General features: G+C 34.4%; 29 protein-coding genes and 2 long non-coding RNA genes across 49 annotated transcripts; 18 read left to right on the top strand and 13 right to left on the bottom strand.

The window, feature by feature from the left end:
* Positions 1-2,205: 2,205 nt before the first annotated feature.
* Positions 2,206-3,848, bottom strand: LOC130657318 (retinol dehydrogenase 14-like). The gene is made up of 2 exons (XM_057460297.1): positions 3,108-3,848; positions 2,206-2,686 (listed from the first exon to the last, which is right to left on the bottom strand). Exons 1-2 carry the CDS (start codon positions 3,820-3,822, stop codon positions 2,391-2,393), a joined length of 1,011 nt encoding a protein of 336 aa, XP_057316280.1. The 5' UTR covers positions 3,823-3,848; the 3' UTR covers positions 2,206-2,390.
* Positions 3,849-8,717: 4,869 nt separating this feature from the next.
* LOC130657317 (kelch-like protein 28) lies at positions 8,718-10,852 on the top strand. The gene has a single exon (XM_057460296.1). It carries the CDS (start codon positions 8,782-8,784, stop codon positions 10,465-10,467), a length of 1,686 nt encoding a protein of 561 aa, XP_057316279.1. The 5' UTR covers positions 8,718-8,781; the 3' UTR covers positions 10,468-10,852.
* A 687-nt stretch (positions 10,853-11,539) lies between these two features.
* On the bottom strand, positions 11,540-21,438 carry LOC130657316 (metastasis-associated protein MTA3-like). Its single transcript, XM_057460295.1, has 17 exons — positions 21,178-21,438; positions 18,741-18,808; positions 18,572-18,665; positions 18,306-18,435; positions 17,963-18,144; positions 16,215-16,317; positions 15,693-15,792; positions 15,213-15,330; positions 15,002-15,072; positions 14,369-14,609; positions 14,144-14,266; positions 13,880-14,016; positions 13,431-13,644; positions 12,996-13,295; positions 12,511-12,612; positions 12,054-12,396; positions 11,540-11,822 (listed from the first exon to the last, which is right to left on the bottom strand). Exons 1-17 carry the CDS (start codon positions 21,260-21,262, stop codon positions 11,663-11,665), a joined length of 2,571 nt encoding a protein of 856 aa, XP_057316278.1. The 5' UTR covers positions 21,263-21,438; the 3' UTR covers positions 11,540-11,662.
* Positions 21,439-23,315: 1,877 nt separating this feature from the next.
* LOC130656669 (syntaxin-5-like) lies at positions 23,316-31,849 on the bottom strand. The gene is made up of 9 exons (XM_057459570.1): positions 31,339-31,849; positions 28,953-29,032; positions 26,971-27,026; positions 26,652-26,722; positions 25,911-25,952; positions 25,524-25,598; positions 25,256-25,312; positions 24,585-24,901; positions 23,316-24,348 (listed from the first exon to the last, which is right to left on the bottom strand). Exons 1-9 carry the CDS (start codon positions 31,534-31,536, stop codon positions 24,189-24,191), a joined length of 1,056 nt encoding a protein of 351 aa, XP_057315553.1. The 5' UTR covers positions 31,537-31,849; the 3' UTR covers positions 23,316-24,188.
* Positions 27,667-28,978, top strand: LOC130656670 (uncharacterized). Its single transcript, XR_008984977.1, has 2 exons — positions 27,667-27,873; positions 28,724-28,978. It is a non-coding gene; the product is annotated as an uncharacterized LOC130656670 (long non-coding RNA).
* A 2,359-nt stretch (positions 31,850-34,208) lies between the features above and the next one.
* LOC130657413 (mucin-2-like) lies at positions 34,209-42,430 on the bottom strand. 2 transcript variants are annotated; one of them, XM_057460396.1, is made up of 2 exons: positions 35,701-42,430; positions 35,435-35,573 (listed from the first exon to the last, which is right to left on the bottom strand). In XM_057460396.1, the coding sequence occupies exons 1-2, from the start codon at positions 42,359-42,361 to the stop codon at positions 35,566-35,568; spliced, it is 6,669 nt and encodes a 2,222-aa protein (XP_057316379.1). In that variant the 5' UTR covers positions 42,362-42,430; the 3' UTR covers positions 35,435-35,565. The 2 variants fall into 2 exon arrangements, with proteins under 2 accessions (XP_057316378.1, XP_057316379.1); XM_057460395.1 differs by having other exon boundaries at positions 34,209-42,411.
* Positions 42,431-44,520: 2,090 nt separating this feature from the next.
* LOC130657414 (splicing regulator SDE2-like) lies at positions 44,521-50,421 on the bottom strand. Its single transcript, XM_057460397.1, has 6 exons — positions 50,110-50,421; positions 48,769-48,998; positions 47,910-48,076; positions 47,355-47,439; positions 45,780-46,122; positions 44,521-44,825 (listed from the first exon to the last, which is right to left on the bottom strand). The coding sequence occupies exons 1-6, from the start codon at positions 50,206-50,208 to the stop codon at positions 44,613-44,615; spliced, it is 1,137 nt and encodes a 378-aa protein (XP_057316380.1). The 5' UTR covers positions 50,209-50,421; the 3' UTR covers positions 44,521-44,612.
* A 2,346-nt stretch (positions 50,422-52,767) lies between these two features.
* On the top strand, positions 52,768-60,290 carry LOC130657416 (dynein axonemal assembly factor 10-like). The gene is made up of 10 exons (XM_057460398.1): positions 52,768-52,801; positions 54,524-54,723; positions 55,608-55,708; positions 56,629-56,759; positions 57,006-57,107; positions 57,577-57,692; positions 57,795-57,929; positions 58,223-58,320; positions 58,938-59,070; positions 59,330-60,290. The coding sequence occupies exons 2-10, from the start codon at positions 54,538-54,540 to the stop codon at positions 59,402-59,404; spliced, it is 1,077 nt and encodes a 358-aa protein (XP_057316381.1). The 5' UTR covers positions 52,768-52,801; positions 54,524-54,537; the 3' UTR covers positions 59,405-60,290.
* Positions 60,291-64,978: 4,688 nt separating this feature from the next.
* Positions 64,979-71,424, top strand: LOC130657418 (zinc finger protein 778-like). Its single transcript, XM_057460401.1, has 2 exons — positions 64,979-66,288; positions 68,987-71,424. The coding sequence occupies exons 1-2, from the start codon at positions 66,286-66,288 to the stop codon at positions 69,806-69,808; spliced, it is 825 nt and encodes a 274-aa protein (XP_057316384.1). The 5' UTR covers positions 64,979-66,285; the 3' UTR covers positions 69,809-71,424.
* A 301-nt stretch (positions 71,425-71,725) lies between these two features.
* On the top strand, positions 71,726-75,032 carry LOC130657417 (protein AAR2 homolog). 2 transcript variants are annotated; one of them, XM_057460399.1, is made up of 6 exons: positions 71,737-72,332; positions 73,129-73,473; positions 73,799-73,858; positions 74,147-74,245; positions 74,420-74,508; positions 74,703-75,032. In XM_057460399.1, exons 1-6 carry the CDS (start codon positions 72,023-72,025, stop codon positions 74,850-74,852), a joined length of 1,053 nt encoding a protein of 350 aa, XP_057316382.1. In that variant the 5' UTR covers positions 71,737-72,022; the 3' UTR covers positions 74,853-75,032. The 2 variants fall into 2 exon arrangements, with proteins under 2 accessions (XP_057316383.1, XP_057316382.1); XM_057460400.1 differs by lacking the exon at positions 74,420-74,508 and having other exon boundaries at positions 71,726-72,332.
* A 661-nt stretch (positions 75,033-75,693) lies between these two features.
* On the top strand, positions 75,694-80,677 carry LOC130657419 (neo-calmodulin-like). The gene is made up of 5 exons (XM_057460402.1): positions 75,694-76,287; positions 78,551-78,611; positions 78,994-79,137; positions 79,638-79,880; positions 80,052-80,677. The coding sequence occupies exons 1-5, from the start codon at positions 76,207-76,209 to the stop codon at positions 80,174-80,176; spliced, it is 654 nt and encodes a 217-aa protein (XP_057316385.1). The 5' UTR covers positions 75,694-76,206; the 3' UTR covers positions 80,177-80,677.
* Positions 80,678-83,317: 2,640 nt separating this feature from the next.
* LOC130656890 (uncharacterized) lies at positions 83,318-84,436 on the top strand. The gene is made up of 2 exons (XR_008985020.1): positions 83,318-83,515; positions 84,213-84,436. It is a non-coding gene; the product is annotated as an uncharacterized LOC130656890 (long non-coding RNA).
* A 24-nt stretch (positions 84,437-84,460) lies between these two features.
* On the bottom strand, positions 84,461-88,382 carry LOC130656889 (neo-calmodulin-like). Its single transcript, XM_057459831.1, has 5 exons — positions 88,038-88,382; positions 87,603-87,675; positions 86,872-87,015; positions 85,822-86,064; positions 84,461-84,802 (listed from the first exon to the last, which is right to left on the bottom strand). The coding sequence occupies exons 1-5, from the start codon at positions 88,092-88,094 to the stop codon at positions 84,738-84,740; spliced, it is 582 nt and encodes a 193-aa protein (XP_057315814.1). The 5' UTR covers positions 88,095-88,382; the 3' UTR covers positions 84,461-84,737.
* A 4,424-nt stretch (positions 88,383-92,806) lies between these two features.
* LOC130657408 (uncharacterized) lies at positions 92,807-98,443 on the bottom strand. Of its 2 annotated transcripts, none has more exons than XM_057460391.1 (5): positions 98,108-98,443; positions 95,081-95,141; positions 94,200-94,343; positions 93,736-93,978; positions 92,807-93,176 (listed from the first exon to the last, which is right to left on the bottom strand). In XM_057460391.1, exons 1-5 carry the CDS (start codon positions 98,369-98,371, stop codon positions 93,064-93,066), a joined length of 825 nt encoding a protein of 274 aa, XP_057316374.1. In that variant the 5' UTR covers positions 98,372-98,443; the 3' UTR covers positions 92,807-93,063. The 2 variants fall into 2 exon arrangements, with proteins under 2 accessions (XP_057316374.1, XP_057316373.1); XM_057460390.1 differs by lacking the exon at positions 98,108-98,443 and adding an exon at positions 96,526-97,010.
* A 3,054-nt stretch (positions 98,444-101,497) lies between these two features.
* On the top strand, positions 101,498-111,350 carry LOC130657250 (uncharacterized). Of its 3 annotated transcripts, XM_057460227.1 has the most exons (14): positions 101,498-101,621; positions 102,060-102,234; positions 103,128-103,229; positions 103,309-103,413; positions 104,169-104,255; positions 104,786-104,875; positions 105,417-105,559; positions 105,914-105,982; positions 107,409-107,675; positions 108,296-108,497; positions 109,157-109,216; positions 109,568-109,615; positions 109,717-109,826; positions 110,484-111,350. In XM_057460227.1, exons 1-14 carry the CDS (start codon positions 101,534-101,536, stop codon positions 110,558-110,560), a joined length of 1,623 nt encoding a protein of 540 aa, XP_057316210.1. In that variant the 5' UTR covers positions 101,498-101,533; the 3' UTR covers positions 110,561-111,350. The 3 variants fall into 3 exon arrangements, with proteins under 3 accessions (XP_057316210.1, XP_057316211.1, XP_057316212.1); XM_057460228.1 differs by lacking the exon at positions 105,914-105,982; XM_057460229.1 differs by lacking the exons at positions 104,169-104,255; positions 104,786-104,875.
* Positions 111,351-112,277: 927 nt separating this feature from the next.
* Positions 112,278-115,011, top strand: LOC130657332 (uncharacterized). Of its 2 annotated transcripts, none has more exons than XM_057460311.1 (3): positions 112,278-112,364; positions 113,082-113,115; positions 113,200-115,011. In XM_057460311.1, exons 2-3 carry the CDS (start codon positions 113,113-113,115, stop codon positions 114,898-114,900), a joined length of 1,704 nt encoding a protein of 567 aa, XP_057316294.1. In that variant the 5' UTR covers positions 112,278-112,364; positions 113,082-113,112; the 3' UTR covers positions 114,901-115,011. The 2 variants fall into 2 exon arrangements, with proteins under 2 accessions (XP_057316294.1, XP_057316293.1); XM_057460310.1 differs by lacking the exon at positions 112,278-112,364 and adding an exon at positions 112,869-112,980.
* A 5,379-nt stretch (positions 115,012-120,390) lies between these two features.
* Positions 120,391-129,982, bottom strand: LOC130656969 (L-asparaginase-like). Of its 3 annotated transcripts, none has more exons than XM_057459919.1 (7): positions 129,913-129,982; positions 123,286-123,411; positions 123,019-123,166; positions 122,657-122,894; positions 121,693-122,436; positions 121,332-121,588; positions 120,391-121,219 (listed from the first exon to the last, which is right to left on the bottom strand). In XM_057459919.1, exons 1-7 carry the CDS (start codon positions 129,965-129,967, stop codon positions 120,757-120,759), a joined length of 2,031 nt encoding a protein of 676 aa, XP_057315902.1. In that variant the 5' UTR covers positions 129,968-129,982; the 3' UTR covers positions 120,391-120,756. The 3 variants fall into 3 exon arrangements, with proteins under 3 accessions (XP_057315902.1, XP_057315901.1, XP_057315903.1); XM_057459918.1 differs by lacking the exon at positions 129,913-129,982 and adding an exon at positions 124,162-124,320; XM_057459920.1 differs by lacking the exon at positions 129,913-129,982 and adding an exon at positions 123,800-123,955.
* A 5,805-nt stretch (positions 129,983-135,787) lies between these two features.
* Positions 135,788-155,417, top strand: LOC130656968 (leucine-rich repeat serine/threonine-protein kinase 2-like). 5 transcript variants are annotated; one of them, XM_057459914.1, is made up of 10 exons: positions 135,796-135,886; positions 142,577-142,633; positions 142,787-143,205; positions 145,112-145,502; positions 146,215-146,839; positions 147,436-147,628; positions 148,161-148,577; positions 149,762-150,034; positions 150,328-153,048; positions 153,305-155,417. In XM_057459914.1, exons 3-10 carry the CDS (start codon positions 142,806-142,808, stop codon positions 154,378-154,380), a joined length of 6,096 nt encoding a protein of 2,031 aa, XP_057315897.1. In that variant the 5' UTR covers positions 135,796-135,886; positions 142,577-142,633; positions 142,787-142,805; the 3' UTR covers positions 154,381-155,417. The 5 variants fall into 5 exon arrangements, with proteins under 5 accessions (XP_057315898.1, XP_057315897.1, XP_057315896.1 ...); XM_057459913.1 differs by lacking the exon at positions 142,577-142,633 and adding an exon at positions 138,663-138,894 and having other exon boundaries at positions 135,814-135,886; XM_057459916.1 differs by lacking the exon at positions 135,796-135,886 and adding an exon at positions 136,805-138,894.
* A 2,250-nt stretch (positions 155,418-157,667) lies between these two features.
* LOC130656962 (unconventional myosin-XVIIIa-like) lies at positions 157,668-160,285 on the bottom strand. The gene has a single exon (XM_057459905.1). The coding sequence runs from the start codon at positions 160,144-160,146 to the stop codon at positions 157,693-157,695; it is 2,454 nt and encodes an 817-aa protein (XP_057315888.1). The 5' UTR covers positions 160,147-160,285; the 3' UTR covers positions 157,668-157,692.
* Positions 160,286-161,173: 888 nt separating this feature from the next.
* Positions 161,174-168,735, top strand: LOC130656963 (apocarotenoid-15,15'-oxygenase-like). Of its 2 annotated transcripts, none has more exons than XM_057459907.1 (6): positions 161,174-161,394; positions 164,083-164,342; positions 164,978-165,115; positions 165,940-166,281; positions 166,441-166,749; positions 167,041-168,735. In XM_057459907.1, the coding sequence occupies exons 2-6, from the start codon at positions 164,100-164,102 to the stop codon at positions 167,350-167,352; spliced, it is 1,344 nt and encodes a 447-aa protein (XP_057315890.1). In that variant the 5' UTR covers positions 161,174-161,394; positions 164,083-164,099; the 3' UTR covers positions 167,353-168,735. The 2 variants fall into 2 exon arrangements, with proteins under 2 accessions (XP_057315890.1, XP_057315889.1); XM_057459906.1 differs by lacking the exon at positions 161,174-161,394 and adding an exon at positions 161,933-162,249.
* A 2,986-nt stretch (positions 168,736-171,721) lies between these two features.
* LOC130656960 (probable E3 ubiquitin-protein ligase HECTD2) lies at positions 171,722-185,816 on the top strand. Its single transcript, XM_057459904.1, has 9 exons — positions 171,722-171,804; positions 178,401-180,083; positions 180,648-180,865; positions 180,980-181,040; positions 181,572-181,793; positions 182,110-182,230; positions 183,298-183,584; positions 183,766-183,936; positions 184,502-185,816. Exons 2-9 carry the CDS (start codon positions 178,425-178,427, stop codon positions 184,907-184,909), a joined length of 3,147 nt encoding a protein of 1,048 aa, XP_057315887.1. The 5' UTR covers positions 171,722-171,804; positions 178,401-178,424; the 3' UTR covers positions 184,910-185,816.
* LOC130656965 (inositol-pentakisphosphate 2-kinase-like) lies at positions 171,840-178,394 on the top strand. Its single transcript, XM_057459909.1, has one exon. It carries the CDS (start codon positions 176,007-176,009, stop codon positions 177,348-177,350), a length of 1,344 nt encoding a protein of 447 aa, XP_057315892.1. The 5' UTR covers positions 171,840-176,006; the 3' UTR covers positions 177,351-178,394.
* Positions 185,817-186,200: 384 nt separating the features above from the next.
* On the top strand, positions 186,201-199,226 carry LOC130656966 (gamma-glutamyl hydrolase B-like). 3 transcript variants are annotated; one of them, XM_057459912.1, is made up of 3 exons: positions 186,201-186,342; positions 197,168-197,848; positions 198,449-199,226. In XM_057459912.1, the coding sequence occupies exons 2-3, from the start codon at positions 197,173-197,175 to the stop codon at positions 198,721-198,723; spliced, it is 951 nt and encodes a 316-aa protein (XP_057315895.1). In that variant the 5' UTR covers positions 186,201-186,342; positions 197,168-197,172; the 3' UTR covers positions 198,724-199,226. The 3 variants fall into 3 exon arrangements, with proteins under 3 accessions (XP_057315895.1, XP_057315893.1, XP_057315894.1); XM_057459910.1 differs by lacking the exon at positions 186,201-186,342 and adding an exon at positions 196,534-196,687; XM_057459911.1 differs by lacking the exon at positions 186,201-186,342 and adding an exon at positions 196,578-196,697.
* LOC130656964 (homeobox protein 2-like) lies at positions 186,334-189,239 on the bottom strand. The gene is made up of 2 exons (XM_057459908.1): positions 189,068-189,239; positions 186,334-187,849 (listed from the first exon to the last, which is right to left on the bottom strand). Exon 2 carries the CDS (start codon positions 187,845-187,847, stop codon positions 186,348-186,350), a length of 1,500 nt encoding a protein of 499 aa, XP_057315891.1. The 5' UTR covers positions 187,848-187,849; positions 189,068-189,239; the 3' UTR covers positions 186,334-186,347.
* Positions 199,227-199,815: 589 nt separating the features above from the next.
* On the top strand, positions 199,816-211,289 carry LOC130657274 (uncharacterized). 2 transcript variants are annotated; one of them, XM_057460252.1, is made up of 4 exons: positions 199,816-199,893; positions 205,466-208,023; positions 208,443-208,512; positions 208,887-211,289. In XM_057460252.1, the coding sequence occupies exons 2-4, from the start codon at positions 205,504-205,506 to the stop codon at positions 209,957-209,959; spliced, it is 3,663 nt and encodes a 1,220-aa protein (XP_057316235.1). In that variant the 5' UTR covers positions 199,816-199,893; positions 205,466-205,503; the 3' UTR covers positions 209,960-211,289. The 2 variants fall into 2 exon arrangements, with proteins under 2 accessions (XP_057316235.1, XP_057316236.1); XM_057460253.1 differs by lacking the exon at positions 199,816-199,893 and adding an exon at positions 200,768-204,505.
* A 194-nt stretch (positions 211,290-211,483) lies between these two features.
* LOC130657276 (protein angel homolog 2-like) lies at positions 211,484-216,555 on the top strand. Its single transcript, XM_057460257.1, has 3 exons — positions 211,484-212,030; positions 213,731-213,800; positions 213,871-216,555. The coding sequence occupies exons 1-3, from the start codon at positions 211,662-211,664 to the stop codon at positions 214,794-214,796; spliced, it is 1,365 nt and encodes a 454-aa protein (XP_057316240.1). The 5' UTR covers positions 211,484-211,661; the 3' UTR covers positions 214,797-216,555.
* A 2,354-nt stretch (positions 216,556-218,909) lies between these two features.
* On the top strand, positions 218,910-233,955 carry LOC130657275 (synaptotagmin-16-like). Of its 3 annotated transcripts, none has more exons than XM_057460254.1 (4): positions 218,910-219,205; positions 229,658-230,433; positions 231,229-231,439; positions 233,298-233,955. In XM_057460254.1, the coding sequence occupies exons 1-4, from the start codon at positions 219,157-219,159 to the stop codon at positions 233,636-233,638; spliced, it is 1,377 nt and encodes a 458-aa protein (XP_057316237.1). In that variant the 5' UTR covers positions 218,910-219,156; the 3' UTR covers positions 233,639-233,955. The 3 variants fall into 3 exon arrangements, with proteins under 3 accessions (XP_057316237.1, XP_057316238.1, XP_057316239.1); XM_057460255.1 differs by lacking the exon at positions 233,298-233,955 and adding an exon at positions 232,377-233,279 and having other exon boundaries at positions 218,912-219,205; XM_057460256.1 differs by lacking the exon at positions 218,910-219,205 and adding an exon at positions 228,617-228,979.
* A 4,013-nt stretch (positions 233,956-237,968) lies between these two features.
* Positions 237,969-238,796, bottom strand: LOC130657272 (uncharacterized). Its single transcript, XM_057460251.1, has one exon. The coding sequence runs from the start codon at positions 238,342-238,344 to the stop codon at positions 237,976-237,978; it is 369 nt and encodes a 122-aa protein (XP_057316234.1). The 5' UTR covers positions 238,345-238,796; the 3' UTR covers positions 237,969-237,975.
* Positions 238,797-240,536: 1,740 nt separating this feature from the next.
* On the bottom strand, positions 240,537-242,622 carry LOC130657775 (uncharacterized). The gene is made up of 4 exons (XM_057460777.1): positions 242,439-242,622; positions 241,935-242,378; positions 241,139-241,834; positions 240,537-240,970 (listed from the first exon to the last, which is right to left on the bottom strand). Exons 1-4 carry the CDS (start codon positions 242,620-242,622, stop codon positions 240,537-240,539), a joined length of 1,758 nt encoding a protein of 585 aa, XP_057316760.1.
* A 1,173-nt stretch (positions 242,623-243,795) lies between these two features.
* LOC130657774 (uncharacterized) lies at positions 243,796-245,067 on the top strand. The gene has a single exon (XM_057460776.1). It carries the CDS (start codon positions 243,796-243,798, stop codon positions 245,065-245,067), a length of 1,272 nt encoding a protein of 423 aa, XP_057316759.1.
* Positions 245,068-246,805: 1,738 nt separating this feature from the next.
* LOC130657773 (uncharacterized) lies at positions 246,806-248,196 on the bottom strand. Its single transcript, XM_057460775.1, has 2 exons — positions 247,980-248,196; positions 246,806-247,848 (listed from the first exon to the last, which is right to left on the bottom strand). Exons 1-2 carry the CDS (start codon positions 248,194-248,196, stop codon positions 246,806-246,808), a joined length of 1,260 nt encoding a protein of 419 aa, XP_057316758.1.
* Between the last annotated feature and the right edge of the window lie 11,007 nt (positions 248,197-259,203).

The raw sequence follows: 259,203 nt of genomic DNA, 5'->3' as shown, positions 1-259,203 counted from the left end.
TTTCAAAAAACTGCAGAAAATTATTGTCTCACGACTAAAATATACAAGAAAAATTATCTTGGTAACTGCAATAAGTTTCAGTTAAAAAAAAGATGTGCTGTTTTATTAGCAGGTTATCATTTAGCTAAGTATGTTTTGGCATCAAATGTTTCATGCGTCAACAAGTTACACTATGCATTATAGGTGTCATTTAGGATTCTTTTTTAAGATATTTTGTCTCGGGAATGACTTTACTGTTTTTCAAACTTCTGTATTATGACATAAACACAGAAATTAAAGTATACATTGAACAAATCTAATTGAGATAGATCAATAAATAACGCGAAATATTATTTCTCAATTTTTGCAAACAATAAACAGAGCATACTTCGCGTCTTCTGGTTGCCACCGTATAATTTCACTTGTGTAAAAATTACTTTGGCACAGTCTTTTAAAAGACTCAAACTTAAACATACAACAGAAGTTATCTACTTATCAATTTAATTTTACCCATTTGACACGTATGAAATAAACGCCCAGGTTAGGGTACTCAAAATAAATGAACGCCCAGGTATTTAGTGGCATGAAGCAAATTAGCATAGTTAACTAAGCTTTCTTCGAGGATATCAAAATACAGTTTCTCTCATACTGAAGCTTAGATGAAAACGAATATGTCAAAGTAAATCCCTAATTCAAATCCACCAATAAACATAAAACCACTGAACAACAAGTAAGCGTCTCCACATCTTGCCGTTTTAAAAAATAGCGGGATTAAACATGTTTTATAAGGATGTGTGAGAATGAAATATATTTGTACAAAGCAGTTCTTTAAAGAAGTGAAGGTCGATTTTTCCTAATTCATAACATTGAAGTACAATGTTGTAAAATTTGAATGTTATACGCTTAGCAATTTCTTAGCAACTTCCAGACTGAAATTAAACTGCCTTTAGCAACTGGGAAAATGAAAAGTGTTCTGTATATGCGAAACTTTACAGTTTTTACAATTACATTGTATGGGTGTCAAAAAAGTCATTTGTTTGAATAGCATTTCACAAAAAAAGTACATATCGTAGAGACGGTATATATCGTATCGTATCGTATAAATTGGAGATTTGATTTGCAAAATATTTTCTTTTGAAAATATTTTCTCGGATAAAATAAAGAGTGCGGGAAATTGCGACTCCTGAACAAATTTGCGCGGCTATCCAATTAATTAAGAATCCATCATAACTTTGTCTTCATCTATTTACTCCACAAATGTTTTTTTCGTACAAAATAATCAACAATGAGTAATCCTTTTAAATGATGAATTTCATGTTGAATGATTCTCGCCATCCATCCAGAAACATTTTGGCGGACAAATTCGCCTTGCTCATTCATCGCCGTCAATTCGATTTCTTTGTATCTTTTAACAATTCCTTTTGTATTATCGAGACTAAGGCACCCCTCTTCAAATTCAGTTGTATCAAAATTAACAACTTGCATTTTAGGATTAATAAAAATTCTCAAGGGATAAACTTTCATTTGTCGTTTCTTAACTCCCAAATTTCCGTAACACTTCTCCGCCATTTTTAAATCTTGTTCGGTGAATTGCACAGCAATAACTTGCAGGTTGACGCCAACTTGCGGTGCTGCAATTCCCTGACCACGATTATTTTGCATAATGGTTACCATGGTATTAGTAAATGCTCGAAATTCATTGGTTGCAATAAGTTCTGGTGGGACTTCACTAGCCACCTCACGTAGAATGGGGTCTTCTAATTTACGTAGCTTTATTTTATTACTCGAAGTAATATGAAGCAAATCTGACTTTATCTTGAAAAGCAAAGACGACATGTTTTTATCTAAATCAGATTGTATTCATGGCTTACAAAAAACGCGGTTGCACGTTTTGAATCCTTACTATACTCTTTCAAACAAAAGGAAACAGGCAAAAATAAGCAGAAATTTTTCATTTATTCAAATTAACCGCAAAAGAATACTCGAAACCCACCAAATGCGTATTAGGTTTAACTTCGGAACAACGGACCTTTATGTTCTTGATATTTTTGACTTCATTCCGGCATGATTTATCAAGAGCGTTAAAAAATTGTACACGTTTCAAATAAGTATAAAATACAGCATACTTTTCCCGGTTTTATCTTCCTTGATACGTTTTACAGAAGAAAATTAAAGGATACTCGCAATTCTCGTCTAAAACTATATAGCAATACCAAAACACTACTCTCGTTTTAAATGAAAAATATTAAAAAATAAATGAAATGTGAAGTACATTTTATATTCATATTTCGCTCGTATAAACAAAAGAAGCCACATAAGACATTAAACCTGTTCTAAATCATGATATGGAAGTTCGCTCAAGCTGAAAAAATAGTATGAACTTCAAATGCTATATTTTTATCACGTGGAAATTATATTTCCAAACCAGTTAGCTTTTCGGAAACTTCCCACAATTTTTTACTCATTTTATCATCTTTTGCCGTATCTTTCAATTCCTCCAACCTACAATTTCCGAAATATTTTCCTGACATGTCCTTTAGACTCGGCTCGGTTGCCATATATAAGATTGTCTGAGCAGCTTCCTGAGGTTTCCTTAAAAGGAAATACGCGGCAATGTCATATAAAACTTTTAATGCAATGTTCGTAAGCTTGTGTCTGGCAAGTTCTGTCCACACTATACCCGGATGCATCGAATTGACAGTAATTCCTGAAAAAAATAATAAGCAAGCGATTCGCGATAAACCTATTTTTCACCCTTTTATTTTTGCGTACAAAATTTTGGTCCCAAATAAAGTCTGCTATCTGTACTACATCTAGTTTTCGTGCTGCTTTGGGACATTTGGGAAAAAACCTCTAACTCTGGAAAAAGATTTTGAGCGGTGAAGCAGAGGTATACTAGTCAGATAAATGCTGCCTAAATATTTTACTTTCCCTAGATTATTCCCAATAAGGGGGATCCATAGATATAACCACCCCATGTTGCAAACATATAACGCCTATAAGGAATAAAAGTTTCGCAAGATGTAACTTTCGCGAGAATTAATAAAAACAAGCTACCTGAAAATTTTCCAAAAGGTATAAAATCAAATAAATTTTGCCATAATTAAAACATCAACTAAAAGCACTACCTGCGGGCAACCTTTTACTTAATTCATGAGCAAACAAGATATTCGCCAACTTGCTTCTTGCGTAAGCTTCGAATGGCATATAGCCTTGCTGGTTGTTGTAATTGGTCAGATCGAGATTAACCTTTTTATATAACGACGACGACACAACTATAATTCGAGCATCGTCCTTGTTCTTCATTGTATCTAATAATAGATTTGTCAACAAGAAGTGTCCCAAATGATTGACAGCAAATTGCATTTCAAAACCATCCACGCTCTTCGAATATGGACAACTCATAAGACCAGCATTATTAACTAAAATGTGTATGTTCTCTTCGTTTTGCTTGATACAAGCAACAAAGTTTCTAATGGATGCAAAAGATGATAAATCCATCTGACAGACACCAACATCTGCATCAAATTTTAACTCTTTTCTAATATCCAGTGCAGCACTGTTTGCTTTCTGTATATCGCGACATGCCAATATCACTCTGCCTTTGCGGCGTGCAAATTCTAAAGCAACCGCCTTGCCAATGCCAGTGTTACCGCCTGTTACTATGCAAGTCTTACCCTCAAGGGACACATTGTTTTTGCACCATGCTCTTTGTGAAGATAAATAATATTTCAACAAAAACAAAGTAGCAGTGCCAACTCCAGCAGTTATTAAATAGGTTTTATACCAACCATCTTCTGGTAAAAGTTTCTGGTCTAAGTTAGTCACAAATGAACTGAACATTTTCTAGAAAAAACAAAACATTTTAAAAAACAAAAGCAAAATCTATGTAAAAAATTATTGCATATTTTGTCAGTGAGCACTATTGTTGATCTCCATTCACTGAATGAGAATACGTTAACTGGACAGGCTAATTTCAGGGAGATTTCACCATGTATGCAGCAAAAAAACACGGCAAGTGGATTTAGGCATGCTTTTAGGTGTGCTATACGTTAATATTCTTTCTAAAAAAATTACAATTTTGTAGTGCTATAATAAGTAGGGACCATTCATAAGGGATCTGCACCTACATAGGGGAGAGGAGTTAGCAAATGTCGAGACGAAAGCAGACAGGGGGAGAGACGTTGTTCAGCCATAAGCTGACATCTCTTACAGATAATTTTTTTGTATTTGATGCTGATACAGTGTCTTTTTAGAGTTTTAATATCCATTTACGTGGGAGGCATTGTGAATAGAAAAATTCTTGGTGGTTCTTTTTGTCTAGAGAATTTTCCTGCTTTTACTGAAAAGTTATACATAGCTTCAAGAAAATATTGTCACAACTTGTGTTCACATGGACATAGAAAGGGGTTTGTTAAAAAAATCAGACAGGAATGGACAGGGAAAGGGCTGGAGGGTTAAAATTAGCAAAGTTGTGCAGAATTCCTTCATATATGGCCCTGTACACCCTAATAATGCATATTAATGTCTAAAAGAAACAAAGTCCAGAGTATTTTTAAGTCCCTGAAAACAGACACAAAAGTAATGTTGCTAAAATTATATTTTTAAAAGTCAACTAACTTTTAAAAATGCTGACATTACATTTCTTTAATTGAAGATCATTCTTCATAGATATGCAAAAGCTAAAAGATGTTGCGCAGATTTCTTGAATACAAACTAGACGTTCTTCGTTTAAAGTCAAAAGTTTTCATGTACAGATTTTTGGTGTCTTTGGCACCACATACAGAAGGCTTTTCTAAAATTTTCAAGTCAATTTAAATCAAAATTGCATATCAAGAACAATAGAACATTTCATGCTAGAATAGTTTTTAAAAAAAATAAAGTAATTGCTTTATTAAGAGGAGGTTTACCTCAATTAATGAGCAACTCTCCTTCAAGGTTAACTGAACATAACTACTGTCACTGCGTAACACAGTAAAATTACAAGACAGTAGGGCATAATCACAGTCATGTCTATGATCCCGAACAGCAGACAGCTGTTAAAGAACTGTTAACAGGTTTATCGGTATGATGCAATATCTCAAGTGCTTGCACATTTTGACCTTAAAGTGGCAAATAGTTTTGCCATAATAAGTGGTGTTGAAGCCACCACACTCAAACTGGTAAACAAGACCAGAGTATAATTACTTAGAAATAAGATTTTTGAACAGAAAAAACTACCAAGTCTGCAAGTATAGAACTAAATACAAAACGTAGGCAGATTATTAAGGCAGATTATTACAAAAAATTTGTGACAACCGTGTCCTAACCTGCAGAGAATAACTACTAAGAAAAAAAAGTTGTAATTCCCTGCCATATGTTTTAGGGGCAATGTCAATAACATGAAATAAACAAAGAACTTAAATTGTCAATAGGTTTATCTGTTCTGCCCGGATTATGAACGCTGCCCCAATTATGTATGGCAGCTTGCCCAGTTTATAAACAGGCCAAAAAATACATAATCAGGGCAACATAATCAGGACTGTCCGGCTTATGTACGAAAGTTAAAAAATATTATTTGGCACTTATAAAACGAACATAATCGGGGCAGGCCGGCTTATGTACGCACCGATGTATCCAGAGAGATTTTGCTACCGGATTACCGGTATGGGATCCCAAATTTTTATCCCGAAAAAATAAAAAATGCAAAGAAAAAAAAAACTAGTAAATTAAGTAAATAAAAGCTCTAAGTAGTATGTGTTTTTTCAGCAACAAATTTACGATCTTCAAAACGTTTAAACAGCTGGGATTTGACGTACATGTGATCATTCATATGTAACATTTGAATGTTTTGAATTCATAAGCCTACCACCATCTTTACTCACTTTGCCATTTCAAAATAAATCGAGTGGATGTTAGCTTCAACCTATGTTATAGGCCCAACACTACTTCTGTGAACGTAGGCTAGTGTACGGTTTCCTGTCAAATTCAATACAGCCCTGGGAAAAAGGTTGGTAATCACAATTTTATTGGTCAATATTTGTATGTTTTCAGTGTTCAAACATGTGTATAACATAACAGTTGTTTCGCAGTTGATAAAAGCTTTTTCAATGAACATCTGTTTTTAAAAAACAATGTGAATTACAACATTCCTGCTTGAATGTATTTCAAACGATAATTGTTCTATGATTGTTCTATTATGAAATTGACAACATTCAAATGTTTTTTATTAATTGCATTCTTTTTCATAGGAACACTCCATAATCTTTATCTACACTATAACGAAGTTAAAAGAGTAGAATACGAGCTGAGTTGACTATAGATGCATCAGTTAAACTTCTTTCCTTTTAATTTTTTATATTTTAGAGTTACATAGCTACAATTATACGGAACAGATGGCTATCGATCTAATTAGAACTAGCGCATAACTTCTTATCGTTTATAGTAAACCATCATGTGTCCTAGCCCTTAGTTTTTAAAAGTCAAAAGAAGACATTGCAAAGCAAATTTCATTTTGCTTCTTTAAAATATCAAGTACGCTTAATCATAAACGTAGTTTTAGTAAATAATTTTATAGCGAATTTTAAAAATAAAGAAGAATTGTACAATAGTTAAATAGAAGTAAAAATTGTAATAAAGAGAGATTAGACTCATTAAGTTATAAGTATTTATTGTTTCTTGAGCAAACGTCTCTGAGAAAAAAATTGCTTACGAATTATTACCAACGAAAAAACCTGTTTAAATTTGGTAAAATATTGTCAGAATCACAGCCTAGAGACATTTGCTACAATGACAATATTTTGTTGACTTTGAACAGGTTTCACCAATGCATCCAAGAACATGATGGCACATTTTTTAAGGAATATGTGTTTTGCATGTTTGATTGGAAAGAATGGAACTGGCTAGAAGAACTAGTTTTAAAACTAGAGTTAAATATCTTTTTATGGATGAACTGTTTTTAGAACTTAACAGTGCAATGCAAATTACCGACAAAGAATTTTTAGCCTTCGACATGTTCAATCCAAACTGCACAAAAAATGATGAAGGTAAAAAAGGCTTGATTCAGAGTTGGTTAATTTTTATGGCAATGAAAAATCTTCAACATTTCAAGGTGAAGTTAACTCAGCACTACCATTATTTAATGTCTCCGACCAAGTTGAGGGAACCTCTGATTATTTTTTAGAAGATTATGGTAAATTATTAAAAGACTTGGAGAAAAAGCTCAACAACAAAGTGCTCTCTATGGTTAAAGAGGGGAAGCTGCCAATATTGATATGTACATATCCGAACACCCGATTTCACCCGACTTAATTTACAAAGATATGTTTGGTAATTATGAGCAGTATTCGCAAATTATGCAAATCTTTAAGTTATCCCTACTAATTCCACCCAGTACCGCTAATGCTGAACGAGGATTCTCCGTACTTTACTTAGTTCACACAAAGCAAAAAAACAGACTTGCTGTTAAATCGCTCGATTGAATTCGCTGCATTGCTCTAGTTGGTCCTGATAAGTTAAATGATTGCACTAGAGAGAACATATAGATAATCCTTATCAAAGCAATTTAAGCCTTCTATTTTCTATTTGCGATTTTTATTTTCTATTTAGTGCACAATGCTCAAAACTAGTCAAATATAATTTTTGCAGCTTCATTCTTAGGGCTTTTTTCTTCACATTTACGTCACCTTTCTTTCCCAGTTAAACATTAGGAGAAAAAAGTCCTGAAAACAAGTTTGGCAAATTAAGCAGATTTGATAACACTTTATATTGACCACCATTTTGCGGCCTCGTACACATGATGAATGGTTAAAAGCCTTTTCAAAACACGTCAAAATTTTCTCGTCCCTTCACAAGTTTGCTGAACCCCTTACAGGTTATGAAACATGTGCAAGTTTTCTTTTTTCCCTTTGCAAGTTTAATAAACTATCACTTATGTAAAACAGAGAAAAAAAATATAGATTATGACTTTGAACAGGTTCTCAAATAAATCTACAAAGAACAGACTGTCCCCCCCTGATATAAAAAACAGGAAACTAACAGGTAACTATATTTGCCTGCCGAAAAAATCAAGTCATCTACAGAACGAAGATAATTGGGGCCGACCGGCTTTTATATCATTTATATCATAGTGATTAAGAATTACGTCGATACTTTTTTCGCTATGCCTAGTTTCAATGGTGTTTTATCCTGCAGAGAAAACTTACGTAAGACATTCACAAAATTTCGAAGGGAATGTTAATCACAGCCTGCCTGGCCAGCCATTATATCAGCGTTCGTAATCCTGTCAGCACAACATAATCAGGTCAAAAAAACATATCTGGCCATGCATGCATAATCCAGCTGTCCTGTTTATAAACAGATCAAGTTCGCAATCTGGGCAAAACATATCTCTTGTAAGGCTTAGCTGCATAAAAACACTGTGAAATTACCTTCAGAAGTGCATTTAGTGTAAAGGGTCTGGCCTTAAATAAGGTCAAAATTATGCACCTTGTTTAAAAACTTTGAAAACCTCACATTAACAGAGCAGTTTTCACTTGCCCATAATGCAGTTGTAAGTCTTAGACGTACGAAGCAACATGCACTTTTTAAAAACAGCATAGATAATTGGGCAGAACACTATTTTGTATTTCGAGTATTATTTGGAATTTAATATATGTACAGCAAATCCTAAATCTTTTCGACAGTCAGGGAGTCAACAGATCGCGTAAACCATGGCAGCTGCTCTTGATATATTTTTTTAGCATTGCGGGGTACCATTTTGCATAATTAACTTCTACGAATATAATTTATGTCAAAAATCAAAACAAACAAAATTTTGCAAAGATGGCGACCGACGTAGTAGTCATTTGTGATAAGATGTATAAAGAAAATCTTCTGAATTCGTTATACACTTTCACTAAAACAATGTTTTACACAGATGTCACTTTAGAATTAAACAGCAAGATATTACATGTGCACAAAGTTGTGCTCTCAGCAGCTTCAGATGTATTTGCAACCATGCTTCAAACAAACATGAGGGAGAAGTTTGAAGGAAAGATAAATTTCAAAAATTTTGGACTTAAAGATAGCACTGTCGATGATTTGATTGAGTATATCTACACTGGAAGATTGGAATTGTCTGTTGATAACGTCGAAGAATTACTGATTTGCTCAAATATTTTTATGATAGGTCGATTACGAGAAGACTGCTGTGAATTCATGGCGAAAGTACTCGCTCCTGTAAACTGTTTAGGTATTCTAAGCATTGCTGCAAAGTTTGGATGCGAAAATCTAGCACAAAGAGCCATAAAACTTATCCAAGAAGAATTTTTGCAGGTTATGAATGAAAATGAGTTTTTGCATTTAAGCAAGGAAGAAATTTTCGATGTGTTATCGAATGACTCAATCGAAGTTCCATGCGAAGATATTGTATTGAAAGCATTTCTCAAGTGGCTGGAATTCGATTATGACAAAAGATCACAATATTTTGAAGAACTGTTTCAATGCATTCGTGTGCCGTTTATAACGGATGCAGTAGCTATAACCCAAGGCGTCAATCAATATCACAGCATCATACCAGAAGTGTTTTTTTCAAAGATGGCATCTAATTCTATGGGGTATGATGAAAATAAAAATAAGATTATGCCGCGAAGGTGCCTGAATACCTCTGACGTAATTATGACCACAGGTGGATATGATGGGAATTCCTGTTTGCTTTCATCGTTTGCTTTTCCACTTGGAAATAATAAATGGGGTCATTTAGCTCCTATGCTTGTATCCAGACATGATCATGGCACAGTCTCTCTTAATAACAAGCTGTTCGTGGTAGGTGGTTTTAACAGTCACATGGGACCATTAAACCGTGTTGAATATTTCAACTCAATTCGAAATAGATGGGAAGAAGTAACTCCAATGTTATCAAAACGCAAGTCCTTAGGAGTTTGTGTTTTTAATAACAAATTGTTCGTCAGTGGAGGTTTAGATGGAAATTACAATGCACTTGACAGTGTAGAATATTACGATGACGGCTTGCAGATGTGGACCAACTTTATACCTATGAATCAAGCGCGATACAGTCATGGACTAGTCGCCAATGACAAGGGGTTGTTTGCAATTGGTGGGTGGAAGCTAACAACAGCTGAGCATTTTCATGATGGACAGTGGCACATGATAGCACCGTTAAATATTACTCGAGCTGGTGCCACATCTATAGTTCGGAACAACAAAATATATGTATTCGGAGGGTACAGTGATGCGCAGTGTGTTTCATCTGTTGAAATTTACGATATAGACTTGGATTACTGGTCGAGTGGAGCATCTTCGCGTATCTGCCGATGGCGTGCTGGCTCCGCTTTAGTTGAAAATACTATATACATCATTGGTGGCAGAAATTCTACATGGCAATATTTAGATGAAGTCGAAAGTTATAATTTGGACGAAGATGAATGGAAAGAAGAACAAGCTTTACCATGTAAAATAATGGGTTTGCGTTGTTCGGTCGTCAAAGTACCTAAACACGCTATACGATAATTTTTGACGTGGTAATTCCCCTAATAAGCGCTCCCGCCATTTAAACTTAACATTTATGATTATCACCCATTTTAATTAGGGCTTGATATCCTTTGTCTGATGAAATAAAAGCCCAGGGAGAAATGCTGTGATTTGATGTAGATACACCCCTTGACATCTCGTACTCCGATATCAAAGAAAACCCAGTTCTGAATGTGGAAATCTAATGTTTTTTGGCAGGAAAACTTTACTACAGACGCTAACAAAAAATTACTTTAAAACTTCTAAGTACCACGAGGGCCCGGGCGCTTTTTAGAGCAAATACAGTAAGATATGTAATGAATTTTATGTGTGCACGAATAATGATATGGATTCACCCACTTGTCTCAAGTTTAACAACAACAAATACAGCCTTTTTTGTGAGATTAACCTTCATAAACAATAGATTCACATTGTGCTAAACGTTTTGTGCTTATTAAGCATATTATGAAGCTGAAATAGGAGTTTTTGTAGACAATACTGAGGCTACTGAGGCTGAAAAAATATACGCTATGCTTATCAAAAAGGGTGCATATTTTTTTAACACTCCTTGTTTGTTCAAAGAAAGATACAGGAAAAACCGTTAGCGCATATATCTTTAAAAGTTAGGTTGCAACTAGGCGAGGCGCTATAGAAGGCGTAAAAAGTATGATTTTTGAGCATACAAGCAAAAAAACATTCCGCGAAATTTGGCCCGAAATTTTTACTGCACGGAATTACTAACATTCGGCACATTCTGCAGGGAGGCTTATTTTCAAAACCAGGAGTAATTTTTTCCTTTGATAAACTCAATTCAAACAGAAACAGCAAATTAAATATCTTAATTGTGCAAATTTTAAAAGTTAGATATTGTTTGGAAGGTTTGTATGTAAGAAAAGCCAAATAAAATCACACAAGTGAACTTCTTTGTGACGTTTTACCGTGAGCGTTTCATTTTGTTTTGTGTGAATAAAATTGCATTCTTGCTAATAGTATTTTTAAATAATTCTTCGCGGGTACGTAATCGCAAATTTGGCGAAAATAAGTACCATTAAGGTAAAAAAAAATACGAGTGTTTAGTCAATGATAAATAATATTTAATATCAAAATAAAAAATATGAAATCGTAGAATTCCAAATTATCCTGTTATTGCTGTTATCTAAACTGTCGGAAGTCAATTTTTGTCCTTTGTCCCTAGTCAATCATCATCTATCACTATTGGATCAGCACTTTTCACTTTCTGGTCTGTCTTTTTACACATAATAGCATCTCGTAATTCTTGGGAGCATTTGATTTGTACAAACGGCTTTCGAGCTATTTTTCGTTGAACACGCGTAGGCAGTGATCTCCTTGATTTCCTGCGTAGTAAAAAAAAAACATTGTGTAGAATTATATATGACGTCGGCTTACGAATTAAGTTAAGTTATTGCCCTTGATCAAACGTCAAGACACAACGAAGAAAAACACATTTCCTTCATTCTTTCAGGATATCGCTATTTAACCTAAAATATGTACTAACTACATAAGTTGTCCCTATATTTTATCCATGGTGCCAACAAATTGGAAAATACACTAGCAATTTTACTCACTTCGAATCCTTTGTGGCATTAAATAAAAATTCTTGAGGCGGATCAACATATTGCATATCAGCATCTCTTCTATTTTGCTGCACGATGCCTTTGTAGGACTGTTTTCTAGAGGTAGAGCCAGCAGGTGGCCTCGAGCTCTTGTGAGACATATGAGACATTCCGCCATTGGACATACTATCTTTATGGTGATAAGGTGCGTGGTGTGGTGGGTAAGGATGATGTGAGCTATGTGGTGGGATGTCGTGGTAATGCTGGTATTGGCGTTTGTGGGAATCCTGCTGTGGGATGTGTATTTGTGGTCCGTTAACACCATGATGGATTTGAACATGATGTTGTAAACTCACTAAAACGCAAGACAAATTTCAAAATAACCGACCCTGCTGCAAGCACTGATCTTACTTTCTTTCGTAACGAGGAGATACTGCCATATCGCAGCAACGGAACACAAAAGCCTTACTTTGATTATGAAGCAGTTTTCCACAATAACTGCATTCGTAACCTTTTCTGCCGAGTGGTGACGATGCCGGCATTGGAGCTTGTCTTTTGGAGGGTGGTAGCTCTAAAAAAAATATGACGTGTTACAACAAAGATGAAATACCAGAATACAAAAATAATCGAAGCAACGAAAGTTTAATAATACAGCAGGTTAAACAAAGCGCAAACAGGAAGCAACGGAACAGCACATGATGAACTGTATACTAAAAGTAAACCGCTCTCTATCGTCACAGTAAATTAATTTTCACGCTATTTAAATTCGCAAAAATGACAGGAGATATTAATGATTAACATTTTGTTTTCTAGCGTCTATTATACTAAAATTAGTCCCTAAAAAAATCCTGCCAAGGTATGTCTGATTATAGACCCACTAAAACAGCTGTGCGACCGAAAAGCAGTGCGACAACCCACATCTCTATGGATTTTACGGCACTTAAATATATTTACCATGCTGGTCGTGTTCTGCTGGCCGTTTATGACCACCAGGCATTATTGGGGTCGGACTTTTCAATGTCTTTGCTTTAATAATCGAAGTCGGTGCTTGTTGAAAGGGTGAACCAGTTCTTCTTCCACCTGGAGAATACCGTTGATCAGATGAGGGATCAGTTGAACCAGGACGAACGTTCAATTTGAGAGACTTTGGCATCTTTTTTACGGTGTCTACAATTTCTTCTAGTGGTTTCTTTTTGAATTTTCGAGTCTTCTCGAAAACCACCTTTGCTTGCTCTACACTGACACATTTTAATGCTGAAAAAGATTCAAAGGAGTTATGACTGTTGTTCAGGTGATTTCAAGCCGAATCGCTAGAAGTTCAAAGAGAATAAAATATACGTCATCACAATAACCACGCCTTAGAAAAACTTTCAGCTATCACCAACTTACATTCAGCCTTAATTTCAACACTATCGATGCAGTCTGTTGGAGTTCTTGCAAAATGCATGATGCGTAGTTTTTGTTGGCATAAATAACGAGTGACTTTCATCAATGGCGTGGATGTCATCATAAATGGCGTCTTCACCTTCATTTTGCTATCAAGAGGGAAAATGCCATGTGCTTTGGCTAGATGGCGTGTCAAATGAGCTTTTAGATTAAATGTCTAAGAAAAGAAGAGAGAAAAAAGAAGGTCAGTTGCACAAGTTTTATTTCGTTATATTTAGGCTAGTCACATTTAGACCATCCTTGGCGTGGCATGCACAGCATCTAAGATTTACCATTGAGACTCATTGCATTTTTTTTTTGACAAAATGTTAGATTTTTGATAAAATGTCATTAAGCCAGACCAAGAGCCGTACAATATTTTATAAAAACGCACGTATGATGTCAGTTTTTACCTTTCCGCAACCTGGTTCACTGCAGTCGTATCCTCTGTGAGTAGTCATATGGCTTGACAATCGTTCCGCACGGTTAAATTTCTTGTTGCATATTCGACATTTGTAACAGGCCTCTTTAGAATCATTTGTTGTCTCCGCTGAAAACAATTAGAAAATATATATTTGGGGCAAGCTTTTGCAACTAAATGGCACATAAATGGTCAATTTGACAATAAAAAATTGAGGATGAAGCACACTAGCTACGTAAGCTAATATAGTACTCACATGTTTTAGTTGACTTTTTTAGCCCTCCACATTTCTTCCAGTATACCCAGCAGTCTTTGCAAAGATAAAGTTTACATTGCGATGTAGCAGGACCCCAAGGATACCAAAGCACTGACTCTTTGCCTGTTGATAAATAAAGTTATTTTGAGAGTTGTCATGGGGTTTTAAAAGCTAGTAGCAATATCTCAAACAAAAAGAAAATTGTTTTTTAAAAATACAACATACTAAAGCAGCTTTCACACATGTAATTTGGTGTGACGAGAGTGCCTGTTGGTGTGACTTGATACTGCGAAGTTGCTTGAATAGCCAGTGTTAAGTTAATTGCAGTGTTACTGCTTGGAATGAAAATCTGAGTGACTTTGCTGTCGCCTTCTTGTGCTTTCAGGCGTTTCTGCTGTACGTATTTATCTGTAGTTTTCCACATGTAATAATATTCTATGATACTTGAAATCGTTTTCCAAGGAAGCTAAATTAAAAATTGTTGTGTGTATAATATTCTTTACAGTAACCATGCAAGACATAAAACAATGGAGTTGTTTTTTTTACAAAAACAACTCCATTGTTCATTACAACCTTAGTTGCTAAGGGCAAAATTTTAATTTCAGCCTTGAAGTTGCTAAGCATAAATTTTACAAGACTTAAGCTTTCCACTTGCTATTTTTGCATTTAAGCATTACTAATGTTTAGAAAAAAAATTTAATTTCTTTTTGAGAACTGCTGTGCAGGTGGGTTGGTTCTTAAATTATCCAGATTTGAGCCTTAATAAACTTTCCAAGCTTTTGGTCTGGCTAGTTCTTAATCTCAGTCTTTCCGGGTTATCTTTAAAAAATGTGTACCATCAATAAACCATGCACTTACATATTCTTGCTGTATCTCCAGAAATTCTTTCCCATGCTTTCTGACTCCTTCTTCGAACAGTGTAGTTTCACCTGAAAATTAAAAGCTGTTTTTAAATTTATATATCAAAAGATAAGACAGCTTAGATAATTTATTGGACGGCTTAGACTCTGTATTTACACTTAACACTTTATTGTCTTCACAGTATTACTTGTGAGAACTTGCAACAAACCTGATGACCAATCCTCCATTTCATCACGACATAAAATAGGTCCGCCATCAGGAATCAACATAGAGACTGCTTTCCCAAGATCATATTCACATTTATGAAGAATAGAAAGAGAATGGAACTAAACAAATATAATAAAGGCACATAACATATATAATCTTTTGTGATTTTAATGTTATCATTAAAACAGAAGCATCATTTTTCCCACTCCATTTTAATCATAATCATAACAAAAAAAACTTTAAAAAAAAGTTTTTAAGTGATTTTCAAAAAATATCTTTGTCCCTGGCACTAATCAACCATATGGAATTTACAGCAAAAAAAAAAACCTTCTAAGAAAACAAACTAAACGGGTATTAACAACATAGATGACAGTTTAATTTTAGGGAGTAAAGACTAACATAACAGAAGAAAAAACGTTCTAGAAATCACTTCAAAAATTATTAATGGGCAATACTTTTTTACAGCAAAATAACCAATTACCAAAGTTATATCTCTGGAAGCAGCTGCTGCACTTAGATGCAGGCTTGGTTCTTTAGAAGAACTCCCTGAATCAAGAGCTCGTGCAAACGTACCAACTGATCTAAAAAATAAGAAATAAACAGTGTTTAGGACATTGTAAACTTGAAAAACAATTGCTTCAATGATCACCAAGGCCATTATTGTATTTGAAAGTTCATATAAGATTAAACGTTGTGTTTAGGATTTCACCAGAGATAATGCTGCATTTTGCTAAGATAAAAAACTCTCTTGAAAAATTGAATTTTTCTTTCTTACAGGTAGAGGCTAAGTTTGGTTGTCAACGAGCGAGGCCAACAAACAAAAACCACCTATCAAGGCCAATACAACTTCTATGAACAGAAGACAAGGTTAAAACAAGGTAAGGAACACATTTTATATTCATGTTTTTGCCACATTAAGCATATCCATTTGACACTATAAAATGACAATGAATGAACTTTCAAACATATATATATCCTAAAAATCCATTAAAGATGTCTTTACCTAGCAATAACTAAAAATTGTTCCACTTGTTTTTCCTCTAACGGATTGGCAGGATCATACTGAAGTGTCTCCAATTCTGATGAGTTGCTTTTGTCTTCTGATGCTAAAAACAAAAAGAAGCAAAATTATTAAATAGGGATTAAAAAATTAACATATCCATTTTTTATATTTATTTCAAAGTTCAGACGGAGTTATGACTTTCCTGAAAATTTGAGGATATAAAACCTACTAGAAATGGAAATAATGGTACTTCAATATCTTGAATTTATTGGGGTTTTTTCCAGCCGCCATATTTAACGGTCGTGTTGATCTCTTATTCTCGTCTAATAAGCAGGTCGTCGCAAAATGTTCGTGTGAAACCGTAGGTAAACAAACGGCCTTATCTTTAAATGAGCACTGAGATGGAGTTCGATAAAATCGTCATTATGGTTGGCTCCATTCACGCTGTTCTTTTTGGCTTGTTTTTCTTTGTAAAACATGGCATCAAAAAGTGGAAAGAAATTTTGGTTCTGTTTAAAAAAGAGGCCGAGCGTAAAAACATCTGTATCACTTTCTCCACTTAGATTTAATTTTCTTCTATTCTATTCGCCATTGTTTTTGGAGACCAGACAAAACAAAACAGAAAGAAGAAATCACACCATTGCCCCGTGGCTATTAATTATGATAATTAATGCTTATCACGCTCTTTCTTTTTTTATTAGCTGACCGGGATTATTGCATATTATAGGCAAAAAACCCCAACGGGGGAGAATGCTCATTGTGATAGTTCAAGATAGTTGAAGCACTATGGAGATAATTAAATTTAGAGCATGAAAGGGAAAATTCTAAATATTTAGGTATTCTAATTATGTAGATTTGATACTGTCTCCATAAAGAAACGACTAACTGTTTGAACAAAGGAAAATAATCAAAAAGTAAGACAGCTAGCGAGGCGAAGCTGTCTTCAGAAACAACAACAAGAAGTGGTCAGTGTTGCAAAGAAGTCTGACTACAGTAAGTTAAAACGTTTCAAAAATAAAGAATAACACATAAACTTCGATTGATTTATCTGATTTATCATGTTCGGAACTTTGTTGATACATTTGTAAAAGCATTACGATGGAAACACAGCTACGGATATTATTTTTTCTGGAATGGCATGAATCCAGCAACCATGTGATGGATTTTGCCGTGCGTTTATTATCGCATGATTCGTGCAATGAAATGCAATGGCAGTTCTGTAGGCGAAGAGAAATTGGGGTGAGTTTGTTATTTCCATGAAACATTTGAACATGTTCTGGTTGTCAGTTTTCAATAAAATTTTCTGGGTAATGTTTTCTCATGTTTTCTCAATTTTTACAATAAAATAGGCACCTCAAAAAAAGTTGCCTACAGGGTGATTATGCGCCCTTTAATGTTTAAACTTTTCAATATTTAAGTCCTGTAAAGAAATCCGTTGTCATTACAGTAGTTTTACTTTTCATATACTCTTAGCTAAAATATGGAAAAAAAAAATTTTATCAAGAATCTATTTTACCTACACAAGCTATATTGTGTTAAATTTTATGTGCTATAAAGTTTTAATTTTTATTCAAAAGTTACTATTTAGTAACTAGAAAGGAATACGTAAAACATTGAAATTAAAAATAATTTTTTTTATTCAATTCTTCCTTTTTCTGTTTTTTTATTTAATTTTTTTGTATTCTCTGATTTCCTAGATTTGATGGCAACTTGCATGTCTGCTGCAAAACTGAAAATTCAGCACTTACGATCAATTGTGCTCTCCATCACCTCAGCTTGGTATTCATCACCTACTCCAATTTCACCACGGTCAGCTAACAAGGTCTTTTGCTGAGGGTCGTATACAAGAAGATAGTAAAACCAATCGTCATCACGGATGTAATCAACCAGATTTTCAACTTCAGAGTATAATGTCACAGAACATTTGCCCCTAAAAAAGAGAAGAATCCCAATCCCTGACTAACAGCATAAAGCTCTATTAATTTCTAGAGCAAGCAGAAACTATAATCTTTTAGAAGGAACACATCCATTGTAGAAACAGGCTTGCATTCTCCTCCTGGTTACTTTGTCTCTATAAGATGGAGATCAAACCTGATTGTATTTGCATTAATTATTTCCAACTGTCGTGATAAGAAAACTTCTCTGTGTTTTAACTGATGCGATTGTTCATCACTGAGGGAATCAGCACCAATATTTATTTCACCTTCTTCTTCTGCAGATGCTAAAATTTAGAAACGACAAGGTTACTACAAATGAAAAAGACAACTTAACGCAATCACAGAGTGAAACCGTGAACATACTAAATGAACTTTATCAAATAAAAATTGATTAAAACATAAAGACAAAAAAGTTTTTACATGCATGTTTATCAGCCTGGCTAACTAAAGCATTTGATAGGTCTCTTCTCCTGTAAAAACAGGATACTTTAGCTTCTACTTGACCATTTGATGTCTAAAATTACAATAGGATTGTGTTGAGTGATTGCATAAAGAACAATGGAGTGCAGATGCAAAAAATCTCACTCACTTTTGTTAACTCTTCGATCCTTCTGATTTGATATGGATGGCTGGGCTGTGTTTCAACAAAAACATAATCTACAAAAAATATAAATATATATAAAGGTAAATAATGGACTAATGAATAAAACAACTATTTAGGAAATAAATAAATGAATAAATGATGACTAAATAAATGATGCTTATTACATCATCAAAGTTGATGTCATAAGTCAGATGGAGATCTTTAAAGCTAAGTATATATCTTAAGGCTAAAATACATGATAAGTTTAAACGGACCATTTAGTTGTAAGAAAAAACTTAGAAGTTTTGTTGCAGGTTATATACCCGTCTACATGTTAAGATAAAATGTATAAGTTTTTTTAAAAAAGCTCTCTTTTGACAATTAATACCAAAGAAAAAACGTAAATTTTCCATTGTGATATTGTTATAGCAGCAGCAGGGTAAATATTGAAAGAAAAAAAGCGGTTATGATTAGAAATTGAGAAAACAATAGCTCATTAATCATTCTGTTAATTCAATAGAAAAAACTTAGGAAAAGTTGAACATGTTCAACTTTTAAAAAAACCTAAAAACCAAAAAATGTTGTACATCTTTGCTGTTTACACAGTAAGTTTTTTTTATCTTACATTTAAACGGTCCGTTTAAACTTACTGTGTACTTTAGCCTTTAGGAATAAAAAAGATAGATAAATAGATGTGCATATTTTACATGGCTAGCCTTACAAATATCGAGGGATATACTCTGTCTATTATTTCCAGGAGAGGCCATGGCTTTGATGGAGAGTCCTGGAGTATTTAATGCTATCTTTAAGCTACACAAACTCAATTAGGGTAAGCACTCTACTAGACAACTCCCTGCAACATCCAAAGGCCCACACAGTGCACCATCTCCCCAATTTTCCTCACATGGCTTTGGTTAACCCAGGGCTACGGTAATATTCAATTGCCCATATTAAATCACCGCCAGGAGAATCAAACCCTGGTCTCCTGCACAAAGTACAAGAGTGATTACCACTAAACTATGACGCCATGAAAAAAAAGATTTTTTAAAAAACACTAGACTCCATTGAAATGCTGTAATTTTTAATAAACAGCGGACAGTATAGTATAAAGTTTAGTATAAAGAAAACAACTGCAAATTTTGTCTTGGTTCGGCATTCTCATTCATTTAGTACTTTATTTTCAAGAAGTTGTTAGCCCACGAAGAAATCCATGAACTCGTAGGTCCTTAGATTTTCACTCTTCATACATATTTCCTACATTGCTACGTTAGTGACAGGCTTAGTGGATGTTTTTATTTTCTTTGAAGTTAAGTTGCCAAAAAAATGCATGTCTCAAATGCTAAACGTTAACAAAGCCAATACACTGTACTTATAACTTGGAACTGGGTGAAATACCTGATGTCATCTCCCGCGTGGCCATACTCTTGAACACTTATTTGGTGTAGGGGTGGGGGGATTACGCCCCTTTTATGCTCTTTTTGTTATGCTGCATGATTATGATATGTACTTATGAACTTTTATATTTATTTATTAGACAGATGCGTGCCAAATTTCAAGGTTCGATACTTCTCAAAACCTTAGATTACTTAAAACTACCCCTTATTTGGCTGTCAAAAACTTTTAGAAAATTAGTTGAATTTAGGCAAATATAAAGTGGAATTTTGGACAAATTTTAGGCTTCTGATGACGTCACGGAAAAACCAGTGAAATATACAAAATTTATTGCTGCTATTCTGTTTCTTTTGTGAAAGCCTATCAAAAGTTATACAGGGAAGGATCATATTATGTACACCACACAGAATAGAGTTACGGTTGAATCATTATTCAATTATGTATTGATGGGAGAATATATGGAAGAAAGGTTCAGGACAAAAGTTGGAAATAACAAATTCACGTCTCTAAATGAATATTTTTAACAAACTTTCCTCAACCCTCTCTTGGTAATGAATATGGCAGAACCGTTATACACAGAATTAGTGTACAGAATTATTATTATTTTTAGGAAATATTGAAATAAGAAAACATAGAGCAGATCAAAGTTTGTATATATATACATAATATGCTCCTATTATAAGAAAAAAATTTAAAAAATCACCCAGCTGGATAGGCTTTATTACATGTGGTTTCCAAAGTGTCTTGTGTAGGGCCCAGTTTATTTATTTTAATCAATTATGATTAAATTAACTCATGGTATAACATATATTCTATATATTATGCAGTTGTAACAACACTTTGTGAAATACTCAAATTTAATTTTGATGTATCACATATAGCTATATGGTTGGCAAGCTGCAGTCAGAACCCTTTTTAATAAATAGCTTACTTAAAAAAATATTGCAGAAAATGTTTTATTGATATGCTAGCTAAATACTTGCTACGCATGTAAATAAAAAAAGTCCTACATTGTATCTATAGTTAGAAAGAATTATAAATTCCGTCTTACCTCCAACACGATATATGTTTGATGCTGGCAGCATTTTTGACATTTGAGTTGTGTTTTCATATCCTGATTTTCCACTTCGCGACATAATGAATTCGAAGCACGTGTAGGGAGCTCCAAATTGTCAATTAAAGTTACTTTGTTTTTGTTTTGTACATGTTTTAAAAGGTTTTCAAGGCTTTGGTTACATTTCGGGTGCTCCAGTAAACACGTAACAACACAACAAAGAATGGGAAAATGTGTTGATCCTTGCTTCGATTTCACACAATCAGTGACGTCATATATCCCCCACGAAGGTGTTTTCTTGAATGAAAATTTAAGTGTTTATACTTTCCATTACCAATTTCTAGTCTCCAATAAAAAAAGATTAAGAATTTTTCGTATCACAGAAAAAAATTTCAGAGTAAACAACTAAAAACACCAAAATTTTGCCATAAAATAATTTTTTACAAGAAGAAAAAACAACATTTATTGCAACAGTAATGTGTTAACTACACACTTCGCTTACTTACTAGCTTCTGATAAAGCACGGTTGGTTGAGGAAACAACAGCTGCTTAGAAAAGGCAACTTAGAAGACCTTGTAAATTTACAAGAAGTCGATAATGAAAGTAAATACGGACATGTACTACACCCATGCTAAAACGAAAACTCGGTAATAACGACAAAAAATAAACGGCGGATATTTCGTGCAAATATATCGTGGCATAAACGCCTTTTCTTTGATAAGAACATGCTTTATAAGATTATCAGACTGGGATTTTAGGTAAAAACAATAGGTCTAATGTTTAGAACGATATAGGGAAATAACAATAACCAGACCAGCCTGTTTAGAATTTTGATATTCTTATAAAACCGCTTATACAAGAACAGAATTAAAAACTAGGAATATTGGCCGCGCGAGGTATTTTTTTTTTTTTCACATATTCAACCCCGATTCTTACTTTGTTTTTATATTTAGTGGACCTCTCCATTCTCGACCCCAGAGCTCTTCTTGGTAAACTTTCGAGGTTTTAATCCAAAAAGCTCTGGGGACGAGAATAAGACCTCTCGAGATTTTGTTTAAGATTCTTGATGCAAAATAGCCCACATAGAGGATTTAGCCTGCATGCCCCTTATGGGACTTTGAAAACCGTGTCTCAGCGCCTGTGGAAATAATTGACTGAAAAAACGAAAATTTACCAACCAAAAATCTAAATTTCAAGTTTAAAATATAGCAACTACAACCACTTCTACTATTGTTCTTATTTTTCTACCGACACAGCCTTTATGTTCTTGCCAAGTCATCAATCACATATCAGTTGCTTAAAGATTGTAAAATAAGTAAAGTTGCTTTGCCGTCTAACTATTGCGTCACAGAATTTATTTTTTCGCGCGCTCTATTTTTCACAAAATTTAACTTGACTTTTTCCATATTGTTCTTACACCTCGATCAATTATTACATCTTTCACAGTACATTATAAATTTTACAAAGTAAAACCCAAGTGCAAGTTCTGCACAATCTTTATTGAGTGTTATGGAAGAAAAAGTGAGGATATCAGTGAAATTTCACCCCCCTTATCCTATTTCCTTTTTTGTATATATGGAAGTGTACCCTTGAACAGAGTAAAAATATATTTGGAACACGTGCTGAGCCATTTTGTTTTTGGAATATAAAAACATTCTACCGCTATGTGCAAATTTGATCAAGTTTAGACACCAATTTTAAAGGAACGACATGAAGAAGAAAAACGTCAATTTTTTTACTAACCACGGCTATGTTACGTATTGAGATAAAAAATACACACCCTGTATATTTTATAGAATTTGTAACATAAAAATCATCCACCTACTCTATGATCTATAATATTTTGTATGTTTTCATTTTGTTGAAGGAATACAAGAAGTCGATTTTTGCAGTAACACGTAAGCGAATGTTTCGTGCAGTAAGCCATCTGCACGAAAAAAAGACCAGAAGTTAATTCACATGTAATTCATGTTTTAAAGACTAGACATTTTTTACAACTTTGACAATATCGCAATTTTTTATCATCAATAGATCGTGTACGCTTTAAATTCTATCTAAGTTTCATCGCATTAAAATAATAAATATACTAAAGTATCACCGAAATTCGAGAATTACATAGAAGAAAAGAAGAAAAATAACGTAAAAATGGTTTCCTTCTGAATTTAAAGACGAGAAAAACAATAGATCTACAACCAAAATGAAATACAAACAGCCACAGATATATAAATTAAGATCGTCCAACAGAACAAGCTAGGCGGAGTTCCATTAAAGCGTTCTTAGCTGCAGCTCCCAGTGTTTAATACCTGAGCATGCGCATTAAATTTTATTCTGTCTGCGAGACCTGTATTTTGGCAGCTTTGGAATTTAAGGGTGAACTTCGAAGCGCTTACCAGTGGGGCAACGTTTTGTAGAATCTATATCAAAACGCTATCTTTAATGCAATAAAAATTAAGCATATCGAGCGCCGAGATTTAAATGCTGAGAGCTGCAGTAATAAATGCTCTAAATGTAGAGCAGTCTTTTGAAATCAAAACATCCATTATTTGGAACTGACCCAAACAATCAATACATGTAAAAAAATAAAATTTCTTTCCACAGCGCATCATTAAGACGTCAACAAAAAATATTTGCAATAGACGCGTCTCTACTGAAAAATTGTCAAAAAAAGTAAACGGAAAATGAGAGAGTTACGGTTTCATAAATTTTAAGCATTCTCTTTCACGACTACTTCATTGTTAGAAATTTTCGTTTAAAAAAATTTCGCGATTTGGAATAACCGCGAAATTTTGGCGTGTACACTTTCTAGGAACTAAGACTATCCCGGTTTGTAAAAAAAACCCTGATATTTCGGTTATTTTACGCCAAAAAAACCGCAAAAACTTCTGACAATGAAACAATAAATAAATATAGCAGGTACGACCGCGTGTGCACTGGCTAATCTTCGAACATTCGAAATTTTCTTTTTTAAAATCATAGGGAGGCCACTTGTGCCGAAAATAATAACCAATTCAAACCATAAATACAACAAATACTATAAAGAAAATGATGAGTACGAAAAATATTTTGATGATCAACCAACGATTTGAGGAGATTGATTGAAAATATTTCAATAGTTCAGAATGGGCAGCTTCGACGTTCATTTCTGTGTCTTCAACATTGGTGTCGATTCTAAAGGAGGGAGAACAGTAGCTGCGTTTAGATTTACACGTGTAATGAAAATACTCGGTTGAGAGTTTGCACCAGGGGCTTCAGATAAAACAAAGTCGACAATGACGTGCCAATAAAACTTTTCCAGTCGTCAGTAGTGTTATCCGATTACACAAGCAGTATATTCAGAAACAAAACGGGGAGCATGATTAACCATTGAGGGAGTTTCAAGAGTTGCAACATTAAATAACACAAACCTTTTAATTTGCTCCTCTTGTTCACTAACCAGGTGAGCGAGTTGTTGAAAAATACCGCCAAGCTCGACGATGGTTTGTTCAATGCTCTCCATTGCGGAGGCGCGACTTTTCACGTATTCGTCGTCTTGTTCGTACACTTGCATGGTTTGATTGTTCTGGCTGTTTAGTAACGGTTCCATGTCGAGAGAAACAGCTTCGTTGCCTTGAGCAGAATGCTTATGAAGTAGAGAATTTGTAGCCACGCCGGTGGAGGGTAACGTTTCCGCTATAGCGCCCTGTGAAAACTGTTCCCGACGATTTTTCTGGTGTTTCATGTTCTAGAAATTTATGAGAAACTAGCGTTATAATTCTATAAATCTATGATATCTCCTGTACTCCCACTAGAGCTATTTTTTTAAATAGCTGCAATTGTAAACATTGACAAGGAATTCAAAACAATAAAATTGTGACCACACGTCTGGCATCAGAGATAGAATTGTGTTAATGTAAATTAGGAAACACTGGAGAACATACTGCATAAAGAGAATCGCTTTGTCCAAGTACTGCTAGGATTGTTACAAACAACTTTCATTTCGTACACTTTGTTTAGACAAGAGATTCACGACGCTGACGGATAGGGGCGGGAGAGCGGGTGGGTGTTGGCTACAATATTATAAAAGTACTTCACTTACTTCTGTTCGGACTTCTAAGACGTGCTTAAAATCCTTCGACATGTGCGCCAGTTTACTCTAAAAAAATATCTCTGTCAACAGTTCCGTCTTAAGATAAGACTCTGAGTAAGTAATCTGAGCATTGGATGTTAGGGATGTCTTTTCTAACAACTAGCTCAGAATGCTCTCACTAAAAATCAGTCACACACTACTAAAAATGGCAGTGAAAAGCTAAAACAAGTGCATTTTTTGTGATGTCTAAAGAGCACACAAATTAATTTCCACTCACCTGAAGAGACATGACGATGGTATGTGAGTGCGTCTGTACATTTTTACTGGATGATGAATCGTTGCGGTTGACGAACTGTGAAAACATAGATATGTGTTTTAGCCATACTATTTTGGTCACAATAATTTTATTTACATTTTGGTCTCATGATGCTTAACACATAAATTTCCATAAAAAGGGAAATCCTTGGATCAAATAAGTCACCACGAAATTACATGACAAAATCTAGTTATGTTCATTCCACTGCAAAATAAAGGCTATATACAAGATGACCCAAACAAGTTGGTACAACTTCACATTTAATATTTTTTGACACTGATGAGGTTAGCTATAAAAAAATATTTTTTGATGCATTCAGTTTGTCCCTTGTTGGTGTAAAAAATTTACCTGTTGGAGATTTGCGATCTGTTGGTTTAAGTTATTGATGTCCTAAAATGTAACAGTTTGTGTTTAAAATGTCTCGTCTTAAAACAGAAACCTATTCTTTTTGCACAAAATGTACTCTGCTAAATACAACAAGCATCAAGAGCATGCCTTTAACGTGAGTTCGTGAAAGACTTGGGTCACAGGAGCTTTTTGTGGGAGAAAAAAAGGTAGGTAGTTAATAAAAAACCCGATGGGTTTTATTAGTGTGGGTGTTAAAATTCATTAGCATAACAAATGTATTATAGGTTGAATTCAATAGAATCTTTCTAATTCAATTAAAAAATGACAACCATAACATTCATCATTCTAAGTAGAATTTACACACATTTTTTCAACTATCCCCAAAATACATGTCAAGTGTTACGGTCCAACTGAACTGTTTAGCAAATCACAACAGACATGGCTCCACTGATTTAAACATGCAGAAATCAAACCCAGCATGTGTAGACAGCTGAAGTTTTATTCCTCACAAAGGTTTAGAAAAATAACCCACATCTTCAACTTCACACCTTCCTTATGTTACAAAATCTGTCATGATGCTGATTTTGATGTGTTCCAATTTTTGCATGTAAAAAGTCATAAAATTAAAACCATACTTATTTAATCTACGAAAAAAATTCGTTCCATGGGAAATAACAGGAAAATCAACAAAACCAATACACTCCTCCGTAAATGGCAAGTGCAATAATAATCACAATTTACCTGTTTTATTATATATGTTAGTTCTTGAATTTCCACTGGTTTGTCATTGAAGAGTGATTTCCTTTTGGCAACTAAGATCAATAAATAAAACCATCATCATTACTTAAACAAGAATTTGAGATGTTAATTAACTGGATATTCAGTTAAAATGGCGTTTCTATATCTGATGGGTATACATTTTTTTCTTTAGTGAATTTAAGAAAAAAAATTGGGCATAGTTAAAGCTTCAACTAAGTTTCAATCTGCCGTGTAGAAAATATAATCAGCCATGTTATTCTAACCCAAGATTTTTACCTAACAAACTAGCAAACCTACTTACGTATTGCTAACTTTTCAAGTTTATTAAATGTATTGTTAATATCCTTCCCAATTTGTCTGAAAAAAATATGAATAAAATTGATATAGCAGTTATATATAATTTGTGTCAGAAAAACATTTCTTATTTTAAAAAAAACATAGAGCCAATCTGATTTTCAAGACCCATTTTTTAATTGGTTCAACATAAAGGACCAAGTATTAAACTAGCATCTTTTTTTCAGTCTTTGCTCCTTGTCTTTAATCCCCTAAAAGAGTTGTAATAATTGTAGTAAAAAACAAAAGTAATTTTTAATTTTTGTAAGAAATAATTTTTCTAAAATAAACAGGTTCTAATATCTTGTGAGATTAAAATTTTGGAAAAAAAAAGAGTTTGATGGCATTACTTCTCAAATCATACTGTTTATCAATGGCTGAAATTGTAATTCACATTTTTATTATAGATTTGGGTAAATAAGAAGAAAAAAAATGGTGTGAATCTTTTCTCAAAGCAAAACACAATTTTTATTATGACTATGCAAAATAAATTTGCAGCTTAAACAATAATAAAACTAGTTCACTTTAAAATTAGCTGTACATAAATGGGTCATGTTTATGTATTCTTACATAATGTAAGTTCACAGTTAAGAGTTCATCGTGATGCATGCAGGTTATTGCTATATCAAATTCCAGGAAATTAACGAAGCACGAAATTAGCAATCACAAAATTATAGGACTGACAATAACAACTAACAAAAAAGAATTTAATTAATGTGATTTAGCTTAATCAACTTACAAAAAGAAAAAACAACACAAATAGAAAAATATGTTTATCTTTATTTTTTCTTCAACACATCAGCTGCCTGCAAGGGTGAACCATATCCAGATGATATTATTTTTTGTGTCAATCAAACAGAAAGAGAATGAAGTATGCGTAAGCCTATGCATGAGCTTTGTATTACAATTGATAAAAAAAATTTAAACTTTAATTACAGGTTTCAAATCAGCAAGGAACTTTTTTTATGTGTTGGATATTTACGTTGCATTTCAATAAGGTTAAAATTTGTGTTAATTTGGTGCCTCACTAATAAGTTGTTATTTTTTATTTTTCGTTTTTAGCATATTAATTCGCTTTTTAACAACTACTAATTTATACTTAATTACCACTATCACCACTATTCTCTTGTAGTATATTTCACAATACAAATTCGTTATTTTAGGCTATCAAAAACAAAAAAAATTGATCCTAGCTCAAATAACCATATACTTTTAGCTATACATTATTATTTAGCATTTTTGTAGTCATGCATGCATTAGAAGATTAATACACTATTACATATGTTCAGCCAAAGCCATAAGTTATCTCTATTTTCTTGCATAAACATGATTTGATTTAAAAAAAATCTTAAGACAAACAACTTAACACATTAGGGGTGAGTTTACACCTAATAGATCTTGATCACACGCTACGTGCATGATATACAAAGAGGATTTTGTTTCAATAATGTCTTACTTTCTCAATAAAATAATGGCTATTTTGGTTCTATATTGTTCTAGACAATATAATAGATTGATCATCATATACTAATCTGTCTGTGACAGACAGATTATATTCTTTTTTTTAAAACAGTAGCGCTGCTCAAATTGCAAATCTTATGAGAAGATTACATCACTAAAAACTTTTAAACATAAATTACTACAATGGGCCTATACAGCGTTTTTTACAGTGTTTGACAACAGTAAAACAAATTTCTAAGTGGCTTTTTCTATTTATGCAGGACATTAACAACTTGATTGAAACATCAGGGGACGATCAAGACCAATTTTGGTATCTGTATGCTGATTTGGTAGATACAGGATTGGAATTTGGCTTCTTCCTTTCTTTGTGATAGTTTCAGTTGGATTTTAAATATAGAAATATAATTTCTAGATAATACATACTCTTCAAGTTTCACCTAATTATTTGATTGCTGTATGTAGCATTTACTAAACACTAAAATTACACACCTTGAAAATAAAGTAAACTGACTTGGCTGTTTTCGTATTCCATTTCTGTTTCCATATTTTGCAGGATGATATCCATTTTGCTAAATGACAAACATTTTGCAATGATTTTTGACTTGAACATATGTAGATACAGATAGATAGCTGTGCATATTTTTCATGGCTAGCCTCACAAATATCGAGGGATATACGCTGTCTATTATTTCCAGGAGGGGCCATGTCTTAGATGGTGAGTCCTAGAGTTTAATGATTTAATGATCATTTTGAGCCACGCGGACCCAATTAGGGCCCGCGCTCTACTAGACAACTCCCGGCAACATCCAACGGCCCACACAGTGTACCATCTCCCCAAATTCCCTCACATGGCTTGGGTTAACCCGGGTTATGGTAACATTCACCCGCCCATGTTGAATCACCGTCAAGAGGAATCGAACCCTGGTCTCTTGCACAGAGTACGAGAGCTATAACCACTAATCTACGGCACCACATGTAGCAAATAACCTGGCGTTTTAGCATGCACTTTTCTTTTCTTTTCAAAGAACAGCAAAAAGTCCCCAACTGTGTCTGTGTAGCTCAAAATGAGCATCAAATACCCTAGGACTCCCAATCTAAGCCATGACCCCCTAAAAGGCAGGTTATATTCCGATAGCCATGTAAAAATATGCTCGTCACATCTTCTGCAGTGTGTTAGCTAGGCATGTAAAAATATCTACGGCGCCACAAACCCTAATTGAAAATACTAGTTTTTTTCCCAATGTAGCAATGTTTGTTATTGAATTATAAACTCCTTGCATGTTGTCTTGCTAATGTATTTGTTTCTTGAAACACATCTAACAAGGTCAGCCTAACAACCAAATGGTGAATTTCTAGCTAACGTATGTTCATAATACTAAATTTACTAACACACTAACAATTCTTTGCAAATTTTACATATTACCATGGTTGTTTTCCCCAGTCACCAAGAAATACTGCTTTAGTAAAATACTTTTACAATCAAGAAATCAATCAAAAAGTCACTGTAATTAACCAAACTTAATTCTTAAAGCTTTCGAAAAGCCCTGATGATAACAGATGTAGAAGGTGGTGTACCATAACACTGGTAAATCATTATTAACGACATGTATATATATCATTTAGGTTTAAACTATAAACTAGGGATCCATCCATTGGGTAATCAAAGTCAATTCCTAATTCTTCCTAATCAGAGATTTTTCCTTAGTTTTATATCCAGAACAGGCATCCACTTTGGTCAACATGCAAGCCATGGCTCACTTAGCCTTTATTTCAAGTTCATTTTGCAGAGCAAGAAACTATAGGTTAGGCTTCAACAAAGAACCATGCAATCAATCCCTTTTGCTCTTATTTTCAAAGGAGGATGTTGAGGCAAATGCAAAAGCAAACACATTTGTTGGCTCTGCATTTGGTAAAGAATGAGTGTTCCTGTGTGCAAGTTTTACTATTTATTCGGCATAATTAGCACTCATATTGTTTATAAGGCAAAAATCGTTTTTACTTATTTTCCAACCCTCTTTTCAATATAGACTGTAGCCTAAAAGTTTTTCATCTTCTTCATGTCTGACTACTTTTCTATGTTTTCTTTATGTACTCTACCGCATATGGCTAATTTGGCTAACTATATTGTTTAGTTATAAAGCATTATGGTTAATTCAGCTAATTATTTGGCACAATGTGAGATCATGTGGTGCAAGCAAAGTTACTAATCAGACAGTATCAGTTCCAACAGTTAGTATCTTTCTTGCAGGAATTTCTTTTAATGTGTTTCTATTAAAGCGGAACATTTCATGGAACTTTGCAGTCAGGGAAAACTTTGTATATGAGGAATCTCTCAAATGAAGCATTATCCCTCAAACAAATCAATTCTTCTTTATTGCCATTTCTTGCTAAATTTCAGAAAATCATCTGTTAAAACCTTTGTTTACCAGGTTCATCATAATTTAACTCTGACTCGCTATGCGTATGCACAATATGAAAAACGTTAAAAATCCCTCATAGGGGGGACATATACTTAATTTGTTGGATCCTGCATTTACAAGGTTTTCAAATGAATTCGATATTGAAGAAAGGTGTGGAAATATCAGTAAAAAGGACCTCTACCTTGTAATGAGCTGTATGAGCAGCATATTATACTGTACATATTGTATCGTGCATATACTGTATCAGTTAATTGTCCTATTGCATGTTGTATGTACATATGTAACATTTAATTGTCCTATTGCAGTTTGATTTCTGTTCTCTCTGACAGGCTTATAGCTAGCTACACACATTGAAACTGCAAAAAAACAAATGTTATAGCTAGCTATATATATATATAGCTATAGCTAGCAATATAATCACTAGAAAATCTAATCATTAAGATAAAAAAATCAACCTGTCCTGACTGCAATGATTTAACAGCAGATAAAAATTCTCCAGTTCTGTCACGACATGTCATTTCAACTGAGTCCAATATATTATTTTCAATAAATGTGTTATTCCCACTATTGTGAATTGCGTATCCGTAGCCTGTCTCAAAATTTTCAGGCTCTTCTTTACTTCCTGATTTTGTACGCCTTCGTCTAGTGCTCATTGGATTGCAAAGCAGTACTTATATAAACTATTCAGCATAAAAATATCAACTAAGCTGAGGAGTCGATTGAGAGTGTTGATGTAAAATCTTTAGCTAGCGGCTGCCTGATTTTGAATGAGAAAGTTTCAGTACGTTGTTTTAATTGATGTGGCGTTAAGTCTTGATGATATGTAAAGTTATTAACAGGGAATTAGAACTTCTTTATAAGTGGTGTCATTCAGTCTTTCGTTTTCTGACAAACTTCGTTTATAATTTTTGAGGTCGAAGAGATCGATGACGTTGTTTTGGTTTATGTAAAATTACTTAATTCAAGATGGCGGCACGAAAAAGCAACAAAAGCAACCCACGCAAAAAAAGAGGGTAGAAACCACCATTATCCTGGTTTCTTTGTTTGTTTTTTTTCAGGATGTCGAGAGAAACCTTTTATTTCAGGCCATAGCAACCAGGGCCATCAGCATCTACAATCACAAACCAACAATAAGATTTTACAACACAAAATTTACATTGTTTTCACTTGATCTAAAGTCTCAACCTCGATCCCAGCAGGTCACGTAGCATTTTGTAATTTTGGCCCGGGATCGACTTTGTAAACTCTGTAGTTTTTTATCCTCCTAGGGACTAACCATGGTATCCCCGAGGGAAGACACTAAGGCTTGTTTCAGGAAATTTTGTCACCAGTTCAATTTATTAACACGCCCATATTAAAAGATATTTTTAAAAAAACACCCCACCACTGCCCTTATCAAAACCCCCTAATTATCCAGACTAAGGAGAACTTTCGGGGTATATCTTGGAAATACCTCCTCCTTCCATAAGAGAACTAAGTTAGAATTTTGGATTTCAGTTGATTCTTAAAAGCTTCTTTCGAGTTGTCATTAGACCACGGAAATAATTCGATCCTGCGCGGTTTTCTTTTTTTTTCAACCTGTAATTGTTTATATTTTGTTTACATTTTGAGCATTTATTTATTTGACAGTGCATTATATATATAAACATACATGTCTTTTTATATACAATTTTTTTGAGTTCAGCTTGGATATTTAACTTCAAAGGAGGTTTTTTGACGCGTATTTTATCCCTTTAAATTCTTTTCAGCAAGATACCTGTCAATCTATCAATTTACTTCTTCAACTCAATTTTATTTTTGCTTTAAAGGCTTTTTTTACTTCAAGAAACAAAAACACAACTCCTAATTTTATTCCATAGCCGAGTCACAGCGTTTTCTTGACCACAAGTGTGGTATTTACAAGCTGGACAATTCATATCAAGCTGCTCGGTTAACGTAATGTTTTTTAGCTTAACCATAACTAGGGAGGGGTACAGGGTAATATGGGCACGCCTAATGGATTTCAGGCTTTGGAGTAGATTTTTTTCCGCGTTTTCTGCCAAAATTGGCAAAACCTTTCCAAGGTGGAAACTCTCTAACACGGTCCCCTAACTGTCCGATTTCAGGAGGCTCTACTGTCACTATACTGTCAGCCTCAAGTGAAGAAACACACTGTGTTTAAAAAAGTCTGCGAAAATTTTTTGCTTCGAGCGATGTGCATGTTTTTTGATGTTGTAGTTGTTGTTTTTTAGAAAAAAAAAAGAGAATGTTAATAAAATTTTAGTCTTCCCATTGTCCTTTTTCGCGTTCTTATTTTTTAGTCATTTCCAGCCTCGTTTTAATAAAATTATATTATTAAAAATAATTGTAACCAGCCCATCACAATCACAAATTAGTCAACATTTACAAATTTACAATTTCTTTTTTTTTTCAATCACGGTCTTATCGTCTCCCATATTTTTTTGTCGACGATGACGGAAAGAACCGGCCTGTTATAACGGCTCGAGACAAGAGACTCTGGGGACAAGAATGACTAGGGAAGGGTGTTCTAACTTTGAAAAAGCGCTCCTATATGACTTTCTTAAAAAAAGGGCTAGATCTCAATGGTACGGAGTCTAAATGTCAAAATCGCCAACCTCGTCCCCATGGCTTTTTGTCTCTCACCAGTGTTGTACTTATTAACCTTACCTTCAGGTATGAAAAGGGACAACGGACTCTGATATCGAGTTTGAAAACGATCCTGAGTTGAAAATACTTCCTTCTAGCCACGCCCAGGCCTCAACATTGTGGATGGGTCTTCTTGTAGGATATACTTTTCGCTTATTTTCCCACTGAGTGACTACAATATGAATTTGTATAATCCAAAACACCCAGTTGGCAATTTTGAAGACAATTATTGTTAGAAACGCACAGCAACAGCTTATTCGCACTGTTTCTTGTTATTAGCTTTCGCGCAATGGAATCGAAGTGTAATTCTAAAGTTTTAAAAACCTATTATTTGGGACATATTTATAACGATTTTGCATGCGCGTAAATATTTAGATTTGGCTTTAGCGAGTATTCTTTTAGATTTGGGTTGGAAAATAATAAATCAACTTTTTGTTCAGAAGAGAAAGTTATAGCACATCAAAAAACTTTTTGAAAAGTGTCTATTTGCATCGGCTAGAACTATTTCGTTGATTTACAAAGGTTACAAAATTACAAATTGATACAATTTTTTGATAAAATGTTTTCTTTTCTGGTAATGTTTTTTTCTTGTTAAAAATGTTTTTACTGTAATGGGAGAGGGGAGGCTCCTGCTTTCTGGAACCCAAAAGCATTGGAAATGAGATAAAAGACTTCAAGGTACATGGATTGGGACTTGAATTAGTCTTTCAATACAACTTTTTACCATAAGTCAATAACAAATATTTTGTAACAAAAATATAACACCGCTTATAAATATAACCCCAAACATTAACATATTAAAACACAGGAACTCGTATATAAGGCGAATACAATCTAACAACAGTGTCCCTTTAAGGCAAGGTCAATCAATCCGGCAATAGCGGATTGGAAACCTGCATTATTCGCGATTGAAACTTCGTTTTTTATAGCTTCCGAACGCAAATCGGTATAACGATCTTTTCGATCTGGACCACTTACCAGTGCGCCTTCCAAAACATGGTGATTTGGTCTCCTTTCGTTGTACGTATCCCAGTTACACACGGTAGGCTTATCAGGGCATGAACTAGCTCTATGATGGGGCTGTTGGGGAGGATTTACTCCGAATCCTACTACAAAACTGCGACCAGTATCCCCAAGCATATAATGTAATTGTGACCGTGCAAAGTGATTGTATCTCCAAGGTTTTATGCCGAGTCTTGCTGCTTGAAGACATGCAAATGCTGTATTGGCAACCAGTCCCAGCGAATTCTTTTCTTCGATAAAGGCAAGTCCTTTTGGTGTCTTTTGTTTGTTCACATGCCAATCACAATATTTCGTAACAACAGCCTTATATTTGTACTTTCCTGTTAGTTCAGTTAGCAGCAAGTTAACGCCTATTTTCTTCTGATCCCAAGAGAACTCTTCTGAGAAGGAATTCAACTGGAAATCGCTATAATGCTTTTCCGCCGCAGATAAATATTCAGTATCGTTTGTTGCTTTATACAACCATAGAGCGGACCATGCTAGCTCATCCCCATAGCCAGAACGACTTCGATAAAAGTTCGCTGCATCAGGAATAGAGTTATGGTACGTCTCACGGTAGGTATTACCAAATTCATAAAGGAAAGAAGCGCGGGCCAGTAGCCTCTGAGAATAAGAGAGATCGTTTTTAAGGAAAACTAGCGAAGCAGCGGCAAAGAATGCAGCAGTTTCACAAGCCAACTCTGTACCAGGATTTGCAATGTTTATATTAAAACTTGGACGAGCAATTTTCAATTCATCTGGTCTTCCCCAAAAGCCTTTTTCCGTGGTTCCACGCCCAACTTGACCATACAATGTGTACCCACTTGTGTGACATTTCACAAAATAATCAGATGCCCATCTTATGGAGCTAAGAACATCATTATAGCGATCGTACGTTTCGTAACTTTCCTTAAAAGACAACACTCCCCAGGAAAGCAAAGAAAATGAAGCGCCCAATGGGAATCCGTACTTCACATATCCACCACCATCAAAGTAACCACCTGACAAATCCAATCCTACATCCTTTCCATCACCTAAAAAACTAGATAATTGCCATTTAATAGTATTGTCATTTGAAATATCCCCGGTTCTTTGCGCTTTAAAAAAACGAATTGATTTTTTTAAAACTTCACCGTAATTATATCTAGTTTTACAAAGAGGAGGCACACCAGTAGTTGTTGTAGTTATTTCATCTGTTGTTGTGATGGCGGTTGGTGTTTCTGTTGAGTTTGTTGTAGTTGCTGCTTCTGTTGTTGTGATTGTTGTTGGTGCTTCTGTTGTAGTTGTTGTAGTTCTTTCTTCTGTTGTTGTGATGGGAGTTGGTGTTTCTGTTGCGTTGGTTGTAGTTGCTGCTGCTGTTGTTGTGATGGTGGTTGGTGCTTCTGTTGCAGTTGTTGTAGTTCTTTCTTCTGTTGTTGTGATGGTGGTTGGTGCTTCTGTTGAGTTTGTTGTAGTTGCTGCTTCTGTTGTTGTGATGGTGGTTGGTGCTTCTGTTGTAGTTGTTGTAGTTACTTCTTCTGTTGTTGTGATGGTGGTTGGAGCTTCTGTTGAGTTTGTTGTAGTTGCTGCTTCTGTTGTTGTGAAGGTGGTTGGTGCTTCTGTTGTAGTTGTTGTAATTGCTGCCTCTGTTGTTGTGATGGGGGTTGGTGTTTCTGTTGCGTTTGTTGTAGTTACTTCTTCTGTTGTTGTGATGGTGGTTGGTGCTTCTGTTGTAGTTGTTGTAGTTACTTCTTCTGTTGTTGTGATGGTGGTTGGAGCTTCTGTTGAGTTTGTTGTAGTTACTTCTTCTGTTGTTGTCATTGTTGTTGGTGCTTCTGTTGTAGTTGTTGTAGCTCTTTCTTCTGTTGTTGTGATGGTGGTTGGTGCTTCTGTTGAGTTTGTTGTAGTTGCTGCTTCTGTTGTTGTGATGGTGGTTGGTGTTTCTGTTGCGTTTGTTGTAGTTACTTCTTCTGTTGTTGTGATGGGGGTTGGTGTTTCTGTTGCGTTGATTGTAGTTGCTGCTTCTGTTGTTGTGATGGTGGTTGGTGCTTCTGTTGTAGTTGTTGTAGATCTTTCTTCTGTTGTTGTGATGGTGGTTGGTGCTTCTGTTGAGTTTGTTGTAGTTGCTGCTTCTGTTGTTGTGATGGTGGTTGTTTCTTCTGTTGTAGTTGTTGTAGTTACTTTTTCTGTTGTTGTGATGGTGGTTGGAGCTTCTGTTGAGTTTGTTGTAGTTGCTGCTTCTGTTGTTGTGATGGTGGTTGGTGCTTCTGTTGTAGTTGTTGTAGTTGCTGCCCCTATTGTTGTGATGGGGGTTGGTGTTTCTGTTGCGTTTGTTGTAGTTACTTCTTCTGTTGTTGTGATGGTGGTTGGTGCTTCTGTTGTAGTTGTTGTAGTTCTTTCTTCTGTTGTTGGCATTGTTGTTGGTGCTTCTGTTGTAGTTGTTGTAGTCGCTGCCTCTGTTGTTGTGATGGTGGTTGGTGCTTCTGTTGTAGTTGTTGTAGTTGCTGCCTCTGTTGTTGTGATGGGGGTTGGTGTTTCTGTTGCGTTTGTTGTAGTTACTTCTTCTGTTGTTGTGATGGTGGTTGGTGCTTCTGTTGTAGTTGTTGTAGTTACTTCTTCTGTTGTTGTGATGGTGGTTGGTGCTTCTGTTGAGTTTGTTGTAGTTGCTGCTTCTGTTGTTGTGATGGTGGTTGGTGCTTCTGTTGTAGTTGTTGTAGTTACTTCTTCTGTTGTTGTGATGGGGGTTAGTGCTTCTGTTGAGTGCGTTGTAGTTGCTGCCTCTGTTGTTGTGATGGTGGTTGGTGCTTCTCTTGTAGTTGTTGTAGTTACTTCTTCTGTTGTTGTGATGGTGGTTGGTGCTTCTCTTGTAGTTGTTGTAGTTACTTCTTCTGTTGTTGTGATGGTGGTTGGTGCTTCTGTTAAGTTTGTTGTAGTTGCTGCTTCTGTTGTTGTGATGGTGGTTGGTGCTTCTGTTGTAGTTGTTGTAGTTACTTCTTCTGTTGTTGTGATGGGGGTTAGTGCTTCTGTTGAGTGCGTTGTAGTTGCTGCCTCTGTTGTTGTGATGGTGGTTGGTGCTTCTGTTGAGTTTGTTGTAGTTGCTGCCTCTGTTGTTGTGATGGTGGTTGGTGCTTCTGTTGTAGTTGTTGTAGTTGTTGTAATGGGGGTTGGTGTTTCTGTTGCGTTGGTTGTAGTTCTTTCTTCTGTTGTTGTCATTGTTGTTGGTGCTTCTGTTGTAGTTGTTGTAGTTGCTGCTTCTGTTGTTGTGATGGTGGTTGGTGCTTCTGTTGTAGTTGTTGTAGTTACTTCTTCTGTTGTTGTGATGGTGGTTGGAGCTTCTGTTGAGTTTGTTGTAGTTGCTGCTTCTGTTGTTGTGAAGGTGGTTGGTGCTTCTGTTGTAGTTGTTGTAATTGCTGCCTCTGTTGTTGTGATGGGGGTTGGTGTTTCTGTTGCGTTTGTTGTAGTTACTTCTTCTGTTGTTGTGATGGTGGTTGGTGCTTCTGTTGTAGTTGTTGTAGTTACTTCTTCTGTTGTTGTGATGGTGGTTGGAGCTTCTGTTGAGTTTGTTGTAGTTACTTCTTCTGTTGTTGTCATTGTTGTTGGTGCTTCTGTTGTAGTTGTTGTAGCTCTTTCTTCTGTTGTTGTGATGGTGGTTGGTGCTTCTGTTGAGTTTGTTGTAGTTGCTGCTTCTGTTGTTGTGATGGTGGTTGGTGTTTCTGTTGCGTTTGTTGTAGTTACTTCTTCTGTTGTTGTGATGGGGGTTGGTGTTTCTGTTGCGTTGATTGTAGTTGCTGCTTCTGTTGTTGTGATGGTGGTTGGTGCTTCTGTTGTAGTTGTTGTAGATCTTTCTTCTGTTGTTGTGATGGTGGTTGGTGCTTCTGTTGAGTTTGTTGTAGTTGCTGCTTCTGTTGTTGTGATGGTGGTTGTTTCTTCTGTTGTAGTTGTTGTAGTTACTTTTTCTGTTGTTGTGATGGTGGTTGGAGCTTCTGTTGAGTTTGTTGTAGTTGCTGCTTCTGTTGTTGTGATGGTGGTTGGTGCTTCTGTTGTAGTTGTTGTAGTTGCTGCCCCTGTTGTTGTGATGGGGGTTGGTGTTTCTGTTGCGTTTGTTGTAGTTACTTCTTCTGTTGTTGTGATGGTGGTTGGTGCTTCTGTTGTAGTTGTTGTAGTTCTTTCTTCTGTTGTTGGCATTGTTGTTGGTGCTTCTGTTGTAGTTGTTGTAGTCGCTGCCTCTGTTGTTGTGATGGTGGTTGGTGCTTCTGTTGTAGTTGTTGTAGTTGCTGCCTCTGTTGTTGTGATGGGGGTTGGTGTTTCTGTTGCGTTTGTTGTAGTTACTTCTTCTGTTGTTGTGATGGTGGTTGGTGCTTCTGTTGTAGTTGTTGTAGTTACTTCTTCTGTTGTTGTGATGGTGGTTGGTGCTTCTGTTGAGTTTGTTGTAGTTGCTGCTTCTGTTGTTGTGATGGTGGTTGGTGCTTCTGTTGTAGTTGTTGTAGTTACTTCTTCTGTTGTTGTGATGGGGGTTAGTGCTTCTGTTGAGTGCGTTGTAGTTGCTGCCTCTGTTGTTGTGATGGTGGTTGGTGTTTCTGTTGCGTTTGTTGTAGTTACTTCTTCTGTTGTTGTGATGGTGGTTGGTGCTTCTCTTGTAGTTGTTGTAGTTACTTCTTCTGTTGTTGTGATGGTGGTTGGTGCTTCTGTTAAGTTTGTTGTAGTTGCTGCTTCTGTTGTTGTGATGGTGGTTGGTGCTTCTGTTGTAGTTGTTGTAGTTACTTCTTCTGTTGTTGTGATGGGGGTTAGTGCTTCTGTTGAGTGCGTTGTAGTTGCTGCCTCTGTTGTTGTGATGGTGGTTGGTGCTTCTGTTGAGTTTGTTGTAGTTGCTGCCTCTGTTGTTGTGATGGTGGTTGGTGCTTCTGTTGTAGTTGTTGTAGTTGTTGTAATGGGGGTTGGTGTTTCTGTTGCGTTGGTTGTAGTTCTTTCTTCTGTTGTTGTCATTGTTGTTGGTGCTTCTGTTGTAGTTGTTGTAGTTGCTGCCTCTGTTGTTGTGATGGTGGTTGGTGCTTCTGTTGTAGTTGTTGTAGTTGCTGCCTCTGTTGTTGTGATGGGGGTTGGTGTTTCTGTTGCGTTTGTTGTAGTTACTTCTTTTGTTGTTGTGATGGTGGTTGGTGCTTCTGTTGCGTTTGTTGTAGTTACTTCTTCTGTTGTTGTGATGGTGGTTGGTGCTTCTCTTGTAGTTGTTGTAGTTACTTCTTCTGTTGTTGTGATGGTGGTTGGTGTTTCTGTTGCGTTTGTTGTAGTTACTTCTTCTGTTGTTGTGATGGTGGTTGGTGCTTCTCTTGTAGTTGTTGTAGTTACTTCTTCTGTTGTTGTGATGGTGGTTGGTGCTTCAGTTGCGTTTGCTGTAATTGCTTCTTCTGTTGTTGTGATGGTGGTTGATGCTTCTGTTGCGTTTGATGTAGTTGCTGCCTCTGTTGTTGTGATGGCGGTTGGTGTTTCTGTTGCGTTTCTTGTAGTTACTTCTTCTGTTGTTGTGATGGTGGTTGGTGCTTCTGTTGTAGTTGTTGTTGTTACTTCTTCTGTTGTTGTGATGGTGGTTGATGCTTCTGTTGCCTTTAATGTAGTTGGTGCCTCTGTTGTTGTGATGGCGGTTGGTGTTTCTGTTGCGTTTGTTGTAGTTACTTCTTCTGTTGTTGTGATTGTTGTTGTGTTTGAATGTTGTGTTCTCGTTGTCTTTGTCGATATATTTGGAACATTAGTTGTTGTGACTGCGCTTAATGTCGGTTGGTTTTCTTGACACATTGAATCAATAAAACGGATTTGCTTAAATGGTTGCGGACGATGTTGAATTTCCTTAGTGTATTCGATGACATAGGCTAATGAAAAGGTGGTTCCTTTGTATAAGTACTTATTCCAGTTGTGATTTGTCAAGACACAAATACTTTTTTTATAATCACAGGACAGTTTTGCCTGCCAAACATGAAAATTGAATATTGGAAATGAGAATGTTATGGTTATTTTCCAACCGTCTAAGTTTTTCTTTACAGGCAAAATCAAATCACCATTCATCCCTCTTAACCAAGTTGTAATGATGTGATTAAGATTTGAGCATCCTTGTAAGGGCGTTGTCGCGGTGGTTGAAACGGTAGTTGGTCCGCCTGTTGTGGTTGTTGTAGTTGCTGCTTCTGTTGTTGTAATTGTTGTTGGGTTTGAATGTTGTGTTCTCGTTGTCTTTGTCGATGTATTTGGAACATTAGTTGTTGTGACTGTGCTTAATGTCGGTTGGTTTTCTTGACACATTGAATCAATAAAACGGATTTGCTTAAATGGTTGCGGACGATGTTGGAATTCCTTAGTGTATTCGATGACATAGGCTAATGAAAAGGTGCTTCCTTTGTATAAGTATTTATTCCAGTTGTGATTTGTCAGGACACAAATACTTTTTTTATAATCACAGGACAGTTTTGCCTGCCAAACCTGAAAATTGAATATTGGAAATGAGAATGTTATGGTTATTTTCCAACCGTCTAAGTTTTTCTTTACAGGCAAAATCAAATCACCCTTCATCCCTCTTAACCAAGTTGTATTGACGTGATTAAGATTTGAGCATCCTTGTAAGGGCGTTGTCGCGGTGGTAGAAACGGTAGTTGGTCCTGATTTTTGTGGAAGTTTTGTTTTTGTTACATATGTAGTTTCCTTGGTTTTGGTTGTTATCGTAGTTTGTGGTTTCCGCGTTAATAACTGAGTTGTCATTGGTTGATTCGTGGTCACACGATATTCGTGACATATTAGGTTGTCAAACTTCATGCTTATTACTTGGGGTGCTTTACCAATCTCATGGGGAACTAGAAGACGGAAAACAAATGTACCAACGTATAAAACTTTGTTCCAAGACTTGTTTCTTATCACATACGTCCGGTGATTTATGTTACTTAAAATGTCTCCTTGACTTATATGAGACCCATTTAGAGGTGAAGTGACTTTATCAAATACCAGTGTTAGTTTCCAACCATTCTGAATCTGTCTCGTAACAGGTAGTAAGATTTCTAATTGATACCCTGTCGTCCAACGAGTGACGTATCGAAGGTAGGGTTGACAGGAAGCGGAAGTGGTTGTAGTTGTCATCACTGAAGGAGTTTTATACCCTGAACAAATATGATTTCCTTCGAACCCGACTGACTGGATGTTAAAAAGCGGCTTTACATCGCGTGAAAAACGAACAATAATTTCGAGTTTTAAAATTACACCATTTTTTAATCTGCCATTATAAGACTGACTGACTATACGAAACGATTTCATGGCATCTATGTTGGTCGTTACACCTTGAGGCGCATGGAAGGTAATAAGGGGATGACTGAACGTTAGTATGATCGTCCAACTAGACAAGTCACGGGTGACAGGTATCGTCAAATATCCGCGAAAACCATCGGGCCAGTTGTCGACTTTTTGCACTATGGCATCACATACTGGGATAGGTGAAGCTTCTGTATTACAGGAAAATGAACCAAATGTGATAGACTTAAGTTCAAATTTATTTTTCGCATTTCGAGAAAAGTGGACGGTCAGTTTCAGTTTAAATACCATTCCTTTTTTAACATACTGGTAACCTCGACTAACAATATCGAATGTTGTTGTATTACGTTTAGAAACCTCACCACTTGGAACGTCTAATGTATGGATAGGATGGCTAAAGATAACTCGCACCTGCCATCTTTTGTTGTTTTCTTGTACCGGCAACACGAGATAACCATCAAATCCATCAGGCCAGTCATTCGTCACATATAAATATTTCGTGCATGGTGAAACACCAATACATAACACAAAACACGATGAAAGTACTAGAGCATATAAAATTTCTCCGTGCATGATAAATCACCAGAAATAACACTTTAAAATGAATTACTTTTTTGTAAACAATTTATCTAGAATGCAGTCGCGCAGTTTTTGCTGACGTCAACATTGTTTGACGCAAGTAAAATAAATAAAGGCGTAAAAACCGGGGGCAAAGAAAAAAGCAAAATAGAGGCGAATCACAAGTGATTCAATCAGAATCTTCAAGATTCTTAAAAAATTCACATTCATTAGATATAAAAAAACTTTTGACAATGTATTTTGCGATACTAACAAGAGATACTAAAAAGAAAAAAGATACTAAAAGAGTACTTCTTTCGTAAATTCTTATTTCACCCTGTCACAGATTATATTCTATGGTATCAAAGAAATTGTTAATATTGATACACCTGCGAAATGACGCGCAATTGATCGAGCTGTACTATACAACTGAGACAACATACGCCTTCGTGGTATCGACATAACAATATACACAGGGTTATCAATAACCAGTCCAGTACACTTTTTTTAGAATAAATCATATAAGAACATAAGGCTTTTGTCAATCATCTGTTATGAATATCTGAGGTTTATAGCGGATTTGAAATTAAGAACTGTCTTAAGAGCAATATAGGGATTTTAAAAAGATACAGATAGCTTTTTTGAATTTCAGTGTATTTATAAAAAAGATCCTGTATGCAATATATTTTTAGTTTCTACTCTCAAATCGCATGAATGGTTTCCTGTTTGTTCAAATAAAAAATTCATTTACAGTATTCTCGTTCCCAGGGCTTTTTAACATTAACATCGTAAACGTTTTTCAAGGTTTATTTCCAAGGGCTCTGGAGACGAGAGTGTATTTGCAGTATATATTTACATATCAGATATTATGTTAAAAATTATCAAAAATTTTGCAATCCCTGCCATAAATTACCCGACAAGCGAAAAATTGTTTTGCAGTGTTGAATCTGCTGGGCTTTTCTCTGAGCTATTTTTCCAAGAAGTACAGAAAGGGACATTACCAACATTCTACCTTGTCTGGATATATTTTGGCAGAGCTTGTAGGTATAAAACTTTTATCTCCTAAACATTGAGATGTTTATGCATTTTCTATCGTCTTATCTCGATGAAAGAAAATAAATTTATATTGTGTAATAAAAAAATTTACACCCAGCTGCTCAGGATTAAAAAACGATCCTGCCTACTAACACCAACGTAAAAGAAAAAAACAAGAGTCCTCAGAACGAGGTTGTTGCTTAATAACGTCATATTTTCGTAGTGCTTCTTAGAACAAGTTTTGTATGTTCAGCTGTTCACATGTAGAAGTCTGAGATCTAAAACTGTAAACTTCTACCAAACTACGAGAATCTACGTTTTTTTAGATTTATCCTTGATTGACTTTACTCTTACAGGGAAGTACAAACGGCTTTGTCATTGAATTATTTTTTACATACTTTATTCAGAGTATTCGGATTTCGCCCTTATCCACAAAGAATTTGTAGCGCCCCTTCCTTAATCATGCTGTGAATCTATCATTTCCACATAGCGTTCAACACGAAAATGGGATTGATAACTAAGGCCGTTGTCTAGTTGAGTAGTTAGCGACCTCACGAAACAACGATTGGACCATCTACGACAGAGAAATTATTATTTTTCTAATGCGCATGTGCATATCAGGGTACACCCCAAGAATCAAAGTTGCCGTTCTCCCTTCGACTCCAAAAGAATCATTTTAAGGTTGTGGGTTGAACATCAAATATTTTTAACGAAGTGAAAACCTCATATAAAAATTTTATTGATAAAAGCAGGGTGTTAAACGGCAGTTTCTTCGTCAGTTTCACATATTTTTGCATTTTTTGATTGGTTAAATAATTCCAATAAAAATAACTCCGCGAAATTTCACTTGATGGTATAAAATAATAAGTTCAGACTATTTTCTCCTTTTTGAAAGCTGGAAACCCTGGGACACAGAAATGCCACAAAAGCTCAATTTCGCATATATGTACAAGCCATGTGTGACACAAGCAGCTATTTCTAAGCCACCAGTGTGATGGTGTTTACTTCAGAACAGGGAAGTATATGGTTTCAAATCCCACTTTGTCTAAGAATTTAGTCAACATTTTAAGGAACGCTCTAGCACATGGAATAACTCGACGAGTTTCCAGTTATACTACACGATTTGTTTAAAAAAAATGTTATGCACAAAATCGCTTTATATTCAAATCAGTACTAGACCACTCAAAATTCTGTAACAAACAAATCTTCAAGCTGTTCAAGCACAGTGTCTTTATTTCTTCTTCTTTTTCGAAACTTTCGCAAATAACGAGGAATCCAACTGGTCGAGAGGCGTGTCTTTAGTAAGGAAGAGTCTCTTGGCGCGATCTTGTAAAGTACCTCCACACTTCATACCAAGAAACATCAACGCCGACTTCAATCTGTCCAAACCCACTGCTTCAAGCTGAGCAGCCGAATTGTATTCAGACAGATCAAGGGCCTCAGGCTAAATATATAAGAGAATTCTAAACTACGTGTATTTTACAAGGGACTTCCCTAAATTAGTAGCGTTGCTTAAAATGTCAATTAAACTTACATAGTAAGTGTAAGTAGTATTTTCATGTATAATCTTCACGAAGCTTTTCAAACCCAATCTCACTGACTATAACTTGAATGAAAGTTTCACTTGAGAAAAACTCGGGTAGCTTTTCTTTTACATGTAACCGGGTTAGCGCCTATTGCTCCCTTAGACGCTGAACGACGTACACGTACGTCAGAGAAAAGTCGAAATACCGACACCGTATCTCATGACCACTAAATTTTGAGATATCAAAACGTAGGACCATACGAAAAAAATGATTAAATTTCCTGTCCAGCAGTGCCAAACTCGGTCAACTTAGAAATGGCAGGTGAAGGGTTAAAGTAGCGTAAACGAGAGCTCAAAGTTGATTTTTAATGTTTTTTTTGTTAGCAACAATAAAACTGGATATGATCAACTTAACAACCATTTTAAAAATTTGAAAAAAAAGTCCCCATTCCACATTCTGATTTTTTCTAAATTAGAAGAAAAGTGTGGATGCCATACAAATTACACTTAAGCTAGACGTTGCTTATAAAGCGTTTCGCTCTGAACGATATTATATTGATGGCAAAGTGACTCTCTGAAAGGTATTTGTTGTGTAAGAAAACTCCCTGTTAGCGCCTCCCTTTTATGTCTCATGTTAAAAAAATGAAACAGTTCAAGCAATTCTCCTTTGCGAATATCATTAGTGAAAGTAACATGAATAAAGATGAGCCCGACGTCTTTTATTCGTTTTGTTAATTTAAGTTCGAAGGTAAAGGAATATTGGTGTATTTTAAATCATATTTTCAGGAATACCCAACTCCCTCAAAGTTAAATTAAGAGAAATTTAATGCAAGTTTGGACCAGGATTTAATAAAACACAATTAGAGATCTCACCTCAACCTGCGTTGGTTTAGGCTTCTCTGTCAGCTTTTCATCTACCTGTGACGACTTGGTTGTATCCTTTAAATCTGCAGGTTTATCGCTACTATTGTTCACATTATCCGATGACTGAACTGTACTTTCTACTCCTTTTCCATTTTTTTCAGATTCGACTTCTTTCGTACCATTATCAGTATTATCATTCGCTTTCATGTCTTCATTTCCATTTGTACAGTGCTTTTTTTCCGTGGTGTCAGGCGTTGTAGCCGTCCTTTGCTCGGCAGAAGAATCTTCAGTCAGCGACACAATATTTTCTGGGTCACTTTCGTCTTCGCTTTCGTCTTCGTCAACACCCATCCTAAAATAAACAATAAAACACAACTTGAAGGAGAGTGTCACCACTTGATTCCTCTCCGTGTTTGTTACAGAGTATGAAAGTTAACTAAAAAGAACTGAAAATAGACAAAGAATTTTTTTAAAGAAGCGACAGATTTTTTAATGTTAGATTCCTTATTCAGCACAACGTATCTTTATTTTGTGTGTCGTCCTCTGTGTAAAAAAAACGAAAATTATCTTGTATACGTAACACAAATTTTCTTTAAATTAACTTTCCTTGCCAAAATCAAGTACTAAGACGTAAGGCTACTAAGAAAGACAAAAATCCCAAAAATCATTTATTGGTTATTTTCAATAAAACATGCATAGTTTTTGCATCAAAAATGAATGTATTCTGAATAGCTGGATAGTATTGTTTACAATTAATAACAATTATAATTTTACAGGTTGACTACGTCAGAAATATTTACAATCCTGGTATCAATGTAGGACCTGCTGAAACAAAAAATAGTAATAAATGAAATTTTAAAATAGGTAATAAGTTAGGTAAAAAAAATTTTTTCTATACATATTATACAAAAACAAATAAATAAATAAAGTAATCGAAAATAAATAAATCAATTAGATAGGTGAGATGGAAAAAAGCAAACTGGTACACTGATGACACTGGTATACTGATGACGTAAGAATGGGATAGCATGAAGATTCACAAACAAAAAATCTATAAGAACTTGAGGCCCAAAAATGCGTACGAATATAGAGGGTTTGATTTGTAGACTGTATTATGCATATTTATGCTTAGGTGGGGAATTGATTGATTTTTCTAATTATGTTAACTGACCACACCTTTTGCCAACAAATCGTGCCAATTTCACATTCTTTAGTCAAAACTTTCTTCAAAAACCTAATTGCACCAATATGCCCTCACGACTTGTATTAATTTAACTTAGAAGCTACATCATCATACAGATTCATTTTATTATATCTCTTTATTTGGACAGCAACTAGAAGAAAGGTCCCAGTGCGCCGGATTAAATAACTGGCTTATTTTATGATTGGTACTAACAGTTCAAGACATAATAGGCTGATGAAACTTTTTTGTGCATGTGTGAAAAATATGAAAATAAGGCATACAGTTTTAAAGTTTCAAGATCAGGGGTGTCTTAGCTAGCTCTGTTTCTGATTACACGATGCAAGAAAAAAATTAAAAAGATCAGTCTAAAATAAAATATATAATAAATAAATAACGCTCACCATAAGCGAGTTTTCTTGACCTTTATTTGCTTGCTATCATCAACTTTTCGTTTTTCACCGGTTTTCTCCTTTCGACTTTGAAGAGCTAGACATGCACACGAAGAACAAACAATATAGTGAAACTTTATTGAACCCTTGCAAGCCCATGGAAATGACCTTTATTTTAAACAAATCATAAGCTGTAAGTAACAAAGAATTTTTAGGATACTGGAATTTGCCATACTGACATTAGATGGCAAAATGTTAAACATATAACTAGCAATGTTAAACAGGACATACATCAGAATCAAAAATTAATATCCCTCTTTAATAAGCCAATATGTTCTATGTTTCATTTCCCTTTATTGCTTTGTTTTATTTAAGAGCCTCTGCTTGAAAAAAAAAATTCAAATTTATCCAGAATAAAATTTCAATGCCCACTATTGTTTAATTTGAATTCATAGGTTAAAATAAACAAAATAAAATTACGAAAAAGACTGTTTTATATTCCAGAATGAATTCTCTCCAAAATGATATTCACTGCAGGTGAACATTGCCTTAAACCACACAGCATACCTTGCTGCAGTGCCTCATCGACCTTTTCAGCATTTAACTGTAGGTTTGAAGTATAGCCTTTATCTTCGTATGTATATTTCGGGTTTAAGATACGTTCCAATTTTGCTTGACGCTTCTTTTCACGTTCTTCATCTTTTGTTTCTTTCTCCTTTAACCATTCAGCAATTCTAAAAATTAAAATAAATGAACCAAGATTTGCTATTATTATTATTATTATTATTATTATTATAAAGCAATATTTATACAGGTTTCATATACACATTACAATATATACATGAATATACTTCAACAAAATGAATTGCTGCTATCAATGTATGACCTGTTTCTTAAAGGGATCCCAAGGTACTTTTACAAGTTGGACTTACCTGAAAGATTTTCATAAGAAATTCACAATGACATACTCACTTTTTATTAAAAGTTCACGTAATTCCAGATAGAGTTTTTTAAATATTTGTTTTTCTTGCCGCCTTGATGGCCGCTTCGATCTTCTTGTTTTTTAAAAATTTCAGGCTAGCTCCAGTACTACCTAGTGGCACGTGACACTAATACATAGTATTTCAGTAGCGCTCACAAATTAATGACTTTTACTTGCTATTATTTATGACTTTCATAGCCCAAAACAATTAAGACCATGAAAATAAGTTAAAAGAAAATGGTGAAAACTGCAAGACTGTAAACCTGAAAATTAAAAAGCTTGAAACATGCAAAACAGGTCTACTACCAAACAAAAGGTCCCATTTACAGGTATTTGATTGTCATGCATTATTTCTGCATTTAAAATAAAAGAACACAAGTATTAAAGAAACTAAGCCAGGCAAACAATGCAATGTCTGGGATTACCAAGATAAGTTGTACTCACTGTTTTTCATTATTCACATCTCTCATTCTTCTACCACTCAAATCTCTACAGGCTTCATGATTTGTTGTTTTCTCAATACGTGCACCAAGAGCCCTTAGCATGGAGCCAAAGCCTCCTTTTCCTCCTAATACAGACAGATGGGATCTAATGATACAGGACGAAGTGATAACATCACCATGATTCAACAACTTTCCATTGCATGTTAAATAAAAATCAGTCTTTTTATATCCCTAATTGTTTAAGAAAGAATAAAATCATCACTTAATCACTATTTGTTTCTGGTAACAGGAACTTGGGGACCATGTAAATGCCTAACAAGAAAATCTTTGGGTTTAATTAACACTTGTCTTAAAGCAGACTTAAAAAAAATTAAATGCTTTAATTAGTGGATCACAGCAGGCCGAATCTATGACAGATGCAATAACCATAAAAGACGTTACAGACAATTTTTTAAAGAAGATTAAAATTTAAATTCAACACAAAAGGGATAGTCTTGGTTTTATTTTACCCACATCACAGAAAAACCTTGTAAATTTTGAAGGAAAATCAAAATTCTTATTTTCGTATACTTTTTTATAAGACAGCATAAACTCACTTGCAAAAAATTGAAAAAATGTACTTGAAACATTACATGGCAAAATAACTTCTACAGAAGGAAAATATAGCATTCATATGATAACCACTTAATAAGAGTAGGTTGACACGCAGGACAGAACAGGGATGTATTAAATGTGAAATAAACATATTTTCATCCTAAAATGACTGATCCCATTACAGGGATGAAACAGGTTTTTTTGCTATCTCAGAAACAAATAGATTGAAAGGCATTTTTAGACTCCAGGATGAGATTTCATCATGTCTTTAAAATCAGGATGATCTCATTCTGATGTCAGATGTTAACCCACTGGAAACTTTGGCTAGAGGCTAATGGACAAGATTTTATGTGTAAATGACACCCAATTAAAATATAGTCACAAAACATGGATCGTTTGTCAGCTTTAGGTGACAAAAAGGGCTGGTCAAAATGAAAATGTATGTTAAACAAATTGCACCTCAGGCTTTTCTAGGCTCACTAGAAAGTGTGTGTGAGGGGAAGGGGTTAAATGATGCTGGAGCATTAAATTTTACGATAATTTAGGATGAAATTCAAGACAAAAACTTTTTTACACAAACTGCTTAGCCACAGGTATTTTTTATAGTTTGTTTGTTGCTTAGATTAGGTGCATAATTTCTTTTCGCATTAATAGCAACACATTGGAAATAAACACAACATTTTAACAGAAAATGACTATTAATAAACTATAGTGTGGGAGATATAAAAGTAGGATGATAAATACCTACCTCAGTTTTTGAAACAAACATGAACACATCCTTTGCGTACACAACAGTTTCCTGTGATAAACAAACGTCTGTTCTATCTGACTTGTATATAACCTTCATTTTTTATGTAAGTCTAGATAAAACATTAACATTTTTACCAATTTTGTGGGAAGGCTTGTATAAGCAAGACTAACAATTTTTTTTTTCAAATCAACATGCAGGTACCAAATTACTATGGCATGGGAAGATCAATATTTAAAAAAGGTGTGGAAATCAAAGCAAAAAAGATTTCTACTGAATAATTAGCTGTATAAGCTGCTAATTAAACTGTACATACTGTATAATTATCCTGGATTGATTACAGGCTAAATATACCAATGTTTAAGGGTGAATTAAAATATAAAAACACTATATTTAGCTTCAAAATTGCTGCATGATGTTTTGTTTATGGGTATTGTTAGCCAGGCCATTCTAGTCTCTAGTTACTAATGGCATATAAAATTAGGAATTTCACATCAAATTGGCCTCTGACCTAAGCTGACAAGATTGTCTTACAAAAACAACTAAAAATTTCCCTAACTACCCACTTTTAACACTGTTTTCTCTTTTTTTGTCCAATAGACCTTTCCCAAATTTTCTAATTATGCCAAACTCAATTAAAGAGGTCGATGCTAAAAATGATTCTTATCCCTAAGCTCCTTAGCAAAAGGTATAACAAATTACCTAATTTCGTAAATATTTTTGTTAGTTAAGTGCCTTAATTCCGAGCTGAAAGTTACGGCCAAACCCTTCATATAGCAGAGCTTTCTAAAAATAGCCTCGTTTTCAAAATAATTATTTTCTTTAAATTTAAATAAAATCCAACCAAAATATTACATTCTTCTTAAAACTTCATTTTTGTCATGATAATTTATTATTCTATCTGAATATCCTTATTTGAAGAGCACAGAACCATTATAAAATTTTGGATAATTATTATAATTTATGAAATTCAGGAATGGTTTATTGCTTTAGTTACACTATTTTCTTGAGCTGATGGAATTTGGCTTTATGAATCAACAAGGTTTTTGTCCAGTGGTGGAAGCAATTGGCCTGCTTTAATCTCTGATGTTTTATTATTTTTTTATTTGGTGTGTGCGCTGGGTGGCATTTGGGAGTCTGCTGTTTATAGTGCGTCGTTGTGCTTCTACCCCAGTAAAGATACAGCTCAGGTGTATTTGAAAAAGAGGCAGTTGTTTTGTCAGCCTTCACTTCGTAGTGTGTGCATACTCATGAGAGAAGGACAATTTTACACAAGTATTGTAAAAAAGAGAGAAAGGAAGCAACGAGAAGTTGTAAAAAAGAGAGAAAAATGAAAGCCAGGAGAAGTCTTAAAAAATATTAAAAGAACAAAACAACGAGAAGTTGTAACAAATTACGAGAAGGTAACAACAAGAAGTTGTTTAAGAAAACGTAAGTCAGTGTAATGACTCATGATGCTTCATGAGTCAAGATAGGTGTCGATTGGAGGAGAGTATTATTAATTTGGGTATACACACAGCAGAGTTTTCCGTATTTTTGCTTACCCAGCATCCTCAACCCTTTTTGCCAAATTGAAATACATTTGTCTTTCTGTGATTATTCTGGGAATATTAGCAATTAATTTATAGAAAAGTAAATTCAGAGTGCCAAGTTCGGAAATAAAAATAGCTAAGCTAGCCAAACTTTTTGTGGAACTGTGGGAGCAGTTAATAGACCTTTTTGAATGTTTTGCCCAGATTATGAACACTGCCCAGATTATGTACAGCAGCTTGCCCTGTTTATAAATAGGGCTGAAAATACATAATGGAGGCAACAAAATCAGGAATGGTCGGCTTATGTAGGACACTTTTTATACTATTAGGCACTTATGTACGACAGTTAAAAAATATTTGGCACTTATAGAACGAACATAATCAGGGCAGGTGGGCTTGTACAACATTTTTATATTATTTCTCACTTATAGAATGAACATAATCAGGGCAGGCTGGCTTATGTGTGACACTTTTACGTTATTCCTCACTTATAGAACAAACATAAATGGGGCTGATTGGCTCTTATATTATTCGTCAGCACTTCTTACAAGCAAACAGCCCTGGTGGAAAAGTTGTTATTGTTCTCAAATGAAATGAAATTTTGTGGAAACTAAATTTTGCGATTCACAAGAATAACAATGTTTTACTCACAAAAGTTTATAAACAGGTCACATTCAATCTGGGCAGAAAACAAATGTGGAAGGTTTACCTACTGCTAAAAATAAAGACAAATAAATCCGTTTATTTTACTTAAACCTTTAGAAGATCGCCTTCCTTGTTGTATTGGTCTCACAAGCTCGCCACACAAACAAGAAAGATAAAGATTCAGTTATGTCGCTGTTTTCCACAAAACAAGGGAACGTCACAGAGAGTTGATTATACTGCTTTAGGTTTAAATTTTATTGCTGTATAGATGCAAGTCAAGCTTTCTATTTTTATCTTTTTTCTATCGTTTTTCTTTGATTAAAATAAAATATCGCTTGTTCTCATCATGTCCTCTTCTCAAAACAAAAACCATTTTTATTGTTTTCACACTATTTGCACACCATGTTTTATTTGAAAATTTATGCTTAGCTTGCACAATTTATCAACCGACTAAAATGGTAGCAAAGTTGCAGGAGATCGTGTAGCTAGGACTAACTAGGACTTTCTTTCCCAATGTAATCTATGTTTATTTTATTATATACCTACATATATATATGTATAAAAGGCTTTCTGAAAACAGTTTGAAAATTTGACAAAATACTTGCTCCTGTTGTGTCAGCATTTTATATTCTCTTAGGCTTCTAATTTTAGATACTAGCTAGCTACCTACGACGATATGGATGGATGGTATGGTGTATGTATAGTGTAGTAGTAGATGACTTGCTCTTTTTAGAAGATCTGACTGGTAAAAAAACTAATTGCCTGCCATAAAAATTGAACAAAGCTTATTAGCAAGTCATCCCTTGATTTAGCTAAATGGCTTTCTTTTAAAGCAAAGAGATAGACAGCAACCATTACGTCTTGCCTACCACAGGCTTATGTTATTTTCTTTATGCTGGAGCCAATTGACAGTCAGGGAAAACAGCAAATTTGAAAACCACATTTTATTCGACATCTTTATTAGGGAAGAGTCCAAAATCGATTTTTTCAAAAAAAACTTTATTTCCACGTTCTATCTTCATCTATTGCTTGTCATTGCTAATATTACGAGCTCTCCCTGAAACACAATTCTGGAGATCATTTTTCTTTTGTGTTGAATGTAATTCTAATCTATTTATATCTTTGCAATCACATTGAGCACATTGAAATGATTTGCTTTTGGTAATAGAGCAATATAGCAGGTATCATTTTTAGGTTTGATTGACACGTATTTCACAACCTATAGTGACCAGGACTTAATTATTAATTCCTGCTAAAAATTTTGAAAAATGTTAAAATAAAAGTATAGATAATAATTTTCTTTTTTTATCTTCGCTACCTTCGAGCAAGCCTTCGAGAAAATTTTTGTTTTCTAACATTTAGAACTTTCTAAGAAATAAACATTTCAATTTTTTTTGTGATATAAACTTATATACAGGAAATTTACAAAAGTTTCTCTGATTAAAGTAAAATACCAAAGTGTGTAAAATAAAAACCGTGTCAACATAAAAAATGATTGTCCTTAGTATATATACAATTCATAGTTCTCCAGATTTTTTTTAAGAAACTATTCAAATTAGGAATTATTCATAAAACTGAAATAATTAAAATTAAAAGTTTAAAATATACTTAGGTTTCTTATAAAAAAAGGTGACTAAAGTGCTTTGTTTACAAATGGGATGTACGGCTGCCCCACCTAAAGCATTTTTTAATGGATCTCCATCCCAAGTTGTTGAATGTAGTTGTGTCTTATTTATATACAGGACAGACAGCCTACAAACGTGTATGCTTCAATTCCAGATTAAAACGTTTTGTTCCTTTTACTAACAGGCCAGGGGAGTGTTTCAAATTAAAATGGAGTTTGCAACCCAGACTTACACATCCAGTAATGTCTGTTAGCATTAACTTTAAGTAGTTGTTAAAACCAGTAAGTTACAAAAGTAATTTAGGGGAAAAAGTTAATGAGCATAATAATTTTGACAAGTTCTGTCAACTCAGTAAATTACAGCTTTTATTTTCTCAATGTAGTCGCAATGTAGTCACAAATTGTTGTCTTACAAATGTCACACGTTGACAGTGAAAAACATATTAAATTAAAGTAGACATACTTTGTGCGTCACTCAAGTCGCAAGTACTATTAGCCGCAAATAAACCCACTACTTCAGGTGTGGCACAGGTTTGCCAAGATGAAATTTCATCTGTAAAAATATATATATTTAAAGAAAATTATTTACTACTGTACTGCTTTATTTACCTAGGACTTTAATTAAAAATGGAGAACCCACAAATTTTAACTCATGTGCACAAATCAATGACATACACTTTATTTGATGCTAAGTTTATACCAAGAAGTGCTCGCTTTGTTTGTGTTGGCTCTCATCCAAAAGGTACTGGTGTAATGCAAGTGTATGAAATTACTCATCAAGATCTTAAAGGAGATGTAAAACTTTTATCAGACGTGAGTTTATTTTTTTTTGTCTTTATGTCATGAAATTTCCACTCATTGGATAATTTCACCATATCCTGCTTAAAATTTCTGAAAGAAACGCATTCAGAGCATGTGCATTGCCAATATTTTAATTTCCCTTAATTTGAAAAAATTAAACAAATTAACAAAGTAAATCTCTGCCTTCTTTGTTAAAAATTTTGTTGTTTTTTAATTTAAGTAGGGAAAAAACATAAAAGGGATTTGGTAATCTCATTTCTGGTAGATAATAGGCACAAAGAGTTTTGATTTCTTCATTGCTTTTGTTTTCTGCAATGATAAATTCGAAAAAAGTTATTGTCTACTAATATTCATCTTGTCTCTCTTTTTTTTGCTGATGGGCTAAGTTATGATTTCATCTGGTGTAAAAATAGCCTTGAAGATACTAAACCACAAGTCAGAGTTCTAAAAAACAAATGGGGTTTAGGGGCATCGTGAGCCCTCTCAAAAGGGCAGCGGCCTGAAAGCCCCTGCCATTTTATGCCCTCCAATGGCACAGCCTAAAATTCAACTCCTGACTTTGTTGTTTCTAGACTGCTTAAGTTGTTACTTTCACTTTGAGTCGTCACTAATATTTTACTCTATTGTGCCAGTGCAATGAAAAATTCCTGAACTTTTGATAGGTAGAGGTTCAGCTTCTTTTGCAGCGTTGTATTATAAGAAATTTGATACCATTAAACTCACAAGTGTTTTGTCGTTATTATGAAACTACAAAATATAAAACACATTTTTGAATTTCAGCATTTTCTGTACAAAAATGTGAAATAAGTGATCGAAAAAACAAACGGCATTGTTTATTTTATAAATTAGTCACAGCAAATTGCCTAAAATATAAAAAGTTTCCTTTTTCATTTCAGATTGAGAAAAGTACTTCATTTAAATGTGGAACGTTTGGGGCTGCCAATCTTCAAACAAGATTCTTTGCTACAGGCGATTTTAATGGAAAACTTGATATATGGTGAGATAATATTAATAATTCCAGTATGTTCACATGAATTCACTGTTTATATACCTTATATTTTTTGTAGGAAAATGTCAAAAATATTACCTACGTTTTTTCAAAACATAGCATGAAAATACTTTCGTTCAATATGAAAGACAAAAACTACACTATTCATAATATTTTTTTAATATTTGAATCACACGTCTTATAAGAGTAAGTGAGTGCAAAATGCAAGAATGCCATCTTGAATCTTATATAACCAGAACTGATCATTTGTTATATACATAATCAGTATAGAAAGTCCTGCAGGAACTAATTTTTTTGAAAATTTCTTGGCCATCAACACATTGATAAACAATAAATAGGCCTAGAACACAGAAAAAGACCTTCAAGACATTTTCATCCTTATTTGCAATAAGGATGCGTTTATATGTACCATTTTTGTTGTACGGTAGTGAGACATGGGCAGTGAAGCAGGAAGATCTTGACCGTTTAGAAAGGAATGATATAAGAATGGTTAGGTGATTGTGTAACGCCAGTCTGAGAGACAGAAAGAGTTCAGATGAGCTAAGAAGCAGGCTAAGTCTCCGTAGAATTAAAGATGTTATCCAGATAATAAAATTGAACTGGCTGGGGCACTTGGAAAGAATGGAGGAGGATAATTGGGTAAGAAAGTGTAGAGACTTGATAGTTCCTGGGGCAAAGCCCAGAGGCAGACCGAGAAAGACTTAGCAGGAGGTTATAAGGACAGACTTGATACAGAGGAAGTTGAGTTTAGATCTAACACAGTCTAGATCAGATTGGAAGAGGGTCATTAATATACCCCGTCCAACCCATGCTAGCATGGAAAACGGACGTTAAGCCGAGAATGATGATGATGATGATTTTTGTATTCTTGATTCTGTACAGGGTTTTTTAATTTTGATTCTTTACAGGGATTTAGAATCTCCTTCATTACCTGTTTATTCTGTCAAAGCACATAAAGAAATAATAAACGCCATTGATGGTGTTGGAGGGCTTGGTATTGGAGAAGGAGCTCCTGAAATCGTTACAGGAAGCAGAGATGGTGGGTTACATGTTTCTTTTGTGTTAACTCGTATCTTATACACTTCCCTAACATATAAGATCAGTAGTCAGTAGCATATAAATCCGCGGGTTTGACCGTCCTTTACATGTCCCATTTCGTGTTTCCGTAGCACGAAGGTTTTCTTGCGGATAGAAAGACAAAATTTTGTTAATATAGAGATAAATGTCAGAATATTTTGTGGAAAGAAATATTTGCTTATAATTTCAATATATTGAACATGTTCAGGATCAGTAAAAGTCTGGGATCCTCGCCAACGTGACATACCTGTAGTCAACATGGAAAGTGCTGATGGAGAAACTAAAAGAGACTGTTGGTGTGTAGCGTTCGGTAACTAATTCCTATTTTCGTGTTAGTTTTGATTTTTATTTCAGGTGAAAAAGGGGCTTGGATAATTGTTATCTTAGCATTTCAAAAACTAAAATACACTATTTTTTAACATGACTTTTAGTGCTGCTTCAAATTTGTATTTTTCATTTTTGAGTTCAAAATTAAATCCACTATTTGCACAACACAATATAACAAACCCTAAGCAGAAGTAGCCATTAGTTAGGTGGTTTATTTTTGGTATTTAGGAGATAAACATGTTATTATATTAGCACTAATCGTTAGCCAATAGAAAATTCCATGGGGGATGACATGTCGTGCATGTCCCGCTATTTTGTGGATCTTTGCCCGCTTGTTAACATGAAGTAATAAAATTTACGTGGACAGGGCGTTATTGCTATCCTTATAAATGTGTTTAAAGTGGCAGGTTTGATTACAAATTTTTATCTTTATTCTTTATAATTTCTCCCAGGACATACGTACAATCAAAACGAAAGAATGGTTTGTGCAGGCTACGACAACGGTGATATAAAAATGTTTGATCTACGCACGATGTCACTGAGATGGGAAACGAATGTGAAGAATGGGGTACGTATTTTGACGGATAATATTTTCAGAAATAAATGTATATTACAAGTTTATTTTCTCTCTAATCTTTTTCGTTAAGGCAACTTTGTTTTTCGGGTTTAGGTCTGCGGATTGGAATTCGATCGAAAAGATATCGTGATGAATAAATTAGTTGCCACAACACTGGAATCGAAATTTCATGTTTTTGATTTGCGTACACACCATCCATCCAAAGGTTATTCGTCGCTTACTGAAAAGGTAGGAAAGATATGTGCCCACAGATAATTTTTTTAAAAAATAACAACAGTAAGTTACCTAAACAACAAAGTATATTATCAGAATTACCTTTCATCTATTATTTTTTAACGTTAACTTCTTTTAAGTTGTAGCATTTGTGTAAGGTCGCGTTCTTTTTATTTTTTGTGCAAAATTTAATTTGGAAAACTTGGCTTCGACACGTATGTTTTAGATGGCAATATGTATGTGTCGGTCAGGCACTTACATTGTATATCTGTAAACATTAGCTAAACACGCTACTTGTCACGTTTTAGGCACACAAGTCAACAATCTGGTCTGTCAAGCATCTACCACAGAATCGGGACGTGTTCATGACAACTGGTGGTACTGGAACTCTTAATCTGTGGAAGTAGTAAGCATTTTTGTTTTGATCAAAACTTTATTATATCTCAATAAAGTGTAAAAATAACAGGTAGTGGTGTAATAATTCCTAAAATTGGGCAGTGTTTAATCACCGCAATTCTTTCCGAGGAGTGGATCTATCAACGTTGGTAATTCTTTTTAGCTTAATTTTTCAGCAAACTCGGACTGGTTGGTTTGTCTATGTGTAGCTTTTTGCATTATCTTTAATATTCTTACAGTGTTGCCTAAAATCTAAACTGTGCGTTGCTTAAAAGTGAGTAGTTTCTAGCGAAATGTTAAATGTTGAGTGCTGGCATATCTTATGATTATCTTTATTGGGAATACCTGAAGTGGATAAATTTTGGCGAGGATTGAATTTGCCAAATTTCGGCAAAATTCGCCAAAATTAAATACCCGCCAAATATTCCATTTTAGTCAATCGCCAAATTAAATTCTCGCTAAATTTTATAAAATTTATTATTCGCCAAATTTAATCCACGCCAAATATTCCATTTTGTTCATTCGCCAAATTAAATACTCGCCAAAATTTAAGGTATAGAAAGAATTTGTTTATCTGATTTGTGAGGGCTTCTCTGATTTGTGTAACCTTTTTTTTAATTATCGCAGCTCCTACCCTTCAAAGCGAGTGGATACAGATTCAGATGGTTTGGAAGTGGGAGTGATGGGTACTTTGAAGAAGTTGCAAAATGTAACTTTGTCAACACAACCTATCGCGTCATTTGATTGGTCAGCAGATAAGGTAATTTAACACTCTTTATAAAATTTATTTATTTTTATTTTTGAAATTGACTTTTAATTAAACTTTTAATTTTACTTAAACTGTCCAATCTTCTAATGTCAACATGACTGCCAATTTGTGAAACTTGTTATTAAAATTCTTAAAGTAATCGCAAGAGAGCCTCTTCGCTTTACAATGCGACTTGTTCTCACAAGCATTTTTTTTTATTACTGCTGGTATTACTTTTCTCAGATATGAACACCCTTTTTTATGATTTTAGGAAGGTTTGGCGGTCGGTACATCATTCGATCAAGCATTACGCGTCTTAATCGTCACTAAGTTGAACAAGATCTAAAAATTAGACAGAAGAAAGCGTTTGTATTGTTTCTCGGGTAGTTGAAATACATAGTAGCTCAGAATTAACACAGTTAAGCTGCATGTATCATCGTACTGCCAAAGAATAGAAGAAGAATCTCATGGAAACAGTGCATGCGATGTAGATATCAATCCTTGCCAGTCTTTCAAAATAATGTTTGTTCTAAAAATTATCAGTCCGCCTATTCGTTTATCTCCTTGTTCACTGAAACATTTTCGGCATGTGTGAAAAAATGGGGAGGGACAGGGTGTTGTTAGTGAGAAGTAAAATCTACACACAAATCTTGGTTGCAAATGGTGTTGTTAAAACGCTGCTGCATATCCCATATACCAACTGAAAAGGGGAGTTTTCTAAGTAAAGAAAAAGTGTATCGTCAAGTTTTATGTATGTTTCCTCTGTCTATGAGAGATTTTAAATAGGACGAAAAGAAATTTAAAGGAGCTACGGAACGGCTGTTGGTTTTCGACTTTAGTGACTTAACGAAAGTCGAGCTGATGGCGGCGAAAAAAAAACTGCCTATTTTTCCGGCAAGTATGTAATTTAAAGATAATATATAGATATATCCAGAATTTTTATCTTCCTAAGCTTTGGTCATGTTTTCATCCACGATGACTCTCGCTGAAATATTTCTTTGTAATATACTTTTCGAAAAAAAATATTGAACCAGCGAGCAGAGTGCGCTGGTCTTTTTGTTGCGCAAAACGCGTTTGCTGGATTTTTAATATGTGCGCGGGATATACGGAATTTGAGCATTTTAACCAGTTCGTAGCCCCTTTAAAGGTATAAACATTCCATACTGGTTTTTATTAAAATATTTATACAGATATGTATATTTTTTGGTTTATGAAATATATTTTTAAATTTATTTTCAGTGTTTTACTATAGCGTTTGAATCATTGAAGGTTGCTAGGTACAAATGATTAAAAAGAATTTAATTAACTTGAATCAACAGACTTACACAAAGCATTTAAATAACGTGAATCAGGAAATATCTTATTTTAAGATTAAGTTCATTGACAACCAGTTTTCTTGCTTTTATAAAATGTTTACAATATCAGCTGCCCTGCAGCTTGCCACATTAGGTGAGCGAGCCATATCAGGACGATACTATTTTTGGCGTCAAAGTAGAATGAAGTATGCGTGTGCGAAAAGGGTGTGTATTTCTATAATTACAGGTTTAAATTAACTAGTAATTATTTTAACGTCCTGGAAAGAAGGTAGGTGTTCGGAATAGCAAGATATGGCTGTTTTAGATTTTGAGGCTAAAAGAGGCGGTTGTCCATGTGCTTTACACTACGTAGTTATTTTGATAAATTGAATGATAGTTTTTAAGCTTAATCTACTAATTAATATCATCGTTATGTATTTTTTAAAAATTCTTGTTTACGTAGTTTTACTCTATTTCCCTTGTCATTTGTTGGGGGGATTGAACTTGGGCGAGTATTTTTCTTATTTGTTGAGGAATTGAACTTGCGCGAGTATTTTTCTTGTTATTTGTTGGGGGAATTGAACTTGGGCGAGTATTCTCCTTGTTATTTGTTGAGGAATTGAACTTGGGCGAGTATTTTCCTTGTTATTTGTTGAGGAATTGAACTTGCGAAATAGATTTTTTTTCGCTGCGCAAATTTTATACAAATAGAAAGATTTTAACCCTTGAACGGCGGAGTGCGTAGGTTTACAGTTAGATTAGATTTACAGTTAAAAAACATTAAAACCGCCACACTGTTAGACCGCAATAACTTGATTGTTATGAAAATGTTTTAGAAAGAGAATAAATAAGCTACCAATGGTATAAAACATAAACCACATTAGTCATTTCTTAAGGTACAACTTAAATTTTCGATTTATTTTGGATTTCAACTTAATCAAGATTATTTATAATTTTTCTCGTCTTTCTATTTCCAAATAATAATAAAGTCACCTACTAAAGTATACCACGTGGGACATTTTTATCTCCTCTGCGTCTAAACAGAGTTAAAAAGTGCAACATTTTGCTTTCTCTAGCATGTTTATATAAAAAATTGATAAAAATAACGGGCAACAAAGACTTTGGGTCAGTTTAAAATTTTCAAAAAATCGTTTTATCAAGACGCTACAGAGAAAATTTGACCCTTTTTGTTATTTTAAACAAGAAAACCCATTTGGTTTTAACACTCAACCCTGCTGTTTAACAACATCGACTTATGTTTAGACACCTACGATAACCTACTTATGCTAATTTTTCAATAAGTTACAAAGACAATCCTGAGAAGGGTATTAAAACACAAATGAAATTACGCAAAATACTTTTAGTCAGCTTATTTCTAATCTCACTGATCGCATTGCAAAAGAAAAAAAAAGTACTTTCAAGATTGCGTAAAAAAATATACTGTACATAGTAAAAAATAGTTAAAACATGAAAATTTTAAATAACTCTATGCAATCACAACTTCAGTAAAACGTGCTACAAAAAAAGGGAGGGGGATATGTGGCATTATTACAAAAATATATTCCTATTGGGAGGAAGCTAAGAATTTAGAACTTCTTGGTATTCTTTTAATGGTATACTTGCGCTCTCTGACGCATAACATTACAGTTACTTTTCTCGATGAACTTCTTCCGTGTACTTGGCGTGCACAAAATTCAGCGCAATCAAATGCTGTATACACATAGAAAAAATATATACATAAACATGCACTTAGGCTTTTTTCACTAGCAGAAATTGCAGTTCTAGCAAGTGGTTAGTGTTTTTTGAGACTAACTTTTCAATCAACTTCCAAGAAAATTATTTCCAAACGTTTCATTCATAAGAAAAAACCGTAAGGTTTTCTTTGGTCAAAATTTAGAATATTGCATTGATTTCAAAGAGCTAAGAACAGTTTTATGCTTACGTTCAGTGCTAAAAAAATATAGACCAATATGATTCAATTTACATGGTAGAAACATTCAACTTATATAATGGTAAATTCTTCTTCATCAGATTCATCGTGGATCACTGTTGGCTGTTTAATTCTCTTGGTCCTAAACGAGAGCTTAAACTTCTCTTTCCAAGTATTATTTGAAACATTGCTCAATTGCTGCACGTTATGTTTCTTTTCAAGCATAGAAACTACATTTCTGTTAGTGATAGTGACTGTTTTGCTCAATTTCATTGGTAAGCCTTGCTGTAAAGCGTGGACAATTTCTTTTACTCTTTCTTCAAAACAAAACAGGCATGTGTTTTTCCTCGGATACAAACTATAATTCTCATTGATTCTCTCGTTTTCAGCTTTTAGCAAACTAACCCATTGTTCACGCCATGGTGCCTTTGCAAACGTTTTAACCTCATCAAATAAATGAATGTTGTTCAATTCAGGGAATTCGTTTTTATGTCCACGACCTATTATTGCTTTTGCCAATGTTGGCTGCTCACCCTTCACCTTGTACTGTAATGTCCACTTCCTTTCTGCACTTGGATCGAACTCTTCCATTCGGTGAGCCCAATCCTTATAATCTTCAAGGTTTATTTTACTAGCCTGCTGATGGCTCTTCTTTTTTTGACCCATGTCGACTTTTGTACGACTATGCTTTTTTTTGCTTTTTTTACTAGGTAATGGCGGGTGCTTGGTATCGCTGCCAACCTCCTCCAACTCAAGCCAATTGAATTGGTCTTCGTGACAAGATGTAAATTCAAGCTGGCAAATCTCACACAACAAAATGTTGGAGATGCCAACTTTCCTCTCGTTTTCTGGGTCTGTATCAGTATCTGCATCATAACTCAAACTGCTTGAACGGATCCGTCCAGACTCTTCTCTTTTCTGTTTATTTTTGTAACTTGAGATGTCGTTTTCCGACTTTGAGAGTAATTTTGATTCAAATAAACCTTTTTCATCATCCACTTTTGCAACTTTATTTAATATTGGGCGTTTTTCATCCGGTACTACAACATTGCCGTCTTTCAACTCATCTTGCATGTGTACGTAAGATTCTGATAAAAACATTTTTGTGAAGTAACCTAAAAAGGGATTTTTGATTACCCTTTATTGTCAATATTATACATACTTTCAACTTCTGTGAGCACACAACATTTTTTAATACAAGTGGGGCTTTACAATATTGTTCTGTCAGAGGTTAGAGTTGGTGGGAAGATCCAGGGGCAAATTTAAACTAAGTTAGGGGAGGGAAGATTAGATTTGATTTAAAAAAAATAGTTTTAAATAACAATATACATAATGAAAGAGAACTACTTTGTTCATCACTAACATACTGCCTGGCAGTGAGCGGGATTCGATCCACGGTCCCCGTAACTGGGAGCCGCAGACGAACCCACAACACTACGTGCGGCAATATGTTAGTGATGAACTCAGATAGTTTATCCCGATGGTGTGTATACATAGGTGAATATTTATCATAGCACATCCGTATTTAATTCTCAACAGAGAGCTCTGTTGAGAATTAAATATGGATGTGCTATGATAAATATTTACCTATGTAAACAATATACATATCTGCAAATATCGTAAAATTGTTTGCATAATATTTGTGCCTTATGACTGCTCAGCTTTCTAATTCTAATAAAGGGGGAAAAGAGTTTAAGTGTCCTTAACAAGGCCTGGGGGTAGAATCTGCAGCTACAGCTGTTACCTCACTGCTTGCATTTTTATTACCTTGTAAAACACAAACAGGGGCATAATAATAAAACAATGCGTTATAGCAATTTCTATAGTGAAAACACTTGTACCATCCATATGCCTACATCAGTTACTTATTTATGGCCCTGTTACATGGGGCTATTTGAGCAAGAAGACTGCCTGTAAATGTAATCAGCAACGTCATATCCATTTCTGAGCAGTGACAGACATATATTCTGAAGAATAAATGTGGCTACGGCCTTCTTTTTATAGTTTCAGCTTCACTAGTGCTGGGTCAAATCTTGTAGAAACACAGAAAGATAGAAGCACAAAATTAAGTTTAAGGCTCTAAAACAACAGGAAAAAAATGCACAACATGGCACTTCCAGGGCCTTCTGGGTGTGCAATTTGTCACACATGTCACAAAAACTCATGGCAAAGTTTGTGAAAACTTGGTGAAAGTTTTTCCATGCTTTGGTTTTATCTTTTTATGAACAAAAAACAATGATGGAATTGGAAAGTGCTGTTTCGCATTTTGGGAATAATTTTGGCAATTTAGGGAGTTATCAGAGGGCAATTGTAAATTTTATTCAAAGAATAGTCAAAGCTGGCCCTCATATCAGTTTTTTGTCATTTATGGTCAGTTCTTCCATTTGTCTCAACTATTTATAGCAAGAACAAGAACGATGTAAGAGATTAATTTTATTTTTAGCAGCAGAACCAATAATAAAATTTTTGCCAAGCTACCCAACTTAGCTAATCAAAAAAAAGAAGAAAACCTGGATGGATAAATCAATCTAAAATACATCTGTGCACTATTGTGGATTCTGGTGCAGTGCAAGGGGAAGATCCACAAAGTCACAAGAACGATAGAAAAACCTCACATTCTCTTCTTAACGCGCCATATTGATTATCCATAACTCAACGCGCCATATTGATTACAACCATAATCCATAAACTGAAATCACAAAATGGTTCCCAGCTTCTGTGTCGCACGCTGTTATTTTTCACCCCTCGTTTTCCTATTTTATTTTATACCCTGTTTACTTAATAAACTGATGGCCATTAGCGAGCTTTTTATCAAAAAAAACAAACCTATATGTATGTGGGGTTTAAAGGCCAACAAAAGTTTGTTTGTGCTGTGCTCGTTGACCTTAAAAAGCTTTTGACTCTGTTGATCGTAAAATTTTGTTAAAAAAGCTATGGTGTTTTGGCAATCAGAGATGCTGCCTTTGACTGGTTCAAGACCTACTTAAAGGGGCGCATGCAGCTGACTCTGTAAACGACACAAGATCAGATCTGTTTCATGAAGACTCTTTCAGGGTGCTGCAGGGATCTGTGTTGGTCTCCCTGCTTTTTCTTTTGTCTAATGACTTAAAATCTGTCAAATTACCACCATCTATATGCAGATGATACAATCATTATTCCATCCCATAAAAACTTGAGTACCCTTGTCCCACAGGTCCAGCTAGAACTTTCACAAGTCAACATCTGAGGCAGCCCTTAAAATTTGCATCGGCATTTGGCACTACCGACGTAAAATACAAGGATAATGTAGTTGCGTCAACCAAAAAATTGAAGACGTAATATTGTTTTGAAATTTTTAGAAAACAACACTTGTGGTATTGTTTGAGCTTCTCCCACTCATTGCGACCAAAGAATAATTACACTTGATTTTCAATGAGTTAGGCCATTATCACTAACTAAAATCACTCAAGCTACAGAAATACCTGGTGCAATTCGATTCGTAATAATAATCGAAAAAACTGTATAACGTATTAAAAAGAAGTCCAGAAGTTCTCTCTCTCACACAATTTCCACTTGTCATTATCTTAGGAGATCAATACATCGAATTAATGAGAGGTCTAGCCCTTAAGAAGGTGAATAAAAAAAGTTTTTGCCAGCTGCAAAATTTCATTACAAAAAAATATTGCCAACGCAAATTAGTTGAAATGTACCTCATGTTGGCAGTTTTATTGCCGACGTGAAAAAAAGCGTCTGCTGGCTAAAACTATGCTACTATAACAAAATGACTATAAATGATAAAAGTTATTTTGTTGCAACAACAGTTATAGAAATAGGTTAAACAAACGATTGTTGAAGAAATGAGATTTGCAATTTTAACATTTTCTTTGTAGAATGATTTCCAAAGATGGCATTTCAATTCACAACATATTGTAACCTGGTAATTCAAACTCTGTCTTGGCTGCACTTCGTTGTGAGTGTCTCCCATGGCATATCTTGTTGGTCTCTTCATCATAATGCACTTGAATGGTATGACATTTACAATCTTACACAGCATTAAATCCTCATACATGAAGGTCACTAAACTTAATGCATCTATGGATCTCATATCTCATTATAACATACAGTAATAACATCAAGTGATGATATAATAGACAAGCAACACACATGTATCTGTCCAAACCTTTTGGCTGACTTTAAGCCTGGCATCCTCATCAGCAAAACACGCAAGTAGTAATTAGCCAGTACTCTTGCTCCCACTGCTGGACTAAAACCTGGTTTATTCAAGGAAACAGTGCAGCTAGAGCAACAGCATCATTATATTTTTTAATGCAAGAGAGATAAGCCAAATGAAACCAGTAATAAGCTGTATTCAACAACACTGTTTTTAACAATAGCCGCGATGCTGAGGGTTATGTGATGCATCGGTTGACCAGAGTGGTATCACTTAAAAAAAAAAAAAGTGTTGATAGTTTGGCAAAACAGATACAGCGTCACTGTATAGGGAGGGCAGATAGAAATCTTACCGCTGTTTATAAATCCAAAATTAAAGTGGACAATGTTCAGGTATTTATAGCCTTTCTGAATAAGCATGGCATTACGGAGGTCTGATACCTGATGATGAAAACAAGCAGGTAGGAGGGGGAGGATGACACTTCTATCATGTATTAACCAATATGGGCCAAGTGAAGTTCCTTGTGTAAGATGTCTTAAACTCCTTTTGTATCTCTGATGCTAAGAACATTAGTATGTACAAGGCAACAGAAAGGTTACTGCAGTCCCCACAATGAACATGAGCTAAATGTTCATTTAGCTCCAGACAATGTTCACAATACTGAACTGAAAAGCTGAAAACAGTACAGAGCATTACGTCACAGGCCTTGTAATTTGTTCCGCTTTAATACTTTTAGCAGGGAATGGAATATTTGGTACTGTGATAGGTATTGCGAATAAAAAAAAACTTTGGTTGTCCCTATCTTCTGCTTATTTTGCCAACCCAGAGAGAAGACAAGTTAGGGCAGAAAAATGTCATTATTAGTAATGTAAAGGTAATAATAACAGTAACATTAAGATTTCTTTGAGTATCTAAAATAATGTATGTTGGTTGAAAATATCAGTAAAACACTCATTATCAGTATAATAAGACCTGCTATAGTAGGATAATCAATACGATATTTGTAGATATCATCATACGAAAAACTTATAAAATGATCTGACGTCCCCTATATTTTAGTTGAAGATATGGGCTTAAAAGTAAAATTAGTTAAGGAAAAAGAAATTAGAAGCAGTATAAACTGTTGTTTCACAAGTATCATCAAAACTTCTTTGGGATATTGGTATGCCAAATGTAAAAAATTGATTCTTTGGGGATGCTGATATTATCTATGCTTTGTACAAAATGACCTTCTAAAAAGAATGTTCCATAAACGTTCTGAAACATAGGAGTGCAGCCATAAGTTTGAACAGGACCAAATGTTTGTGTTGAAAATTTACATTACTAATATGATAACTATGTTACTGACGTCAAACTATTGTATTAATGTCAACAAATAGCATCAAATCACTGTTATTTGTTGTTCTAAACTGCGAAATGTACTTTAAAACAACCCTAATTCGAACTCTGATAACCAATAAAAATATTGGTTGACTACTCTTTTATCTCCATGCACCTGTCAGACATCTTCATTCCATCTTCTTGTCCCCTTTTGTCTAGTTACCTTGGCTAACTCTTACGTTAGTATTCCAAAAGTAGTGGTCTGGCTACAATGGTTTTTTTTCCTCAGAAGATTATTTATTATCAAATATTTGTCTTCGACTAAAAGGTAGAAAACAGCAGAGCATTCTAACAGTTTTTAATGTTAGAAAATCTACAAGCATTGCATCCATCCATTACCAAAGTGCCAATATAATACTGTCATGTATTAAATTGTTATGTATTTATAGGAACTGCTGGTTAATTTTAGTTTTGGAAAAAAATGTAAGCCTACACCATAAATGTACATTTTTTCCATTTTTGGTGTCATAAAGCATCTTGGAATTTCTTTTTTGTTATTTCTAATTGATATATGCCAAATGTGGATTAGATATACTAATTTTAGTCCTTCACAAGTTAAGATTTTATGTACATGTAGGCTTTGTGTGTTCTACAAAAATTGACAGGTATGCTCAGGCATGTGAACCCCTGGTTGTGCACATTTTATGTATGCAATTCAACCTCAGTAATTGTTGAATGGCTTTGAAAATGTATTCAGACAAAAAACTACAGTGATGATTTGCAATATTTCATAAATGTTATTACCAGAAGCCCAGAAGGGAGAGGAAGGCAGAATACACCTGCATTTAGTATGGTTCAAAATGGTTGATCTCAAGCATTGTCTAGAAAAGTTTGACAAAAAAAAATAGTAATTCCTAATTGCTTTTTTGATTGTGTTGCTTTGAACTACTACACCCTTAAGCACTTTATTATTTAAGATTAAGTATTTTGTCAGTTATTGCATATAGATAGGTTAAATGGGTGGCAGTTAAATATTATTACAATAGGTGTTGACAAATACTTTTTCCCACCAATGCTGTAAATGATTATGATTAAATAAATTCAAACTTCTTAATCAATTACATTGCAGACATACAGTGACAATGGTTATTTTAGTCATCACTAGATATGGCATCCTTAAAGTAGCCAAATGTTTCCTCTACTTGTGTATTGGTTTTCTACATATAATTTTAGTACATTACCATTGTATCCAACCTAACCGTTGTCAATGTCTTTCATCAGCAGTCCTTCATCACAAATGCAATGGATAAAAAACCAACAACAAATGAAACAGAATACTACTGTGTAACATGCAAAAAATATTACGCTTCATATAAAAGTTATGGTAATCATATGCGTTCTTATCACAGCAAAAACAAGGAGAAATCAAAGTGTCCTCATTGCGGTAATTGTTTCACTAGGAGAGATAATCTTCAGCAACACATTAGACTTTTTCACATGGGGAAAGGGCTAACTTATGCATGTGAAAACTGCCATTGGTCTTTTAGCACTAAATATGGTTACTTGAAACACAAACGAAATTGTTTAAGAAGTCCTGTGAAAGAGCATCTTCCACAAAATGACTGTAATATAAAAGTTTTTAGCAGAGATATTGTTTCAAAAGAACAAGAATGCAAACCAGATCTTGTGGTTGCCAACTACCCATTTGGACAAGCTTGTGGTACTAAGATGGATATGAAATCAGGTTTTTATTGTTCTAAACATAGCCAAGACAAAAAATCTGTGCACAATTTCAAGGAGAATAACCTTTGTAAAAGACATGAGCAAACATACTTACATGAAGGACATAAGAGTTGGCACTTTGTTAAAAGTCACGAAGAAGAAATAGTAAATGGCGGTAGATCCAAATCAAGCGATGAAAGTAAATATAAACAAGTCCAACCAGATTGTGTTATAAATAAAGCGCTAGATTGTGCCTTGTGTAATATAACATTTTTAACGGAACAAGATTACAATGATCATAAACCGTATTGTGAAGAAATGGCGTCATCCTAAAAAGTTTTTTTTAAGTTACAATTTGGCTTATTCATATTTGAGAAAATCATGCTTATTCGGATTTTCTGTACAAACTATCCTACAAAAGAAGTCACTCTTGTAGTGTGTTGCACTCAAATGTTGAAGTAATTTTTTTTTTTTTTAACAAATTTTACTGAACAAGTTAAAAAATAATTTTTTGAGGAGACTCGATTTTCTGCCTAAAGTAGGATTTCTGCAGTCAATGTCTAATTGATATTTTTAAATAAATGATATTTAATGAAAAAAAGAACATTATTTTCTTTAGCTTGTATATGGTAAAGTTATTTTTTAAAAAATTATATTATTTTGCAGTATTTAGATTTTTTGCAGTTTTTTTATTTATTTTATTTCTAGTGAGTTGCATACCTTAGCAAAGCTTTCTACAACTTTCACAAATGTACCATTGAACACCAAATATTAAAATACCAAAAATTTAGCGGAAAAAAAAATCTCTTTTCTCTTTTATTTACTTGAATTTTTGGTGTTTTGAGAAATTTGAAGTTATTGGTTTTTGCTGACAAAGGTTTATAACCCTCAACAGAATTTTACTTTTTCTAGTTTTTTATACTTTTTTTATATTCAATCTAATTTTTTACTTTTAGTTAATAATTGGAGATCAAATTAAAATATTCCCTATATTTTACATAGCAATAATGAGCTTCCAGTGTAGGGAAGTAACACACACAAAGTTTTTTATTATCACACCCTAAAAAAAGTGTGTCAAGGCTGATTAAATCGGGTGTTAGCATAAGGCAACAAAAGATATTTTTTAACCTATATTTTTTATTTTTTGTCATTGTTTTTAACATTCACATGCTATTTTTTCTTATTCTTAAGTTATATAAATATCTATGTAATAACACAAAGACTGTTTCTGTCTGTCTGTAACAGGCAAGGTAGATATGTTTTTTTTCCTATGATGTAGCCAAAAAGTTATGGTTTAAATGTTAAATTTTACGTTTCTGTTTTATACAAAAACGTTGAAACTTTTGATTTTGATTGTACATCGGACTAATTAGGCAAGCAATATTTTTGTATTTTAGTTGGTCTTTGATGACAGTCTCCTGCCCGAGTGCATTTTCCAAAGGCCTTATTGACTAGTTTTGTATAAAGTGTAGAATTTCTCACAGAAACTTCACAACTGTGTCATATTAATGGAGTTTCCGCATATAAACTTTTGCAAATCATCAAAAGTTAACCTAAAAATTTGGAAAAATTGATTTTTAGAACATATTATTTTAAAACAGAGCATAAAATTAAAGATGGAACAGACCATTTGTGGCTAAAAGATGTTTTTTTGACAAACACTTCATGAAATTAAATATATTTTTTACGTTTGTAAACGTTTACAAGTCGATGCTCTTGTGATGTAAACCTTTGCGAATTTAGCAAATATTCATGGAAGTTTCTGCCCATAAAAGTTTTGCCAGCATTTTATGCCAAAAAAGCCAAAATATACCCTCAAGCATATATTTACTATTATTTCATATTTACTTTTTACAGCATATTTTGAGTTTATAAATTGCATACCCATATCACTGATTTGTATTTTTCTATTAGTGATTTTTTGAGAAGGCATATTCATTTATCTTTTATGGTATAGTCATTATTTAAAGGCGAATCACAGGGTTGTAGAACCCAGAGGGGGCAGGGACCCTCCCCCAAAATTTTGTTGATCTTCGTTAATATTAGAGACAAGATGGAGATATGTTTTTACCTAATCTAAAGATTTGTCCCTCTCCCCTTAAAAAAATGAAAAAGTTTGGTGTTATGTGTTGTCATAAACCATTTACGTAAATTCCCATAAATTCCATAAAAAATTTTTATTTTTTGCTTTTTTTTTCTCCTCTCTTTAAATTAAAGATCATTATTTGCTTGTTTGATTTTGAATATCTACTTTGGTAGTGTCAAAACACCTGGAATTGAGAAAACAATAGTGTCAGGTAAACTTCTCATCAGTCAAATGATAAGTTGAACACTTCCCCTAATGATTTTTGTTGTTACACATCATCAAAATATTTTTAATTATTTTGAACTTACCATTCAAGTCTCAAGGGCCATTCAAAATAATTTAAGGTTACATTCTATTGAATGATCCTTTATTGTTTTATCAATATTCCTTAAAATTTACAATTTAGTCCTTCTTTGCATATGCATACGCTAGGTTGATATGAAAGAAATTGGTCCCTTTAGATGATATCCAATATAGATTTGAAGAGTAATGGTATTTTAATATTTGAAGATATACCTGCTGGAACTGAGGTGGGAATTGACTACCATTCATGGCATGTTGGACCGAGGTTTCGAGGTATAGCTAATATACCACCTGGCTTTCATTTTGTATTCTTCAGTTCTGTAGATAAGCATGGTCAAAAAGCACCAAGAACTGGATTTTTTGAGTTTCTTGACAAGGGTGATGTTGTTGTAAAAAGGTTTGACAGATTGAATGAGGACATAAAAGATGAGAGTGTGCCAGATGAGGAAAAGAAAAGATATTTGAATGGTAAGTGATCCTTAATAGAAAAAATTTGATGATTTTAACAAAAATCTATCGTATAAAATTCTTGCCAAATTAATTATTATTTTTTACTCCTTGTCAATTTTAAAAAATCTGATTGGTAAAAAAGTAGGGTTTTAGTATTTGACGACGACTGACTTTCTTTTTACCCGGTTTTATAGTGGAAATTGTAAAAAAACAAATAATGTTGACTGGTTTTAAAATGCATTATCAACTTTTATGTTTTATTTTTCAAAACAAGCTTTTGTCATTTACTGAATTAAATTCTCACTCAAATTATTTGTTTTGCTAATTCTTCCTAATTTCTTTTTCATACAATTTTCTGCTGGAATCTGTAAGACTTTCAGTATGGTGTTTTATATCCAACCAGTTTATTTGCCCCTACTTCATGTAGGAAATTGAAGATATATTTTCAGCAACATTTTAAAAGCAACATAAGACTCAAATCCTTTAAGAAAGCGAAGAGAAAAGAAAGTAGGGATGTTAAACACAACAAAAGTTTCTGACGCAATCTTTCTACTAATTCTGTAAGTTTTATACAAAAAGCGTTAAACCTTTTTTGCATAAGAATATATTGGCAAGTAAATATGCAATTCTTCCATTCTAAAATAGATAGTCAACAACCAACAAACGAGCCTGTAAAAAAAGAGAAGTTTAATTAAATTTAGGCAAAAAGAGTCAATTCATTTTCTTTTTGCCAAATATTTGATTTTTGTTCTGTAGAGTTGACTGACTTTTCCTATGGCTGTACTGAAAGATATAATTTTTTCTCTTTTGTTAGACATTTCCGAGATTGGTAAATACCTGGCTCCATACCCCACGGAGGAGTGCAAAAAGTGGTGCAATTTGTGCGATTGCATCTCACCGTCCTTGCTGACGAGAATTCAACCTGTTTGTAAAAAAATCAATTTTTTGACAGAAGTTTCTCTAAAAACAGCTGGTAAACAGAAGAGAAGCATTGCAAAGTTGGATAGTAGATTGATATACAACGAGGACACGAATGTTTTGATCAAATTCACAGAAATTCCAACCGAGCTTCCAGCCGACATATCTCCACAAGATAGAACTAAACATTGTCTTGACTCCAGTTTTTTTCTTCAAAAGTTAATTGAAAGTTGTCCTGGAGGTATTTTTAGTGCTTAACTCTATTTTTAATTTAGAGTGGGAGTCTCTGCGCCAGTAAAATAAAACTGTTAACCTGCTCGTACTTGTGTACTTGCACGAGAAAGATGCATATTTTGGAAATTATTAAAGCTGACCAAGTATATGCATTAATTACTTCTCCTCTGTTTTGACCGTCATCTGCTTTTCCATTACTTTGGAAAACCACCGCAAACTTTTTTGTGTCATTTATTTCGCCCATCGAGACGCTAGTTAAATTTCTTCTAACAACAATTTCTTGTTTCAGTATCACATTTGGTAGTGTCGTGTTTTGTAATTGTATTTTCTAGGTGAAAATGATGTTATTGGTGAGATGCAGTTTGCGTTCATATGCTTTCTTATTGGACAAGGTATATCTGATTTGTTTGGTGTAGTATTTCTTGATATCGCTTTGTTACGCATCGTATTTTGTTGTTACTACCAGGATGAGTCTTTTATAGTAGCTGCATTGTTGATCGGTTATATCGACTGATGTTAATAAAAAATTTTCTTTATTTTCGAACTTACCAATACCTTGGATGTGAAATTGGGGGGATGGCCTGTATGTACCTTCAATTCACCTATCAGATTGTACCGTGGTCAAACTCGTCCTCAGTCCTCAATGTACCTCGGGTTTACTATATATATTTTTGTTTTAGTGTACGATGCTTTTGAACACTGGAAGTTGCTAGTAACACTGATAACAAACTCTCAAAATATAATTTCTTCGAAGAACGATTTTTACATGAAGTTTCTTAGTAAGTATCTTGTGTTTTAAGTGTCTCACTTTATGTTGCCAGCACTCGAAAGCTATGTGATTATCATAAAACCTCGCTGTTGCCAAAAAATCTTTATTTCACCCTAACGCCTTAACGATAAAACATCCTGACTCGGTATAAAAACTGATATTTTGTTTTTTCGTTGACTTCTAGATGTAATTGAGCTACATATGGACGAATGTCCGGATGATTTTTTCATCGATATTGTTGCTCAGAACAATTTTCTGGTGAAAACATTCCAGGCAAGCTTTATTTATAAATATACAGGTTTCTAACTGACGATGAAAAACAGAATTATATTAGTGCTTTTACATTTATAAGTGTAACCAATGAATTAGTTTGTTGTGTCAACAACCCTGATCGTTTTGTCTTCTTTATATCATCTTGTAGTGTGAGGTTCGGTAATTTTCATGTACGCTTTTCAAATTTCTTTTAGGCGTTTTTTCAAAGCTTCAACTCTCCAGATGACAACAGTGGCGAGCTACTAAAAGGACTTTCATTACTAAAGCATAAACTAACAACACGTTTCGAGTGGGATTTTGACGAAGAGGACGAGGACGATCTTCCTGTAGTTGTCGAGTTATAACAGACGCTGTTCCTGTGTCTTCTGGTTTATGAGGACATCTGAATGGCTTTTCATTGCTGACGGGGATTGAATTCTATTTTGCCAGATTAAAACATGCTTAGAATAAGAGAGACAATATTGTTTTTTTAAATCGAGATTTTATAGTATTGGAAAGAAATACAACGAACCCTAAATTTTCTCTATTGTTGTTTTAAGTTTGCTGTATTTTGTTTATGTGTTTGCTGTTTTTTGTGTTTTCAGAATTTGTGTTTACCTAAATAGCAAATAAAAGTCAGGATAGCATTCTTAAACGTTTTTTAGTATTTGTAGCCTTACCATTTCCTCGTCACATATATCCTCAATGATTCTTGTTCCCAATCCCTTTCCACCGTTTATTATGAAGTTAAATAACTTCTCTTTAAAACTGGAAATTGGAGTTACATTAAAAAACCTTAAAAAATTTTGTTCGACATGCCTATCAAGAACCGTTACGTACAAATCTTAACCGTGACATATGGTATAGCTTCATGTACGCCGTCATCTGGAGTTATAGATGGTCAGAACGACTGGACAAGAGGATATGTTTGAATTTTTATTCGTTAAAAACTTTTTTTATTTTCTTGTTATGCTGGACACAAGTCATGACATTCTATTCTTTTATCAGTCTGACTCAAAAATGTTGTCCAAAAATGTTGTCCTAATCTTCACCCCACGCTAAATCCATCATATCAAAGACCGTTTTAAGATGCCATAGAAATATACCGTGGCAGTTATTCAGACGTTGGCGTGCATGCTGAATCATCTAATTATTTTGTTGTTTCCAAAACGTGGACCGTTGTTGTGAAACATAACAATGTTATGACTCTCCCCCTGCGTTGTTCTATTTATATTTTTCATCAAGATATAGTAAGCAAAGTTTACAGAAGGAAACTTTTTTAAATTTTATGGACGCCAAAATTTATGCGGATCATTAAGATGTTGTAACAGAGGTATAGATGAGCTTCCTAGTTTTTTCCTTTTAAAATTTTGTTTGATAACTGGATCCGTGTTAAAATTGAAAAGTTTACATAACTAGATCCGTTTGTGTGGAAATTGGCGCTTAAAATTAGATCAATTTAAATGTCTTGGGTAATTGAGTTTTCGGATGTGTTTTGTCAAATCGGAAAGCGGAGGAGTTAATCTGTGATTTAGCAGGCTAGTTAATAAATTAGCTTGTGTAATTTCTGACTTAAAAACTTCAATGTGTTGGGTTTGAGCTATTCATTTTTGATTATCTCGAAGAAGTAGAACACAATTTTCCACTCAAGCGCAGAAAGGAGAAGACCAACTTCGTGCGAAGACCGAGAACTGTCCAATCAGAAGAAGGAATATAAATATGGAATTTTCTTTTCATACTGCTCATGATTTTCATGACCCTATCTTTTGGGAGCTTTGGCAAAAGTCGGAAAATATTCAGGTCAGTAGATTTCTTTTAAAATAAAATATAACCTATGACTTAAACCTAACGGTGTTCAAACTTTGCGGGTGGATTGCTGTAGCAGCGCTTAAAGGGGGTTTTCACATAAACAAAGAGCAACTTTTGAGGCGCGTATTTTGTGTGAAACATAAAATCTGTTTGTGTTCGTTTTCATCTTGAAGGCGCCATTTTAGAATTCCGCTTTTCCTCAAAAGTATTTAACTTTGTACTCTCTTCGGCACTTGTTGCGAACAGTATCAGGGCTATGGAGAAAAACAGCCTAACTGTATTTGAGGTCCTTCCTTGTCGATAAGAGCGGCCTTACAAGACAAGGTCATTTTCACGATGGAGAAAAAAATATTATAATTTCAATGCGCATGTACAGATCAGGGTAAACCCTAAAAAACAAAGTTTAACTCAAAAAGAACCATTTTAAGGTTGTGGGTAGTACGACCAATATTTTAACGAAGTAAAAATGTCATATGGAAGCATTGCTGATAAAAGCACGCGGGAAAAGCGAATATCAGTTTTTTCTCTCCAAATTTTGTGTTTTGAACGGTAGTTTTTTCGTCAGTTTTACATTTTAACAGTAGCCATATTTGTTTTGATTTTATTTTACATTGTCGATTTCGTTTATTTAAATTTTCGTAATCAATTTTTGGCGCGTTTTTCATGTGACAACGTCTTTTAGATAGATCTCCACCAGTTTCTAATTTTTGACGACAGCACATGTCTAACGCTTTTTTCAAAAGAATTGTCAAATTACGTAACTTTCTACCGTATTTTGTATTGTACTTTTTATGTACCCAGCGGTCGGCACGAATTTGTCATTAGGAGGACACCTCCGTTTCTTATGCTGGGAAGGGTTTTACCTCCTCTAGGCAAATGTACTTGGCAGCGATCAACCGAATTATATCAGACACCACTGTGGCAGTACAGCCATGTTGCTTATGGGAATGAAACAAATAATTTGTTTATAAATTAAAACAGTTTAACATTACTTGTGGGACAGGTTGCGTAAGAAAGTGTCAATATTTTTTGTTATTTTATAACATTTTATTTATTCATTCCTACAGTAAAGTCTTACAGAAAATTAATTTTAATGTCGTTTCTCACAGATTTCAACAAGTAAAGAAAAATATATTGTTAACAACTTATTGAAAATTTCACAACTGCGGAATTAAGTCGCAACTGCCCAAAACTCAATTTATTCAATGACTGTCAAAATAAAAATGGATTGAGTATTCATGTGTGTGTTCAAAAATTATAAAAAACTTTTGACAGCTTTAGTTCTTTTCACAATCACTAAACTTAGATCCCAGGGCCCCTGCCTGCTGTGATATTACTTGATTTGAAAAAATATTTAAAAAACCTAGGGCCAGGTTTATAACGCTTACTATTGGTTCACTTAGAATAAAATTTTGCTTGAAATCCAAAAAAAAAATATTGGAAAAATAAAATAGGGGAAGGCAAGAGATAATGGGTTCCAACTTTACGGCCAATTATTCTGTGACTTCGCGCATCTATAAGCAGATACGAAAAATGACAGAATCAACAACGCAGAATCCGTACCTGGAAAACAAAAAGCAAAGAGAAGAAATGTGTAGGGAGCGAGTGAAAAAATATAGATTTACTTTGCCGTGTAAACATGGAAACTTAAAAAGAGTTGTTCCTGCAAAAGTTAGACAAATTGCTTCGCTAGAAAATGGACCTAAAATATTGACAAAAGATTTAGTTGAGGATACAGGCGAAGAAAATGTACTCGCTGTGCGTTTAAATTTATGTATATAATACCTACGGTGAAGAGTTTCTTTTGTGATGTTAGTTCTTCTTTGTATTCTCCTGCGCTTAATTAGTGAACTTTCTTTACTTAATATCTCTTTAATAATAGCCGTCGTCTGTCTGTCTGTGTGTCCGCGAAAGCGGCGTCCCGTAACGGAAACACGAAATTTTTAAAATGCGCACGAATATCAAATGCGATATATTGTTATCCACTTTGTGGCGACGGGTAAATTTAAAGGACGAGCGAATGCGACTTGTTAGTTTAATCCTAGCCATCATAGCCGGAAGGGCACGCTTTTTATTTATAAAATACCTCTGGTTGAGAGATGCAATTTCAAAAGACTTTCATTCTCTTAATTAAATTTTGCTCCGAGGTTTTGGATAACATCAAACCATTGAAATAAATAATTCCCGCTTCGTCCCCAGCTCCTGTTAACTTTTGTCAAGCATATGTGTTCAAGAATTTTTTATATCTCTTTAGGAAAAACCTGAAATCATTGATGAAGCTTCTGAGAGAGCCTTCCAAAAACACGTCACAGAAGGTAATTTACACTTTTACAATAACGAAAAATTTCACCTTCTGGTAAAATCGGTGTTTGAGAAAATTTAAAGTAAAAAATCACAGTCGATTTTGTTTACAATCTCGTTCCCAATGTTTCTCGCCTAACATTGACGCTTCCACGTTAGCAATACCGGCTTTAAAATTGGGAAATAAAACCCTGGGGACAATGATAAAAGCCCCTGAGGATAAAAGCTATGAAGTTTACTGTCAAAAACCCTTTTTATTGTCTGTATATAATTTTTCTCTTCTCTCTGAAGTCTATTCTATATTTTATCTGAGGAAACATGTTAATAAATTGTGCAATTTTTGTTCGTTTATTTAAAATATCACATATTTTTATGACGATAACATTGTTTCCATAGAATTGGAAGAGAGCTTTAAGTTGTTTGATCTTAATGGTGACGGTGTGATATCTGCGTTTGAGCTACGAGCTGGGATGAAATCCTTAGGCAAAGAGATGTCGATGGATGAAGCAGAAGAAGTTATTGAAGTTCTCGATGAAAACGGTAAGAGTTCAGTTAATATCTCAAAAAATAAATGTAAGATCAAACCTTCCAATTCTCAAGATTTGAACCGCAGTATTTCGATGTCAACAAAGACATCTCGACCCAAATAATTTCACCAGAATTCCTCTAATGTTATAAAAGTTCAAAAAAAAAATAAATAAATAAATAAAAAAAATAATAAACAATAGTTAAACTGGATTTTAAACCCAGTGCCCAGGCCTTTTTTATCTGGCGAGAGTAACCACCAAACTACGAAGCCTCCCGGTTTTGGGCCAAGGTTGGAATGATTTAGGAAATAGATTTAACCCCTAATACACCCCTACAACCAATTGAACACAAAGAGCCTATGCGTCACCCCTAGTCCCCAGATTTTTTTTGCCTATTTTTTTTATGAGAGACGTCATCCGTCATATCGAAAAGGCAAAACACCCTTGGGACGAGGGTGCCTGTGCGTTTGTTTATTGTTTAACATCCTTAGAAAATGTGTCCTTGATTTTTAGGTAGTGGAACGATAAACTTTTCAGAGTTTAAATGTGTCATGTTGGATAAATTAAAGCAAGGCACGGAAGAAGAAGATATAAAAGATGCTTTTGATGTATTCGATGAAAACAAAGACGGCCTCATTTCTGCAAAAGAAATTCAAACTTTGTTTACAAAATTAGGCGATGCTATCACGTTTGAAGAAGCTACTGATATTCTCTCCGGTGGAGATTTGAATAAAGATGGCTACATTGATTTTGAAGGTAATAAAATGAATATATTAGAACTAAAAAAAATGAAAACCAACTTTGTTCCCAGGGCATCTTGTATCTTTTCGCTTCCCTAATTTCAGTCTTTAAGGTATCCTGTATACCTTAAAGACGATCGTTAGATTACGACTGCTACAGGTTAAAATATATATTAATTTCGTTTAGAATTCAAAATATTTTGTAAAAATATGAACGATCAACATCTCCAGATCATCAAAGAAAGAGAAGAGAAAGAAGATGTAATCTCCAATCCAAAAAATCTTGACCACACTAGCCACATTATACTATAACATCCACAAACTGCTAAGTCGTATCACTTTGCGTGTCACTCCGATGGTTTTTTTATATGGTTCAACTTTCAAAGCTATACTACCATCAAAAAATCATTTGCTCTCTCATTGAACATGCTCAGCTTATGTCACTAAGAGTCTTCCGTCAAAATAAAGTTGATTGAACTTTGTCCAAGAATATTAGAACGAAAAGGAAATCGAAATATATAATAAATAATAAAAAATATAATGATAATTTATTCGTTTTAATTATTTAAATATGTAAATAAAATAATTTATTGGTTTGTTTTTTCTCACCGGATGGGACAAATAACTGGGCTGGTACCTAAGTGTCTTTTCTGTCATTGTATATATCAATTTTTTGAAGAAAAAATACAATTTTCTTAATTGTTTGAGTTTTTTTTCATTTATAGGAGACACGTAACTCGCGTAGTTAAGTTATTATTTTAAATAGCGAAACGACCAAAAAAAGTATTTTAGGTCAAATTTCGAGCAGGTGGTATTCCACACCCATTATTCATTTCGATTTTTGTTGATTGATCCAAAAGAGTTTATAAATAAAAATAGTCTTTCCCACCTCATTAAAAAGGCGTCTGCATTTCCGGATTTTTTGTCTAATTGCCGCCTCAAAGGTAATGAATCATGGCAAAATATTTAAAATGTCGAACAAAGTATCAAAATAATAATAAATTTGAATATTTTAAGCAAGTCTCGGCAAAAATAGGTCTTAAACGATGCATCTTCAAAAATCAGAATATTAACAAAAAATGCTGACGTCAGCAAAAATTATCGCTAACAGTCATCATTTGAGGCATAATTTTTTATTGTCAGATGAAATTATTCGTACCAAATTTTAAAACTTACAACCCAACATATAGAAATTATGGAGTAAAGGATTGCCCCGTCCCCCCTCCCCCGGCGCTATAAACCCCGGCATGAACAGATTTTGAGCACGTCAGAGATGGGTATAGTGATTTTTTAACGAAAATTGTTGAACAGGTCATAATTTTTTGTTAAATAACGAAAAATTCTTTTCTTCTTGGTATTTAATTTATTTAATTTACATCCCAAAAACGTTTCTCTTCCCAGTCTGGAACATCAAAAGAATACCCCCTTATTATATTTACCATTTGAAACGTTGTTTCAACCATAAAATATATATTCTAACTAAAGTTTTAAACCGTCAAATTGCATTTAAAATCTGCTAATTTGTTGCTCTAGTTAACACTTGTTAGACCAACTTTTAGCTATTTTGTTGCTGATAAATCGCAATTAGAAGGCTTGACTGCTTTTATACTGACCCAGCCTTCTCCTCAGGGCATCTTAAACCTTTACTAGTATCTGTCACTTGAAACTGGGAACAAAGTTGTACTGATCACAATGTACCTTTAAAATATAAAATTATTTTTTTTACGGAAACGAGGTTCACGAAAACGAGGTTTCTAGATTGCCATAATAACTGATGGGAGAAGACAATTAAATATAATTATATGGCAAATAAAAGTAATTGTAGTTTTGGGAATAAAAAGTGAAAATTTCGAATGTGATTAACAACTTAGACCCATTCCTCTTAATTATTAAAGTAGATTTTCTTGTGTCAGTGAGCTAGTACTAAGTTGTTAAAAATTGCTAATGTAAATTTCACAGATTTTGCTAAAAAATGATTTTCAAAAGGAGAAATTGATGTTGGACAGAGCTTGTAGAAGACTTTCTTGCTTAAAGAAGAACATGGGATTTTTGATGTGGTAAATGTGTATTGCTCCAGACACTCTTTTCTTAACACTTTTGTACAAGAATTTACAGAACTATTGTTTCTTTTTTTAGGCTAGTTGGTTTTTTTATATTTTAGCTCAAAATATAGTATTGATTCCAATTTTTTAAAAATGTCCTTCTTTATAAAATCCTATATATTACCTAATAGATGGCCTGATAAGCCCTAACAGAATGTTACTTCAATAACATAATTATCAATTGCATTGGCATAACAAAAAAAATCTTTGTTCATAGCCTTGGCTTGTTCTTAACATGTTCTTATTTTTTATTTTTAACCAAAAATGTCACGAAAAAGTTGTGTTCCAATAAAATTATTTTTTGATTGCAAAGAAAGGTTAAATAACTTGCGAGTTAAGAGCAGCCAGTTACAAAATTTTCGCATTAAATTCAAGAGTTGCGAGTTGGTGCAGTAATTTTACGACATTAGATCCACGAATTACGTTGTAAATTTCACGAGTTGCTTTTTAAAATGAGAGTTTCAAATTTAAAGTGCTAGTTGCACTCGTAAAATTATTGCAACAGCTTCGCGTTTTTTAAACTAAAAACTCATAAATCGTTTGGCAACTCGTTACTCGTAACATGCAACTCGTTACTCGTAACAGGAAATTCGTAATCGCAACTCGTCGTTTACTGAACCAGGGAGAGTTTAGCATATCAAAGTATCACTCAAACTTTTTGCAGTATTAAGTTTTTGTTACAACTATACTGAGAAATAGGGGGAACTTAGAACATTTGAAGAGTGAACTGGAAATGAAGGCCTTATATAAAAAGACTCTATACCTACGAACAAATCGACGGCAAGTAAGCAATGCGTCTTTTAAAAACAATTTTTTTGCAAACAACCTGCACCCTCCGTGCAGCGAGTGAGCTCTCCAAAGAAAGTGAGGATGATATTTTCGCTACTAGAAAAAAATTGAAGAATGAAACGTTGTGGCGCTCTGAGTAATATCTAAATCTAATTTTGATCGATTAAAATCTTCAACTTAAATTCGCTGGATATCAAAGTAACAAATGCTTTAAATTTTTTCTAGCTTTGTCAAAGATAATATATCTTTCTAACTGTAATATCCCATGACATATAAAGGTTCATAATATTTTAATTGTGTTTTTTATTGCTACGATACAGAGAAGTTTGTAACATATTTTATTGATACTATACTGTGATATTAAATTATGTATGCTGCATATTTATATATATTTATATATATTTACAAATTAATTTAAACAGCTGTTATATTGATCATATTCAGTTTATGATTTTAAAAGCAGCTGTATACGAAGTTTAGAAAAATTAAAAAGTATACATGCATTCATCATACCCTTGGAAAGTGTCGCCATTTTTAAATTCATTTTTGCTGTATTTATTGATGTATGACCGTCTCCATGACATGTGAAACATTAAGAAATTTTGCTTGGATATTTAAACTTTAAAAGAGAATTTTTAATGTTATAATTTTTTGCTAGTATATAAAAAAATTAAAAAGATATGAATCCTCTTTGGGCTGTCATTTGGTTTCTCGTCCTTTGGTTCATTGGCTGGCCAGTTGGTTTCTTTTGTGCATATTGGTGAGTCTTCCTATACTTTAAGAACCTTAGACTGCCAGAAATGTTTTATTTTTCCCGGCCGTATTATTTTTAACGTTTCCTACGGATAACAAAACAAGTACACGCTTTTTTTTATAAGAACAATTGTCTCACACGAGTCTCAGATTTTGCCAAAAAAATAAAAACAAATTAAGAATAATCTGAGTCTGCCATTATGGCAGCCTTAGATTATTGTTTTTAAAACTACGAACAACCTGAGTCTGGATTTCCTGATAAAATAAAAACAATCCAAGGTGTAAATTCAAAATAAGAACAAATCAGGCTGGAAAAGGCTCAAAAATAAGAACAACTAGCCTCTGGTCCAATTTTACTGGTTCTTATAAAAAAGCTTGTAACATGTTTTCTTCTTTGTTTAAAAAAAAATTGAAAATGCCAGCACCCTAGTTTATTAAAAAATCGCAGTTCCTCTTTTTTGTGGCAAGGTGAAAACGTCAACCTTGTACGAGGTTGGCAACAGCGTGTTATAAGTTCGCCCAGATTTTATTTATTCATAACTTCTAAAACTTCAAGGACAGCCCTAATAAAACGTATCGTAGCGTATACAATGTATCTTCTAAGTCTTTGGTTTCACTAACTATATGTTATTAGATTTCTATTCTAAACGGTTATTTTTTAAACGCCTCTTCTATTATATTCATTTATTTATTTTTTTGTTTAGGTATGTCTGCTGTCTTCCCTTCGAAGTTTGCATAGATCCTTTGAAACAGCTAAATGAGTTTCTCTTCAAAGGTGTGAAGCTTCCCTATGAATGCGCTGTACGTATGAAAGAAGGTAAAGCTGGATGGTGATGGTCTTACATCAAGTTGTAGCACAGCACTTTTGACATAACACTTCATGTAAAATAAACACGAAAGATATAAATAAAACATGTTTTTAACACAACATTTTTTTTGCAAGTCTGAAAGCTAGGGAAAGATATAGTCACAGTGTGAGATGCAAATTCTAATCCTACACTGCGAATGGACGGAGCTTATACGTTGCTTCTTATGTAAATAAGCTTCCCCCTAAGATAAGAAAGAAATATTCAATAACTACTCCACACTACTCCATTAGAAATGTCAATAGGTTTAAAATTGATTTTCTAGACTAGTGCGTTTTGTTTTCTTTCTACATCTGCAACAGCAAAGAGGGAAGGTGCGAAGTATCAATTCTGTGAGTAGTTGTCCAATCAAACATCATAAACTCAGTGTTGATTGTCTTCTTGCGATTTTACATCGTGCAGAAATTGAAGTGAGAAACGTTTGAAATCTAGAAAAGAAAAAAATCAATAGATATTTGGAAAACCAATATCTTCCCAGAGTTTGTACGAAGGTTTAACCCTTCATGGTTTACGCCATATCCTTTTTAATAAAAAGGCAAGGAATATAGCTCCGAAGTTTATTATTCCATTAAGATCAAAAACAGGCCTTAACGGCCTAGGGGATATAAAGAAGTTGAAGGGGGAGGGGATTTTGAAAATAAAATATCTTAAAATCTTTCTCTTTTCTTTAATCCGTGAAGAGAAAAAAATCCAGATCGTTTTAATTAAGCGTTTATAGCAGTGAAGGGGTTGGTTAAGGATTTCCACTTATATTAGCCTTATTCATGTCTCGGGGAAATGGTGACGAGTAAGGCACTTGTCAGGAGAAAATAAACATAACAGCTGTTCTCGAAAGTAAATAAAGGCAAAACTTGAGGAATATCAAGGTCAATGTTATTTTAAAGAATTATTCTGAATAAAAGAATTTTAATAAAGCAGAAAAAGTATTACAGACAATGGATTTGTTCCTCAGCGTGACGCTTTAATAACTATAACTCAACAAATTCAAATAGAGAGCCTCTGAAATACTATCGTTTACCTTGTGATCCAGATATACAAAAAAATATAAACAATTTTGCAAAACATGTGGTATAACCGGATCGGAACGAAACAAGAAAAATACTTTAATTTGATTGGCTATCTTTTTCCTGTTCTTTTCCGCAAGAAAAGTTAAAATCATTTTAACTTTTATTTTAAATCGAAACAAATTGAAAAAGGAAAATTTTATCAACCAATCAGATTCCAAAAATCACAATTGTCTGTTCCGATCCGTTCCACTTCGTTTTTAAGCGGAAATCCACTATCCACTATCTCTTTTAGTCATTTTCTAACGTATTATTTTCTACTTAGCCCCGGTGCCGTAGGGTCTAGATCAGATTAAAAATTTTCATTAGACGGTAAACTATAGCACTTTGCGATTACTCTGAGGTAGCTAGCGCTCTTTACGTCAGACAAAATACTAAAATACCTTCAAAATCGATTAATCCGTCTTGATCAAAGTCTCCACTGGAGAGGATCTCTGTAGCTTCTTCATAACTGACTGCATCCCCTAATTTAGTAAACAACGTTTGAATTTCTTCAGGAGTTATAAAGCCATCTTTGTTTGCATCGAAGACGTCAAAAGCATCTTTTAAATCCTCAACAGCAGTTTTGTGTTTTAAATCATCTTCGATAAAATTTACAAATTCTGCGAAAGTAATGTGCCCATCACCTGACAACAACAAGGTGAGTAAAAAAATAGGTAACCCATCTCTCACAAAAAAAAATCACTAACGTTAGCAAATTATAGTATTCTCTATGATTTACGGACCATTACACCGGCCTAATCCCGGTCAAATTCTCTGGTCAAAGAAAACTTCTAAAAAGGGACAAGGCAACCTCGTTCCCAGCACCTGTTGTCTCTTTTTTATGGCGTGACGGCGAAATTATCGCCGTCCGATGTTAGAATAGATACAAGATGCCCTGGGGACCAGGCTGGGGGCAAGGAATTTTTGCACACAGAATAGGCAAGTTCTAATTAACGGACACCTGAAGGAAATTATGCAACTGCTCTTGATATTGTTTTCATTAGAGAAGTAAAGAACCAACCTAGTCCTCAGGACTTATTAGGGTTTTTTTTATTCAGTTCAGGTCATCCAAATATAAAGCGTCTACCAAGTGCTGGGGACAAAATATGTAACGAACGAAAAAACTGTGTTCTTATAATTTAGCTCTTTTTTATTTTTTTGCTGTCTCTTTTTTTCTGAAACAAGCACACGAATCCCATGATATCCGAAAAAGTAAAGTAATAAGGGTAAAAATGTCAACCTTTTAAAAGACGAACACCGCTAATTAGCAGATAGACTTTTTTGCACCAATGGTGTCCACTAATAAGAGAGATTATTCTTAAATATAGCTAAACTGCCGAACTCTCTGCAGATGGCGTTGGACACCCTCTATTTCAGAATTTTCGCATATATAACTACATAGTATGAGAAAAGAAATGAGAAGCCATCGAGATAATGTTGACACAACTCACCATTTCCATCAAGGCAATCAATAATTTCCTTCACATCTTCCAATGATATACCTTTTCCGACACTTGCTATTACCGCATGTAAATCATTTGCAGAAATTCTCCCATCACTGTCTACATCGAAGAGTTGGAAAAGTTCTTTGGTTTCTAAAAACGTGTTCTTAACTTTTAACTATAAAGTAAATAGCTTTTTTAACTATAAAGTCATTTATCGAGTTGGCAATAAAACTAAATGGTTTATGGCGGGAAAAGCTGGACAAAACAGCACCAGTTATTAGCATGTGGGAAAATCAACGGCAACACTGCATCGATATTTTGTGCATCTTTAGCATGAACTAATGAATTAATCTGTGGAATGTCTGAAATAAAGCCGCAACACAGCCACTTTGAACAAACAGACAACCGGTATTATTAATACAGAAACTTATGGCTACTTGACATGCCCTTGAATAGCTACAAAACGAAACCATTGAAATGAATTTTTAATGTTTTTCGTTCATAAGGTTTTCGAAAAGTCAGACCTTGGGTTATTACTGTAATTATAGGTACGATTAAAATGGTGTTTTTGATTAAAAAGGTCCTGGTTTTTAAAGATGAAAGTTGGTATGCGTTGCCTAACATATTACGGTATTACAGTATTTCAGTATAATTTTAATATTTTTTCTACTAATTAGTGTTTTTTCTAGATCAGTTTTTAGGATGTATAAATTTTAACTGCCAACAAAAGTTTTTACCTTCTTGTATGTGAACTTTGTTTTTCTTTTCTTTTTTTATCTGTAACATTTCTCGACCAGGGAGTACTTCTTGCTAAGTAAGAACAAAATAATAAATAATAAACTATAGATTTACATGACTCTCCCCCTGGCAGCTTACTCGCAAAGTTCCAGATGAAATCAAAGAAATAAGAGCTCAAATTTAGTTATTTTGTTACTAAAATTTCGTGGTTTTTCGCCCAATAAATGCACCATATATTCCGTATATTGGAAAGAATACATTTTAACTGACTGAGCATATTAACAAGATAAAAAAATTTTTTCGCTAAAAGCTGCTACAACCGATATGGGCGGCTTCGAACCTAAGTTTTAAGAAATTGGACCTAAATCTGGAAATGACGAGAAAGGGTAAAAAATATCCAAAAAAACAAATTATTCATGTCCTGAGTTACTTACGTCTCCATTTAAAACTTCATGAAATCTTTGCGTTTTCTCTCTTTTTGTTGAATCCATCTTACCTCCGCAATACTCAATGATTGAAAATGCTTGTGGGTTTGTGGAATTAATGATGAAACTAGATAACAGCTTACTTTTTTTTGGATGTTTCTCCGTCGTGTTTTCGACCGCTGGCGTTTGATGTATACATTTACGCACGCAAATGTATGTAATTCAAATTTTAACTTTCAAGTCGAAAACTTGAATAGGTGTGATTTGAATTCCTTAAATAAAGCTAAAATATTTTATAAAGACGTATTCAAAGAAAAAATCTTTCTGTAATAACAATTTCATTTTTATAGCAAAACAATTTTAAGAGCATAAACTGCCCCTACGCCTACAATTCATTACTACTATGATAAATTTTATTAATTATGTAAGAAAATATTTTCACGGTTTGTGGCTTGAGGTTTGCCACGCGTTGGCGGATATCTAAAACATTAAATTTGCGGAATATTTTGTTTGCAACTAACATCAGTGTTATTTCGTATTTACAAATTGAGATCTCGTTCGCGAAATTTTGTTTCCATGAAAAACATGGTTGCTCTGTTAATTTGCGAAAATAATTCTGCTGAAAAAACCATAAATGTAAACATGTTAAAAAAGTTTGCCAGTTTCTTTTGTGTGCGTTTGGGCGAAAGGTATAGCCTAAAAAGTATGTCTGGTCCGTTTAGTTTGAAATTTTCTCAGCGTTTTGTCATGTTGAAGCGAAGTTATATAATTTTCTAATAAAAGAAATTAACATTGTCTTTTAAATTTCTAAACTAAGAGATAATTAACACAGATTTATTATTCTTAATATTAACATAAAACTATTTTAAAAACGCCCTGTAACAAATTCTAATTTAACATCTTTCTTTTTACATAAGATATTGTACTTTTGACTTTTACCAAGTGGGTCTGACATGTCCAACATGACGAAGTGACTACTAATCGGCTTTCTTCTGGATTTTTTATATGGTAACTAACTGTTTACCCTTAATAAATAGGTCGTAAAACATTGAATGATAGTATTGTGAAGCAAATACAAGAACTCTACTTCTTTCCCGGGACATTTGGCTTTTTGATTAATACCCGTCCGTAATAACGGCTAAGGAGTCACAAGACCCTAGGAACGAGGTTGACTGGAACTGTCCCAGATTTGCTTAATCACCACGACACAGTATGAATGAGTTAAAACGAAGCATATATCTGCATAGAAGTGGCAAACGTAATTACCGAAAAAGGGGGTACAGAGGACTCTGCATGACCTTTAAAATGGATTTGATTCAGTGCTGAATTTATTTATGGACAAAAAATTATCTATGGATAAGAAATTATCTATGGACATGAAATGATCTATGGATATGAAATTATCTATGGATATGAAATTATCTATGGATATGAAATTATCTATGAAGATGAAATTATCTATGGATATGAAATTATCTATGGATATGAAATTATCTATGGATATGAAATTATCTATGGATATGAAATTATCTATGGACATGAAATTATCTATGGATATGAAATTATCTATGGATATGAAATTATCTATGGACATGAAGTTATCTATGGATATGAAATTATCTATGGATATGAAATTACCTATGGATATGAAATTACCTATGACATGAAATTATCTATGGATATGAAATTATCTATGGATATGAAATTATCTATGGATATGAAATTATCTATGGATATGAAATTATCTATGGATATGAAATTATCTATGGATATGAAATTATCTATGGACATGAAATTATCTATGGATATGAAATTATCTATGGATATGAAATTATCTATGACATGAAATTATCTATGAAGATGAAATTATCTATGGATATAAGATTATCTATCGACATGAAATTATCTATGGATATGAAATTATCTATGACATGAAATTATCTATGGACATGAAATTATCTATGGATATGAAATTATCTATGGATATGAAATTATCTATGGATATGAAATTATCTATGGATATGAAATTATCTATGGATATGAAATTATCTATGGATATGAAATTATCTATGGACATGAAATTATCTATGGGTATGAAATTATCTATGGATATGAAATTATCTATGGATATGAAATTATCCATGGATATGAAATTATCCATGGATATGAAATTATCTATGGATATGAAATTATCTATGGATATGAAATTATCTATGGATATGAAATTATCTATGGATATGAAATTATCTATGACATGAAATTATCTATGGATATGAAATTATCTATGACATGAAATTATCTATGGACATGAAATTATCTATGGATATGAAATTATCCATGGATATGAAATTATCTATGGATATGAAATTATCCATGGATATGAAATTATCTATGGATATGAAATTATCCATGGATATGAAATTATCTATGGATATGAAATTATCTGTGACATGAAATTATCTATGGACATGAAATTATCTATGGACATGAAATTATCTATGGATATGAAATTATCTATGGATATGAAATTATCTATGGATATGAAATTATCTATGGATATGAAATTATCTATGGATATGAAATTATCTATGGATATGAAATTATCTATGGACATGAAATTATCTATGGATATGAAATTATCTATGGATATGAAATTATCTATGACATGAAATTATCTATGAAGATGAAATTATCTATGGATATAAGATTATCTATCGACATGAAATTATCTATGGATATGAAATTATCTATGACATGAAATTATCTATGGACATGAAATTATCTATGGATATGAAATTATCTATGGATATGAAATTATCTATGGATATGAAATTATCTATGGATATGAAATTATCTATGGATATGAAATTATCTATGGATATGAAATTATCTATGGACATGAAATTATCTATGGGTATGAAATTATCTATGGATATGAAATTATCTATGGATATGAAATTATCCATGGATATGAAATTATCCATGGATATGAAATTATCTATGGATATGAAATTATCTATGGATATGAAATTATCTATGGATATGAAATTATCTATGGATATGAAATTATCTATGACATGAAATTATCTATGGATATGAAATTATCTATGACATGAAATTATCTATGGACATGAAATTATCTATGGATATGAAATTATCCATGGATATGAAATTATCTATGGATATGAAATTATCCATGGATATGAAATTATCTATGGATATGAAATTATCCATGGATATGAAATTATCTATGGATATGAAATTATCTGTGACATGAAATTATCTATGGACATGAAATTATCTATGGACATGAAATTATCTATGGATATGAAATTATCTATGACATGAAATTATCTATGGATATGAAATTATCTATGACATGAAATTATCTATGGATATGAAATTATCTATGGACATGAAATTATCTATGGATATGAAATTATCTATGACATGAAATTATCTATGGATATGAAATTATCTATGACATGAAATTATCTATGGATATGAAATTATCTATGACATGAAATTATCTATGGACATGAAATTATCTATGGATATGAAATTATCTATGGATATGAAATTATCTATGGATATGAAATTATCTATGGATATGAAATTATCTATGGATATGAAATTATCTATGGATATGAAATTATCTATGGATATGAAATTATCCATGGATATGAAATTATCTATGGATATGAAATTATCTATGGATATGAAATTATCTATGGATATGAAATTATCTATGAATATGAAATTATCTATGGATATGAAATTATCTATGGATATGAAATTATCTATGGATATGAATTTATCTATGGATATGAAATTATCTATGAAGATGAAATTATCTATGACATGAAATTATCTGTGGATATTTTTTTAGCGTCCAGAGTTACTACAAACATCTAAGGTTTTTTTGTTTCTAGAGTGTTTGCGTATATGTTATTTTTTCACAATATTTGTTTCTGCGTCTAAAAAAATATTGTTGATTTATGCGCAATCTATAAACCATTCATCCAATTTTAGACACGTTGACAATAGGATACTCTAATGGCGTTTGACTCCTGCACAACAAGTTCAATATCTTGATCTATATCTTGTGTTTTTTGAACTTGTTCCATGGACACAAAACATGAAACAAATTAATGAAAAGTTCAATCGCGACTTTATACAATCCATAACATTTGGCTTTAAAAGATTACGCTTCTCGGCAATCAAATTCGCATGGTGTGAGTAAAAACGACTGCATTCATTCGACATTTCTCCGAAACATGAGACACTAGCATTGCAAGTGTAATGCTCTAGACAAACAATGCGTTCATTATATGATCGTTTTTACACGCATTTGTTGACAGATTTCATTAAACTTTTGCACAGGGGATGTGTCAGTTAATGTTACAATTTCTTTATATAAGTACATTTTTGTTTTCAACAAAAAAGCGCCGGACAACTAGAGGACATCACTCAAATTAATCCATTCAAAAGAATGTTCTGTTAAAAAAAATTCCCACAGTCATTTCAATCTTTTTTTAGACTCGAATGACTATTAGCCTTAAATGCGTACTTTTTATTTGATATATTTGTCTTATGTTAGTTTTCCTAGTTCTCATCTTCTGATACATGCTTTTTCTTTCATAAGAACATGCTTTATAAGAATATTAGGCTGGAATTCCTAGTTTAAAACAACAATAGGTCTATTGTTTAGAACAACAGGGAAATAAGAAAATTACCAGCCTAGTTAGAATTTTGATATTCTTATAAAAAAAACCCCGTTTTTATAAAAGTTAACAAAACCTATGTTTATTAAAAAATATATCAATATTATATACATAAACGCGTGTACAACTAATTCGGCTTCCGGCGTTTAAGGCGGTGATTGCATTGTGATCGAGTGAAAATGTCGTGTAAGTTCTCTTGTAGCATTCTCATAGGGCGTTGGCCCTCCAAATGTGTCAATGAGATACGCTTACGGTGTTTGCCATTTCTTACTAGAGAAGATTAAGGCATGATGAAATCGGCCGACGGTGCATTATCCAAACGTAAAGGAACCTGGGTCGTCCATGTTGTTATTGTTTGAAGAAGGTACAGCTAGAGTGGCTTTGGTATGGTGTCCCAACACTCGATTATAGAACAGTTTAAATTCTAAACAAAAAAAAATATATAAACATATTACAATACTGTGCTTGACGGTTCTTATAAAATAAAGTAGTTGAAAGCCCGTGGTAAAATCCACTAGATTTCGCACGCTACTACTCGCAGCTGCCATCTTTGACTTACAAATCGAAAGTTGGATATTACACCAAAGAAAACGAAAAAAGATAGGGAAGAAGAAAACGAAAAGTCACCCTTTCCCAGATTTTACCAAAATTTTTTAACTTTATAAAAATAAGGCATCTCTTTTTGCATAATAAAGGTATTGACACTTTTCGACACAAAAATTGTTTAAAAAAGAATCCGAATAAGCGCAAACAAGGGCGTAAATATTTTGCGATAAACTTCGACTTATTTTAGCGTCTTGTACAATGTCTTCCAAAAACTCATTAATTCTTTGAAACAAAATAAATACTTTTCCAAATATTTTTTTTTTATTAATTTCTTCATTTCTTTTTCTTTCTTTAATAAAATCTTTAATTTTACTAATGAAGGCAGCGTCGCGAATATAGAACGTACGGGAAATTATTTCTTTAGCATATATATTTACCTTCAAAATCAATCAAACCATCTTGATTCAAATCGCACGTCTGCATGATGTCAGCAGCCTCGTTGATAGTAATCATTTCACCAAGTTTAAGGAACAAGCTTTGCACCTCACTCGGTGATATAAAACCATCGTTATCTGCATCAAAAACCTGAAATGCAGCTTGAAGGTCTTCCTCAACTGTTCCCTGCACCATCTTTTCATGCATGACTTTCTTAAACTCCTCAAAACTTATCTCTCCATCACCTGTAGTAAGAAAATGAGTCAATACATTGAGCAAGTCAATATTTTAATGGATGTGAAGTAAAAATAGGATAGGATTTTTATAAAAAAGATTGATAACAATGCTTAGCCCTGTGGACCAAAATTCCTTCCTTTACTTTTTCTAAACATTTTTTCTGTATTTTCTAGTAGCAAGGCACACTGATGAAGAAATAATTTTCCAGCTAACCGAAAATTTCACATACCGTCCTCATCAACGAGTTCTAAAATCTCTTGCGCATCTTCCATTGACACTCCAGCACCAACTGAGTTCATGACAGATATCAACTCGTGAAGTGAGATCTTACCATCACCATTGATATCGAACAGCTTGAAACTTTCTTGTAGCTCTAAATCAGAAGTAGATCTGTGACACAAGTTATCAAGTTATCCGACTATTGATTAGCCCATGGAGACTAGTTGTTAGCCCGTGGAAACATCCATCGCCAATCGCAGATTTTATTTTTGCTCACAGACAGACGTACAGCAAGTGTATAGACTAGTCAGTAAACCGATGATAAACCAAAGGGGTTGCCGGTATTTTTAATTCCACGCTATTTCGTGTGCCCATAGCACAACTAATCTCTCGCGCCCAACGGACGGTCGGAAGTGGGCTTATTTTCTTATTTATTTTATTATTTATTTATTTATAGTTGGTTTTACATAGTTCATAGACTAATTTTATTATAGAGATTCGAAATAAAGTAAGTATTTTTCAAAAAAGAAAAATAGCAAATTTTATCGTCTACTTGCGGTATGAAAAATGACCATATATGTGTTTTCTATTTTTTATGAAGTCCTGATTTTAAAAGAGGTTTATTGACTCACTATTAAAACTTTGTTCAACCTTGTTCCCAGTGCCTGTTGTCTCTTTTCTATAAACGGGACAGCCAGAAAAAATACAAGATGCCCTGGGAACGAGGTTAAACTTTGTTAGCTTTTCCTACTTCTACTTGTGTAAAAATACAAAAGCATGTTTTGGTGTAACGTGCCGTTAATAAAGAATATCAGGTGACAACTAAATTTATACGCCCCCGCCCATCGCCCCAAGGATAGTTGTATAAAACTGTAAATGTAAAGTGCCTACCTTCCATAACTCGTCTGCGAAATTCAGCTTCGGCGGCTTCATCAATAACTGGCTCCTCTATCTAAATTCAAAGAACAAAAACTTGACTTGACTGCATTTGTAATATTACATGTTTTTCCCCATATTTTGAACGTTGACTGGCCATATTAAAAATAAATAAATAGGTAAATAAATAAAGAGGAAGAAAAAATTAAACAAACAAACAAACAAATAAAAAAACACCCAAAGAAACAAAAAAAGGACAAAAAAAACACATTAAACAAACATAAAAAAACTAGGAAGAAAAATCAATTCGTTTATCTTAGAGACTAACATCCACAGCTGCATCTGCCATTTTTGAAATATTTTACCCCTTTGCAAATTCTACTTGCATGTTCGTGTTGTCTCCAGATATATTACAACCTAAAGTTCAGGACAATGAGTGTTAGCAAGCTCGACCCCAGCACCTTTTGAACTATCAGAAAGCGCAGCGCCGTTGAGAAGCAAATAGTCCTGGGGACGAGGTTGTGAGTATTAGATGATTATTCCCAATAAAGAACTAGGACCTGGGTTTATATTTCGTGCTAAAAGATAAGATTGCGAAATATTCTCTTGTCAACATAAACATGTTTTGCTGTGAAACTGAAGTGTTATAGGAGGTACTTATATCGCCATTGCGTCAGAAATTGAATTCTTTTTAACTTGACTGTGTTTTTTATAAGTATTTTTATCCACAATATCGATCTAAGTGCACAGCATTTGTCACGAGTGTTGAACGTCGTATAAGTTCTTATGAAATGAATACACGTTTTTTTTTATGCAACACAAGGTTATGGCTGAGATTAAGTTTAAGTTTCCGCATATTACAGGCTCGACTGTTGTTTATGTGTTGTTTGTTGATTATCTAATTTGACGGAAAGACCAAATTCATTTATTTGTTAGTCCTAAAAGATATATTTATTGTTTTTGTAATCTTTGTTGTTTGATTTTTTTTCCCTCAGTCCCTTCATTTTTTTAAAAAAATGTTCCTTATAGAGATGTGTGAACTGTGTACAAAAAATAGTCGAAACACTAGGATTTTTTTGCATTTAAGAGGTGTTCAGGGTTCTATGAAACTTTATTCTCGTTCGCAGGTTTTTTGTCCTGCCAGAGCTTCTTTTGCAGCTGGAGATTTGGCTACACGATCCTTATTCATGTTATAATTTATTAAATCCGTTTTACGTGATGACTTTATCAAGTGTTTGGCCATGGTGTTTCAATATATCAAATTTTGATGTAACAAATTCATTGTTGAAATAAACAAGTATTGAGTTAAAGGTAAATATTTGCAAACGGACGATGATTGCATTGTGTATTCAAGAAAACGTAACATGCAAGAGATTACCACAAAACCTAGAACTTTGCTAGATTTTTTTTTATATAAGGGTGAGTAGAAACAATGTCTCAGGTAAAAAAGTTCTACGTACTTCTTCTTCTTCTTCGACTGGTTCAGGGGTAGGCGTACTCAAAAGTATTTCAGTTTGTGTTTGAAATTCTTCGACAGCTTTTTTCTCTTCCTTAATTTTCTCTTCTTTTATTTCTTGCTTTGTTTTCGCTATAGTTCTGGAACTCTCGAAACCTAATTCTCCCTTCCTACCACCTTTTTCTCTTATGGCCGCTTTTTCGTTAGCCATTGTTACGTAAGCGCTTTCCTCACTTGTCTCCATTACTTCTCGAAAACGTTTTAAAACTTTTGGGTTCATTTTAACTAAATCTTTTTCATTCTCGCCCATTTTGTAATTCTTTATTATTATTGTTATTATATATTAATATTTATTAACTATAGCTATATTTATTTGTTATAATTATTTTCTATCGAGATCCTTCTCACAAGCGACGACGATTTTGAACTGCAAAATGTCTTAAGAAAAAAAAAGTTGTTTTTGAAAATTTATTTATATCAATAACACGTTCTAAATAAGTTGCTACCGGCGATATTCGTTCTCGCGTTCCTCCTCGTAATAAAAGTTATAATATATTTATGAAGGCTTGTGTAACCTCTGAATACGTTACAATTTTTAAATTGTGTATTTAACTGAATGGTTAATAAACAGGTGGAGATTATTCGTCCTTTTAAATTTTTTTTTATTCTTTAATGAATGAAAGATATTTTCAGGCCACAAAAACTAACGTCATTTTAAAAATAAACTTTAAAGCGGCAACCTTTGCCTCAGTCCTTAGTAATGTCAAAACTAAAGGGTGTGGGACCTAGTATATGTCCTGGTACCATTTATAAAAGAAAGATAATTTATAAAAAAAAATATTTTACAAGTTAGAAATAAAAAAATAGAAATAATACTAAGAATCTAACTGGAAGTCCCTACTCATCCTAACAAAGAAAAACAAACAAAAACTGATTACTTTAGAATTCTGTTTTGCACTTAAAAGAAACTCAAAATAATTAGATGGGTGTAGTCTAAATCTCTGTAAGTTATGAGAGTGCAGAAACAACGTTTATTAAGAAAAACGTAAGATAACTGCATATTATTCAGCATGTTCAGGTCAAGTCTTTAAGATCAGATCCATTAAAATAGGAATTTTTGTAGAGCAATTGTGCAAAGGTCGTATGACAAACACCCCACGACACAATAACGGCGACAGCTGAATAACATTTTTTGATGTTATGGAAGTCGAAAAATAGATGTATAACATTTGATATGATCTTGGCTTTATTAGACACACCATGTTGTATCAGGATTGGTGTACACCCTTTTTTCGCGCGACTACTGGGCGAGTTTTGTGCAACATGTTTTGTCTCGATGGAAACCGACCTTTATTTTAAGCACAATATAAATGCAGCGTTGTAAATTCTTGTGGTTTTATTATGCTGCTCGTATAATTTTGGGGGGAACAAAAATAAAAACGACAAAAACGAAATGTAACGTACAACAAAGCAAAACAAAACAAAATGAAAAAACCCAACAACAACAACAACAACAATTACAAAACGACAACTTTCAAAAGTTAAACATTTTTAAATAATTAAATAATTTCATAAGAAATCCCTACTTCCACAACTTCTTCTTCTTCTTCTGATTCGTCATCTTCATCATCTTTGTTTTTTGTTTCTTTCTTTTTCTCTATTATTTGAAGTTGATATTGTTTTAACTGTTCATCGTTTTTCGCCTTTGTTCTAGCATTGCTCAGAAGGCTGGTCGCCTTTCTGCCACCAGCCTCTTTAACAATAGCCTCTTCTTCCATTTTCTCTACATACGCATTCTTTTCAATTGTTTCCATGGGGTTCCGGTATTTTTCAAAAATTTTTTGCGTCATTTTTATTAGTTTTATTTTTGTATCGCGACAGCCTCTTTTTACTGTTTAGAGATATGAAATATATCTCCAATTCATTTGTTATGGTACACGCTATCGTTATTGGCCTGGTTTTTACGAAGGAATATTTTGCACATAAAAAGAAAAACAACTTCTTAAGCCACGGGGATAATTTTCTCAGGCGATTGTAAAAAATTCAATTTTCTTACAATCGCTTATAAAAAATGTGTCGTATCACCACACATCACTGCTACAGGTAAAGTTTCCATCACAACAAGAAAAACAGTCAGCATAATTACTGCATTCTGATTGGTCAAAACTGTGCTGACAACAAAATTTCTTAGTTATAACGTTTTTTTGTTACCAGTAATATTTTGTTGATTTTTTTTTAACATTAACAAGATCCAAATGCTGTAGTAATTAACAATTGTTACGGTCGCCTGTAAAAATGGCCTCGTGTTCTCGTGTCCCCGTGGCTTTATGATGTTGCTACACAGAAGAAAGAACTTCGGGTTTTTACATTGCTGCTAATAAGATTCCTAAAATATACATAAAGTTATGTAGCTTAGCATTCATTATAATTTTGTTTTTACAAATTAACCTGAATTTTAAAGCATGTCAAAACCAGGTAAATTGTTTTTTACGTACAAACCAACCTTCAATGATACAATTCAGTTACCAAAACATTGAGTTCTTGAAATGTTTATAACTTATTTATATTTTGGGTAAACCTTATTCATTCGTTCATAAGAGGCGATGGTTGTTTATGGAAACAAAATAATAAAACACTAAATCTAATCTTAAAAATCGACCAAAACAGTCTCACGGGAATCTCCTGTAGCAATAAGTTGTACAGAATAGGTTGAACGATAATACACAGTAATAAATACAACATTCAGTTCATTAGAACTATGTATTTTCATATTAGAAATAGATGAGCAACAAAAACTTGAGTTCATTTCATGCATTCTTTCATTGGATATTGTTTCTAGGTATTGCTGACATTTGATCATATAAACCTGTCCTATCCTTGAAAGGCGCGAACGTAAAACACATCACTGATAAAATCCTAAATGCGACACTTGCAATGAATGTACTTTTAAACGCAGATGACCTAAATTCTATAAATTTGCGTATGGGAAGAAGGTACAAATTGTAAAAATACGCAAATCTAAATAGCTTGTAAAATGACATAACAAAAAGTCATGCCATTTTAAGATCACTGTAAATAAGGATTATTTTTATAACGAATTTCAAGCAGAAATATAAACAACAGATCACCACCACGACACGAATGAAGAAATCCAGTTGAAAAAATGGTACACTGGATTGGTAAAATTCTTTTCTATGTTTACAATCGGGGTAATATAAAACTACAGATTTCGGAGATATTAGTTACAATCCTACTACGCATGCTCACCATGAACACTCCTTCACAGAGCAGAAACTTGATTTCCGATTATCTTGCAAACATCGTAAATGCCGCATAGTTTCAGTATCTTTCAGATCCTGCATATATACAATACTCAGGATCCTCTAGTGTTACTGCAATTTCGCATCATATTTCCAAATGTCTTAAAAGACAACGCACACTGTAACATATTTCTTTTTGTTCACCGTTTCTCACACAAGAACTTTTAAAGCATTTTAAATGGGTTGCTTGATTAAATCGAATTTCTTCTGTGGGATAGTTTAAAAAATATCTTCCGTAGTGTCGACTATACTTTGCCTGCTTTACTGATTAAAACATAGCTAGGTAGTTCGAAATTTTAACTTTTTAAAGTCTAAGATCGACTTAAACCGGATCTCGTTTTAGCGATTTTGCACTGGGTGCTCAATCTTCATTTCTTCAAAAAACAAGTTGTTTTCTTGACCTGCCGTTCTTTAAACTTTCTTTAGTTTTTATGTTGAATTTTCAATAAAGCTTGGTGTGAGAATGTGAGATATATTTAAAATTTAGGCCAATGCGACCAGAGACTTATCACGCCACTTCTGACTTAACGTAATGACCCGAACTAGCGCCCTGGACGCTTATTAAATTTAATCGAGGGGGGGGGACGCTTAAAAAAAATCCTGAGCGCTTATAAATTTTTCTAATTTTATACAAATTAAAGACAGCAGTAATTTTCAATTTTTTTTATTTTTTTTTTCTGAAAAATAAAACTGAACAAAAGATTTAACTAAAGTTCTCAATTTAAGAAAGTAAAATTTTCAAATAAGCGCCCAAGGTAGTTTTCGATTAAGCTCTCCTTCTTATCAAGTGGGCGCTTATTCGAGGATGGGGGGGGGGGCTTAATAAGTGCCTGGCGCTTATTGAACTTTGAAGAAATTACCTGGGCGCTTATTCGAGGAGGGCGCTTACAAAATGCTGGGCGCTTAATTGGATCATTACGGTATGTGTGGTTGCAGTTTTTATTTCATCTAAGGAACGTTTAACACATTTAAAATACAAAATAATCAAAAAATTGATTTACTTCTGAGAATTAGAGCTCTTAATTTTGACAAAAAAACAACTTTATCCGAAACATCTAATAAATAGCTCGAATTCTCACTGGGGTAAATATTAAATTACGTCCACGTCGATAGTGTCACAGATTATATCAAGTTGTTCCGACATTAATTACTCTTTCCCCTAAAGTTATTTTCCCGCGTTTGTCTTGTTGCTCCTCCGTTGTTTCATTTCCCATTCATTTAAAGTGTTGCTGAATAAAAATATTTCCTTCTCTAAGTTCACAGATTTGTATCTAATAAAAACATTTATAATTTGTCGAATTTAAAAATATTAAAGAAAAGTTCAAACTGTTTTTCAAATGAGAATATGCTTTACGGAAAAATCCTCTACGATGGAGAAATACTTAATAAACCGTTTGTGCGAGTGGCCGGGATGGTACAGATGTAACCTTTTGTGCAAGCTTAACTTAAAATCACATATCACAAAATTGAGTGTTTTATCTTGCGCTAGTATAATTATATATAATGAAATTTTATTTTTTGTTTTAATCATTATATATATTAAAACAACATGTGTTACGCTAAGGTCAGATAAATTATAACATATATAAACTGATATATCTGATGTATACATGTACGCATTGTAATATCATTTTATTGAAATTATCCATGTTCTCAAAACTTTCTGTGTTTCTGTGATTTTAAGTGAAAAGTATGGCACGTGTTGTTGACTTGTCAACATATTTACTGAAATGGTATTTTATCACAACAGCAAAAACAGTATTTGGAGAGTATAAACAAGGTAAAAATTAATTTTTTTGTGTAACAGGAGGACATACTATCCAAGGGTCTCTTGTCCCCTAAGCCGTTATTACGGAGCAGTCAACTTATCGCCGCTATCTAGTGCATCAAAAGGGCAAAAGCTCTGGGAACGAGCTTGAGAGTGAAAAAGTATCCACTTTATAGATATTTCTTGGTATGTGTAGTATCGTTTCAATCCCGTGACAACTCATATTTCCTACATACCTAAATCACATAGGTCATTTCAGCCTTGATCTGTATGTCATTTGCAGTTCGTGGAAAACTTCAAATAAACTGATGACACTGCAAGCGTGAAGGGAATTAGGTCTTGTAATTTACAGTGGACTTCTCCTTATCTAGAACATCCCCATATCCCAAAAGAATAATTTTCCTTTCCATTGCGTTTAAATCACATGCCTAATCAGTTCAAATTTTACAGGTGTCAATCTAACCTCTCGTGCAAGCGCATGGATGGTTGAAGCTACAGATGATGGGAAAGTAATATCTCATTTATATACAAGGCTCGTACCTGCTTTGGTGACCCTTAGTATCTTCTTGTTGGGTGTATTGGTTATATGTGTGAATCATTGGTTGAAACAAAAGAAGTCGGGAATGTACGTATTAAATATTTAAAAAAAATTTGTCGCGCAAAAAGAGTTTAGCTCCACTTTTTGATGACGTCACGACTTATTAGACATTGCTCAAAACCACCATAGTAAACCAAGTGAGAAAGCTATAAATTCTGATATAATAATCATGTGAGCATGCAAATTTCACAAGGTGTGTATGTTTCTAATTATACATTTGAAACACCTGCTTGCCTATTGAACCCGTTTTCCCCAGTTTTTCACGATTCTATTCTGATATAATGTATCAAATTTTTCGGGATTTTACCATTTCTTATCCATCTTTTTGTACCGAAAGATATGTTAGAAACCAACAATATCATATAACTCTCATATCACTCATAAATGCCAAAATATTGTCAAAAACGTTCCCAAATGCGATTTTAAAATTTGCTGTTGGCGTAAGAAGTAGTGATGTCAACAAGAAAATAATTATGCTAATTTATTTTCTTAGTATTAGAATTTTGCCAAGTTTTATAACTCTGTTACACAGCGTGATGCCTTCCCCTACCTACAATATCAAAAAGCCCATACCAAACCGGGTTAACTGTTTGCGTCCTGCGGAACTTTTTTTGTTGGTCTATTGATCTATAGTTTCGCTAAAAAACCTTTTATTGTGCTGACGGAAGGTCATGTTAAAAAGCCTTGATAAGATGACTGCAATATGTATTTATACCTTTATAGCGGCGTCATTTTACCGTTTTTTTTAGGTCCCTTTCTTTGTTAACCCCTTATTCGTACCTCTTGTAATTATCTTAAGAAGGAGAAGTTCACGTTATTTATTGATATCAGAATACACTATTTAGTCCCCTCTCCTTTTGCTCAGGCTACTCTTCCATTAATCCCCCCATCTACTAAGGCCACTAAACCTTCTTTTTTAGGGAATTTGCTTTGTACAGGGAAGTAATAGCTGATAAAGATTGGTTGAAAAGATTACGTCAACAACAAAAGAAAGTTACCACGCCGAATTGTAATTGGTCATCGTAAGTTTATTATAGTAAGTTTGTCCAGTGAATGTGTTTGAACTGCTTTGATGACTTTTGTACCGGATTTAAATTTTAGGACGTATTTGTCAAATGACAGAGCAAAATATAAAAAATACGCCCTTTACGACAACATGTTGGAGAAATATAAATACTCGTTAAAATTACAACAACAGCAAGCTTTGTAAGTAATACTTATATTTCGCTCAGATTACTGCTGTACATTTTACAGAACAACATTTTACAAACTAGATAATTCGTTGCCACTCATGGACATAACACCAACGAATCTTCTCCTATGGGCGGGCATCTTTTTTATTAAATCCCTAACGATTTTCACATTCTTATCTACATCATGATACCTGTATTCACCTGTCACGCAAAATGGTAACCAAAGTAGCGAGACACACGAAATGCAGTAAATAAAGGACGGGTGAGCCCGTGGAATTATCCACGGGCCACTGACTAGTTTTAAAAAAATTCTTAGAAAAATCCGAAATTTTTTTTACTACCATTAAACCACCCCTCCGCTCTCTAATTTTGAGCCCTTAGCAACAGCACCCTCTTCCCCATGGATCCAAGCACGAAAGCATTAATTTTCAGCGCAGTTTAAAACACGGGTAACGAACATAAGGGAAACACATAAACATAACAACCACAAATCTATCGGTTAGCTAAGAGGACTCCAATGTTTATTCAAGCCGAAAATAAATCGACTTGTTTTCCACCTAACTTCATTGTCCCGCTGTTTATAGTATTGCAAAAGGATTGCGAATCTGTTTGAGTGAAAAAAGTATGAAAAATTACTGCGATGACGCTTCTTAATTTGAAGAATCTGGCTTGAAGCTAGAATTTTGAAAATAATATTTTACCCATTAGTGGAGCTGCGTATTTACTTGCAAGCTAATATAAGAAAATCATAGCACTTAATTTTTTTAGAAGGAAAGCAGAAAATATGGCTGATCTGCAGACAACTTGTAATAAAGATGGGGGGATATTAAAGTGTGATAAAAAGTTAATCATGAGGTACATGTTTTTGCATGAGTATGTTTTACACTACTGTGTAATCTTGTCCTCAGGACTACTGTGTTTAAACCAATATAGTCGTGGCGAAGTACTGTCCTGTCAAGTCAAGGCTGTGAAATATTGCAGAGATCACCATAAACAACATAACACAGTATACCTCCGATCATCTTTATGTATCACACAGGAACAGCGAGAGCAAATTCATTCAAGCATTTCAAGAAAAGTAATGTGTTCTGCAAAAAAACAACATTGTGCTTAATTTAGTGCAGGGTGAAACAATCTGGATTCGAATCTTTCTTTTTTTGCACGTATCTCTCTTTTGTGCTTACGCTTAACTACATGACCCTAAAAAATCTTTTTGCCAGATCCGATGTAATATAACTGTGATTCTTGCGCCCAGACGCTATTATGACACTAGTTTGACTAATGTGTTCCACATGCGACAGCAATAATGTTTTATTTTAAAATTGATTGATTGTATGCATCAAATCTGCTCTTCGTCACAATAATACAGAATTTTTGCTGACTAGGCAGCCTGAGAAGACAGAAAGCAACCATGACAGAGTGTCTGTTAAAATTGATTGGCTAGAAGAACCTGACGCAAGGGCTGCGCTGCAGAGGTATAGTAAACGATAATACTGAAGTTCACTGCTGTGGATGCAGACAAAAGCGGCTTCTGTTCATGCAATCTGAAAAATAATTAAACGTTCTTCGTCTTTAAAAATTAAAAAAGACATAAAAGACATTCAAATGTTTCTTTCTAAATCATTCAGCAAAAGAAAAAAAATAAAATTATTTTTATATTTCAAGAAGATTTTTTAAGACATCATAGGCCATTGTATTTTCTCAAATATCTTTAGGAAAATTTTAGGCTCTTTCTGACATTCTATTCGTTAATCTACTATTACTAAAACTGCCTTATTGTGCTTTCCCAGCGGTCTTATAAAACGTCTCCCTCACGTCCCTCACGCCCCATCACGCCCCTCACCCCCCCTCACCCACCTGTAGCCCCCTTTTTAGTATAATTTTTCAAAGTATTTACCCAAGCAAGGAGCCGACATTAAACAGTCAAAAGCTACACTTAAATTCAAACACCTGAACATTGAATTGTCGTTACATATGTCAATGCACTTATCCCGTTCGATCTGTTATATTATTTAGATTATGGGAAGCAGATATCGGATTGTCGACAAACAATGTTCAATTTCGAACCAAGTCTTCAACCAACGCTAAAATGAAGAATGAAAAAGGAAATGAAAATGAAATAGAAAACACTGTAAAAGAACAACACTCGTCCTATCAAGGTTTGAGATTCCGTACTGAAACCGTGTTCTCGTTTTTTTTCTTTTTTTGAATACATCAGATATTCCTACTCATTCACATTCACATGACGCAAGCATTTAGCTAATCGAAAAGTTAAAAAACCAATCTCGACCTCAGTGTATCTTTTTGACACGGGGACGACGATACGAACAGCATGTTCGTAACCCTGTCCTGGTTGTCAGAAAGACACAAGATGCCCTGGGGACGAAGTTGTTGAAACACCACATGGTCAACGTAACAACTTCTTTATTCATCTTAAAGTTAAGTTTTTTTATACAGAAAGTGCTTTAAAAAAAGTAAAAAAATCATAACTATATTTTTTACGTCTTCCTTAGAAATTTCAGTACGTCCTAACAATAACTTCTCTAAGGAACATGTGACCACTGATGCAGAGAAATTAATAGGTAAGATTTATTCGCACAATCCGTGGTCACACATTCCGTGGTCACACAATCCGTGGCATTTTATTTTTATTTTTTGCGTCACGTTCACTTTTAATTTCGTACTCGGATCTCTTTTACTCAAATAACTCTGAATGCAAAAACGGTTCTTTCGTATTTTTTCTTAAAATGAAAACATGGAGACGAGATTGAGAAGTTTTAAGTTGCATTTTACGAGGATATATAAATTCTTGTGTTCACTAATTGTATCTTGAAGTCTTCTAATAAGTGCTTAAATAATGTTATAAAGGAAACAATTTCTGTTGTTTTTGCAACTTCCTTCCTGTGACCCTTTGGCTTGTTGATATGTATAAGAAAACAAGAAAGTCTGAGCAGGAGGGGTATATATTATTAATTTGTGATGATACTGCTTTTTGAGTGGAGAAAATTAATACGTGGGTTGTAGGTAATATTTTATTTCTTTTTTTGAACACATTCTTTTTAAACATTGAAATTGAAGAAGTCCTTGAAATGTTCTTAAGACGTGCACGAAAACAACTACGCGAGAAACCACCAATAAAATACGATCTAATATTTATATATGTTTTCCTAAAGTTTTTTCAAGTGGTAGGTAAACTTTATAGCCCTCGGCTCTCTTCCCCTGATAACGATGGACACCCGGAACCCCTGGTTAGCCATGGGGCGACGCATATTCGACATTTTCTGTAAAAAATTTGATTGCCTAAGTACAATCTCGAATTCAGACAAAGAAGAATCAATCGTTATACTTACTACGTGAGAATCAAGTCAACCAAGAACATTGACTTTTCTCATCGCCATTGATTCATAGTAGGCCTAAAAAATAGACCAAACTTGCTAACAATAAAACTATCCATAAATATTTAACATTTTATTAAAGCAAGAAAGTAGAGGGGAAAGGATTAATATCTGTTTTGAAAGGTGGACTGATATTTGACCAATGATTACAAAGAAAATAGAAACCTTAACCATAAAGAACACTTAGTGCCCATGCTATCATCAGGACTCCCTATTTGTTAATACCACGTAAGGATTGGGAAAAATATTTATGTGATAGGATTTAGCTGGAATTCTAATCTCCATGTAACTCTGTATTTGTAAACAGTGCTTAAAGGAATTTAAAAAAAAAACCGTGAGAATATTCGTCTCTCTTTATGAGTAGCAGACTATAAAGATTTTAACAGAAATCTTTTAACTTTTACTTATCGAATGTGTGATTAAATTTTATCTGCTTTTAAATTTACTACAGTGCACGTTTCGCAGATGTTAAAATTCGCGTTATTAAAGGTTGCGTTATTATTAATAAAGAAGATATGCGACGGAGGGTGCATTTGTGGCTAGTTGTCATTTTCAAAACAGAGAACTTATCAATTTACAGTACAATACGTTTCTTTTCTTTTTAATTTTTTAGATAATACGTGTGACCAGGACAAAGCGAAAAAACCGCGAACTCGTCCAAAATCCTGTTTCGTTGTTTTTAAAGGAAATGCAATAATTGACGAAGAGTTTAGTCGTGATAAATCAAAAAAATTAAAAAGATCCATCTCATTGTTTGATAAAATTAAAAGGAGTGTGGGCGAGGAAAAATATTCTTGTGAACTCGATCAAGAAGAAGAGGACGCGATTAGTAAATTGTTTTTGAAACTGAAGCGAATACCGACAGCTAACATGGAGAGAAGTGAGATTATTTTGTTTTTGTTTTCATCGCAATGTTTTGTATATACGATTTATTTTTATTTATTTATTTATTTCCAACAGCACTCCGATATACTAACTTCTTTAAAGCTTGCTTCCCGCGAAAAAACAAGTTCAGCTCATATGAAAGACATTTGAAAAATCTTTTTATTTTTTCAAAAAAATCTTTATTTGTTCTCGAGATAAAGGAGTCAAAAAATGTTTAAAACGCCAAACTGAGTGGCCAAGAACCATCTTAACTCTACATGCATTGACAAAAATACAACACTACACTTTGAGTTAGTTCATGATGTCATGTACAATTAGTGAAAAAAGTTCAAAATCTTAAAAACCAATCAAGATTTTTTGAAAAAATATACACATTCTGGACAGCATTTCAAGCTCTTTTATATTAAATTAACTTTCCACAAGAGATAAGCTTGACACATCGTCGTCGACTTTAAGGTTTTCTAAAAATATATGTTCTCTGTATGTATTGAATGAATAATACAATGCTAATTTAGTTAATTCACCCATTCTGTTCCCTACTTCCTAAATCCCTTACTTCACGCTGCCTAAACTTTTATTTCTTCTTCCTCGTATGACCATGGTATGATTTTATAGATGCAAGGCCTAAGTCGATTTACGATAACGATGACACATCAGAGACTTCCCAGTCGCAAATCATGGTGACGTCAGCTGTAAATGTACTGGATCCAAATAAAACGGAAAAAAATAAGAACAAATTTCAAAGAATCAAAGATGTTAATAAATCATTTAAAGAAGTCGAGCAAAAAATGATCCAGCATTTGTACACACGTCACGAGTAAGTACATAGACGTTGTTCAAAACGTAAAACAAGAAGAGAAATATGTCACTCAAACAGTCGTGCTCACAGTGCCTATATACCAAGGCTATTTAAAGTTCAAACCAAAATCTTAAAGGACTTTAAATCCAACGTTTTCGATATGGATGGAGCAATGAACACAGCCTTAGCTACTACTTTTTTTTATAAAATACTCGAATTCTAACCAGGATGGTCATCATTCTTATTTCCCTATTGTTTTAAACAATAGACCTGTTGTTTTTAACCTGAAATCCCAACCTGGATATTCTTATGAAGCATATGCTTAAAAAAAAAGCGTGCAACAGTTTCCGGCGTTCTTGACATGCAGCATGTTAATAAACTTTTACGCCGTTTTAACCAAAATGCCGGTAAGTCACCAATTCGCAGCCCGTTTCGTAGCCTAAAAAATAGAGAGCAGACAAAAAACACACGTTACGTTGAAGTACAATGACGAACATAAACAAACATCTTATGACGCCACCATACTTTATTAGCAACAAAACCCATCTCCTTGTCAAAAGAGGAAGACATTTCGAGATAAACTCCCCGGTCATTAAGTCGTTTCCGAATGACAACATAAATAAATACATACCTATATTAAATAAATAAATCAATGCATGAATTTTTTTGTTTTATAGCCTTGCTGTTAATGAAATTTTAGCACTAGAAAGTTTACTGGAGGATGTGTCAAGATTTTGGTAGGTTACTTACTATATTGGTTCTTTCTTAGCCAGGTCTTACTGCTTTCTACGGTCAAAAAATCTCCACGCATATGGGTATCATATCTACTAAGCTGTCTTCAGCGGGCCCGTGCGGATTTTAAAATAGACGTCTGCCATAACACCAGTGTCCACCAAAGTGTTTATTTTTTTTTTAAAAAAAAACAACTTTACAAGAAAATAACCCGCCATTGCTGTCGCACAAAACAGGAAAACTTTTGCGTGTTAATACACTGAGTCTTCTAAACCGATAAAAAAAATCCATTCTATTTCGCTTTTCTAAAAGCAAAATAGAAGGGATTCACACGACTATTTTGGTTTCATTTTTAGTACTGAGTACAACGAAGAAATCACTGAAGATGGAAGACAGTTAAGCTTGTAAGAAAATTCTTTTTTGTCGCTAGAGTATTCTTTGTCGTGTAAAATTCATTAAGCAACATGTGAACGGAAAAAAAAAATGAATTGTTTCTTCATTTTAGCTCCAAAGCCAACAAGGAGCTTCACGAAGCATCAAAGTCATCGCGCAATTTTACTCCTACAAAGAGATCAGCGAATAGTAGCAGAGAAGTGTCCTTCAATGAAAGAAGAGGTATGCTAGAGTACATTTTTGCGAGACAAAATATTACTTAATAAACTAAAATATATTTCCTCTCTTCTGACCAACGAATAATACAACGGGGAAAAAACAAAGTTAAGATTAGCCAGGGGAAATTAATAATCAATGCATAAGCCTAGTTGCTTTTCAAGACTAAAGTTGGGCTTTGGATAAAGAAATTTTCTTTCTTGGTATATTTCCCAAAGAACAAAATAGAAACATTTCAAATTCAATTAAAAAGAAACAGGTAGTTCTTGGAAGATTTTTAGTCGAGTTAACCTTAGTTGGAGAAAAAGTATTTTTCGGAGATTTTAGGAAAAATTTTAAACGGGGGAAGGGAAAGTGTGGAATTTAGTCACCAACCCCTAAAAATGAGTTCCTTTTCCCGTGTTTTCCGACGAGGCATTTCAAATATTTAGGACGATCAAAATGTTTAAAATAAAAACTAAAGAAAATGAAAATAAAAATAAAGTCGAAAAGTCACGATCGGCATCTAGAATTCTTTACTTTTCGACGTTTTGACTGATAAGGTCTGTCGCATTTGGTAATGCATAAAGCCCTATGGAAGAATTACTGACTGTATAAACCTGCGCAGAATTATTTATATAACAACATTTTTTTAGCAACATCTTTAATCTTTGTTCATTGTAGATAAATGTATGTCAGTATATGATACAGAGCTGCTGGATGTTGAATCTGTCGTCGTCAATAAATTTACAACACTCTAGACTCACTTCTGGCGTTTTACTCACTTCTGGCGTTTCTGTTAAATGTTAGAGGAATTCACGACAAAGCACAACCAGACCATCAGCAATGGAAGTAAATAAACAAGGAGATTAATTTCCCGCAAGGCTTAAAGTTTTTCAAATCATTTGGTTCCTTGATAACAATAAATGTGATCATTGAACTGTTCTGGCAAGCAACCCCTAATTTTGAATCAAGAAACGCACAAATTGGACACCAAAAAGATGTTTCGAATATTAATTATTTTAAAGATTTGATGCAAATCCATAATCTATTTCCACAAGAAATGTTTCTCTAATCTATCTGACAGCAATTTAGAATCTCTTCATTTTTTTCTCCAATTACACGAAAGCTGCGAATGCAAATTATTTCTCTAGACAGGATCAATAAATGCTACTTTTGCTTTTACTGCATTCTTTCTTCTTGCCATCAAGGGAAAGTTTCGCTAAGATAAGTAATCACCAAATTTTTTAACCATGTCTTGAACTCTTTTGGAGACAAGGGGTAAAGATATCTCACGAATGAAGGTGATAATTCTCTCTACAGGGCCGACCGATTTAGATGGTGTGGATAAAACTCTTAACAACTTAGGGATTTTGAACCTCGTTAAAATATTTATTTCTTTCGTCTTATAATGAAGACAACGATATCCAACCTAATGAAATTCAATATTCACGTTAAGAAGTTCATTGAAGAAGCTTCTGTAGTTTGTAAAAAAAGACTGTGTAATATATATTTCTAGTTGTTTGTATATAAAGGAAAAAAATTCGCAAAGTAAAACCTTCACTTTGTTTATAAATCTGCAGACAAAATATCCACGGGATGGATTTAATGATATTGGTATTGTAATGTTGTTATATGGAACTAGACCTTTTTAAAATGATCCACACTGTTTCCGGCAAGGGAATTTTGGGCAACAAATTGCTAATCAATCAACTATTGTATAAGGTTGATTGTGGGGACGAGGAGGGAGGGAGAGAGAAAGGAGGGGAGAGGGGGGTGTTACTCACACAATAGATAATAGGAATATAAAAGTTGTTTACTTTCTAACTTTTATCCTTTTAACTGTCAACCTCATCCTCAGGACTCTTCTACGCTTATTCTGAGAGGACGGTTCCATAGTATTACAATAATTAGGGACGAGGTTGAATAATAGCAAAATTTGTAATACAAATATTTGGAAAACTAATGGTTGATGTGAACGTCAATCCAAAGTTTATTCCTTCTTTCCCTATCCTAAACTAACATGAAATTGTTTACTCCCCCCTCTTTTACGTCAAAAATTGATGACGAATCTCTTTAATAATAGCCGTCGTCTGTCTGTGTGTCCGCGAAAGCGGCGTCCCGTAACGGAAACACGAAATTTTTAAAATGCGCACGAATATCAAATGCGATATATTTTTATCCACTTTGTTGCGACGGGTAAATTTAAAGGACGAGCGAACGCGACGGGTTAACGACTAGTTTTCTAAGACTTTACGTCGTCGAGAACTCCACCCTAGACAGTACAAAATTATTCTAGATTGCTTAATGTTTTGGATATTATTTTCTTTGAAGAATATAATTTGCGACTTTTGGAAGATATTTCGCTTAAGCATAAAAAATTTAAACGGCGCAGGTGCATCGTTTACCCGCAATGAAGTGTGAGATTGTAACAGTTGAAGAAAGAATGAATAAAAAAGAAGAAGAAGAAAAGAAAATAGAGAAGAACATAGAATGAGTGAGAGTACAAAAGTTGGAATTTTTGTATAAAAACTGGAAGAAATTTATCAACGTATTATCGTTCTTGTTAGTATTATTTAGTATCGTGTTGTTGTAGTTGTTGTTGTTTTGTCTTGTTGCAAAGTTAATGTTTGAAATATAGGTTTGAAGTGCAGGAGAGGAGTATAGAATAATTGAGGGTTGAAAAATAGAAAACATGGGTACATCCTGGGCGCGTTAATCATAAATTAGCGAAATTTTGCTGCCAGGTCTAAGTTAAAAACAAGTAGGTAAGAAAAACAAGAAATATGATATACTATCATTTGAGACCTCTACCCAATACGTAGCTACTGATTCATCAATCATTTGAAAGAAAGGAGAAAAAAGTTTTTTTAAAAAGTTTGTTGTTGCTATAGCAATAAAATAACAAATTTTGTAAAATGGTGTTCTGTGCTTTCAGAAAACAAATTGCAATTAACTAGACAAAAAAACAGTTATAAAAATGTCACCTTGGAAACAAGAATCAAACTCACATTCTCACTGACCCTTGGGTATTTTCAAGTATTAATAAAAAATTTTCTAATCTCCAGTCTTCTGGAGAACAAGCTACTTTGAACGTGAGAAGATCCAAGAACTTGAATGAGATTTTGGCATATCTTGGATGGATCGATAGAATTAAATTAAAACTAATCGCGGGAAAAATGTAAATCAGTTTGTAAAGTTGTATTTTCATGTAATTTCGCTCTTTTATTTTTCATGTTGCTTAGTTCTCTGTAATTAATATTATCATAATATTGCGTTTAGAATCGCGTTGGTGAATTAACGAATTCTCAAAATGGTAAGTAAATCGTAAATCTTATATTTGTAAAACAGTAAGAAAAAAAGTTCACGTAAAAGTTATCTTTTTATATTTTTTTAACAGAGCAGCGGAAAAAGGCGAAGAGTATTTAGCAGAATGGAGATATTCAAAGATGAGATTTATGTTACTTGGAATGAAGGCGCCGAAAACGTTATAAATTCTTTGCACGATTATTTCATGCAAGCTAATCGCAATATCGAAGTTCATTTATTTCTCCATCGGAATAAATTCAACGAGAATGACATTATAGAATGGCCAGACAATTTTACTTTCCACTTTTCTTCGACTGGTTCGGATAATGCTCTGCAGACTTCATTGATTGCCTACGTACTGGAGAAATTCGAAGGGATTGCTGACACGCTAAACAAAGTCGACATTCCGCGTAAAAGCAAGATATTTTTTATCCAAAAAGCAACCAATCAATTTGAAGAATTAAAATCGATGCTTACCAGGTTACCTCTTATAACAGAAGCTTTCAGTTTTAAACTTTTGGCGTTGAATAACGAGAAAGGAAAGAATTTCTTGTTTGCGTTCAGTGAAAAAAAAAGCCCGGGAAGAAAAGAGAAGAATAGAACACAAAATGGCAGCCATCTTTCGCCGCGCTCCATCTCAGAGAATGGTTTGATCGAACTTAACAATACTAGTCCAAGAACGATCCAATATGGCCGACGAGCATCGGAAATGTCAGAGACAAGACAAGGAGAAAGAAAAACTTTTACCGGGAGCTATTCAATCCCTTCTTCTCCGTATCATTCGAGCGAATGTGCACATTGTGACCGTAGAAGAGGAAGCAATCCAGTTATCGACTCTACGGGGAAGCGTTACTATTGTTTAGGTTGTTTCCTAGATGGAAAATATGATGTTGATCTTTGCAAGAACTGTTTGCGACAAAAACATTTTGAGATGTCCGACAAATCAACGTCAATCGATCGTCATTTACTGCAAAGAAATAAAATGCTGCAGTACAACGAGCCTGAAACCATGAAAGTTAACGCAGCTACAAGCACGACAATACCCGTCACAAGTGTCAGTGTGTCGTGTCAAACCGACGACAATGATTTCCTGGATGCGAGCAGACTAAATGGAAGTGCGGATAAAGAGTTACAAGAGAAGTTTTACACTTTGATGGGAAAGATAGAAGCAGATCAAAACGATATTCTTTCATCCACTCAAAATAATAACGATGCCGACAAAAATTTCATTCCGCTGGATGATCAATTGAGTGGTCATTTTAAAGATGGCACAACTATGATTCGAAAATCATCGGGATTCAGAGTCACTGACGTCATCAGGAATCCGAAAACAAATAAGTATCACTGCCCGTATTGCGTTACGAAAACGTTTGCGAAGCAAGAAATATTTGAAGTTCATTTGAGAAATGTGCACAAAAAATGTAACTGCTCGTGCGAACATTATTTCGTGTCTCGGGAGGATTACCTCGATCACTTCTACGAAGTTTTCCCGCTCTTTTGCTTTGAGTCCAGGAAATGTCCAGAACGATTTCGATCGCTACATTATCAAGCTAACCATCATGCACAAGCGCATTATTCCCAGAAGCCTTTCCATTGTGTACCTTGTACATACGAAAGGCTATCTTCGAATATATCAAGGAAAGTTTGTTTTAAGGATTTGGAGAGTTTGACAGCGCACGGGAAGGACATGCTCCACGACGAAGAAGAAATGTTTTTGAAGATTAAAGCAACGGAACAGAATGGAAAGCTTGCTCTGACAGGACGCGCGAACGCTATTAACTTTTCTGGATGAAGAGAAGTTTGAAACTTTTAAGTGCAACAAATCTTATATACCATCCACATTAGAACCGAGAAATCTGCCTAAAGTTTATTTAATAAGACGAATATAAGACTTATTAGACAACGAATGAATGAATGAGTGAATAAATAAATCAAAAACTAATTCTTCAGGTGTGGTTAACCAGTAAAATTAAGAAATTTGCCGTACCATCATTGATATAGAACATTCCAGGCGTCAAATAGTGTGCTTCTTAAAAAAATATGTGTAAAAGAACGCTTTGCAATCCAGTGAGAAAAATGTGTGCAATATTTGTGCGATAATGTTACTGCAGAATCTCAGAAATCATCATAAAACTACGCAACGCTTTCAGGGTGGGAATTTTGTTATGCACAGGTTTTAGAGGATGGCAGGGTCAAGCCTTTCTGATCCTTAACATTATTTTTTCTCCTATTATCATAGTCAGCAGCCGTTTTCGCAGTTTAAAACATAATCTATTAGTGCTAGATTTATAACGAATAGGTCTTATTTGGTAAATGGCTCTAGGTAAGGACCAGGCTTTAATACCTTTGGAGAAGCTTTTACCAAACATTATTTTTTCCTGCTTTAAATGCGCGTAGTGACCATTTAAATGTTTCAAATTCAAAATTTCTTTTCCACTATTTTTGTGTTCTATTTTAAGCGATCAGTTTAAAAGAGAACATGATAGAGCATGCCAATGATACAGTGTTTATAAAAGATTTTCAACAACTTTTTCACTGCTATTTCTTTCCATCTACTCCTTCTAATATTATCACAAAAATGCAAAAAAATATCAACAACAGCGACGGAGTGCATGCTAGCCCTGTGAGTTTAACTCCCTCGTTACTAGAAAGTGACAATGGTGAGTAAGATATCGGTCTCTTTGTAGTCATTATTCTAATGCAAAAATATTCTGGGGACGGCCTCAGATAAAGATTAAATAAATAAGGAGGAATAATTATTATCGATGTCCGTCGATTTTTACTGCCGCGAAATATCTAACAATACCAACTTAGATGAAAAAAGCGAGTTAATCTCTTTCTAAACAGCTGTCTTCTGTTGATACACTTATCCTGTTCCATGTAGTTGATGTTATTATGAAATTTTGATGTGCACGTCGAGCATGTAGGGGCACTCGCTCGTCTGTACTGAAATTCTGTTACCAGCAACAATCTTTTTGTCAAACGGTTGAATGTATGATTGTAATCCTATTTGGTATAATGGTTTTTGGGACCTTAAAAGAATGGAGGGCCTAAAGTGCCCACGGTTATGACTAAAACTTGCCACAATTATAGTATGAGACAATAGTAATAAGTTAGCATAATTAATTTTTTGCTGACGTCATCAGTAATCTTAAAATCGGGGAAAATACTATCAGCTAAGAAAATTGCCTTTGAGAACGTTCTGCGCAATGTTTCGTCATTCTGTTTTGATTTTCTGTTAGTACTATAAAGGGTTTATAACATATCTTCCAGGTTTTGTACAAAAATAGCTAAGTAATGGCGAAATACTGAAACATCTTATTTATTTTTAATATCGGATAAGAAATGTTAAAATCGGGAAAAACGATTCAAAAGGTGGCAAAATTTAAGTCATAAAAATATTGATAGTCACAAGTGTTAAACAATTGAGCAAGTAATTCATTAGATATTAAAATTTGAATTTGCCGTGGACAATTTGCCCCCCCCTTCTTCATGCCATGCTAAATAGGGTGAAAACTGCCTTTAAACTTCAAAGACTCTCCAAATGGTCTTCCAAGAAACGGTGTTGTCATAAGTCGTGCGAAGATTGGAAAGAGATACAAAATGTGTAACGTGTAATTCCCAGACTAAGGGGCAAGTCATCAAATCTTCTGAATAAAGAAGCAATCCGTCCGAATAAAGAAGCAATCCATACGTACAACATCGGCTGGCATTTGTCAATTAGGTACTCACTTGCAAATCATCGAAAGAATATTTAGATTAAGAAGCAATCTATAAATAAAAGATTAGCCTGTTTTAAAGAGTTAAATTCTTTTGTTGATAGTTTTTATCCCTATAAAATAAAAGTTCTTGAATCAAAGGCTAGTCTATAGTATTTGTTATGCGCATTTCATTTTTTGTTGTTGCGTAGAATGTTGGCTTAAAAAATATTTATCAAAAAAGTTTCCGAAAAGGCCAGTACAATATAGTATTTGTCATGCACACTCAGTTGACCTGGAAAAAAGAGTCCAAATTTAAACACCCGAAAAATAGCCCACACATTTTTGATCTTTTTAAAGTATAGGTTTATTTTTTACACACTGTCGCAACAACTCATTTATAAAATGGAAGTCAGATACATGCGGTTTGGAAATTTGAAGCAGATGCCTTTCAGTTGGAATCGAAAGCAAAAGATAATTTTTTGAGGAAACTAAATTTACTCAATTTATATTCAACTGACGAGGGCGAGTAATTTAATGGTTTAATCATTCGTTCTTACTAAATAAAAAAACTGCAGCCAAAGATACCAATGCGATTTGCTCATCAATATAACCGAACTTCTTATCCGCTAGATAAAGCCGGATAAACTACCAGGTAACGATTTTTAAGTGGGAGAAACACTCTTAGAAGACCACTCTTAAAGGAACACTCTTGAAAGACTACTGTTGAAAGACCACTGTTGGAAGAGCACTGTTGGAAGAGCACTGTTGGAAGAGCACTGTTGAAAGACCACTGTTGGAAGACGACTGTTGAAAGACCATTGTTGTAAGACCACTGTTGGAGGACCACTTTTGGAGAAACACTTTTGGAAGACCATTCTTGAAGGAACACTGTTGAAAGACCACTGTTGGAAGAACACTGCTGGAGGACCACTGTTGAAAGACCACTGTTGGAAGAACACTGCTGGAGGACCACTGTTGGAAGACCACTGTTGGAAGACCACTGTTGGAAGACCACTGTTGGAAGAGCACTGTTGAAAGACCACTGTTGGAAGACCACTGTTGGAAGACCACTGTTGGAAGACCACTGTTGAAAGACCACTGTTGGAAGACCACTGTTGAAAGACCATTGTTGGAAGACCACTGTTGAAAGACCACTGTTGGAAGAACACTGCTGGAGGACCACTGTTGAAAGACCACTGTTGGAAGAACACTGTTGGAAGACCACTGTTGGAAGACCACTGTTGGAAGACCACTGTTGAAAGACCACTGTTGGAAGAACACTGCTGGAGGACCACTGTTGAAAGACCACTGTTGGAAGAACACTGCTGGAGGACCACTGTTGAAAGACCACTGTTGGAAGACCACTGTTGGAGGACCACTGTTGGAAGACCACTGTTAGAAGACCACTGTTGGAGGACCAGAGGATTTAATAATGACATCTGCAGCCTCCCGATAAAAAAATTATTGTTGATAACAAAATTTCGATACAAACGAGTGCCCCTATGTTCTTGATGGCTACGAAGAGACGGATATGTATACGTTACAGGTTAGCCCCCCCGGCTCGGTTTCGCCGGGCCTGTTAAGTATGTAGATTAGATGCATTATTAAGGTGTGTATTACTGTAACTTCTTACCTGGCGGGCGGTGTATATTGATACATTATTATGTAGATAAAAAAGGGGGGTGGAGAGGGGAAGAGCTGAATGGTTGTACTGCCAGTAATTATTTTTGGCGCAGGTTCTTGTATTTCGTAAAGCCTCTTACAGTTTACAGTGGGTTTTTTAGGGGATTAATGCGGTTACAGCCCGTGATGCCCCATGGAATCGTTAATGTGGAAATCGGAAAGTAATCCCCCAAAAACTACCGAATCTCATATGTATGAGTCGAGAGTCCCCCCGTTAATCAATTTCTACTAAGGGGAGGGAGAACTCTTCACATAACACTTCTACAACACCATTGAGCGATGAAAATGCTGCGATTAGTTTGCTAATAAGACTTTTAAAAAGATCGAAAATCCTCTTCAGGAGGTTTTACCCCTTATAGGATAGCTCCTGAAAATATCCAGGCTGCAGTCGGGCAAAAAACAGCCACAATGTTTTAGCGCCATTTACCAGATTGTCATAAAAAGCGCTCTCCATGTTTTAGAAAAAAGATTAATTGAGCTACTAAAAAAACAATGTTAGCTCCTTCTTTGCTGGCGGTTTTATGATATTAACAAGAAGCCCTGGGGGCTCTAAGAATTTCCGCTCGCTACCAAAATATTTGATGAAAACCTGCTAATTCGTTGTGTTATTGTGCTAAACATTTGAGGAGGTTTGGTGCATGAACCTCTGAAGATAAATTACACAAGTGACATTATATCTTACAACAAACGCAAACAAAACGAAACGTGTCATAATAAACTCACATTTTAAAATAAATTGCTAACAAAAAATACAGCCTAACATTCATGGTAAGTCTTGCGATTGAAACGTTTATGGTCTTAAACGGCATTTAGTTGACAAAAAATCAAAATTTTGCTGTGACCATCATTTTCAGCATATTTTTTTTATTAACTGTGCCAATTTTTGTCGAAAATAAAGCAGTTTTAATTTTTGGTTAAATTTTGGCCCAAAATGACATTTAGGTGACAAAAATCAAACTTTTGTACCATCATCATTTTCAGCATACTTTATTTGTTAACTGTGCCAGATTTAGCCAAAAATGAAATGGTTTGAATTTTTGGATCAATTTTGGCCTAAAATGGCATTTAGGTGACAAAAATCAAAATTATTATGTCACCATTATGTTCAGCATACTTTTTTTGTTAACTGTGCCAAATTTTGTTGAAAACAAATACTAATTTTGTCCTGAAACATCATTTAGATGAGTTCCCAGTAGTTGGGGAGCTTGGGTGCGAAGTTTACATCTGTGACTCCGTCGTGTAATCCCAGGGTCTATTTTTTCTCAAAAAATGCTCCAAAAGAAAAAAACGACTGTTTTAAAGAATTTCCTACGCCTTCGGGCGCGGAAATTCAATAATCCGATGAAAAACATCAAAAAGTGTTCGTGATTAAATATAGGTAAAGTGTTGGTGGTCATACCAAATCGTGCCAACTTCTGTAGCTCACCAATAATGTTGACCAACATTGATTAAAAAATTGTTAAATGTTAATTAGGCCAATATTGGGGCCGTGATGTGGATACGCCTATGGTAGAACTCAAACCGAGAAAAGGTCTTGTACAACATTGTTCCCAGGTTTTCCTGTATTTTTCACTTTGATATCGATGGCGTCAGATGAGCGCTAGCGGCTTTGATATCAGGAAACAAACCCTGGGGTGTATTTTTAAAAGAGAAATGGTGTTTAGTGGTAACGGATTTCAGTAAGTTTCAAAGTTCATACAATATTTCTTTTTCACCATAACACCATTTACCAATTGGAGAGTTCATACAGGATTTTAAAACTTTTCCGGGGTTTTAACATCGAAAAATTGGTCCGAAAACTATATGCTCTAATGCTTTTAATCAAGAAAAGTTTTACCGAAAAGAAGTTATCTAAAAAGAACTAGAGTTTCTTGAAAAACACAAAAAGACGCGTTACCTCTCAGTTTTTACCTACATTGATTTAACAAAATACAAAAAGCCATATATCAAACTGTACTGTTTACCAACGATATATGCATAACGAAATAAATATATAACCTACAGAATGTAACAAAGTTTTTATATATTTACAATATAATTACTAAACAAATAAATAACATATGTACAATATCTAATTGGATTTTGTATCACCATTAAATCAAAAATGCAGGTTTTTTGACAATTATTGAGAACTTTCAAAATTTATATTTCATGCTAAAAGCAATATGGAGACGTTGTTTCGGGGAAGTTAGGTTTACTAAAAATATAAACGGTATATCCAAATAAACAATATACAACAGGGAATTATCTGTTGTAAACACGCACTATATCTCAGGTAGATCCCTGTTAGCGTTCATTTTGCAGTTTATTAATCGATTATGGTTCATGTCGTTCATTAATAATTTGCCATTAATTTGATTCCATTTCAATACAGATGGCATGCTTGCCGCTCGAGTAATAACATCAATGATTTCATTATCATGTAACTCTGTTGCGCTTTCTAACACAGTATGGCCAAATATATCCTTTTTGTTCAAATTCACACCTACTTCGTTGACCAGGAATTTAACTACGTCTATGTTCTTTTTCAAAACGGCTACATGAAGTGGCGTTCGGCCGTCTAAATCAGTAGTATTCATATCAACTTTTGCTCGAGCCCATAATCTCATTCGTTCAACATCGTTTTCTGTTGCAGCAATGCAAAGTTCTCGTGAAACTTCAATTTCATCATGGTCAAATTTCGCTCCTACTGTCAACAACAGGTCAACAATGAGATACCTCTTGTTTCTAAACAGTCAATGAAATAAATTTAACCACTAGTGTAATTGTAACCAAAAGCCAAGTTTTAAAAAATCCAAAACCAAAATCTTTTAAAATAGTTCAAATTTTTCATATTTACCTTATGGCATCAAACAATGGGGTTCTTCCTCTTCTGTCGCGTACATATACAGAAGCGCCATGCATTAACAGGTATTTAACCACAGGTAAATGTCCTTCAGCAGAAGCTAAGTGAAGGCTTGTTTTTCCATCATAATCAGATGGTTCATTCAGGAAAGCACCTTGATGAACCAATTGCTTAATTGTCTCCAGATCACCAGCTTTTGCTGCACAGGTTAGTAGAATAGGAAGTAAAGCACGCCTGACTGAATTCATTTCCTAAAAAATTACAAAAATAAAGATAAAGAATATGTCTGAAGCATTCACCAGTAAAAAATACATTGTAAGGCAAATTTAGAATACTAATATTGAGATAATTGTACCTTATGTGATCCCACTCCAAGTGATTTAGCAACAGAATGCACAAATTCCCCATCCCTCATTGAGTATTGTTTATGACCATGTGGCAGAGTCATTTCTCCACGTATATTGGTTGAAAGCATATGTTTTCGTCCTTCTGCAGTCAGTTCTTTTTTCCCAAGAACATATGCAAGTTTGGTAAGTGCAGCCTCTGGAGTCATATCGTATCCAGGCACTACGCCAATATCAAACAAAACTTTTCCAGCTGCATATGCATCAGTAACTGAACCTTTGTAGCATTGTGTTATATTTAGTATTAAGACACCTCGCTCAGCAGCAATTTTAAACTCCTCTATTAAGTCAGGCCGATTTGAAGGAACGTTACCAGCTCCAAATGATTCAATGACAATTCCTTCCATTGGTGCTGAGAGAAAGGCCTTGACAATTTGTGCATTAATTCCTGGAAACAAACGTAACAGCCCAACATTTTCACTCATTTCTTCATGAACACAGAATGGCATCATCGTTGTTTTTGGAAATACAGCATCCCAAGTCACCTCAATCTCAGTACCTAGTTTTGCTAATGGTGGGAGATTGGGTGAACCAAAGGCATCTAAATCAGATGCACTGATCTTTTGACTTCTGTTTCCACGAAGCAGCTTATTGTTGAAAAACACGGTGACCTCAGGTATTATAAAATGTCCCGCGATTATCAGTGCACCAATGAAGTTGCTACGTCCATCGTTTCTCTGCTCAAAAATTGGTATCTATAAGAAAATTTAGATATGATAACTATAACTTTAAAATTGTTACCCAACATAACTTTTCAGCATCTATTTTTTAATAACAAAAAAGTATATATATATCAGGGTGTTCCCTACTTTTAAGGTTTGCAAAGTTAAAGACAACTAGTATAATTTTGAGTTATTATTAAAATACAGCAAACACCCTGTGATACACAAAAACATGAAAATAAATTACACAAACCTGTGATCCAGTGATAATGACAGTCTTATCCAGATTTTCAAACATGTATGATAAAGCAGAAGCAGTATAAGACATCGTGTCAGTACCATGAAGTACAACAAAAGAATCAAAGTACGGATAATTTTCCTTGATGTCGCGGGCTATTAAAGTCCAATGCTTCATCGACATATTGGAGGAGTCAAGAATAGGATTGTGTTCTTTGATGTAATAAAATACTCTAACCCCCATTTTAGATTCACTAAAAGTAAAATGAATCATTGTTATTATTATTATTATTATTATTGTTATTATTCCGAATAACACATTACATTACAATTAGCAATAGTCAAACAACAAATTTATATGAAAAAAGAATTACTTACGGCATCACAAGCACTGGATACTGTGAATATGGTAAATGTGAGCTATGGTCATCAATTTCCGGCATTCCACTATCAACGTATTCTTCATCGTATAACATGGGAAGTTTCTTTAAGGCTTCACCAAAATAATCAGGCACAACTTGATAACCTGCAAAATATAAACAGATTACAGATTTACAGGTAACCATTGGAATGGGCAGCTTTGCAGTAGAGAACACAAACAGTAAAGTAAAACAAAAAAAATTTTTAAAAAGTAATGACACTTACCACCATCCTTATTCTTTTTCATACCAATCGTTCCGCCCGTATATATGACAAGAACTCGTGCAATTTTTCTTCCTGACCTTGGATTTTCCGAAATTTTTGCTGTTACACTTGAATGCAACATTGTATCTAAACAAGTTAATAATGCAGCCATAAGTACACAACATAATATTTAGTTTATGCTAAAAATAGTTAAGCAAAAATATGTCCTAGAAGTTTAAAATATGTCATATAGCTAGCTAGCTATATATATAAATGTTATTATGAAATGAAGAAAAAAGTACGAAACGTTGTGATATGATCTTTTAGCATTTGACATCATAATCATTCATTGAAAGAAGATTTAAAATAATTAAAGTAAGAATATATAATTGCTGGAAGCATGCTGATTATCACAACAACGATCAAGTTGATTAGAAAGTTCTAGTTAGATAGCTATCTAACTAGCTAGGCTGTACAGGATGTAGCTGTAGCGGTGTCGAATAAAACACACATACTACTAAAAGTACCCACATACCTACTTATGATCAGTAGAAGCATCCTTTAAAAAATACCCATTGAGCCAAGTTAAGAAAAACGTAGCTAGGGTGCTTTGTTGTCAGTTTTATGTGACATGATTTTTCTACTATGCATGCACCTGCTACTTCTTAAATATTTAAAACCAATAGCGATAAATATTTAAACTTTTTTCAGCCTTGGCGCGTCTAGTGAAAATTTTATTTATCCCGCAATGTTTATCCGCGGTCTCGACGGATGAAAATAAGCAAATGATGCAAATGGTAGAAGAAAAATACAAAAAATAAATAAATAAATAATAATAATAATATCAAAAATAACAAATAACAAGAAAATATAACGCAGAAAAAACACATCGCTTACTTTTGGTAGGTTTTGTGTAAAACCCTTCAATGTTTAACGGTATATAATCAAGAGTCATTTTTGTATCTTCAGAGAAACTAGCTAGCAGTTACAGCTTTCAGAGAGAGTAAAAATCCCTAGCACTTTTCCAGATCGTAAAATCTATTCTGAAATTTATGGGAATGTTATGGTCTTTTATAGTTTTTAAACAGGTAGTGTTTGGTTTGTAAATTTTTTTTAGAGTTTCATCAGCCGATCAAGTTTTTATCTTAAATATGCAAGAATATATAAATATGCATTTAAATTTTAAATATGCAAAAATTTTGAGAAGTCGCAGTGGTTCGATTTTTCAAATAAATTAGAAACTAACATAATTATGAATTTTTTTTATTTACTCGCATAATTATTCACATAAATTTTCTGAATGAAAATACACACATCGATTACATCAGAAAAATCGAAACGGTTGCATCAGTTTCCACGCGGATCCTTTTTTTAATTGTTTTGTAAATTTTAGCGCTAAATCAAGAACTAGCGGGAAGGAGAGTGTCCGTTGCGAACAAAGTTTACGATGTAAATACAATCGATGCATAAACAAAAGAAATATTCATTCATAAATCATAAAAACTTTCTGAATGAATGATGAGTTTATTCATAGCTTGGCAGCTAAAGCGTTGAAATTGTCGGGCGTCAAATTTAATCCTCGTTCTTAAAGCCCTGTTTTCTCTTTTTTGAAATGCTGATATAAAAGAGAGAAAGGCGCTGGGAACGAGGTTGTTAATATTGTGATACATATAAGCTTCATTAAAAACTTTGGAAAAAGAGGTTGTTGTAAACTGCGTAATATGCAAACTGTTTTAATTTTACTGTTCGCTCCCTTAGGAAATTGCTAAAAAACCTTGTACTTTATATACAAAAAAGAATAGAATTAAAAATATATTAGTAAGCACAAAGAATAAAATAAAATAGGAAATTGTACTAACAAATACGTGTGAATGTCAAATCGAACCCTGAAAAGAAATCAGCAAAGATTCTATCGTACCTTTTTGACCGTCTTGACAAGGTATGTCCCAGAACAAAATGTTCTCGTCATTTTCGTACTTCTCGCACTGAAAACACATTTTTTTCTCTCTAAACCTCGATCCTTTCTTTACCTCAAACTTTTAAACTTTTCTTCTCTTTAAATAAATCGTGGTCGTAAAGACCTTTCTTTTTTAAAAATGAGCTTGGCAATTATACGGTCTCGTTATGTTAACACAAACTTTTGGCAATGTTTAAAAGAAAGGTGATATATTTTGATGCTTTAAGACGTGCTAGGGGGTGGGCTGATGAAACTATATGAGAAGTTTGCACTAATTTAGTTCCGCGATACGCTGACGCGAAGCATGCTGAAGGAACGTGTATGTAGGCAGAACATGCCACACACACGTGTCGCAAAGAAATAACTTTTGTTGGTTAGAAAATCCTGTGAATTAATAAATGTATTTTACGGAACCACACAATGCACAGTAATCAGTGATGGAAAAAGAGAAGCTCAAAACAACATTATTCTAGCAAAAAAAATCTCTAAAAACAAAAGCTAGATGAAGACTGCATAAAATTCAACTTCGTCCACAGGGTATATTAGACCCTGCTCCAATATTATTAGCCGAAGAATCCCTAGAAATAAGATTGCTTAAAATTAAAATTACAATGTATCAAAATAATTTCAAAACTTTGAACGGGATATCGCCGAGCTTGTTTTTCTAATCATTCTTGAGCTTGCTTGTCTAATCATACCCCCGATTCCACTATAACTTGTAGCGAGAAACCCGATAAAAAACAACAGAAATCAACAACGATTTCGTCCATGAGAATGTGAATGTATCATCGTTATAGGAGAGGTGATCCCAGTATGCGGTAACAACTTATGCGTGAGAATCCACACGTAAATTGAATAACTTTGAAAAAAGAAAACTACCAATTTAGATTTTATCTCACATCTATAGCGTTAATATTACATTTAAATGAAACACCAGGGGAAGTACAGGAAGCTCCAGATATGAAGTTCGTCAAGCTCAATCCAAAAGCACAATGTCAACAGTCTTCGTTTCCGTGTCTTTTTGCATGTTTATTAGATAAGCGATGAATCAATTCATCGTTATAGCAAAATAACCACGGAAGATGAGCCTCTTTCCTAGGTCTAATTTGCGTGTTAGTGGTACGACGCTTTATGACCGAATTATAAGCCTAAAAATGAGTTTGTAGGGCCCCATTGATTTATATCAATATTGAGCAACCTCTTAAAATCAGTTTTTGATACTGGTACTGAATTTATCTTGTTTGAGACGGCATGAAAAACGTTTCTATGGCTAAGGATGAAATCAATCAAAAAAACAATCAATCAGTTAGTCAATCAATCAAAAATATTGATCTTCGCATGCCCTTCGTTTTATTTTTTTATCACCTTTAAGCGGTGAAACAAATAAAAAACTGAGAAAATTTAAAGTTTAAATTTAAATTTAGAAAACGTCAAATTAAAAAAAAAACTTGAACTAATTTTGTTGTAATTAAGGATAGGCTCCTGTATCTTACGATTGTTATCTTTTTAGTCCTATAAATTTTCTTGACAGTTCAGTAGTCGCCGAAAACAAAAAAAGATTAATCACATAGCGGTGGAAGGTTTCAGAACGACCGACATCGTAACAACACCAAATTTTGGCTGAGACTCACTGTTGCTTAAGCTTCAACATTTTACAGGCTCAACTGTTCTTTTTGAGGGCAAATTCACGAGTTTGTTTCATCCGTTAGGCTAGCGCGCTAATTGTTGGTAAACTTCTGTTTTAATCACGCTTGTCGTCGCATAAAATTTGCATGACTTTTAGAACAAGGAGAAAAATTATGTTTCTGGTTGCTGGTATATAAAAACAGGAATACATTTCAGTGGTAATATTTTTCGGGTTGATTTTTTTACGTGAATATAACCTAAAGTTAGTGGAACTTTAAAGTTGAACAAAAAAACGTCTTGAATACAAAAAATTGTGTTGCATTTTTATCACAAAAAATCAATCCAACATAAACAAAGCAAGATGCTGCAAAACAGAATGTCAATGAGAGAAGTGATTATTTAGATCTAAATCGGCCCCTTATTACCAGTTTACCCAACCTCGTACCCAGAGCTTGTTGGTTTTTGAAATATTTTGATTTTCCAATGCAACAAAACCTAACCAGCCCTGGGGACGAAGCTGCAGTTTACCTATTGACTTACTTGAGTAAAGAAAGAAGCCTGTGTACTAGATTGAGTAATCTTTAACACATTTATTTTTATCAACTGCAGCTAAGTGCGACAAATAACAAAATATGAACAAACAAACAAAAAATAGGCGATAGAAGAAAATATGAACAAACAAACAAAAAATAGGCGATAGAAGAAAATATGAATGAAGGGTTACCTCAGCGTCTCACCTTGTTCGTGTCGCGACGTAAGAAAGTAGTTAAGATTTTAAACATTTCTCGCATTGTTATGACGTTGAACAACTACCTTCAGAACACCTTCGTTATTACCATATATGGTAAATAGCTGACTAATTAGTAATTAGAAGTCGTCAAATAGAATTTATTGCTATGACGAAACGTACTAGGATGCTAAGCTTTTTGCATTTCTAAGCAAAATAATCGTTCGGCGCTTAATTAGAACAAGATTTTAATCGTGCATTTGTCTAAACAGAAATTCAAGACATCAAAAACGCTTCAGCATCCTCCCCTCTCCTAAATTCAACAAAAGCGAGAAGTCACTTTCTATCCCTTTAGATCTAATTTAAAACAGTTCTTGCTGACGAATGCATATATAATAACGGTATTGAAAGCAGACAAACCATAAAAAACCAATATATCGCAAATTGTAAATTTAGAAAAGGTATTTTCCTATCCGCAAAAAGAAATCGCTAATTGATTACGGAGAAAAATTAAACTCATCCCCAGGGTTCGTTAGGCTTTTTTGGATCAGGAGGAAATCGTTCCGTCAAAATACTGTAATACCTAACAAGCCCTGGGAACGAAGTTTAGGAAAATTCTTGGAGGATTAAAAAGTCCACTTCGCTATATGATGATGCAAAGGTAAACCAAGATACGTTTATTGCCAAAGATGAACTAGTTAAACCGCCATTAAATGGCCTAACTAACCTAATAAAATTAAATTGTCTCACGTACGCCGTTAATTTGCTTTAAAAACCCTTTGCACGCCAAAGCAAAATTTTTCCTCCAAGTTAAATAGTAATCCAAGATGGAGACAGAAAATGTAGATTACTAATCATATTAAACTCGTTAAAAAGAGAAAGCATTAAAGTACGTCTACTCACCATTTCTAGACATTTTAGACCTTTTTACATTTTACATAAACTCTAAATTTTTTCAGATAACAGATCAAAAACAAATATCATTTGCAAGAACTTATATTCAAATTAACTTAAGACACATTGCTATCCTCCCAGGGCTAAGGTCTAGGTTTTATTTTTTTTCTCGATGCATATAAAAGCTTTAGTTACAGGATTGAAAATCCACTAAGATTTTTAACAAACAGTCCAAATAATTATGATTAGTTGGCCTAAAGGTCACGTTAAAAAATGGCTCAAGATTATTTTGCAACTTGTTACTAGAGTCTTTTTGCGTTTTTCAAACTTTAGCGGTTTGGGTCGAAGTTAGAAATTTGTTTCATATAATTCTAACAAACCAATCAAAACAGGAAATATCTTCTCCTCCAATGGGCGGGTCTGGTAAGTAGCATATGTAATAACTTTCAACTAAGGATTTTAACGGAGTCAGACTCTGCACAGATAAGAGGAAATATTTTCAATGGAAAATGTCAAAGAAAGAAGTATCTCCAATCAATCATGTGGGCGAGAGAAGAAACCAGATAGATGGACACACCTCCATATGTGAAACAACAAAAACAAGTTTCGACTTCCTCAAATATCTCTCTAGAAAGGAAGCTCTGTTTTTATCCTTCATCCACGCGCTACCAACCCACCAGTAACTTAGGCATAAGAAACAGACAGACACATTTAACTGTTATTTTTTGGTTTGCGGTGACTATTCCGTCGACTAACGTGTTTATAACGCAACCTCGATAAGCTGTTTTTAATAACTTGGCTAGCATTGCATTAAGAAGTAATGTTATAATAAAATGACAAAAATTAAATCTATAATTAATTGTTTATAGTAAGATAAAGTAAAACACACCTTTGACCTCAGATTTCTTGGCATCGAAGTCAACTAAAATATTAAAAATTAAGGAAGCAAGCAAGAAGAAAGTGTTTTAGAACTTATCCAGATTTACTTCGTGGAGAAAAGGAAACATTACATACACTTAGAAGAGTTCCAAACAACAACTTTAAATGTCACTATATTCCGCCTACCCAGATCGGAAAAAATTTCTGACACAAACGCTAGAGGATTAGCAAACAGATTTGTCTCCTTTGGTATCATGATAACAACAAACAAAGCAAACGTGTCTCTAGGAGGCTCCTCAGACTGCTTAAAAATAGATCGTCTTCTTATAAGAGAAAATTAGGCAGATATTTGAAGAACTAGTGATGAATGTTATTAAAGAATGGTTTGATTAGACTATCAACATCAGAAATATAGTACCAGCATGCCGCTTTCTTTCACAGTCCTTTCTTAGATAGTGGAGGAGATAAAAAATATTTTATTCAATTGACTTTTGGGACTGACATATCAAAGAAACAAAATACCTAGAGAAGAGGGCACTAATAGCAGAGTAGAATATTATCATACCGTCAATGAATAGTTCATCAGTTAATGTGTTTGTCCAATAAGGAGACGGAGCCATGCGTATCGTATCGTATCGTATCGTATAATGTGCAATTGATACAAGCTATTAAACACCTTCTTCTATTTTTCTCTTTTTTCTTAGAAAGAATAGTTATACTTGAGCGGACTTATATACCTTGTCTGTTAATTTATGTTAATTATGGCATAATTTTTTACAAAAACGATTGATGGAATTTTAATTCATTCAAGAATTACACTGAAACCACTTATTACATCAGAATGACATCAATTATACAGTAAAATTACTGGTAAAAAATGACTCAGCAAATTTGACAACTTCCAGAGAGTTCTGTTTTGTTAATAAGTTTAGCAAACAAGATTTGCTTTCAGAACACGCATCAGAAATTCAATCCAGAAAAATTTGAATCCATTTTTGTTTGTTGTGTAATGTGTTTAAATCGAGAAAGAAGCCCAGTGGTTTGCTGCTCGAACCGTGAAGAGATAACGTCGATATGCAATTAGGTTGATAACGACACACAACCTCGTTTCCGGTGCCTTTCCTTTCTTTTTTTATACTGGAAGGCGTTCTTCCCATATCGATTTAAAAAAAGAGAAAAGGTGGACTGTGGAACTAAACACAGACTCCGGACAATTTTATTAGCGTTATTATGAGCTATGCGATTTTTACGCTTGAAATGCCTTTTTCACATACTGTCTTTTTTTGTTACAAACGGAGTTTTTTCTTAAACTCTGCAGTCGTTCAACAATAGATCGCGGCGTTTTAATTTTGTGATGTTTGAACGAGTTAGGAAGTAGTTATTGTGGTCGTAAAGGTGCAATAGGCATCTACACCGTGTATGGATTTGAGAATAGAATTAAAAAATTAATCTGAGATCTGTAAATTTTACGTTATTTAAAAATTATAGAAATTATCGACTCATGTGTCGACTCAGATGTATAAAGACTAAAGAGTAAATTGTAAATTGTTAAAAAAAGATTGTTCTCATAACTATTCAAATACTATTTCAGGTAATTAGCATTAAATCCTATTTTCACAAATCGTTAGACCTTGTCTGACTGAAATAAATCTACTTTGTTTTTTTTGGCAGGGTTTTCAATGCTTGTTAGGTAGAAAAAGTCACTCGCTCTTTTTGCGAGCTTTAGTAATGTAAGTTTTCCCCGCCTTTTTCCAGCTTTGAGCCGTGGATAAGTGTTAGTGTCATTTACAGACAAAAAAGCTAGGTTTAAATTTGCAGTCTAACAAAACGTGACCAGTTTAGTTTAATAGAATTTCAAATTTTAAATACACACTTTTTTGGTTATAAGAATAGCTAGGAATATCAGGCTGGGACTTCACGTTGTAATAATATGTCCATTATGTAGAACAATAGAGAAGAAGAAAACAATAAATTTTAAGAATGTTTTGTAAGTTTTTGTTTTTTCTAAACATAGATACGGAATTTATTGCTAAATTAGTACTTATCATGTTTTTAACTAAACAAAAAATGTAAGAAAATGTCAAATTTAGCTTTTTAAACGGTATACAAATGGAACCAATTTTTAAACCCCAAACCAGGCCGTAAAAATGCGTAAATTTTTGTTAAATATTTGAATGTACACTACTTCCGATAAACTATGGCCCAAAAAAAGTGTAGTTTATTCAAGTGAACGTTTGACATCAGGTAACTCACTCTCGGGATGAGGATGAGATTTTCTTCAATCTTTGACATTTCATTTTATTTTTACAAATGGTTCAAATATTTACATAAATTTCCAATAACTTCAATGCTATTTTTTCTTTTTTTACTACAATAACTACCAGTCTTAAAAATGGACTAACTTCACAAGTGACTTCATAAAAAAGCCAGACGCAAGCTGCTTGTTACTTCAAGAACGGTGCAAAGAATAAGTCAACAAGGACTTTTTAAACTCCGACCTTGTTTTATGGTGTTTTCTGATATTTAAAGAGTGTGTAAGATGATTTGAGAAAGAGAGTTTTCGAACGATAAAAAGTTCATTCATTCCTGAAAAACAAAATGGCGGACGGAAGGAATTCTGCAATGCTGCTTATTTTACTGAACGAACTCGTCGATTCAGACGATGAAAAACCAACCCGTGGAAAACAAGAGAGTGAATAAAGAGGATGGAACAAAATGAATATTTTATTAATATCATTAAAAAATTGAAGATTGAAATTTAGGGAAATGTTTCACCGGGCCAGATGAGCATCTGTGGTGGCCACAGACAAATTATGGCAGAAGAAAGACTCGCCCTTACTCTTCATTTTCTTACGACATGAAAATCGTTTCAACCACTTCACTTTCAGTTCAGAATTTCTTTGAATGCAGTATCCTATATAATAAGGGTGTTGTAAGGCTTTGGTGGATAAATTGATAAAAAGTACCACCAAACCAATCCAACATGAAAATTCACGCAACTCAGATAAAGAATTCCTTTGATCTTGCCGAAAATGTTAGATAAAATGTTTGACGGCGATCAAACTTCATCCAACATCGTCCAACACGATTTTTTTCTTCTTTTTTTAAAATTTCAATTTTTTTTAAAATTTTGAAGTGACTCACACCAGTTCTACATTTCATCCCACATCATGGTTTGTCCCCGACTTTAGATACAAAATATTACCAAACAGGGTAATCTGTTTCCCCATCCCTCATGATTACCGTATTTATTCGGGTAAGCGCCTGTGGCGTTCATATAATTTTTGGGAACTGTGACGAGGGACGGTTTTTCGAAGGAGAAGCTTATTAAATATGCTAAAAATAGAGAGCAAAATAAAGTTTTACGTGCATAGAGGAAAAAAAGAAAAATTTAAAAGATTAGTAAACAATGGAATTTAAAAATTAAAAGTTTCTCTGTAAACACAAAATAAAAACATGGAGATAAAAAAGAAACATTATAAATTAAGCCTATGAGCTTATTTTAATAGTGTTATCTTAGCTTTATTCCCATAAAAAGGAAGGAGGAACTCTAACTTGCAGGGGCGCTTATTCGAGTAAAAAGGAACGTGGTTTTCAATTTTCTTTGACAAAGAAAGGGCAATATAAATATACATAAAACTGTAGCATTCAGATGTCGTAACAATACCATGCTAGGTGACCAAACTGTCTTTAAGAATATCAGCATGCGAAGACTTAACCGCGTCTAAAACAGGGAAGATGGAGTCCAACAACGAACCCAAGATAAACCCTTCTGATATCTCTGACTTCAATGATATCGACAAAGATGATGATAATATAGTTTTGGATGATGAAACGAACGCCATTTCACGGCGGTTAAAATCAAAAAGAAATTCTTCCGTTTGCAATCACTATTGATTCTATCATTAGTAGCGGTAATCTGGTAAGTATTTGCCTAAAGTTTTGGTTGGAAAAACTTGGGGGTTCACAAACGCTAAAAAATTAAGACAAGAATATACGTAGAAATAGACGGGCTTTTTCAAAATGTTATTACTTTTAAATTTTGGATAAGTTATGCCAAAGATATACCATGTCTTATAATAACACAGGTGGGCGAAGGAAGTGCATATTTTCCCTTTAAAAATATACCCCAAAAAACCATATGAAGAATTGTGACGCTATTTAGACTACAGTTGACTCTCTCTATCTCGAACTCGCAAGGGACCAGAAAATTTGTTCGAGATAGAGAAAGTTCGAGATAGAGAAAAATTGACAAAAATTGGATTTTTTCGTAAAAAACGTATTTTTAACCTTCAGTGTATCGGGAGTTGATAGAGGTCAATGAGAGATGTTAAAATGTTAATATTCAATGCACAAGACTTCTTTTAAAATAAATACATAAAATAAATTTACAGCTTCATTTTAAGAAATCGGTTATGTCTTTTTGTTTAAGTGATGCCACTCTGTCTTCATTATACATTTTTCGAATTTGGAGATAAGCATTTGCATTTCATTGCCTTTTTCGCAACACATTGCTAGATCTTTCAAAAGATCAATACTACACTCGACTTTTGATCTTGATGGTTTTTCGACAACTATATGTTATGTTTTTTTTTTCATCCAAGTTGAAATTGTATTTTTGGGGATCCCGTATTTTTCTGCTGCCTCCTTGTTTGACATTCCTTTCTCGATTTCCCGAATTATTTGACATTTTTGAATTAAAGAAACGTTATTGAGTTTTCTTTTTAAAGCCGACATCTTCACCTCAAGAAGGTTTCTGGTTCAAAACACTGTAAACAATGTTTTGTGAGTGACTTTAGAATTCGAACGTCAAACATTTTCGTTCGAAAATGGAACATTTTAATTCGATTTTTAGTGTAAATAGGTTCTTAAATCCGGAAAAGTTCGAGATAGAGAGAGAAACAGTCAGACGGGACCGAGATTTTGGTTCGAGATAGAGAGGTATTCGAGATAGAGAGGTTCGAGATAAAGAGAGGAAAATAGCTTAGAGCCTACACAAATGTCCAAGGGACCGAGACTTTGGTTCGAGATAGAGAGATGTTCGAGATAGAGGGTAGTCGAGATAGAGAGAGTCAACTGTACTCCGTTTCTTTTTAAATTCGGACTAAAAAATTTAAAAATTGAAGGTATAAATATTAAGCGTGCGGGTGTAAATAAGCGGTATGTTATCGTTATATTCTATAAAGCATCACTTGGACCAAACTTGACAATTTCGAACGCTGCATTTTTTAAAAAAGATGAGGGTTATTCCCTTATCTTTTTGAAATCGAGAAAATCGCGATTAAAGTTTTAACCTTCTAGTAAAGTCCTTATAAAATGAAATTCTTACCATACTTCTTACTATGAAGTCTTACAATTAGTTTTCGTTAGTGTACTACGAAAATAAACAGATACTAGATTCTAAATCCATAATAAAACTGAATTTAATCAAATTTAGAAAAGTAGCCCCATAAAAAAGTTCAGGTTTTACGCCCTACAAAAAACGTCAAAGATTTTTTAAAGGTGATATATTTGGCGTCGTCACTAATTATAATTAATCTTTTTTTTTTTCACTTTATTTTTTTTTTTGCCGTTGTAGAATTTACAGTTTTCCGTAAGAATAAAATACAAATCTTAAGCTATTATATCGTATAATCTAAAGATAGGATTGCATATGCTAAAAATATTAGCTAAAGAGGTAAAAAATGGCAGGAGCGAGAAGAAGGGCTTATCACCAAGCCCCTAATCTATAAAAAAGGTTAGCATTGAAGATGATGAGGAGTTGTGTTATATGTGGCGTACGTTGTAACTGTCGTGTGTTTTAAAATAAATATGGATTGTCAGTAGTCAATAGTTTATGTTTTAGTTTATGTTTGAATTCGTTAAGTGATGTAATAGTTTTCATGTCGTTACCAAGAAATGTATTCCACAATTTAGGTCCTCTGCTAGTTATAGAGAACTTTGTAATTGTATAATTAATCCTAGGTTAAAAAAACTGTTAATTGAAAATCTGGATGGATATTTATGTTGTATCTTCTGAAACATATTATTAAATACTCTTATAATATAATCTTATAAATAAACTTATAAACTAATCTAAAATTTTAAATTTATATTTTTCTAAAATTTCTCATAGATTCCAAAAATCGCGTTAGTTTTGGCGTATCTACTCATTTAAAAAACGCCCTGCTTTTAGGGCGTTCCTTGGCAACCACGTGGGCCTAAATTAAAACATTAAAAATAGCAAGTCCAAAAAGTTTTTAAACTTTTTTAGAAAAATTGAATTATGTGGGCATAATATTAAAAGTATATACTTTTATACAAAGTGGGAGATTTCGCATCATTTTTTTACCGCCTTGCTTTCATTTTTCCTATTTAATAAGCTATGAAAGTTTTAATAAGACGCCCTTTCTACACCCTTTCAACGCCCTTTCTCACCCTTTTTAGCTGTAGGGATTTCCCGGGGAAATAACCGATTCAATCGGATGCATAATTCTTAGAAATGAAGGCTTGTCATGTGAATAAACCGAAAGAATGAAGATCAACGCATTTCACTGAAGGTAATTTTTATTTTTGAAATATAATTTCCTTTTTTTTACATCTCGATCTCTTAAAAACTTCCAGCTTGTTTGACTCTTTTTTTCTACTTCAACCGTGCCTGACTTTTTATGAGTTTTCTTCTTGAGTCAGTGACTGTCATTTGGCAACCGTCAAAGTGAATGCTGACATGTTAATAAAGCAGACAGGCAGACATGGGAAATTTTGAATTAGAAAGTCTGGATATAGCATTTTCTATAAATATAAACCAAGCAGAACTAACCAGGAACCAAGCGGGAATTAAACAAAGCCATGACGAAACTGGCTAGGACCAGAAATTAGTTTGTTAAATTGAGATATTTTATTGTTGTATTGTATAGACCTTTTTGATTGTTTACATTTTCCGTGATAAGCTCTTCTGGCTCTAACTGCGTAGCAGGCAGAAAGATGGGGAAGCTTGAAGAAGATCTTTTTCAGCCCATTTTTTTCTGCGAAAACAGAATAAAAAGGACCTCACTTCACCTAGTACCCGCATCATTTTGCCTGCCACACAATTGTTAAAGCCGAAGGGCTTACTGCAGAAAATGTAAACATTCGGAAAGGTCTAGCAGTGTATCCTCTTGAAACCTGGTTTCTATTACAATCTACTACCCTATTCCATGAAATTAAAAAGTCAAGAAATTAACGCGAATTAAGTTAACGGTCATGAAATTAATTCGGTTCAATACAATTATTTTGAAAAAGGCATTTATTTAACGTGGTTGAGCAAGGTTCTTTTTTAAAACGCATTTAATTAAAGCGAATTTGAGAAATAAGAGGAAAAAAATTTAGCAGTAACTTTTTTCGTATAGGGTGAACTTGTAATTTTACAAAAATGGGTCTATGTTGATCTGGCCATTTGCTTCTCTGGCGCTTTTTAATGTTTCTGTTATCCCAGCAGTCTCCAACTAGCAGTGATAATGTTACAACCTTTCTTATTTTGGAAATGCTTTTCACGAGTTTCGCATGTTCTGGTTTTGAAGTTGACAAGCAAAGATCAACTTTAATGGTTGTCACGTCACGATCAGGGTTTAGATAGTGAAGGGGTCCCCTCCAATACAAGGAGGTCTGGAAATTGAAGTAAAAGTTTACGTTGTTTTTAAAGACAATGTTAAAAATTTTGGAAGAAAACTTTCAGTTAATTTTTCATTTGGATCAGAGTATGAAGATGATACAAAATTTATTTTAAAAAAGATGGCTAGAAAGAGCACCGTTGACAATGATTTGTTATCTGTATGACATAAGATGCCTTCTAGATTAGTATTCAATACTTCATTTATCACATTCTTCACCCATATCCATGTATCAATACCATTAACAAGAGGTAGTGTCTCAGCAGCAAGAGTGCTACGCGCAACTCTCTTAATCATCTTAGACTGCCATGTGATAGGTGCCATAAAATTTTCAACACCTTTCAGGAAAATAAAAATTCAACTTTGAGAGCTGCCATCTTGAAGGTTCCCAAATGAAGCATCAGAATATAAGATCAGTTGTAATGGAAGCTTAAGCTTCCAAAATTTCAAGGAAATTTTGGGATCCAATTTCAACTTCTTTACCACTTTATCGGCTCTCATGACATTATCAACTACTGCATAGTTTAGTTTTGTGCTTAGCTGGCACACATCAAATGAAATGTCAGGCCTTGATTGAGATGACACCCAGTTTAGTTGCCCACATATGCACCGGAAGTTTGATTGTTCTTCATGTGATAGTTGTCACATTCTTAACCCCAAGCTGATTTAGCTTTTCCTTCACACGTAGATATACCAAGCTCTTGAAGCATCAGCAAGGCCGTGTACAACTTTATTTAGTTCCAAAACACACCTGTTGTGTTTGCTTCCTTTGGGGGCTTTATGATGACCTCTCTATCAATCTGGTTGCCTTGAAAAAATGTTGTCTTGACATCTAAGGTGTGACATTCCCATTCTTAGGTTGCTAACATCGTAAGTACAAACCAAAGACTTTCTTTTGAAAAAGTTGGGGAGTCCTTAGTCAGATTTTTGAGCTCTTCTTCTTCTTCGAAACCTGACCAAACGAGTTTAACTCTTTTTTATCCCTTCATATTCTTTGTTGTGGATATTACAGATTAACCCTTATCTTCTATGGTGAAGAAAACTTTGTTGTCCTCCCAATTGGCTAATTCTTTATACTTTGCATTTAGGACCTCATCTGAGTCGATAATAGTACTTCTTCAGTTTTGTTTGTCTCAAGAACAGGTTGCCAGTCACTCACACATCTTTTGAAATCTGGCCAATTTATTTCACCTGTGTCTTCATTTTGGACATTTAAACAGTTACCGTACTGTCTGCCTTCTTTCCCTTTTTTGTTTACTTTTCCTGCTCTGCTGTGGACTAATCCCCTTGTCCATTCACTGTCGGGAGTTAGCTTGTAAATGATTTTTGTCTTCAACTTTGGTATTCCTTAAACTGTTGACGAATTGCTAACATTTCGATTGGTTGTGATTTCATTTGTTGATATCTTGTGTGTTGTTGTTTCATTCATTGAGGCACTGTCTGATGTTGTTTCTTTTGTTGTTTGTTATTTTGTTGTTTTCTCATTTTCTGGGTCTTCTGTATTATTACTGTCAAAATCATCTGCATCAACACATTCACCAAATTGGTCTTGGTCAATCTTCTGCAAGCGACACATGTGTACTCTAACATAACTAACATAACATGGTGTTTTACAAGGACTTGTTTATTCTCCTGTCCAATTACAGTGCCTGGTCCATGCCATTTTTAACTGTCTTTTCTCTTATAGAAAACTCTATCTCCATTGATATATCGCTCATCATTGTAACACTGAACAATATGCCTCAATGCTCTTCGTATACGCTCAGAAGACTCTGCTGCTATAAAGGCTCTTTGTGATGCATGCATTACAGCAAGGTTATGGGCCACGGTTTTACTTGAAACTGTGTCATTCATAGCTGGCAAATGATCTGTGAGGATGCAGGGATAGTTGTGATTTTTACCATAAACAAGTTGATTTGGTGAGAATCCCTTGTTGTTTGATAAAGAATTCCTTGCACTTAAAGCCCAGAATATTGCCGATTGTGTGTACATTTTGTGTCTTCAATAATTTTTTTCAGCATTTACTTAATCATAAGAGTGAAACCATCCTCTGCTACCATTGTTAATCTGGAATATATATATAAAGACTGCTACCATTGTTGATAGAAGATCAACAATCAAACAAACAAAATTAACACAAATTTTAAAAAACAGCGTTAATTTCATGACTCATTAATTTCATGGAAAAAGATAATTTTGCAAAACTGTGAAATATACGAACAAATAAACAAAAATATGAGAAAAAGGAATATACAAAAAAAAGATTATATATATATATGTCTTATGCCTTCAGTTTCTCTTTTTTCGCTTTAAGTCAAGAATGTTAGGTCATTCTGTTTGAAGTAGCAACTTTTAAAAAAAAAAAAATACAGTGTTTGCATACTTTATTTGCGTATGCTAGAAGTATCAGATTGCCACAAATTGCTGGACAGTTTTTCTTTCCCAATGAAAATCAAAGTAAACTTTAAAGTTAACTTCAAAATTTGCAGTTTCACAGTGAAAGTTAAGAAATGTTTGCTTTCACTCTGAAAGTTTTGGTTAAAATCTAGACCTCTTTGAAATTAAAAAAGGACTGGTTTGACACACTGGTGCTTTTCATGACTTCGTTAAATTCAGGTTGGGTCTGAATAAACACAAATTCTAGACGTCCAGGGTACTTGTTAATTAACTTCTTTGTCCTTTTATTAAGTTAAAAAGATATTAAAGTTCATTAGCAACTGAAACAAGTAAAAGCACTTTCAAGTTTCATATTGAATTTTATTGACTAGTTTTGACATACGAATGTCATAATCATGATACAAAATATTAAGGTAAAATTCCAATAAAATTACTCAGTCATCTTCTCGAAACTTGTGTTTGCATACACAAAAATACATTTTAAATGATATTGTATAAATTTAAAACTTGGCATGATGCTTAAGAAATTATAAATATGCAACAGAAGCTTATTTGAGTTTATACCATTTGCCTTTACATGAGCTTTCAATTTTTGTCTCTGAATGCAGTTACGTCATTACTGTTGTTCAGTCCCTGACCATTGATACGAAACTTGTCTTGTAAAAAAGGCAATTCTTCAAGGCGTTTTGCCTTGATTTAATAAGAATACAGAACATTCAGGAATTAAGTCATATTTTTTGATTAAATCATATTTTTTGATCAAGTCATATTTTTTGATTAAATGGATTATAATTTGATTGATTGTCAAGTCTGTGACATAAGAGTAATACTTAGTTGTAAAAGATTAAAGTGGCTGAAGAAACATTAACAACATAAGCATCAGTGGTATTACTGTTTTAAAAGAAGTGAAGCAATAATTTCCAAAAGTTTGTTGTCACTCATTGGTCACTGTTTTGGTTGAGATCATGTTAACAATATATATAGTGATTTTTTTATCCTTCACTTTTAATATCCTTATTTTACTCCGTTCAAAGTCTTTGCAGTTTTTGACAATCTGATATTCCTTTTATTGACTCACCATCCACTCCCACTGCTACGTGGTGGATATAAAACCTGATAGAAATATACATATAGCTGTCCACATGGAAGATTATTTGAACGGCAGTTTTTTTTTCTCGTTTATGACAAACAGGCAAGATTATTGGAGAGGTAGAAATATCAAAAAAATGGGAATTTTAGAGTAAAAATGGTATTTCTTTTCATACATTTATAGTGGATTGGTCATAATTTGTTAAGCTGCCTTTGTTTTTTGAAATTAACATCCTTTTTAAATTAGTAGAATTTTGGAAAATATAACTTTATATCCAAGTTTTCAGAAGGTGTTTTTAGCTTTGGACTTATTATTTAGGTGATGATAAGGTGATGATATATCTATCAATTCTTTTGTTTTCCAATTTCTCATTTTTCTTGTTGACTGTTCTGGTTGTTGCTTAACAATTCTTTATGGTATTGGAATCCATATTTAAGGCTCTTTGGGATTTATTTGCAGTGCACCTTTACATCATTGCATGTATAAAACTACCAGCCAAGAAAGTTGCATACATTACAACTGTATACATACTTATCAGCAAACTAGCAAGATGTCACTTCATTAATAGGAGCAAGGTAAATCATGCATGTAGACACTTCAAATATGAGAAAAACTATTTTTCTCATATTTGAAGTGTCTACAATGTAAAAAGTAAAAACAGGTTTTCGTTCTACCCCATGTGATTCGAACCTGTCCCAAATAGAATACCTCATAGTGCATAACTTAATGTTCCACATTTTAACCAACTGCACAGGTTGTGTAACCAACTGCACAGGTTGTGTTAAAAAACTTCTAGACTCAAATTGACCATCCAGCCTTAAAATCTACCAAATGGTTTCATTATTTATTTATAAAGCTTTCTCAAGTGAAAATATATGTGGCACTCACTTCTAGCAAATAAGATATGTAAATGCCATACTTCTAACCGAAAAATAAAATTACTGTCACATGCTTTAAGAAATGTTCCAGTAACCTGGGTCTAAAGCAGCTTGGAGTTTTTGTTTGTGATTTGGAAATAAAAGTTATAAGTTATTCTATTAATAATCACAGAAAATCATGCTATAAATGAGAGCAGGTGATTTTTCATTCATTAATTTTTAATGGAAGTAGTAGTTGCATAACTTGTCTTGTAAAATTACATACTATTTTATAATACTGGATTCAAAAATTGATACAATTTGAAATACTCTAAAGATGCAATGTGTTAGAGCATGTTTTTTATGTTTTTGTGCCATGTTTTTATGTTTCCAGAAGACGTCATCATCAGCTTTTTCTTTAAGGAACTTTTTGACACATATCCATTTATACAGGGACTGGATGCTTATTGTTTCAGCCTCATGCTTATTTTTACTTTCTTAAATTTAATTGATTTTTCTTATGTTTTTCGCAAAATTGACAAAAATTTGTGAAAATTAATTCCAGTTAAAACTTATTCCCTTAAGGTGAGGCACTGTCAATAAGTGCTATTGTAGTCATTTTATAGAAAGTGAAATAATTCAATTAGGTCTCACATTAAAGTCTAAGAGTAAGATGTTTCAGCTAATTCGCTTTTTAGTCTTCACTGCACAAATACTTGCCCAGCTCAACAGCATTTTGCCTAGTTGTCTTAAAGAAAATTGCGATTATATGAGGTCAAATCTAAAAATGACTTAACCACTTTTTTCTGGAGAATGTCCACAATTCTCCTTATTAAACATAACCCAAATTCCCCTCAAGAAAAAGCAAAATGGTGAGCAAACCAAGAGACAGGCAATCTTTGTATATAAGGAAAATGGAAACTGTCTATATGGTTAGAATTAAAAATACTATTCATATAAATAGTTGGTTTAAAAAAATATTTAAAAATTTCGAAGTTAGATTTTTTTTAAAAAACTTTATTTATCATGAATATATTTCATATGTGAAGGTATATCACGTTGATGATGGGATGCATCCCCGTTTTCCATGTGACTGATAAATAATAAGGCTTTGATGATTTTATTCTCACTGCTCTGTCCCGTGTTTCTTTACAGCATGCTGCCATTCTTTATGTTTCTTATTTTATTGAGGGTTCTCCACTGTTGACATCAGCATGCTGACACTTTTATCACTATATATCATCTAATTATCTGTAGGACACTGTGTATAGTCAAAAACATAAAAAATTTGTAGCATTTGGGTTGCCATATTAGGTAAATAAAATAATAATGAAAGGATATACTGTTAAAAATATGTATGTTTGTGAAAATAAAATGTTTTTAAGTAAATCAAAAATTCTGGTATAATTATGTATATTATGTATATAAATAATTATATAAATATTATTTATTTTTGATTATTTCTAGTAATTGTGAGACCGAAATAATGGCATCACCTCCACCTCCAAATGCCTATGAAATTCATGAAGCATGCCAACAAGGAAAGATAAAGAAAGTCAAAGAAATGGTTAAAGACCAAAACACATCGTCACTGGTCAATGTAGGGGCGGGTGTATTTGGATACACACCTTTACATGAAGCCACAAGTAGTAGAAACAGCCAACTTGTTGAACTGCTGATAAATAAAGGAGCTGATGTAAATGGGAAGTCGAATGGAAACTACACACCATTGCATATTGCAGCATCAATTGGAGATATTAAATGTATTGAGGTTTTGTTGAAATACAATGCCAGTGTGACATTGTTAGATGAATTTGGTAAAACGCCTCATAGAACTGCCGTTCTGAATTGGAAAAAAAAAGCTGCTAGAGTTTTGAAGACAGCAGGTGGGGAAGTTTTATGTTCTTTTCACATTAAAAGATATTGTCAATAATGAAGGGGTGATTATTTCTACAGCTATTTTGACATCAATAGCACGAAATACAAAGCTCGCCCTTCATATAAACTTTATCCAGTTGTTTAATGTTTTTATATCTTCAGCGCTTATTTCACTTCAGTTACTATTGGTTTAATTCACTTAACAAAATGAAATTTTACAATAGCTGTTCCGCCCATCTACAGAAGATAACAACACGAAAACAGTTTAAAAGTTTGTGACAGGGAAATACAGTACTCGCAGAATCATAGAAAACACGCAATAGATTATTGCAACAGAAAGACTTTTTCAAATATCATTCTGTCGCCAGGGCATCTTCTAAACATGTGTGAAAGCATGTTTTTCTCTTTTACATAAAAAGCTAGCTAGTGAAAGATTAAATTCTTTTTGTTTTCTTTTCTCCCTTAGTATATTTGAATAAATAGTTCACAAGTTTCTGAATAACTGACACAAAATTATTTCTCTCTCATAAACATATCTATATAATAATACGCCAGTTCCGTGTGTCTGTAACTGGCAAAGTGGATATGTTCATTTTCCTTTGATCTTACCGAAAAATGCATGTCTAATATGTTAAATTTTCTGACGTTACGGCGCGACGTCAATAACACTACTTTAACGTCAATATCCTATATTAAATTAATGAAGCCATTACAGAGCACCTAAAAATTAGAGGCCAAAAAACTTGGAAATGAGGTGTTGACGTAAATGATTTTTCACCGCGTAGGTAACTAGGGAGCACGTAGGACCAATTTGGGTAATTTTCCAAAACCTGGTTCCCCAATCCGTTTCGGAATGGACGGGTTCATGACGTCATCAAAAAACCTTTAAACCCCAATATTTCTGCAACCGTTTGTCAAAAGTACCTGATGTTATACATTTTCTTGATCAGCGTTCCAAGATCTATGCGATAAAGGCAACGGGTATGCAAATTTCTAAAAAAAATAATTTTTGTCTTTTCGCAGGTCTTTACTGACGTCAGCAAAATTTTAAAACACCTTATATCTCCTTACCCGTTCATCAAAAGCAAATGATTCTATACATTATTTTGATCAGAATTTGAGCTCTACAGAATAGAGGCAACGTGAAATCAAGGTTACAAATAATTTTTTTGTGGATGGGTTGCTAAGGTCATCAAAATTTAAATGACTCTTCTTTTTCATTTTTATCCTGCCTCAGTGGATTGTTCCACGGGCTTTATCGACTAGTCTCTTATAATAATACGGAGAGTGTGTCTGTGTGTCTGTAACAGGCAAAGTGGATGTCTTCATTTTTCTTTGATATTGCCGAAAAGTGCATGTCTAATATGTTAAATTTTCTGACGTTACGGCGAGACGTCAATTCTATTACTTCACGATCTTATATATACTAATTATGAAGCCATTTACAATGCACCTAAAATTTTAAGGCCAAATAACTTGGAAACGAGGTGGTGACGTCAATCTTTTTTCACCGCGTGTGTAACTAGGGACCACCTGGAACCAATTTGGGTAAGTTTTCAAAACCTGAGTCCCCGAATCCATTTCGGAATGGATGTAGCTGTCAAATTTGGGGTAAATAGGGAAAATGAAATTTGTCCAATTTCCGCGATAAGTATTTACCCCTGGTAATAAAAACAGTCAAACCGTATGATTTTTTATAATTAGTTGGGACCAAAAAGAAAGGTTTTTATTGTAGATTAGACATAAAAAAAATTGACCGTTTTCCCTCCACAGACTGTACTCCAGGATTTGGTATTTATGCGAGGGTTCTTAAGTTAAAATGGATATCATCACCTATTTATGGAATCTAACACTCCCTTTTAAATTCCTATGGTTGACTTGAATCTTCTCTATAATGCAGATTATCTGTTTTAGAGGTAAAAGATGCTGTCCAAAAGAACAATCGTCAACTAGGAAAAATGATACAATCTCTTCAGTGTGGCCGCGATGTTACAGATACTTGTTTTAACGAATGCTTAGAAATTGCTGTTGAACACAATAACCATTTTGCAGCAGGATTTATCATACTTCGCTCGCCTGACAATATTACAGAATGTCTAAAGAAAGCAATGCAAAATAGGAAAAACCCAGAAGTCTCCGCCATGTTGTTGCTTTGTGTTGCAGCTCAATGCGGTGATATAGACCTTCTTGATGTACTCTGCAGACCTGATTATGTTCATCAAATGGAAGGAACGTATGATAGGTCTATACAAAGTGATTGTTTGCCTCAAAAAGTGCTTTATTCTGAAGTCCTTGAGGAATTAAGGTAACTATTGTTTTATTTTCTTTATATTCAAACAATTCATCTGGAATTCTCCACCAATTATATTAAAACAAGATGGCAAATTTCGAAGTTCGTCCCACAAGCATTGGCTACTTCTATACTAGATTTCACGCAAATTTGAACTTGTCAAAGTTTCACTTGTTAATGTTAATATATTTCCAATATTTCCAAGCAGCACGGCACTGGGAGTAACAACAAAATAAGCGTATAGGAAACATAATGCATAATGTCTCAAAGTATGTTAAGAGGTATCTACTATATCTAAAGATATCGATATCTAAAGTAGCAAGTTGAAATTCCATGCATCTTTTTGTATATCTCACGTTTTGTACAACATACAATTTTGGTTTACGCCAACCGGACGTTACAATTTCAGGGTGGTTGTACATGTAGTCATACTTCTGTTAAACCACATTTAGTTGCTATAGTAAGATATATTTGCTATGCTAAAATGTTGATTTCATCATTTACAGCGGTAATTTTTTTTTTTATTATTCATACCTGATTGGTTAAAGTATTTAAAGAGGATTTAAAGGCGGGAATTTGATGGTGTGAAATATTAATTTACCTTAAGTGTCAATATTGATATTTATTGAATAGACATGCAATATCTACTAATTATTGGTGTCGGAACACTTTTTTTGAACCCAAACGTTTTAGATACAATGCATCCATGCATGAGTTTTATTTCCAGGGAGGCAGTCAAGAAAATTGATCACGCATTTCCTGTAAGTCTAGCATGCAACAAAGAGCGCTTTCCTGCAGCAAGATGTCTGCTTTTCAATATATATTGTTGTGAACCGAAATTAGAAGCAGACTGGCATGGTCTTGCAATCCCGTTACTAAAACCTGAATGGATTGAAGATCTGAAGACTTACAAAAAGCTCTTTTTCAGCTGGAACAGTTTAACTGTGCTACCAAACAACATGGCGTGCTTAAAAAATTTGTTGCGGCTTGACCTGCAGCATAACAGTCTTCAAGCAATACCCGGATGTTTGCTACAGTTGCCTATGCTCAGGAATTTAAATATCTCCCATAACATGATACAAAGTTTGCCAGTCGTTGATCGATGGACTTCATCTTTAAATATATTAGACATCCAAGGCAACTTTTTGTATACATTCCCCGAATGTGTGGATGGTGCAACAATACAGTATTTGAATCTAGCCGATAATCGTCTTGTGAAAATACCAAATGGACTGTGCAAACTCAAATCTTTGACTTCGTTAGATATTGGTGGAAATAAAGAGATTCGCGATTTGCCAATGCAATTGGGGAAGTTGTCGAAACTCATGGATTTAAGTCTGAAAGGACTGCAGGTAATTTTGGTCTTGCGCTACGTTACCAACACAGTTACTAATGAATATATGTTTTTTTGTTCACTTTGTGCAGTATGCAAATGGAACTAAAGATATATAAAATTTATGAAATATTCAAAATAAAGCACTTTCATTACATCGACAAATAGATCGAAAATTTAGAAGATATAAGATTTCGCAAAGGCTTTAGGAATAATAAAAAGGTTGAATGCTAAAATAGTTTGAATTGTTATATTGGAAAGTGGCATTTGAAGAAAATGTCCTTGACTTATGTCTCTGTTTTATCTTCACTGGAAAAATGTTTTTGTGCAATTTTCTGTAGGAATAAGGATTTTAAAACTATTTTTCTTGTGGTTGTGCCAATAAATAGGCGTGTATTAGAAGGTAAATGCAAAATATTCCTATGGAAAATATTTTTGTTGAGATCTCCATAAACAATTGCATATTTTCTGATATTATCTATCAGGATACATCGGCGATTTTGTTTGGTGCATTTTTTATGTCCTCGTAGAAGATTCACCTTAAATGTTTTGTTTACGATAAAAAAACTACCATTTTGTATTAACATCCCCTTACTTATAGTTCTTTCGCCATAGATCACCGATCCGCCATTACATCTTCAAAAAAACACAAGGACACTCATGCAATTTTTGAAAGCACAGCTACGCTCAGCGGAGCCATACTACACAATGAAATTAATTTTGATTGGTCGAGCGAATCACGGCAAGACAACATTGGTTCATCGTTTGAAAGGCGATGATGCTTTTAACAACAACTTGTCAACTCAAGGTGTGTAACATTGTCACGTTTTGTGTTGATGTTCGTTAAGAACATCAACACAAAACGTGACAAAGTTTTATCGATAATATCGTGCAAAGTTTTATCGATAATAATCGATAATAATCGATAATAACAAAGTGCACCTTTGATCTGTTAATTACGCGATTGCGAGTCGTGTACCGGTACACAAACATCACTTCTTAATAAAAACCACAACATCACTTCTCAATGTTTGATGTGATATGGTGGCCAGCGTAAATTTTAGTAAATTTGACGTAGAAAAAAAATTTTTTTAATAACGTGTTTTTCAATATGCTTAACTTTTCACCTTTGGAGTAATCCGAGTTTTTAATAATATGAAATTTCGAGCAAGAATAGTTTGAAAAATCGGGAAAATATCAGAAATTTTATTCAAAAGAAAAAATGTCAGGAACAGAAAAAAGTAGAGATATTTCAAATGGACCTAGAAGGATAGTTTATTACGCACGCTTACATAAAATTTTTTTCTTCAAACCAAAATATACATTATATGCTTGTTTAGGCATAGACATACATAAGATTGAGATTCGGAAGAAGATTTTCAACCCGCCTCCTGCTTTCATTTTTCGTGTTTGGGATTTCGCTGGTCAAGAGGATTACTATGCCACGCACCAGTGTTTTCTATCTGCACGCTCACTCTACTTACTGATATGGGACTTGACTGATGGAGAACGAGGAGTCTGGGCATTAAAACCTTGGCTCGATAACCTAGTGATGCGAGTGCCAGGCTGCACTGTGATTATCGTGGGCACCAAACTGGATATGGTGCGCGAAGACAACTTACAGACCTACCAACAATGGATTGCGGGTAAAATCGAGGAGCTAAAGGCGTCTGAATCTAGATATTCGAAAATCAACATCAACATTGTAGCAAGCTTGGCTGTTTCGTGCGATACGAAGTTCAAAGACTACAAAAATAGTCAGTAGTTTTTTTTATGTTGGTCGGCTTATTTCTTAAACAGGCCACCTGTGATGATTTCGCTTTTACTATCCCGGCTATTTTTAACATCGTTCGCAGGTTTACAAGAATTCTGTCCGTAAAAAATAAAACCTGGAATTTTGGTAACTTTGATTAAAAAACAATTTTGGTGTATAACTTTTAAACAGATGTTGGGGTAAAAGAGGCGAGTTAGGGTTAAAATCTGGCGAGTTAGGGTGAAAAGATGCAAATTTGGGTTGGGGTATAAGAGGGAGAATTGGTGCTGGTGGTACGCACTTTTAAGCATGACACATATTTGCTTTTGGGAAACGCTTGTCCTTAAAACTTTTTGCATGTTAAGGCTGGTGCAAAACATCGTTTTTCTACACGGTTGTGAAAGAGCGCATTATGCGAAATAACTTCGCTGCATTGTTAATGGCGGATTGAATAAAAGGTTTGTAGTGATGACAATAAGAGTGTGGATATGATTGATACCTGTTATACCATATATTGACACAATCATACTTTGTTATCCGCGTTAATATTCGTGCATATTTGCAGGACTTTCCAAATATTTACTGCGTTAATTTCATGAAATGAGGTGCCTTTCGAACAAAAAAATTGCAAGACAAATTTTAGTTGAACTAAATTATTCTTCGGACAAAATTTTCATCACCTGGAGAAGATTTTGTAACTTTTTGACCATGTTTTTTGGTTTACATAATTAAAAAACAATCAGCATTCTAATACATCATTATTGGACGTTTTAAAGTGCTACCACAGGGGACGACCGTAGGGCTACCACAGGGCGACCACAGGGCGACCGCTACTACTCATTAAAACCTCTTGGAAACAATTTCAATGATAACAACAATAATAATAATTTTTGGCTATCAGATTATCCGAACTGTTGACGTTTCCTTTTCCTCATTAAAATTTGTATTTTTGTTGAACCAAATTACTCTAGGAAAAAATTCGGAAATTTTTTTTTGGCATTTTCGTTTTGAAAATAATTATTCAACTTGTATAGTATCAGTTAGTCAATTATTTTTAAAAAGCACATGGTTTTTTTTGCGCACGCGAGGTTGTGCGGATTTTCGTGCTAAATAATTTTTTGAGATACCACTCAGGATAATACCTTTCCTTTCCATTACTGTCTTCTGAACTAATTTTTTTTATATCAGTCATGGAGAACCTGCGCATGCTCATTTACGACGTGGCCGATCAAATGACGCATGGTAAGCAAGGCATAAAAGTAATGGGCGAGCAAATACCGCTTAGTTACAAGTATTTGGAGAGACTACTTGACGAGCAGCAAAAAACCAAGCTGCGAAATAAGGAGATACCGATCTTGAATCGTGAAGAGTTTCTGAAGATAGCTACAAATGTGAAATGTCCTCGAGATATATTGGAAGAGGAGGACATTGAGGTGGCGACAAAGTTTTTGCATAATATTGGTAAGGCATTGATAACGAAATATGTTTTTTTTTGTTCCTTTCCCAAATTTTTTGTCACTAAAAGTAGAATTTTCTAAAATTTGAATGTAGGTAGACATTGCGCATGCGCAGGTAGTACAGTACAAATAATATGTCCTAATTTGGTTGTTATCCGATTCAATCGACGCCGAACGATGTAAAACTAGGTTTGCTTTCTAATGCAACTAAAATTTCGAAAAAAGTCTGGGGTTAAAGGGATAACCCTTGTTTCCTTGACGTGACAGCATTAGATCTCCATTTTTATTTACACATAGGGACTATTCTCCATTACAACGACCCCAACCAGGATTTAAAAGACCTTTATTTTATCAGTCCGTCATGGTTGTGTCAACTCATGGCAAAAATTATCACTGTGAAAGCCGCTCACAATTTCTTCAAGAACGGTATCCTAGAAACGAAGTGTATCAAACTTATTATCGGCGACATGGAAGAATTCCCGCCAAAATTTTATGAGAAATATATGAGACTGCTGTATCGTTTTCAAATAGCTTGCGAAGTAGACCACCATCGAATTTTGGTTCCCTCTAAACTCCCCGATAAAAAGCCGGACGTGGATGAAAACGTCGATTCTCGTGATTTGCTAACACGGTACCATTTATTCACGTGTATTCCGTATGGGTTTTGGTCGCGTTTTATGAGCCGAGTACTCCTATTGATGAGCGAAATGCTGTCAACAAGTTATAGCTCTTATTCGCACACTTCATCAGAGATGAAAAGTCCTGCGCCCAACTTTGGTAATGATAACCCGGAGGTGAAAGATGAGGAAGAACAAGCAGAAGAAGAAGTTGACGATATCGGATCATTGTCTTCAGTTACCGTAAGTTGTATGGATGACGATGTGGAAGAACCTAAAACTCCGACTATAAACGCTAATCATGTCGCCGGTGTCGTGTATGTCAACGCTAACGGACCCGGGGATAAATTTCTCTTCCGAAGTTCTTCCATTCAAATGTTTGCAAGCAACGAGTCGTCAAATACAACGACCTCTTCCCCCGACGTCAAATATGGCGACAGCAACCACAACGACCGCACGTGGAGTCCACAATCGCTGGAATATAATAGCGATCAAGAAAATTTCAATAGTATGGAACAAAACAGCGCTCCAACGACGGACGAGTTGGGTGGTAACTTCAATTCTGACGTAGCGTCGCCGTCAGAAAATGTCGATAGCGTGAATAACTCTTTCCCTGATGTGTTGGATAACGGTGACGTCAGAAGTTGTGAAAATAAACAAGACGAGTCGGATGAAACAAATAGAAACAGTGAAAAGCCAAGTAAAGAAGAACCCACTGATGAAATAGTGGAGAGGAAACTAAAAGAAGAACATGAGGCCAATAAATTAAATCAACTAATCTATAACCACGTTAACAACGAAACAATAAGCGAGTCAGACGATTCAAGCGATTCGTTTGAGTGCCGACACGGCTCAGTGGATTCACATAAGTCGAATCTACCACACCGCGTACTTGAATCATTCATGGCTGAAGAATTTGCTGCGAAGGAGTCCATACCTTCGCTCTCATCAAATAGAGAAGACGAAGACGAAGAGGCGTTTAAGGACTGTGTAGACCTCGCTTATTTGTTAGACAGGAAATACCTTCAGTGTTGGAAAAACGGCATTGTTTTTAATCATCCTGATTTGTATTTTTCAGTCCAACAAATTCCATCTATCAAAGCAAAAAGAGAAACAATCGAGACAAAGGTTTCTGACAAACCTCTTGGATATCGAGTCCTTGGTGTCATTGTGGACCACATCCGGACCCTTGTGAAGGAATGGTATCCGGGATTGGCTGGTAACGATGGGCAAAACCCCTTCGTAATGCAATGCATCGCATGTCCAGTGTGTGTCAAGATGGGCATTAAGCCACCTCACCTTTTCGATATTCAAACAGCTTTTTATCGCGTTTACAATTCATCCGGGAGCGATTATTGTATTCCGTGCGTCCGGTCGCACTGTCCACAAGTCGTTAATGTCGAAGATATTTGTCCGGAACTCGTGTTTAGTGACTTACCAAGAAACTTACAAATTAACCGGAGTGAGTTGTCTTATATTAAAGAGGAGGATTATTTACTGGGTGTCGGTGCGTACGGAAAAGTTTACCGTGGTGCTTACAAAGATATTCCGGCAGCAGTAAAATTGTACAAATTCGATGAGGCCAACTTATCTACTGCACTCGACGGATTTCATGATGTGAGGCAGGAAATATTTATGTTGAGCAAACTGCGAAACCATCCGTATATTGTTAAATTTCTCGGATTCACTATGCAGCCTCATCTGTGTGCTGTTATGGAGTTAGCCGATCATGGAACCTTAAAAGACGCGTTGTACGAGGGCAAAGTTCAAATCCCCCGAATCTTGCTCTTTCGGATTGCTCAACAACTAGCGAGTGGGTTGGATTTTTTACACTCCAGAAACATTGTTCATCGCGATATCAAATCGGATAATGTTTTATTGTTCTCACTTGAGCATGATGCACACGTCAATGTGAAGTTGACTGATTTTGGAACTGCGAATTTCATCAGTCCGTGCGGCATGAAACACGTGATTGGAACAGTTGGATTTATGGCGCCAGAAATGTTCGATTACAATAGCTCATCAGACGAGTACACGTGCAAAGTGGATGTTTATTCCTTGGCTATGGTGTTCTACGAAATGATTACGTCACGGCGGCCGTTCCATGACTTGCTCAATGCCTACGACATCACGGACGCGCTAAAGAACGGCTCGCGGCCGATTTACTGCGATATTCTGCGCTCCTTTTTTGGCTTGATCTCCTTGACAGAGCTTATGATCAAGATGTGGAATCAGGAATGCATGAGACGCGCCTCTGCTGGTCAGGTCTTGAATCAACTTCGAAACACAGCCTTTCAGCTATTGTATGGTAAGCGAGCATTGGAAGACCCGCAGAACCCACGCTACATGTGTTATGTGCCCAACACGAAAGAATTATGGATTGTGTGTGATGACAGAAAAGGTGCCTTTTTCATCTTGTTTTGATTTTCATAAATTGTTTAAGTCTATGTGAAACCGGTCTTTCAAAACACTGCTTCCATTTTTTACGGGCGTCTTCCAATGATGTAAATTGCGCTTCATCAGTCCTTCTCTGTTTTTCCATTTTTTGATATCCATACTATCTAATAAATATAAACAGGACAGACATACAGTATTTGCTTTAAAACTCTCCTTTTTCAGATCGGGACGCCATTATTAATATTTTTTTGCTTTTTTAGGCGCCTTTGTGTCAGTGATTGACATGGCAACTTCAAAAGTAAAAGACGTTCTTACGATCGATGGAAATAAGTACGGTCTGCCAGTGTTTAACCTGGTTCACATATGCTTGATTGATGATGCTCAGGTGGTAATTGTGCTGCGTGGTAGTCACGATGTACTTCTCACTTTTTCTACGGAAAAACAACGAAAGATTTTGAATTACCACGCATACCTAGAAGAACACGTGACCACAATTATCGCCAATGACAATCATGTTTTTATCGGTTTCCAACATGGGCGATTTGTGCGAATACTTAAAAAGCATTTTCTGAAAGGGAAGATGAAGAAAGATCCATTTGAAGTAACTATCAACGATCATCGTCCAATCCCTGCCATGGTTGTCAGCGAAAGCAAACTTATCGTTGCTAACGACAAATACTTATATTTATACACGAGTGACGTATCGTCGGACCGTTACTTACAACTAGAGCGAACTCACCAACATCAACCCGTGAGAGAAATTATACTTTCTGAAGACAAACAAGCACTCTTTGTTTCGTTTCAATGCAGCGCCGAAATTTATTTTTACGATGTTGAAAACATGCGATGTCACGAGATGTCATGTGAAGACGTCGTAAAGCAGCTATTACCCGACGCCGACAGCAACGACACAAGAGTGACGTGTATGTGTCAGGTTTTAGACGTATTATGGGTTGGAACAGGCAGTGGACACATCTTAGTGTACCATTTTGATGTAACCTCGTATCATCTCACATACATAACCTGCTTTCAGCCATATAGAATCGAAGTGCGCAAGCTCTGTGCTATTCATCTCGAGCAACCAAACGACGACGGCGTTCAAGATTTTGTTTTAACTTCGGGAAAGATTTTAAACGAGCATGTGTTTGGTGAGAACTCGTTGTGTCAACTTCATGGAGACTTCCCGCTTGATCAAGCATTTATTGATCGAGGCATGGGTAAAGGTCGCGTTTCGCCAAGCGGTATAACAATGAGCGACACACACGATCGGGAGGGAAAGGTCATCCTTATATGGCAGGCCTTAAACTCACGCATCATGAAAAATTTACAAATATAAAAACTATTATGTTTTAGTGAAGGAATCAAAAATAGACGCGGCTTGCGAGAGAAACGTTGTTACAGGTACATCCAGTCCGGCTTCATTACCAATTTTGACTGCGAATTTTGTTTTGTTTTCCTGGTGGAAAATTTTAAGCTGAATTTTTACTCAAAAAAAAAACAATCCGGATCGGAAACCAACCAAGTTTAAGAATAATAATTCATAAACTTGATTGGCTATTCTTCTAATTATTCCTTTGTTTTCTTAATTTCTCCGTTCCAGTCCGTAAGAAAAGTAAGAATGGATCGGAACAGAACTTGACGGCAAATTTTATTAATTAAAACAAATTCGAGAAATCACAATTTTCCGACCTTATCCTATACAGTTCATTCTTGAGTGGAAATCACCATCTGGTGTCAATCAAATTTCTGTTAGCTTGCCAAAAGTGACAGATTTAATACAGAGAGCTAAATTCACAAGCTTTTTCTAAAATGCTTTTTTAAAACAAGGCGAAACCACTACATTAAAGCAACTTATACTGCGCGCTGTTGTTGAAGGGAAGTATCTCGTTTTTATGACCGCGCTTTTTGTATTCTGTATATAACCTTTTGTTGATTTCAATTTTATCGACCCTTGGTTTTAGCTAAGCGATGTTAGACTCGTCACAACAAAAATGATATAGTTATAATGGATAGTTCGTTTAACTAAAAGTAAAAAAGTGATGACGTCACCATTGTTATTGTCAAAAACCCAGTGACAAGATTACGGTCAACGATTATACTTAGGGTCGATGAGAAAAAACAACGATGTAATTATAGCGTAATTCTGTTCTGTTTGTTTTTCCAGATGTGCATTTTATAGTAAATTTTATAGTAAATTTTTTTAGTGGATTTTATAATGTTTATATTGTAATTTTTGTTATTTTTTTTCCATCACTTTTATCACAAGGTTATTGCTTTAGGAACATAATGCAGTGTTTGTGTAAGAAAATAATAGTAATATTAAAAACAAATGGAATATCCCCTTAAAAAATACATTGTGTGTCCGAGGCTTAACTTTTTAGGGTTTTTTGATTAGTTACTTTGCATAGCTGTATAAACAGATTTCAAACCCACGGCAAGAAATTATTTTTGTTTTGTAATTCGGACACATTCAGGACTAGGCGGGGGGAAGGGTTGGGGTAGGCAAGGCAAAGATGTAAAATATGTAAGGTGTTTGTTTGTGTCAACAAGAACTGCGTGCTATTACAAAGCTGCGAAAGGATTTCAGCTGCAACTACTTGCTTTAAGAGTCGTATGTTCCTGCTTTTTTTTTAAAAGTAGTTCACATACCCTTGTTAAAAACAGCAAAGCAGCTGGAAATTCAGGCAATATCAGATTCAACCTCGATCCCAAGGCCTGTAGCGTTTTTTTGATATGAGGATGAAACTCGTACGCGTTTCATCTTAATATCAAAAAACGCTAGTCTATAATACTACTTTAATTAAGTAAGTTCGTGCGTGCGTCAAAACTAAGTAATGCTAATGTTGCACGAAATAACGGTGCCCTGAATTTGCACGATGGTGCTCAAAACAGGTAAAAAAACAGATGAAGAAAGATCTTTAAATCAAGGAAGGTATGAAAACTATTGTAAGTCTATTGTTGTCACGTGTCAGTAACTTCGGCGAACAAGAAGCTTTGAAACAACAACCTCAACAGACTCATCAGCTTTTCCGTCGTTGCTGCAAAGCTACATTACATGTTAAAATCTCTTATCAGAATTCTGGTGTCCTATCCAACCCTAGGGTTCTTTTTCTCTTCTTCTGACAATCTAGAAAGTCGATTGTCAGAAAGAGAAAGAGAGCCCTGCGGACGAGGTTGGTGTCCTCTCCTGATTTTTAAACGAATGCTAAAGTGTAGTTAATTAAATATAGAATGTGTCCATGTAATGCATAGTGAGATTTTCATAAAATCAAATTAAGAAAAATGCAAATATCGCCCCCATGAAATCTAGGAGTTTATTTTTAACGATCCAAATTGTTATTTCATTGTTCGGCAAATTTTTCAAACACATGTTCTGCGGAATACACCCACCGCTAACTCCACATGTAAAGGCCATGTTACCGTGTAAATATTTAGTCTTCATATTTAGTTCATAAAATACGGTCCTCTTTTGCACTATCAATTGTTGAGTACTATCATAGATTCATGTGCTGGCTTCCCGCGTTCGTAAAGACATAAAAAGTACAATAATTATTTGATATACAAATTTTGTAAAATTCCACATAAATGCATAATATATATAACAATACAATCGTGGCAAAAATATACGTAACAATAAATACTTTAGAGAGAAAGAAAACGGAATGAAAATTTTCTTTTTACTCTTTCCAATATTCACAAAAGGAAAAATTCTACTAACTGCGGTGACACTTTTCAACACGTTTTTTATAAGAAACGTTTTTTGCTTAAGCCTGGATGTTAAACTCAATGGAATTTTTTGAAATTTATTCAGTACTATAAAGAAAATGTGTACGATTTTTATACTTTGTCTTTAGTCTTTTTATAAGTAACATGAAAAAAATTGAAGAAAAAATGGCATCTGACTGGGTAAACGAGACTCAGTTACTTGTCTTGTTTAACAAAAAATAAGTGGAAAAAAAGGAATTTGTCAATACCAACTGTAACATTGGTACAAGCTACAAGCAAATATAATTACATGTATAACCCGGTGCAACTCAACACGTGTCAACCAATCCAAACCGTCTATTCCGAATCGGAAAAGATGTTAAATAAAAACAAGAATGTGGGATTGCGAAAAAATTTGACTCAAATTGACTAGAGAACTGTTAGCCTTTATATCACGTAAATACCCCGCTTATTTCCACAGTTGCTCAAAAACCACAAGTTTCTGGGTTGCACCTGGGTATTATTTTGATCTTGACAAAACGTTTTTTAAAACAACAGTTTTTAGTGTTTAAAGTATAAAATTTAAACGTGTTATGCTATATATTCTTAGGGCCACTGCCTCGCCTGCCTAGAATATCTATTCAGCAGAATCACAAAAATATGGCAGAACATAACAGCGGGAAAAAATGATAGCGTAACATGAAAAATAACATAGTTAGGCTTGGAAATATTTGCCTCTTAATTTCCTTATTTTATCACCTTTTAAGGTCAGTTTGTTAAGAAACCTCAAAACTTTGTTCCTACTGAATAAATTTCAAGACCGTTGTCAAACTAAAAGATTTATCAAATTCTTCACTGTTAGGAGTAAAAGATTTTAAAGATATTGTTTTTAAACACGCCTCGAATTTGCCATATTACGCTATCACTTCACGTAAAACATATACTACTGAATCTGTGTTACATTAACACCAATATTTACAAGTTGTTGACTTACATCAACCATATCTTCCATGTTTTGGATGACTGGCGGCGGTGGTGGAGGCGGAAGGGAAGGCGGAAGTGGAAGAAAATAACCATTCTCTGCTTGTTGCGCCATATATTCGAAAAAAGCAGATGTAGGCGGTGGAGGCAAGAACACTGATTGTTGTTGTTGAATTCGCATCGAAGATGGAGTGTATTCTGGAGCGTATGGTGACAAAACATCATTACCATTGCGACTGCTCTCCCTTTGAGGCGTTGTAGCAATTTGATCGTATTCATGCAAGTATAAAGAATTGTTTATGTTCGCTAATTCTTGACTGGCAAGCATTACTTGCATCATACCAACCTTGTGCTCAGCCTCCAAAATAATGTTTTGCAGACTAGCGTTCATGAAAACAAGGTCTGTGTTGAGAGAAGAGACTTTGTTTTTCAGATATGTGTTTTCGCGAATAAGTGAGTTTCTGTGCTGTCGTATCGCTATGTATTGTTTTTCCATAGTAGGTCGATCGAGGTCAGCAATGTCTTTCACGAAAGCTAAAGGAAGATCGTCTTTCTTCCCAACAGAAAGAGTACAAACAGACGATGAAGGGCTTAAGTCGATAGGTTTGCTAAAACGTCGACGTCCTTTCTTCGCAAATCTATTTGTTTCGGCGACAGGTATTTGCTGTAATGGATAGTCAACGCTTAAAACGCTGCCGACACTTGAAACCGACTCTAACATTTCACTTCGGTTTATGTCTCCTAATTGTATAAGTCCAGCTGTAGACTTATTTCTGGAGGTTGGTCCACGCGACACTAGATATTCCATGCTTCGTGATTTCAAACTTTCGGTGCACCAACTTTCATCGTCGGTAAAATCGGTAACATCACTAGGTAAACGGCGACGTCGGTCAACAGAGACGAGTGTTTCATTTGACGGATTTGTTGAGACGCATTGGGACTCGCAAATCGTCGATTTATCGTCAAAATCAATGTCTGTCATTGTCTCTTTGTTGATAGATTCACACTCAACATCACTTCTCACGACGTGGCTTTCGGTCTTCGTATTTTTCAAATTGTTTAACTCTATCGAGGTTTTGGAAAGTTGTTGTTGGATTTTTTGCAGCTTCTGCTCAGTGTCGATAAAACTTTGACGAAAAAATTTAATGTCTTCAGTAGCTTCTTTGTAACGATTCTCTGCGACGATGACGTCATTTTCAAGTCGGCTTGCATTGCTTGACTCGTTCGCTACTCGACTTTCCAATCCCAGAATTGTTTCCTGATTCTCTTCGACAAGTTTATTTCGTTTTTCGATTTCATCTTGAATTTCCTTTCCTAAAAATTGAATCGTTTCTTCATCTTTCTTGATTTTTTCGTTTTTTTCTTCCATTTCCTTTGCATGAATTTTTGTTAATTCCTCTAAATTTGTTTCCAAGGACGATACTTTTGTTCGTTCTTTTTCTAGCGCACGTTCAAGAAGTTCAACATTATTTCTCAATTTAGACATCTCTTTAGATGCGATTTTTTGGAAATGAACCATCTCCTCATCATGCTTCTCATGGTCGTCCATAATCTGACATTTTAACTGCTTTTCGAGTTCTTCGTTATTGATAAGCTCTTTGCGCATGCGAAAACACTCGACTTTATAACTCGCTGCTATAGCACGAAGATCTTCGATTTCTGTAGCAAAATTTTCGCTGCTTTCTTGAACAGCGTCGTATTCTTCTCGTATAGAGTCGTGAAAGTGCTTCTCTCGTTCACACGCATTACGAAGAGAGAGAAGTTCGTCATTTTTGTCTTCAATTAGCTTCATCTGTTCTCCAAGTCGACGTGATAAATCTCTAATTGTGTCTTCTGCTAATTCTCGACGTGTAACTTCTTCTTGAAGTTGTGTTTTAGAAATTTGATTCCCAGCTACAGTGGAGTTTAATTCTTCTTGTAAGAGCTGCAAATTCTCTTTTGTTTCGATTAAATTTTCGTTCAGTTTTTCACAGTTCCTTTCATTTCTAACGATCCCATCGAGGCTTACTTTATCGACGAAAACAATATTATCGTCAAAGGATAGGCCTTCTTTTACAGTGATCAAACTCTCTTGTGGTGCAACAACAGCTATCGTAAACTCGCTCGTTTTTCCAAGTATTTCGTTACCGTCTCCTCTTACATACCGTACCTCATATTTTCTTGTGGGATCAGTATCTCCTAAACATTCAAGTTTAAGCGACACTGATAAAGTTTGCTGCATTTTCGTAGAAGTGATATTGGATGGACCCCATTGGTATATTAAAGGATTCTCGCATGTCCTGTTGTCAACAGGAAATATACCAATCCAATCATTTAAAGCCACAGATCCAGTTATAGTAAACGATGGAACAACTTCTTCTCCGGTTACGTAGCATTTCTTAAGCGTGTGGAATGCTACGCAAGGGTTCACAGCCATAGTCAGGAAGTACTTCGGGATAAGTAGGAGAACATTGCAAATTAACTTTGATAAATCATGTTCTTGCAACAAACTGATAACGTAAGTTAGTTGCAATGCAATGGCTTCATGACGAAAAACACAGCTTAATGGCTTCTCCTTTTCTTAGGGAAATATTTAATTTAGAATGAAACAAAAGAAGCAAAGTCATTAGACGTAGAAGAATGACAAACCAAAGAAAGGAGTAAGGTGAGTCATCGTAAAATCTGTTACATTTAACGTTTCGTGGAATATTGCTTAATTCCTTTTTGTTTTAACGCCCAAGTCAATTGAGCTGTGCACGTTTTGGTCTCAAAGTCACTGATGAAGCAACGAAAGCTGGTCCGGCCGGTTGCGCATTGCACAGTATGGTGAAAAAAAAACATCGTCCAGTTAACTTTTATTAAAACTCATGTTACAGCTTTTTGGTTCCGCATTCCGTACGCCGGCCCGGTTAGTAACCAACTCCTATCAAATTTAAAACGGGAGGTATAGCATTATTTTAAAAATAACACTAACATTAAGTTCAAAGTTACGTATTCGACACAAAAGATCGCTTTCTATACGAATATGAAAGACCCTACTCCGTTGAAATAGAAGTCAAACATCGTCTACAAGTTCACTTGTCCTGGTTGTAATGCTTCATATATCGGTTAAAACAGAGATCAGTCTATACCAAAGATGTAAAGAACACATCACCGCCAAGGAGAGTGCTGTATACACCCTTATGTTGGAGTGCTCTGCTTCATATCTCAACACTCTCTTCACGCTTGGTTTAGAATCGTTTAATTTCCGTAATATCTGCATAGGAACTGTTAACAGTTATTGATTCAAGTGACTGGTCAACATTGTTAATAAAGAAGCTTTGTATATATAAAACGAGAAAAACCTTTACTTAACAATGGTTTGAAAGCGTCAAGAGATTTATAATTATTTTAACGATCTTTTATTGTATATATACAAGATTTTTAATTACCGTTGAAAGATATGTTGGATGTAACACGAAATATTTTAAAATAAATTCGTTCGTCTTATATTCGTCTTATATTCATTCGTATTATATTTTGCATTTATTTTTTTATTACATTAAATTGTCAGCTGGAAATGTTTTTTAACTTTTTTTGTTATTATGAAAATGGAATGTAACGTGTTCAGCAATCATTCCAGTCATGGGTTAACAGAAAATTTGACATTTTTGACCTTTTTTTCGTCGTGGAAAAGACTAAAGAGGTGAACAATTAATTTTTAATTTGCAACACACGTTCATCTTACTGTCTGAACTTGCTTGAAATAACGAAATGAGAAGCCATTATAAAGATGATTAGCCTAGTAGTAGGACATTTTTGGAAAACAGACTGGTTCGATCATGTAAAAAACAAATTTGGCGGTGATTTTTTTGCTAGCGACTTCCAGACGGAGCTATTTCATTTGGGGTACTTAATAGCGCCCTACACCCCTCCTACGTGGCAACGCAGTAAGGTGGTCCCAACCCTACAACAAACTGTTTGAAAGAATTTTTTTTTTTACATTTATAAATTTTCATAAACAATAATGATAAAAGCTTTAGAAGAAGACTTCATCGTTACATCATAGTCATTCAGACGATTAAAAGAAAGAGGGCATTTTTATCACGTTTTGCGTCGCGAGAGATGAAAAATAACAGTGCTCGTTTAGAAAACAAACTTTCGCGAGAGAGAGTCAAAATTGCGAAAATCGCAAAAATCTAAAATTTTATAAAAGCTTCTCTATAATCATTTGTATGGGTGTATTAAACCATCATTTCACCACACTCTCCGTGAACAAGGTCGTGGGGAAAAAGACCCGGTAAAAAAAGAGGGCTACAGAAAAGTCCAAAGTCCAACCAATTCTGACCAGTGTTCCCAGAGCAAAGACAGGCAAAACAATAATTGTTAAAGAACATGATTGATATTAAAAAAGCTGCAAAAGGATGGGAGAGTCAAAAGGAATATTCTTATTGGATACCAGAATGTGATATTGAGGGAAAAATACCACTTGATTTACATGGCAGTTTTATTCGAAACGGTCCTGGGGTAAATGAAGTTTATGGGAAAAAATTAAAACATCGTAAGTTTTTTAATGATATTGAACAGTTCCTATATAAAAAATCCTAAAGCAGGTACAATAGATGAGTTGCAGCATGATGTAATGTTTTGATTTAGCATTGAGAACAATGGACATGTGCACCACCACTGCACAGGATAAAATATAGCTATGCTAGCTAAAACAACAGACCATGACATTTGTTTATTTTTTAGCTGTAAACTCTTTGGCTCTGGCATATGCGTGGCAGGAAAAAGATGCTAGGATTTGGTAAAGGGAGGTTTTCCTGTAAATTTCTTCTCACCGAAACATTGCTAGATGTAAAATAATATGGAGTGTAGATTATGCCTTCTAATTTATTTGAATTCATTTAAAGTCCTAAGACCACAATGCAGGCAGGTTGAAATCTCATACTGGGATCAATTTAGCATATTTTAATCCCTAGATAAGTGATCTCATCCAGGGATGAGATTTCATCCCGGTCTTTAGGACAGGCGTAAACTAAAAGACCATTTCGGAGATTATGCGCCATTATGGATTTTCGAAGCCCGGTGGTGCAATTTAAACTTTGAACCCTATATGCAGTAGTAGAAAACTCTCCTAAAACACACAAAAAGAAACAAGTTTTGTATACACTCTTAGCGTGTTTAGGTCTTCGTAATGTTTTTATCTAAGTAACAGGGGATAGCACCAGACAACTTTTATTTAGCTTTGATCTATTATTGAATTAGGAATAGCAATTAAATACACATGTAGGACGTTGGGATACTGAGTGTGTTTTATTATTTTTTAACACTAAAGTGGATATTTAATCAACTTTAAACATATTTTTAAGATCAAATTAGGCCTCTTACAACGTATGAGGATTTTTTAGAACTTATATGATTATACCCCTACTTTGAACACAGTGCTTTGAGATCTGTCTATCTGTCATAATTACATGTGCCATTCTCATATGAGATAATTTTATACTAATAGGCTGGTTATATAAACCCAAGTGAACCTCATGCAGGCATAAAATTTTATTTAAGAAATTAAATTCAGTTTAGTCTACAAGTTCATATACATGTTTTCAGACCAAAGTGAGATCTCAGGCTGGTGCGAAAATAGCAAAAAATTATGCGTGGCCAAATTTTTTTCAGTTCATTTGTGTAGCAGAAAATTTACATAGGTGTGGTGAAATTTACTTTGGCATATTTGTTGTGTAATATATGTATATAGTGCAAAAACTTTTAGCAGAAATTCATGTGAGTATGGTTTTCACATTATGCAAGTATAAATGACCCTAAAATAACTAAACAATACCTTGTCTTCACTATCATAAGTGAAAGCTGTGAATATGCAATCTTAAAAAGCCTATCCCATGCAATTTTTCTAGAGAATTTGTCATTTTGAAAGTTTTTAAAAGGCTCCTTATTTCCAAGCATATGTGATCACACCACAAAATTTCATTGCGTATGCAAGTCAAATCTACACATAAAAAATGACTGTGGTTTCTTGGTAAGCGAACTGGACAATAAAAACTTTTTGCATGCATTTATTCAACGTAAATGACAAAGTATAGAAATTGAGTCACAATTTTGTGCCAATATTTGCCTGTGCAACAACAGTTACTGAAAATATAAGAGAGACATAAGAGAGACAGAAGACAGTTTGTATTAAAAACATTAGTTTCAAAGCATTTGGATTTTGTGACCACGTAAGCTGTATCTATACGTTTAATTTTTGCCCATGCCACTTTCTTTTAAACATTGTCAGTTTTTCTATAGACAATATTACTGTATGCAATGCCTGACAGAAAAATATTTTTAGTTTATTTATTTACTTTTAACGAAACATGTCCCCCACTTTTTGTAGCAATTGATGGGGATGGCATGATATGCAAGCTTAGCATAGCTGATGGATCAGTGCATTTCTGTTCCAAATTTATAAAGTCTAAGCATCGCATTGAAGAAGCAGACAAACATGAATTCATATATTCTGGACAGATGGGCACGCGTGATACCAGAATGATAAAAGACACATTTGACACTGTTACTGGCATGGTGACTGGAAATTTGCCAAGTCTCACATTTCGTAATCCGTCCAACACGAATTCATTTTATTGGGGTGGAAAGGTATGCGGTTTAATGTATTCATAATAATCACTTTAAAATATTTTTAGCTGTCACTACAGCTGAGCATTTTGTTACAGAATACTAAAATAGTTCTCTGAACAAATTGCCAAACAGAGCCAAACTAAACTAAAATTTCCGTGATACCTTAGTTTGACTCAACTAGGTACACTGTTTTTTATAAGAGTTAAACAGAGCCATGTTAAGCCCACCAAAATTTCGAAAATAGTACAATGTATTTAACAACAGTTTTTGCTGAGTAAGCAGTTTTACAATGTTATGGGCATGCGTAGTGAGTAGTGTCTATCTATGTTGAAATCTTGTTTTAAGCCTAAAGGGGTGCAGATTAAACTTAACCCTACCATCTTTAAATTTATAGAAACAAACTAACATGATTTGTACATTCTAATAGGATCTAACGTGTCCAATTTTTACATTTCTTTCTAACACCATTCACTTTAGAAATCTTCTAAATTTGTTTTATAAGGGAATTAAGTGCAAAGAACTAAGTCTTTAAAAAACAAATTACTCTCCATGATTTGGCCCACCATTTTACACTTGCAATTTTTTGAAAGCTTTGTCCAGATAGTAGAGATATAAGAAAGAATTTAATCTTTCTTTGTTTTTTTGTGATTTAGATCCTTTCGCTTTATGAAACACATCTGCCGCACTGTTTGGATCCATACTCACTAGAAACGCTAGGTTTGGACAACTTAAATGGGAGCCTGTCATTGGGGAATGCTGGCGTTCATTTTCGTATCGATCCAGTTACGATGGTAAGTTGTGAACTTGGAGCTTTTAAGAATTTCTTTGCGAACAAATATAAAAAGCGGTAATTAACAAAGTCAATGTTTACAGTAAAGCTCTTTTTCAATTCATTTTGACCAAAGTTGGGGTAATCTAGGTTTTTGTTTATTATTTATAAATTTTAGCTAACACAAAGCAGTTGCGTTGTCTAACGTTTTTAGACGCAGAAAAAGCAGTTTTTGGCGGGAAGAATTTAGCTGCCCTGTGAAAAAAGATATTTTGAAATCGTGCATGATAAGAGCTATCATGTGATATTTCCTAATTATAACTTTCGTACTACCCTAAATATAAGAATGTTCCGTCTGTTTCATATTCTTCTGACACACACAAATCTTACTTCTGGAACTTTCTAAGCTAACCTAACAAAATATTGACGTCAAAATTTTTACTATACAAGACCACAAGAGCTTGTGTTCATTTTGAAACACGGTGGTGATTTTTTTAACAGGCTCAAAAGGAGACGTTTATTGGGATTTATTTCTGCAAGGTCTAAAAAATGCCTTCCGCGAGATTTATTTTCGTCTATTATTCATATTGACGTATTTTGCGAAGATTTTTTTTATGCGAATTAATCATTTCAGAGTTTTTTTTTTTGCAGTTTTAAGGTAGCCTTTAAGTTAAATTTTCTGGTATTACAGTGGCTGGTCATTATTTTTATCAATTACAAAAAATAGATTTTAGCGAATTGACATTTTTGGAAATATTTTATGCAGCCAATTACTTTATGTAACAATTTTTTTAAAAACGATTTTCTTCTTGATGTGGTAGGTAATATCTCGCATTTCTTTTCTAGAATTTAGTTTTGTTTAGTTTAAAGCCCGGCGTCATGAAACGACGGCCGACGTTACAAGTGTTTGAATTCGATCGGAAATGGAGCCTGATGAAGAAAATGGAGATGCACATCCCCGATTTAAATTATGCGCATGATTTTTTGCTTTTCCCGAGCTACTATCTCTTCCACATCACCCCGTTCACCGATGTCGGGAAATGGACTGCTTTTCAAATCCTTTCCGGTTGGACGTCTCCAGGAGAAAGCATGCGGTACTATCCCGATAAGCCTTCCCGGTTTGTTGTTATCCCTCGAGATGCGAAGAGTGAGAAGGAGGTGATTTGTTTTGACACAGACCCGTGTCATGTGAGTCGGGATTTTTATTTTCGCATTGATTTCGTAATAAAGATAATACATCCGAAACTAATAAAAAACATCACAAGAGCAAAAAAGAGTTGGAACAAGTCTTGCGTGTGACTTGTGCATGGTTTGGTAAAATCTGTCATGCGTAACTTCTCTCTATAGATTTTTCATTTTGGCACTGCGGAGGAGATCAACGAAGAGTTAAAATTTAACTGCGTGTGTTTGGACGAGAAGTTTAACATGACATTCGCGAAGGGCGTGTGGTTGTCCAATACAGATGTCAGCCCTGGGTTGACTTTTAATTATACCTTGAATTTATCTACCAGGAAGTCCAGTCGGACACAAATTGACAGTGCTTCTGCGGAGTTCCCTTCAAGTCATCCATACAGGAATGGTCAGACCGGCACAAAGTTTATATACTTGATGGCAAATGATCGGAATGAGATGATACCGTATCGAGACCTTGTAAAGGTGAGTGGGTTTCTTCCAGGCTGGCTACTCACTCTAAATTTTGGAGCTTAAAATTGAGAAATAATTTAGGTCTTGAACAATAACTAACTCAATTTTAATTTTGCAAAAATTTTGGAACTAATTTTTCAAATGAATGTTGCTATCTCCTAATTTTTGCATGGTAACCTTATAGTCTCAATAAGTCAATCAATAAATGAATAAGTCTCAGAAGATAGATCAAAAGTAGTTAATAAACAAAAATAAAAAAGTATTAAAATACCGAGTTCTCCATCTCCGTGTTTTTCTTTATAGCTGGACACAAAATCGATAAAAAAAAGTGTTTGGAACTCCGACGGTGTCATAGGTGAACCTGTCTTCGCGCCTCGTCATGGTTACGCCGCGTCGAAACAAGGTGCTGAGGATGATGGGTACGTATTAGTGCAGCTGTATCATCCAGACACGCACAAGACTGATTTTTGTATACTAGACGCACGGTGCGTGGAAAAAGGACCGGTAGCGCGCATCAAACTAAAACATCATGTGCCGTATGGATTTCATGGGACGTTCACACCAGAGGTATTTTTATACGAACGAACAGCAAAGTTAATCAAATCAAAATTATAATACATTTTTACGAGCGAAACGTTGTTCATAAATCGATATTTTTTTCACGCAATAGATTTTTATACTATATGAAGAAAGCCCTTAAAAGGTTTTCTGAAAATCAATGGAAGAACACTTTAAACTTGACGTTAAGGTAAAAGAACACTTGACGTCAGGTATATGCGGTTATATAGTGGCTAACAAAAGAATGACTCAGCTCTTTTTTCCGTGTAATGTTCACAGAATCCTATATAAGACAATGTGTGTTGCTTTAAATCACAGCTGCTTGGGAATTTACCGCTTTACACGACAGGCTGGCATTGTTTAGTTGAGTAATTTCCGCTGACATCAGCATGCTGAGATCTTCATCGCATTATATCATCGCATATTATTTTTAAAAATATCAGAAAGGTTAAGTTTTATGTTTTTTAAATGTTGTCAAGCGTTTAACGTCTATTCAGGTTTTAAGACAGACGCTTGCAAATATAACAGTCATTTTTGCATGAAATTATAGGTTTTAAAGCCACAGTAAATTAAGGGATGGAGACGAATGTAAAAAAATCAATGAATGAATGAATGAATGAATGAATGAGAAAAAAGCTCGTCCTCAGGACTTGCTGTTTAAACATAAAAACCTAACGTAATAAATAAATAAGAAAATGAATGAATAAAAATCTTTTCACAGTTGACTTGTTATAAAAAAGTCACTAAATTCAAGTTTAAGGGTATTATGGAATGATAGATATATTATAAGATACAAACAGGATCAAATATAGAAGAATAAATTGATTTCAATTTGTAAATTAGTAGAATTTAGTCATGACATTTTGTCCGTCAAATAAGTGTTAATGGTCGGAGTTGAACTTCTGTCTATTGATGTGTGCTACTCCCATGATCAACAGAGATTGATAAGTTAGTTTAATGGGCAAGAGTGGTGAATTGTCCCATAGACGGATGGCATAGCGGTCTAAGGCGTCATCCCTAGACAAGCTGTAACTTGAAACCAGTAAATTTGAAGTGCGTGGGTTTGAATCCCACTTTGTCCGAAAATTGACATTAATAAAAACAGAAACGAATTCGAATGTTGTAACTTGTGTCCATGCAGGGTCATTTAAAAATAGCGTAACGTTTAGGGTATGAATTATCGTTTTTGACGAAGTGTTTTTGCGAGAAAAATTAAGAAAGGAGGGTGAGGTATTTGTTTGTGTTACCAGGCGTTACGGGGAAAAGTACAGTAGATTAAAAAGCAGAATCCTAACGTTACGATTTTTGATTGACCGTATGCAAGAAATGAAACTATATAATATAAATAAAATGTTCGATATAACGAAAATCTAACAACAACTTCGCCCATTTCTTTTCTATATGTATACCAAGAATAATATATTCTCTTTTAAATTGTTACTCTTTTTTTTTCTATTTCTCTAGATTCGTTATTTTCTAGAAAGGCACGCAACCTCGTATCCAGGACTTGCTGTCTATATATTTAACCTTACCGGAGGTAGAGGTTAATCACCCAATACATAGAGTAAAAATTCTTAATGTTGGTGATTTAAGATGAGCAGTAGAATAGTATATTTTCGAAAACACCTCTGCTTCGTGATTATGACATATTTGTTTCGTGTTACGTCGTTTGATTTTAAATGTTTGACTACCCTTGTAGGTAAATAGCCTTGAAATCGAAGTTGGTTTAGATAAGAAAGCTTTAGTGCAGTAAATTTGGCGCCAACATTAAATTCAGGCCGGCCTGAAAGCCCTGCCATATTTAACGAATTTTTTCTTTGTGTTTTTTGTTTAAAGAAAAACAAACGGAAAACGAACGTTGCGTAGCAACCGTCTATAAATAACTTAAAACTCAGTTATTTACGTAAGTGATTATGAACTCGCCTAGGGTTGCGAATTCGTGCCAGTGATTTGAGGTTTGGTTATAGAAAGAAAACACCGATAGACTATAGATGCATGATAAAAAGAGATTGATTCCATGTTGTGAATCTCAGAGGGTAGTAAAAAAAAAACAGGAAAATTTGTGTGCATCGACACAACAATTAAATAGTCATCTGTTCTTTAATTTAAATTCAAACTGTACAAAAATGTCCTATTTACAAAATATATTCACAGAAAGGAAAAACACAAACAGGAATAAAATTCAATAAATAAAGCTGCAAAATTCGCGTCATTTTTAAAATAAACACCTCGAAAAATTATACCCTAACCACAAATTAAACTCGACAAAAAAATAAGTTCTTCAAGACTTTTCTTCTTTTTTCACAGCTCTTGTGACAATTCGTGTTTTTCATAAGAATTTCTTGTAAACGGTTTACATCTTTACTGCCCAGCGTTATAACTGCGTCTCCTTCAACTCTTTTTACTTCAGTTCTACACAAAATACAAGTTACCGCCAATTGACTTTTCATACGTGAGCCGATATAAGTCCACGCACATTTACCACACATGATTCTGTGCTTGCAAGGATATGTTACGGTTTTCGCTTCGTATTCGTAACAAATCAAACAGCTACCGCTTTCTGAAGTGCTTCTTCTCCTTTGATAGACCTCATGTTTATATTTTGACATGACATCAGTAAACTCGTCGATATTCAACCGTTCTAATAATTTTATCGCCTTTTTAATACTTTTCGTCGAAAAATACGTCGTAACGACGTATATAGCTATCGCTAGCGCTATAAAAACTAACGTAAGAGCAGGTAGAAACGTCGAGAAGTTATATCCACTTAGAATTAATATCCATAAGCTAAGAAAATAATTGATGACACAAAGAATACTGAATAACGCCAGTGTTAGACTCAGCCATAACATCTGTTTCATACGTTTTAGCATACGTGCTGGAATTTTGACGTTACACATAAAGCGACATAAAAACATTTCTCCATTAACACGTAACGCCAAAATAAATTTATCACAACAACAACAAAACGATTCCACTAAAGCTATCTCTTGTTTTTCTTAAAAAAATTTGTTTCTTTAATATAAGCTTTTGCAACAGATCATAACACACACTTTATTTAATTTCACCAACGCTTTTAATTTTCGGTTTTATTATATATATACATAACTCGATATTACCACTCTCTCGTTTAATATAATATATATGTTTTCTTCTTTGAGTGTTAAAGATTTTATGTTTTTATTGTATTTTAAAGCATTAATGTGTTTTGTATATAGTTTCATAATATTTATCTTTCGCTTTTTTTGTTTAATCGCTTCACACAAAAAAACTGTTATTATTAATAAAAAAAGAAAATTTCCCTGAATAAACTTTTCTTCCGTGTTTCCCGGTGGTAAATTACCAGTTAATGTTATCTTCTAGTACTGCTTTCCGTTAGTAATGTAATATCTCTTGCCTTTATGTCTGTTTTAATACAATGAATGGTCCATTTATATCTTAGACATTGTATTTGTTTTTTCTTTGATAAATTTTGTTCTTTTGATCGTTTTCAAACGTAAACGTCGTCTTTTACTCGATAGGTTTTAATTCAACAATAAAAATTACAGGATTGTTATGGTGCATCGAGACGACTTTTTGCGTGGCTGGTTGCTATTGTTTGAACATATTTTGAACGTGTTGTGTCAGCTGGGCAAACAATGTATGTCGAAATGTGTTCTGATCTTTTTCTTCTGTTTACCGACAACACGTGCTGCATTCCAAAAATATATATACAGAAGGAGTTGAAGAAAAAAATGTCAGCAATGAATGTCACTTGAAATATTCATAAAACGTTTACGGCAGGGTTACACATGCCTTTGTTTTCTTTTGTTTTTTCTTAACGTTTTTAGACCAATTTTAAAAAAAATATCTTATCGTGGGAAAGGGGTAAAAGGGAATAATTTTTGTTGCTTTCAGGATTAAAGAATCATCTTCCTCGATCAAAAGTTGAGGGAAAATGGGGTATTACGTGGTGGTTCACATGACAAATCTTTTTATTTTAAATAACCGTTCAAACAGAGACGACTAACCAAGCTCCCCCGTAATCGTTCGCTTAATAACAACGTTCCGAATTTGATACAGTTATGGCATATTTATACTGGTTTTAAGCGAAGTTTAAATTTAAATCAAATACCGTGAAATTTAGGCCTTTCGGAGAGAGGGTAAATAAGGAATTTCCGCTACCTGGACCGCAGAGAAAACGAAAAAAAAAAGTATGTTTCAACAATTCTAGAAAATCACAATTTCCTCAGGACCGTCCCTAGGTTTGGACTGAGTAACTATAAAAAAAGAGCTCTTTGGAATTAAAAGCTATTATTATTGCGGGTGGTCGGGCGGAGCAGGGGTGGGCGAGAGGTGAAGATGGATCAGCTTATTGCATTCTGCACTGCCTTTCTTTCTAGCAAAAATGGGGGGGGGGGGGGGGGGGGGGGAGAGGCCAGTACAAAATGTAAATTCTCGGGCCCGGATTTACCGTGACGCAAAAGCATAATGGCGCAGTGACAGTGACAGCAAGAAGGAAAAAAGAGGGTTTGTTTTGTTTACCGTTTTTGCGATTATTTTTGTCTAGCCAGCTATATCCATATACTTTTTTTATTATTTTTTCAACCGTTTTTGGTATTATACTAAAGCAGCTGCCTTGAGTAAACAACAAACAAAACAAAAAGTACAGCAAGTAAAAGAGCACAGCTGTATGATTTGGTACCTCCAACTACCATCGTCTATTATTCTTATTATTTTGCCTCTGCATTTTTTTTATTTTAAATAATGCTGCCTCCTTTAGTGGCCTCTTCTGCACAGTGGTACACAAGTCTAAAAGAATCTATTTTTTATTATGGCGATCAATTACAATATTGTGATAATTCAAGCTGTAACAACTACCTCTTCACTTTTGCTGCCACAATTTTTTCTGTTTACATGGTGTCCCTCTACCAAGTAAAGGAAAAGAAACAAGGCTTGCTACCCTGGAACTCATTCTTGAAAGTATGTACGATGAGAGCAGGGTTGTAATTTGTCAGTATTTTTGGGGGTGATGTGCATATAAAACATTTCAACAGCTTTTTTTTATATATTCTTTGGGTAAACTTAACTCAGATTTTCCTTTTTTAGACAAAAAGTAAAGGACACTAATGAAAATTTTAATGAATTTTCTCATATAATATTAAATGGTTTTGTGCAATAAAAAAATATCCATGAATGCTTTAAAAACTGAGGTCATACTTTTCTGTAATTCAAGTAAAAAATTATTCCAAATGTTAGTATAAAGCTTAATGGTAAGCTTTTATATTAAATATTAAATAGACATGTTCAATACATACGAAAGTCAAAAACGTGATATGATTTATTTTTTGGGGGGGCAGGGGAAATTCTGTCCCACCTTTAATAACTTTTTAAAGGCTTGTCTAATTTGAATCTTACTTTATGTATAGTATGACACAAAAAGAACAAAATAACAGCAGAAATCTTTGCTTATGTCAGCACTTTTTTCTGTGACATCATCGAAAGGTTGAAATTTGATCAAAATACTGGTATATATCTACTTAAAATTCAATTACTTTAGTTCTAGAACGAATTTTTACATTCTGTTTGAAGTTTCTGAAAGCCAAATAAAAGTTATTTAACATATATATTCCATTTTTTGCAGATTTTGCTTAAAACATTTCAAAATATTGCCTAAAAATCTGTTTTTTCCTGATTTTCAGGTAAAATCCAAAAAAACAGGAAATCAGATTAATCATGTGTCTAAAAATATGGAAGAATTCTACTTGATAAAACAAAGTTGTCTTGAAACTTTCAAGTTCTAAGGATAATCCTGACAAGGGTTATTATATTTACCCAATAAAGACTTCATAGGGATACTTAAGGTAGTTTTTAGTAATAGCCAATAACAAAGCCTCTGAGAGGTATTGATAAATATTGAAACTCAGTAAGTATCATAGCCATCAAACATAGCATAAAGGAATTATTAAAAAAACCATCAGGTGACAACAACTACTACTACTGCTACTAATAAATGACTAAGTGGTCTACACAAAAACATAATCACGCCAAGATAGGTCAGGTCACTTTTTAGCAATTATATAGCTAGCTAGGCAGATAGCTAACATGCAAAAAACTTGAGGAGGAATCGTTTGATTAAAAAATTACAAAATTCTGCCATAGTCAACATCAGTAGACAACTATGTCATAATGCATATAAATAAATTAGGCTTCATGGATTTTGTGATTTCCCAGCATTAGAAAAGCATGTTAGACTTTTATTTCTTAATTAGGTGAAAAATCACAAATAGGCCTTAGAGTTTGTGGTGCCAAAACAACTAAAAACTCCAACACTTTTTATCCACATTGCATAATTACAGACCCTGGCGTTGTTTACAGATTTATATAAAATAATCAATTTGATAGATTGATTTTGATCTAAAGATTTAAACTTTGGTATAGCTTTTGTGTAGCCTAAATAGATGGTGCAATCAATTTAGCCATTCAAAGTACTCTTTATTCGAACTTTAATTAAGACAACTAAAATAGGCTATTCCGATTAGGGACGGTATCCATACTTTCACAAAGAAACACCCAAATTTTATCAATATTATTTGCTACATATTTATAAAAATGACACTCCATCTACATGGAAAAAATAAAAAAATACAATTCTGGTGTTGCTACTCAAATATCGATTGAACTGCCTCAATGGTTTTAAGTGTGTACCCCTGTACAAACATGTTAGGTCACATGGTGTGCATAGAGCATAAACTTTCATTACATTTTGCCACTTATTTTTGGAAAAAGTCATTGGTGCATCACCCCTAAATGCAAGATCCTGTAGACACAGTATTTGTCGATGGTGCCATGTAATGGTACAAGATGGCAAAATCCATCAGGTTTAAAAATTAAAGTATTTAAATTTTTGTTTTTATATGATGTACCATTCTTTGAATATTTATAAGAATACACAATTACACAATGTAACCACACATGTACAAGATAAGTAACATGGTAGGTAAACATTAATTTACTGTGAAGAGATTGGTAGGAAAATGAAGTAATAACAAAATTTACATATATGTGCCAGCTCTGTTGTTTACTACAGCATTTAACAGCAAGGGTTTGTTAGAGAATAAAGCACAACCTTTATGTGACATTAATGAGTCTTTTCATGTTGTGTAAATTTCAGCCAAAATATTTTTTTATCTACTGCATTGCTTAAATTTAACTTTACCTTTAAACCAGCTTACAGAGCATTAGACTTTTCATTGTTATTTTTACCGTATTATGAAATACAGCAGCTATATTTGCCTGTCGAAAACAATAGATTACACAAATTTAATCATTAGCTTATGTAAACTTGGCATATCTCAATGTTGTGTTAATTATTATAGCATCAAGGGGTAATATAAAAAACTAGTCGTTAACCCGTGGAAAAATCCACGGGGTCGCCCGTCCTTTATATCACATATTTCGTGTTTCCGCAGCACGATGCTTTTTTTGCGCTCAAACAGACAGACAGAATACAGCTATTAGAGTTTAGTCGATAAGGCCCGTGGAGAAATCCACTAAGGCAGGATAAAATTGAGAAAGAAGCGCCATTTAAATTTTGATGACGTCAACAACCCATCTACAAAAAAATTAGTACCTTGTTTTCATGTTTCCTCCATTGTGTAGGGCTTACACTGCTGATCAAGAAAATATATATGATCGTGTGGTGTTGATGAGGCGAGTAATGAAACATAAGGGTTTAAAAATTTTGCTGATGTCAGCAATGGCCCGTCAAAACCCCCAAATTATTTTTGGAAATTTGTATACCTGTTGCCTTCATCGTATAGATCTTAAAACGCTGATCAAGAAAATGTATAGGATCATGTACTTTTGACAAACGGTTGCAGAGATATCAAAGTTTAAAGGTTTTTTGATGACATCATCAACGCGTCCATTTCGAAACGGATTCGGGGACCCAGGTTTGGGAAACTTACCCAAATTGGTCCCAGGTAGTCCCTATTTACCCATGCAGGAGATAACGTCAGTTATTTCCATCTGTTTCCAAGTTATTTAGCCTTAAATTTAAAAGTCCAATGCAATGGCTTCACTAATCTTAATATACTTTCCTTTGACATCAATATTGCTCTAACGTCAAAGTTTGCTAATTTACAGAACAAATTTATAGGCGATATTTTATAGACTTTATCAAAGAATTTTTATTCACTTTCCAAAAGTCACAAACAGAACTGGCGTATTATTACATAGATAATATATATAAAATATAACAAGACTAAGTTTTAAATTTCACACACATACAGTAATCTCATATCTTTTGTTTAACATTCAGTGTATTTGGAATCTGATGTTTTAAGGATAGCTACATGTTGTAAATTATTTCATTTATCACACCATATCCATTACATTTAAAACATTTGTGTACAACAAAGCTTAAAAGTTGCGATATATTGGTTAAAAAGCGAGGTCATACAAAGCTTTAACATGTCGTATGTAATTCTAAAATGATGAGAACTCGTCCTTGCAAGTCCTCAATAGAACCTATCCTCACAAAATTAAGGGCAGATCTTACTTGTTGTCTTTTGTGATTCTGGACTTCTTTGGATTACTTTTTTATACATATGCATCAAACCTGTCTAAACAGCCACTTAAAAGGCTGAAAAATTTACAACATTTTTAAACAATTTTATGATGGAACAAACCTTTATGTATTTTTTACTCTCAGCATAGTATATCGCATAATGTTGGATGTTGAAGAGTTGGAATGGCTTTATCATGCAGAAGGAAACTCTAATATTCTAGTAAAAAACGCAAAATGTCACAAAGTCTTGCGAGCAAGAAAAATCAACTTGGAGGGGACTGAAAGTAATAACTCTGAGGAGAATGGCAAAATTAGAAATGTGTTTTCAGTCAACGACGAAGAAAATTTCATTAAAAATATTATTTCTCCACTTTTTGGAAGTTCTCTTGTGTACATCACTGACATTCAAACTATTCCTTGCAGTAGTAAAAACTTTCTAAAGGAGCTCAATAGAAAGATTAATTCTCTTCGTCCTATAGGAAGAAAACACAAGGTTATCGATGTTAACTGTTCTCATGTTCAACTAATGCCTGATCTAACATTCCTTTCAGAATGCCCAAAATCTTCTTGTGTGTCTGTTGAATTAAAACCCAAATGGGGCCTGCTCCCTTCCTCTGACAAAATCTGTGAGGCTCATGCAATTAAACAAGGGATATGTCGTTTTTGTATGCATCAAGAGTTAAAGCTGAGCACTGGAAAGATTGGTGAGAAAAGTCAATATTGTCCACTAGATTTATTTGGTAACTGCACATGTCGTATGAGAAGTGCATTACGTGCATTATTTCAACATCCACAAAATAATATATGTCTTCATGTGAATGGGGAAAATGTTACTATGACTTTCTTTGATAAAAATAAAGTGGATGATTTAAAAATTGATTCTTCATGTGAGCTTATAGAAATATTGGTCAGCATACTTACAACAGATTCATTTAAAGCTGATAATAATAGTGAAGAAGTATTATTTAAAAGTAGTAATAATGAAGCTAAAACTTATCAAAATTGTAAAGGTGAAAGAAGTCACATTAATTGCAAACAAATGGGGAATTGGGGGATCTTGAACATTTTAAAGTCGTTGCAATCAGTAGATGATCTTGGAATTGAAGAAATATACAAACGGTACCAGTTCTATTTACAAAATGGTAACCTTCAAAACATTGAAGATTTTATGGACTTTAATTCAAATTTATGGACTCAAACTGTTTGCAATATTTTATCTGGAAAAAATGTGTCACAAAGTAATGATTTGGATTTTGACAGCTTTTGTCGGTTTTTAATTTCAACAACTTTGAAAGATTGTAGCATTATCATCACTCTTGCATGTGTTAACAAGGACACAATCATTGATTCAATGAGTAAATTTTTTTATGTCCCAAATCAATGTTGGTACGCCTACAGAATTAAATTAGTTGACCTTGAACCACGTTGCATTGATAACATACCATATTATTACAACATTGATAACAAAATAATGTCTTTTTATCTCAACAAAATCAATGCATAGTTCATGTTGTTTTGGCTGTAGTAAAGAATATATTTGCAGATGTTTTTTATTTTATCATATATTTCGTGATATATTATTATTATTATTGTTATATATATTATTATAAATACTACACCTTTGGGTTTAAAAACAGTGGCAATATATAAGTTATATTGGTCGTAACAGTGCAAAACTTGAAATAATTTAAAAAATAAAACCCCTTTAGAGCTTTTCCTGATATGTGTTCTCATAAACCATTTTCAGAATAAAATACAATGTATTTTTTTATTATTACAAATTTAGTTGAATATTTTTTCTTCTTTTGTTCTTAATTACTTATAGTGTTTTTATTGTAATTCATTTCTATTTAGTGTAATTACGGCTAATATTATCATTTATATTTTCAACTTTATCTTGAGGGATACTTTCATAGTTTGTTAATAACTTACACTTCATTGCCTTTTATTTGTTGAAGATAGGAAATTTTATCTGCCAAAACTTTTGTTCTTCTTAATTTACACAGATATTTTTTTACAAATGTTATTTGGTCTAATTTATTAAATTTAGTAGTTGCAATTAGTAGCACTTAAAGTGTGTATCTAAAACAGTTTTTACTGGTATGCCTATATGTATTTTATGTCTTTCTTTGTAAGTATTATTTTGAGTAACTTCTATTTTTACTCTTGTTGTACTGGTTGAATAAATCCGTGGAAATATTAACTTGCAAACCTGTTAGAATTCATTGTGCTTATCACAAAATGGTTTGTTGCTATTTTCATTTAAAAGACTGCAACAACAATAAAAATGTTTATTGCCAGTGACATTGCCTGTAATTAATTTATACCAAAGCAATTACTTTTTCTGTGGTTTTACGCTAAATTAGCATACAATACAATTCCTTTTTCAAAATACAGAATATAGTTTTTAGGGGATGCTTTATTATGACCTTTTAAGAGAAACTGTAAAAAAGTATAATCATCTTTGCCTGTTACAGACAGACACAGCGTATTAATATAAGACATACATGGGTGTCTTAAAAGTACTTGATTTATATTTTATTAATTTATTTAGGCTCATGAATTTCTGCACACTGTAATGATGAGTGAAACTTGTGCCACCTACCATCCTGTGACCAGACCCCCAACAAATCCAGGCCTTCGGTCTAGAAAAACCTCAAGAGATCACATGCAAAACAATCCAGATGCACTATGCCATGTCAAGCGAAACTCTAAGCATTCAAAAGTATACAACAAGCAAGAGAGAAAACTAGTTATACATAATACAATGAACCCAAATAATATGACAGTTGAACGTTCATTAAGTATGAACAACCTAAAAAACACATCTTTAAGTGATAGTCATCGGTCATTAAGTGCAAGCAATTTGTATGCACTCACAGATCCTAACTTGTCTCTAAAGCAAGCTGTTTCTAAAAAGCCATATGACAAACCAAACACATCATTCGCCAAGGAAAAAGCAATGTTTACTGCCTGGACACAAAAGTACTTTCACCAGGTAACAGTTGGTTGTGGTAATAAGAACTGTTTGAACAGATTTTGTAAATCTTCTGTCCATGCAAAGAAATTTAACCAAAGCATGGCTGCCTTACTAAGCATAGAGTTATCATGCTACAAAGATCAATATTTGTGTATTAGAGATGAGAAAAAACAGCAGGCTACTGTTTTAGGTGATAACATTTTTAAAACCGATTCACTTTTAGACAGTTCCACTACTACTGACAATGGAAATATAGCTATGCCATTTCTGTATAAATTTTACTCAACATCACCTTTTCGAAGTTTGTTTCTTCCATGCCCATTGACATCATCTGGGCTGGGATTGTATAAAACGCACAGTCATAACGAGCTTCCCACAAGTAACAATTATTCTGTAAGCTCTGTCACAAAGAGATTGCAGAATCATCTAAAGGTTATTACTTCGACCATATCGTCCAGTTTAAACAACTTATGGAAAGCTTCAAGCGCCAACGAAGAGCAAAAACCTTCTATGTCTGCAGAGAGTGGGAATACTGAATTAGAAGATTCTGATGAACAAGAAAACCATAAAACATTCGTTACACGTAAACGTCTTCCAAGTATTCGGATATTTGGAGAAGACCATGCTGTTGACACAGATTGCAATACGTTTGAAAATATTGACGAATTTGAAACAGGTGTTGCAGAGGAGTTTCGCCAAGATGCTACTGATGAAGCTGACTATGATAAAAATGTTGGTGCTGAAGTGGTTGATGACGGGGAAGAAAACATAGATGGTTACTCATTGACACATTTAACATTGGATATGTTTGACTCTGTTGTGACAAATTATTACGAATGCAAGGATGAATCGTTTTTAATTAACACACTCCGTACAGTGTTTTCTTCATGGGATGCATTATCACTGAGTTTTTCAGAAGAGGGACTAAAGAAAAAGAATGATTTCCCATTCAACATAAACTCTTCTGATGTGGAAAAAATGTTTCAAACGTTAGTAATTATGGAAAACTCTGATAAATTTGTTGCCACTTTGATTGACACTGTACAAGTGTTATTGTTATCAAAAAAATACAGTATTACTAAGCCGAGCGAGTTGAAGCCGTTAATTATTATACTAAAGATACCATTTTTATTTGAACACTATCCGATGGTTCAGCAGCTAACGGCTGTAATAAGTCACTTGTCAACTGTATGCAGGGATGTGTTAATTTGTTATCTCTCAGATCTCAAGAAGGAGAAGTTTACTCACTTGTTACAGGTAAAATTTGTTGAATTCTTGAATGAAATTGCACCTTGCTAGTCTAGTACGAAATATCATTTTGTTTTTGTGCATGGAGCAATGAAATTGTTTGTTCTGCCATTAGACAATTGTCTTAGATTTAAATTAGATATAAAAAGAAAATGAATTTAATCGATCGTAAGTGCACTATTGAATTTGTTATTTAAAAGTTTCTGAAAAGAGGTGGGATAAGCCCAAATATTTCATTCCTTTGTACTTTTTGTAGACCAGAAATTGGAGAGTTGTTTGTCTGTCCTTACGTTTATATCCACTATACATTAGATGGTTTTTAATAATAATTATTTTTGTACTGTATTATCTTCCAGCACGCCTCTGTAGTTTGAGGTGCTTTGATAACAAAAAACCTTTTCTATCCACACATAAACACTTAAATGTAGGTGTATGGCCTAAATATAACTGCACCCAATTTTTTCATTTACATGTCACATTGTAGTGCATAGTAAAATTTTCTCTTTTTTTATGCACTGCTCTCTTTGAGTTTTTAGCTCACTGTAAGTCTTAAACTTTTTTGTACCATTTCAGGGTTTTAAATCATTGATTTCAAATGAAACATCCTGGGTTGTACCCTCATTGAAGAATAATACTAGCTTGGTGAATTTGTGCAAAACATTGAGTGTGATTTATAAGGCTAACATACTGAAAGGGGATTACAACACTATCGTAGATCCTAGTCATTTTTATTGCCATGGACTCACAAAGAAAATTGATTTCAAGCAAGAATATGCTTTTTGGAAAAAACAGTAAGTTGACCATCCTTGCCATTTTTGAATATACGTCTTTGCTTCAAAGTGGGTATTGGTAGGTGTTACCAGTGTTGTTCGCTGTGCAATTACGTACTTTTATTGAATTTTTAGGAGACAAGGAATTGGAGAGTCAATACTGGATTATCCTTTTTTACTTGAACCCACTGTGAAGGTAATCACACTTAAAAATTTTTCAATTTTTTTGACACGAATCCACTCTTGGTATCTTTGACATTAAAAAAACTAGAAAGTATTCATAGTAAATATATAGTAATAAAAATAAGTCACTGACAGTGTGTTGATCATTGTTGTAACGAATTTACATGTTTTTTTTTATCACTAACACCCTAAACTCAGGATGTCTTGGACCCTAAAATCTCCATTAATTTTTAAATAATTATCTTCATAGGTTTAAATGTTTGATTTTTTTCTTCTTCTTGGGTATATATTTCTTAAATTACTTTATTGTGTAACTAAGTATTTGTATTGTGTTTTGTGTGCTTCGACACCTTAATATATTGCAAAGGTTATAGTAAAAAACCTTGCAAAACACCCAAAAGTAATAATTAGGAAACAGTAAAATTTTTTTCTTCAACAGAAATTTAGAAAAAGGTCCCCTGAAACACTATTTGGTATTTGTTGAGTAACCTCATTAACAGGCTGTTGTAAATAAAGATGTTTTTTCATGTTTATATTTCTTCAGGTGCAAGTGATGCATGTTGATGCTATCACACAAATGCGTGAAGAATACCAGGACGCCATTGTACACCAGGCTCGCGTGCAGCAAGTTCAGAAATCATGGAGTGATTTTGACGATGCGTCACCACTCTCCAATGAAGTGAGGTCGGCTATGTGTCCATACCTGTTGTTAGAAATCCGGCGAGAAAACTTTATTCAAGACACAATTAAACAGCTGCACGAAAAGGTATGTGTGTTGTAATTGCTTTTATTGTGTGTGATGTGCTCACTCTGTAAGGATGTTTTTAAAAGTTTTTAATATTGAAGGAATTGAATTTCAGATCTTTTCTTAAAGAATTGGCATTAATGTTTGCATCATATTTGAATATTTACTCTTCTTTGTCAACTTTGTTAGAATTTGTCCGGTTCAAAATAGCTCGAAATAAAAGCAAAATGTCGGTAATTTTAGCCAAAAAATGGTAGAAATGTTAGTTAAAATGTAAGAAATGTCAAAAAAATTTAATTTAATTTTTATTTTTTCGATTTTTTTTATGTGCGTTTAGAGTTCTGATTTTAAGAAACCATTAAAAATCAAGTACACCTCCGGTGGAGAGCAAGGACTGGATATGGGAGGCTTGCAAAAGGAATTTTTCCAAGTTGTTGTTGAGAGCATGTTTGACCCAGGTATGTAACGCATGGCTTACTCTCCGAATGGAGGCCGAGGTGATAAAAATGTTGTTGAACTTACCTCTATAATTGTCTGTTTGTCCGAAAAAAAAGTGTTGTACAACGGGCGCACGAAATAGCGTATAATTCAAAGACAGACGATCCCTTGGATATTTCCACGGTTTAACGACTAGTTTTTGCTATAAAACCTGTATACGTATGTCCGTTACCCAAAATAGTAACCGTAGTAGCGAGATGCGGTAAATAAAGGACGCGCGCACCCGTGTATTTACCCATGGCCCACCGATTAGTGTGGTAGATTTGTTTAACAAGGCTTTTTTTATCTTTTTAAATCCGTTAAAGGATAGGGAGTCAAACATTAGGGGTTACAAAAATAAAATAAAACCTCCCTTCTGCCACTAATTTACTTGTATTAGTTCTCTTACGTTTTTGCTTGTCTGTTCGTAGTGAAAATTGTAACTATATTCATAAAAGCAATTAGAACTGACCCACAATGTTTTCTCTAAACCGACAGGCAAATACAAAGTTATAGTGTGGTCGACAAAAATATAAAGGGTCGGTACGAGTATATTACCGCCATTTTGAATATTTTTTTTAAGTTTTGTAAAGTTTAATTCCATATACTTACAGCTCAGAAATTATGACAACAAAAATATCGACACATTTTGTAGGGCCAACATGACATCATAATTATGCAGAATAATTTAATGTCGATATCATATCTTGAGGAGGAAGCAACGTATTAAATAACCTTTTAAGCTTAAAAATATAAAAATTTCACTTATCAACATCATTTATCACCTCGTACTCCCTTTAAAAATTGCATTAATTGCATTAATTCTGTTTATATTACTTGGAACAAAAAAAATTAAAAAACAGTGTTCCTTTACACAATGTGTCTTTTAAGTATTTTCCTGAAGTTTGTTTTTGTTTATGAGATCTTGTGTCACAAATAATGTCTTCATTTCACATCTAAAAGAGTGGCACCTGTTGAATCTATAAAGTGAAAATTGAGGCACATATTAGTGGAACAGCCTGTAGGAGAGGTTTTTATTTTCCCATAGATTTCAGCATGTTTACGTTATCAGAGGATGGCCATCAAGTTTGGTTTAATGCCTTCTCGTTTGAATCCAACGTCATGTTCGAATTCATTGGAATCCTCTTGGGCTTGGCCATCTACAATGGTATAATACTAGACATTCATTTCCCGTTACTCGTGTACAAGAAATTACTTGGGTTCCCTGTGGTTTTGGATGACTTAAAGGAGATGCAGCCCACGCTTTGCAGTGGTTTGGAGCAATTGCTTCAATATGACGGAGACGTGGAAAATGATTTTCTTTTAACGTTCGAGGCATGATTTCTACTTTATATTCGTAATTTATGCGGAATTTGAGAAATTCATTTTGTTAGTTTTCACTGCAAAAGAGTTTTTACCACGCTTGCAGTGGAATCAATCTAAAAATTCAGGAAATCTCAAAAGCTGTTTGCATCCCTTACTTTTCTCCCTTTAATTTTCTTTTCGTTTATCTTAGGTGTCTCACAACATTTTTGGACGCACTATCAAAACGGATCTGGTTGCTAACGGCAGTGACGTGATGGTGACGAACGACAATCGAAAGCATTTCGTCGATTTGTATGTGGATACAATTCTTAACAGAAGTATCGAGAAACAGTTTAAAGCTTTTAGGAGGGGTTTTTACCAGGTAAAGTTTTTTTAGACAGAGCGGCCCTCTGTATTTGTTTATCCTAGGTGATTAGCTTAGGGTCACGAGGGGCTTGGGGTCATGAGGACTTGGGGTCATGAGGGGTTTGGGGTCACCAGGGGTATTGGGGTCACAACGGGTCTTGGGGTCACGAGGTATCTATTCTTTTGTGTCAGCCGTAAAGGAAGTTAAATTGTAGGTTTAATAAGGAGCGAATGTGTTCAAAGATTATGCTTCGCGAGGTCTTCTCTTCGTCAGTTTAATATACTTCGCCTTGAAAGGTAAATAACTCTTAAATAAATATATGAGTCAAAACCTTGAAAATGTATCTACCATTTTGTAAGGTATGAAAACTTCAGAATTATCTCGTTGCAATCCTTGTGTTTTAAATACCTACTATCCCATAAGTTTCACTGTGACAATGCTATTTTGTGTGTTTTTACACTTACCTTGATTGTACCCAAGTATTTTCCTTGAGTCGTGACTTGCTTTGCACGGCAAATTTCGATGTTATTCGAAATAGTTTACTTTTTCTTACGTTTATAGCGCTATGTATCTTTTTAAGGTGTGTCACGGCCCTACCATTCAGCTGTTCACACCGCCTGAGTTGGAGTTACTCATATGTGGCAGCCCGGATTTGGATTTTAAAGCTTTGGAAAGTGTGACTGAGTATAAAGATGGCTTCACGAAGACCCATGCGCTGATGCTTGAGTTCTGGCAGATCGTGCACGAGTTCACGTTCAAGCAGAAACAAGCATTGTTGATGTTCGTTACTGGAAGTTATCGCGTGCCTCTCAAAGGTCTCGGTTCCATGTCGTTTTACATCCAACGTAACGGACCCGATTCGAATAACTTGCCCACGTCCATGACTTGCTTCAATCGACTGTTACTTCCAGAGTACAACACTGGAGCCAAGCTGAAGAGAATGCTTCTGCTGGCTATTGAGAACTCGAAGGGATTTGGTTTGACTTAAGCTGCTTCAGTGACAATTGTGGCATTGTGAGGGGATTACGGCGATGAATTGTTTAAAGTGAAAAGCAAAATAGATGTTGGTAGTATCAGGTGGAAATTAAAAGTGAATTTAAACTGTATTCACTATGCTTTATGTTGCTAGGCAACGGATTATGCAATGGCAATCTTCGGCGGTTGTTCGTATGTTTTTTTGACAAATATTTTTGTCCGTAAACAGACTTGTTGTGTATGTTCATAGGCTATTCTAAGGAATAGCCTATGAGCATACACAACAAGTTTATTACTGCGTTTATTGTAAGGAGCGAATTTTATTTCAAAATTATAATTATGCATAAAAAGCCATTTTGTGAGCAATAAACCAAAAAAATCTTATTTTAGTAAAATTTAAAAAAAAAATTTTTTCGGTATTTATTGTGCAGTAGAGACTCAAATAAACATTAGAGGCGTTTGTTTTAAAGGGGTTTATTTTAAAGGGGCATAAACTCCTTCACTGTTTCAATTGGCACGCTCCATTGCAGACGTTATACATCGTGTTTTGTACCCTTTTGTAACAGTGTTTTTTATAAATGTACATATAAAGTTATATGACAAATATTTTTTTTAAATTGTATTTTAGTTTAGCTTAAGTTCCCCTGGGTTATCAACTTGCGCTCACTGTTTAAGCAACCTATTTTTCCGCCCTTCTTTGTTGGTCATTTCTACGCCATTGTTGTGGCGTTAGCGGTATTTTTTTTGGATAGGACAGTGTTCTTAACTTTACTTGGAGCTGTTGTAGTCTCAGTGATTTTTCGACTAAATTAATATAACATGAGTTATTTTTATGGACTTTCAAAATATTTTTTTGCTGTATTTTAGATTGGTTGACAGCAGTGTATGTCTTTTCTTGTGAAAACAAAAATGGCTGACAACTTTCTTGTATTTTTTTTTCTAATTCTTTGTTAGCAATCACCGTTTAAATGTAAAATAAAAAAACTTACCGTGTAAACGGCAAAGATGTACAACTTTTTTCGGTTTTATAAGTTTTTTTAAAAGTTGGACAAGTTCAACTTTTGCTAAGTTTTTTCTATTGAAATTAACAGAATGATTAATGAGCTATAGTTTAAACTAAAGATTTGAGCATATTTTTTTAATTTCTAATCATAACCGCTTTTTTTCTTTCAACATTTACCCTGCTGCTACTATAACAATACCCGCCACGGAATATTAACGTGTTTTTCTTTCGTATTCATTGTTAAAGAGAGTTTATTAAAAAAACTTATACATTTTATCTTAACGTGTAGACAGGTATATTACCTGCAACAAAGTTTTTTTCTTACAACTAAACGGTCCGTTTAAACTTACCGTCCATTTTAGCCTTAATTGAAATAAAATTGGAAAGTAGCAAGCTACAAAGAGGGGTTTGGTGACGAGGTTGTAGGCATCAGATTGTAAAAGGTGAGTTATATTTTCTGACTTAATTTTAGTCTGCAAACTTTATACAACAGATCCACGCATTTTTTCATGCATCGAATGTTTTCTTTTTCTTTCTGTTCGTATTTTTCCCAGAAATCTTTTTGTGACGTTCTGTAGTAAGTAAAAATACTGTTTAGCTCTTCGTGGAAAGTGGTTAAAGCCTGAGGAGCTTCTACTTGAAAATTTAGTTGCAACGGGCTGTTCGTGTTTTTATCGATTTTTCGTTCTTCATTTTTCTCGTTATTACTATCTATTTTTTGTTTGTCGTCTTTTAAGTTCGTTTCATTCTTACTATTATCAACGGTTATTTCGTTGTTTAAGTTTGTATCCGATTCTGATTCACCGGATTCATTCGGTTTTGCTTCGCAATTATCAGATTCAACTTCATTACTGCCGAGTATTTTCTTCTCATTATTTATGTCGGACTCGTTTCTGTTTTGTTGAAAATGGCTCTCGTTTTTGTCGGACTCGTGTTCGTTTTTATCGGAGTTTTTCTCTGTTTCTTCTGTGGCGATGATACTTTCAGCGTTGCCGGCGGGAATCTCTTCATCAACCATGTTCAAGTCTGACGACTCTTCACTGTGGGAAGACATTTCAACGTCGGTGTCTATCTCCACGCCCTTCAGATGCTGTGTTTCCACATCATTGCCGTCGTTTTCAACGTGGCTTGAAATATTTTTCACGTCGTCGTTTGGCAACTTCGTCGAATGATTGTTTGGTGGGTTGTTGTTATTATTAGACGGACTTAATTTACACGAGGAGGAGCTACTACACGGCGACGTGTTGTCGTCGTTGTTTTTTTCTTTCGTTAACCAGTTTTCATACAAATGTACGTAACGTTCTTCGGAGTCGATTAGACGTTTCATTTGATGATAATGCCGACCGAATTTCTTCTCCCCTTCTTGAAGATCGGAGTCTGAGATTTTCAAATATTCCGCTTTCATATTTCGGTACTTCTGACTGCATTGCTCCGAGTTGACATTTGTACTGAATTTTTTATTTATCATGTTAGCAATCACTGTCCAAAGTTTAGTTTTCTTCGTCCGGGCGTCGGAGAAGTATTCTCGATTTTCTTCGTAGAGCTCGAGCATTAAACCAGTTTCGTCTTCTGTCCAGTAATGTTTATCCCGGTTTAAAAGCTCAGTACAATGATCACCAACGTCAAACGGCCAACTAGGTTTGTTTTGATTATATTCTGGTTTACTCTCCATAGCTGTCTTATAACAAGATGGATGTTGGGGTGGATAAGGCAAAAATGGTAAACGAGACATTTTATTCCGCATCACGTATGACGTATTCATCATCCGATCGTAATTGGGAAAATATTTCGGTGTTTTCCTGTCGTATATTGACCGATGCGGAAGACTGTTGCGGTTTAAGTCGACGTGGATGTTACTTGATCTGGGTACAGTGTGAGTTGCATTAAAGTGATGAGCGGAGGGTGCTTGCAGGTTTAACGCGTAGAGGGGATGAATTTGATTCTGCATACCTAAAAATATATAGAGGTTGTGTGGCTGACACGTTTTCATAACGAACAGCACTCAATATCTATATAGATTCTATTACAGTAAATAAAAAATGCTCTATACGGTAGCCAACTGAATATTAACTACTTTGAGTTTTCCATGAATGTTAGCGATATCCCTACATCAAAATCGGTATGACTTTCTTATAAGCAACAGCTCTAGAAGAGTCATACATGGAAAAATAAAGTTTCTGGAAATACAATTTTTGACGCCCGTATCAATCTAACATTAAAAAATTCTATTGTTCTTTTACATAAATAAGAAAAGAAGAACCGAAAACGTCAAATTGAGATTCAGTTAGATTTGCCGCGTAATCTTCCTTTTTTTATAAGAAAATTTTACAAAAAAAAAATTAAAATCTTACAAAAAATTTTAGGAAAAACCCCACCCTCAGCATTTAAAAACACAGCACAATCAAATGTCTTTTTTTTCAGTCAAATATATCCTAACAAAGTTTTATCCTATAAAATAAAAAAAGTCTTTTTTCTTAAATAAAAATAAAATATGTCTTCAAAAACCATAACTTCAAATCAAAGCATGCAACTAATTCAATTTGAGAAACACAAAATAGAAAATTTATTAAAATATTTAAGAAATTTCCAGCCTATATTCAGTTATTTGCTAAGAAAATTAAAGCTCAGGTCAAAAAACAGTTTTCTTATTAAAAAAAAAAGCCGTGTATATTTAAAAGGCGCATTTCCATCCTAGAAAGAGATAAAACAGGAGTTTTTAGATACCTAATGTTATGCAGGACTAAATTCTAAATCATTTAAATTTCGAAACGAAAAATGTTTTGATGCAAAAATCTAATAATATGCAGAATAACCAATGAGTTAAGAACTGATTTTATTAAAGAAATTTAACCAAATACAAAATTAAAAGTTTAAAATTAATTTTAATCTCCAAACGAAGTTTACCTGCCTCTAACCTTTCAGTTGTTAAATTTTTTAAATATTTCTAGCGAGAACCAACTTTTTTTAAGGGCTAACATTTTCTGGGTTGGTTCGTTTTTTAGGTAAATATATTTTAGTTATTTTCGGTTTACCAATGTAAATACAGAAACAAACAATATAAATATTTAAAATAAATGCTTTGGTTAAATTAAAAATAGATATATAATAATAACGTATAGTAAAACATAAAAAAATAGTACGTGATAAAAAAAAGTGGGTTTGGATTACCTCTTGTAGTAGTCTTGTCGTTTGATGTAGAGATTGGTCGAATTAACACTTGAGATGTTAAAACTGGGGGCTATAAGCTCGAAACACACTCAATTTACCTGCGAAACTCAATGGTTTTTCATTTAAATAAATATTTCTCGTGAGCTTTGTTCGTACGACAGCTCAACTATAACAGGGCGAGTGTTGCAACTTTTATGCGCAAAGGTTCATGTTGGCCGTATCGAAATATCGTTTTCATCTACGATTTTTTTGTTGTAAATTTTGTTTTTGGTAACATTTTTAAATAGAATTCAACGGATTAGCCACTACAAAGGACCATCTCAACAACTTCTGTTATATTCTGAATATAGAACAATCCACGCAACGGCCCTCGTATTTTTGAATAATTGAAGAAAAGGGGCATGCTGTAATCGGCAAAAATTAGTGTCTTTCAAAAAACATCTATATTACAAAAACAGTGTTCGTAATTACCTGTTGGAATTAAATTAAATTTACACCATAATTTTGCAATATGTTATGTACAGGGTTGTCCTATTGTCGCGATTTTACAGAACTAAGGAAGAGCATGGAACATACAAAAAAGAGGCTCGGCAAATCCTTCGGCCGGCATATAAAGCCAGCTCATCTTTGCGATTGATTATGCGCTGCGTGTAAATCGAAATGTTTGTAGGTAGAAATTATCGGTTGATTGAATATACATTGATATTTTCAAAATGGCTGTCATTAGAAGCATGCGCATTTCAATACCAGTGTGAAGTGTATTAGTGCGCATGTGATTACTGAGGCATATTCGATTAACTTTGTTTATGATTTGTTGATCGAGAACGCTACCATGCATGCCATTGGTTGATATTACTCAACAAGCATGTTCGATTCAGCCTATCATTTGATGAATGCACTAACCGTGATTTCAAGTCATTCGAAACGCTAGCCTGAATAAGCAAGGCTCGGTTTTTAATCACTGTGTGTTATTGTATGAAGAAAAAGCCGACAAGCGACTGTTTATTTTCTTGACATATGAATAACTTCAGCTGAATGCTTTATTGAATGAAACTTCTATAGAACACGATATTTGTTGCGCCGCTACTACAAAATCTATTTGCGTATTCTATAAAAACATAGTTTTAAATACCTTACAATTTTTTTATAACATTTTTTATGATATAAATAAGGCTAGTAATGGCTGGTAAATAAATACAAGAGAAGAATAATAACAAGGCTGGATATTACTGATATCCTGTTTTTTATAAAAAAATCTACAATAAACAAACAAAAAACAGGAAAACATCTGGAAATACATTATTTAAAGCATGGTTTTTTACAGAATCATTTGTTTCGAATTTGTGAAATGTACTAGATTTTGCATCGTTAATATTTAGTTATTAAAATAAAAAAGATTCTGCATATCACGAAGCAGTTTAGTAAGACACACGTGTTTTATCATATGTAGGCCACGATTTGTCATATGTTGATGATTTGTTACTGTGAAACATGGAATCAACAAATTGATTTTTGTTAAATTTTTGAAATACTATTCTACTCTCTCTACCTGAAGAGATTTCAGTTCGCACCTCTGGTTCGAATACTCATGTTCTTAAAGTTCAAGCTTCACGTAAGCTTATTTTTTAGGAATTTCCCTGACGTGTGGTGTTAAGCTTTACCAGACTGTGTTTAAAATTAAAATAGCTACTCATGACATAACAAAAACACACATCAGACTGTTTCACGAAAGCAGAGCAATTTTCTCAGCATATGCATAAAAAAATTAGCTGTCTAAGCCTGAATATGCTCATAAGAGTTATACTTTATCGCACAAAGAATATCAGGTTAATGTAACAATCTTTTTCGATGAATTAAGCAGAATATTTAAGCTAAAAATTACAGTAGAGTTCTTTTTGCAACCTCGTCCTTGGTTGATATACCAAAACTTAAAATGCCCTAGGGACAAGGTTGTTCATTTTGGTGTTTTTTTACCATCTCAAGCAAAAAAATCTCCAAAAATGGACCATAATAAAGAAATTTTTGTAGGTAAAAAATATTTTTGTGATGAATTTTTTTCTTTATAAGGTAGCGATGCACTCTAGAGTACTGAATGAATTGAGAATTGGGAAAACTTTTGACCGGCTTCTTAATTTACTAGATTAATGTTTCTTATTTCAAAAATAAAAAAAGGTTGCTTAGCTAAAAGTAAAAAAAAATTCAAAGTTATCAAAAACTATCAAAAATTACCCGCGTGTACAAAGAATTGTTTAATGACAAATTTAATAATTATCCGGACTAAATTGGATTTAAAATCAGGAAAAAGGGAATTGTTCCATAAATTAGTAATAAAGATTATCTCAGAAAACACAAAAAGTTACACAATGCCAAAACCAATGCAAGTTCGACAATACCTCTTCAAAACCACGTTTGTTGTCACTAAGGTTGTTTGGAAATTCTGCAATTTTCATTGGTGGCGGCAGGGGTAGCAAAGACGAAGGTTAATTTTTTTCTTTTTCGCTTTTTACACATTGTTTTTTATAAGAAACGCATTTAAAAACGCAGGGCTGTGATTAACCCAAGCCTGACATAAACACTCTAAAAAGTCCTGGTAACGAAGTTGAGCTGAAATTTAAAGTACTTCCTGCTGATTCGCGAAGTATTGAGAAAATTGACGACAGGATTCTTATCTAAAGCATTGTGAAGTGCAGGATAAATTAAGGAACGGTTTGATTTAAAATTTCAACAAAAGAATAATTAGAAGAACACCCAATCAAACTGTTCCGATACGCCTTATTAATTATTCGAAGTTCACCTTTAAAACTCCTGCAAAGTTAGGAATATAAATTATTTTTTTTGTACTGTTTCCGTTACATTTTTTTGACGAGCCGTCCATCAAGAAAGTTTTAGCTCGGCTAAGGAAGATAATTAATCAGGATGAAACGCGGTGAAATGCTTGCCTATATTCAAGGGTTAAAACAGTATCTCCATGTCGCACAAGTAGTCTGAAGAAAAGAATAAGATAACATCCATGCTTTTTATGTTTCGCCCACTAATCTCTTCCCACTCACATTTGTTTGATACTTCAGAATAATTTTAACAGGATTTTAAAGAATAGATCGAAAGAGAAAGAATTCCCGCTACAATTGACGGGCGACAGATTTTACACTCGGCTCGGTTGTTTGAAACAAGATCGAATCATGGCATATGGCTGTAAAACGGAATGATATTCAAACTTTGAGTAATTAAACATATCACAGCTTTCCCAATATTTTATTTCTATTTCAAAACAGAACATGTAAATAAATAATGACTGCGTTAATTTCGTTCCCAGTCATATTTTTCAAGGAGAAGAAGGAACCGTTCATATGGACAAAAATCTCTTCGGATCCCGGTGAAAGTTGTCAGAGCAAGTTTCTGTAATTTGAATTTGTTCTTATACATTTTAACGTTTGAGATCTCAGCCGTGTATGACCCAACCTTGTCCCCATGGCTATGGGCTTCTCAACCACTAATGTGGTGGAGTCAAGGTAATCGAGTTAAACGTAAGTAAGATTGATGTCTTGCTTGGCCACTTTACCCGGCTAAAACAGTTTTTTCTCCATATAAGCAGCCCCTAAAGCATTCTTATTAATATAATATAAATTTCATATTTAAAATCCGAATCAGTTCTAACATGGAGATATTGTGATGGCGGATGTTTAATGTTGAGAGAGGGCGTGAACTTTCTGTTTTAAAGAGTCGTTATTAGCGCCCATTCCAACATCGATTTCTTTTTCGTTGAAGTAAAACTTAAAAGTGGGAAAGGCGTTGATTTTTTCCTTCACACCAAAATTGTCTTTATCCGTCATTTCTATCTTGGCGAATACTATGTCTGCGTAATCTTCACATAGAGACTAAAAATAAATATAATAAAATATAGTGAAAAAAAACAAAACAAATATTTTGCGCTATTTTTGAAGAATGCAAGAAAAAATCTAAATAAGAGAATCAAACGATACTACACTGTGGTGAAATTTCACTGGATTGACGAAAATTTGAATACATGAAAGCAAATAGAAAGTTTTTTCTCGAGGTATCCATGTTTTTTTTATGTTTCTAATCTACTAAATATAGAATTCATGAAATTTTCACGCACTTTTAATTTTTCGCTCAGAGTCGCTGCAGGAGCAATCAATTGCGCAGAATTAGTTTTTTTTTTCGCGTATTTAGCTGTGCGAAAATTTCGATGTGCGCGAAATATTTCTTTTACAATATGTTGTCAAAATTACATTGCACGAAATTCGTAAGACTCGTAACATTTTTTTTTCACACAAAATCATTCCAAGATTGAAGATTGTCATAGTCAAACATTATTCCTGTTGGCTTGCGTTTGTCCAAAAGTGAAGTTTCATGAACTGTTAACTTTCACAAATACTTGACAAGTACATAGCGCTTTTATATATATTAGCAGTAAGGAGTGCGTGAAATTATAATGTGCGCTAAAGCATTGTACGCAAAAATTAAACGCGCGAAATTTAGGCGTTTCAAACCTTACCATTTGTGAAATTTTGCGAAACTTTTATATAAATATAAAATACCCAAAAGATATGTGAAGAAAATTACACCTCGAATTTCTGGTTTTTTAAAGTGATGTGTATATACCTCATACAGTCTTGATATTCTTTTGCATGGTCCACACCAGTCCGCATAAAATTTCAGCACAACTTTTTTGTGACTTTTAACAAGTCGCTTACATTCCTCTTCCGTAGAAAGTTCAACGACATGTTGGAAATTTTCTGTTAGGGAAATATCAACGACCTCCATCTTTGTACTCCTGTATCGGTGTTTGAGGAAAATTTTCATCAAGAAAGCCAGTTATTTTTTCATGAATATTTGATCATGCACACGTTTTGAAGCATTTTTATTGAAGCTCCAATGGAAAGGTGCTAGAAGTTTAAAAAATACTTCCAAGCTTCTCCGCGAAGAGTTTTTAGAAAACTCACAAAAAGTGGGAAAAAACGCACTTTAAAAGAAAATAGGAAAGTCAGATGTCTTAGGAAGTAACAGAAGGAAATTCCAGTCGAAAAATAAATCTCTTAGCTATGGCGACACCAAGAAAAATTCTTATCCACGACAAAAGCTAGAAATCTAAAAGAATATTAAATATCAAGGAAGTATTATAACCATAAAAATATATTGGCTTTTTGAGATGATCTTCGCAAAAGGTTTTTAAGCACGTGCTCATTGAGAAGTCCTTAAATTAAAGTTCGTGCTTTCTTGAGTAGTAAAGTCAAAATTATCCATGATAGAATCAAAATAAGGGTCATAAAATTTATAGTATTTCTGTTATTTTACCGAAAAGACATATACATTGTCGAATTCTACCATATCCAAAGTGTAAAATAAGTAAAAAAAAATCTAATTTTTTTGAAATTTTAACCAAATGTAAGGGCTTCCCCCTTACATTTGGTACATTTGTGGAGACCATTTTAATGAATTTAAGAAGTTAGTACCATTGGGCTTCTTGGCTGCAATACCTCCCAACCTCGATCTCAGGAAATTGTTTCATAGTGGACGCTTTTTTGTCCCGAATTGGATTATAACAATCGCTTTTGACGAAATCGCTTACACCAGTTATCAACTAGTAAAATATTCCACAGCTATTCTCGACTGCTGTAAACTGTTTCCATTATTACTTAGTGCATATTTATCACAAGCTTTTTTCAGCAGCCATTTTGAATCAAAAAAAATATTCCTGGTATGCAAGAAGTATCGTAAATAGAAAAACTTCTCTGGCTGATACGAAACCTAAACTTTTATAATGGCCGTTCGTAAAAAAAGAGGGAAAATTTAGCTTGTTAAGTGGATTATTTAAAGCACTTTCGCCTTCGTTTGTACACCGTGCGTCGCCATTGTCTACCTCAAAGACATTTCGGTATCTATTTTGAATTGTAAAACATAAGTGCGGCACGGATCGATTGTACAGGGTTGGATATTGGTTTTATAATTGTGCCAAGCTGAAATTCTGTGAGTTCAGCTCGGCACGGCACAGCTGATTTAATGGGGGAAGAACACTATTGAAGTCTCGAGAATATATTGCAAGACATCGATTGCAACGTAAAGTAATGGTTGAAGAATTCAACATGGGATACAAGAAAAGAATTAGAAACCAATGTTGTTCCTAAACCCTTTTACCTTTTGATACCTGACTTTCTATAAGGGGAAGTCTGGAAACGAGTTTGATTGTTTAAAACTATATTTAATTTTACAGAAAGATACATTGCACAAAAACTACTTAGAAGTCACGTGGCGGACATGAATCAGGTCTGTATGCTATGTGCGGTATGGATGTTGCTGTAAGAATTAAAGTGACAAAACGAACATCCCAAAGTAAAGTAAAAAATTGTTGCCTGACCGACAAGAAGTGTTTCCACCAAAATAATTAAAGCCTCCTCAAAACTCCTCAATTTTACTCAGTTTTAAAAGCCTCCTCAAAAGTTCTCAAATCAATTTCTCATTTTTAAATTACATAGAAATGCTACAAGTTTAGAAATGCTCAATGTTTTTAATAAAATTACGGACATTTTTTCAAGAAAGGTTAAAAATTCTCATCAAAAGTTATCAAATCTCGTCAACTTTGACTCTGTAAAAAGTGTGGCAACCTTGAACCTGCACTACATTCAAATTTAGTAAAATTATTTCGAGGTGTGGGTCGAACGTCGCATATACTATAACGAAGTAAAAAAGTCATGAAAATACTATGATGTCATATCACGGGCTTTCACGACAAATTAATTTCAACGCCGTTGCAGATAGTCCCCGTCCTTGTTTCGTAAAATCTGTAATGTTACCAGAACACAAGCCTCGAATTTTGCCGAAATATATGAAAAATAAGAACAGCTTTAGGTTCAAATTATTGTTTTAAGAACAAGCCGACTCTACATTAATGGCGTAAAATAAGAAAATTACAGGGCGTAAAATCTCTTGCGATTCTCTTTAAAGTTTAACGACAGTTGTTTTTCTATGTAATCAATTCTTTTCTCACGTACAGTTACTGCGTAAGGATGCTAGTATTGACTCGATTGGTCATGAACACAATTATTATCAACAAAAACATAATTCTCAAAAATTATTGAATTGATCATGTACTATCATGTTAGTTTCAGAGAAATTAAAGAGAGAAAAAAATAGATAAATAAAAACAAAATAAGGCTTAATTTTTGAGTTATGTTCTTATTATTACGAACAAAATAAGAATAATTCGGGCTGAATGGAAAAGGATGTAAAATAAGAACATCAAGCCTCAGGTCGGATTTTACTCGTTCAACTTATAAAAACAAGCGTGTATTACACGTAAAGTGTTTTACCGAAGATTCTTAAATAAAACATGCTTATACATCTTTGTGTGATTAACATTTAATCAAAACCTTACTCATATCATATTCATTGTATATGCCTGTATGGATTCAAACATCTTTCAGTATATCCATTTAAAGTTGTTAAGGAGTATCCAATTACGAAACAAGAATTGTTGATTACGCGGTTATTTAACTTGAATACAAAGGCGATATAATAACATACAGATTATATTTTGTAATCATAACATGCAGTCAGGTGATGTAGCAAAGTGAAGTAATCAGAAAGTGGAAGTGATGAAAAGTGAGTCGTGGTATTTAAATTTGTTTTTTTTGAAGTTACATCTTAGAGTGTTTCCTGAAAATGAGAAATATATTTCTTGAAGTCGACTACGTTATTTTTTTCCATTGATATTATCTTCGCTTTTTGAGACTCCTTTGTTTTTTCTTGCAGAGATTCCTTTTTGTGGTGTTGATTTAAAACAACTTTTGTGTTTTAAATCAACACCACGATTGTGTAAGGAATACAATTTTTTAATAAAACACGAATTTCAAGCTGGTAACTTAACTGTAGCTTATTCAGTTCGAAGTTATTAAATTAATTTTCTCATGTTGTTAATTTTCTCGTTAAATATTTTTAAAACTGATGTTTACGATTTAAAGAACACTACAACGGAGTTTGACCATGCTCATCCGCTGTTGGTTTTACGTCTTGCCTAAACTTTTTTTTGTTGACGCCAGGAAAACATTTCTTTATAGAAGAAAAGTATTCTTTTTTGTTTAGTAAGAATGAATTCCGCCATCTTTGTTCTCGTCGTGCTGGTTGATGTAACATTTTGCAGACCACCACAGCCCAGCGAAACATTAAATTATAAACCAACCGTTGCTATCCTCGCGCAGCTTGTCGAAGGTCAAAGCAATTCGTACATCGCTGCCTCTTATGTCAAGTATCTAGAAAGTGCTGGAGCACGAGCGGTTCTAATTCCAACGTCATTAACAGATGAACAAGTTACAGAACTTTTTTCCTATGTAAATGGAGTCTTATTCCCAGGCGGTGGTGTGCAATGGTTTACTTCTCAGTATTATAAACACGCAAAAATATTTTATGATCACGCAATTCAAGCTAACAAAGGCGGAGATTATTTCCCAATCTGGGGAACATGTCTTGGTTTTGAAACGCTGCACGTGTTGACGACTAACTCAGGAGCAGTTTTATCACCCTTCGCCGCAGATGATATTTCAATACCCCTGAATTTCACGGAAAATGCAGCTTCGAGTCGTTTATTTAAGGATGTCCCCCCCAACATATACAAAGCCATGGAAACAGAAAAGGTTACTTACAATCACCATAGTTACGGCATTTCACCAAATGCGTATAACAAATATCCTGCGTTGAGTCGTTTCTTTAAAATCTTATCAACAAATTATGATTTGGTGGGAAAAGAATTTGTTTCAATGGTGGAAGGTAGGAAATCGAAAAACATCGTTAACTACTTTGAGTGCAAAAACTTTCGCAAATTTTAATTAAAAAAATTCTTTGGTTTTTGGTGTGACAATTTGACAAATTTTGTTGGGCGTGATTTTTAAGAAAATTGAAAAAACAACTTTGATGTCGTGTTGCTCCTTAGCGGCACGGTTTCAAGCGAAAAACAACCCATCGTTTGAAAGTCACACTTCTCACCTCTTTCATTTCGTGCCTCCCACGTGGAAACACGACAAGACTCCGCTCCTACAACCCCCGTAGGTGTGATATAGCATTAGTGACCAGTAAAGGGTTGAAGAAACCCTTAACCCGTGTTTTGATAGGTAAAAATATTCCGAATGCTTTTTTCGCGCATATGAGATGTAATTGTAAACTTAATCTGATAAGAATGTATTAATTTATAAACACACAACTGGTATTAATATGCTTTTTTCTTGCGTTAGGGTTAGGTTTAAATTTGCTGATTCGCAACTTTAAAAATAAATCCGCGCGAAAGTTATACCTTAAATACGATAACGCTATGTGCAGGTTCGTTGATGTCCCGAAACAAATTTATTTTGATAGCGTTATTTTTTTACTTAGCTCGTGATTATCCCATATATGGCGGCCAGTGGCATCCAGAAAAGAATAATTTCGAGTTCAGCGATGAAATTCATGCGCCACACACAACGAGTGCTGTTTTGGTATCGCAAGCAATGGCAAACTTTTTTGTGAGTGAAGCCAGGAAGAGCAAGCACAAATTTCCAACGGAAGAAATCGCGTCGAAATATTTAAGTTATAATTACAATACGACGTATACTGGCAAAACAGAAGGAAATTTGAAGCATTTCGAGGAAGTCTACTTGTTTCCACTTTGAAAAGAATTTATTGTCATAACTGAAAAGAAATTACCCCATGGTATGGAAACATGGCGAATGTTGAAGTGAAAGTTTAAATAGGACGTGCGAGTCTTTATTGCTGTTGAAAGTTGAATGTTGTAAATAGTTGTTAACGTTTCTATTTTATTTAATGTGTCGCAGATTTTTCTTACTTTTGTCCAGGAAGCAAGAACCAATATGCAATACGCATGATATTCAAAATCTGTCGTCATCAACAATTTTCTATGCCAAAGTCTTTCTGCAGAATGACATATTCAACAAATTTCCTTGCTTCTAAATTCCCACTTTTAGCAGACTCAATTATTTAGTTCCAGTTTTTTTCTGGGTTGATTCTTTCATGAAAAGTTTTTTAGAATTTAACATATTTTTCTAGGAACTTTTTGTGTAATAAATAAAAGTAAGACCTGTAAAAATTTTGCACTTATTTATAAACAATTTTAGTATAAAACATATAATTATGAACAAAGTAACTATGGTATAAACTTTGTTCGTTATCTTTTCCCTGTTTTTACCTAACATCGTTTTCCAGCGCCTGTAGTCTTTGTTTTCCGACACGTCTGAAAATTTTTGAATAAAAATCACAAAAATTTTGATAACATAATTTTCGATGGCTATACTTTTTGAACTTATTTTCTGCTTGTAAAGAAGAGTAGTAATTGCGCATGCGCTGAAAATTAACTTCTTTTTTCTCTGAACCATTGCTCCGTAATTATTTAGAAAACTTGAAAATGATGAACCTGAGAAGTAGGAGAGAAAATCACATCCACATTAATTAGCAACAGTATAATGTGAACGTCATGTTAGAAATAACACGAATGCTTAAAGAACAATCGAAATTCATAAAAAATATATCTCCGTGATTGACATTTAGTTTGTGTCAGCTGAAACGAGATCTCCAGCTTTTTTATAGTTAAGGAGGTAAATATAAGTAATTGTGCAATAGTCCGTCTCGTCATAAAATCAGGGCAACAATTGCTCAAAACTCCCTTTTAGCGGTATATGGCCTTGTGTCGTGTGTCCGGCGGGCCGGGTAAAAAAACTTGTGGTGGAGCGTGATTGCCCTTCTACCGAGATGTTTTTTAGCAATATGAAAAAACATGATGCTCCAACTGTCAAGCAAAACAAACGTCGGCTGACGCAATGCTGATGGTAATTTTTTAATTGTCAAAATTAAATATTTTTTTCGTGTTAGAGTTAAAAGCCTAGTAGATGTTTTTAAAACGTAGTTGGCATTTTGAAGTATAAGGTGAAGTAATAATGTTGGTGATTGATGATAAATCTCTCGTCCACTAGGCTGTGTATAGCTATAACTATAGCTAGCTACATGTAAAAAGTTCATTATTTATATAATTTTCATTGTAGCTAGCTGGCTAATATTTGTGTAAAAATTTTGATTTTATTTATGATAGCTAGCCATTTTTAGTCATTTTCAACGAGGGTGCCGATAAGCCACATACGCTGTAATAAGTGCGGGTGTTTTCAGATGAGTTCGGCGTTTTTAAAAAAGTTCAGGTATTTGACCGAAAAAACCTGCATGGCCCCAACAATGCCCAAAAGTAAAAAAGATTCACCACAAATGACATTCGAGGAATTATTTAAAAAAGTATAAAAATTAAAATGAGCTAGTGGTAGTGAAGTTCTTAAAAGAACTGTTTTTTATTATTTTTGATAAGATTTATTTCATACATAACTTGTATATAAACTTTATTAACTCCTTTCTCTTCAAACGCATTCTTTCAACTGTGGTCCACCATGTTTATGTTACAAGGTGTTGAATTTCAGGAATGTTCCGGGCGAGTTCAGCAAAGTGTGGACAGTTTCAGCAGGAAACCATCAATTAATTCAAAAAGTTGCCCAAACTCGCCTGTATATATGCGGGCGTTTGCTGCTTATCGGCACCCTCTTCATTTTCATTTCATCACTGAAATATGGAACTCCCTTCCGGTCAAAGGTGCAGTTCTTTCTATTCTCGGATCCGGGTTAACATTATCAAATTTTGAAAAAGAAAACAAGAAACTTTCAAGAAAAATTAGTGGCATATTTGGATTTATCAGCAAAAATTATATGACATAGGAAATTTAGCTTACCAAAAGATTATTAGAACAGGATTTATTGTAATTTAAAGTTTTTAAATTTTATAAGAATATCTAACTGCAATGAAAAATTTTCAATGTGGTTAATTTGTGTGGTCATTTCTTCATAGAACATCAAAAGTTTGGCTACTAATATAGCCTAAATTGTTTCAGGTGTGTGATTAATCACACACTTGGAAAACAAATATTGAGTTTTCAAAACCAACCTATAAAATCCAATTTGCAGCGTGCAATGACAGCCTTCGAAATAGTTTTTGAGGACTCTGCAAAAAAAAAATGTCTGCCACATTTCCAGTTTGGTCGGACATGTCTGTAGCTCGTGTCGAACTTTCGTTGGACAAAACGTCCGATAGATTTCCATCTTAGTCGGACACTTTCAGATCTCAGAATTATTGAATAGTCCTTTTAATCCACCAGCAAGCCTATTCATAGCCAACCTGACCATTGTTGCTAATTCACTGACTTAGTTAAAAGAACTACACAGACATAACTCTCTATTGCCTGGCCCCTTCGTCGTTGGTAACCAGGTCTTACATAAGAAATCCAGCCATGCTGTTCTTAACTAATGCGGAGGTAAACGCCGACAGAGCACGGATAAAGCAAGTCTGCAAAGCTGCACTTACAGGTGGAACAGACATTTTTATCATGGATTTAATTGTAAATAATTTCCTCATTTGACAAAACATTTGGACATAGCAGGTTCAAATTTAATAATTTTTTTCTATATGCAGTAAGTGTTATTTTTATTCAAACAATGTTAAAAACGAAACCCAACTGCGGTATTTTTTTTTCTATATAAATTTTGTTAAAATGTAGCTGAACTTTCTGAATGAATTTTGAAGTTTTATTTAAGCCATGTGGATAAGATTTTTTTTTAATTTGAAAACAAAGCATATTTTTGCCTATTCGCTTGTGATGGTACCTGCAAAATGAATAATAAAATTATGAAAATGGCAGTATAGTCATGCATACTATTTCGGTCATGTAGAAAAGGAAGTTAGGAATGAGAGAATCACTATACGTAGATGTTTGATCATCGTGTTTGGGGTTCACGATTCAAACGTCCCCCACTTTTCTACAGCAAAATGAAGGCGCTGTATTGCACGCGTAACATCCTTTGCACGTCTGTTTTACATCGCACAGGTTACATGATTTACACGTGCGAATCATCTTACACCTACTCAAAAAGACTGCTAATAGAGGCAGTTGTATTTCTTGCATAAACTTGAAAATTTGCATGTTCCCATAAATTTTGATGCTGAATTTAAATATGTTATTCATGTTTGTTAAAAATGATTAGAAAATTTCAAGAATGTCAACCCAGATCCGAGAATTTTAGTTTGCAAAATGGTCCGACTTTCCACAATGTAGAATGTATAGGATCATGTGCTTTTGACGAATGGTTGAAAAGACATAGATGGCTTTCAAAGTTTGCATTTGACAGGCTTCTTACTCATGTGCAAAAAAAATTTAAAAAAATGACAGACAAACGAAATGCAGACTTTTACCCTTTTTTGAATGTTTACAATTTTCGCGGTAAGCCCTTTTAGCATTAAGAATTGCGTGGCAGGCAAAAGGATGTGGGCACTTGGTGAAGTGAGGTCCTTTTTATTCTGTTTCTTCGCACAAAGGTATCATTACGACTTTATATGAATATATATGTTAATCAGATGTTTTTCATCTACACTCAATAATATAGTTTGAAAAAGAAATGGGCTGAAAAAGACCTTTTTTCAGCAATCTCCTGCATCTTTTTTGTATAAGGGTTTAAAGTTGTCACTGAAGACCCATAAATTAACACAAAATTTCTATTTTTAGAAATTTGTTTGCTTGTTGTCTCTATTGTGCAAAGTTTAAAGCTGTGATTAAGAAAAGGTATAGGATTGTGCGCTTTTGACAAACGGTTGGAGAGATTTAGGATTTAAATTTTTTCTGATAACCCAGCTTTAGGAAATTGGTCAACCCATTTCCAAATTATTTGGCCATAAACTTGTAAGTCCATTGCAAATGCTTCAATAACGATAATAACAGAATTGATGTCAAACTAATCTATATTACCATCAAGAAAGAACTAATTTGTTAAGTATTTTTGCGATTTGATGGTTTTTTGATAATATTATCAATCCATTGTCCCTGCTTTAGGGAATTGCTTTAGGTGGTAAAGATAACTGACGTCACCACCCTGTTTTTAAGTTATCCCACCTCAAATAATAAGTACATTGTCATGGCTTTATTAATTTAAATTAAGCTACAATGTTAAATTAATTTTATTGGCATTACAAGGTTTGACTTGTCGACCAAAAACTGAGACATGCATTTTTCTGCAACTTAAGAAAAACATACAGATCCACTTTGCCTGTTATGCTATTACTATATTATTAAAAACTAGTCGATAAGGCCCATGGAGAAATCCACTTAGGCAGAAGGACAATGGAAAAATAGATTGTTTTAGATTTTTTGCTGACGTCAGCAGTGCAATTACAAAAATTTTTAGCGAAATTTAGTTTATTCTTTGCCTTTACTGTGCAGAGGTTTAAACGCTGACCAAGAAAATGTATATGATCATGTCTTTTTGATAAGCGGTTAATGAGATATAAGGGTTTTAAAATTTTGCTGACGTCAGCAATGGCCAGTCAAACCCCCAAAAATTTTTTTTAGAAATTTGTATACCTGCTGCCTTCATTGTATAGATCCTGAAACGCTGATCAAGAAAATGTATAGGATCGCGTATTTTTGACAAACGGTTGCCGTGATATTAGGGTTTGAAGGTTTTTTGGTGATGTCATCAACCCGTCCATTCCGAAACGGGTTCGGGGACCCAGGTTTGGGAAACTTACCCAAATTGGTCCTAAGTGATCCGTAGTTACCTACGCGGGAGATGACGTCAGTTATTTCCACCCGTTTCCAAGTTATTTAGCCTTAAATTTAAAAGTGCAATGCAATGGCTTCACTAATCTTAATATACTTTCTTTGACGTCAATATTGCTTTAACGTCAAAGTTTGGTAATTTACAGAACAAATTTATAAACGATGTTTTATAGACTTTATCAAAGAAATTTTATCCACTTTGCAAAAGTGACAGACAGACAGAACTGGCTTATTATTATATAGATGAGACTTGTTGACGCGCCCATGGAAAAATCCACTTGGAAGAAGAACATTAAAAAAAAAAATTTGTTTAGCGATTGCTTGAATTTTGCATACTTTAAGCGCTAATCAAGAAAATTTATTGGATTATATATGTGCTTTCAAGGAACAGTTGAGGAGATATTCAAGGTTTTTTGATGACTGTGTTTGAAAAATTAGATAGATAGATTCCTACATGCTGGAGTTGATGTCAGTTATTATCACCCATTTTAAAGTTGTCTGGCCTTGAACTTTAAAGTGCAATGCAAAATGGCTGCACTAAGTTACTGATGTCAATCAAACAACATTAATAAATTAGACATATTAGATATCTTTTTTAGTGACTTAAATATGAAAATGTCCACTTTGGGTGTTATGGACAGACCAAGCATATCATTTAGAATTAGTCTATAGGCTTGTGGAAAAATCCAATTAGACAGAAGAACAATTTAAACAAACTGTCTTTTGTATTTTGATGACATCAGCAATGACCCATCCATGTCAAAAGAATGAGGGAGAAGTTTGTTTAGTTGCTACCTCAGGTGTGTAGAGTGTGAAGCGCTGTTTAAGAAAATAGATATTGTGTTTACTTAAGCCATCTATCTAAAACCACTAGAAATTAATAAGCCTCACAAGCTAAAAAGACGAATCATGGTAACTCAACGATGACAAGACAATAGACATATTATGACTTCATTAAAACTTTCTTTTTTGGTAGGCACATGTAGTTACAAAAAAATTGTGAAGAAAATCATCAACTGGGTATATCTTTAAAGAGGAGCAAAAAAATTAAATTAAAAAGAGAATATAATATATATATATATTATATACAAGTAAACATAAGTTATTATCTGTCATTATAGAAAAAGAGGATGAAAAAGAGAGGTTTTTTATTTAATATTTATAGTTTCTGAATAATTTACTGGTTAAAAATGATGAAAATTGGGTAAGGTTTCATTATAATCTAAGCAAGTTCACATTTTGTTCAAATATTTTTAGTTGTATCACTTTCTTCCAAAGTGATTTTATAAAGAAATAATAGTTTTGAGAGGTTTTTCAGCCATCGCCTATACGAAAAATTGTTACAGATGCTATTATGATGTCACATATTTATAATATGTAAACCAGGTTTCAATAATGGCAGCATTTGTTAGCAAAATTGACACTTTTGGGGGGACATTAGGTTCATAAAAATGCAAAAAATGTAAAAAAAATCAATGTTTGTTGTTTTTGTGATATGTATTAATGTTGATAAACTAACTGTGTTACAATCCTCTTTGTGCATCTCAGCAATATGACAACTGTAAAAGTAATTTGAAAAGTGATTTGCCATCTGTTGATCGAATAAGATTTGTTAAAATTATCGAAAAAGCCTTTTTCAAACATAAAAACTTAAAACTAAATAAGCACTCAGGCACATAATCTATCTATATTTTAATTGTGTATGTGCAACGTCTCTTAGGCAATTAAATGCGATTATTTTGCTGCTTGCCTTAATTTAGAAAATCTACACACCATCAACTGTTATAAATGACTACAGATGCCTCGATCTTTTAAAAAGAATTCAGTGAGGAGAGTTCATTCATCAGAAAATCAATATGTGGCATTTCCACAGCATGTTGGCAGGCACTGTTCTTCTCAAGATTCTATTCATGACGTCCTGATAGACTCTTCGTTAGAACAATATTCAAGAAATGTTGAGTTCCTACATGGTAAACTTTCTTCTTCAGGTGAACGTAATTTAGCTCAAAGTCAGCAATGTAGGTATAGAAATCAAGGAGTAATTTGTGACACGAAAGAGCTTCCTTTACATGAGAATAACACACCTCAGAGAAAAATTGAAATTTCTTCCAGACATGAACCCCCATTAAAGCCTTTTGCTCAATTGCCTGCTGAAAAAAATTCTGTTGCTGTTGACCCAAGGCTAAAGAAATCTTTTGCACGTAATGCAGCTCTGTTGAAAGAAAAAATGGCCAGATTAAGTAAATTGAAAGAGACAGATGATCACAAGGCTTTGATTTCTTCACTTGGAAATAATATCCAAAAAAGTAATAAAAATACTCTGCTTGTAACCGCAAATCCATCAAGTAAAGCTGAAGCAGTCAAGAGCGTCTTTTTGTCCTCTGATGATCAAGAAAATGTACTCCCCCCAAAAAAATTGCTGACAAAACCAACTAAATTCCAGAACAGTAATGAAAAATTGCTGCATCCAGTTGGAATTCATGAACATGCAGGATCCCACCACAAGTCTTCCAGCAAATCTTCAGATGAGAGGAACATAAGTTACGAGAGGCAAAATAAAAGATTTAAAAGCAAAAGAGTGAAAAGAAGCTTGGCAGGTGAAGAATCATGTTGTGGAAACCCAGTGTTTTCTTTTGCAAGTATTGACCTGACTCGAGATAATAAAGAAAATACCAGTGAACAAGATGAGGTCTATGGTTCGTGTGTCAATGAGTTGAAGTTCCATAAAGACTTTTGTGTGAAGCAAAATAATCAAACTTCAATGGCAGAATGTTCATCAGGTGGCCATGTACCATCATATTTAGGAAAGGCCCATATAGATTTGCACCAAACCGAAGGTTATCAATCTTCAATGGCTGGAGTACTTCAGTTAAATTTTGGCTTCAATGGGAGGGGTGACATATTTGGCAATAATGGTGAACATGTATCTATCATAGATGATTGTAGAGGCCAGAATGTCATTCAAGGCAAATCTTCCTTCAACAGTAAAGAAACTATGCAAGATGATTTAAGAAGCTTTATTTTACCTGTGACATCATCCCAAATACATGGTAACTTTGAAAGGGAATTTGTTAATCAAGACAAAATTGAGGCAAATAACAGTGTGCATACAAGCACTGAAGGAGTAGGGTTTAAAAGTTTAGTAAGAAGACAAAGTGGAAGCAGTTTAAGGGAAATATCAAATACCTCATTAGAATGTGACAAGGAGAACTTTAAATCGTTTATCTTGAGTAGTGATAATGATAGTACATTTGAAAGTGAAGAATATAACTCAAGTACAGATTCTGTTTTAATGGAGATAAGAAAAATAAGGTATGACATCAAAACAAACAAAAAATATTGTAACACAAATACAGCACACATAGATATTACAAGAAGAAACTATCAACAAGAACAAATTTGTGGAAATGATGATGGGAGTAAATTGCTAGAGGAGAAATCCAGCATGGACATTAAAGAGGCTGGCTGTGCCACCACATCTGAGCTTTTCCCAACTGGTTTGCCAGATTGGTCTTTTCAACGTCGCAAAAGGTGCAAACAAGCATCAATATCCCATTCACCTAAGAGAAGGTGTAAAGGTTTAGAACACAACGAAGACAGGTTATTACTAAAGAAATCGTCCACCTTTGAGCATTCTAAGGTATCCCCATTAGGGATTTCCTGTAATGAAAAACAAAACAAACACAGCAGAACTGAAATTGCTAATCATAGTGAATGTCCTGCAGATTTAGACCTGGAAAAAAGTGAAGCCCTAAGTCTTGATAGTCAACGCCATCGATCCATGTATGATTCTACGATAAATAAAAACGAATTATATTTTAGGTGTGATAGGAGAGGTGGTGCAAGTAGTCAGAAGGGTGTTGGTGAGAGTCTCAAATTTGTAAGATCAAGAAAATCATGCAACACAGAAATAGTTGAACTACTAGATAGTGATGATGGAGAGACACATGTTGGCAATGTTGACTTAACTGAGCAAGATGATGATGATTCATCTGTTGTATCCTGTTTAGTGGAGAATGACGATCTTACCTTAAAAGCTAATAGCAATGGCTTTTCCAGTGTACCACTACCCAAGTTTAGCACTTTTGAACAGCTTGGACGAAAATGGATTAAAAGAAATCAACCTGATGAGATAAAAAATAATATACTGTTACATTTCCAGTTCACCATAGTGTCATACGCAATTCTGACAGATTCGTCACTAAGAACGAACTTGTCACGATATAAAAAAAGAACAGCAGAAAAGCAGGAGTGGGTATTGGATTGGGAATATCGGAGAGAAAATCTTTTGCATGAACTGTTGTTTAGTGGTGCTGATGTAAGTATATTCTGTTTTGTTTCTTTAACAGGACAAGGAGAGTTTTTTAAATAATGTAGTGTTTTGTTCTAGTTTTTTTGTTAATGAGATACATGTTGATTCATGTTTCAAATAATTTCTTTGCCAGGGTAAAAAAATTGTGACAAAACAGGTATATACTATGCTAGAAGATGGAATTAACTTCTAAAAAAGCACAAAAAACTTCTGCAAATTTTTTTTTTTTTTAAATGGTCTGTTCTTTCCTGTCTTCCTTATCAGCATATTTTTTTTTGTTCTTGTGCACATAAAAGAGAAATCTCACCCAAAATCATAAGGAACATTCGGAATTTCTTTTTTGAAAAAGGTTGGTCACCCTGTGAAAAGTGGTAAAATTGCATTTAAAATGAACCACTAACCAGAAAAATGTTTTTCCTTATCAGATCCTCTGTCTACAAGAAGTTGAGAAAGAACATTTTGAGACATGGTTTAAACCTAAATTATCATTGTTTGGTACGTATCTAGTTTTTAAATGTCAAATATTTATAAAGTGAGAATACTTTGTTTTGTCCTTGGTGCAAGATGTTATTTCCCTGTTTCATTTTTAAGCGAAAAACGGTAGTAAAATTATGTTGTAGAACTTACAAATCTGTAAGCTGTAGATATTTGAGTTTATAGGTTTTTAATTGACAATGTAATGCCAAGATATTGCATTGTGAGAATAAAAGATTGAAAGTGTCATTCATTTCAGTAAGAAACTCTGTACATGCTGCTAACTCTAGCTCTGTAGATGCTATATGGGATTATCGTAGGTCTCTTCAAAAATAGATGGTTGAGGTCAATTTTGTAAAAAATTGGGCTGCTTGTAATGAGGTTTTTTTTAACAGGTTACGATGCAATTTTCACCAAACGACACGACACTCTTGATGATGGCTGTGCTACATTCTACAAAATGGATGCATTTCAATTGATCACCACGTGCTCCATAAGCTACTACAATCAAGTCAACGTTGCCTCGCTTAATAAAAACAACGTTGGATTAATAATAGTGTTGCAACCTCTGAAACAACCTTTAACCAATACTTCACCAATCTGTATTACAAACACTTATTTCGCTTCTCATAAGTTCTCAAATCAAGCAAGAATTTTACAAAGTGCAATGTTGTTTGCAGAAATTGATCGTATGGCCCAATCACAACTATATGAGTATGCATCACGTGACTCTCCCTACATTCCGACAATTATTTGTGGAGACTTCAATTTTAAACCATTTGATTCAAACTATGACTTTTTTGTCAACGGTAGGTTAGATTTTTTGCCAGCAAACCTCAAGTGTTTATTTCACAACAAACCTCGAAGTGCAAGCTCTTCACCTAACCTAAATATTAACAAAAATTGTTGTTTCCTCGCATACAATACCACTGGCACAAACCGTATTCTACATGGTAGCGAAAATTTGAAAACACCTGGTACTGGCACTGAAATTAAGAAGAATAAACGTAGGAGTTCCACAACGAAGAGCAAACCTATTAACTTGGATGAAAACAACAACACAATTTTGGCTCCTATCTCGGAATTTACAATTGAAGAAGGAGAGTTTGAACAACTAAGTGATTTTAAAAGTCAAGATTCAGCGACAGAGTCCAACACTGATTCCTCTGTCGTGTGTGTGACTCCCACGAAACAAGTGGAGCCTGCAAACCATTTGTCATTATGTCATAGTTTAATCTTAAAAAGTGCTTATCGCCATTACAATGTTGACCGAGATAAAGAAGTCACGTCCTTTAGCGAAGATGGCTTTGTGAATGTTGATTATATATTCTATACTCCTTCCCAAGAGAGACTGTGGATGGCGGGAGTTTTAGAATTACCATCGGTAAATACCACCCAGGAAGCATTGCCCAATCAAAATTTGTCTTCAGACCACTTTCTGTTGCTTACGTCTTTCATACTGAGGTAAATTTTAATGTAGTGACGCTGTTGACAACTATGTACAGGTAAGTATAGTAAGGTTATCTAGGAGGGATATATATAGTTGACTCTCCTTCTCAAACTCACAAGGGGCCGGAAAATTTAATTTTAAAAGAAAATTTCAGTTAGAGAAATAAAGTAGGGAGGAAAGGAGGCAAGGGCCCAAAATATTTGTTCAAGATGTGGATATATTCACGTCAGAGAATGTTTGAGAACGTACACATTTTTGTAGAGAATCTTATTTATCCCTCTTGTATCATGTAACAACATTTCATAACGATGGTGACATGGTGCTGGTACGAAAACCTCATTTTCAAGCACTTAGTTAAAAATTTAAAAATATTGACATGTAAGTACTTTATAGACCCCTTTCTCCTACTGGTACGGACCGTGCCTTTTTTTATCAATAGATGATTTAAAAAATCACCGAAAATTTAAATCATTGAAGAAATGAAAGCGTCGAGTGTTAGCATGGAGGTATTTTACTAATATGTTCTACATGCTAATTTCTCCAATCTAATTACTTTGAACAGCCAACGCTTGATAGGCACTTTTTAATGGTGAATGTTATAAAATTCCCAAATTGTGTCCAGAGGGTGAAAAATCAATTGTTTATAAGGTATTGTTAGTTTATAATATTTTTTACGAAATTACAGAATAAATTCTTAGTGATATTGTTATTGCTTCCTGCACGTGTTTGTTTATTTTGTTTTTGTTTTTTTTGTTTTGCTGTTGTTGTGTATGCACTGTATGTAGATTGCATTTCATGTACGAATTAGATATATATTTAGAGGTATATATTTATTTATATTTAGATCAATTTTTTTTGCTGTTGTAGAATTTTTATACGTTTATAAAGGTTGAAGTATTTTGTAACGTTTTTTACTCTTTTAAAGAGGTTTTTTTTATAATGTTTTTTAACGTTTTTTTTCTCTGTCCCTCCAGTTATACGTGTAAAATTTCAAATTGTAAACTGTTTATTTGATTTTTTGTCATGTGTGATGTTCAGTGGCTTTTCTGTTTTACCGATGTGAATTACGTTAGCTTATTGTGTAATAAGGTTTCTTAAATTTGGAACGAAGAAAGGACTCCCTTGCAACAGTAAAAAAATTAAAGTTAATTTTTTGGAAATTTGAAGTCAATCTATAGTTTTCTTACAAATGTTCTTCCTTAGAATTTTTTTCAATTTTTTTTTTCAAATTGTCTAACATTTTGTTTTTTTATTTATATATGCATTAATTGAGTCTTTATTTATGGTAGGTATGGTATTGTCGAATCGTCTAGTGAAGTTTGAAAGAATTAAATTTTTGGTCCTTGAAGGGAATGATTGATGAGAAAATCTAGAATTAGAGCGGCCAGCGCAACCATGTCATACTTTGTAACCATTAGTCTTTTCCACTAATGGCTTTAATTTTCTGGCATAAAGAACCTTGGCGTTAATCACATCTTTGAACTGACTACAGTTATTCAACCATGTTTTCGCACCTTTGTATCAACATATTGCTTCTTATGCTCACAGGGAAAATATAGAATGCTAAATTTACAAAAATAATTATTTGAAAAATTTCTAAAAATGATACATTCGCGAAAAAATAATCTTCGCGAAATGCATTTTTTACCGCAGGAAAATAAGTGTAAATTAATCAACTTTAGGTAATAGAGTAATTTAGGAATGTATTTTTTTATACCGAATGCTTAGCAAAGCCACATGCACCTGTAAATGTTGTTATCAACAATCGCGTTTTGTATATCTAGGCAAGAACTTGATAATAAAATTAGCCCAACAACAAAACAACATGTCCAACATACCACGACCGCTGTTCAGGTCATTCAGCAGGCTTGGTCGACACTGGTTAAAAAGGTCTCGGCCTAATCACATTGAAGCTTTGAAAGATTCATCGTTCGAGTTCACTGTAGCATCTTACAACGTGTTGGCTGACCATCTTCTTCAAGAGCATCCTCATTTGTATTACGGACAAAATGGAGACGAACCGTGGGTTTACGATTGGAATTATAGAAAGTGTAATTTGATGGAAGAGTTCAGGTGCTCGAATCCAGATGTAAGTGCTACTTTGTATTTCAGCGTTGTCTCGCCTACTCAAAACTTTTTTTCAAAACAATTTGCCTCGTGTTTGAATAGACTTCCCAACGCTCCTGAAATCTCCAAAGGTAAATTTTTTGACAACTGTGTCTCCTCAAATCCCCTTAATATTTTTCTTTACAAAACTACTTGGTTTTATTTTTAAATTAAATAGAAATGCTACGTGGGTGCAGAAATATTTTGTTCTTCATTTGTGGCGTTATCTTCAAAATTTCCTTAAATATTCTCTGTTATGCTGTGCCAACAAGTTATTAGAACGCATGAAAATGATATACCATTCAGATAAATAATTTTAAGAATTTAAAGAAATCCACACCTTAAAAACTCCAAAAAACTTTACGATTGTTCCCCAATATGTCAGGACAAATATTGTCTTCTCGTTACGGTTGCACTCTTTTTTAAATCTGGGGGGGGGGGGACTTGGATCTTTAGCAATGTTATTTATGGGTCCTTTTTATTTTTGTGTTTGTGCTTAAAATTATTTTAAAAATATGGCGAATATTGCAGCAAAAAAAGTCTGAAAAAACAATCAAAAAATTACGCAAACATCGTATACACAATTTGTGTTTGAGACACCCTCCTAAAGCTTCTGAGGACTTGCTAGTTAGGTTAAATTTCTGTGAACCAACATATTACGAATCAAGGGGTGTCTTGGTGAGTTTACTTTTTGAAGGATTTTTAAACGTTGATACTATTAATAGAATCAGCCGATAACTCGAAACTCCAAATGAGACCAAGAATGTAGTTCGAGTTATCAAATAGATCGAGTATTGGAGATTTAATAACATGAATTTTGAAATATAAAGGTTTTTTGTTAACTCGAACTTTGAAGTTTACTGGAAAAGGGCGTTTAATAGTTATTTTTCCTGAGTTCAGTTATCGGGGTATCGGGGTATCACCGTGTTGTACGAGAATATAACAACGAAATATATAAACTGTTTCGATTCATAGCTTTGGCAGAAAAGTTAAGTAAACGTAAATATAAATTTGGCCCACCCCGTATTTTTTTTAATGCTTGTATCCGCTAAGACCGGTCTACAAAAGGGGCGTTTCCGCAATTTCCACTATCAGGCAATATTTTGTAAAAAATGCTTTTTCTCCTCTCTTAGTCTCCAAATTGGAGGAACAAACGAACTTGTAGTGCAGTGACAGTCGCTTAAATTGCACCAGTAAAATTCCAATTTCCACCCGCCCGCCAACGACAGCTTTCTTATTGTGACTGCCCAGGTACCAATAAAGTTTCAGTTTGTAATTTTAAAGTCACCAGAAGATATAAAAAGTTCTTCTCAAAAAAGTTCAGGACAATGCAACATATATTTGAGATCTTGTCTTTCATGAGATATGCTGTTTTTTTAAATGTGGTGCAACTTTGCGCCACTTGGGGTGAATAGAGTGGAATATCTGAAAACTGTTTGAGGTATCAAGGAAGTTCGAACTGTCAGGCTTCTGTACATTTTTAAAACCTTTTTCTTGTGTTATGATCCCAGTAATGAGCTTGTATGAAATTATTTTAAAAATATATATATGACCACTTATTTTAGCAAGAAAAGTCCCTCTGTGTATTTCAGATTTTTTTGCATGTAGAAAACATATCAGTGAGTAGTGATATTTTCCTGCCCTTGTGGTTCGAGTTTTCTAACCGTTTATTTGATGTTTTAGATATTATGTTTGCAAGAGGTTCAAGAAGATCATTTTTATAATTGGTTTAACCCCCGTCTCAAAGAGGAAGGTAAGTTAAATAATGTCCGGATTGCAGTTGTGTAAGGGAGATTTCTTTGATTGTTCACTTTTCATTTCAGGTTACACGGGGGTATACAAAAAGCGAACTGGAGACAAACATGACGGTTGTGCGACGTTTTTCAAACGAGACCGATTCGCGTTAGAATCGTATCAACTCATCGACTTCCGTAGAAGCAACTGCTCCTTGCTCGATCGAGACAACGTCGCCATTTTGTTGTTTTTGCAGCCGCTGTCAACGAAGAAGCTAAAAAACCGGTCACCGATATGCGTTAGCAACACGCATTTATTGTTCAATAAGAAGCGTGGCGATATCAAGCTTGCACAGCTCGCGTATTTGTTCGCGGAAATCGATAGGCTTGCAGGTAATAAATCAACTACTTCATGTGAATATCCTCCAATAATTATGTGCGGTGACTTTAACAGTACGCCGTTTAGTCCTCTCTACAACTTGGTGACAACGGGGAAACTTAGGTATTCCGGACTAAGTAGAACACTTGTGTCAGGACAGCTTAAGGAGAAACCGAGAGATTCATGGTCGGGCAACTTTGGAACTTCTATATTTCCGAAAGATTTAGGTTTATCGAATTATTGCAAGTGGAAGTCCATAGGGAATGAAAGTATTAGAGGGACATCGAATGAAGTACAAGTGTTTAATGTTGAGACGAATGAGTATCAAAATTGTTTTACATCCAGTGAAAATGACTTACCGGGATATCTAAAACATAACTTAGCCTTACAAAGTTGTTACCAACATTACAGTGTGGACGGCACGCCTGAAGTCACTACTTGTCACGATCGAGCTGCGGTGACTGTTGACTATATATTTTATTCTAAACCAAGTGGGCTCTATGAACGGGAACAGCTGTGGTTGTCTGGTGTACTTGACTTATTAGGCGAACACGAAGTAAAAAATTTGGGTAGTTTACCGAACAAGTATATATCCTCTGATCATTTACTGCTTATGGCTTCTTTTGTCATGCACTAGTGGTTAGGCCTTGCTTGTTCAGTCAAGTTCTCTAGTTAACTTTAGCCTTGCTTACACCTGCTGAAAAAATTAAGTATCATTGTTTTCAAAGTCAATTTCGTTCTCACTATAGATAGCTTTCGCTGTGGTCAAAAATCATTTTATAATGGTTTTAAAGGTCGCGATTTAACCTAACGTAAAGGAATTTTTTTTTGCAATAATAAACCCGGTACTGTCGTAATATCGTCGCTTGTTGACGGTGGTCGCTTTGGTGACTGCCGTCGTTTTGATGACGTTCGTCGCTTTCCCTGTCGTATTTATCCCGCGCGTTCCAACCTAAGAACCACGATACATGCAGTTGCTATGTTTTTATCTGTTGAACTTGTTTATATTAGTTTGCAGAATTTTGTCGTTTTGATTTAAAATCGAGGTAAAAAAAAACGAGACAAGTTAGGTAGGAATTTTGAAACTTTTAACAGAGTGTACACCCTACCGTATAAGTCTTGTTTTTTTAAACCTATTTCTATATGTTTATACTTGAAGAAAGAGTTTGAAAATAGGTGTTTTAAATTTTAACCGTTCTGTTAGATGGACTTTTAATATCGTCCCTTTCCAAGTATAATTCAAATTTTTGGGAGAAATATTGAAAATTCGAAAAAATACTTTCACCTTTTTTTTAATATAAGTTGGAGAAATCAAGTATAATTTTGGCCTTGATATAGCAAAAACTTATTGATCCTGTGAGAAGGCCTAAAATTCGAGCAACTTTTTTAACTCGATGTTTTCTTGATTATTAAAAACCACCACGCCCTTTAGAACTGAGTTCTAGTCACAAAAATCTTTAGTGACAAAAAGTAGGAAATTTTAGCACAGAAGTATAAATTATTTAGTTGAAATTCATTATAAAAATGTAAAGTTATGACGTCATCGTCAGTTTTGCTGTCAGTGTGTTTTGGCACAACTCTTGGAAATTTTATGCCTTCATAAGGCTATAGTTACACGTTGATGTATATTGTTACTTTCTTTATTCTAATAAAGAATATTTGTAAAATCAGTCATATTTGTTTATACAGGACTCGTTTATTCAACTATTTTTTAAAAAAAATTGTGTGGAATTTGTTAAGAAATTTCATATTTTTATTATTTATAGGTTTTTGTTATATTATTGAATTATCACGATAAATAAAAAATACTTCAAAATATGTTGGTTTAATTTTATTAGGCGAGCAAAGCTCGGGGTTTGGATGCCAGCTCCAGTCCTTTTTACACTGAACGTGTCTAATGCACGCAATATGAAAACACAGGTAATAAGAAAATGTGTTGTGTATGTGCCAGGTGGAAGTGACGGATGCTACCAAAGTTCTATTAAAAAGTTTTCCAAGGGTGGTCAAATTAGATACCTTGGATATGACATTTAATAGTGCTGAGAAGGAAGATGCACAAATTTGGATTATGTGGAGTGGAGTAACAAACTGAAAAGGTGAAATTTTTTTTTATTTTGACTTGTGACTGTTTTCCATAACTCTTGCACTTTTTGTGGGTGACCAAGGTTCAATTCCCCTTGGCGGCGATTCAATATAGGCGAATGAATGTTACCATAGCCCTGGGTTAACGAAAGCAATGTGAGGGAAATTGGGGAGATGATACACTGTGTGGGACGTTGGATGTTGCACATCTATCTCTGGATTGTCATCAAATATGTTAAAAATCTGCGAAACATAGACTTATAAGGAACGACTGCACGAGCTTTTTATTTCTCAGTTACTTGACAAAGCATATGCGCTCTGTAGAAGATGCAGCACTGTGCTATTGAAAGTTTAACCGAAGTAGGATAAGTTGTAGCTAAAACGTCATCTCAGGTTGTCTGGAAAGGAATATTGCTGACCCCCTGCTCCAAGATCACCATTTTTTTTACCTGAAATAAAAAAACTAAACGATTTGTGTTTGTTAGTAATATGGTGTATAACCCATATGGTGTATGTTATGTATATGCTAGCATCAAAAACATAATTTTCCTTTTTTGTTCTCGATATTTTTTTCTACTTTTTTTCTTCAAAAACTAAAGTAACAAGAACTCTTAATGCTTGACACAATGAGCACTTTCGGCTCGTTAAAACTTAAACGAGGCGAAAAATTTGGGTTTTTTTGCCGTTTTTGAAGGTGGAATTTTGAAAAGCGCCCCTCCCCTCCATGGCGCTTCGGACCCACACATGATGAGTCCCCCTGTCTCACTAAAATCTGACCCTTCCATTTTTATTATTATGTCGACGACCTTGATACTGATTGGTGCAGGCATTAAAATAGGTCGCAAAACTTTACGAGTACCCCGTTGTGCTTTCCTAAGCTCAAGCAGAATTAAAGAATTCTTCATCTTAGGTTGATTAACTTTTTTAAGATTGTTGTTATTGTCACTTTTTTGTGAAGGGGGTCCTTTGGTTCGAAATTGAATTCAAGAACGTCGATAATTTATTACGCTATTGTGTTCAATGAAAGTAATTGTCAGACGCTGATATAAGTAGGTTTAAAGCTACCTTATCTCGACACTATGTACCTGAATTATAATTTTAGAGATATTGCCCAAATTATTCTTTGCATAGAAAATTGAAAACGGTCCACCCGCCAAGCTCTTTCCAGCGCACGTCTCATTTTCATATCGGACACCGGTACAGCGAGTTTCGTATGTTAGAAAGTTACAAGGTGTCCAGGGTACGACGTTGTCAACTCGCAAATATTAATCTTCCCAAAATGCAATTTAATTTTTTGGACTTCGCGAAAAGAAGTCTAGGCAAAAATACGTAGATATTCGGATAAGTAAAGATTTAAGCTTGATTGAACTCTCAAAAGTTTACTATTTTATTGCATCTTTTTTTTTGTTTTTTGTAACCAACGCCATTTCGGGGGCTGTGCTGTTTTCTAGAAGTCTACTTCTATATTGTGTTCCTGACGGCAATTTTACGAGAGTCTATGAGAAGGGAAGATTGCTAAGTGGTGGAAAAATGTTGAGGGAATGAATGTGAGGCCAGAAGTTTGTTAAGAAAGTTGCTTAATGTTTGATTTCAACTAAAAATTGGAAGTGCAACTTTGGTTTCTGTCATGAGGTCTGTCTACAAATATATCCTTCTTAAGTCAGCTACTTCTACGGTTGATAGACACCCAGTGTAACACGTGTAGTCCCTGTGTTACCAAAGGTGTCGGCTCCTTGTCTGCTTTTGTCGGGAAAAAGTACATGTCCTGAACATTCCTGCGTATTTCGTTTAAATTTTTTACTTTTAATTGCGAAAATCGTGTTGGACTTTTCGTTTGCTGCAACCGTTTTTTTAAAGAATAATTTACTTCGTTGATTAGCTTTATAATTTTTTTTACTGTGATCGAAGCAGCCAATCGCGAGTCTTCTGATGAAGCATTTACGACTGTTGGTACTTTAATAACGCTTGATGGTATGAACATACGACTTTTCCACCCTCCTTCCCAGGGTCTTGCCGTAATGAGGTGGCAAAGATTTTTTACGAAGATCATCATAAAGCCATGTGAACAAGGGTCACAGCATTTTGATCTCCTCGGCGAACTCAAATTACGCGTGTTTTATTGTTGTTTTATAAAAAGGCGATCTTGTTAAATAGTTAAATTGAGTGAAACAGTTATGAAAGTTCCAGACGCACTTCCTAAAGCCTGCGTGTTATTCTAAAAGACCGTATGTCAGATAGAGCGAAACTCAATTTCTCGTAAGAAAGAAACCTGTTTTCGAATCAACCATGCCTTTTTAGATTGTATCGGGTTCTCTGATTTGATACAATACAGTAAAAAAACGACGCAGAACAAAGAAAAGGGATAAATCATAGAACACTTTGTGACTTATGATAGGTAAAATCCCATTGATTCAACTGCGTTGAAGTTCATCGATGAAATTAACAGAGGCATGGTAACGAAGTTAATCAACCTTTTTTTAATATTTTCTTTTAATAGTAAATATGCTTTTTATACTTTGGAATATAAAGTGTGAATTCTTTTTTGATGAAATTAAGCGATGACGAAGAAAGAAAAATCGAAGAAGAAAAAAGAAAAATCCACGGACAGATGTTTTCTTTTTCTTCTTCTCATCTGCTGACTCTTTAAAAATGCAATGATATTACACATGCTCATAGAAAACGTATTTTCAGGCTTTCATTTCGTGAAGAATTTTTGTAGGTGAATGGATTTTCTTTTGTGCATATGAATGTATTAACATCTTAAAATCAAGTGCATTTAGTATTCTCAAAAGAAAAGTTTAAAAGAAGGGAAAAAAAATCCCGTTTTCCCGTTGAATTTAAGAGGGAATTATGCTTGAGGATGAAAATAGTATTAACAGGCACGTCATGTAGGGCGTTGCTTTTTGATTAAAACCATGGAGTTTCAAAATGAAGTACCGCTCAACCAAGCGCCACCGCCACCAAGTACGTATATGTATTCATCGCACGATACTCTATAGTGATATTCTGAAGAATGATTTTGAAGGTTTTTTAGTGCTGGTTAGTTTCATGTATGTCTTGTCGTACAAACAAAACGTTCGCTTCCATTTTAGTTTTAAGCTTTTTTTTTTCGTAAGTTTTCCGGTATTAAATTTCTTTTTTTTTATCAAAAACAACGTAGTGTGTAGAAAAAACAGAGTGAATTTTAAAAGCTTTTTCAATGCTTGGACGAAAGAAAAATATTGAAGTCTGTTACTGTGCCAGCGTCTCAAATACTAAATTTTTGTTTTCTAAATTTTCTAAATCAGGTTCCCATAAAAGCACGAACGGTCGTGGCGTTGACCTCGTTTCCAGGGTTTTTTGCCTTCCTGACATCGAGACCGGGCGGCGATGAAACTTTTTGTTAGCCGTCAAGTACGCTCTAGCAGCTTTGACATTATGCAACAAACCCTGGGGACAGGATGTCGTAATGTCTTTACAAAATATCAACAGGTTTACATAAATAAGTCACCACTACGAGTTTAAAGATTCTGATTGAATGCTTTAAGCTGCTTTAGATGGGGGTTCGCATTTTTATACTCTCTAGACCGTCCACATTTGCCTCCCCGTATCATTTATTTTGACCTTTTTTTTTTTTTTTTTTTTTTTTTTTTTTTTTTTTTTTTTTTTCGCCAAAAGAAATTTACATACAACTATTTCAAAATTACAGATACAAGTTCTACATACACATAAGTACAGGCATAAATTTCTACATTAGGATATATATATATACATATATATATACATAACTGTATCACGTACGTAGAATAAAATGGCAGGAGTAAGTAGAAGACTATGCAGTCTTATCATCTCACACCTTACATAGCCGTCATTAAAAAGAGCGTCAAATAAAAATTGATAATTAAAAACTTAATAAAATATTAAATGTTATGTTAAATAAAAGAAAGCGTTTAATTATCACACGTAGTGTTGTTTCAGAAGAAGACTTGTTCGTTATTACTTCGTAACAGCTGATTTCTTAGTGCAATTTTAAATTGTTTTGTAGATGGAATGCTTTTTATCTCATCGTTTAGAAGCATGCTCCAGAGTTTTGGGCCTCGGTTTGATATTGAAAATTTTGTTACATTAGATATGATTTTTGGCCGAAGGAAATTATCACCTGAAAATCTAGTTGGATATTTATGTTGAACTTTCTTAAATAATGTAATGAATATATTTGGTGCTATTAAATTTTTAATCTTATACATGAAAATAAGGACTTGAAAAATGTTTAGCTGACATACATTAAGAATACCCAGTTCTTTTAGCAATGGTCTAGAATGGGAACATTTGTTCTGTCGTAATATAATCCTACTGGCATGTTTTTGCTGAATGTGCAGTTTTTTTAATTTTGTTATATTAGTGCTACCCCATGCAATGTTTGCATAGTTTAAATAGCAGTGTATGAAGGAAAAATATATGCTTCTTAAGCAGTTCTTATTCAAAGCGAAACTGGCTTTATATAAGATTCCTAAGCTTTTGGAAACTTTGTTTTCCACTAATTTAATATGTTCTCTCCAAGTTAAATTTTCGTCTAGGAGAACTCCAAGAAATTTCATTGAATATTCTCTTCTTATGTTTACATGATCAATAACTAATCCAGGTAACCTAAGAGGTATTTTATCTTTTTTACTAAGTTTGTGAAAAAAGGTATATCTAGTTTTTGAAGTGTTAAGGGATAATTTATTCGCTTTAAACCAATCAGCCAATTTAGCCAATTCTAGGTTAGTGGTTTCAAAAAGTACGTTTATATCTTTATGAGTAAAGAATAAATTTGTATCATCAGCAAATAAAATTGAATTTAAGACACTAGATGCTCTAAATATATCATTGATATAAATAAGAAACAACAGTGGCCCTAAAATTGACCCTTGAGGTACTCCACATGTTATAATCCTGTAGTTAGTATTTCCTTCGTCATAAGAAATATATTGTTTTCTTTCGAAGAGGTAGTTATTGAACCATGCGAGATATGTATTTCTTATGCCATAATTTTTTAGTTTTTCTAATAGAATCTCATGGTTGACTGTATCGAATGCCTTACTGAGATCAATAAAGACCCCAATTGTAAATTTATTCTCATCAAAGGCTTGAAATATTTCCTGACTCAACTGAATGATTGCGTGATCAGTTGAATGACCTGCTTGAAATCCAAATTGCTTATTATACAAAATATCGTTATTGTTCAAGAAAGAATAAACCCTGTTGTACATGATTCTCTCTAAAATCTTCGAGAAGCAAGGGAGTATTGAAATTGGTCTGTAGTTAGATACTTTACAAACCTCTCCTGCTTTAAAGACTGGGACAACTCTAGCTATTTTTAACTTTTTAGGAACAATGCCTGTAATTAGAGATGAATTAAATATATGCAGTAGTGGAGATTTTAGTTCATTGAAACAGTTCTTTAAGACATTGCTGCTGATTTGATCAAAGCCAGGACTTTTGTTGATTTGCAAAGAATGAAATGCTGCTTCTAGTTCCTCCTCACTTAGCTCTTTTTTCTCTATTTCATTATCATAATATGACAAATACGATTTAAAGGATTTTGTACTGTGACCTATTTTCGACGCCAGGGTCGGCCCCACTTTAGTGAAAAAATTGTTAAATTCTTCAGCTATCAAAGATGGTTCTTCAATTTCATTTTCGTCGTTTACAAGTTTTGAAGGAAAATTATTACTTCTAATTTTTATTTTACCAATCACTTCCTTGATGATATTCCATGTTTTTCTTGCATTATGTTTGTATTTATTAATTTGTTCATTGAAGTAAAAATTCTTAGCACGCTTTTTTATCAATTCAAAAAGGTTTTTATAATTTTTGTACAGTGTTTCATTCCCGTAGGTTTTCTTTCTTAAATACTTTTCATATAGTTTTTGTTTTCTTCGGGAAGATTTTTGGAGGCCCCTAGTCATCCAGGGATTAAAGAATGTTTTGGTCTTAATAAACTTAATTTCTTCTGGAAATGCCGCATCATAAGCTTCCAAAAAAATTTTCAGAAAGCTATCATATGCGTCATTTGCATCTTTCCCTTTTACCACGTCGTCCCATTTTACCTTAGCCAATAAATACTTAAATAACGTTATTGTATTTTCATTTATTTTTCGCGTTTTTATTTTTACATGGTTTGACTGTTTATCAAAGTTTGTATTGGACGTGATAAAGATGGGAAAATGATCAGAGATGTCTGTTTTGATAATACCCGAATGTAGTTCTTTGTCGCAAAATGAATTTGTTATGATGTGATCAATTACTGTAGCGTTTTGTTTAGTTACCCGGGTTGGTTTATTTATGAGAGGAATATACCCACTTTGAAATATAAAGTTGAAGAAACACTGGATGTTTTTGTTTGTTTCGTAATCAAGTGTATTGAGGTTAAGATCCCCCACGAGGTATACTGCTTTGCTGGTGTTTTTATTGATCAATATAATAGGTTCAATTAACGTTTTAAAATTATCAATTGATCCTGCAGGTTGCCTGTATATTACGCTCACTATGATGTTCGTTGTGGTTTTGTTCAGTATTTCTACACTTAATGACTCACAATCGTTATTATTCACACATAGCTCTGTTCTTTTTTTATACAATAGAGAATTATGAATAAACACACACACGCCACCACCCGCCTTGTTAGAGTTTCTAATTTGATGAATCACCGAGTAATTACACAATTGAAAATTTGAATTGTTTTTTATGGCTTCATCACGACACCAAGTTTCAGTGAGACAAATTATTTTAAAACGAAAATTCAGAGTGTGGAGAAACTGTTTAAAACTCTCAAAATTCTTTTGCATGCTTCTAATGTTGAGATGTAGTATAGAAAAGGAATAATTTCTTGCATGTGCAAAAATATTGTCTGAATTTGGAGAATAATATTTTGTATTAGTGTTCTTGGACAATGTACAGTTATAAAAATTTAAGTCTGGGTCATTTTCATCGTTTAATAGTAAGGTTTCGTTGGTTTGGAATGGATGAAATTCCAAATTTTCAAAATTTGTTTCCGTCATTGTAGTAGAAAAGATAATTAAAAAGAAAATATAAATCGTGTAAATAAGAAAGCGTTAAACAATGTTTTTCGGTTTCTTAAACTCCCTAACAACAAGACGATCATAAAGAACGATAGCATATTTACCATTTTCTCTATGAATCTTCATTTCCTTGAAGAGATTCGCCCTAATCTGATTCGTCGAAGTGGAGTAATCCTCATTTACATATATTCCGGTGCCTTTTAGTTTCTTCGAGTTGTTTAAAATATTAACTTTATCCTTATAGTCCAACAGTTTAAGTACGATAGTACGCTTTTTCCCATTGCTTTTCTCTCCTGTGCGGTGTGCTCTCTCTACGTGCACATTCGACAATCCTAATTTGTGTTCGAATAAATTGACCACTTTCTTTTCAGTATCGTCCCAACTCTCCGACTCGCTTTCTTCCAACCCATCAATACGTAAATTGTTTCTTCTTTGTCTATCCTCTAAGTGTCGTAGTTTTTCCTCATAAATACTCAATTGTTCTTTACGATTCGTTGTCTGTTCAAGTAAGCCAGCTTCCATTTTTTTAAAACTTTCCTCATTCAAACTTTGTGTCACTGTCAGGCTTTCCTCTATATCTCTTTTGTCCTTTTCTAAGGCTTTAATTTTTTCAATTGCTCCAAAAAGATTATTTTTTAATGTCCTATTTTCTTCTTGGATAGCTTCATATGATGATGCAATTTCTTTCAGTTTTTTGTCTAATTCACCAATCTGTTCGTTTGTGATCTTCAGATTACTGCTAATTAACTGAACAATATCCTGCTGTTGCTTTTGAAACATTGTTGTAAAAATATCACGCACCATTTCCACAGAAATTATGTTCACTTGATTACATTCCATATTTGTAAATATAAGTATTGAGTAAGTATTAAGTAAAATAGTAAAATTTAAATAAAATATCAAAATGTAAATTCCCACTTCTGCAGTAGTTAAAAACACGTCCGCTCTCGACAACCGTCGGCTTTGTAATGTGACCTTATTATGGCCTGTCACCACATGGATATTAGGTACGGAACACAAGAGAAGCCCAGTGATCAGTGGATACCACAGCAGACGAGCTTAGGTATCAAGTTGTTACCATGTTAGAATCTTCTCTTCTTTCACATTGTGAGTTTGTGGGAGAAGACCGGATAATTTGTTTTGATCATTTGATAGTCCTTCTCAATACGAAGAGGTGTTTTATGTTTAAACAGTAGGATAGTTTGAGAGTAGATCCATTTTTATTACGATTGTTATTGAGGTTTGCAACAATTTACAGTTTTATTTATAAATTTATTTATTAACATATTACAATATATGCTATTGATCTTATACCCAACCATCGTCCCTTTTGTTCACCCGTCCCAAAGAATTAACTTTGATTTTGAATGCGAAATAGTAATTGAAATGCACAACCTCGTCCCCAGGCCATTTTGTATCTTTTCTGGCATCGGTACGGCCATAATTAAGCCACGGAATATATTTATCGGGGAAAAAACGGGGTTTGGCTTAGTCGGGGAAAAATTTGGTCACCATGCGTAATGCTCCGTCTAAAGTCGGATATTAATTTTTTATTATTTTTTTAAATGACCATATTTTTTTAATTTATGAGAAAAGAATTTCAATTTTAGATTAGTAACGCCAAAGATACCATCCTTTAAAAAATCGAAGGCGTTTCTGGAGGGCGTAAAAAGTACCTGAAACTCGTCAAGGGGTAGTGTTTTTTAAAATTTAGGCAAATTTAGTTTTTATGAATTAAAAATTTAATATCTGTTCATTTGTATCGTACATTAATAAAAACAGTATTTATTTTGCCTCTGTGCTTATTCGCCTTTCGGATTTAAACACATTAGTATTAAATTTAATCGCGATTTTCTCGATATGTTTTAAAAGATGGGGTATGGAAAAAGCAACATTAAACACTGCCAAAATTCTTCAAGCTTTTTAAGTGATGGCTAGCACGATTGAAACGATTTTTGATTAACAACATGGTACGTTTTTTACGCGTGTGCGCCAATATTTACAACATAATTTTAGCCCCGGAATTCACGTTTTGCTTATTAAGGGCGTAATTGCCGCATAAAAATACCATATTGTAAATCGAAAGTTGTTAATTTTAACAAGAAGCCCTGGGGGCTCTAAGAATTTCCACTCGCTACCAAAATATTTGATGAAAACCTGCTAATTCGTTGTGTTATTGTGCCAAACATTCGAAGAGGTTTGGTGCATGAACCTCTGAAGATAAAGCACACAAGTGACATTATATCTTACAACAAACGCAAACAAAACGAAACGTGTCATAATAAACTCACATTTTAAAATAAATTGCTTGGTTGAAAGTCTTACGATTGAAACGTTTATGGTCTTAAACGGCATTTAGTTGACAAAAAATCAAAATTTTGCTGTGACCATCATTTTCAGCATACTTTTTTTATTAACTGTGCCAAATTTTGTCGAAAATAAAGCAGTTTTAATTTTTGGTTAAATCTTGGCCTAAAATGACATTTAAGGTGGCAAAAAACCAAAATTTTGATGTCACCATCATATTCAGCATACTTTATTTGTTAACTGTGCCAGATTTAGCCAAAAATGAAGTGGTTTTAATTTTTGGATCAATTTTGGCCTAAAATGGCATTTAGGTGACAAAAATCAAAATTTCGATGTCACCATTATGTTCAGCATACTTTTTTTGTTAACTTTGCCAATTTTTGTTGAAAATGAAGTAGTTTTAATTTTTGGACAAATTTTGTCCTAAAATGACATTTAAGGTGGCAAAAAATCAAAATTATTATGTCACCATCATATTCAGCATACTTTATTTGTCAACTGTGCCAGATTTAGCCAAAAATGAAGTGGTTTTAATTTTTGGATCAATTTTGGCCTAAAATGGCATTTAGGTGACAAAAATCAAAATTTCGATGTCACCATTATGTTCAGCATACTTTTTTTGTTAACTTTGCCAATTTTTGTTGAAAATGAAGTAGTTTTAATTTTTGGACCAATTTTGTCCTAAAATGACATTTAAGGTGGCAAAAAATCAAAATTATTATGTCACCATTATGTTCAGCATACTTTTTTTGTTAACTGTGCCAAATTTTGTCGAAAACAAATACTAATTTTGTCCTGAAACGTCATTTAGATGAGTTCCCAGTAGTTAGGGAGCTTGGGTACAAAGTTTACATCTGTGACGGAGGAACGTGTAATCCCAGGGTCGATTTTTTCTCAAAAAATGCTCCAAAAGAAAAAAACGACGGTTTTAAAGAATTTCCTACGCCTTCGGGCGCGGAAATTCAACAAATAGTTTTACGTCCAAATTTTTAAAAGAAACGCAGTAGTCCAGATAACTTTTCAAATATTCATCTGGTTTTTCTGACAGGCTGTCAAATAAAAAGCAAAGAAACCAAACAAAAAAAAACAGTAAAAGTGTATTTGACTGACCTGTTTAGGTAAATGCAAGGCAAATGCCTGACAGATTTTATTGATTTCCCGAATCCAAACACTCTATTCTCAACTCCCCAAAAAACTTCGAAATATCCTGTTCCTAAAGATCTGCATAAAAAGGCCTGTTTAATAGCTAGATTCATACTGCTATCAGTCTTGTCCCCAGGGCTTCTTAAAATATCTATCCATCTTTTATTGTTGACGGGCGCGAAAAATGACATAGGAGGCGTTGTTTACGTTGTTGTTTGTAGAGATTTAGAAACATTGAAAATCAATTCCATTATGAATATTGCGTTCTGTTTTTTTTTTACTTGTCGAACTGTCCAGTAAGTCTCGACTAGGTTTTGGGCATAATCCAAATAGATTTATATATTGTATACACGAAAAATAAAAACAAATCCTTGAAAGTGAAGAAAGTCTATATAACGTTAGCAATGAAATTTATTCAAGGGCGTGACTTAGTTTAGTTTAACAATGCGTCTAAAGCCATCGTTTGGATGTTTGTTTTGAAAAATTTAACCGCTCAAATTTTTCAAAAAGCAATAGCACTGTGGATGTTACCTTATTTCATGAAATTTCACAAGTCATGAAAATTAACGCGGTTTTTCAAAATTCGTGTTAAGTAAATGACCGTGAATTAAAAGCAGTGGTAATTTGAAGACTGTTAATTTCATGAGTCGTTAATTAAAACACTGGTAATTTGGAGACTTTTTTTACAAATTAATACTATTTTCTCCTCATTGGACGATACCTCAGCGGTGTTCTCTTTTTCAGCGATCTTTTCTAATCATCTTCATACTCTGATCTAAGTAGAGATTTCACTAAAAGCACTTCTTCTTCCAAAATTTTAAAATTTTTAACATTGTCTTTCCAACCAACGAAAACTTTTATTTCGATTTCCAATCCGCCTTGTAATAGAGGAGACCGCTTCACTGCCGTGAATTAGACTGTTGCCGTAATTTTTGCTTTGATATCGTGATATCGCATATTCTCAAATTCGCGTTATGCATTTTTGAAAACAACTTTGTTCAACCGCGTTAACTTAAGGTAAGGCAATTTGAAAACGTGCTTTACATCATCGATGTATAAATATATACCTCCATGTTTTCATGTAAGTCTACTCAGAAAACAAAGGCAAGGGTGTCGTAAAAATTGATACCTTAATTAGGCAAAATATTCTTATCTTTTATCCGACAAAGATTAAAAAAGATTATATTTGGAAATGACCAATTAAAGGAAATTTTTGTTTTAATTTTTGTTTTTGCACTTTCAATGTACAATTACTGCAACAACTAATATAGGCATTTTTTCTATTTGTAATGTTTTTATAGGCAACTCCAGACTAAAATCATCTTTATTTGAAGTATTTCTTAATCAATTTCATAGTGTGAACCCCTGCAGCATTATTGGGGATATATATTCTCAGAAAGTTTCTGTGGTATTCATTTTAATCGATATTTATATTTTTTATCATTTCGTACTAAATTTGTCATGACACTGCAAAGATAGAACTGGTATGCAGCTGGGGGTCAGCTCTAAAACTCATTAGGAGCGGAGGATACCTAAACTGGGGGGCTGAGGAAAAATAAATGGGGGTGTAAGTAGAAGTGTGGCTTCGCACCAAAAATATCGCGTCAGCATTAGAAATTTTTGAGTGCGAGATATGAAATTTGGAAACTTTTTGAATGGCTTTGTTTCCTAAAAATGCAGAAATTACGTGATACGTATGGAATCCAAATGTTTTTTGCATATCTTCCTGTGTTGTAGACTCTAAATAGAACGAAAGACGTTAGTTTTAGTATCTAAGAATTTTTGAAAATGATGAGACATGGGAAAGAAATGAACAAAAACACGCACACAAATTTGGCTTGTGACCTCACCGAGTGTATCTAAAAAGTTAAATAGAAAAATACTGAATACACAATATATTTTTAAAATTAAAATATGAAAGGAAAAAATCGATATAAAAGTGGAAACAGATGTTTTTTTTTTGTTTTGTGAGTTCAACAAAAAACTTTTGCTCCCTGCGTTTAAAAACATCCTTTTGTTTCTTTTGTTCGCCGTCTTTTGTGTTCGCAATTTATTCACAAGAAAATATATTCTCTGTTATTGCTCTGCGAAAAGATTTTTCTTCGATGGGATTTATGGAATTTTTGAAGTAGTACGAGGAAAATAAAGCTATTTTTGTGACCTTTTTTTGAAATAATATGACTAAATATATTTTCAAGAAGAACTTTTAAATGATTTACTGGCTGCTACGGAGCGGGAATGGACTGTAAGTAAAATTCAAGGAATAAATCTTGTTTTTCATTTTTATATTTACGCCTTTGTAGGTAAAAAAACACTGCAATCGACGATCTTTGCTGTCTGTTTAGATTTTTAATCAGTATATGCGCTCTATAGCTATAGATAAATTTCTTTGTTTACATTTTCAGCGGTAAACTCTTTAGGCTCTTGAAACAAAGGAAGTGATTTCTTGCAAAAAACAAACAACTTTTTATATCAAAAGTCTAACCGTTCATATCTAACTTTACAGTTTTGTGTTTGTGAGTTTTTTTTATATTTTTTTAATTCTCTAAAAATTTCAGAAGTAAATTTGGTGTCAAATGGTGTACATCAGGAATTCCTATTCTTGATGTAGCAAATCATTCAAAAAAATTCACATATTTAGCTTAAAATTTTAATTTTTTCGTAAATTTACAGTACATTACAAATTTTTTGACCTAAACTTAATACAGATTTCGCAGGATCATAACTCTGCGAAAATTTCTACATTAAAAGATTTGTTCCCATTTTTTGTGCGTTCTTTGTTGATTTTATGTTCTTATTTTGCAACCATCCCCCAGCCGAACTGTTCTTATAATAAAACAAGTATAAAAAAAATCAATCCACGAACTAATTAACGATGGCGGCCAATTTGTTTGTAAACATATTTTCCTTATCATTATTATAGTTCCGGTACCGGCAATTGTGTTCCTATGTGTGTTGTGTGGCTGTATCGTAGTGCTTTGTATCGTGTATCAACTTCTGAAACGCGACATGTGTTGCAACATTGAAGCAGGCAATGGCGAAGCAGAAAAACAAACTAAAAACGGCTACACAGAACTTACAGATAATTTTTACGAGTTCGACGAAACAGAAGGTCGAACGACTGACGAAGACCCGCAAAGCCGCAAAAGTAGTCGCCGAAGTTCTCGACGTAGTAGCTACGATCTGACGGCGACGAGTCAGTCGGGTGGAGAACTTACAATAGGTGATAGCGCTTCCAATTTGACTGGCAATGAATCCATTGATATACGTATCAGTGGGCCAGAAGATGATATGACCAGACAGGCTGGGAAACTATTGCTTGAGTTTAATTACTCTATATCGACACAACAAGTGGCTGTCACTGTCATAAAAGCAGCCGAAGTTCCTTCCAAGGCGCGAGGGGGAGCTTCCGCTATACAAATACGCATGGTTTTGCTACCCAATAGAAATCAACGTTTCAAAACGAAAGTTCGACCAGCATCGAATCCCATTTTCAACGAAACGTTTTCTTTCATGTACATCGATCAACTTGCGATAAACCAGTCATCGATAAGGATTCGTATTTACGGCCAAGAGAGATATAATCAAGGCAGATTGATTGGAGAGTTAATCTTGCATTTAAGAGATATAGATTTGTCCATTGGCAGGGATGAAGAAGAGAGAAAAATTTGGTTTCCTCTGTTACCTAGATCTTTAACGGTAGGTAAACATTATCTCTAAATACCATAAGTCCTCAAGGAGCCACCACCTTTAAATAAGCCCCACTGATGCACTTTCGAATTAGCCAACAGAGATTTATTTGAAAACTTATAGTATAGACTTATAGTAAAATATGATAGTCAATATCAGTTTACATCAGTCTATAGTTTCGATATAGATATAGATCAGTCTATAGTTTCGATATGATAACTCAGTTCTAAGGTCATTTTTCACCGCCCAATTTTGACCACACTGTAGACTAAATGTATTTTATAACAGGGTTGTGTCGTGTCCTCAATTTTTATAAATTTCCATAATTCATCAGGAAATATCCTGGAATTTTACAAAACCTTGCTAAAACCATATGATTTTCGTAATCTCTTCAAATTTTCCTAACCTTTTTTTTAAATATCGGATAAATAATTAATCGGAATATTTCTATCTCACATCTCACGAAGCAGGGTAATTTGTTAAAATAAACTCCGTACTATTATTAAACGTGCCAGAGAAATTATTCGTCACTGAAACAGAAGTTCTAAATTTATATTTTTTATTTATTCATTCATTTATTTATTTATTCATTTATTCATTCATTCATTCATTTACTTACTAAAATTTCTATATTTGTAACTACACTCGTATTCTGTTCAAAAAGATGGCCAAAATTGCTACTTTTTGCTAAAGATGCTTTGGGAATGTACGAAGGGCAAACCCGTGGATATTTTCATAAGCTAACAAGTCTTTTAAGCTTGTTTATTATTTCGCACTACGTCTAATAAATTTTATTCACACTAGAGCGCCGATTCAATGTTCGATTTATCCGACAGTACAAGCGTTGCAAGTTTTGGCTCTCCTTTGCTTGGTGGTTCAAACCAGTCACTCACTTCCCACAGTAGTGCTCCAGAGTTACTGGTCTCGCTGTGTTATGCCTCGCTTACCGGTAGATTGACTGTAGAAGTTTTAAAAGCGAGTAATTTACGCTATCTTCAAATGCAGAGAGCGCCAGGTAATTGAAAATTACATTGTTTAATTACACGTTTTTTTTAACAAATCGGTTTATAATCAACTTAGTGCGAGACCGCCCTAAATTTAAGAAACTTTTATAAAAGAAAAGAAATACTTTTTAATTCATTAACGGCTAACTCTTTAATTTTTACTCGCATTTCAAATACGTGCTTGATTTGAAATAGACATATTCCCGACATAAACTTTGATTTTTTTAAAAAAACCTTGAAAAGCCCTTGAGAAAAATATGTCTTGTAAAAAAAGATCACTTCTTCTGAGGTAATTTATTCTGTCCCTCACTACGCTCATTTTAACTTTATTTGTACGTCTGCCCAAATTTATCACGGAACCTTCGTTTGTTGACCCTTTTATTCGGAGGTTAACCGGTCATGTTCATCTAAGCCGATCTGTCTTTTATTGGTGTTGGTGAAAAGCCTTCCACAAAATTGATAGAGAACCAGCTGGTCGAAATATAATGTACTTGAAGTAGCTTTCACAGGTTATTGCTCTCGAATCTTTGTTTACACCATTTGTAATCGCTAATACGACAATAGTATAAAATAGCTTCAATTTTTCAGAGTTGCCTCAACACTAACTACGTTCTATAGTTTGTGGGTTTTTGTGTTACGTCTGCTCACCCTCGTCCCCAGGGATTTTTGACATTTTCAACGTCTTATCTCATTTGAAAAAGGCAAAAATCTTTAGGAACGAAGATAAGGCTTGCTCTTGTTGGTTATCTTTCGAAACAAAGTGGAAAACTCCTGCGATGTAAATTTGTTTGCAAGCCTGTAAAGAAATACAGTTGATAAATAAGGGTCATATGTGATTAGCTTTATATCAAGGCTAAAGGTAACGATGAAGTTTGGGTGAGGTAATTTTGACTTAAGTAGGTTAATTTTTGTTGAGACAGCATAGATGTGTATATGCTTTTAACCTAGATTCGTATGTTAAAATTGAAGTACTATCTTCGCGAGGAAAGAGGGTGGCCAAAAGTAAAACAACAATACGACGTAACATGACTGCGCCAGAATATAACGAAAGTTTCGTCTTTCAAATGTCAGAACCGGATTTGCGTGAAGTTACGCTTGTTTTCTCGGTTATCTGTATTTCGAAAACTCGTAAAAAGAAAGAAGTGGTTGGTTGGTTTACAATGGGCAAAGAAGCAACAGGCTTAGATGAAATTGATCACTGGGAAGAAATGATAGTTCAAAAAGAACATAAAACGACACATTTTCATCCACTCACATCTACACACTAACAAAGATATAATAAAAACTTTTGTTTCAAGAAAACAGTGTATAAAGTATTACAATCTATGAAATTAAAAAGGATGAATCAAATCTATCCAAAAATAATTCATGTTTTTTATGAATACTCCAAATTCTTTCATTTTCCTACATCATTTCCGTGTTTACGGATAATGAGTGAAATTGGACAAAATAATTTGAATATTCTTTTTTTACACTGCAACTGTTAGCTGCAGAGTCTACAAAATATATGTATTGTTTTTATGAAAAAAGTCAAATTTTGAAGCAGATGTCAAATTAAAACTCTCCTCCTCTTTTTTTGTTCGGCACTATATTCTTTCAAGCAATGTAAATATAACAGTGCCTAAATAGAAACTTTTCAGTTCGGCACTTACCAAAAGTAATGTTTTTCCCGCCAAAAAAAGGAAAAAAGAATTTTTTGCTTTCTTTGTTTACTTATTTTAATCACTCACCTACTACAATTAAATATCACGTGATAACATTGTTTTTAAAATGGTACAGTAAGCCGCGTCTGAAAATTATTTTTTCTGTAATGTTAACAATTTTATTTCTTCGCTGAGAATTAAGTCTGTTTTCTTATTTTTTCTTCAGACACGTATGTCAAAGTTTCGATGTTCAACTCAGTCGGTCAACAACTTGCGAAAAGTAAAACGTCAATCCGCAGATCGATGTTCGATCCTGAGTATAACGAAACATTTGTTTTTCAAATAATTGAATTTGACTTGGCGAACGTAAGCCTTATGTTTTCTATTGTAAACATAAAGAAAATGAGACGAAAAGAAATAGTTGGTTGGTTTTCCATTGGTAGTGAAAACACGTCTGAAGAAGAACTTATTCATTGGAGAGAGATGTTAGAAGGGCGAGGGAAAAAAGTGCGAAAATGGCACATCTTAAGTGCAGTGAACAGAAGTTTTGATGATTACGACTTTTGAACATGTTTTTTCGGGTTTTAGGAAATTTTAAACATAAATTTTAAAACATGAATATACATACTGAGCTCTGAGAATCGAAGCTTTGACGACATATTTAAGCTGTTAAACTTTATTTTCTTTTGCCAGGGCTACCGAGTTTGTTTTGAGTAGTACAATTTAGGCCACCCATGTACAAACTTCACACATGCTCCGCGCGTCCACAGAAAGCAGTTTTGAAAAGATAAACATTTTTGTTTATATATATTTTTATGTTATTAGGTAAACAAATAAATTTTATTGATGTATATATGTTATAGTATTAAAAGAAATTACATTTAGTTGTAGTTTTTATTCTGTACGCACCAGCTGACAAGCGAAGCAAAGCTGACGAACAACCTCAGAACTGTTTTTTTTTCTGGTGAAAGGAAGCTTTTGCAGTTTCCCATGTTTTCTATTTTCTATTTTTTTTATTTTTGTTTCTGCAAAATCACATACACCTTCCTTAAAACAACGTGTAAATTTCAGCTAAGACTATACGAGCTTTTTTGCACTTTTTCGGCCTAAATTTGTTCTTCCGAAAAATAGGGAAATAATCAGATTTACCGATGATATTGAATGACGATGTTGAATATTTTGTAGAATTGAAAGAAATAGATGGTGGTAAAGTTTTTTATTGTACGAAAATACACGTATACTAGTGCAAGGAACGAAAAAATGATCAGTTAATAGTTTTTTTAGCAATTATACACTCATTACTTCGTTCTTATAATCTATAAAAAGGGGGAAAAGAAGGAAAAAAACGGGGGATGGAGGAGTGAGGGGAGGATGAGGGATAGGGGAAGAAAGAAGGGAGGGGAAAGGGGAAGAGAGAAACAGGGAGAGAAAGAGAGAGAAAGGGAAGTGGTGAATAAACTCAAATCATAACGGCTCGACCAACTCAGAGGTTTATTATATATTATCTTAAAACATTTTCATTCCTCAAAAATTACTCAAACCTCAGGTGATTTAAAAATTGTACTGTTAAAAAAATGGTACAAGATAATACAAATATCGGTTGCACTTTCTTAGCGAACGAAATTGCGCTAAAAGTGATATTTTCACATACAGTTGAACTCATGTAATTCGACTCTTCAGGGGGTCGCACGATTTGGTCGAATTATATGAGTTGTCGAATTAAAGGACTTCAACCTTTTTTTCTGTCAAATTTTGAGAAGATAAAATATTGATGCTTTGCGCAGGGTGAAATATTGTGCATTAGCTATAAGAAAGGGTACAAGTTTTTTGTTTTAGTTTTGTAAGAATCACTACTTCTATCTTTTCAACAATAATGAACTTTTCATACAATTATTTGTTTTGTTTTCCAGCTCTTTTAACGCATCATATTTAACTTTTAAAGTAACTTCATTGTGCTTTCTTTTAGTTGTCATTTTGTCTTGTTTGTATCATCAGCTGCGCCAATACTCGAAACAAAAATTTAAAAAAGTAAACAAACATTCGAATTTCATGATTCCATTTTAGAAAATTTCCAAAGTCGAATTACGTGATGAAAAACACGACCAGGGGACCGAAGAATCTGGTCGATTTGCATAATTTGTCGATTTACACGAGTTCAAGTGCATATTATAACTGTCGAATTCGCAGTCAAGAATTTACAAAAACTTGAATTCCACATATCTGTCACCCTTTTAACAAAAAGGTTAAGAAATTTCAAAAACCTAAAGGGCTTTGCTTTTTCGTCATTTAAATTATTTTGAGCACGTTAAATTATGCTAATTATTTTTCGACATTGCTTACCTGGCCCACTTACCAAGTTAAAATTATTGCAACCTCAGCTGCCTGCAGAGTATGCCTTACTATTGATACTGTTAGACCAATTTAGGAAGAAAAAAACGGGCATTTTTATATCATCGGAATAATTGTAAAAAAGCCCTTTTCACGTAAGATTTTGACACTTCTGCTAAAAGATAGAAAGATGCTGATTCCATCCTAGTAGGAGGCTCACGTGGCAACACTTTTCATTTCGTCTCGGGATAAGATATTTCATCCCACTTGCGTGTAAATACGGTCCTAAGGAAATTCACACAAAAAAAAATCAAAAATTGTCGCATCTTTTTGCGATGTCGAGTGCTATGAGCATTTTTTATTGTGTGAAGCAAAATCACTTGTTGTCTTCTATTGTATACAGAAATAAAAAGAAGTATTGGTAACAAAAACACAAAGGTCATGTGGCAAGCTTGAAAATTTGTCTATAAATCGTTTTATTTTTTTGAAAAATCTTCATCAGTTCTTAGAAATTTTGATTATACTGATTAATGTATGTATAAATGAGTTGCTGTCTTAAGGGTTTAAAAAGTATGTGGTGATATATTTGTTTTTACCTATCCAGTTACATATTTTGAACATATTTATTTACACTTGCTACTATTTATACTAGCAATTATTTCTCATATAATTCCGCATAATTAACTTAAATTTCAAGGCCTATATCTCAATAAATATTTTACCAAAACGTAAAAAGATTCCTAGACAACTTTCAAAGCTCTTTCGTATGAAGTGAATATGTTTTTTTACGGGAGGTAAGTTCTAAGCTTAGTTTCAAATATTCGCTGTACAAGAACTGTGCAACAAAATTTAGGTTATCGGAAACCAAGTTTCGTTTCAAGGATTTGCGAGCGTACAGAATTTGACACGGGTGCATTTTACCTCAATGTGGGTACGTGCTAGCATTTGGACCATGTGGGTTTAGCACGATGGAGGTCGAGAATGGAGCGAAGGGTTTGTATTCTTCTTCTAAACTAATTTTCAGTTTGTTTTTGGTTATGTGCAATAGAGGATAGGTAAAAAGTCAGCTAGGCATTTACCAATATGTGGAGGTACATAGACAAGCTACAAATGTGTACAAAATTCAATATTTGCGTGACATCATGACAGGAGGACCACCAGTCAGGGAAATCCTCTTAATTAAACTGTACAGATTAATATAGATGTCAACTTAATTAGTAGCGTGGCGCCGTAGATTAGTGCTTATAGCTCTCGTACTCTGTGCAGGAGACCAACATGGGCGAGTGAATGTTACCATAGCCCCCCCCCCCCCAAGCCATGTGAGGGAAATTGGGGAGATGGCACACTGTGTGGGCCGTTGGATGTTTCCAGGAGTTGTCTAGTAGAGCAAGGGCCCTAATTGGGTCTGCGTAGCTCAAAATGAGCATTAAATACTCTAGGACTCCCCCATCTAAGCCATGGCCCCTCCTGGAAATAATAGACAGGGTATATCCCTCGATATTTGTGAGGCTAGCCATGTAAAATATGAACATTATCTATCTATCTATCTATCTATCTATCTATCTAGAACCATAGTGCAATGCATCATGAATGTCAGACGCTGACAAAACATTGTTTCCAGCATCTACATAACTTCTCATCACTAACTTTGCTGCAGCACTTTCACGATCACACTGATCTTTACCACAGGAAGGTTCGTTGTAATCGTATCGAAGCAGCTTGATCCCCTTCTCTTGACACAACTGATGAAGGCCTTCAGCAGAACAATTTGAATGATAGCAGCCTGCATTATCAGATTTGCATATAACTGTGAGACATTGGGTGCATCCTGTTTAAACTCATCAAGTACTACATCAGCAATCGAGATTACATCACTGAGGCCCTGGTCACAGCGGTATATAGCAGTAAAATAAGTTTGTTTTTTCATTTCACTCTCATCAAGGAAAAAGAACACATCAACATGAAGACTCATTCCTTTTTTCCCGAAATATTCTCTCTGGCCTTCCCTATGTCTAATTGGCAGGATTTTTTGGCAAAAATCTTTTAACCAAAATCCTTTTTGTTCTGTCAATTGCTCGAAGCACCAAGCTTTTGCCTTCCTCTGTTGACTGTCTCTGATTTGGTGTTTCATATATTCTAATATCTTACACGAAGATATTTGAATATCATAAAGTATACCAGGATCAACATTAAGAATATTGGCTAACTCCCTAAATTCATCCAAACAACAACACAGATCCCAACAGTCATGACAAACGTTATCACTAATAAGTGGTGATGACTGTAAATTTTCATTTGTCACATCACTCAATGCAAACAGTGGATTGTGTGTTGATATGTCGCTATCAAGATTGCTTGCATGTTGTTGGAGTTTGGTTTTCAAATATCTTTTCCCACGTTCCAGCTTTGATGACAAATCTTTCCTATGATACTTTTCAGCAATACTTTGAAGGCAAGAAAAACCATTTAATCCAGCAGCTGTTGTGTCATCTAAGCCAGCTAAAAAGAATTGGTTTTTACATGCTCATCTTTGATACAATTGCATCCTTTTTTATTATCTAAGTGAATTAACTTACCTAAACTTTTTTTTTAGAAGGTTTAACTGCTTTTAGTATTCTCCATAACGAACTTTCTGACAAGCTATGGTATCCAATAGTTTTGCAGTGCATTAGATACAAAGTAACAGCATGGCTATACTTTGTTGTCAAAACTGCATTGGCAACTTTTTGAACAATCCCACTATCAAACTTGATATGTGATACACCATATGCTACATCTTGCAACAAGCCACTATTGAAGATGAATTCAAGGAAGTGTTCACACTTATTATTATCAAGCTTAAGTCGTTTGTGGACCTGATGCATTGGTAATAACAATGAAGCACTTGAAGATTTCCACCTTCTAGCAGTATCGACCTGGTATTTAGTGCAATCAAATAACTTCATAATATCTTGGGTTGATGCTATTAAACTTCTATATAATGTATCACAATTGCATAAAGCTTCTAATTATACATACATTCAATTATACTATCCATTAAAACACATGCACATCTTTTTTCTGTAAATTCTATTTGCATTCTATTAGACATTCTATTATTATTATCACCAATGCAATGATTTCACATTATCAACAATGCAATGGCTTCGCAGATACTTCAAAATACTTTTTTCTAAAATAGGTAATTTAATTGTTCTCCAAGCTTTATGATCTAAATCTTTTACTGCTAAATCCTTGTTATTAATTGTTTGATTTCGAAGCATCCTATATTTCCTCAGCAGAAGTTCTTTCAAGCAATAGCCTATAGCCTAGGTATAGATCATTAAATGCAAAAAGTTCTTTCTATTTAGGTTACACACTTCTTGTCAACATCTATGAATAAAAATACAACCTTTCTTTTGAAGCTCTGGAAGGAAAAATTAGAGTTTGTCTGTAACAATTCATTTGTAAACTTAGGGTAGTTTTGAGCAATAGCCTTTATCCTACCTTTATATACGATGGTTTTTTCTTTCTGCAAAAAAAGAGGGGCTACACATTTCCTAGTAACAACTATAAATAAAGATATGGCATTTCTTGTAAGGCTCTATATGCCAAAATTATGACATTTTCGTAACATTTTTTTGTAATTTTAAGGTTGTTTTGAGCAATGATATCTAGCTGGCATGACTAGATCACATGGATTTTTTTCTTTTTTTGTGAAGTACTCACCTTGGATTAAACATTTTCAAATATTGTGTAGTTTGAAAATGTTGCCCATTCTGGAAAAAAGGACTGGAACTAGTTACCTAAACTGTTTTTTCGGAAGTTTGAAGGTCATTGATGGAAACCACATACGATTTCAATGCTTAGTTTAATGTTTTCTTTGTACAAAAGTAAGCACTTTACCCAATGCCATTCAGATTCCCACATTGCTGTATAAGGTGTAACCAAATTTGGGCCTCAAAAGCAGGGAAAATTGGTCAATTTTTAGGAAAAAAGGTCCGAGAGGTGGTTTTGAGCTATAATTTTTAGCAAATGTGAAAAAAATTCTGCAAAACTGGTACACGATCCATAGTACTTATGGACTACAACAGAATCCATATGAAATCAAAGTGACTGCTAACTAATTTTATAATTTATATAATTTCAAACATGGAACCCAGAAATTCCTTAAAAATGGCCCAAAAAGGCCCAAAAATAGCAAATATTTAATGGGCCATAAAATGGGCCATAGAAGCTGCTGTAGAGGCCCCACCAATACGGAAACTATGGGTATTTAAATGCAAACTATCATTTAGACTAACAAACAAAAATGCTGAGACGTACTTCTGGGGGATAAAATCCCCATTTGATAAAACGAACAACGGATCAGCCTTAGCCCCCTGAAATATCAGGTAATTTCTTAAAGCTTTTACTGGGCAAAATTTGTGTTCAATCATTGCAAGACGAATTGTGACACCTTTCCTAGATGGATCTGTTTTGAATGCCTTGATGGTTAGCTTTACGATTCAATGTCTGAAGGTGACAGGTGAATTTTAGGATCATAAATATTTTTTGATGGTGTAACAAATTCGGATACACGTAAAAACCCAAAAAACGCAACAAGGATGAGAGCAGACCATAATGCTTTGTCATGACAAGTAAATTCACGAATAAATTTTAACATTTCATGCAGATGTAATAGGCGGGTGTAATAGGCAATCTCGTAGTACGGGAATGTGGATGGCATCTGCGGATACCTCGCATGACGTTAAATAATTAAGCCATTGAAGATATGTTTTCTTTATAGCCTTGCATCTTGCTATGATATTGTATGCCAGACAAATAGACTTTTATAGTTGAGAATTTAAAGGCATCCCGAGGTAAGTAAGTAAGTAAGTAAGTTATATTTGCCATCATTATAAAATCGTTAAAAATATTTACAGAGAAAAAGAAATTGAAAACAAATAAATAAAATAATAAACTATATATAATATTAAAATGTATCATAAAAAATATAAAAAAAATTAAATGCAATTTTCCTGAGTGTTGATATGTTTGATGGCTGGATAACACAAAACAAGCCAAGGCGAGATTTCCATTGTGGTCCATTTCTACCCTTATAGAAAAAAAGATAAGCAAAACGAAAACGAAAGGATTATCAAAAGATCATATGAATTTAATTCACAAAATCATCTGAGTCCCTTCTCGTTATAACATCAAAATAGTGCTTTTTTAGGTTGTGTTTAAAACTGTTTGTAGTACTAGATCTTTTAAGACCCTCAGGAAGAGTATTCCATAAGGAGGGTCCAAGGTAGGAAAGACACTGTTGACCTTGGGGTGTTTTTACACAAGATTGTTCAAGCCTCTGGAATGATGAACGAGTCGAAGCTCTTCTATGACTTGATGGAATAAATACATCAGACATGTACAGAGGACATTTTTTCTGAAAAAATTTATATGCATGATTGTTTACGCATACTTTAAACCTTTCGCCAACTGATAGCCAATTTATTTCCTTAAAATCCGTAGCACCTACATGTGATCTGCTACTTTTTTGTAAACAGAAGCGAACACATTTGTTTTGAGCAACCTGGAGCTTCTTTTTTAAAACTTTTGTCAGGTTTGGATACCACACAGTACTGGCATAGTCGAAATGTGGTTGAATTAAAGAGTTACAAAGAAGTCGTCGCAGATCCTTGTTCAAAAATGAGCTTTGACGATAAAGAAATTTAATTTTGCCATTAATTTTGTTAATCACATGTAAGGCCATTGACTCACCAGACAGTGATTGGTCAAAGATGCAACCAAGATATTTAACTTTCGTATGCTGCTTGATTTCTACTCCATTGTAGGAAATATTAAGTTTTTCTGCTTTCTTAATTTTTCCCCTGGAGGCAAAAAGAATAGACTTAGTTTTATCTTCACCAAAGTGTATGCTGAGTTTGTTGTCCACAAACCAATCACATAAATTACTGAAGTCTGTATTAAGAGCATTTTCCATCTCAGTTATGTCTTTGTGTTGAAATAAGAGACATGAATCATCTGCGTAGAGAAAAAGATCACATTGTACTAAAGCTTGTGGCATATCGTTTACATAAAGTAAGAACAGAAGTGGACCCAAGATAGAACCTTGGGGAACACCACATTCCAGTTTACCTGGATTAGATGATAAGTTATCTATTGACACACAAAATGTTCTGTTTGCAAGGTAAGACCTGAACCAAAGAATTACTTCATTTGAAAATCCAAGAGTTCCTAATTTTTCCAAAAGTATGGAGTGGTTGATGGTATCGAAAGCTTTTTGTAGGTCAATGAGGATCATACCAGACAGCAAGCCTGCATCAAAACCTTTTGAAATTTTGTCATGTATATATAATAGACAAAAATCTGTTGAATGACAGCTTCTAAAGCCAGACTGAAATTTAAATAATATATTGTTTTCGTCTAAGAAAGCTTGTGTTTGGTTATGGACCACTCTTTCAAGAAAAAAGAGGAAGCAAAGATATAGGGCAGTAATTCTTTGGATCAGTTCTTGATCCCTTCTTATATAGTGGCTTAAGTTTAGCTATCTTACATTCACTAGGAAAAGATGACAGTGAGATAGAAAGATTACATAATTGAGTTATTGGTCTGCAGAGAACATCAGCACCATCCTTCAAGAAAATTCCAGATATAGTATCAAGTCCTGGTGCTTTTGTTGTACTAGTATCATTCAGCAAATTCAGCACATCTTCTTCTAAGACTTGCTGAAAATTGAATATCTTGTTTCCAATGTTTAGCGATTTGTAATATGAGATGACAGCATTTATCCCAAATCTATTTGAGGGCTTAGGAAGATTTTGAAGCAGCCCATCTGCTAGACCAGAGAAAAAGTTCTTAAATATCTCTAGTTTTGATTTTGTATCAAAATGTAAGGCATCCTCATCCTTTAGACAGTAGTTCGGATCTGACTTCTTTGAGTTGTCAAGTCCCATAGACTTTAGAGTCTTCCATAGTTCCTTAGGCTTGCCTGTGTTTTCTGTTATTTTGTTTTTATAGTATTCTTTTTTCTTTTTATTGATCAAATTTTGCACATTACTTTTCGCTTCATTCCAGAGGTCAGAATCAATTTGTAATTTTGACTTCTTAAACTTTTTAAAAAGTTTATCTCTAGTAGCAATCTTGTCTGCAATCTCACCATCAAACCATTCCTGGGAGTTGCATTTAATTCTGGCCTCCTTAGTAGGTGCTATAGTATCTACTAAATGTTCATTTAGCTCCATTTAATTTTCCGGGTTCCTCAGTAAAAACACATCATAATAGTAGAGAACATTGTATTATGAAATAAATTTATACAACATCCTTCGCATTGGAACGCAATTGTATATTTGGGGCATGGATTGGGATGCCAGGCAATAAGATTAAACAATAACAGGCAGGACAGATACATGTGCAGATACAAAAACAGCACTAACCCCAGCATATGCACTTAAATGGTATGAGACACTCACAATGACATGTACATCTTGGCTGCACTCCGTTGTGAGTGTCTCCCATGACATATCTCCTTCTTCTCTTCATCATAATGCACTTCAATGGTATGACCCACTCCCAATGACATGCAATCTAGGCTGCACTCCATTGTGAGTGTCTCCCACGGCATTTCATCATAATGCACTTCAATGGTAGGACAAGCTTGAATGTCCCCCACGGCATTAATTTCATCATATGCACTTCAATGGTACGACAAGCTTGAATGTCTCCCACGGCATATCTCATTATTCTCTTGTCATAATGCACTTCAATGGTACGACAAGCTTGAATGTCTACCACGGCATTTCATCATCATTTCATCATAATGCACTTCAATGGAACGACAAGCTTGAATGTCTCCCACGGCATTACATATGCACTTCAATGGTACGACAAGCTTGAATGTCTACCACGGCATATCTCATTATTCTCTTCGTCATAATGCACTTTAATGGTATGACACACTCACAATGACATGTACATCTTGGCTGCACTGCAATTGTGAATGTCTCCCATGGAATTACTTCCTCACATCTCATTATTCTCTTCTATTCTTCAATATAAATAATAACAATATTATAAATTATTAATAGCATACAGTAATAATATCAAGTAATGATATAATCAACAGGCCACACACGTGTATCTGTCCAAATTTTTGGCTGACTTAGAAGCCCGACATCCTTAAATTGTCCCCAAATTGGCACAGGCATAACACAGGAAAATCTAAAGCTAAGGCGCCACGAGGAACATTTTCATGCGCTTGCTATGCAACATGTCCCATAGCATGCGCATGAAAATGTTTCTCGTGGCGCCACATCTTATTTGCTGCAAGATTATTTCGAAAATCGAAGTTAAAAAATCATGCTCAAAGGGTATACCGTATCCTTAAGTTTTTTATTGAGTTCATGTGTGATTAAAATATGGCAGGAATAAACAGAGAAGTTATTTTAGCTTTACTTTTGTTGGACGAAGAAGAAGAGGAAGATCGTGAAGAACCACCAAGAAATTGCTGGGTACAACCGTGGCTTGGGAATAGAGAGTGTCTTGGCGCTTTTCATACAATCTTCAACGAAATAAAAAACGATGAGAAGAAATGTAGAGGGTATATACGTATGAATAACGCTCAATTCGAATACCTAGTCGGTCTTCTTTCTGAGGATTTGCAGAAACAAGATACAAATATGAGGAATTCTATCACACCAGCTGAGCTCGTTTGCGTGGCCCTACGTTACTTAGCGACTGGTGAGACTTTCAGGTCTTTAGAATTTCAATTCAGAGTGTCAAGAAAAAGAATTTCAGCAGCTGTTATGGAGGTATCTGAAGCTATCATAAAGAGGTTGGGTCCAACCTTCCTTTCAACTCCGAAAACACAGGGGGAATGGCTAGATATCTCCAGAAAGTTCAATGAGCGTTGGAACTTCCCAAATGGATTAGGTGCTCTCGATGGGAAGCATATCGTCATTCAGCAGCCCCCAAATTCAGGGTCTCATTACCGAAACTATAAAGGGACAGACAGTGTAGTGCTCATGGCTCTTGTCGGGCCAGAATATGAGTTTCTTTATGTGGAAGTTGGAGCGAACGGTAGAAATTCTGATGGAGGTATATGGGACCAATGTAATTTAAAGAAGGCGCTAGACAGTGGATCGCTAAATTTACCAGAGGTTTGCAATTTACCAGGTCGAAACAACAAAGTGCCGTATGTGATAACAGGAGATGATGCGTTTCCTCTTAAGAATTACCTGATGAAGCCTTATCCACAAAAAAATCTGACAGTAAACAAACGCATCTTCAATTATCGACTGTCACGAAAGAGAAGAATTTCTGAAAACGGATTTGGGATATTGGCAAATCGGTGGCGCATTTTTCGTCGAACTATAAACTTAGAACCAGAAAAGGTTTCTACCATCACAATGGCAACAGTGGCATTGCATAACTGGCAGAGGAGCAAAAGTTCTGTGGGCAAAATTGAGCTACCAATTGGTCTTGTCGACCGAGAGAATGAGCGTGGTGAAATTATCGAAGGTGCTTGGAGAGAACATACTCCTACTGGCACATGGTTTTCACTGTCCAATGACATTTACGGCAATCGATCTAGTAATCAAGCCAAAGCAATAAGAGACGAGTTCACGGAGTATTTCGTAATGGAAGGTGCTGTACGCTGGCAGTGGCATTGCGCTAGAGTTGACTTTTAATTTTATTTTTTGCGAGGATAAATAAAAAATGATAAGATTTACTGAACGTTTAATATATTTTTCTGATTTATTTTACTCCAGAAAATGTCTGCCAACCATAACGTAACGTATCAAAACGTATCGTTCGAACAGGATGAATTTGCGGGTGAATACGGCTGATTTTGAGAAGGTAGAGGTGGCGATTGCAGCATACCAGTATATGTATTTGCCATGGGATATGATGGGGTGTATGGAGTAAACGTTGAAGCTGCGAACATACGAGCATGATGGTTGGTAGGCATAGATTGGTGTTGTTTCTGCTCTTCATACTCGAAAAAAATATCCATGATTTTTTTCTTCAACCTTGGCCAATCTTTTAGTTCGCACTGGACCAAACTGTCGGCCACTGTACTTCCAAAAATTTGGGCACGTTTTTCGACAGCAGATTGCGCTTCGCATCCATATGTAGAAGCTTGTTGCGGCCGGATTTCATGGTGATCAGCCCTTTGTGTGATGGAAGTTGTCAACGCTTTCCACAGTTCGGCTTTGGCACACTGCTCCTCCGTCATCTTCTTCTCCCGTCGTTTTTTAGGAGCAGGGGTACGTGGTTCATCCTCGTTCATTGTATCGACGGTCTCATCCATATCGCAAGTAATCTCAACGAAATCCATTTGATTATAATGGTCCCAGGTAGAAAAATATGCTTCGTTTACACCTGCACCAGAGGATCTTGATCCAATCTCCCTATTGCGCTCACTTCTATACTTTGTCAATGCGTTATGCCATGACGTTTTGAGCTCGTTTACGGTATACTTCCCATCAAAACGCTCACTCAGTTTGACCATCAGAGCTTCGCGCAACACTCTGTCTCTATAATCTTGTAGAGTGTGGTTCCAAAGCGCGGGATTTTCACAATAAAAATCAATCAATTCTTCCAACTCGTCGGACGAAAGTTGCGCTTTTTTCTTTTCTTTTGAAAGATCAGTTACGATAAACTCCATTTGTTCATAAAACTTCCACTTTTTCGATGGAACTTCGCTTCCAGCATTAACTTCACGGAGCATCGATGAACGAAGAGAATGGAATGCTTTTTCTAGAAAATCACAGCTATACGCCCCCTCAAATTCAGTGACAAGGTCTATTTTCGCAGCTTCTTTTTTGTCTTTATTTTTGTAATATATATTCCCACTGTCCCATAACGTTGGGTTCGCTTTATAAAAGTTTATTAAAGTAACTTTCTCCTCGTCTGATAGTTTTTTCTTTTCATCCGCCATTTTCGCTATTTTCTCACTAGCTACTCTTCACTTGCAGTTCAACTTCTCAAGAAAAAAACTTGTTTATATCTTTCTGTGATTTGATTGGTCAATAAAATAATGCCTCAAATAATTTTGTAAAATATTTGTTGCAGAAGGTGGGGACACGTGCAACATTTGCTCCACAACAAATTTTTCAGCACATTTTGTCCCCGGAGCACGGGAGCAAAATAGATTCAGATCTATTTTGTCCCCGAAGTTGTGGAGCAAAATGTTTGCTCCATGCAACATTTTTTTGCTGCATTGCAGTGAAAAATAGGCATGGGACACGAGTAATTTTTTTTATGCGCGTGCTATGCAGCAATGTTGCATAGCACGCGCATGAAAATGTTCCTCGTGGCGCCTTAGCTTAAGTATCTTGGTAAGAAAAACTATGTTTCCATATAATCAACAACAATATACGCATAAAGAGCAATACAACTACACAATGTTAATTGTTATAATTTTTATACAAAACGTATATCCCACAACTTGGGCACGTCTTTTAGGTTAGCCATGTTGGAACACCAATTCTTAAGAACTCTGTCTGGGAGATGTATATATCGACGGTAACAATCACTGGACCATCTTCCTAAAATCTTAATTGCGGAATCTGGTATACCACAGGACGCTGCTGCCGACGCCCCACCAATTCTAAAACTATGTGTATTGAGGTCAAGGCTGTCTGTAACACTAATTTTTAAAAAAGCACAAACCAATTTCCTTGTAACGAATTCTCCAGTGGATAAGACAAACCAGGGACCACAATGGGTACCCCTGTACACAAGATACTGGGAGAACGCTGCCAATGGGCACATGCTACCGCCAATTCGTCCAAAACAAATTTTAAATGTTTTCCGAAAGGGGTCAGTCTTGGAGCTTTTAATTGTCATGGTAAGGGTACCACTACACGAAGAGAGGCAAAAATCAGATGGAGATAGGTGAATTTTTGAATCAAATGTTGTTTTTGATGGGCAAACATACTCTGATACTCTTAAAAGGCCAAAATATGCGAACAAAACTAGGCATTTCCACATAGCTTTATCAGAAGGTGTAAATCTGGATTTATAAATAAATGTTAACATTTCCTGTAAGTGGGATGGTGTGATGGGTGCTCTCCGTCGTGTAATGGTATTTTCTGTTCGCCGAATTCCCCTCAACACGTAAAATAGTATACCCATGTCTGAAATTTTTTCTCTGAAGCCGGAAACCAAGCTTTGGTACTGTATACCACACAAGTATACTTTGATTGTAGAGTATTTAACACGAGCGGACATAAAGGTGACATACAATTGGAGTCTTAATTGAACTAGCGGGAACATCGGAAACCGAAATTGATTGCAAAACATTCTATAAGATTTTAGTCCATCACGGTAAGTAAGTCTGGTATTTGGTGAAAGCGCAGCATCAAGAAAATTATTCATGGTTGCTCTAAGAGGTCCAGGATCAACGGCGAAAGAGGGGTGGGGTGCGGCTCGGCGTATGTACACTGCTTCTTGAACTGGTTGACCTGTAAACGGGAGAGTAAATCAGCGTAAGTATTTGATTTCCCATAAATATGATGCATTAGAACATTTATGTTATGGTTAGCAATGAAGAAGAACAGCAACCGCAAAAGCCTCATGATATCCTTACACTTACAAGAGCCCGTTTTCCATATGTGCACAATGGCTTCATTGTCTGTGTAGATAGTAATTTTGGTATCAACCCATTGTGCACCCCAAGTAGTCACGGCAATTACAACCGCAAGTAACTCAAGGAATGTAATACTGTAACTATTAGAGTTATCGAAAGGTATAGAAAACCATTTCCCATTGTAAAAACCTCCCAGGCCACGCTGTGAAGCATCAGTAAACATATTAAGGCTTTCAGATGTGAAATGTTGATTTTGAATTATTGCCCTGCCATTCTAAGTGGGTAAAAATTCTAACCACCACTGAATGTCTTTCTGAGATTCAGATGTCATGGAGATGTGATGGTGAAGACTACTGACAGTAATGGAGAGGTCGATCAACCGACGCAAGAAAATCCGACCACATTTAACCACCTTACATGCAAATGATAACCCGCCAATAAGAGAAAGGAGATCCTTTTTCGTACATTTTTTCTTGCCTTTCCACACTTTTAAAAGGGACAACAGAGCTTGAAACTTATCCTGTGGTAACCGGGCCTCAAATTGGATGGTATCGATTTCTATGCCCAAATATGTAATCACCTGCGATGGTCCCACAATTTTGTCTGGGGCCAATGGCACCCCTAAGTCCTGAAAAACCTTTTTTATCAACTTGATAAGTTCTCTGCATTTTACATCAGACTGATTGCCTGTGATAAAGTCATCAAGGTAGTGAAGGAGATGTTGAATAAATGCTATGTACTGGAGAATCCAGTGTAGCAAGTCCGCAAAATGATTGAAAGTAAATGGTGAGGACCTACCCCCAAAGGGAAGTACAACGTCGAAAAAATATCGTCCCTTCCATCTATATCCTAGTAGGTGCCAATCGTCCTGGTGGACTGGGCATAATCGAAATGCATGTTTAATATCCAGTTTGGCTAAAAAGCAATTTCGTCCAAGAAGACATACCATGTCAATAGCATCATCGAAGGAAGAGTAGCTAACTGAGTAGTCTTCCTTAGAAATTCCATCATTAACAGAAAAACCACGTGGGGAGGAGAGATCTAAAACTACCCGAATAGTACCATCATTTTTAGGTGCTGCCCCCAACGGGGAGCAATGAAAATTAGCAATGGGGGGGGGGGTAATCAAAGGGCCCTACTGTATGACCACGATTCAATTCTTTTAAAATAGCCTCATCCACTTTATGTGAGTTCTCATAGGAGGATCTGTTATTGGTTGTTGCTGACACAAGCGTACCTTGGTGAAAACCTAATTTAAAACCATGAGTAAACCCTGAAAGAACAAAATTAACCAAAATCCGATTGGGGTGAGAAACCAGCAATTTGCTTAATAACGTAACATTTACAGGAGTTTGCACTGAAAACTTAACAGGGAAAAAATTACTTGGCACTTGGTTGAGAGGGCCGGAATGAACAGCGAGTTTCTGGGTGGCTTTTGAAACATGCTTTGCATTTGTGTGTGAAGGGGCAGTTGTTCCCGCAGAGTAAGCCTTTGTTAAACCTCCAGCAGGGGGGGCGAAAGCCAGGTGACAACCTGACCCTTTGGTAGGAACCTTCTGAGACATTCTGGTGGGAGGCATTCCGAAACGACTCAGATCCACCACTGCCTATACCATGGAAAACCATCCTAGGGCAATCATAAGAAAAATGTCCCCTCTGACCACAAGAAAAACAGGAATAAGTGGTGCGTGTGGAAGCGGAGTAAGAAGGCTGTTTAGGTAATGCATGAGCCCCCCGCAAGTGCTGTGTAACAAGCAGGTCATCTAGTTGGTCCCATCGACGAGAAGGATCGTTTGCCAGTTGCAACCGATGCAGTTGGTCAAAAGCACATACAGCTGGGAACATGTATTGGTTGGCGAATTGAGCAATGAGTGCCTGGTAGGTAACCAATTCAGAAGCAAGGTGTGGGAAAAAATAGAGAAGACAACGTAAGTAGTTACTCCACGCCAAGCACCAGGAGGAAAAATCCTTAACCCTAGCCCTACCTACGGTGTTCCTACTTAAAGAAATTTGTGGAATGCCCTCTGCCGTCCTTATGTTTAAGTCATACTCACCTTCAACTTCTGGTAGGGAAACCGAGTTTAAGGCAGGGGGCAGGAATAAGTCTAGATTGACGTACTCTGATAGCTTAATTTTATCAAGAACAGCCTTAGGAACAGCAGGGAGGGATGGCAAAGGAAATTGCGCAGACAAAACACCAGAAGAAAAAGGAGCCTCACTGCGCTCAGTGACTATCAGTGGGGCATCCTCAGCCAGCGCCGCCATATCCATGTCAACATGGGTAGAAACAGGGTCCAATGAACCGGCGGGCCGAAGGCGAGAACGAGAAGACAACAAAGATGGCGCGGGTTGGCGCTGCCCAGACGACGTGCCCTGTTGAATAAAATTTACGTGGTTTGCCTCTACTTGGCTGTTAATTTCTGTTCTCACAAAGTCGAATAAGTCCTTTTTTAAACTTTCAAAATTGTCCTTTTTGAACGATAGGCGCTTTTTGGATGCTTTGTTCTCTCTACTTGCTACGTTTTTGTGTAACTGACGTACTTCATTGCCAGAGGCATTGCTGCTTACGTCGGCGTCGTCGGATGACACGTGTGTTTCCCCATGACTTTCTGGGACACCACCGTCCTCAACTGGCAGGGTGGAGGACTCAAAATGGGCCATTAAAAGTTGTATAATTTCTGAGATGGCTTTCCCTTTTGTATGTATGTTAAGCGAGTTTGCTAGGAGAAGTAGTGCTTCCTTCCCCATGGATGCCCACTGGTCAGCTGTGCGCATGTGAGGCTCTATGTCAAATAACGGTACATCAACAAATTCCTTACCAGACGACTGCTGGGACATCATGGATGAAGATCCCTGTGCACTAGGTCTGCTGCAGCTTGATAATTTTGAGCCTTTTCTGATGACTTGTTTATTTTTAGGTGCCATTATTTTTACAAAGCTCTAACTGGTTGTTTGCAGAGCCAAACTTGAAATGGGTAATATACAGGTATTTATAGGCCTGTCCTAATAAGCGAGGCATCTTAAAGCTGGTAGGCGAGGCAAGTCTCCCATCCTGTATTGACCAATATTGTTTCAAGTAAAGTTTCCTTATATGTGATCCTAAGAACATTAGTAAGTACAAGGCAACCGAGACATTACTGCAGTCACCACAATTAACATGAGTTACTGACATTAGTTTTGTCAAAAAATCAGAGTAGGCCAGATCAATGTTCGCGAACTCATTATAATTTGGAAAGTTTGTATCCCTTAGGAGACCCTGATACTGTTCCTTTGTGTAGTTTTTAAAAGATCGATATGTTTGTGGGTATTTGATATGTTTGATATTTGATATGTTTGTGGGTATTAAACTTGACTTTTTTGACTTTTCTGGTGCAGAAAATCATTTGGTGATCTGATAGTCCAACATTTAAAACTCCACTTTGAGAAACTTTACCAACACAATTTGTTAAAAAGTGGTCAATAACTGTTGCAGTAGCACAAGTTACCCTTGTAGGCTCAACAATCAATTGTTTAAGGCCATAAAGCGAACAAAATTCTACATATTGCTTTTGCAATCCAGAGACATGATCACTCTTAAGTGCTGTCTTATTCATTTTAAAAATACTTCTACCATTACAAAGAGTATTGATATTAGGTGGCGACACAAGTTTATTTTATTTGAAAATATGGACCATTTAATTCATAAATTCGTTGTTTATTTTACTTGAATTTGTAAGATTACCTAATACTGTTCTTCAAAAGTTTGTCCTTCGCTCACTTCCTTCGCTTCGGCTGTGTCCGCCACTGCTCCTTCTACAACTGTTTTCGAAATAGATAAGAACTTAGTGACATAGCTCAAAACACTGTACGGCTTTGTTGCGTTCTATTATCACGTCACATATATACGTAGCTTGAAATTACCGTATCCAGACAGTAAACAACTTGTACGGTTTCACTGCGTTTTTAAGCTTAATATAAAAATATGTCTTTATTGAGAGCATGTTATAGCTCATTTAGAAACTTTCGTGCAACCACGACACTTATTCTGCAAAATATGCTCACTTTTATACCTTTCCCGCTCATTTCTAAATGGTGTGTATGAAAAAAAAGCGGTATGATTATTTGAAGGTCATGATGACGGGAGCATATAAGCGAGCTGCTAAAGGGGAAAAACACAGATCAAGAAAACGAGTCATGGCACCGAAAGAAAGAGAAAGTAGGGATGACATTATTAAAAAAAAGAAAAAAATGGCTCGGTTTAAAAAATAGATGTTGTTGTTTTGAAACGAAAGGACGCCTTAAAAAATGTGGAGGCTTGGGTTCCAGGTTGTAAAAATTTATATTTATATTTAACCACTGTTCAGTGGCTGCCTTATATTATTGCTAGAGTTCGCTCTTCATTCTTCATCATTTGCCATGTATTCCCATGCCTCGATTACTTCAGATAGCCCATCAGCACCCTTGTCGTCTCCATCAAAATTTACGTAGATCCCATTTGCTTCAGGAAATGTTTCTCTTATCTTTGATACAACACAGGCGGGATGATCCTTCAAACGTATCTTCCAAGTTTCGTATAGACGAACCAGGAAAATTGGCGATATGCAGCGTATCGATATGTGCTATAAAAGAAACCGGGAATGAAGTTGTGAATTTTGTTACCTGTATATAACTTTGAGTATATTATAGTATGTTGACTTTGAGTATATTATAGTATGTTGAGTATAATTTTTGTTCGACATATATCATGAGTACAATTTTACACGTCACATTTTGTTGAGTATACTTTAGCATATGTTTTTAAAATAATAAAAAAGTCGTTTACTGATTCGGAACGTTATCTTTATTAGGTATCCATGCTTCTTCCCTGTCATGGAGACTGACCATTGCAGTCCATAACACATGCGGGCTCAGACAGACAGCATTGAACCCTTCGTGTTGAGTGACACATGTCGAATTTGAACAAAATAGAAGAAAGTTTGACTAAAAAAAAAAAAAACATACATAGTGTGCGCATTATGTATTTTCACATCAAAAACAAGAAAATATGCCCACTAAAGTTGAAACTTACCACCAGAAATATATCTCAACTTTATTTCGTCGATTTCAATGCAGCACAAACATTCACGATTCACTGGCATAGTACGACAAAATAAACATTTACACCATTCGGATGGTTCAACATGTATCTCACATACCATATCGATTTGGTAAGAACGAATATCTTTTTGTAATTTCTTCATATGTTCTGAGGTAAATTAGCTCAACTTGTGTCAGCACCTCGGGATCCCTTTATTGGGATCTGCCAGGTACGACACAAAAAATTGTAAAGTTAACTCTTTAAGAGGAATCATAGGTACCATGACGTTTTGACAAAATTGTTGGTATGCCCAGATCCCAGAACGATAAGTTAGTCTGTTGTTTGGTGAAATGGAAGAATACAAGTAATAATTCACAGACTTTTCAATAGATTCCAAACAGATGAAGGAATGGATGTGGGACACCTGTCTGCTTACGTGCATTCTTTTTTGAACTTGCCCACCTGCAACCGAGAAAGTAAATCTGCATAAATATTAGAACAACCTGGGACATGACAAAGCAACAGATTTATGTTACGTTGAGCGGTAAAAAAGAATAAGTGACGGATTAATGTCATTATATCTTTGCATTTGCATGAGCCTGTCTGCCAGATTTGCACAACAGCTTCATTGTCTGTGCCTAACACCACCTCGTTGTCTGTCCAACCTTCTCCCCAACAAAACGTAGCTATAACAATGGCTAACAATTCAAGGAAGCTGATGCTATAAGTGCGCTTAGATTAAAAGGCCAATGAGAACCACTGGCCATTATACTATCCCCCTAGTCCTCTTCCTGAGGCATCAGTGAACAGGTCAACTTTGCTAGACAAAATGGTGTTTGTGTGAAATAAAGCAACCCCATTCCACGATGGTAAGAATTCAAGCCACCATTCTATGTCTTTCCTAGCCTCTGCACTAATGTCGATATTATGATGTAACCTATCCACTTTGGTGGACAAGTCAATCAAACGTCGAAGGAAAATTCTGCCGCTCTTGACCACTTTGCAAGCGAAAGAAAGTGACCCTATTAATGATAATAAATCCCTTTTTTTGCATTTTTTCCTGCCGTGCCATTTCCTCAACTGTTCCATGAGATTGCAAAATTTCTGATGAGGTAATCTTAGGGGCTATTTCTTTCATACCTGAGATTCAAATCTGTATGCTGCAACTGCTCCAACTGCTCCGGTGACCATCTTGAGTTGCATTGTTGCCAAGATGCAAAATTTGTATACTTTAACTTTAACAATTCCTTTTTAACTTCGTGCGCTATAATTTGCCATACTTCTTTTGCTTTATACTTTAAATTTTTAAATTTGTCGATGGATTTCTCATATTATCCAATTAAGATATTGGTTGTCTCTTGTTTCCAATAAAGATATTGGTTGTCTCTTGTTTCCAATAAATTGGAGTAGGTTCATCCTCCACTGTTGTACAAGCAGTTGATGGCACGCTTTGGTCAACTATTTCACCTGTTTTATTTTTCTTGTTTTTGTTACTTTTTTTATCCACCCTGTTTAATTTAAAAGTCATTTTTAATTTTTTTTTCGGTGGAGACGGCGACTGACGTATGGCGCGTGTATCTATCGTAGATAATTCTCCTGTTTCATCATTTCCTCCCCATATATTCTGTAAATATAAACCGTAATCTTCGCAAGAAGTGTTAAATGACATCGCGCTTTCACTTTTAATCAAGTTGTGTTTACATTTGAAGCTGTCCTGTTTGTTTATTTTTCCGTATAATTAAGTTACGTCTCCCGTGGTTTTGTAATTTATATATGTAAAGTATTTAAAATGGTTTTTCACCGCAAGAGTTTCACTAGCGAAAAAAATGTGAGCCAAAGAAATAGGTTTTCGGAGTAAGAAGGCTTTGACCGTAGTAAGTCAAATTATTAGTTCTGAGTGCTCTAAATGCTCCAAGTGAACTGCTCCTCGAGGAGTTCATCCAGATTCCATTCTGAATGCCCCAAATTACCAAAGAAATGATAGTTGGAGCACTTGGAGCATTCAGAACCGATTCTTGTGTGCGAAAGAAATAGCCCCTTAGAACAAAATTGATGGTGTCAATTTCAACACCAAGATAAGTGATTAAGTGTACTGGTCTAATAATTTTTTCTTCAGCCAGAGGGACACCAATTAATGAAAATGTGTGGATAATGGCATCAACAACGTATTGGCATTGAGATTTAGTGCAGTGGGGTGTTATAAAGTCGTCAAGATAGTGTTTTAAATTAGTAACAAGTATAATAACAATTGGAATCCATGTTAGTAGATCCGCAAAGTTGTTAAAAATGAAGGGTGAGGATCTTCCACCAAATGGCAGAACCACATCATAATAATATCTGTTTTTCCATAGGTACCCCAAAAGATGCCAATCATCGGTGTGTACAGGACATAACCGAAAGGCGTGTTTTATGTCTAATTTAGCCATGTAGCAGTTCGGGCCTAAAGATTTTATGATATTGACTGCTTTACCAAATGATGAGTATTGTACAGAGAAGTCTTCTTTGCTTATCCTCTCATTGATAGAAAACCCTCTGGGGGAAGATAGGTCAAGAACTACCCGGACAGTGCCATCTTTTTTAGGTGCTGCGCCCAAAGGAGAACAGTGGAAGTTATCCAACGGTTTAAAGTCAAATGGTCCCACAGTGTGGCCTCTGTTTAATTCCTTTAAAATTGCCTCATCAACTAAATTCTAATAAGTAAAAGCAGATTTGTTATTTCTTGTAGACGAGGTTAAGGGAGTGTTCTGGCTGCATCCTAACCTAAATCAGTAGGTAAAACCTGATACAATAAAATCTACAAGATCCCTGTTGGGGTGGGATAACAAAAACTTATTTAGAACCCGAACCTTAACCGGTGTGTGCACAAATAAGGGTATGGGGAAAAAATTAGTTGGGACCGAGCTTAGAGGACCTGGATGGGCAAAAGATAACGGGGTGGTTTTTCTGACAGAAGTGGCAACAGTGGGGATAGGAACAGTTTGGTCGGCAAGGAAGTGCTTTGTTGAAGGAAAAGCAAGCAGGTCTGTCTGGTGGCCATGATTTGCTTGGGACATTCCGAAGCTGTGTTGATGATTCTGCTGGGCCAGTGAATTTATTGGGGCATTGTGCGGCAAAGTGCCCAGAGCCCTGACACCTAAAGCACCTGCCTAACCTGGATGGGAGTGACTTTGTGAACGACGTTGATGGCTGAGCACCCCTAAGATACATATTAAACAAAGTGTCGTCAACCACGTCCCATCTGCCGCTAGCAGGGTTGTTGGCCAGTTGCATATGATTCAGTTGATCATATTCGTACACAGAAGAGAAGACATTTGTGAAGCAAACTGAGTTATTACGGTTTGATACATCAACATTTGATGTACAAGTTGGGTTGAAAACAAACAACACACCTCAAATAATTTGTCCATGCTGACACCCAGGAGTTAAAATCTTTCACCCTCCCTTTCCCAGTGGTCTTCTGAGCTTACGAAATCCTAGGAGTGCCCTCCATATTACTAATGTTAATGTCAAATTCACCACCCTCACCCATCATGGGAAGAGAAGCACAGGAAGACGCAGCAGAAGGTGGCAGAAGAGAATCAAAATTAATGTGCGCTCCCTTCTTAATCTTTTCTACAAGATGTTTGGGGATTGGAGGCAAACTAACAGTGGCATACATGTCAGAGTTAGAAGTCCTAGTACCTGCATAGAATGGAGCCCCAATGCGAGCTTGTGAGAAACTAAATCACAGTAACTCTCTCCTATTTATAGGGTGCCCCTAGATTGTTGATTGGCTACCTTAGAACCACCTAATATGGTCAGACTATACCCAAACCTTTAGTCCCCTGCTCTAAAGTATGAACAACAAGAAAGTTGCTTCAAGTTATGACTCATAGCTTTGATTGGTTAATTGAGACAAAGATGCCTTGGGGGAGCAAGACAACCTTGTGTACCCTAAATGATGCATCTGCATAGCAGCTATCAAGTATTGGGAACTGCAATTAACATGAGCTAAACTGTGTTTAGCTCCATTTAAAATTTAATTTGTTTTCGAAATCTTATCGCGAAGGAAAAAGTCCCGAACGTAGGTTTTTTCCGTTTGCGTTGCTAAACGTTGCTTTTTATAAAAAGAACTTTTAAAAGTTTCGCATGTTAAAAAATATGTTTCGACGATAAAGAAATATTGTTAAAAGTTTTAAAAGTAGCATTAGTTTTTTTTTTAAATATTTAAATCATTGGATTTGTTGTTTTTTAAAAGAGCTTGTGTTTTTTAAATATATCGAGATTAAAATCGTGTTACTATAATTAGTTTCGTTGTTAAAAAAAATAAAAATTCAATGGCCTTTGCGTTTAATTTTTTCTCGCGCAGAGTATTGTTTTTAAACAATGTTTCTTGCTATGCTTTTCTTTTTAACAGGAAGCAATTATTTTCGCGCAATTTGAAAGGAACTTGCTATCCTATTGTTTTTTTTAATGAACGCAATTATTTTTGCGTTTTTGAGCGTAAGCTTACATGTGGACTGTACTGTAAATCCCGGCTTCCCACCTTTAAACTGAACTGTGTTTATATTATTAGCAGAGATGTAATGGATGACTAAGTCCTTGAAAAAAAAACGAAAAAAAAATATTTAATTGCACGGCTCCATATACACAGCAGTTTAGTTCAACTTGTAGAATTGTATATATTTACTTGAATTTCCAGCATTGTGGGACTAAACCCAAGGTTGCACACAACTGAGATGCATTTTGCTAGTGCTTTTTCCGTTTTAACATCAAAGACGCATTTTCTACCAGCTTTCCCAAGCTCAACACCTTCGCGCCATTTAAACGGAAGCGTATCGTCGCCTCGTTTATTTTGTAGCGCTTTGCAATACCACGAACTGATGATCCAGGAACTGAATCAAATTCGTGCAAAGCATCCTGAACGTCCTTTTCTGTCCATGCATTTGTAAGTTTTTTTGGCACCTTTCGACTACCAACTCTTTTTTTACCCATATTTAGTTGCACGTTGTTTGCTCATAGAAGAAGAAAAAGAAAAGAAAAAAATACTTTAATAATTTCTATAAGTACGCGCCAGTGCTGTTTTGATTGGCTATTTAAAATAAACTAAGTGGGATTTTAATCTGAAATCATAGGTCATAGGTTTCTCTTTGGATAATTATTTCTAGTGAGCGTGTGTAAAGAATACGTAACGAATACAGTGCTGCTTGTTTGAGCTAAGTAGGAGTTTAATCTAAATTCATAAGTCATAAGTTTCTTTCTGATGATATATTTCTAGTTTTGCATGCTGATCATACAGTACAAGTAACAAATAAAGCGCTAGTGATCATATTGCTCACAATTCATTACGCACACTTTTTTACGAATACTAGACGGAAAATATACCTAAAATAATGATTGGCAAGAGGTTTGTGGACCCAGGGTCAATTAGCGGCGACCGCATGAGATTTCTACCCATGCACAAAGATGGTAGAACAAAGTATCAAGATGTCGCGATAAAGTTGATATTGGCTGCTTTGACTACCACATTATATAACTTGTTTTTTTTAAGTTTTATTGAAATATGAACTATTTAAGTTATTAAAAGAGTTTAAGGTATGTCTTAAGTTTATAAATGCCTTCTTTTTGTTGCTGTTTCTATGTTCATTTCGGCGAAAAATACACTCAAATGAGCTGCGTAATGATTACAGATGCGTAATGATTCGGCAATCTGACTATATACGATTGTATATTATAAAGATATATACATATCACATCATAAAACTTAAGTACTTTCACATTTACAATATCGCGTAGCTGAAACTTTCCCTAAACACTTTGCGTGATACCAGAAATCACAGTGATCGCAACCTTCCCATTGAACTTCTTCATCGTCATCAGAGCTATTGTCGTCGGATTGCGGATCAACATGATGACAACATGGTGACAAATGCGGAAGACGTTTTAATACTTCTCCTGGATTTAATGGCCATAATCCAGTGCCGTAAATCATGCTACTATGTTTTCTTTTTTTCCTGCATCCCACTGACCCATTGGCGAAGAAGGAGAGGAAAGCCTTTCTTTTGACTTTCCTTCTGCCATTCCTCCAAAACAGTTCGCCACAAACGTTTTGAGGGTCTAAATACAGCTACATCGAGTGGCTTACAAATTATTTTCACCACATTATTTTCTTCACATGCCTGGATAACATCAGCG

The sequence above is a fragment of the Hydractinia symbiolongicarpus genome, chromosome 9, assembly GCF_029227915.1.
Source record: "Hydractinia symbiolongicarpus strain clone_291-10 chromosome 9, HSymV2.1, whole genome shotgun sequence".
Lineage (NCBI taxonomy): Eukaryota > Metazoa > Cnidaria > Hydrozoa > Anthoathecata > Hydractiniidae > Hydractinia > Hydractinia symbiolongicarpus.
This window is presented reverse-complemented; position numbering and strand designations above follow the sequence as displayed.

Bases quoted from the DNA above. Each gene is read 5' to 3' on its own strand.
- LOC130657318 (XM_057460297.1), bottom strand. From the start codon at position 3,822: ATGTTCAGTTCATTTGTGACTAACTTAGACCAGAAACTTTTACCAGAA. The intron at 2,687-3,107 runs GTAGTGCTTTTA...TATTTTTTTCAG, and splicing joins AAGTAAAAGGTTGCCCGCAG to GAATTACTGTCAATTCGATG.
- LOC130657317 (XM_057460296.1), top strand. From the start codon at position 8,782: ATGGCGACCGACGTAGTAGTCATTTGTGATAAGATGTATAAAGAAAAT.
- LOC130657316 (XM_057460295.1), bottom strand. From the start codon at position 21,262: ATGTCGCGAAGTGGAAAATCAGGATATGAAAACACAACTCAAATGTCA. The intron at 18,809-21,177 runs GTAAGACGGAAT...TATTTTTTGTAG, and splicing joins AAACATATATCGTGTTGGAG to ATTATGTTTTTGTTGAAACA. The intron at 16,318-17,962 runs GTAAGTGCTGAA...TTTTGTTTTTAG, and splicing joins GATGGAGAGCACAATTGATC to CATCAGAAGACAAAAGCAAC.
- LOC130656669 (XM_057459570.1), bottom strand. From the start codon at position 31,536: ATGAGCACTAGACGAAGGCGTACAAAATCAGGAAGTAAAGAAGAGCCT. The intron at 25,313-25,523 runs GTGAGTGGAAAT...ATATTTTTTTAG, and splicing joins CCATCGTCATGTCTCTTCAG to AGTAAACTGGCGCACATGTC. The intron at 24,349-24,584 runs GTTTGTGTTATT...TCCCTCCTTTAG, and splicing joins CAAGAGGAGCAAATTAAAAG to AATCGACACCAATGTTGAAG.
- LOC130657413 (XM_057460395.1), bottom strand. From the start codon at position 42,361: ATGCACGGAGAAATTTTATATGCTCTAGTACTTTCATCGTGTTTTGTG.
- LOC130657414 (XM_057460397.1), bottom strand. From the start codon at position 50,208: ATGAAGGTTATATACAAGTCAGATAGAACAGACGTTTGTTTATCACAG. The intron at 48,077-48,768 runs GTGAGTACAACT...TTTAATTTTTAG, and splicing joins GATGTGAATAATGAAAAACA to AATTGCTGAATGGTTAAAGG. The intron at 47,440-47,909 runs GTATGCTGTGTG...GTGCATGTCTAG, and splicing joins CGATGAGGCACTGCAGCAAG to CTCTTCAAAGTCGAAAGGAG.
- LOC130657416 (XM_057460398.1), top strand. From the start codon at position 54,538: ATGGAGAACCCACAAATTTTAACTCATGTGCACAAATCAATGACATAC. The intron at 54,724-55,607 runs GTGAGTTTATTT...TTTTCATTTCAG, and splicing joins ATGTAAAACTTTTATCAGAC to ATTGAGAAAAGTACTTCATT. The intron at 55,709-56,628 runs GTGAGATAATAT...GATTCTTTACAG, and splicing joins AATGGAAAACTTGATATATG to GGATTTAGAATCTCCTTCAT.
- LOC130657417 (XM_057460399.1), top strand. From the start codon at position 72,023: ATGATATCCAATATAGATTTGAAGAGTAATGGTATTTTAATATTTGAA. The intron at 72,333-73,128 runs GTAAGTGATCCT...CTCTTTTGTTAG, and splicing joins AAAGAAAAGATATTTGAATG to ACATTTCCGAGATTGGTAAA. The intron at 73,474-73,798 runs GTATTTTTAGTG...TGTATTTTCTAG, and splicing joins AATTGAAAGTTGTCCTGGAG to GTGAAAATGATGTTATTGGT.
- LOC130657419 (XM_057460402.1), top strand. From the start codon at position 76,207: ATGGAATTTTCTTTTCATACTGCTCATGATTTTCATGACCCTATCTTT. The intron at 78,612-78,993 runs GTAATTTACACT...TTGTTTCCATAG, and splicing joins CCAAAAACACGTCACAGAAG to AATTGGAAGAGAGCTTTAAG. The intron at 79,881-80,051 runs GTAATAAAATGA...AATTTCGTTTAG, and splicing joins TGGCTACATTGATTTTGAAG to AATTCAAAATATTTTGTAAA.
- LOC130656889 (XM_057459831.1), bottom strand. From the start codon at position 88,094: ATGGATTCAACAAAAAGAGAGAAAACGCAAAGATTTCATGAAGTTTTA. The intron at 86,065-86,871 runs GTGAGTTGTGTC...TGTTGTTGTCAG, and splicing joins TGATTGCCTTGATGGAAATG to GTGATGGGCACATTACTTTC. The intron at 84,803-85,821 runs GTATTTTAGTAT...TTTCTTTTCTAG, and splicing joins CGGATTAATCGATTTTGAAG to ATTTCAAACGTTTCTCACTT.
- LOC130657408 (XM_057460390.1), bottom strand. From the start codon at position 96,831: ATGGGCGAGAATGAAAAAGATTTAGTTAAAATGAACCCAAAAGTTTTA. The intron at 94,344-95,080 runs GTAGGCACTTTA...CTTCTGATTTAG, and splicing joins TCGCAGACGAGTTATGGAAG to AGCTACAAGAAAGTTTCAAG. The intron at 93,177-93,735 runs GTAAATATATAT...TTTTTTGTTTAG, and splicing joins TGGTTTGATTGATTTTGAAG to AATTTAAACTGTTCTATAAT.
- LOC130657250 (XM_057460227.1), top strand. From the start codon at position 101,534: ATGGCACGTGTTGTTGACTTGTCAACATATTTACTGAAATGGTATTTT. The intron at 102,235-103,127 runs GTACGTATTAAA...CTTCTTTTTTAG, and splicing joins AAACAAAAGAAGTCGGGAAT to GGAATTTGCTTTGTACAGGG. The intron at 105,560-105,913 runs GTTTGAGATTCC...CGTCTTCCTTAG, and splicing joins ACAACACTCGTCCTATCAAG to AAATTTCAGTACGTCCTAAC.
- LOC130656969 (XM_057459918.1), bottom strand. From the start codon at position 124,219: ATGACTCTTGATTATATACCGTTAAACATTGAAGGGTTTTACACAAAA. The intron at 122,437-122,656 runs GTTTGTGTAATT...ATTTTCTTATAG, and splicing joins TCATTATCACTGGATCACAG to ATACCAATTTTTGAGCAGAG. The intron at 121,220-121,331 runs GTAAATATGAAA...TTGACTGTTTAG, and splicing joins CCATTGTTTGATGCCATAAG to AAACAAGAGGTATCTCATTG.
- LOC130656968 (XM_057459913.1), top strand. From the start codon at position 138,839: ATGATCTGTGAGGATGCAGGGATAGTTGTGATTTTTACCATAAACAAG. The intron at 148,578-149,761 runs GTCAGTAGTTTT...TTTTTATATCAG, and splicing joins GTTCAAAGACTACAAAAATA to TCATGGAGAACCTGCGCATG. The intron at 150,035-150,327 runs GTAAGGCATTGA...ATTTACACATAG, and splicing joins AAAGTTTTTGCATAATATTG to GGACTATTCTCCATTACAAC.
- LOC130656962 (XM_057459905.1), bottom strand. From the start codon at position 160,146: ATGGCTGTGAACCCTTGCGTAGCATTCCACACGCTTAAGAAATGCTAC.
- LOC130656963 (XM_057459906.1), top strand. From the start codon at position 162,084: ATGATTGATATTAAAAAAGCTGCAAAAGGATGGGAGAGTCAAAAGGAA. The intron at 164,343-164,977 runs GTATGCGGTTTA...TTTGTGATTTAG, and splicing joins CATTTTATTGGGGTGGAAAG to ATCCTTTCGCTTTATGAAAC. The intron at 165,116-165,939 runs GTAAGTTGTGAA...TTTCTTTTCTAG, and splicing joins GTATCGATCCAGTTACGATG to AATTTAGTTTTGTTTAGTTT.
- LOC130656965 (XM_057459909.1), top strand. From the start codon at position 176,007: ATGTTGGATGTTGAAGAGTTGGAATGGCTTTATCATGCAGAAGGAAAC.
- LOC130656960 (XM_057459904.1), top strand. From the start codon at position 178,425: ATGATGAGTGAAACTTGTGCCACCTACCATCCTGTGACCAGACCCCCA. The intron at 180,084-180,647 runs GTAAAATTTGTT...GTACCATTTCAG, and splicing joins AGTTTACTCACTTGTTACAG to GGTTTTAAATCATTGATTTC. The intron at 182,231-183,297 runs GTATGTAACGCA...ATTTTCCCATAG, and splicing joins TGAGAGCATGTTTGACCCAG to ATTTCAGCATGTTTACGTTA.
- LOC130656964 (XM_057459908.1), bottom strand. From the start codon at position 187,847: ATGCAGAATCAAATTCATCCCCTCTACGCGTTAAACCTGCAAGCACCC.
- LOC130656966 (XM_057459910.1), top strand. The intron at 197,849-198,448 runs GTAGGAAATCGA...TTTTTTACTTAG, and splicing joins ATTTGTTTCAATGGTGGAAG to CTCGTGATTATCCCATATAT.
- LOC130657274 (XM_057460252.1), top strand. From the start codon at position 205,504: ATGCCTCGATCTTTTAAAAAGAATTCAGTGAGGAGAGTTCATTCATCA. The intron at 208,024-208,442 runs GTAAGTATATTC...TTTCCTTATCAG, and splicing joins TGTTGTTTAGTGGTGCTGAT to ATCCTCTGTCTACAAGAAGT. The intron at 208,513-208,886 runs GTACGTATCTAG...TTTTTTTAACAG, and splicing joins ACCTAAATTATCATTGTTTG to GTTACGATGCAATTTTCACC.
- LOC130657276 (XM_057460257.1), top strand. From the start codon at position 211,662: ATGCTTAGCAAAGCCACATGCACCTGTAAATGTTGTTATCAACAATCG. The intron at 212,031-213,730 runs GTAAGTGCTACT...TTGATGTTTTAG, and splicing joins TCAGGTGCTCGAATCCAGAT to ATATTATGTTTGCAAGAGGT. The intron at 213,801-213,870 runs GTAAGTTAAATA...TTTTCATTTCAG, and splicing joins CCCCCGTCTCAAAGAGGAAG to GTTACACGGGGGTATACAAA.
- LOC130657275 (XM_057460254.1), top strand. From the start codon at position 219,157: ATGGAGTTTCAAAATGAAGTACCGCTCAACCAAGCGCCACCGCCACCA. The intron at 230,434-231,228 runs GTAGGTAAACAT...TATTCACACTAG, and splicing joins TGTTACCTAGATCTTTAACG to AGCGCCGATTCAATGTTCGA. The intron at 231,440-233,297 runs GTAATTGAAAAT...TTTTTTCTTCAG, and splicing joins TCAAATGCAGAGAGCGCCAG to ACACGTATGTCAAAGTTTCG.
- LOC130657272 (XM_057460251.1), bottom strand. From the start codon at position 238,344: ATGAAGTTATTTGATTGCACTAAATACCAGGTCGATACTGCTAGAAGG.
- LOC130657775 (XM_057460777.1), bottom strand. From the start codon at position 242,622: ATGGAGCTAAATGAACATTTAGTAGATACTATAGCACCTACTAAGGAG. The intron at 242,379-242,438 runs GTAATGTGCAAA...ACAAAATAACAG, and splicing joins CCTCTGGAATGAAGCGAAAA to AAAACACAGGCAAGCCTAAG. The intron at 240,971-241,138 runs GTGAGTCAATGG...ACCTGACAAAAG, and splicing joins CTTTGACCAATCACTGTCTG to TTTTAAAAAAGAAGCTCCAG.
- LOC130657774 (XM_057460776.1), top strand. From the start codon at position 243,796: ATGGCAGGAATAAACAGAGAAGTTATTTTAGCTTTACTTTTGTTGGAC.
- LOC130657773 (XM_057460775.1), bottom strand. From the start codon at position 248,196: ATGTTTACTGATGCTTCACAGCGTGGCCTGGGAGGTTTTTACAATGGG. The intron at 247,849-247,979 runs GTAAGTGTAAGG...TCCCGTTTACAG, and splicing joins CATATGGAAAACGGGCTCTT to GTCAACCAGTTCAAGAAGCA.